General features: G+C 37.7%; 5 protein-coding genes across 12 annotated transcripts; 1 reads left to right on the top strand and 4 right to left on the bottom strand.

Moving 5' to 3' along the window:
- Nucleotides 1-610: 610 nt before the first annotated feature.
- On the bottom strand, nucleotides 611-5,058 carry paqr4b (progestin and adipoQ receptor family member IVb). Its single transcript, XM_055175229.2, has 3 exons — nucleotides 4,584-5,058; nucleotides 3,488-3,706; nucleotides 611-1,844 (listed from the first exon to the last, which is right to left on the bottom strand). The coding sequence occupies exons 1-3, from the start codon at nucleotides 4,747-4,749 to the stop codon at nucleotides 1,411-1,413; spliced, it is 819 nt and encodes a 272-aa protein (XP_055031204.2). The 5' UTR covers nucleotides 4,750-5,058; the 3' UTR covers nucleotides 611-1,410.
- Nucleotides 5,059-7,775: 2,717 nt separating this feature from the next.
- Nucleotides 7,776-29,605, bottom strand: cmn (calymmin). Its single transcript, XM_073866499.1, has 37 exons — nucleotides 29,582-29,605; nucleotides 29,036-29,108; nucleotides 28,926-28,979; nucleotides 27,609-27,647; nucleotides 23,634-23,684; nucleotides 23,503-23,556; nucleotides 23,366-23,404; nucleotides 23,233-23,283; nucleotides 23,072-23,125; nucleotides 22,944-22,994; nucleotides 22,444-22,491; nucleotides 18,989-19,039; nucleotides 18,838-18,894; nucleotides 18,729-18,761; nucleotides 18,519-18,575; nucleotides 18,403-18,435; nucleotides 18,233-18,277; nucleotides 18,085-18,135; nucleotides 17,547-17,588; nucleotides 16,919-17,464; nucleotides 16,725-16,790; nucleotides 16,499-16,552; nucleotides 16,336-16,380; nucleotides 16,049-16,105; nucleotides 15,848-15,886; nucleotides 15,322-15,384; nucleotides 15,164-15,229; nucleotides 14,984-15,037; nucleotides 14,824-14,892; nucleotides 13,253-13,321; nucleotides 12,962-13,021; nucleotides 12,605-12,673; nucleotides 12,371-12,454; nucleotides 12,219-12,257; nucleotides 8,940-9,239; nucleotides 8,782-8,835; nucleotides 7,776-8,649 (listed from the first exon to the last, which is right to left on the bottom strand). Exons 1-37 carry the CDS (start codon nucleotides 29,603-29,605, stop codon nucleotides 8,645-8,647), a joined length of 2,646 nt encoding a protein of 881 aa, XP_073722600.1. The 3' UTR covers nucleotides 7,776-8,644.
- A 6,639-nt stretch (nucleotides 29,606-36,244) lies between these two features.
- On the bottom strand, nucleotides 36,245-52,286 carry patl2 (PAT1 homolog 2). Of its 3 annotated transcripts, none has more exons than XM_055175728.2 (19): nucleotides 51,985-52,286; nucleotides 51,054-51,204; nucleotides 48,362-48,627; nucleotides 48,175-48,240; nucleotides 48,037-48,069; nucleotides 47,803-47,958; nucleotides 47,538-47,615; nucleotides 47,294-47,439; nucleotides 45,820-45,894; nucleotides 45,597-45,717; nucleotides 44,483-44,603; nucleotides 41,260-41,357; nucleotides 41,129-41,182; nucleotides 40,897-41,039; nucleotides 40,656-40,812; nucleotides 40,435-40,575; nucleotides 40,263-40,360; nucleotides 37,488-37,628; nucleotides 36,245-36,883 (listed from the first exon to the last, which is right to left on the bottom strand). In XM_055175728.2, exons 1-19 carry the CDS (start codon nucleotides 52,078-52,080, stop codon nucleotides 36,850-36,852), a joined length of 2,175 nt encoding a protein of 724 aa, XP_055031703.2. In that variant the 5' UTR covers nucleotides 52,081-52,286; the 3' UTR covers nucleotides 36,245-36,849. The 3 variants fall into 3 exon arrangements, with proteins under 3 accessions (XP_055031703.2, XP_055031702.2, XP_055031704.2); XM_055175727.2 differs by having other exon boundaries at nucleotides 48,037-48,090; nucleotides 51,985-52,281; XM_055175729.2 differs by lacking the exon at nucleotides 51,985-52,286 and adding an exon at nucleotides 51,531-51,690 and having other exon boundaries at nucleotides 48,037-48,090.
- Nucleotides 52,287-52,979: 693 nt separating this feature from the next.
- ccser2b (coiled-coil serine-rich protein 2b) lies at nucleotides 52,980-142,154 on the top strand. Of its 6 annotated transcripts, none has more exons than XM_055175735.2 (12): nucleotides 53,011-53,319; nucleotides 74,163-75,524; nucleotides 77,706-77,881; nucleotides 105,723-105,822; nucleotides 109,111-109,255; nucleotides 111,182-111,338; nucleotides 119,473-119,553; nucleotides 123,154-123,237; nucleotides 126,735-126,836; nucleotides 130,648-130,735; nucleotides 133,860-133,899; nucleotides 141,013-141,280. In XM_055175735.2, exons 2-12 carry the CDS (start codon nucleotides 74,198-74,200, stop codon nucleotides 141,137-141,139), a joined length of 2,427 nt encoding a protein of 808 aa, XP_055031710.2. In that variant the 5' UTR covers nucleotides 53,011-53,319; nucleotides 74,163-74,197; the 3' UTR covers nucleotides 141,140-141,280. The 6 variants fall into 6 exon arrangements, with proteins under 6 accessions (XP_055031706.2, XP_055031710.2, XP_055031709.2 ...); XM_055175734.2 differs by having other exon boundaries at nucleotides 53,013-53,319; nucleotides 123,154-123,240; XM_055175731.2 differs by lacking the exons at nucleotides 130,648-130,735; nucleotides 133,860-133,899 and having other exon boundaries at nucleotides 52,980-53,123; nucleotides 53,226-53,319; nucleotides 123,154-123,240; nucleotides 141,013-142,154.
- Nucleotides 142,155-219,627: 77,473 nt separating this feature from the next.
- LOC129429157 (LINE-1 retrotransposable element ORF1 protein) lies at nucleotides 219,628-223,439 on the bottom strand. Its single transcript, XM_055185673.2, has 2 exons — nucleotides 222,490-223,439; nucleotides 219,628-222,194 (listed from the first exon to the last, which is right to left on the bottom strand). The coding sequence occupies exons 1-2, from the start codon at nucleotides 223,296-223,298 to the stop codon at nucleotides 222,173-222,175; spliced, it is 831 nt and encodes a 276-aa protein (XP_055041648.2). The 5' UTR covers nucleotides 223,299-223,439; the 3' UTR covers nucleotides 219,628-222,172.
- Between the last annotated feature and the right edge of the window lie 61,468 nt (nucleotides 223,440-284,907).

Here is a 284,907-nt window from a genome sequence, read left to right on the forward strand (position 1 = left end):
AGTCATTCCACAGCTTAGGACAGGGGTGGGCATTCCTGGTCCTGGAGGGCCACTGTCCTGCAAAGTTCAGCTCCAATCCTAATCAAACACACCTGAATGTCATTTCCAAGTCATGCAAGGCCTTTGATTGGAAGCTAAACTTTGCAGGACAGTGGCCCACCAGGACCAGGAATGCCCACCCCTGTCTTAGGAGGTAGGTAGGTAGGTACTTTGATCTACTACCTTTAGATAATTTTAATATTATATGGGTTATTAAAAGGCCCCTAACCTAGGCACAAAATAAAACTACATTTTTTTTAAGCGGATAAAAAATGAGAACTATATTGTATGGCGGAAGAGCACTTAGTTTGCAGCACTTCGACCTTGGCACGCAGTAACATCACTCCATCTCACTGAGTTTGAGAGAGAGGGGGGAGTTCACGGGAATGATGATGTTAAACATTAAAGTGTTTGGCTGCTTCCAAATTCATCCCCGTTCGGATCCCAAGGAACCACTGGACCAGATGCTAAATGCCAACACATTCATGACACGCTGTACAAAGATAAAGTGCACGCATTGCAAAAATTAGGTATGTATTCGTTTAAGTTGAGTTAAGAACATAGTAAAATATTGTCGTTTTCCTTTAATACTTTTATTGTATAAAGAATATTTTGCCAACCGATTTCCTTAAATTTCCAAAAACATGGTTGGATGAGTTTTGCGTGGAAGAACTTGCTTGCTCACCTAAACTTGAATTGAGATTGTGAACCAGACCTTTTTGTTAAACATCAACTAGTGCCAAAAATTAGGAAGCACTCCAAAATCTTGTTCAAGGCTCTCCAGATGAGTGGAAGCTGTTATAGTTCCAAAGAGGAGACATATCTTCATGTTAATCTTCATATATTTAGAATGTGGTGTCATTAAAGTCCCTGCTGGTGTGAGAAATGCAGAAAAATTGGACCTCCTTGGAAGTCCTTTGGACTACCATGTAGCCCATATCCTGTAGTAATAAAGTAATCATGGAGCATCCACTGTATTTTTAATTGTTTCATGCTTTTCCAAAGCAACATGGCCATCTTCGATACAAAATTGAATTTTCAAGTCAACAGGTTTAAAGCAACACCAAAGAGTTTTTTTTACCTTAAAATAACGTTTCCAAAAAAGTTTCAGTCGTTCATCCACTCGAAACAGGGTGAACGGCACTTTCACATTTGCTTTGCAGCCCTCTATCGGCCAAAACCGCACTAAAGAAGTTTACAACCGTCGGGTCGTGGTCCTGTAGTTCGAGTGAAAACTACAAAAACTTGCTTTATGGCAGACCTACAATCCAATCAGAGCCAGCTATGCTGCAGTATTTACGACAGTGGTAATGGACAATTACCCTTCTATCCTGTAGGGGAAGCAAAGAGCAAAAAGTCTTTAGTGTTGCTTTAATATTGGGGACAGTGAAATCCTTTTAACCAGGTTAAATCCTCCAGCATGCCCCAGTGTAAGTACAGGATGGAGAGGATGACCATGACGTGCATTATTTGATGACTGTTACACCAGTAGTCAAACCGCCCCGGTCTAAAGCGCTCGGGCAGGCGGGAAATATTGACGAGTCCTCCTAGCAAAGCAAGCATATCCATGGTAAGGTAGAGGCGTACAGAGGCGGGGCTTCCTCTCCCTGTACCAATCACACGCAGCACAAAGAGAAAGAATCGAAAGACCGCCTGCCAGGCGAAGGAACGCAGGCGATGAACGTTGCTTCGCGCAGTGACAGCACAATACACCCCATATCCAGAAAGAAACAGATAGGCCACCATTGTCACATGACGAGAGAATGGATAGCACAGCAAAGTGATATATATAATTGGCAGAGCTCCTGAAAAGAAAAGGAAAAGTTGTAATTTGATGGAAAACAGAAACATTAAAAACAGCATGGAGTATTTTGCATTGAGACATGCCACACTGCATCTAAAAATGTATAGCTGAAATATATATGGGGGATTCTCACGAAATCCAGATTTAGAAGGTGTCCAGCATCAGAATTTTTAAAAAGCACTTGAAGCCAATTTTGTGCACATGTAAGATTAAGGTCTGAACTTACTATAACCATTATTTTTAGAGGATTAAAAAATATTATATAGAATTATTTACATTTTTTAAGATTATCATTATCAAAGATTATCATTACCGCAACATGATATTACATTAAATATATGCATTTACAAAACATGTTTCGGTAATGAGAAATAAAAAAGTTGTACTATGACAAACCAAATTTCAACTTTATCTGAAGAGAAAAAAGTAAGAACTGCTTACCTGGTAGCCATCTTGAGTGTCACGGTTATGTCCCTTAACAACATTTTTTTTTTGTAAATGTTAGTTCCTTGAGGGCTTAAACAATGATTGAAAATTTTTGAGGAGGATGAGAAAATTGGTCTTGGACACATTTATATTCCTTATTATTGTCTCTACATTTACCAATGATCACCAAATACCACATATTTCTTTACTGTAAATGTTTATAGTATAACATGCACTGAAGCTTTTTATTTTTTAGATTTTTTAATTATAAACATTTCCATGTCAAAAAACCCAAATCCAGTCATGGACACATTGCGGTAATGAAAATTTTCCCCTTAAATGTGGAAAAAACAACAAAATTGATTTGTATGAAGTCATTTGAAATCATGTGCAAAATAGTACATGAAGAGATGCTTGTAACTGTATGCTTCTTATTCTGATAGCATTTACTTTTTTTATCAAAATGTTTCATGAAACCTCAAATTTTGTGAGAATCACCCATGTATAATAGGTTGTAGCCTACAGAGAGCTGTAAAAAAAGATTATTGGTCAATTATCCAATTCAAGCAATTTTTGATTTTGGCTATGCTAATTCCATAGTATACTATAATTGATAGTATTATTTGCAATAAATTTCTTTAAAAAAAAAAAAAAATTAAGCAATCTCCTTATTTTAGACCCTTGGATCCCACTTAAAATTTTAACCTAAACCCGTGACCATTTCCTAAAATGAAATAAGAGCAGTGGCAAAGTTCGTCACAACATGTATGTAGCCCGTCGTGTGTGGTTCGTAATTTCAAAATATGTTTTCTGTGCATAGTGATCCTGTGTGCATCACGTGCCTTGTCAAAACAAATGCCTGCTGCAGACGCGTCTAAATGGTTTATGATAAAAGAGACGCTCGCATTTGCCAGATACTCGCATAATCTCATGTGTAATCAGAGTTTACTGTGTTAAGGGAGTGTCCCTTTTTATCATAAACGCGTGTGCAGCAGGCACTTATTTTGACAAAACATGTGATGCACATGGTTAACATGACGCAACAAACACATATTTTGAAAACACGAGCAACACACAAAAAGACATATTTTCTAAATGTCTAGCAAGCATTTCTATAGAAATACACCCTTGATTATATCAGAAGTTTCGCTATCATTAAGTCCTTTATGACAGAATTTGCAGTACAACAGTCATCAGCCTAAACTGGTAGTTGCTCACCAAAAGTGTTGACCAGACAGACGCCCAACATATCAAAGCACAGCAGCGTGTCATAAGTTGGTGCGCCGCCTTCATGGTTCATAAAGAGATGATAGAAGACTGAACAAACAGTAGGAGAAAGACAAGCCAAATAATGCACCACACCAATCCACCACTCATCTACTTCAGCCCATGGGATACTCGCAGGCAAAAACAGCAAAAAACAGATGAAGGGAATGCCTTGTGGACACCAGAAAAAGAAAAGAATTACGAGACATTACAATGTGGTTTGATAGTGGTGAAATCAACAAAATTATTATACACAGCATTCAAGCAACTATTTATAAACAACTATTCATAGCTTTGCACATTTGCATTACATGCACTTTGAAAATAAAGACGTCTGCACACTTAAATCCTTAGCAGCAGGTTTTAATAACCTTTCCGAGCTTTCGGTCAAAAGACCATCTTCAGGGTTTTGACCGAAAGCTTGGAAAGGTTATTAAAACCTGCTGCTAAGGATTTAGGTGTGCAGCAGAGGTCTTTATTTTCATTGACTACTTTATTGTCTGGCACCTTATTGATCGTGAGTGTGGTGTAACTATTTTTATCATTACATGCACTTTAAATTCAATGTTATTAAATTGCAGAAAAGGGAATTTTACTTTTTGTATGTATTTATAAATACAGCCTTGCAAGTTAAGTAAATTAAATCTAAATACTTAACCCGCACCTGCCCCCGCAAAAATTTAAAACCATGTATAAAGCTTCCAAAATACAGGCCTATATGCCTATTAAGTGTTGTAATGCAGATAACTGCAATTATTACAGCATCACTTCCAAGACAGTGATTCCCTAACAAGGATTAGATGTAATCTCATTTAATGCTATTATGTGCCCTTGTAATGTGTGTTACAGGGTGATCTGCAGAGAAAGTAGCAGTAAATTACAAGTTTGGAAAGTTTGATTTGATTTCCACACATCTTCCCAGTCGTTGTAATACTGAAATAATGCAGGCACTTAAATATATATTTACAACCACAAATTCTGTAAAAGAGTTTAGGATTAAATTGCAAGTTATGCATGTTGACAATTGCCAGACATTGAAAATTCATACCGTGTGTATAGATGTTTCCAAATTCATTGTGAAGATAAAACAAACTTCGCAGACAGTCTCTGTAAGTGGATATGGGCCGGTATCCTGTTAGGACATACTTGTTGAACTGAAGATGTGGTGGTGAATTCTTAAAATCCAGCAGTTTAGGCCCATTAAAAAAAGACATGGTGAAATGGTCAGGTGCCCTTGACCACCCACCTGCCCTTGGAAGGACTGCCTGAAGCCTCTTCAAATAATCTTAATCAGGTTATAAATATAAATCATATAAACAATGTGTTAGAATAAAAAAATGTTTTAAAGTACTAACTTTCTGACACCAGAGACTCGTCATCCTGAAAGTACCGGAAAGCAGAACGGCAGCTACTTGTTGCTTGCGGAGAGGCTGTATGGGCCAATTTTCTGGTACTTAGTGTTGTAGCCAATCAGCAGCCAGCAGCTGGGCTGAGCTGGAGTCAGCTCATGGGAGATTAGAGTTCTTTAAACACTGGCTGCTATGTGAAAGACTTTCAATGTTATTTATCTTTTTTTAATTCTCTTTTACTGTCACAATTATTTCTAAGCAACTGGTATCTATCAGATTTTTAGGGACAGCATAACCTTAGTATCGTACAAGGTGTCCCAGCAGAAAAAAAGTGTCGTTTGTCAAATAAACTGAGAAAAAATGTATACAATTTATAAATATAGACAATATTTTCGTTGCAAAACGAGATAACTCAGTTTTTTTAATTGTTCAGAAATCTCATTTTTTGGTTGTGCATTCCTATTAATTTCAATTCAGCTGCAGTTGGTTTGTTTTGATTTAAACCTTCATAACTTAAAAATACAGCTAAGTAGCACTATAAAACAAAATAATTAGGGCTGTCAAAATAAACGCGTTAATAACGCGTTAACGCAAATTCATTTTAACGGCACTAACCCACTAAACACAGGACGTCGAATAGACGTGCAGATCGTGTCTATATTGGGTCCGTCGGTCCATGACCAATTCTGGACATCTATTCGACGTCCAAACTAGGTCCACTATTTGGATGTCCAACCATGACCCTACTTGGACGTCATATTTACGGGCAACATTTGACGTTTAAACTGGGTAATTTTTTAGACGTCATTTGGACGTCATATTTACGGGCAACATTTGACGTTTGAACTGGGTAGTTTTTTGGACGTCATTTGGAGGTCATATTTACGGGCAACTTTTGACGTTTGAACTGGGTAATTCTTTGGGGGTCATTTGGACGTCTATGACAGGCCTATGTCTATATTACATGATTAGGGCATAACATTTTTTTTTATTTACAAATATCAGCGTTATTGTACCAACATGATTAATACTTACGAATAGTCTATATTATTTGTACATTACTGTTTTTTCTGCTTTCTTGAATTATATACAAATTCATCTAAATGTACAATTAAAAATCTGTAATTAAATGCGTAGTTCGTTATATTAAAATATATGACCATACTAAAATATTCTCACCTACTCTCATAATGTTGCATCCATGTTATATGGCTGTGCGGCCGAGTGGTTAGCGAGACTTGCTTGTAACCCAGAGATCGGTGGTTCAAATCCCACAGCCGGCAGGAAATGACTGAAACACATCCGTGTTGCAATGGATGGGGAAGTGCAGAGATAACATTTCTTTTCGCTTTTTCATGTCTTTTTTCCTTACACGGAGGTCCTACGGATGTAAACAGAAGACGTCGAAAAAAAGACGTCCCCTGCCGTTACAAAACAACCCCTTTTATGTACCGAATTCGGACGTCCAAAAATTACATGAAAAAGACGTCATTCCGACGTCACTTTGCTCAGTGGGAATTTTATTAACGCGCGATAAACCAACACGCAATTTCTGTTTGACCCACAGCTGGATGAATTGAGACAAGTGACCGGCGCTGTCTAGATGAGTCGGAGCTTTTCATAAAAATAAGAACATTAAGCTCTCGTCTAGCTAATCCAATGCTCTAAATGGTCATTAAACATCTAAAATGCATGTTTTCTGCACGTGCAGTTTTCTTTATCTGCACGTTTTCTGTGAGGTGTACCGTTCCAAATCCATATAAAGCAAAGATGCGTCTTCTTTCACTTTTTAGTTTCGTTTTAAAAAGCATTCAGAAATTATAGAAAATAGACCGCAGGACTTTCTTGATGTTAAAATAATTATTAAGAGAGATAAAGTTCGGGATCTGATTGATGTTAAAAGAGTTATTAAGAGTGACAAGGCTCAAAAGTGATGTCTCATGCAGACGTCTAAAGCGTATGCACACAAACGCGCGAGTGCGTGACCCTGATATATACTTTGTCAGATTCCAACAATTGTTCCAATTGTTTTGAAGTTTTTTAATAAAGAATGTTAAAATATAAATGACACATTTTTGAAAATTTGCTCATCCCAACTCAATTTGCCAGCACAGGTCACAAATGATGCAACAGCAAACAGAAATGGAGAAAGAACAAGGTCTTCTAAAGGCAAAAACATTTATAAAACTATGGCTGATGGTTCTGTTGAAAATGTTAACAGGCTGTTGTAGACATACATTTGCATATAGCATATATATTATCCAAATCCATGCTGATTAGAGCATTAAAAACTTAAAAAGTGCTACATTTAGGTAAATTTAGAACAGATAAAAATGTGCGATTAATTTGCGATTAATCGCGAGTTAACTCATGAAATCATGCGATTAATCGCGATTAAATATTTTAATCTATTGACAGCCCTAAAAATAATAACATAATAATAAACATGTTTTGACAAACATGTTAAAAAATGGATTTATCTCGTTTTGCAACGAAACTCTTCATTTATTGTTTTATCATCACTTAAACTCTAAAAAATGTTTGGGTTAATTTTGGGTAAATATTGGACAGAACACACCGCTGGGTTAAAATTGACCCAATGCATAATGACAACCCAACATTGGGTAATTTTAACCCAGCACAGGGTGACTTTTAACCCAGCATGCATTCTGTCCAATATTTATTCAGCATGGATTAAAAATAACCCAGCCATTTTAGTTTTTATTTTAATCTAAAAATGTTAAATTGGGTAATATTTTGCTTGAAATGTGTGTTTATTGTATTTAGACATTTAAAAAGTGACTTTTTTGGGTACTCGTTGATACCCTTGCAGTATACATTTCAAAAGTGTTGAAACATACTGAAAATGACGAAAAATGTATTCCAGAGGATTAGGTTTAGAGTTTGATTTACTTGTTTTACCGACATTACTGACAGAAAATAATATACAGTAATAAATAATACAGTTTCTAGTAAAACAGCATAGACAGCTACAGACATAAAATGCTAAACATTTTGTATTAAGAAATTCTGAACAAGAACTGACAAAGAAAGATGTAAAACACAGATAGATACTTATAAGTAATGTAAAATGTCCAAATTTGTCATTTGTGAAATATATTTTTAACAGGAACCTTTTAATGGACTAAAAAATACATAAAAAATACAAAACTACAGGTAAATACAGAAAAACATAAAAAATATAGAAAAATATACAACAATTCACAGACAAAATATCAAGTGAAGATCAGTGGCGGCCGGTGACTTCTTTTTTTTTTTTGAGGGCGCTCGATGCGAAGTACGTCACAACATGTATGTAGCCCGTCATGTGTGTGGTTCGTCATCCCAAAATGTGTTCGCGCGTCGAGTGAACCTATGTGCATCACGTGTTTTGTCAAAAAAAGTCTGCCTTAGTCTGCCTGCTGCAGACACGTCTAAAGGGTTTATGATAAAAGAGACGCTCATGTTTGCCAAATACTCGCATAATCTCTAGCGCAATCAGTGTTTACTGTTAAGGGAGTGTCTTGCATGTATTTTGCGATCTTTTATCATAAACGGTTTTGACGCGTGCAGCATGCACTTATTTTGACAAAACACATGAGGCACATGGTTCACATGATGCAACATACACATATTTTGAAAACACGAGCAACACACATGACACTCCGAGCACATATTTTGAATTTGAGCCCCTCCGAAGTGCAGTCACGAGCTGCCACTGGTGAAGATACAACTTTACACGGTGAGCTTCACTTCCAAATTATCCTAAGAAGAGAAATGAGAATAGGGATGTGAGTATATTATTTAGAATATATAAAAAATTATAGAATATAGTTAATTATAAAATAATTGAGACATATCATGAGATAATGTTCATTTAATATGTATTAGACATACCTTGGTATTTGCTGCCAAAGAATCCATTCAAATGATATTTGTCTTCCTTTCCTCCTAAAAAATATTTTAATGCATGGTAAAAAAAAAGAAATGTAGTTTTTACAATTTAAAGATGTGCTCACTAACTTAGTGCTCTCTAAATAACCTAGGTAGATTACCTGTCTGAGATTTGCCTTGTGGGTGGAAGTGGAACTTCATGTGCTGTTGGATGTGGATCTGTTGTGGTGGTGCAGGCTGCAGCATTAAAGTGGGCAGTTCAGGCTGAGGGGACAAAGGCGAGGTGGACACCTCAGAAACAACATCAGACACCGCAGACTCTACAGGCACTGGGAGGAGTGCAAGAGGGGAGCCCTCAAGTGAGAGGGAGGAGCCAGTTGATAAGTGGGCGGAGTCAAATGAGGTGATTGCTGGAACGTCAGGGACGGGGCCTTCAGTGGGAGCAGCAGGGAATGAAACAACTAAACAAAAGACAAAAAACGAAAGAGAAAGATGTGTTAAGATAAAATAAATATGAATAAAGAAAAAACATAAGGATAAATAACCAATGACGCTGAATTACCACTCCTGCTTTAACACTACTTGGACTTTAAGACATCAAACAGCAGTAAGATACGCTAAGAAAAATTTCCCTAGCTGTCTCTGGGCCTTTGCACCTAAAATTAGTGCCCAGTTACAGTACATATTGGTACCAAAGACTAGTGTTGTAGTCAAGACCACCTAAAACAAGACCAAGTCATGACCAAGACCAAGACAGGCAGAGACCGAGACAAGACTTTTGGGCTTGAAAGCAGGGTTAGCACCGCTAATAGCAGAAGCTGATAAAATAATCAAAGGCATTGCGGATATGTGGGAATTTATTATTGTCTATAAGCAAATAAAAGTGAACAAACACTAAAGAGCTGAAATCAACTTAACCATTTATTCTGAACTGTCTTTCCATGGCTTGCCATCCACTTAACACAATGCAGTTTTTTTAGAAATAAAATTAGAAAAATTGTCATTGGGAGAAACTTAAACAATGCTTAAACAATGCCAACATTATATGCCAAACCTAAATAAACTGCATAAAATTAATGATAAAAAATAAATTTGTGATGTGCCATCAGTTGTGGTCTTGAAATAAAATTCAGAGGGTGTAACTATGATTTGAGAATGTGGGGGACACAAATGGGGGAAAATGTTTTTGACTTGAATCCCATTTCCTGCAATTAATTAAGTTAATTATAATGATAAATTCTGCCAAGAAAAATATGCATAATATTTATTTGAGGTTTATTGTTTTCTACATGAAATTACCCTATGTGAATGACATTCTGTGAAAATATAAACATAATATTGACTGAGTAAGGTCATGTCAGCGATTGAAATTAATGCTTGAAATCAAACTGTGATGCTCTTTATCTCACAAAAAGATTTGAGACTTTAGTCTTAAAGAGCCCCTATTACATTGTTAAAACCCCATAATTTTGTGTATTTGTTGTAAAATTTTTGTTTTTGTGGTTTATGGTTAAAAAATATTTTTTTTCACCATACATTATTGTTGCTTCTCTACTCCCTTCCTCACTGAAACACGTTGATTTTGTGCAAGGCTTATTCCAAAAAGCGCAGTGTCCTCCGATTGGCCAGCTAACCAGAACCATTTGTATTTTTTAAACAAAGAATTTTTGTCTTATACCAAACTGTAACAATTTGGTATAATTTTAAGCAGTTGTGGGATGTTTTAACCCATTGTTGGGTCAAATATAAACACTTTGTACCTAATTTCAACCTAGCCTAGCTGCTGGGCTCGTCCCCTTTTGACCCAATGCTGGGTTGAAAATAACCCAGCATTTTTTAGTGTGTAGTAAATATTTGCCAAAACATGCTAACTGGCAAAAAACTGCAAAACTTCCATTATTTACATCCTGAAATCTAGTAATCGCCAGGTCGTGCTTCTGTTTATTAGATACATTTTACTGATCTAATATGTTCTTCATTAAAGCCAAACTTATCAATGCATTTAATAAGTGTCTAAAACAGAATTAATATAACTTACATTATTTTTTATGAAAACTAGCTTTGTTACTTTATTAAATTAAAATTTTATTAAAGAAGAAGCGCTTCCTGCATAGGTTATGCATAGACAAATAAGTTTAGTAAAAAAAATGAAACAATAGTTTTGATAAAGTCTTGTCAAGGTCATGTGTGGAACTATATGATACTGTGTTACAGTTTTGTTTATGTTTGTGTAAACTTTTCTTTCTGGAAAGGAACCGCACTAAATGTGATGCATACAGATTCACCTGTTAACCAACACAAGGCTTGCTAACATCAGTTACAATGGATCCAGGACAAAAAAAAGAAGTTTATACTTCCTGCTGCATTGGAAGAATTTGTGCAATGTATTGATTAAGATAACACAGACGATTTAGAGTACGAAAGTACAAGTAGCACAGGCTCTGAAGAAGATGACATGTTTTGTAACATCTATATCCCATTTTAGATCTGTAAGTTTCTAAACATTACTACCTTATTTTATAAGTTCTAAAGGTGCCATAAAGGGGGAATTGAAACACGTAGCACTACTATCCTAAGTACACCAACAGAAGGGTCCCAAAAAAGTGGTACAGTGTGGTATTTTGGTTACACTGACAATGGAAACAGACATTATTCTGTACCATACTGTAATGTACTGTAACGTACTGCCCGGTGGAAACAAAACAAAGGCATATTTTGGTACATATATATACATTTTGGTACTGCCCCAGTGACAGTTTAGGAAAAACAATTTAGCATTGTTTTGGACAGTGTATATGCAAAAACCCACTTTCTTGCTGAAATCACTAAGAGACAGAGAAGGAGAGAGAAAGAGCGCTTAAACTCAATGTTGATAAACTTTGCAGTTAATCCCAAGGTCACATGCTTTCTGTCAACTATGATCCGTTACCCCACTATATTTGTTCTAAACATAGCCCTACAGTACGTACCAGCTTAACTAGGCAAGAGAGGCAGAAATCATGAACATGGTATAATACAATGAACTGTGTAGCAATAACACATTGCAATAGTACCAGAAAGGAATGTAAAGGATTAAACAGTGTTGCAGAAATGATCAGTGTGACAGGATTATCCTGTCGAGTACGCCAATATTGAATGACATATCCAAATGCTATGCTAGATCCTAAGATCCTTCAAATGTGAAATTTATATGAAATGTTGAAGAAAATAAATAAAAGTCAAACTTGAATTATGTAACATGATGCATATATTTAAAGAAATAGTCCGACTGCTAAAAGATTGTTTAGACAAAATAACAAAACGTTTTGTGTAAGAAAAAAACTGTGAAGTCTAAACTGCACACTGCAAATTTCACATTGCTTAATAGACTTTCTTGTGAATGTATTGCTATACATTTTTATACTGCGCACACATGTGAAGCTTGAAGGGAAGATTTTTACCTTCTGGTTGTATTCTTTCATTGGCATAGTGTCCCGTTTCTGGAAAGAATAAAATATAAGGAATGTCTATGGCACATAAAACAAATAAGCATATATAGCATTTTTAGACACACAAACTTATTTTTGTACAGTATATTATCAAATGTGTATACCATATTTGTCAGTGGATTTTGCAGGTTGATCTACAGCTGCCAGTATCGCAGGTTGATCAGGCTGGGGTGGGACCTCTCCTTCACCTGATTTAACCATAGATACAGATCTACTTATAGATTTGATGTTTATGAAACAACCCAATGTACTTCAAGTTGCACTGGATAAATATAAAACAATAAATGTAATGTTTCTTGTATACGTGTCTAAAATAGCAATGGACACACATGACTTACCAAAATGGTCAATAGATTTCTGTCCATCAATCTGAGGGCCCTGGTGCAAAGCCTCCAGATTTCTGCTTTCTGTTTAAATAAAAGATGACAGGAATTTAACATATCAGATGCATGTAGCTTATCTTTTTTTGCCACCAGGTGCAAAATCTGATCACTTACAAAAGAAAGTGCTATGACCAAAAATAATAGTAATAATGTTCGTAATAATATAGTAATAATAAATATCAGTATTAATGTTAGTCTTTGCAACCACCTGTAATGGTACTTTCTGAAATGGATTTGTTAAGAACAGTACTTATTATTATTGTATAAAAACAATACTGTTAAAATTCATTATTGTTATAGATGGAAATGTACCTTCAACAGATTGTCCATCTGTCACTGGGCCAAGGAACTCATATGGCACAGCTGGATTACCTAGAATACACATCGATTGATAAATTATTTTATTAATGTGAAAATGAAGGCTTTTAGTGAATGAATGCAATAGCAATATGAAGTGGAACTTTTATTTTGAGATTAACAAATAAAAAAATAATTTTTTTTACTAAATACTGTTTAATAAAATTCTGGAGTGAAGAGGGAAAGAGGACATACAGTACTGCCATTGCAATGCAAGTCTACAATCTCTCCACAAATCTTTCTTACCATATTTCACAGATTTAGCATCAGTCCCAAGGCCAAATGACTGACCACCATTTGGAAGACCCCCAAATCCTGAGAGAGTTTATAATATAGCTTAAATCACCAACAGTACAGTAAAAACTTACAGTAAATCAATACATGGCATCAAGATTAAGCTTCTGATTCATTAAGCTTCTGCTTTATCCCTGTTCTTTTCGATTGTATAACATTTTTTACAAGAACTATGTATGAACTTTTATTCAAGGTGCCGTAGAATGTAAAACTGTATTTACGTAGGCATAGATGAATAATAAGAGCTCTCTACATGGTCATGGCATATTCTGAGCCTTAAACACGATTGTTTCCTCCTTCTTATGTAAACCTTGTGCATGCAAAAGACCACTGGAAAACAGGCCAGCACAGTTGGTGTTATCTCAACATAACACCAACTGTGACGTTATAGTCGAGATGTTTGCCCACAACAATAAATTACACATTAAATAAGATACAATTTTGTTACAATGCTAAAACAAAGTTGTTACTGCTAAGTTAGCGCTATATGCTAGTTAATGCTATATGCTAGCGTTTAGGCTGAACTTCTACTATTGATGTTACAGACAGTTACGTTTTGTTGGTCCATACTAAAAAAACCCCACAAACTTACCACTTAGAAACGTCCCTTAAAGAGCACCTATTACATTGCTAAAAACAACATTATTTTGTGTATTTGGTATAATACCATGTGTTCTAGTAGTTTATGGCTCAAAAAAACACATTATTTTCCACATACCGTACATTTTTTTTGCTCCATAAATTCCTCCCTTTCACAAACACACTGATACAAAACTCATTGTTCTGAAAAGCGCAGTGGCATCCAATTGGCAAGCTAATCTGTATGTTATGATTGCCCCGAATACCTCTGATGTCAGCTGAAAATGTGACGCTCCTTACCATGTTTAAAAGATTCAATCACAATGCAATGATAACAGGAGTTAACTTACAGGTTGAGTCTGAAGCGGGAGGAATTATGATAATGTCGGTCTTGTCTACATCAAGTAAACTGTTGCCTACAATCTATGTGTTTGTTGTAGTCCAAGAAAAGAGATTTACATTGGAGACGATAACTCGCGATACACAAAATGAAATGTAAAATCGTGAGTAGGATAATTGGTGCTCTTTAACAATCCCCAAACAATTGATTATTCCTCAAATACCATATCTTCGTCAGATACAGCCTCAAATAAAAGGTCTGTTTACACACACAAAAAGCTACAGAAATGAGCCACTCTGTGACACAGCCAGTCAGAGCAGAGCTCAACATTATTATTCATGACCCTTTCTAATAAATAAGGTAATAATAGACCATTTCATCTTGGGGGCAAATTCTAGGATTGTAAATGGACATGTAAAACTGTCTCTGGATAATTTTTGCACTTAATAAAGCCACAATAAAGTGCTTGATTGATTGATGTAGATATCAGTTTATATATGTTTTCTGTAGACAAAATATGAACATTTAAAAACCGTTTCAAAATAAAATAAATAAATTAAATGAAGAATTGTTGTTATAAATTTAAATTATAAATGATAATCACCATGTTTTCCAGAGAATTTGTCACCACCATGTCCAAAGGGCTGATTATTATAGGGTAAACCGCCAAAACCTGAAGATTCATGTATTCATAGAAAAACTATTGTGGAAAAAAGCGAGCAAAACAGATATAAAGAATTTTAAGAATAAAATTCAAAATGTACCATATGTTCCCCCTGCATTGTAAGGTTTGGTTCCATATTGCAGACCGCCATTACCTACGAGGAAAAACCTAATATATCACATACACTCAAGTCAGGGTTAACCCCAACTCTTATCTCTACACAACAACCACATATATGCTCAACATTTTAAAATAAAAATGTGAAGAAGATAGGCCATACCATATTTTCCAAAGGGGTTCATTTGATACCCATTCGGGGAACCACCAAAAGCCCGTCCACCTATGCCTGTTGCATCACAAAAAAGTTTATTAAATTGGGTTTAAATTGGTTTAAAACTGATATTTGTATTATTATTATTATGCAGCAAATACATTTACCATATTTTGTTTGGGATTTTCCTTTTGATCTTAAACCTTTTGGTAGCATGCCTTGAGGACCAGCTGTCAAAATCAAAGAAAAATCTAAATTTTGTAAGTTAACATTTCTATTAAGTTTTTCTTCTTTAAAAGGTCCAGCAAAGAAATAATTAAGTAAACACACAAATTTGCTCCAAAAACAATAAACGTACTCTTTAATCTTTAAAAGCACTGTGTTCAATTGACAATAATTTTGGTAGGGCACTGCGCCTAGACAAACAACTTCTTCAAGTGCAAGTTGCCTTTATTAAGGAGGCTTAACAATCCAATAGTCATTGTCATATGTAAATATCATATTAAAATGACAAAGAAATTTGGTTTTCACGATACAATTTCATACTATTATAATAAAATTATATATATATTAATATTAATATTAATATTTTTTAATACTACAATAAAATGTAAAGACATGAAAATTTCTTAGATTTAATGTTGTTCCTGTGTTTGAGGAAATGTGACGTTTAGTTAGTATGTTTAGTCATACCTGCTTTGCCTTTGACAGCTCCATCAAGGACAGCTTGACCTTAAATGTTTAGATACAAAATATCTATATGATTATATATTATCAAGAAAATAAAATGGTACTTATATCATGGAGTCTCAGCTGACTACAAAAGCAAATATTATCAAGTATCAGGACTGTTTTAGTCTAAGTATTGTGCCATTTTCATATATACATTTTTACCTTTGTAGCCATTGGTCATTCCAGGTACAGCAGAGCCACTCACTCCTGCTCCAAAAGCTAGTTACAGAAGTATTGACAGACAATTTAATACCAACTGCCATATCTGCCTTGTTGTAAAGCTCTACATGTTTTTCCCCAAAGGATCCCTTAATCCAGAGTGTTTAAACAGCCACAACAAACAATACCAAACTCTAAAATACATGGCATACAACTGAGATTATTTCTATAGTTTTATCAGTCATTTTTTATTAAACTAAAAGTTATGTGTAATGTTTATAGGACTTTACCTGGATGTGATGGCTTTGCCCCATTTTGTTTGGGGTACATTGACCCTGCAAACATATTACATTACTAGTTTTAGTCTGACTGCTTTTAACAGTACTGGACAAACATTTAGAAAAAGTCTTAAATTCATTTAGATGACAATAAATATATGATAACAAGATTTACCAGGACTTGGCAGCTTGATCCACTGTCCATTAGGTCTTCCTCCAGGACCACAATCTAAAATTTTATAAGACCCATTAAAACATTTTGTTATAATCCACAACATAAATGAATTAGCCAACATTCTAGAAGACGTAAACTTCATTGTGCTTACTAACTATCAGTTACTGCATTTAATGTCATGATTTCAATGTAATATTAAATTGTTGGGTTTAAAGTTATGTATTACCAGGTTTTGTAGGTTTAGCCTGCTGCTGCTGCTGCTGTCCATTAGTTTGTCCCAGACCAGCGAGTTCTGTTTATCCCACAAAAATTTAACAAATTATAAGTAAGCAAACTGAAATTAACACCTAAGATAAGGTGTTAAATAAATACAAATTAAAAATAAGAAATTTTTAAATTAGAAAGCTGTTGAAGAAATACCAGCTTGTGGAGTAATTGGTTGTGGTACCACAGGTCTCATGCTTTGTTCCTGTGTAATGACTTCTTGTGGTCCCATCGCAACAGTCTCTGGAACTTGAGGAAAGGGTTTTGGAGCTTTCCCTTTTGGAGCTGACCCTGCCGCAGAAAGTGCTTCTTGTTTTTGGGAAACTATTGGTGCATCTGGTTTCAAACCTTTGGTTTGTGAGGCAACAGGCGCATGGGCTGCTGGTTTGTAAGCTTTACCTGGTTTATAAGAGGATGGACCCTGCACTAATTGATTTGAAAGCATTCCTTGTGGTACACCAGGATAAGGTGACAATGGTTTGGGGGCTTTGCCCTGTGGAAGTAATGCTCTTGGTCCCTTTGTTTGTTGCAGAACGGATGCAATGTCTTTAGTTGGTTGTAGTGCTGAAGGTAATCTTGTGCTTGACTCATGATCAGCTAGTGGTAAAATGCCCTTTGTTTTAGATGATGCTGGGAGATGTTCCCCTTTAGGTCCCTTTCCGCCGAAAGCCCCCCCATTTCCATTTTTTATAGGGGCATATCCTAGAAACCAAATAAATTTGAAGGAACAAACTATACATGCGTTTTCTCTTTAAAATGTCAGTTTAATAAAATCATGCTTTACCTGATTTAACACCTTTGGTTATGCCAGCAGGAAGACCATATCCTAGAGATCACAGGGGTGATATTTATATTTTAGCGATGGTTTTATCAGTCATCATTTTTCTATTATTTTTCTAAATGTTGCACAGTTCTAAAGAACTAAACTTCCAATATATAACTTTTCTGTTTAATGGCTATGCTGCCAAACAACGCTCTTACCCAACTCATAAAACACTGAATCATCCATAGATCCAAAAACAGTATTATCGTTCTGAATCTGATCTCTAACAAAAGTTCTTTACAATACAATTATCTTAACTTTTGTTTAGTAATTTGGTATTTGGTAAGAAACCTGCCCCTATTTGAGAGATCATAAAAATGAAGATAGGATTTTTTTAAGCAGATGTTCTGTTCTTTCATTTGATATATTGTAAATTGTCTTCTTTAAAGGATAAAATGATAAACAACTTAAATAGTCAATATGTTGGATGATAGGTTGCTTTGAGCATGTGTGAACTATTCATCTTAAGATAGTAGCCTAATGATTATGCGAAATTTACCATTGGGCTTGACTCCTTGTCTATTGGTGGTTCCAGCCTTAGCACCATATCCTATAAGTCAGACCCCCCAAAAACATGAGATTTAGATGGTGTCCAAATATCTGATTGAGGGTATCAAATTGATCATGCAGAACCACAAAAAGTTTACCTGATTTAGGTCCCTTAATCCCAATATTTGGATAGCCCATATGTCCTAGAGAAAAGCCCAATTGGAGAAAAATGTTTTAATCTAATTATATTGAGTCTGTTATGTAAATATATTCAAAATAATTATACTATTGATAAAAGTTAATGACTTTGTAACATCAAATAGTTTACCAGCATTAGGTCCTTTAACTGCTCCTCCAAATCCTGTGAACATAACCAGCCATAAATCAGTTTACTTCAATTTAAAATACAGATGTTGATGAAAAACTAATGCAAGGCAGGTGTACCTGGCTTAGGTCCTTTGGCCGCCCCGCCATTGGGATATCCAGAAGGAACACCATATCCTGTAAGGCAATTAATTATAGACTTTAATCCGTTGTGTCTTATATTTCTTACATCAAGTAAATTTCAAGGTTACTATTCGGTTTAGTTCCTTGTCCAAAATTATATTATTTATCAAAGTAAATGAAAAGACTTTGTAACATCAAATAGTTTACCAGTATTAGGTCCCTTAACTGCTCCTCCAAATCCTGTTAACATAACCAGCCATAAATCAGTTTACTTCAATTTAAAATACAGCTGTTGATGAAAAACTAATGTAAGGACCTGGCTTAGGTCCTTTGGCCGCCCCGCCATTGGGATATCCAGAAGGAACACCATATCCTGTAAGGCAATTAATTATAGACTTTAAACTGTGGTGTCTTATAAAACACACATTTATATGATATTTCATACATCAAGTAAATTTCAAGGTTACCATTAGGTTTAGTTCCTTGTCCATTAGGAGCACCAGGCCCCATACCATATCCTGACAAACAAAAGTAAGAAGTAACAAAAGTAACAATTAAGCATCTAGTATTATTTCAACATCATTGAATGTGTCAAGATTTAATTTGCTACAAAGGAACGACTCAACAAGACGGCTGAACCAGTTTGAGGGTAGCCACTGGATCACTGACCCTCGGGGATTCAGGGCATTGCTCATCCAGCTAGCTGGACTGCTCCTGGCAGACTGAATAGAAAAAAGCACTAGTAAGCTTTAATGGTCAGAAAGGCAGAGCCGCAATGCAGCGTGGAATGCTAAGGGCATAATAGAGCATTAAAGAAAGCATGGTCATCCATTGCAGCTGATGAAGTCTCCAGGTGTAAAGATTTTTGTGTCAGTGGATTCTGATGCAGAGCGAGTGGGACTGTCTTTGTACACAGGCTCTTCCACTTAAATCTCCTTCATGCACAGGTTTCCAAAAAATTCCTACGGCGATGGGGGAGTGCCGATGCAACAAGTGGAGGTGTAGCCACAAACCTGCACGTAGGTGGCCCATGAGCAAGTGGTTGTTTGGCTCCAACTCGGGGCAGGAAAGAAGTTTGGGTAACTGAGCAGCCCTTTCCATGATAGCACTGCTCTCCCTTAAAAAGAGAGGGGTCTAGAAAAGGTGGCCCAAACATTGCCTGCCCCATATATATTTGGCCAAAAAAAACGCAGTTCGCAGATCATTCATGAAGCAGTCAAAATAGAAATAAAAACACAATTCAGATAAAAAAGCTCCTACTGGTAGAATGAAATGTCAGAAAGTCCTGGACAGAAAAGACACAGGCTTGTAAGACCTGAAAGGAGAACTGCATTTGTTGCATAAGAGCTTGCACGCATCCAACACATGCCTCCCTGATAAAGGATCTCTCACATTCTTTTGGAAATTAAAAGCCCAGAAAAAAAGATAGGATCAATGGCGTTGAAATGGCCATTAAACCAGCCTCCATGTGGGAATTAACGACAGGCTCATGAAGATCATCGTACCCCTCAGTATGCGACGATCACACAAACCGATGCAGAGGAGACAATTGAGCAATTTACGTTGACCTAAGCTCCATGTTGCGCTTGGTACCAGTCAGTGACAAGTTGATCCTTTTAGGGGACTTTAATGCTTGTGTAGGCCAAGATTATACTGGGTGGGAAAGAGTGCTCAGGAAGCATGGAGTGGGAAAGACAATAAGCAATGGCATACTGCTGCTCCATAAATGTGCAGAGTTTGAGCTTACCATCACAAACAATATATTCAAGATGGCGCACCAGTACAAGACAACTTGGATGCACCCTAGATCCAAGCAGTGGCACATGATACACTATATCTGTGTGCGCCAGAGAGACATCAAATATGTCTTTGTCACTAGGGCCATGAGAGGAGCAGAATGCTAAACAGATCACAGCCAATCAGGTTGAAACTTCGTTGGTACATCGTTCTTCACCCCTGAAGGCGTGCTAAGGTCATAAACTTGGCATACAACATAGCCAGTCACGGCATTCTACATAGTTCTGACCAGCATTTGGGAAGAGGAAGTTTTGTGATACCACAATAGTTGCCCTGTATAAGAACAAAGGTGCAAAAGCTAAATGTAGCAACTTAAGAGGTACGTCTTTGCTCTCCGCCGCAGGCAAGTTTATTAATGCTTGTGGCTTTAAACCTCTATATGGTCTTCATTGATCTCACTAAGGCATTCAACATTGTTAACAGAGATGCCCTGTGGCTAATACTCAGAAAACTCGGCAGCCTAGCCAAGTTTACCAAACTGAATTAGTTGTTCCATATCAACATGACCAGAGAATTCCTGTCAATCCGATCAATTTATTATCTCCAATGGTGTGAAGCAAGGCTAGTAGTATGTTCTACAACATAGCGGCATCTGGCCCTCTACCAAGCTTAAAATGCACAGAGCAGTTGTCCTCTCGTTGCTTCTGTATGGCTGTGAAACATAGACACTATACCAGAGACATCAAACAGCTGGAGCAGTTCCATCAGCGCTATTCCCGATCAATTATGAAGATCCGCTGGCAGGACAAAGTTACCAAGCAAGAAGCAATGAAGCCATGATTCTGAAAAAGCAGCTCCGATGATCTGGCCATGTTTTGATGTCAAAGCAGGTATTCTTTGGATAGCTGGCCACAGGGTACACACACCGGGGCCGCCCAAAGAAAGAATTTTCATATGAAGAAAGTTACATCTGAAATGGACTGCCTTGAATCAAAAGAAGTTGGAGTTTGCTGCCCTTGATAAGGCCGGCTGGTGCACCCAAATTAAAAATGCAGCCAATGCATTCAAAGAAGTCATCAACATCTTGAGATGCCTTTGCTGCTGCCTTTGCCCAAAATACTGGCAAACTTTGTCCCTTTTGCATTTGCCTTTGTGCTTCTGCCCTTGGGCTCCGAAGCCACATGAGAATAATTTGATCCAGCCAATGGTTTTTATATTCATTTAAACCAACTGTTGGGATTGTTCATATTGTACCCAACCATGGTTTGTAAACAATTTAGTATTTGTTTTTAGAGTGTACTCAGTGCCAAAGCCCAGGGAACACAATTATCAATTAATTCCTAATTCAACGGTGTTAAAATGTACATGCGAAAATAAAACAAAATGGTTGTTTATTATGTTTATACATTAAATACCAGTGTCATTTAATAAACTTTAATTTAAAGATTAATAATGTTGTCTTTTATACTAGGTAAAAATTTCGATCTCGTGGCCTTAAATTACGCGTGCTCGCTTAGTCTACGAGTCCATAGGGTGTCCCATCTGTCATTTTTATGCTTATCAGTGCCCCCTTTGCACCCTTGATGCGGTCTTCAGCGAAGCCCACACTGAAGCAAGACTTTACCAACCCAGAAGTTGTTGTATGTAGGTTGTCTACAAACCGGAAGGTTGGTGGTTTAATCCCCGGCTCCACCTGACCAAGTGTTGATGTGTCCTTGAGTAAGACACCTAACCCCAGCTGCCCCCGACAAGCTGGATGGCGCCTTGCATGGCTGACACTGCCATCGGTGTATGAATGAATGAGTGAATGGATGAATGTGAGGCAACTTTTAAAGCACTTTGGATGGCAATGGGTCTGTGAAAGTACTCTATAAATGTAATCCATTTATCATTTAGAAGTCCTTGCGAAAGAGCAATCAGATCAATCAATGACGAAAGGGAGGAGTTCAAATTGATGGGCAACTTCTCTTCCTATTTCCGGCGTGACGCTTGAGTCTGTCCCAAAATACGACTTTGGTGCGCCCTCTTGGACTTGCGTCAAGGGTCCCTAAGGTCTGCACTACATGATGTCATCAAAGTGCGGACTCTAAGGAGGTCCACGAGTGTGCCATTTGGGACAGGGCCTATATTGGCTTTGCATGTATGCAGATATCAAATTATCTTAACACAGTAAAATTATTCTCACCACCAAACGCTGGAGCTCTGTGGTTATATCCATAACCATTTCCATAACCTGGAAGCATAAAGTCACACAACACATATAGTTTATGTTATGTAGTTCAGCACATTTTTTTGTCCAAAAAACATCACACTGTGTTAAAGGAGTTTATTAAGTAAGGGCTAATGTATAGACACCAGGTTGTTATCGCAGAAAAAAGCCCAAACAGTGATTTCTCTCCATCAGAACTATTTAACCTATTTAACTGTTTTTCCTTTGGGTGTATTTGGTTTGCCTTTTTATATAAACCCACTAATCAAACTGTGTTTGAGTTTCCACCTCTCTCTTGTGCCTGAATGTTACATATCATTTGTAAGCATTTTTTATCTACACTATCATGCCTTCTATATATACATGAGGTAAATACTATATTTAAAAAAATCTGTTTTGATTATGCTTTATAAATAAATGTGTGATATGCAGAAGACAATTGGATAACTACTTCATCATTATATAATAATATGTACCTCCTCTTTGATTGGCTGGTTGCTGTTTCATCATTCCCATTCCAATTCCACCTAAAGCAATAATAAAATATAAAATGGTCATAAGGTAAAGAACAGGATTTTATGAGTGGGTAATATGTAGGTCGTACCATATGGAGGGTGACCTCCATATCCAGGTTGAGTTTGTTTGCTCTTGTAACCACCTGAATGTCAACAGACATCAGTATTGTGGTAGAATACTGCAACTTAACATATCTTTTTTAACTTTAAGTTTAACTAACTAACTTTAAATGTTTGATAAATGGCATACCATTGGGTTTGGCTTCTTGTCCATTTGCAATAGCAGACACAGCTCCATAGTCTGGTGATTAATGAAAAAATATGTTTAGTTAAGTGATAAAATATAAATATCACCATGGCAGATATAATATTTATGTACGTACTCATAGATTTTCCTCCATATCCATTCTGGACAACAGGTGCTGCAAATATGTGGAGAATACAAAAGTTTAAAATGAAATAAAAATCCAACTGTACACATTTACTGTACTTTACTGTACTTCAAATTATGTTTCCTCACCATTGGGTTTTGCTCCATATCCATTATGTTTGGCTGCTGCTAAAGCTCCAAAACCTATGTGACCAACATGCCAATGTCAGAAGTTAAAACTGCAAAAATACTCCATTACCATTAAAGGAAATCATCTTTACCTTTGAACTGAGCTCCATTTCTATTGGCTGCTGGAAGAAAGACATTTTGACCTGCAGAGGATTCAAAAAAGATAAAAACTCATAAAGGTTAGTGAACATTGACCTTAAACTCCAGATCTTGCAATCAGCTTACACATTGTGACTCAAAGATCGTTTAATTTTTTTAGGTATGCATGCTTCTTCATACACTTAAATAGCCTTGTTACTGTGTTGCAGTATGGCACAGCACATTATCAGAACTCTTACAATCACCCACCTACCTCCACCCCCAGCTCCACCTGTCTAGACCTGTTTAAAGGATATTGTGCTAAACATTGCAGCAGAATCCTCCTGCATGCTTACTGCAACATGTGTGTATGAACAGTAGCATTAGTGGTTCTAACTTATTCTTCAACAGTGCTGTATAAGCAGTTTCAGGTCCACTTCTGAACTTTATAGAGGAGCTGGATATGTTGCCCTCAACATTCCCTGAAGACGGCAGCGCTCTCATAGTACTCGGGGACTTTTAACATTCACCTGGAGAAGCCCTACGCTGCGGACTTCAACACACCTCCTCATTCAACCTAACTCTCCTCACCACTGCTGCCACTCACAGATCAGGAAACCAGCTTGATCTTATCTACACGCACAACTGCACTATGAACAACATTAAAGTCGTTCCTCTCCATCTATCTGACCACTTTTTCATCACTTTCAACATACACCTTCCTACTTCACACACACCCATGCCGCCTCCAGTTAATTTCAGGCATTACCTTCACTCACTTTCCCCTAGGACCCTCTCCACTGAGGTGGCATCTTCTCTTTCATGTCACTTCATGTCTTTAGATGCTGATGCTGCCACTGACACCTTATGCTCTACTCTAACATCATGTTTAGATACTCTATGTCCTCTGTCATCCAGACCAGCTTGTGCTACTCCCTCATGCCCATGGGTGTCTGATTTTTTCAGTGAGCAATGGACTACACTCAGGGCTGAAAGAAAATGGCACACATCTGGGCTGAGCTTTGTCACTACCAGTCACTTCTCTCCTCTTTCTTTGTTGCAGTCACTACAGCTAAAACATCCTTTTCACCACCAAGGTAACTAACGCCCCAACACAAGGCAGCTGTTTAAAACTTTTAACTCTCTCCTCTGTCCCCCTCCACCCACCTCCTCTTTGTCAGCTGATATGACTTTTCACTTTTTCACTAACAAAACTTCATCCATCAGTAACCAATTCTCTTCATCACGTACTTCAGAATACACTACACTTACATCTGACTTTCATTTCTCCTCTTTCTCTCCATTGACTGACACCAAAGTTCTTAAGCTTCTTTCCACACACCCCACCACATGCCTCCTTGACCCAATTCCCTCCCATTTATTACAGCCCATTTCAGACACGCTTACACCAGCACTAACACATATTATCAACATCTCCCTGCTTTCCAGCCACTTTCAAGCAGGCCCTGGTCACACTACTGCTTTAAAAAACCAAGCTGAACCCCTCTCTCACTGACAGTTACAGACCTGTCTCACTTCTTCCGTTCATCCCAACAACACTTGAGAGAGCTGTTTTTAACCAGGTATCTTCCTTTCTATCTCAGAAGACCTACTTGATGACAATCAGTCAGGCTTCAAATGCAACCACTCCACCGAAACAGCGCTATTAGCGGTAGGAAGTATTATGGCTAGCTGAGGCAGAATCCAAACTCTCAGTTTTGATTTTACTAGACTTATCGGCAGCCTTTGACACAGTCAAACATCAGATCCTACTTGCCACCCTATCACCACTAAGGATCACTCTCCTCCAATGGTTCACATCTTATCTTCCCAAGAGGTCCTTCAGGATGTTGTGGAAGGGTGCACGTTCCACAGCTCACCAGATGATCACTGGGCATCCCTCAGGGATCAGTGCTTGGTCCACTCCTTTTCCATCTACACAACATCCTTAGGACCTATCATACAGGCACATGGCTTCTCCTATTACTGCTATGCTGATGACACCCAGATCTTCTTCTAATTTCACTTTGAAGATCCCACCATAGCAGCACAACACAACCATTTCTTCTTCCAAATCTGCAAGAAACCTCTATGTAGTCTTTGATAACGAACTGTCCTTCTCTTACAACATTGCAAAGACAGCATCGTTTTGCGTTATACAATATCAGGAAGATACGGCCATATCTTACAGAGCATGTTGCACAACTTCTGATTCAGGTCCCTGTAATCTCTAGGCTGGACTACTGCTGGCATTACTGTAAGGTCCATTAAACCACTCAAATTGGTTCAGAATACAACAGCTCGGCTTATCTTCCAGGAGCCCAAAAGGTCTCATGTAACGCCGCTCTTCATCAGTCTCCACTGGCTACTGATTGAAGCTTGTATCAGGTCCATGTCGCTACTACTCACCTACAGAACTTTCACAGGGACCGCATCGGCATACTTTCATACCTTCATACCTTATCTTCTACACCCCATCCAGAACCTTATGCTTAGCAAATTAGCAGCACCTTGTGTTACCTTCACAAAGGGGCAATAAAACACATTCCCGCTCATTTTCCTCCACTTCTCCCTGCTGGTGGAATGACCTTCCTATTGCAATCCAGTCAGTCACATCTCTTGCAACATTCAAAAAACAATTAAATACCCATCTCTTCAAAAAACTCTCTTTTTCTCTCAACAGGTATTGTTTAGAAATAGTCATAACTTTAGTACTATTGCCTCTCTATGACATATCGCTTTTATTGTTTCCTAATCTTTGTAAGTTGTTTTGGATAAAAGCGTCTGCTAAATGCTTAAATGTAAATTTAAACGATCATTAAACCAATTTTGAGGTATACACTTGTTACGTCTTATGCCAGTGATTTTTGTAAACCATAAATATTTAATGGCAAAGAAAATAAATGTTTCAAACAACATTTGTGTTTACAAGTAGAAATACTCTGCTCACCGTTTTATAAATTACATACCATTGGGTTTGGCTCCATGTCCATTTGCTATAGCAGACACAGTACCATAGTCTGGTGATTCATGAAAAAAATTTAGTAAAATATAAATGTCACTAGGACAAATAGGGGTGGTTTCCTGGACAGGTCTTATCCTAGTCCCAAAAATGCATGCTTGAATTGCCTTAATTTGAAAACACCTTGTACTGACGTATCTTAACATATATCAGTGCCATTGTTTTGTCTCAAGATGCACACCAGTTTAGTTTTTTGTAAGGTTTGTTTGTAAAAACTACTTAAATGTCCTAATATAACCAAAGCCTAGTCCTGGATTAATCTTAACCCTGTCTGGGAAAACGCCCTATAAAGTCTTACTCGTGTACTTACTACCATATACATTTTGGGAAACAGGGACTGCAACAATACATTTCAATGTTAAATTAAATAAAAATAAAAACAACATGTTTAGCTCTACACACACACACACTGTCTATTTCAATTATGTTTGTTTACCATTGGGTCCATATCCATTTTGTTTGGCTGTAGCTGAAGCTCCAAAACATATGAGACGAACAAAATCAGACGTAAACATTGCAAAAATACTCTGTTTTACCATTTCGGGGAATAATCTTTACCTTTAAATTGAGCACCATTTCCATTGGCTGCTGAAAGAAAGGCACTTTGACCTCCAGAGGATTCAAGAAAGTTATACAGTCATACAGCACGTATTTAATGAGTATGCACAGCAGAGTAATGCAAATTACAGTTAGAAAAGAATTGAGCTCAGATGCAAAATCTGCAAACGCCACATCCGTCAAAAATTAGATAATGATATTAACTGAATGCTCTCGGCACGTATTATACATTCATCAAACACTTTTGTTTCAAAACGGCCTAATCCCAGCCTCAGGGCATTCAGAAATACAGATTTGTTGGCAGAATTAATGAAAAGTCTGAAAATGCTAATTTACAAGAAAGTATTGCAGACACATAGAGGGTTTTGCATGAGCTCATCTGCTGATTGATATTAGTCATTGAACTCACCATTATTTCCAGGAGCTACAGCAGGTGGGCCTCCATATCCTGAAACATTTACGAATACACATAGAATATTGTGTAAATTGTATTTTTACAACTATCTAATGTAATAAAGATTCAATAAATATTTACTAAATATTGTTCTATTAAAATTTAAAAAAGCAAATAATATTACTTATAAAACGGTTAGTTCCAATCCTTGATTCTGATTGGTCAATAGGTGTGCTTTATTCACAATAAAACACTGCTATGACCGCTTCACCCAACGGTGATATTTAATATCACTGCGCCCTTAGCAACACCCTTAGCAACACATAAACATACAGGGGCGGTTTCCCTGACCAGGATTAGCTTAATCCAGGACTAAGCCTTAGTTTAATTAGGAAATATAGCTAGTTTTAACAAACATGCCTTACTAAATACATTACCTGTGTGCATTTTGAGGTAAAACAAAGGGCACTGATGTATTTTAAGATATGTCAGTGCAAGTTGTTTTCAGTTTGGAGAGTTCTTAAAAGTGTTTAAGTCCAGGACTATATATAATCCCTGTCCGGGAAACCGCCCCATAATGAGACAAAGTCTGAGAACAGTTTGTTGTTTTTATTTGAGCTTTCATGTTGTTGTTTGCAGTCAGGGACTATTTTTTCTAGCGGAAGGAATGCTTTTATTGATTTAACTTCATGAAAGTTGCACTAATATTTTTTTTTACTTTAATATTGTGTGGTAACCATTTTATAAAAGCAATAAGGTACTCGAGGCAAGTGCTGTATCGTGAATAAGTAACGGCTGAAGGGGTTGCAGGCACTCCGCTTCGCGCTTAACAACGCCCTTCAGCCGTTACTTATTCACGATACAGCACAGCCTCTCGTACCATATTGCTTACTTACAATTTTGTGTGAATTTAATGTCACTAGTAATTTTTAGTATACATTTGTTACATCATACTTTTAAAACACAGGTAAATATTAAATTCAATGGGAATAAATAAATAGGCCAAATCAATGTTCAGTATTGGAAATACTCTGCTCACCATCCTTTCATTGGTTAATTTCATAAATGACATACCATTGGGTTTGGTTCCATGTCCGTTTGCTATTGCAGACACAGCACCGTAGTCTGGTGATTCATGAAAATATGTGGTTAGTAAAAATAAATGTCACTAGTAGCCTACACTTATAGTAATATAAAATGTACTTACACATAGGCTTTCCTCCATATACATTTTGGGAAACAGGAACTGCAACAGTTGTAAAATGGTAAATTAAATAAAAACTGTAATGCACACATACTGCACTCACTGTACTGAAAATTATGTTTGTTCACCATTGGGTTTCCCTCCATATCCATTTTGTTTGGCAGTGGCTAAAGCTCCAAAACCTATAAGACAAACATGCAATATCAGATATAAAAACTGCACAAAAGTACTCTCTTACCATTAGAGGGAATAATCTTTACCTTTGAATTGAGCTTCATTTCCATTGGCTGCTGGAAGAAAGGCACTTTGACCTGCAGAGGATTTTAAAAAAGATGGACATTTTAAATGAACGTACAAAGTGAAGTATTAAAGCCACTAAAGTGATTGCAGGTTGATGACTCCCCATTATTTCCTGGAGCTAGCAGCATAAAACAAAATGTTTGAATTTTATGTCACAAAATATTAGCTGGATTTTTAAAACCAAAAAGTAAATATTTAACTAAATGAAAAAAAAATTCATACATTTCACTTTCGGTTATTTGCTATTTGGGCAAAAGCCATATCCTGAAAATAATAGTTTCAGAAAATTTTACTCCTAATAGTTCTCTATTTATTATGAAATTTAGTTTGAAGTGTAGTTTGTCTATATTTCCATGAATTTTATTTGCTTTCACATGTGAAATGTGAATGACATTACGCTGCAATCTAAATATATTAAGCACATGGCAAAAAATAATGGCATCATAATGGAGGCAATGGAAAAACGTAATAGACACTGACTGACTGTGTACAAGTAATAAAATGCCATTCTCACAACGGGATGTTACATTTAGAAAGGTACTGTCAGGAAAACCTCATTGACTTTGATTTGGTGTTAAAGAAGCTTTTGGCAGTGGAAAGATGTTTCACAAAATGCTGTTAGGATTTTCAGGAAATGGTTGGTGTAGTGGACATGGAGATCAAATTATAGCTTATTTTTTGTATTACTAATTGGGTTGGATTATTACAGATTTGATTTTTAGCAATAAGTGCAATGACAAAAATGTTTCATAAAAAAATCAATTTTAGGTCACACATACAGATATAGATATACAATCACCTATTTTTAAGAAACTCCAATAGCAAATAAGATAATACTTTAATCTCCAGCTGGAGACATTTGGGTATGAGATAATGAGATATTATTACGAAACAGTAACATTTACTAAGTAAATTTACTTACTAATGGGTGTTTGTTATATTTGCAAAAGGAAAACTCAGATAACTATAATTTCACGTTATACAGTAAATGCCCCACTTTACATATCGCTCTACTTTACAATGGTAGTCTGATAATAAAAAGCAAAACAAAAACACAAAAATCTGAATACTGGTCATATCACATTGTATTTTTTTCCACATTAAAGCAGCAACATTTGATAAATTGCATCACAATACAAAAATAACAGTTAATGGTTGAACAAGCTTAACAAAAATAGGCTATAAATAATGTCTTTTTGCAAATTAAACACTGTAAAAAAATCAGTAGAAAATACAGTATTGCAGCTGGGTTGCTGGTAAATTACCGTAGATTAAAATTTATGTTATTTACTGGCAAGAGTTTGTTCAAAGTTGAATAAATGTTAAATATTAAAAAGTCTTTATCTTTACAGAATAAAACTATACAATAACAGCCTCATGCAAAGCATTCTGGGAATCAGAAATCATCATCAACCTTTTTCAGTTTTTTGATTCATATATTGTTTCGCAGAATGTTTTGCTTGATGCTGTTTTTCTAGTTTTATTCTGTAAGGACAAAGAGTTGTGGGTGTTTGGAGTTAATTTAACTTTGAACAAAATGTTGCCAGTAATAACATACATTTAAATCTACGGTAAGTTACCGGCAACCCAGCTGCAAATTTCTACAGAATTTTTTCACAGTGTAATGTCTACTTCTACCTTAAAGTCAAAATAAAGTTCTCCATGAGTATTGCTTTTTACGCATCACAAGCATTATTCATCCACACTGGCTGCTCTTCTGCAAAGTTTCTGCCTAGCAATGCTTAAAACAGTGAGATGCATTGATTATTTTAAGCTTATCTGTCTTTCTTTTCAAGGTCAAAGAGCATATATCTAAATTACAACATAGGTTCTACACAACAGGTGTAAAAATCTTTTGGGCATCCTTACCTGTGCCGCCCTGAAGTGTCACTCTTGTCATCCAGAGCAATAACATCATCTTTAAAAGTGTCCATTTTAACATTGTGTAGAAAGCTAAAGAAAAGAACCAAGGAAATGAGGAGACAGGAAAATGGCCAAATTTGAAAGAAGATGGCTTCATAGACACATGACGCAACCTTTATAAACCCTCTGTGCCCAGCGGCACCTCCTCTTAGGGGCCATCCGAAAAAGAGACCAGCTTTCGTATCCCCCCTCTGTGGGCTCATAAAAACTTGATGTATACCTAACGTTCATGTGCTAAATATAAATATATACTATAGGACAGATTTCAACTCATATCAACTTTACATTTTGACTACGTAATGGTCTATGTGTCAATAATGGTCAATCATAACTAACCAATGCCCTATAATCACTTATATCTCTCTTTTTTTCTCTTGTCAAATATTCACACTTTTTAATATCTTGGTTCTCATGCAACCTAATTGGTAAACTGATCAAATGTTTTAGATGATGGAAAAAAAAGCAGGTGCAAATTTTTACCAGAAAATGTTATGTCTGAGCAGTATAAAGAGGAGTTCATGGTTTGTTCACATTAATTGAATTGTGTGCTTAGCTAGTCACTTGCTATATGTCTGTCACAGATTTTAAAGCGACGATTTAAATCTAGACATTGCGAGTATAAAATCGACTCACAGTCAGACACTATGTAAACTTTGAGGATTGTCACTCAAACGCTAATACATTTGAAACAATGTACAAACACACAGTGACGTTCCCAAACTTCTTAAGTCAAGAGGGTAGAATGGGTCCTGGTATATTTTCAGGCTGGTAGGCCAACAGTTTTTGAGGTCGTATACATGCATATTCAAAATACATTGTTAGAAAAAAATTTCAAAATATGTCTCTGCATCACTGTGACAGGACTCTTTAAAAAGGTGTACCGTACCGCTACTGTATGCATACCTTTGTCAACAATGTGTACCGGTCTCATAACATAGAGTATATTTTAGCCCTTAATATTTACTACACTGTAAAAGTAAACGTTGGATTAAATTAAAAAATACTTTAAATCAGGAACATCTAAAAAAAATATTCATTTCGACTTAAATTCTCACTTTAAGTGAAAAATGTAAGTTAAAAAATTAAATGTTTTTGGTTTTACCAATTGAAGATTTTTTTTACGTTTGTTTTTTTCACATTAAAAGTCCTTATTTTGGCAATGTGTTAGTCAAGCACACAAGTTTGCATATTTGTGTACATGTGAGAAAGTTTCCAGGATAGGAGACAGAATTGTCTGTGAGGCTAAAAATCACATTTAGTTTGGCACCATTGTTAGTATCTCCATGTTAGTTGAACAAGCAATTGTTAAAATAAACTAATTAGAAAATTAATAGCATAACAATTATGCTGAAATAATTTTTGCTATATTTCTTAATTGTTTAAACATATTTTAAACTGTAGTCTTGCATCACATGGAAAACCCAAATTCTAAAGTATTTAGTAATGCATTCAGCACAATATGGAAATTTTTCCTCTCAGTTTCTTTGTAAAAGTGATTTATAAACCCATTTTAGAAAATGTTAAGTCCTGCTCTGCATGCTTATGCTTAGTAGATACAAGCATTCGATTCAGTGTTTTTCTTTTTAAATAATTTCTTACCTCAATACAAAATGGGCATTATTCACTTTGGGAATGTCTTTTAAATACACTTCGACTCACGAGAAAGTGAAACAATGTGAGTAAAGTAAAACAGCAGAAGAATCCCAAAGTGTCTCACTTCATACCAACATTCCACACACTGCACCTAAATCCTCATATCAAGGGGTCAAGGGGAGTTGAAAAGCTGACCTTTAACCCCTCATTCTCATTTTTCTGCCCTTTCATACACTTAACTGTTAGACAGAATTACATCACCCTGACCCACCCCAACCCACAGACAAAGAAGGTCTTTCTGTTAGTTAAAATGAGGATGTGATCAGATGGAAACCGTAAGATATCCCCTTCATGGGTTCAGTCTGTCTCAGTAGCAACATGGACAAACAACCTGTTTTAATAATGCCTTGTTTGTGTGTAGTAATGATGTGTAAGTCGCATTGGCTTTTTTGAGTCAAAAATGTACCTTTTAGAACAAATGGTGCAGCCAAATTCTAGATAAACTAAACTTAGTTAAACTTATTAGTTACAAAGCCTTTTTTTGAACCTGATATAGACCCTTTGAACAGCTGGCGCATCTCCGTCCTGCTCCTTACACTCAAGCACCACATTGGCTTACACTTTATACCTTTTGTAATCTCACTACATGTGAGATCCATCCAACCACCAGAGGGAGGCATTACCAAAATTCTAATCATGTAATTTCTTCTCTTCACTTCCAAGTATGTAAAGCATAGGTGCGCCCCAAATCACACACGTATGCACTTTTTTATACCATTTTGTGCTCACATTGGAAATTCCCAAAAAGAAAGTGCGCTTTAAGTACCTAAATGATGCCCCAAATGACACACTATACATACTTGCACTCAACTGCCAATACTACTCTTAAAATGATTTGCTCTTCTATGTTATCTGCTCATGTGCAAACTCCACCATGTGCTCTACTGTTGCTAATAGGGTGGCCATTCGTGCCAGTTCCGCCAGACACGTCCCGAACATGTTTTCGGGTTCGTTCTCCGGAAGTCGCGTTGGTCGACCGCATACGTCATCAAGGTTTAATATTTCGGGCTTAATTTCAGAAAAGCAACCGTTACATTTCAAGGTAAGAATGAAACTACAATGATTGTATGTCTTAATAGAAATAAATCTTAATTTTCTAATGTATTTTAACTGAAATGTGAGAACCTCGATCATGTATGCGGTCGAGCAACGCGACTTCCGGAGAACGAACCCGAAAACATGTTCGGGACGTGTCCGGCGCAACTGGCACGAATGGCCACCCTTGTTGCTAAGGCATTGCTATCTCTTGCTCCAATAAATATTGACATACTTAATCTACAGTATGTCCACATTAGAGTACAATGACATCACTGCTTTATCTCAGAAATAAAAAAATCTATTGTTAACCCATATGTTGTTCTAAACCTATGTGAGTTTCTTTATTCTGTTAAACACAAAAGATGATATTTTTTGATAAACGATGCTAAAAGCACACAGTTGTAGAGTGCAAGGCGACAGTATTTGTTTTTCCTATGGAAGTCATAAGTACTAAGGAATTCGAAGGGGTACAGTCAACTGTGTGCTTGCAATCATTTATCAAAACATCTTCTGTGTTCAACACAATAAACTCGTACAACTTTTGAGTAAATAATGACAGAATTTTTATTTTTGGGTTATATCTACATTTGGCAGACTTACAGTGCTTTTCAAGGTATGCATTTTTAGCAGCATATACACTCAACTAAAGGATTATTAGGAACACCATACTAATACTGTGTTTGACCCTCTTTCGCCTTCAGAACTGCCTTATTTCAACGTGGCATTGAATCAACGAGGTGCTGAAAGCAAAATGTTGGCCCATATTGATAGGATAGCATCTTGCAGTTGATGGAGATTTGTGGGATGCACATCCAGGGCACGAAGCTCCCGTTCCACCACATCCCAAAGATACTCTATTGGGTTGATTTTAGTACAGTGAACTCATTGTCATTGCTGTTCAAGAAACCAATTTGAAATGATTTGAGTTTTGTGACATGGTGCATTATCCTGCTAGAAGTAGCCATCAGAGGATGAGTACATGGTGGTCATAAAGGAATGGACATGGTCAGAAACAATGCTTAGGTAGGCCGTCGTATCTAAACGATGCCCAATTGGCACTAAGGGGCCTAAAGTGTGTCAAGAAAACATCCCCCACACCATTACACCACCACCACCAGCCTGCAGAGTGGTAACAAGGCATGACGGATGCATGTTCTTATTCTGTTTACGCCAAATTCTAACTCTACCATCTGAATGTCTCAACAGAAATCGAGACTCATCAGACCAGGCAACATTTTTCTAGTCTTCAACTGTCCAATTTTGGTGAGCTTGTGCAAATTGTAGCCTCTTTTCCCTATTTGTAGTGGAGATGAGTGGTACCCGGTGGGGTCTTCTGCTGTTGTAGCCCATCCGCCTCAAGGTTGTGCGTGTCGTGGCTTCACAAATGCTTTGCTGCATACCTCGGTTGTAATGAGTGGTTATTTCAGTCAAAGTTGCTCTTCTATCAGCTTGAATGTCGGCCCATTCTCCTCTGACCTTTACAAGGCATTTTTGCCCACAGAACTGCCCCATACTGGATGTTTTTCCCTTTTCACACCATTCTTTGTAAACCCTAGAAATGGTTGTGCGTGAAAATCCCAGTAACTGAGCAGATTGTGAAATACTCAGACTGGCCCGTCTGGCACCAACAACCATGCCACGCTCAAAATTGCTGAAATCACCTTTCTTTCCCATTCTGACATTCAGTTTGGAGTTCAGGAGATTGTCTTGACCAGGACCACATCCTTAAATGCACTGAAGCAACTGCCATGTGATTGGTTGATTAGATAATTGCATTGAGAAATTGAACAGGTGTTCCTAATAATCCAATTTAATGATCGTAGATGGCAGAAGGGAATATTAACCTTTAGGAACGAGTTAAGATGGGGAAGGGTGCCGTTTCAGCACCACAGACTTGAATTTGAAATAGTGACCCAGGCTCTTAAAGAACCGATCCAACCTTTGATTACAAGCCCCGACTAACCATGCTCTTATAAGTTTTAACGTGTGTGTCAGGAACTCCTGCAAGAGATTTTTAAACTCAAGTAACTCTGAGGTCAGCCAAAATGTGACAGGACCAACTCATAACTGTATTTCTACATTAAACTTACTGTAAATCGGTCTTATGGGCTTGATTTTGTTAAACGGATGTTCTGGGAAAGTGACAATCTTAGGTCTAGTTAAGGCCCTTAACCTACACCACATTAATAGTCAAGAAAAAAACAAATATTTAAAAAAATCTGTAATTTTCATAGTTTCCAGTAATTTGACTCAAAATGCACTTTCATAATGAGAAGGAATTGCATTTGCCACTTTCAGCTCCCACTTTATGGAAGTCCACGATTATAACACCACTTAGAGATCAAGTGTAGGAGAGTTTAGGTTTTTAGCAAACTGGCATTTATGTACTTAACTGCATGTCATGCTTGACATCTTGTAACTTATGACTGCATTTCCAAATTCAATTAAAACTTTGTGAGCTGGCTATAAAACACAAATCCAAAAATAAAATGAGTCAGTGGACGAAAGATCAAGTTAAAAAACATCCAATCAATCCCTTTTACAGATTTTTATTTATTTTTCTTATTTGCAAGTGCTGTGATACAGTGAAAATACAGGTTTAACATGGGTTACTTTAAATGGGGAAAAAATGACAAAAAAGGAAACTATACTGCAAATATCCATCACAAATTTACACTTGAAATTAGCACCCAAAACATTAAATACATAGTTAGACTTTTATAACAAAGATGTTTTCATACTGTAATAATAAATTAAACCCAACACCTTTAGTGCAACTGTATCATTTACGTCAACCCCAGCAGCCCGCGCTGTAAGACCTGCAGACCACAAATCCAACGTGATCAGCTTTATCCATGACACGCGTCATATAATGCTTTATATGGTTATGATTTACAACTAAATAACATTTGCCACTTTTTTGCTAATTTAATGAATGAAAAAAAGTCAAAAGGGCTCATTAGTGTGCAAAGTTAACCTTGACTGATGTTTAAATACACTGCGTAAATACAATGAGTAAACATAATAAGGTTATGAGGATAATGAATACAGATAAAGCTTGGTTGGGCGTCTTCTGTGCAGAGATCCAGCCCTGCGTTTCAGGTCAATGTAGAGAGGTCATGGGGTCAGTGGTCACCATTATGATGCTACAGCCAGATAACCTGTAGCAGATCTGCAGAGGAAAATATTAACTTTGTAGTGTTTTTATGGCCATTATCACAGCAAGAGACAGGATTATGAAGAATTAAACTAAAATTGTTTACGGTCTCAATTTCAAAAGGAGAAATCTTTGAAAACATATTGTAATCAACTAAAAACATGGATATTCACGTTGTATACGTTAAACATTAATGATTAATAAATGCAATCGAAAGCAAAATTGTCTAAGTGCATCTGACATGTTTTCTCGTAAATTAAATTTTTTTCAGCCTCAATGGTATCTGCCAACAAACCAATATTTCTAAATGGCCTAATTCTGGGATTAAGCAGACTTGTAATTTGATGTAGTATTTGATGAATGTACAGTATAATGCAGTTTGGTTAAGATCAAATTTTTGACAGAGGTGGCATTTAGAGGCTTTGGCATCCAAGCATCTCAATTTATTGCACCATGCTAAAGACAAATTATACCTTAACTCATGTGACTTAAGGTAAATGTGTCGTCATTAAACAAAAACTGTGTACAATAAAAAGTGCCCACATTTTGATTTTTACATGTTCTAAAATTAGAACAACCTAATCAATAAACAAAAGCTTTTAAAGACTTGTGGACTTACTCCATATTGCTCTTGAGTTGGTGAACAGTCCGCTTGTCCAAATACCTACAGAAGAGCGTTAGCAGGTTGGAGGGTAGAAGAAGGGGTTCGACAAGTGTTGTCTGGGATAGCTGCCGGGCTACATGGAATACTGTGTCTGTCCTTAAGAGGAAAAGATAATAAAAAGTAAATAAAGGCCCCGTTTACACGTCCATGGTTATTTTGAAAAACAGAGACATTTCCCTTCATTTGTGCCCTTCGTTTACACGCAAACTGAGAATGCCCCTCTCAAACCGATTCTTTCTAAAAACTCCGGCCAGAGTGGAGATTTTGAAAATCTTCATTTGCATGTTTGCATGTAAACTGAGACAAATGGGTGCAGCCAACGTCACAGTATGCACCAGAGCTCACACCTACGTCAAAAGTGCAACCTTGTTCAAAAGAGAAAGTTATTAGTTGCTGTTGGTTGCCATTTTCGAGATTCTGATTGGCTTACGTAAGCTTGAGCTTTTCGTTACACAGCCACCTACAAGTTTGTCATGCTCGACAGCATATATACACGGGTACGTGTAAATAAACAATTTTCTAAAAAATCCCGTCAGGTAAAAATACTGCGTCAGGTATTTCCATTTGCGACTGTGAAAACAAAGATGGGCCAAGTTCAGGAGTGATTTAACTCAAACTGCAACATAAGTCGCCATTTTTTACTTCCATCACTGTTGGTATTCTCAAATCATACACAAGTTGCTGTTTCTTCTTCATTGACGGTCACGCTGCTGTGGTTACACGGGCTGATGTCTTTCTTGTTCTATGAAGTTCCTCCTTCAGAAATACATAACGAGTTCTGATTGTGTGGTTTGTTTAGTGTGTTGTGATTCGACAGCAGCTTAGCAAAGCTGGCGACTGACGTATTCCTGTGGGCGGAGTTTAGTCAAAAACTCTTGATGTCATTCAACCGGGAAGTAGACGGCTGTAGTTCAAACCGACCGTTCGCTGTAGGCTTTGAAATGGGAATTCTGTTAAAGAAAATATATCGACTGGCAGTGACCTTTGAGCTTTATCATTTTGCAGGTATTATTTATGCTCTAACAGCAATATTACACACTAACTTAAGTTTGAAAAAATGGGATCAGAAAAAATGTGACCTTCAAGACGCCCCACATTAAGAGCAGCAGATGATGCGCTTATTTTAACAGTAAAAATAACATTATCAGCATGTTAAAGCAACACTATGTAGTTTCCATGTAAAAATGACTTGCAGCTCCCCCATGTGGTTGAAAAGCGCAACAGTGCCTGGTATCAGACACTCTTCTACAGGCTGGCGGAGGGGTGGGACTGTGTTTCCTACCCTCCACCGCCACTTTCAGTGTGCTTGTAGCAGCTAGGAGGCTGCTCAGGTTGCAGCAACAATACAATTTGTGCAGTTACAAGTTGTTCTATCACTAAAATAATTTTAGAGACATTATTTAAAGATAAAAAACTACATAGTGTTGCTTTAAGTTTAATAATGAACAATATATTATATTATATATTATATTATATTGAAAATGTAGACTTATAATACCACTCAGTTAAAAAGGAAAAGGTTCAAAAAGGTACTTTTCAAAAGGTCCTAATACAATTTATGTATACATTTGGTACCATCCTGTAGCTTTGAGGTACTTACATGCAGTCTTTTGAGTACAAAGTCGTACCTTTCAGCCAAAAAAGGTTCATCTATGGGATTGTGAAGTACCTTTATTTTAAGAGTGTAAAAATAGTTCAATTGGTGGAAAGTGAGTGCTAATAATAATAATAATAATAATAATAATAATAATAATAATAATAATAATAATAATAATATTATTATGCAGTTTTCTTCCCCTGTAAGGGGTCCCTGGCCCAAAAAGTTTGAGAAACCACTCATTTAAACTATTCAGCCTTGCCTAACTCTGGTGATTTAAGTTGCGTAATAAGGGATAATGTATAGGCAGCAGGTTAATTGCAGAAATAAGCACCCGACGCAAAGCATAGGGTCTCGTATCACACTGAAGGGGCTTATTACATGGCTATTTACCTCATAAGTTAAGAATCATTAAATATTTATTAGAAATATGTACTCATTTTTAACAAATACAGACCATCCGTGAGGAACACACATTTACTTTCGGTTTTAAGAGAAGACAAAATGTTCAGATGTCATGAACACACAATTTTTTTTTGAATTATTTGTAAATATAATGCTGAATATATTATTAAAATACATACTTATTTAATGTTGTCTAATATTAAACTCTACCCGTCAAAATGATGTGCTGCATCCATGTGTTATTAGTTTTAAGCGGTAGCTATCTGAAAAGAACAAACCTTCTCTCTAAAAATGTCTGGGTTATTTTTGACCCATAATGGTTAAATATTAAAATGACCCCATGCTTGGTTAAAATGCCCCAATGTTGGGTTGTTGTTATGAATACCCCCCCCCCCCCAGCATTGGGTTACATTTTGACCCAGTGGTGTGTTCTGTCCAATATTTACCCATTATGGGTCAAAAATTATTTTTAGAGTGTTGGAATGCCACGACTGGCCAATCAGAACCTAGCATTTAAGAGAGCTGTGTAATAAGATAAATCACACAACAATCTCCTCCTTTGTTAAAATAATGCTTGCATGCAAAATCTTTCGGCTAGTGTTAACTGCACTGTACCATTTAAAACATCTATATAATACATAGTTGGGCCAAATACCCAACAGCTGGATAATTTTTACCCCAAATTTTAAGTTAACTGAATATCCATTTTTAAATGCACTTTCATATACCAGGATTCAAAATCTCCAATACTGGGCTCCATGGGAAGGTCAGAAGACAAAAGCCTTTCTCCTTGTGATAGCAAAGCATACAGCAAGGACAGACCAAACTGCAAACAAAAAGATTAAGAAATTAAAACCATTGCAAACTGCTCATAGTTATAAATTGCAAGTTAAAGCACACCTTGTTTTGGCAGGCCAGTGTTAACCATGTATCTTTCGAGTCAGGCAGTGATGTAGTAAAATCTTTCAAAATTCTGATTAGCTGACTGAAAGTCAGTCTACTAATCACAGTCCGGAAAGGCGGATACAAAACAGGCAGGGCCTGCGTAGAGCCAGAATGAGACTTAAATTGTAGATTTTATAAGCCGTTAATGCTAAAATACAAAAATATTCATTTCAGACCTCATCTGTATCTCTGCTCATTAACACCGGCAGGTGTTTGGTCACAACGCCGAGAATATTTAAAGCATCATCATGTGACAGGAAGGGAAGGAGTCTCGCTAACATTTTCTTTCCTTTTGAAATAAGTAGGCAAGAAAGAAACTCTTCTCCCGACTCCCTGAAGAGAAAAAGTCATAACGGATTACAATCCAATGTTGGATCAGTACCTGGAAAACTGGTTGTAACGTGTGGTTCATCCTACGAGAAAGTAGGGCAGCGTAGCCGACCGTAGATCTGCTCCACCTTCCTCTGTGTGTTCTGCATTAATCTCCTCTCTTCTTCTTTGTTGGGTACAGTTGCCTTCATCTTCTCTGCTTCTTCCACCTCTAACAAAACTATATACAACTGCACAGAGAGTGGTGTTAAAGCATAATTAATAGGAAACATATGCCCCCAAAAGTCTGATTGCAGACCAGGCACTTATCTGTACATACCTTTTCAAGGGTGCTCAACACTTCCAACCTTTGCTGCCTAGTGTCTTTGTGCTCCTGTCCCAAAGGTAAAACATGTTATCAAATACATAAAAAATATTTTGGCTCTGCCAAAGACAGCAAGCAGACCTTACCTCATCGGGTGTGTGCGCATGAACGGCATCGATTGCTCGTCTGGGAGAGAAACACGTAGACACTGCGACCTGTCCTAATGAACCCTCAATGTGCACAACTGTAGGGACACAAGAACTACAGAAGTAACTTTGATGGTCCTTTATAGGCAACAGAAAGTCTAAAAGAATGTTGCACCTACGTGTCAACTAATTCATATTAGAGAGTTACAAAAGTTAGTAGACTGGTTGCTTAACATCCGCTAACATTTTGTGATCGTCCCCCAACAGACATTCTATGCACTTGAACTTTGCAATTAGGTCAACTTGGGCTATGTTTAACTTTGCGTTTTATTTTAGATGCGTTTTTAAATCAAAATTGATCCTATACTGGCACTTCACAAAAGGTCTTGGTTTACGACTATAGACACCTGAAACATGACCATTAATGCACATTGGGCATGCACAAACAAGTGTAAAAAAAGCTTACTGCTCTAATAATAGCTTGCCTCTTGTTCATGTAGAACAGCAGCATTATAAAATTCAGTGTAACCACACAACGGTTGTTAACCTTTCATCCATTTGTATTGAATATCGTAATGGAGTCCTTGGTGTATTTTTAACAAATAAAAATGACACTCTCGATCACTGTCGACATTTCACTTTTTACCATCCTGCCATGATCTGCTTTAAAAAATAATTATAACTGTGAATAAAATCATGTTTAATAAAATTTGCGAAACATGGTCATTCAGAACTAAGTGACACTCCAGGCTTATTTTCCAGCTCCCCTAGAGTAAAACAATTGAGTTTTACGGTTTTGGAATCCATTCAGCTGATCTTCGGGTCTGGCAGTACCACTTTTAGCATAGCTTAGCATAATCCATTGAATCTGATTAGACCGTTAGCATTGCGCTCAAAAACCAAAGAGTTTCGATATTTTTCTTATGTAAACTGAACTCTTCTGTAGTTACATCGTGTACTAAGAATGACGGAAAATTAAAAGTTGCAATTTTCTAGGCCGATATGGCTAGGAACTATACTTTAATTTTGCCGTAATGATCAAGGACTTTACTGCCATACCATGGCTGCAGCAGGCGCAATATTACGCAGTGTCCGAAAATGTTCCCCAGCTATTGAAAGTTAACAAGGTACAGAGCGATCACACTAGTCCAAAGATTTTTTGAGGTTCCGTTAATTGCATACTCTGTATTGATAGGCCATACGACTTGTCAATCATTGCTTTCTATTTGGTGGATGAACCCTATGCCATGATTGGACATTTTTTCTGTTGCTTGTTTTGAGTACTACATTTAGGTTCAGCATTAATGATCAACAGAATGTCAAGGAGAACAATAAAAACACTACCAAATATTATATAAGTATTATAATAAGTATTTGAACACCCTGCTATTTTGCAAGTTCTCCCACTTAGAAATCATGTAGGGGTCTGAAATTGTTATCATAGGTGCATGTCCACTGTGAAAGACATAATCTAAAAAAAAATCCAGAAATCACAATATATGATTATTAACCATTTATTTGTATGATACAGCTGCAAATAAGTATTTGAACACCTGAGAAAATCAATGTTAATATTTGGTACAGAAGTCTTTCTTTGCAATTACAAAGGTCAGACGTTTCCTGTTGTATTTCACCAGGTTTGCACACACTGCAGGAGGGATTTTGGCCCACTCATCCACACAGATCTTCTCTAGATCAGTCAGGTTTCTGGCCTGTCGCTGTGAAACACGAAGTTTGAGCTCCCTTCAAAGATTCTCTATTGGTTTAGGTCTGAAGACTGGCTAGGCCATACCAGAACCTTGATAAGCTTCTTACAGAACCACTCCTTGGTTTTCCAGGCTGTGTGCTTCGGGTCATTGTCATGTTGGAAGACCCAGCCTCGACCCATCTTCAGTGCTCTAACTGAGGGAAGGAGGTTGTTCCCAAAAATCTTGCAATACATGGCCCCGGTCATCCTCTCCTTAATACCATGCAGTCGCCCTGTCCCATGTGCAGAAAAACACCCCCACAGCATGATGCTACCACCCCCATGCTTCACAGTAGCGATGGTGTTCTTGGGATGGTACTCATCATTCTTCTTCCTCCAAACACGTTTACTGGAAGTATGACCAAAAAGTTATATGACTCCTCTGGATTATCCAAATGGTCATTGGCAAACTTAAGACGGGCCTGGACATGTGCTGGTTTAAGCAGGGGAACCTTGCATGCCATGCATGATTTTAAACCATGACGTCTTAGTGTATTACCAACAGTAATCTTGGAAATGGTGGTCCCAGCTCTTTTCAGGTCATTGACCAGCTTCTCCCGTGCAGTTCTGGGCTGATTACTCACCTTTCTTAACTCTTTCCCCGCCATTGACGAGATATCTCGTCAATCAAGAGAAAACGCTTCCCCACCAATGACGAGTATTTCCGTCTTTCCGCAATACTATTATCCACTAGGTGGCGCCCTTCCGCAACTTTTTAAAACCGGAAGTATTGCCCTATGACAAGCTGCTGCATGTCCGTGTCTGTTTTAAAGATCGCTCTGAATGGGATCTCTATGAAAAGTCCATCACAAAAATGGAATTATCTCTGCTTTTTGCTCAAAATGTGGTGTTTTTTGCAGAAACCTACCCATATTCAAAAGCTGATTACAAAAGAACTACTGAAGGTAGGATGAAAAGTTTTTTTTTTGTTTGAAAGCAGAGGGTCTGTTCTTTCATTTGGTATATTGTCTGTTTATATACTTGAAGAAGAACATTTCCTGGAATGCATTAAACTTTTGTGAAAATCACGAAAAACGCTGGTGCTGGCTGGCAACTTTTTTAAAAAACGCTGGCGGTGAAAGAGTCAAGATCATTACTTATTACTGATTGTATGGGGTGGACAGGTGTCTTTATGCAGATAACAACATCAAACAGGTGCATCTAATTTAGGATAATAAATGGAGTGGAGGTGGACATTTTAAAGGCAGACTAACAGGTCTTTGAGGGTCAGAACTCTAGCTGATAGACAGGTGTTCAAATACTTATTTGCAGCTGTATCATACAAATAAATCATACATTGTGATTTCTGGATCCCTCTAGACCATGTCGCTCACAGCGGACACGCACCCACGACGACAATCCCAGAGCCCCCCATGACCTCCAAGTGGGAGAACCCGCAAAACAGCAAGGTGTTCAAATATCTATTTTCCTCACTGTAGTTAACTTAAGTCATTCTAGTTGCTTTGTGTTTCAGACCTGGGATGTACAAATCAGTTTTGGTAACATATGGGGTTGTGAGTTTAGGTGGTTCCTTCTTTAACCGGTCACCCAGCATCGCCTCCTCAGCTAGTTTTGCCTCCATCCTCTGATAGTATTCCTGCAGTCACAATAATGGTTGACAAGTCAAATTTCAACAATATCAGAATGAACATTTACAACATTTAAAAAAAAAGAATATATAAAAAAGACATTTGCTTTTAACATCATAGCAGCTTAATACATACAAATATAATGAAAGAACAGACCCTCTGCTTTAAAAAAAAAACAAAAAAAACACTTTACATCATATCTTCATTTGTTCTCTTTGTATCACTTCTCAAATATGGGTAGGTTTCTTCACAAAAATGCAATCGTCTCAGCTAAGGGGTTGCTTCTGGGTTTTATTAGTTGGGTAAGAGCACCACCGGGTTGATAGTGGAAAACACATTGCCGGAAAAACTCGTCATTGGGAGGGAAGCGTTCTCTTAATCCAGGGGTGTCCAATCCTGCTCCTGGAGGTCAGGTGTCTCTGCAGAGTTTTATACCAACTCTAATCAAACACACCTGATCCAGCTAATCAGGTTCTTACTAGGCAGACTAGAAACTTTGAGGCAGGTGTGTTGAGGGAAGTTTTAGCTAAACTCTGCAGGACACTGGCCCTCCAGGACCGACTTCGGACACCCCTGACCTAATCGATGAGTCAACTTGTTAATGGTGGGGAAAGAGTTAAAAAAGCGACGTTGGCAAAAGACGTCAACTCAGGTGGACACCATCCGCGATCACATGACTCTTCTTAGCCGTGCAATGGAAGACGACAGCTCCACTTTTTAACAAGTGTTTAATGTAAATGTTGATATAAAAATAATGTGTGCTCGCGGCCATGCAAAGCCATTGTCCATAGTGTAAACGACCATTTAGTCAAATAATTTAAGGCATATAACTAACAGCAGATCTATCCATACAATCTGTATACATAAAACACTGCTGAAAATGTTTTGGAAAAATACATAAACTATCCAGTACACAACAATCTTATAAAACTAAATCAGGCTAAAAACAAGTTACATTCGAATGATTGAAAGCCTATGGATCCTGGTTTGCACATACAGACCTGATAATAGTAATCATCATGTGGATTTTCACTTTGTAGTTGGATCATCTGCAATCTGATTATCCATTCCTTCTCTTTATCAGTCATGAAATGGGAATAAGGGTCCCAGGTCACTGGCTTCCTGCAATTCACATGGACTCAAACACTTCCTCATGTATAGGACGTGAAAAAGATAAGCATCAATGCAATTGTTCCCTTTCATAGACAATGCCCCACACATTACCTGTGTGGTCTCTGCATTCGTTGACTCAAAAGCCGTTTGTGCTGGGGGTGGAACTGAGCAACAGGACCTGGAGGTCTAAAAGTGTAACAAAAAAGTAAAAAAAAGAGAAAAGTAGAAACACACACACGCTAACATTCATGCATTTGGCAGACGCTTCAATACAAAATGACTTAAACTGCATTTAATCTACACATTTTATCACTATGTGTGTGCTCCCTGGGAATCAAAACACAAAATAAAAGACAGCCTTCATTATCAACTCATAGTACTCATCACAAATCTAATATCCACAATAGATATTTCTGTGGATTCAGAGAATGTGAAATAAAGTTACAATCTCATTACAGGTTGCGTCTCAATCACTTTACTTGTTCAGTAGTCAGGGCAATGATCAGAGAGTTCGCTATTTTAAGGGATCTTCAATTGTAAAATCATTGTAGTGCACTGAAATTGTCATTCCATCTAAAAAAAAAAAATCCTTGTTTGTTTTAACCCATAGTTGGGTCAAATATGGACAAACCCAACTGTTGGGTTATATAATCCTATGCTGGTTGATGGAGGCTGTTTACACTTGGCATTAACATGCGTTTTCGTCGATCGGATCACAAGTGGACGACGTTAATGCCAGGAGTAAACGGTGTTCAAAACGTTTTGAATGCGTCCACTTTCAACCACATTCAGATGTAGTCGAAACCCCTTTCGATCAGATTGATTTTGTGGTGTAAACGCACATGTGGTTGAATGTGTTCGAACAGCCACACGCGACCGCCTTCCCTCCGCTCATTTCTCTTATCTGAGATACTGAACACAAAGTCTTACGACTTCTCTGACTTCTGGCACGAACACACGGTGAAAAGCGCTATTTTTAGCCTTTCATTGATAAAACTAAAGCGGCTGATCTGCGCAGTTTCATTTTGCAAGCGTGTGAAAGTTGCGCGATCCCATTTCATCAATTGCGCTGAAAATTCAGAGAAAGCTCTAACATATACATGTACAAAACACTGTGCAGCATGTTTACTTGCTAAACAAGCAGTGGACTCTGACATAATATTAGTTCGTGTCAATATAAACTCATAATTACTCCCGCTCACGTTTGAATGACAGCGGAGAGACTCGCCCACCGTCTTAACAGACCACCCCCTCACAGTATTCAGGACAGAAGCGGTCGAAAGTGAACAAAAGAGACGGATTTAAATACCAGGTGTAAACGTGATGTGTCTCTCTCGTCCACTTGTGATTCGATCGACGAAAACACATCTTAATACCAAGTGTAAACAGCCCCTTAACGAACTATGGGTTAAAACAACCCAACATTTTTAGTGTAAAAATCGCTGCTCCCTACGTTCCCTTAACAGAAATCATGTGGCCTTTTCTGATCCCCTGAAAAGTTCAAACATTTACACAAGTCACCCAAGAGAGTAGATCCAAGACAGAAGATCACAAGCAGATCAAGAAAAAAAAGTAGATAACAAACCTGAAGCCCTGCATAATATTAGAGGATGGGCTATAGAATGGAGCAGGCCTGGGAGAGTCCGTTCCGAATCGCAGATGCATGAGTTTGGGAGTGAGGGGCATGGGGGTAGAGATACGAGGACGGGAAGGTGAAAGGAAACCTCCTGGCTACAAAAAAGTCAAATAAAATCCATATGAAAAAGCGACATAAGAAATCTTTAGAAATTGTAAAGTTAACCAAATTGAATAAATAAAGCGGAAGTCACCTGGTTGTAATGTTGTTGGGGTGTAAAAAGCCTTTGGGGACGGAAAGGAGAGCTAGGCATCATGGGACTTAATGGTGCCTTGACAAAGAAAAGAACAAGCTTATAACTACATATTCAGTGCTTTATCTGAGAAATTAAAAGGTTACACATTCACAGCCAGGGTGTAAATTGGGCCGGGGCCGTCCGGGGCTGAGCCCCAGCACATAGGTGTGTGTGCACTGATGTGTGAGTGCAGGACACCTGCGAAAAAAAGTGGATGCACTACCTCATAACGACATCTCTGGTTGAAGGACCCAACATAAGGTTGGCCTCTCCTGCCCCGACAAGTGGAAAAAGGCCGAAGAGGAGACATGAAGTTTGGAGAAACAGGTGGGACCCTGCCATGGGCCGATCGGTCAATTACTCCAACAATTGCCTGGTCCTGAATAAAAAGGAAATGATATGGTAAACATAAAGATACATTTTACAGTAGCAAAAGACACATGCCTAAATTTTGCACCTGAAGTATCGATGACGCAGATGGTCTGTTGGGCTGCAAAGGTGAAATCATCCACTACAATGAAGACAGTGGCAAAAATTACACATGCCAAATAAAAAATATATTAATAATAATTGCATAATACGCTTGACTACACACTGTATTTGAATTAAGGTCCTCCCAGTAGGCGCTGAGGCTACAATCCACAATGGCGCTATCAATACTCTGGGATAACATCCAGGCAATGGAAAAAAAGATCCCAACATGAAAAATGAAAAAACTAACCAGATACAAGACAACAAGGAAAAAATTGCATGTGATCAAGCATTATAACAATCAAGTGAACCTTCAGGCTGGGGCGACCCTCCACAGTCTTCACCACAGCTGGGTCATCAAATAACTGCCCACGACCGACTCTTCCTCTCTGAGACCGGCTTGTTGAAAAATGGGACTGAACGGTAGGTCCAGATCTGGAGGGTGAAGGGGAACTGCGAGGGGTAGGGGAGCTGGGAGGTGGTGGAGGTGATGACTGCAGTGTTGGAGAGTTGCTGTCGTCACCACACAGCAGAAGAAGATCTGTAGGGTCGGCCTCTGGATTTTCAACGTTGGCATCTGGGACAAATTTTGCATGTTTAATGCCCCATTTACACGAAGGAAAGACGCAGACATTTCACTACAATTTGGCCCCTCATTTACACAAAAACCCCGTTTTTATCACAGAAAATTATTATCTCTTTTTTTTTTAATATTTTTTGCCTTTAATTTGAAAATGATTAAGGAGAGGACAGGAAAGTACAGGGAGGAGAGAGGGGTATGGGATCGGCAAATGACCACGAGCCGGGAATCGAACTTGGGTCGCCGAAAATGCGGAAGCACCACATGTCAGATCGCTTCCCACTACACCATCGGCTCCGACGAGAAAATTATTATTTCTAAAACCTCCGGTCAAAGTGGAGATTTCTGGTAACCCTGGTTAAGTGTTGCTGTGTCAACTGGGAGAAACGGGGTTTTAGGTTCTGAAACGTCACATTACGCGCCAGAAAATTATTCGCACACAGATGATAGAGGGATGTATCAACAATTCTTAGTTAAGGTAATAACATATTTTAATATTGAAAATGAGTAGACTATTCCTTTAACATGTGCGCGCCCCATGTTTGCTGTTTTGAAAGGAACAGGAAGTCACTCGTGTTATTCGTTGGTGTCGTTTCTGAGGATTTTGATTGGGTTGCATGGCTTTATTCCTCTCCCTACACTGCCGCCCACAGGTTTGGCATAGTAATTATGGCTCTCGACAGCGTATTTATGCGGGTTGATGTAAATGACAAGTTTCTCAATGTCAAGGATACTTCCTTGGCAGGACTAGTCCTTACAAGTCACTTCCTTTAGAGGCTAGGCGAGGCTCCTTTTAAGCATTCGGAGAACACGTTAAATGGAACAGGCTAGCAAGTGCACGTCATTACGTCATTGCGTGATTGAAAGGTGTGCTTTCGGTGCTGCGCGCATAGGATTGTGGGTGATTTCAGCGCGTGAAGAGCGCGAAGGATACAAATTTGCATCCTTTCCTGTATATGGGATATTTCTCGAACGAAGGACTCAGTCCTTGGCTGAAATTTCGAGGATCCTTGACATTGGAACAGTCCTTCGACGGACGTCGATGACGTGGCATCCTCGAAATTCTAGCTTCCGAGGATCCTTCCTTGACATTGGGAAACGGCTAGTGTTATTATTGAAAACGGAGGCAGGAAAATATTAGTTTCTCTAAATACCCGGCTGTGTGTAAGGGCCCGTCCCAATACCTCCCCTTCCCCTACATTTTTGCCCTAACCCTCGCTTTTGCGCACGTGTAGGGATAGGGCATCCCATTACTTTAGGGAGCGAGACGGAGTGCTATTTTCCCCTTAGAATCAACCCTCAAAATGTAGTCAGGACCGATGCAGGCTTAAAACGAAGTGGGAGATGAAATTACCCAGGATATCTTGCGACCTCAGCGATCTAGTCAAACTTTTCGACCTAGATGGCGGACCCCGCTGGAAAAGAACAACTATATTTTCGCAAATAAGCATGTTAAAATTCTGGAAATTGTTGGAATATGTTAGTTTGAACACGAGTTGTGTGTTTGTGAAGTTTTTAAAACTAATGTTAGAAAATATTTCACAGAGCTATCTGATGATGTCACCCGACTACTCCGAGAGAGTCTGTCCATCATAAAAAACATCTGATCTGGGAAGTTTTGTCAATATCCAGGATGTGTGTTCCGGGGTTCACATGAACACGTATAACCCAGGCTCAATCATATTAATAATAATCAAGCTGCACGTGACGTAGGCGAGCACGTTCGCTACGCTACTTTCCATATAGTGGTGTCCCATTTCATAAGGAAAGATTTGAACCCCCACTTCCCTCGTTGAGGGGACTTTTCTGTTGAGGGCACTCAACACCAAGTGGAAGTTTTAAGAGGTAGAAATGGGACGGGGCCTAAATGTGGCCTTAGCGTATCGCAATAGTTTGCACACCCTGTATGTGTGAGGAGATTAAAAACATATAGCGACATTATATTAGTAATCTTTAGACACTCAAGCTTTTAATAATGCATGCTTGAGTTTCTAAAGAACAGTGGGTCATACTTAAAGCAACATCTTAATATGACTGCATTAAACAAAACATTAAAGTTTGACAAGCATCTCTCCTCCACCCCATCGCCTCTCTCTCAGCTAGAATATGTATCCCAGTTAAGGTGGGTGGGGGTACTTTGGGTCCAGCCTAAAATTCCAAGCTCGGAGCCCTCATTCCCTATTGATTACATGTAATGCAAACTAATGAAATACTATTCTGAATACACATCAAACCTATCATATTAACTTTTTCTGAAAATTTTTGTGAAAAAAAACCTCACTATCAAACACAATGATATTGACAAAGTTCACTTATTTTAAAATAATTCAAATTCAATCTCCTATGAGTCATCAGTCTGTCAATAAAAACTAGACTCCAATAAAATGAGTCATATTAGCATGTAAAATGTACAAGTGCTAAACCTAAGCCAAACGTTTCCTCGTTGTAGAAATCAATCTCTTCATCCTCTTCTGCCATCTCCTGTAACAGCCCAGATTCCTCATCTCCTCGGTCACTCCACTGATCTCCATTCTCTGGCCAAACAGCATCAGGGGCAGATTCCCCCGTTTTCTCCTGAGATCAAGAGAGAAACCAACTGATTCACAACCAATTATGCAAACAATTATTCAACTAATCTACTGTAAATGTAACTTAGGGGCAGTTGCCATGACAATCAAGTTAATAAATGCAGTGGGATATGATATACCTTATGTCTAAAACTACATGCAATATTTGCACTTTTAAAAAAGTCATGTGTCAGCTAAACAAACTCTATAAATCTGATTCCATAAGTAAACCTCACATCAGCAAAATATTGTATATGAATAAACATTAAGTGTGCACGTGTAAACAGACTCTGTAACACACCAATTGCAAACTACATTTCCTAATTTACTTACGGGCTGTTCGGAATCACCCATTTAAATATAGTCTATTTCACTATTTCATGAAATATTTCGTCACGCTTCCACAAACGTTAGCGTCTACAGCGCCACGTGCTGCATGACAGGTGCTTATTAGCGTTTGTAAATGGACACACCTGCGCGCGTGAAGGCGTTTTTTTGCGCGCGTGAAGGCGTGCTCTAACCACACAAACAGGAAGGGGTCGAGGGCGATATTTTCTTAAATCATTTATTTTATATTATTAAAAGTGGAGATTCTGATTCAAATCATTCAAATGACTCTTTGTGGTTATTGAAGTGTTCAAATTTTTGCATGTCTAAAAACGTTAAGAATTCTATCAAGTTTGGTAAACAATGCTATTTGCTTCACGTTTTGAAACAAACAATTTTATAAATACACATACATATGATTTATAACGATAAACGTTATTTAATAAGCAAGATCACTTACTGTATTATTATTGTTCTTGTTGTTGCAACTGCTCCTCCTCCTCCATTTTTTCACTAGATTTGTTTGCATTTTCTTAATCGTGATCTTTTCAATCATAGCCAAACTTATTACTAGAAATGCCTTGCAATAATGTATAAAAGCAATAATGTTGAGAGGACTTAATTTGTCAACGTTTAATCCTAGAGCTCCATCTTGTGGTTATTAAACTGTAGCGTTTCTGAAATTTGATCCAAGTGAAATTAGCGATATGGATGTCCTCTACTAAGCTCTTGCAAATACACACTATGGTGGAAGATTAGCTCGTAAATATTTAATAAGTTACTTGACTAAGACCATGGTCACCGATTGGCTAAAAGGCAGACATATTATGAAATATTAATTTAAGATGATTAATTAGGTTGACCATTTTTTGTTGTTGTTATGGATGACCATATACTCTGAAAAGGTTGCCAAGCAACAGGGGCGTTATTTACAAGTGAAGGGATATTCACCATAGAAGAATTCCAGGCGATTTAAGTTTTTTTTCTATATTGTTTTAATTATTTGATTAGTTTATTTTTTAAATTTGTTGTTTTTTGTACATTGTATAATAAAAAGAAGTGGTCAAGTAAATAAATGTACGTTTTATCAAAAGTCAGATCTCCCTGCTTATTTTACGATCATAACAAGGGAATATTCAAGAGATACAACGCTTATGCTTCAAATGAGATATTAATTAATTCAGCAGGGGGCGCCTGATGGCTCAAAAACCGAAACTTCCATTCGTTCTGATATATTTTTTTATTTTATTTATATATTACGTTAAAAATGCATAAACCACATCGTATAATTTAATTCAAATATCTTTTTTTAAATATTTAAAACGTCTGTGGTTGGTCCATTCGTACAAGAGCTTAAAAAGTAACAAATGCGCGTGACAGTGTCTTTTGCTTTAGTAGCATTATGGACAACCTAAACAATAATAAAAACTTGAATAAAAATAGTCAAGAGCTGAAATATGAGAATTATTATTTAGTTAGCTTGTACCTGACCAATCTGTGGCATAGATCTAATCCCCGCCTATTTCACATCCCGTGGGGCGCTGGAATGCTGACGTCACTGTCAGCTGTCCTTACACAGCAATCAATGTTCTCGTGCCGGTAGGACATGCAGTTAGTCAGGGGCCCGTCCCAATAATACAGTATATTAAGTGAACTTACAGTCGTACAATGTATTGACTACAAATATCGACTGAGTTTCAGGGTGGATACTTTGCAAACAGCACTTCTGGATTCCCACGCCCAGTGGTGTTCTCCTTTAATCGGATGAAATTGTCCACGCAGCCCTTCAAATAAGGTAAGGATCTTTCCTATAACTGTGTATGTCTCTGTTGCTGATGTTATTTATGTTGCTTTAGTATAGGTTATATCGCTTATTCACAGTAACCTGATCATGTGTAGTCGGTCTAGGCTTTGTTTACAGTGCTGAGTCGGTATAGCTGCTGTTGCAGATGCTAAAAAGATGGGAAAAGTCAAACTGCAATGTACACTATTCCTATAGAAAAAACACATGCGTACTCGAACTATAAGCAGTGTTATTAACGATCTTATTACTAAAAGTAATTGTAATGTTTATTGTGTTTTGTATGCATAACACTTCTATATAATGCAGATGAGAAAATAATTGTATATTTCATACTATAAAGTAAAGCAGCAATAAAAATTTTTATAAAATAAATTTTTGACAAACATCATACTTTGACAACTATATATTATTCATATTATTAAATATAATATGAATTATTTTCAGTTTGCAGTGGTGTCACTTGTTAGGCGGTTAATCACTTTTTAAAAGTAATTTTTCAATAAGTAATATTACAACTTTTTTGTAATGTCTATTGAAAAGAAATGTTTTTATGGAATCTGACAGTGTTGTTATTGTGCAAATAACTGTATTCCAAAGGTATAAAATCACTGGCATATCAGGCAATGTTAGCATTTTGGTATTATTGTGTGTGAAGTTATCAGATTGTCCCTCATCAGACAGAATTATGAAATTTAACAATCTAACTTAATCCTTTAATACATTTTTCAGCTATATATGTTAATACTTACTGACTGTCCAAAGCAAGGTAATCATTATGTAATTGTAGCATTCCCCCAAATGCAATCAAGTACCCCTGTTTGTTTTTGTGTTAATAATAGAGCCTGATATGTTTTTTTTTCCGGCCGATATTCATTATGTGTATAATATAGCAAAATACACATACAGTATATTATACTTCAGTACTGTATTTTATATACAGTAAAAGTCAAAAGTTTGGACACAAATGGAAAGTGTGTCCATACCTTTGACTGGTACTGCATACAGAATACAGTATATACATAAACAGAATATACTGTATACATAAACATAAGTAAGTTATGTTTTTTAAAAATTAGGTAGCAACTTATCGTTAAGACAAGACTTGACTGAAGTTTTTATATCAGTCTTGACTTCTTACATGAACCCACAGTGTTCTGCATGGACTTTAGACTTTCATTGATAAAATAAAGTGTCTACTCTCCGTCTCTTTAATTTTTGTTTCATTTTCTGAGGGTGTGAAAGTTGCGCGAGCTTATTTCATCAATTGCTCTTGTACAAAGGTAGTTGAGCATGTTTAGTAACAACACAAGCACACTTATATTAGTGGACATCTGTTTAAACCATAGACTGTAAAAATATGGGTAGTGTCCGTGACATCACCCATAGGTTTGTGAAGAACTTTTTTGAAGCCAATAGTGGGTGGTGCCTGCTGTCGCCATCTTGGCTGCGTGTCACAGCGCATCACTCGCAGATAACCAAAAATGGGTAAAAGCCAGTAATCCGTCACTCAAGTGGCCACGCCCTTAATTATGCAGAACTTTAAGGCTTAATTTAATTTAATCGGATGAGTTACAAAAAATCACCCACCCTTACAGTTGTCATGAAGGGCAAAATTAGCTATATAGACCAAAAACACTTTTTGTACCAGGCTGTAAACATTATTGTTTACTAAAGTTGGCCAGTTTAACATGGGGGTCTATGGGAATTGCCTGCTTCAAACAGCCAGTCGATAATTTGCAGTTTACGTCACTTTTGTATTGGCTTCATAAGAGAGATCGGAAGGTTTCCCCTCAGGTTAAATGTGTCTTTTCTCCCGCTCGTGTTTTAGCAACTTGCCCATGACCATCCCCTCAAAGTATTCAGGGCAGAAGTGGTCAAAAAATGTGGACAAAAGAGACGAAAATGTGTCTCTCTCATCCACTTATGTTACGATCAGCCAAATGCATCCATATAACAGGTGTAAAAATGTCAGGGCACTGCTTGACTGCTTCGGCCTGAACAAGAGACTCAATGACTGAAGTGAAAGGGTTGACTGGCTGGTGTCACTGCAGTGAGTGACCTGGGTCACCAGTAGCAAACAATGGAGTTCGCTCTGTTGAACAAACAAGTACTTACACCATTTAAAAGCATTTTATCTTTTATAAAATAACGATAATATCGGGGGCATATCTGTGGCATACACCGATACATACATCTGTGATAAATCGGTCTGACTCTATAATGAATTAATCAAAACATATGTGGTATTTTTAATGTCAGACATGGGTTGTGATGCTTAAGGTTTGTGACAGACCTCCAGCTGCAAAAAGACAGAGCAGATGTGAGCAAACTATGAGACAATAAGTGATCTTTTATGATCCATGTAATGATCCATGACCCCATTCATCTCTTGCATTATGCAGACTGCTTTTAAATGTCTGTTAGTCTGGACTTTACAAATAATGTGCATTCTGAGCTTTGCACAATCTCTGGTTTTCTTTCTTAGTATAGGAAGTAGTCGCCTTTTAGCAATTACTTGTCAGTTAAGCTTTAATGATGCTAGTTAGTCTGGGATGTCTCATCTCATTCAGAATTTGCTGGATAAAGTATTTATGTACTTAATGTCGTTGGCAAATGTTCATAATGTCATTTGCTGTAGGTTCCTCATACACTGAACATAAAAACAAACCCTGTCATTGCCTGATTTGAATGTTACTCTCCTTTCTGCCATTCTTGGGTGTCTCTGATATTTGATATCTCATCTCCATAGATAATTCATGTGACCTCTCTGACTGGGCTTGTGTGGGTATAGTGGGTGTGGTTTGTGCACAATGTGCAGTAGTCTGGGCAGGCTAGAGGATGTTTAGGCATGGTAAGAAACTTGGGTAGGCTGGTACTTTTTAAAGTATATACCATTTAGGTACATATACATTTTGTATAAAATGTACCTTTTATGTACCAATATGCACTCTTTAGGTACAAACACATAAAGGGTACCAACTACCGCCCCAGTGACAGCTTTTGTACCTTTTCTGTGAGTGTACATTAGGCCAAAACGCTTGTTTTTGTAAGCCCTGTTGGTTTGTGTAATGTATGAGCTTCAGTATGAGGCGTCACTAGTCATCAAAACCAGTCGTCCAAAACTATTCCAACATAAGCACAGAACATTTGTATGATATCCTGTTTGACCAACTTTTAAAGCTGCAACCTGAAAAAGTTCATATAAAATATTATATAAAAAAATCTAACGATTAGATTGTTTTACCTAGTGATGCACCGATGTATCGGCCGCCGATATTTATCGGCCGCCGATATTTATCGGCCGATTTTTGATGAATTTGAAACCATCGGCAATAGCACGAGAGAGGCCGATACCGATTGTTTATTAATTCACTGCATCAAGAAATCCATTATATGTAAAAAATGAGTTTATGTTGTTAATAAAATAAATACTGAATAGCACAACCACCTTTGAAGGCTGTCTTATTATATTTGTTTTAGCTTAATTTGTGCCTTATTATGTTGGTCAGTTGAATGTTAATTAGATCCAATCCATGTTCAGTAAAAATAATTTGATGCAGAAATAAACTTGCTAATAGACCAACTGTATAGTATTGTATACAAGTGTTTAATATCGGTATCGGCCAGAAGTTGTCTGTTTAAATCGGTATCGGTCCAAAAAAATCCTATCGGTGCATCCATAGTTTTATTTGTTGTGCTTTAAAAATCTAAGCATCAAACTATTGAAAATTAGTGTAGTTGGTCTCTCATTTTGAGAGAGACTTAACATGACGATTTTTTTTAATGCAGATGCCTAGAGCATTAAAAATAAATCGGTCACCAAAGTCCCCATTTAGTAGTATTTTTTTCTGAATTTAAGGCCTTTTCCATGTAAGATGGAAAGGCATGTTTGGTTCAATATGACATCTGATGTTTATTATATTAACTGACTTAATGTCCAAGTCGAAAAAAACTAATACTGCTTTATTAGATTATAATATCTGCTTTGAAACAATGCAACATTGTAAAAAAGCACTAGGCTAAATAAATAAATTTGACTTGACTCTGTCTGTCATCCTTGACATGCCTTTTCCTGCCTGCTCTGTTTTCATCCGTTACACCTGCTGGTAAACGAATTTGTCCTTATTATTTGCATGAAGGTTTGCTTATTGTTACCTGTTTGTTTTGTGAACAGGCAGATGTAATGTGGATTCATTGGACAAACCATGATGTTTTGTTTTGTTCACAACAGGTGCTTTGAGTCCATGTACAACAGTAGCAGTGTTAAATACAGACAAAACAGGGTGTGTCTGGCACCTGCAAACCTGGATTTAAAGTACTGTTGACATAGTGCATGTACTTCCAACAGCAAATGCTCCTTATAGACGTCCTACAGACCAAACCGTCTGCAGGTCATCTGTTGGCATGAACATAAATGACACCAGGGACTGGACTCTAAACTTTTAAAGTACAATATCTGCAGTTCATATCACTTATTGAATTTCAGGTTATTTAAAGCCATGTAGCATTGTTTGAGGAACAGTTTTAAATTTAGCATATTTACTTTAGCACGGCATGACGACAGAATCGCAAGATGTGTAGATTAATTCGCCATGGCCTTATTTGTCCAAGTTAAGGTCTTTTAAGGAAACCAATTGTAAAGATTACATGTTTGTATGTAGTCTGTGCAAACCAAAGATTAAAATGTGTCAAAAACTAAAATTTAAAGTACCTATAAAAGTACCTATAAAAGATGTAATACTACTCTATATCTCCGAAGAGTCTTTAGTTTAATCAGATTTATAAAAGAAAGATTAGCTTTACCGATTCTTTTCGATAACGTACGAAAAAATGAAGAAGGAGGAGTTACTACCACGGGCGGAGCGAGTACGAGTCATGCAACACTATACAACACTTATAACTTATGATTCACTACATGTTCGTGTCATTTATATAATATGCATGCACCTGTTTCGGATAAGACAGAAGTCTCACTTACCACATGCAACTCATGACCCAGTTGAGACTTTTCAATAAAATACAGCGCATCAAACACACACGCAAAACTCCGCTGCTACCGCGGATAATAAACTATATCCATTGTTTCCATAAGGCTGGCTTTCTTCTCCTTACATCCAAAAACACACTTCTTCATTCATGCCATTGTTGATGCCATGTGATGCTTGTAAGTTCTAGCGTCTCCCGCTGATTGACGGGTGGGCGGGGTTTTCCGGGGGAAGTGCCCATAAAAAGAATTGATACATATAGAAACCTCTGAAACGTCAGCTGGACACGTATTCGAAAAAAACTTTCCGAAACTTGTACGAACCCTGGTGAAGTGCATTCGGCACAGAAATACTCTGTAACAAGCCCAACTGCTTTTTTGACATTTTGCCTACATTTAGCATGAGAAAACAACTCTATAAAAGTGTTAATAAGTCATAATGCATAAAATACCGTTAAACCACCCCTTTAAAGCCCTCATTAAATTTTTATTTAACCTCGGTATGGTCCAAAACACTGACAAAATTCTCAAACAGAAGATATAAGCATTCAAAACCTACAGTCATACCAGTCTATAATTTTTATTACATCACCCTACACTTCAACTTCTCATAAAATTTTCTGTCCAATCAAATGCGCTTTAGCTCTTTAACGACATTCTATATCAAATTTCTGTTTTAATTGCAATGATAAAACCATGTTTCCCACTGATCACATTATGAAGTTTTGTAAATAACCTAAAAGACATCTATCGCTGTGTTTTTGCCACTGCTTTAGCAAATCATCAATCAAACAGATTAAAAGAAATCCATGTATAACTTAACTAAGTGTGTTTATCAAACCACAAAAGCCATGATTTAAAAAATAAGTATATGTCTTAATTTGTTAATAATTATTATTAATAATAATTCGTAATTGTTTTAAATCGCTGACATAAAAGTGTTATTTAAAATGTTGCGCTCAAATTTTTTTTCTGTGTTTAATGTCTACCAGTGATGTGCGGTCAATGTATAAACAACCTGCACCTGACCGATGTTTTCAACTAACCCACCCGCAAAAAAAAAAAAAAATTGTACCCGACCCGCTTCCTGGCCCGGATTTTTTTAAAGTAGTAAATACTCATCGTAGAGTCATTGGGCCATAGACGTAGGATCTAGTTGCTATAGGGTGTTCTTTATATTATGTTATAGGCTACCATGGGCCTGTTGAATGCTTTATTCTGATTGGCTGAGAAATGTTCCATGGGTATGCATTAATTTCTGTAACCACACACCTAACTTGTCAAATGTCTTAAAAATAGGCACCAGAGCAATGTTTGTGGTAACCGTGGTATAAGAGGAATAATTGACTCCGCTCCTTTGAATTATTTGAAAATAATGCACACCCGCGGTGTGCTTCGCGTCATGCCACATTGCACCTTGGGCGTGCATTATTTTCTTATAATTCAATGGCCGTCGTCAATTATTCCTTACGTAAACTATATAAATTACAAAGGTTTAATTGCCATCTTTATTTCAAATGACCCGACCGACCGCGACCCGAATATCATTAAAAATATTATTACATGACTCGTAACCGTGCATGACCGCAGGCCCCCGCTCATTTTGGATCAACCTGCGCATCACAGATGTCTCCTCACTGGCAATTTTGCAGGCTCTCAATGTGAGAGAAAAATTTGAGTGTTGTGTACTTTACAAAATAAAACAACGCTGAAATCATAATTGCATTGCATTACGTTGTTATACACCCCTAGTATTTTTCTTAAATCATTCTTCATTAACAATAGTTGTACTTATTTGTGCAATACAATCAGTAGTTTCAATGTAGCTAGCTAACATTGGAAACTTACTATGAGTTCATATAATGCACATTCTGTGTTGTGTATATTACTCTTATTCTTCTTTTACCTTTGCATACTATGCAGTGTTTGACTATTTTGCAGAAGTTTTTTTTTGTAGAACCAGTCTGACCAAGTAAGGGATAATGTAGAGGCAGCCGGTAGTTATGTAAGGAATAATTGACGACGGGCCATTGAATTATAAGAAAATAATGCACACCAAGGTGGTAATGCGGCACGACGCGAAGCGGAGTGCCGTTACACCGCAGGTGTGCATTATTTTCAAATAATTCAAAGGACCGGAGTCAATTATTCCGCTTATACCACGGTTACCACAAACATTGCTCTTGTGCCTATTTTTAAGACATTTGAAAAATTAGGTGTGCGGTTTACAGAAAAATAATCAACACCCATAGAACATTTCTCAGCCAATCAGAATGCAGCATTCAACAGACCCGTGGTATAACGGGAAATAAGCCCCGACAGTGTGATCTTGTATCACACTGAAGGGGCTTATTTTGCGATAACTACAGGCTGCCTCTACATTATCCCGCTTATTACACGGCTACTTGCCACATAAGAAAAAAAAACTGGACATGAATATGAATTTGAAACATTTTATTGGCATTCACAGTAGGGATGCATATCAATTAATCGCGATTAATCTATAGCAGAATAAAAGTTTTTGTTTACATCATATATGTGTGTGTACTGTATATAATAACTTTGTATAGTTAAATGCACACACATGCATGTATATATTTAAGCAATGTTTACATGTGTATATACATTTGTATATTTATGTATAATTTATATTATATATAAATATAAATACTTAATATATAAATATATTTTTTTCTTAAAATTATACATGCATGTGTGCATATTTATATATACATAATTATTATACACAGTTCACACACATATATGATGTAAACAAAAACTTTTATTCTGCTATAGATTAATCGCGATTAATTGATATGCATCCCTAATTCACAGCGTAAAACATGGCATTTCCTGCTACCTCTAGGTGGCGCTATGACTGAAGCTGAATACTTTGCACAGATGCATAAAATGATCGTAATACCTTATTAAGATCCTCTGCTTCATACTTGTCTGTCTCCATTTTTTTTCTCTTTTAGCCAGTCTTTGAGAAGTTTTAATACCCATTCTGTATTTTTTTTGTGTGTTGGCTTCGTAGCTGTGCTCTATTTTGTCAAGTTCAGTCTCAGTAAGCTCTCTGTGTCTTGTCGTTTTCGTTCTTCTATCCACTGTTTAAATGTTTTGTTTTTTTACGTACATGTTAAAATTAATGTCAAAATTTTCCATTTTTAATTGTGGTTGTCCAGTGTTTGTCACAAGATGGCGCCAAACAGTAATCTTTGTTGGCGTGGAGGGATTTTAAACATACAAGTAGTACCGGCTATGCGTTATTACTTTGGAGCGGTTATTATTTGAAAAGAACGAACCTGCAAATGTCTCAACTGACCAATCAGAATCAAGCATTCCAGAGAGCCGTGTAATAATAGTTGCTAAAATGCTAAAGCCATTAAATTAACTTTAAATGTGCATTGTGTAAAGCCTGGGATACACTGCACGATTATTGGCTGTCCCAGACGAATTATTGCCATTGTGAAACAATTGTGATCGTGGGTCTTCATTGTTGGTCCTTTGTCGTACAGTGAGAGAGATTCAAAGATATCAGTTTTCCTGGTCTTGCATGCAAAGATAGCCTATGATAGTTTTCTGATAGTGTTAGAAATGGAATCTATGAATGCTTAACTTCCGCGTTTGATTCAAGGCTGCTCTTCAGTTTCCGGTACAGGAGATTTAAAGCGGCGTGACGGCAGAATCGCTAAAATGTACTCGTTGTTTGCTGGCTTTACCCAAATTTACAACCTTTGATGTGTGAAGAATTGTCCAGATGTGCAAACTCAAGAAAGGTTGCAAGTTTTATGTGCCATCTTATCTCTGTAATCTTTGTTCAGATACCCTGTACTAGCAGAGCTGACATTGTGCTGTTTTTACGATTTGTGCAGCAGGCTAATCATGTTAGTAATATATTAAAGCAGACATATCATGCTTTTAAGTCTGTCCTTTTTATATATAAATCATCTATTTGAGGTCTATATAAAGCGGAACTGCAATGCTTGGGTCTGAATTCCTCATTATTATAGCTCCACAGGCCCCCTTTTCTGATGTGCATCTGAGAGCAACTCATTTTTGTGCTGTTTTTTTAAATGCACTTCATACCCTGCCCCCTCTCCAGGTTGCAGAAGCGACACTCGGTTAAACTCCTCCCCATTCGGCCATTTTTGTAGTTTTATAGCAGAGATACAATTATCTAGCGGCACAGAAACTTTTTATTCACTCGTTATTCACAAAATGTCAACAACGGAAGACTTGTCCATCCAGCCTTACATGTTCGAACCAGAGTCGGAAACGGAGCGAGAAGAAAATGAAGACGACGAACCTGCAGAACAACGTCTTCATATGGAGGTATCGCAATGGTGTGTTACTGCCGTTTGTCAATCCGAAGGCTGCAGCCTCCGGAGGTCGCATATCTAGGCTGCATACATCATCAAGACGGTCTTATTTCAGAATATTAACAATTATAAAGTTAACTATTATTCTTAGTTAATTGTAAGTTGTTGTAATATGCTCATGACTTGCAAATGTAATACTCAGTTAACTTAACTGTTAAGTTATTTACAGCTTACCGAAGTGCTCTGCTCGTCGTCTCCAAAGAAAGAAGTAATTGACCCCTCAATCAGACGAAGTCTATCGGCAAATCCTTCTTCATACTGGCGGAGATTGGTGAAGTAGTTATCCTTAAAGTGCCTCGGGCACACAAAAATGACTTTACCAACAGATGTGGGTACATTTCTTACTCTCTCGTAACTTCTGCATCCTTGAGCTTGGACTACAATATCGCAGCGAGAAATAAAAAATTGCGGATTGCTGGAAGTGTTGGGCTGGGAGTCAATGTCCTTATTTGGCAGTTCCGCTGCAAATATAGTGACGTAATTGTTCAAAAAACGTAATAGATAATAGAAAAATCAGAACAGGTTGGAAAATATGACCAAAACAGAATATAAAGATATCAATAAAGCACCTGGAGAGACTAATTTCAACTTTTATGTACTTCTAAACACTACAAATATACAACAAAATGCATTTAAGAGCTAAGAAAGTGGATTTAGCATGATATGTCTCCTTTAATGTCTTTGTAATGTTTCGGTCAGGTAAAATAAGAGAGGCAAATGAGATCTCAGTGCAGCTCACTGTCACTGCTGTATGAGGAAAAAGCAACAGGAACTGCAGCAGGACTGATAGATTAAATGTGACGTTCAGAGTTCTGTTCTGAGTTTTTACTGTTTTAGTTTTTGGTATATTCACGTCGATTGTAAAACATTTTTACTTGGATATTTTTGAGTTAGTATCTTGAAACTTTAGAGGATGTAAAGAACAAAGCAAAAAGGACTATTGACTATGGTATGGTTTTAGAAATCTATTTATACATTATTTGATCTCTTGTGCTGTTTGTTTATTTTAAAACTTTAATTTGGTGTGTGTGTTTTATTTTTCTCTGAAGTTATTCTTGTTGTTAATGATATTAATTTTCTATATGTCTTTTGCATTTTTTTTATTAATAAGGCATACATAAATACACAAAATACGAGTTTTTACTGTTCTAACATTTAGCTTGTATAACCACAGATGTTATCTTCGCTAGTATGATAACAATTATACAAAATTCATAAGTATATCAACAACAGATTTGTTATCAGTGCAATTTTATCTAAAACTTGGTAATGCAGATACAGGGTAACAGTTGTCATGTTTTCCAGTGAGTCTAATGCTGTAAACACTATGACACACAGCAGTGGTTGCTAGAAGTCCTCCCGTCTTTAAAAATAGCCACTACCACAAGCGCATGCTGGTGACGTTGCGCATATGTGTGACGCAACCATCAAAACCTCTGATTCAATAGATGTCATCATTATACGGGTGATTCTCACGAAACCATTGAAACACCACGGCACTAATGATTTTAGCTTTAAAATGTGTAATATAGTAACATTAAAAAGCATCAGAATTAACACAATACTGTGTTCTACCTTGCACAATGTGTGATTTCAACATAAGAATTTATAATTGTAAATGTTATCTCATTTTCTTCTGAAATTCTCATTACCGCAATGTGTCCGACTGTGTTTGAACATGCGTTATGTTGTAATTTAATCAAATTAACCTAAAAATATTAAAAAAATAAATGGATGTTTTGCTAGACTACTTTAGATGACAGAAAAAAATATTTACTGAATATTCATGTATAATAATAATGAAGAAAAATTAGGAAAATGATGTGTCCATGCCTGATGTTCTCATCCTCCGCAACACTTTTTGAGAACAGTTTAAGCACACATAGAGAATTTTAATAAAGTTTGATTTTGAGTGACCAAGCACATGGACCAGTTACTTCGAGATGGCTACCAGGTAAGATAATTTTTTTTACTGTTAATTTGAAATATTGTCTTGTCAGAATGCTTACACGACATTTTGATTATCATTACCGCAAAAGATGCTTATTAAATGTTAATTTAATTAATAGAAGCATAATACTTTGATTTTAAATGCATGTGCCGAATCCCCAAATTATGTTCTTTCAGGTTTGTCATGTCATTTTGAAAATATGTCAGTGTTGATGTTTTCTGACTGTTGCGGTAATGAGATTTTTTAGGACTAATTTTTTTAATTATGTTACAAAAAGTGTTAAATGATTCAAAGTTTTTAAATTAATGTTCCCATTTACTCCAGACTTTGTTTTTCAATGTCTGGTGGGAAAAAAGTAAATGTAAGCAATTTTTACATTTTCATGCTTGACATTTTTAAAACCAAGTTTTCGTGAGAATCACCCATACACTCTACATGCTTGTCGTATCCAAGTTTAAACGATCCGTTTCTCGCAGTGTGAGGTAAAGATCTTGTAGGAGTTAGGAATGCACCGAATTTTTGGTACCCGAAATTATTCCGCCGAAAATAGCAAAAAAATGTTCAGCCAAACATCTGAAAAGGCAGAATAAATTGTATCCAATAATGAGGTCTTTGATGACAGGATCAAATAGCAACCAGGCCCTATAATGACTGCACGAATGTTAAAAAAATTTTTTTGTTTTGTGGGGGCTACCATATGCGTTTTGAAATTGAGGGGTAAGCTGTTTCACAATTTCACCACTAGATGCCGCTAAAATTTACACACACCACCTTTAATTGTTAAATCTTTTAGGAGATAATACAAAATGTCTAGTAAGGAATGTGCTTATGGGAAATAAATATGTGTAATACAATGATTCATAATCCTATGACTGTGAGATGAATGCTTTTTTTTGGAAGTTAGAGGATGCATCATGATCTGATTTGATCTTGAAATCTAGAAAACTTTAACAAGAGCTGTAAATGGAGTAATGACTAATTCAACATCTCTCTGATTGATTTTCATATAGTTGTACAGATGGCTATTTAGAGAGCTGTGTGGTAAGTTGAGCGTTGTTGGTTACGTTTTTAGATGAAGGTGACTTTTATCTTGACAGGAGATCTGAACATTTTTGGATATTTCATAACTCTTCATCTTCTCTGACCTTTAGCTTTTCTGACTGCGCAGGAATGCACACTTGAATTTGTTTTGTGGATTGGTACTGCAGATCATACTGCAGGCATGTTTGGTGGGGTGTTCCTGTTTGCCATGCCCATGTTAAGGTTTTGGAGATTTGACTCTTGTTTGGTCCCCCCGCACTGCACAAGGAGGAACTGCATATTTAGTTTGTGCACTCTGAAAAATAAGGGTGCTATAAGCAGTGCCACAGAAGAACCATTTTTGGTTTTCCAACCTTCCAGTCAACATTTCTCAAAATAATGTAATATTTTATTGTCTGGAAGTAAAATATAAAGTAAAATAATATAGGGCCCTATTTTAACGATCTGAAACGCAAGTGCGAAGCTCAAAACGCAAGTGACTTTGTGGGTGGATCTTGGGCGCTGTTGCTATTTTCCCGGTGGGAGAAATAAGTCTTGCGCCGGGTGCAAATCAATAAGGGGTTGGTCTGAAGTAGGTTCATTATTCATAGGTGTGGTTTGGGCGTAACGTCAAATAAACCAATCAGAACGCTATCCAACATTCCCTTTAAATGCAAGGGCGCAAGTTCCATGGCGGGTTGCTATTATTATGACGGATTTACGAGGCACACGCCAGGAGCACGCCTCCTTTTTTGCGCTGAACCGCCCAGGGAGCGCAAGTTCATTCCCTAGTTTGCCGATGTGCGTCTGTGGAGGGAAAAACCCGCTGTGCGCCGGTGCAAATTACGAAATGATACATGCGTCACTGACAAAGTCAATTGCGCTGGGTGCAAGATAGGGCCCATAGTGTGGAAGTAAAATAACTTTAAAAATATAGTTACAAATTCTTTATGGAACCATGCAGTCTGATCAAAGTCATTTAGGAACCTAAAATTTTTTGTTAAATTTGTTGTTTTTTAAAAGTGTAATGTTGAGTTGGACATGTGGCATTCTTCCATTCTAGACTGCTTGACTCAGCAGTTTAATGACTGGAGAATATTCATTCGTCATTCCAAATTTTCCATATAGACCAAAAATTGAGTACCATCAAAATTAGAAAGATGTCCGGATATGGAATTTTATCGCCCAGCCCTAGTTCATGATGTTAATCTGAAAATGTATATATTTCAACCAGCTGTTTAGCAGAGAAACTGTTTGTAACCTTATACGCTTCTTTGCACTTATTTAATGCCTATTTTTTGTGCATTAAAGAGATAAAAACTTGAGAGATGTTCTTATAAAACATTTTTCTCACAGCTGATCTTGTCCGCATACACCCGACGTGTGCACACACAGCAGCCTGTCATCAGTGCACGTGAACAAAGCGATCTCTCTTACGTCTTAAAGCTACAGTAACCTAATTGTCTCTGCTCTTCACTGAAGAACTGATACTTCATATGAATGCATGTATATTTAATTAAAGACTTTTTTCATTATCTTTAACAGACGTATGCATTTTAAAGGCATATTAAATTTCCATTTTGCAGAAGAAATATTTGTTGTGCTTATTTATTTGATTCTCTATTAAAACAGTAATATACTTAATTACTGCAAGTAATATAACAAAGGCAACATCTGTGCTATTACTTATCTAGAAAAATTGTTAACAGTTACAGTCATCAAAGAGCAGCTTGAAGAACCGGTATTGAGCATTGGTATTTGCCGATCACGAAGACAACAAATCGATACTTGGTATCGGCTGCAAAAATCCTGATCGGATCATCCCTAATTTGATCTAACAAACAAATAATAATTCACCATCAGTTCCATTTAAATGACTGAACTGTTTTGTTTCTGTCATTGTGGTTTAGTGATTGTGTTTCTCCTCAGAGCAGACAGATGTTCTTCCTGTTTCCATCAGAGCTGCGCCGGGTGGAGTTCGGTTAAAGATGCTTAAATATAAAACCACGTGCTCCCCGAAAGCTTCATATTACAATCTTGCCTGTTCAGGCATGTGGTCTAGTACACAAAGTAATGACAATCTTTTTGTTTACTTTTCATGAATATCTGACCATATTGGATTTCACATCTTGTCAGACACAAGACCAAAATGTATGTACATTTAAGCAACTTTTTTTTCATTCTTTAATAAAACTAAAACAGAAAATAAATGATAACGCTTGATGCTTTTTTGTGTGTTTGTCTGTGAGCAAACTAAAGGATAAAGAACAACAAAAGAAAACATAACACCCTCATAGATATTTCAAGAACTTCTGTTTTATAGATCAAAAAAGTGCCAAAGATTGCCCTGTTATATGAATACTGTAGGATATTCATTTATAATACTATACAGTATATCATGCAGTGTAACTTAGAAATTACTATTTACCACATAGTACGTACTTGTAAACCATCAGAAAAGTTTAAAGCAAACTAGTCATAGCACACTTCAGTTGAGGATATTTTACTGCTGTCCAATGGCTACTGGTATGTAATAAAATAATCCGATTTTTAAATAAATTTGCTTTATTATCAGATGACATGTAATTATATCTGTATCTGTATGCAATTGGTTGACTACAGTCTAGACTGTTCATTATCATTCAGTGATTAATTTCTGACTATTTCAAATCTAATAATTCTCATATTTTGAATCAATCAGTCTAGTGTTTATAAAGGTATTTGACAAAATGTTCAATGTCTCGTGTGTGTGTGAGTGTGTATTTGTACCACCAAATATACACCGTTCAGCCATAACATTATGACCCCTGCCTAATATTGTGTAGGGGCACCTTTTGCCCCTAAAACAGCCCTGACCCGTCAAGGCATGGACACCATAAGACCTTTCTATCAGAACCAGCATTCACCTTTACAGCAATTTGAGCTACAGTAGCTCGTCTGTTAGATCGGACCACACAGGCCAGCCTTCACTGCCCACATGCATCAATGAGCCTTGGCCGCCAATGACCCTGTTGCCAGTTTACTGCTTTTCCTTTTTTGGACCACTTTTAATAGGTACTTAACACTGCAGACCAGGAATACCCCACAAGAGCTGCAGTTTTGGAGATGCTCTGACAAAGTCATCTAGCCATCACAATATTGCCCTTGTTAGACTGCTTCAAACTCATCAACTTTAAGTGTAATCTGCCTCAACATCTCTTGTTGTGGCTGAATGATTCTTTCAGCCAACAAGAGATGCTGTGGCATGACATTAAAAAGGCGGTTCATGCTCAAACCCTTGAATTTGGCTGAATCACAACAATTCTGCAAAGATGAGTGGGCCAAAAATTCCTCCACAGCGTTGTAACAGACTCACTGCAAGTTATCGCAAATGCTTGAATGCAGTTGTTGCTGCTAAGAGTGGCCCAACCAGTTATTAGGTTAAGGGGGCAAATGCTTTTTCACACAGGGTCATGTGGGTTTGAATTTTGTTTTCCCTTCATAAAAAAATCTTCATTTAAAAACTGCATGTTGTGGTCACTTGTGTTATCTTTGATTAATATTTAAATTTGTTTGATGATCCGAAACATTAAAGTGTGATAAACATGAAAAAAAAAAAAAATCAGGAAGAGGGCCAACACTTTTTTTGTACCACTGTAAATAAATAAACAAATTTATAAATAAGATCTTTTTCTGCCATTTAATTAATTGGTTCATTGATTCATTCCATGTCAGTGTACACAAATCAAAATAATTGATAAATGTTAAAGAACCAAGAACACAGGTTGTCAGAAAGATGCCTAAAGCTACCTCGGACAGATTGTCAGATTAAATTGAACAATTTATTACAAATCCGCTTAGTTCCTGCCTTGGGCCATTCAGAAATAATGGTTTGTTGTTTCTTAATTTTTACCTTTTGAATTTTAACTTTCAAGTGGACGTTTTTTTTTGCCATAAGAAAGCTTGCATGCACTTGCAGCGAAATAATTTAATTTGTTAAATACCTTAAAGAGCACCTATTTCAATGCTTAAAAAACACAAGATTTAAATTTTTGTAGCTCCAGATTTCACTCTCTTCCTGAAACGCACGGATTTGAAAAGCTCTGTTTCCCTGATTGGCCAGCTAATCTGTACGTTGTGATTGGCCTGAATACCTCTGAGGTCAGCCGGAAATGTGACGCTCCTTACCATGTTTGAAAGATTCGGTTGCTAACAGGAGTTAACTTACAGGGTGTGTGTCCAAAGTGGGAGGAATTATGATAATGTCGGTCTTGTCTACATTACCAATCCCAGGAAGTAAACTGTTGCCTCCAATCCGTGTGTTTGTTCTAGTCCAAGAAAAGAGATTTACGTTGGAGATGATAACTCGCCCCATCGTTTACTTTGGGGTTTGTACATTTTGCATATTGTTAACATGTACTAATACACACCTACACACTAAAGGCAATTTAAAAACGTGAATCGGACAATAGGTGCTCTTTAAAAATGACAAAAGAAAATTTGTGAAAATAAGGTATTTCCGTTTTATTTTCAACTTTTAATGCCATAAAAATACCTTGACAAACTGCAGAGGGCATTGCTGTGGACTGTAGGTCAGTGACATGCTTATGATAAATGATACAGAAATAAAATACACAATACTGCTAATACAATAGCAACTTTTTGTAATGTCTATTTAATGCTTTTGTCTGCAACATTATTGGAATAAAATGATCTTCATTTGCAGCTTTTTAGCAAATGTTTGTATATGCTATTAAATCCGATTAATGGTAGTTAAAGGGCCAATCAATAGGCAACCCAATGTTTCTACAGTTTTTGGTGAATTAAATATTTTAAATTCTGTTTAAATTATATGCATACATACACACACACACACACACACACAAAAGTAGTATCTACAAAATCACCTTTTTTATATTTATATGTAATTTATATTATATAAATATTGAATCTATAATATTTAATCAAATATTTTCTTAAGATTATACATGCATGTGTGTGTATTTATATTTACATAATTATTATACACAGTAGTACATTCACATGATGTAAACAAAAACTTTTATTCTGCAAACGATTAGTCGCGATTCTTTATGCAGCCCTAATACGTTTAATGGTGGTGATAGTTATTACATTTTAAAAGTCTCAGCTTTATTTGGGATATTAATTATAACTTTAATTTACAAATGATCTTTGGAAACTTATTTTTTACGTATAAAACTGTATTTTTTGTTTCTTACAGTGTTCAACTTTAACATAAAACTATAGTTAATAATTTGGCAGTATGTGACTTTAGTTTTTAAGAGTGTAAATATTGGACCACACCCGCAGTTGGTGAGCTTTTGTGATTAAATGGTCTGATGTGTGACATCGTTCAGACTAAATGAGTCACCCCTGTATTTAGGGGTTGTGTCTGGAATTCAATGCTATTTGTGAATTGTGTCTTGCACAATCTGACGACTTCCATGTTTAAGTGGCATGGTGCATTAACTAATGTTAACAGATAACAACTTTTATATAAAAAAATTATTAGTAAATACCAAAACGAGCATAAATTAAGATTAACAAATGCTGTAGAAGTATTGATCATTGTTAGTTCATGTTAGCTAATAAATAAACTACACTCTAAAAAATATTGCTTGGACTCAACAGTTTGCATCAATTATTTTGAGTTAAGACAACTGCTTCTGAAATCAATTTCCGCCAACAAACTATAATAAGTTGGATGTACTTAAAATATTGCATTGGATACTCATAAAAATGATTACTCATTTTACATTTTATTCAATCGTGGAGACTGATTTACACAAAACTACTAAAATGATTCGAACATTTTTATTTAACAACACTTGTCAGGTTGCAGAAGACAACCAGTTTTAGCATTTTTATCAAAATGCCATCTGATTAAAACAGCAAGATAATGCTCGGTGAATCTGTTCTCAACTTGAGCAAATGCTCTATTCTTCAGCACAATGGTAACCTTTTAAAAATCAACAACATAACAGAAAATCTTTTAAATACCAAAAGTTCAGAACAATAATCATTAAAAGTCTTCTCATGTTTTCATCTTGATTAGAAATGCATAAAATAACACCATTTCTACATTTACTCTCACTATCAAGTCCCATGCAAAGCATGCTGGGAACATTGTTATCAAGCTAAATGAATTGAGTTACTACAACTCAAATAATGTTTTAAACAAACTAACACAGATAATTAATTTGAAGTTACACACAATATTAACTTGATGTAACTATCAACATTTATTATGTTTGGACTACTCAATAAAAAACGTTTGCCACTTTAAATCTTTCAATAAATCAATTATTTCGAATTTTTAACTTGCACCAATGCATTAAATTAAATAGTGGCAACAGATCCCCTGAATTATTTTTTAGAGTGTAATTTTAACAAATACAACCTTATTGTAAAGTGTTACCAAAATTTTAAATGCTTTACTTCTGTGCAGACCTTACAGAAATGTTTTGCATTTTTGTTATCTTATCAATATTTTGATTAGATTACACTGGTGTGTGTGCGTGATTCAGATCAGGCTTCAGATGATACTTGTCTATGAAGTTATGGTCAGACTGCACATCCAGGGCTCAAAACTGTCCGGTGACTTCTTTTTTCGAGGGCGCACGATGCGAAGTTAGTAACAACATGTATGTAGCCCAGTGCTTCTCAAATAGTGCGGCGGGACCCCCAGGGGGGGCTCGAAGCGACACCAGGGGGGGTGCGCGAGACCCCGGGGAAAATACTTTTTCAGGAAGTGATTTTTTTTGCACCGTCACTTAAAGACATTACACCCCAAACACGCTGATAAGCCGCTTGAGTTTTTTATTATTATTTATTGATTATATTTAATTAAATTTTTCAGTATCAAATGGTCAAAAAATATACTGTAAATAAGGATTGATTTTTTTTATTTCAGGCAAATTGATGCATTTTAAGTCTTTTCTGTTACAGACTAAAAAAACAATGTTAATAAAGTTATTCTTTGTTGTAGATGATTGATATTTCTTTTTTTGTGTTTTCTTTAATGTTAATAAGGATACAATGTTTTGCAGATGTGTAATTTTATAGACAAATTATACTATTTATAGTCGCGGCGGAGAGTTGGGGGGGGGCGAAATGTTTACTTCTTCCTAGGGGGGGTGTGACAGAAAATAATTGAGAAGCACTGATGTAGCCCGTCATGTGTGTGGTTCGTAATTTCAAAATATGTGTTCGTGCATCGAGTGAACCTATGTGCATCACGGGTCTTGTAAAAATAAGTGCCTGCTGCAGACGCGTCTAAAGGGTTTATGATAAAAGAGACACTCGCGTTTGTGCTTTCTTCCTTATGCATTCTGGTCCAAATCAGATCTGCTTTGTACAGTACACTACCTGTGTATATAAAGTCTCTTTACAGGTACATATGCTTGCTTGTTGATGTGTGTGTTAGTGCAGTTTAAACCTGCTTTGCGTTTGATTTCACAGAACACAGTAAATGTGGAGTTAATGTATGGTTTGATACTGGTAGTTATACTTTCCTCCTCCCCATATAAATAGAGCTGGGTGGCGTACTCATCCAGACAGATAGAATTACATAACAGCAAATGGCAAATCTGTTTTCTAAGATCTGTCATGCCTCACCCCAATAATATTATGTTTACAGATGTTTCCTTGTTTAGTTATTTTGTGACAGCTCTTCCATTTTTCAAAAGAACTTTCATCTAAAAACACTTTAGAAGCCTAACAGGTGATTAACATCAAGACATGTCTTCAGTACAGGCAATATTCTTAGCTGTTGTCACGGGAGCGTTACTACATCTGAATCCTGAATAGATACTTTGTGTTCACCAACTCTAGGAGACAGTGCATTAATTGTTACAGACTTTTAAGCATTCATCATCTCTTGAATAATAATGTCTTGTGTTCTTGAATCAGGTTAATCTACAGAACCCACATGGCCTTCCCCTCTGTAGTAGCCTAGTCTTATTTAGAGCACTGTTTGATAAGATAAGCAACTCATAATTAAATATTTATCTTATGACCAGTGGCCTGCATTATTGTTTGACATCATCATGTTGGGCACATCAAGAAAGTGTAAGGTACGAGTGCACTACACAGAAATGTTCAGTCATAAGGGTGCAGTTACAGTTAGTCTTAAACTGGTCAGATTTGAAGTAATTAGTTCAAGTTTGATGTCTTCTTTCTGACCTTGCAATTACAACCTGAAACTCCCATGTTATGTTAGAAATTGAGACAAGGTGGGGATTGTCAACTCATGTAAAGTGTAGCTTACAAATAGGAGGAGAACATCACATGAGCTGTCTGGACATCCTATTACCTTTGGGAAAGTGCGCAACTGCTGCTGTGATCTCTGGGAATTGACTCCCTTTTGGAACCAGCATCTAGCGGACAGTTGATGAATTGCATTTTTTAGTCACTTCCGTATTGGCTTCATCAGAGGGATCGGAAGGTTGCCCCTCAGCTGACTCATATTTTGTCTCTATCTTTCTCTTTTTCGCAGATCTGTCCCCACATCCATGGTGGAGCAGTTAGCTGATGGAAAGAAGCTCATTCAAACAGCTCAACATGGTCTCCAGGCTACCCAAGTTTGCTCCTCGCCCCTCGAGCACCACCGTATCCTCCCTTCCTCAAAGATCTGCCCTTCCCCTCTTCACTATGGCCTGCAAAGGTGCCCAGATAAGAGGGCACAACAGTTTGACACATGTGCCACAAAAATGTGAAGAGGGAAACAAACTTCCGCACACTGACAGCTTGGAAGAGAAGACTAGTGTACCCATATGCTCACAGCCCGCTGTTATGCCGATTAAAACATCAGCCCCTGTTAAACTTAAGAGTGTTGTCCAGAATGCACAGAGTGGTAGTACCAGAACTTTGACCCAGCCCAACAAAACCTATCCCCACATGACTTCTGCCAAACGCCTCTCCCCAGAGCAACCTCTCTATCAGAACGGAGTCAGTGGTGGTAACGAGCGTTATGAGTCTGGCTCATCAGGGCCTGGTCTGCATAGTTTATCCCAACAAAGAACTTTGGAGAACCCACTGTCCTTATCCAATGACAGCCTCAAGTCAGCCTTCAAAGAGAACATAGTGCGCTCTCAGAGTTTCTCCAATGCCAATAGGGCAGCATCCCCCACCGATCCACCCATGACTCGTTCCTTCTCGTTTAACAAAGCTACAGAGCTTGCTAAAGAGCTACCCAGACCTTTAGCACAATCCCCAGTGGCTAGGTCACCGCTCATTCAACCTAATCCAGTTTTAGAAAAATCAGGCAAATTTGGGATTTCAAGGCCTTCTGTAACTACTAGTGGTGGCACTATGCCAAAGGCCACAATAAAGAAGACATTATTACCCAGCTTTTCAAGTAACAAGCCCTCAGCACTTAGTTATAGACTAACACGTCCCTCACTCACCAAACATCTCCGCCCTACTGGTGCAAGGACTGTCCAGAATGAAGCAGAGGTAAGTAATGAGGACAAAGACTGTACAGAGACAGTGGAAAACGGTTCCGAAATAAACATCAAAGCTATAAGCGTTGGATGTACCCCAGGCGATACCCACTGTGAAACAAATGAGGAACAGAGCAGTTTGGGTCGGCCTTTAGGGGTCTTAGAGGACATGTCCTTATCTTCCTCCTCCTCTCTGGAGCACAATGACACTAGTGAGGAGTACATGGATGATTTTGACAATCTTGGTAACGGAGGGGAGATCTTGCTGCTACCTGTCCACAAAGAGGGATTAGATGTCTCAGGACTGTGTGATGAGGACAACGATCTAATCACTAATTACACTGAGGATTCATCGCCGGCTAGCCTACACAGCTTCTTGTCTGAAACTGTTGAATGGGCAGGGATGGGCCTTACAGGTGTGACCTGAGAACTTTTCTGTTCCTGTTAACCTCAAAACGCTTTTAGCTTCATAGTCTATTGCCTGCAGCAGCTACCGTTTAAAGCCCCTATGAAACATGACAATTCTTATTCTTTAGGAATACTGCAGTGTGTATTATAATTGATTTATAGCTGCATATTATTATGTTTTGTTAAATTTATCTGCCCTTAAAATATTTAATAAAATTATCCTCCCTTTCCCCTCAAATGACATCTCTTTCGTTAATGATGTATGTCTCGAATTATAGCATGTTAAAATTGCCACTTTGTAGGCCTGAGCAAAAGTGTGCAGTTTTGGGTGTGTTCTTTAAAATGCAAATGAGCTGATGAAATGCAAACACTGATCTCAATGATGGTGGTTTGTTGCAATTGAAACTCAGTTGTTTTGGGTATGCAACAACATCACTTTTCCATGTGACCACGCCGGAGCTCGCCCTGTTGAGTGGCAAAACATTCAACAAAATGGCTGGTTTTCATAGCGGCTGCTATTTAGTTGGCCTTAATGCAGCTTTTACATAGGACGCGGTGTGTGCTGCTCTATGAAACCCATTCAGTTCAATGACTTGCGCCGTGCGAGGGTGGTTTGTTGTTGCGTCGAGCAAAGCGGAGCCCAGCTTACGCTCACGCCACAGTCAAAATAGGTCAACTCTTCTGCTGCGCTCTGTGACGATTACCTGCGTGGCCAATAAAAACGGGATATCCAAACAAGCGCCAAAATCAAATGGATGAAAAGCTTATAATGTGTGTTTTGGAATTCCCAGAGCTTTATAATACAAGTTTACGCTCCTACAGAGACATCGTAAGGAAAGCCATGTTATGGAAACACGTAGCAATTCAAGTTGGCATGTCAGGTGTGTTTTAAGTCAGGAAGCTTTAGTTTCACTTCATCACGCGCTTTTCTTGTTAGAGGTTTCTGTTAAAGGGGACAGAGAATGAAAAACCATTTTTACCTTGTCTTTGTTGAATAATGGTAGTCTACCCGCATTCACGAACATACAAAAAGTGCTAGACTTGCTAAACATCTCAGTCTCATAGAAATTCCTCTTTTAGAAATGTCAGCCAGAAAACGGCCCAATCTGAAAAACTGATGCTTATGACATCACAGGCATCTTACTGCCCCTCTACTTTAAAATAATTGGCTACATTTTTTGAGTGGAAGCAAAGTCAGCCAATCTGTAATGAGATAGCAAGTTAAGCCAGTAGGGGGAGCCAAATAGGTACAAAACCACTTGTTCAAAATCCTCCACCCTAATAGAGCTATCTGAGAGAGGTTTTTAGGAAGCTTCTAAGGCATTACAGATCCAAACAAAAAGAATTTTGTCTACATGTCACATCACAGAACAAGGATAAATACTCTGTTCAATCATTCTATGTCACCTTTAAAAACATTTAATTTATAAATAATCTAGTATGTGTTGATTTTGCTGTCATAGTTTCTTCAAAATTAAGTTTTATTTGAGTGTTTTTAATAAAAATATTTAAATTTTCACTGTGACGTATTCGTCCCGCCCCTTTGATTGCCCCGCCCCCAGTTAATCGAGTACTCGTTTTTCAGACCTATGGATTAATCGAAATGAAAAACTGACATAAATGCACATCCCTAATTTTAAACCACACTTTTCAGTTTGAGTTTGGAAAAAAATGGTGTTGAATGATGAGTTTGCACATGGTTTGTCTTAAAACATATTAAAGGGGACATATCATGAAAATCTTAGTTTTCCATGTGTAAGTGCTAATATTAGGTCCCCAGTGCTTGTGAAAACGTAAAAACTAACAACCCAGTAACTTTGTTTTGGTAAACCATTCTCTGCAAGCATGTAACAAATAGGTCATTGAAATTTGGCTCCCCTTGTGATGTCAGAAGAAACTAATTGACAGCACAATTCAGTTTCAATTTCAACAAACCCCCATTATTGTGATCAGTGTTTGCATTTCATCAGCTCATTTGCATTTATAAGGACACGCCCAAAAACGGCAAATTTTTTTGCTTACACAAACCAAAGATTAATTTTACATCTTAAAAAAAGTCTTGCGAAATATCCCCACATAGACATATAAACGTTATAAAATAAAAATAATATATTTTTCTGGTTAGGTTTACTTACCAAATCAACATGTAAACAAGCCTTTCTGTTTGTCTTTTCTTTTAACTTGTACAGATGGCTTTGAGCACAAGGCTTTGTCTCCTGTTGGTGATTTTCCTCATGGCTTTTCTCTGGACCTGTCACCCTCAGACAGCTCTGGTGGAACCTACATGTGGGATGAAGAGGGGCTGGAGGTGCTGGGAGGCTCTGGACAGCTGTGTGGGAGCTATGACTCGGATCCTAATAGCACTGTGAGTAAGAACTTTGCTAATGTTGGCTTTGCTTTATTTAGCAGAAAAAAAAGCGTTGTTATGTGATACATACTATTTTGCTTTCTTACAAAGTTTCATTAAACTTCTTGGGCTTGGGTAGCAGATCCACTTGTACCCCTTTTCAATCTGAAACTGTGGTGGAAGCTCCTTCTACTGACGTCACAGGTTTCCGGGTTCGAAACCAGCAAGATTTTAGGGCCAATTCTGAAATGGATCAGGGTATGAAACCATGGGTTTATTTTGTGTATGAAAGCACAGCATAGTACCAGATTAGGTTTAAAGACAGGTGCCAGTCCGGTTGGAAAAAGAGGTATAAGTGGTGTTTGGCACAGCAGGGAAGGATGACTTTATAATAGTTTTTCTGGATTATTGTGCATTATGGTTGATATTGTAAATCTGAGTATTGTTTTTCTACCATGAGCTCAGTTGATTGTTGGGTAAATCAACGTGAGATTTGTCTTGTGTCAGTTACTGGATAAAGAGTCAGAGCTTGAATTATTAAAGGTGTGGTTTTGATTACTCATCGTAACACTCACAGAGCTCTTATTGGCTCTTGTTGATCATAGTCATTTGCCTTTCTGAAAGTAGCCAATCAGATTATCAGCCTCTTTGCAGTCAGTAGATAGTGAGGTGATATCAAAGTCAGATGACATGATGACTTTGCATTTGTGCTTACGGCACTAGCCTCCTCTTGCTATTATGGGTTGCTTTACTGTCTATAATACAATCTAATCTGTAACTGAAACATGCATTATTATCTTAACATTTTAAAGCTAGTTTATGGACGGCACACCAACATTTCTGGGCCATAAGTATCTGTGGCAGTTAGCTTCAACATTCTTTAATGTTGTTTGTGCTTGTGGTTCTTCAGCTGTATCTCTGTGCACCACAAATATTAATTTGTGGGTCATACCAGTTTTAATTCGTAAAACCTGATCGCCTGGCATGTTCAGGCAAAACGGTTGCAAACACTTACAGTATGTAAATAAGCTGCAGGGTTAAATTTTTCATCAATTCCCCCACATTAACACCAAGTTACTGAAACTAAACATGTACTGTACGCATTCGGCAAATGCTTCTGTCCAAAGCAACTCACACTGCATTCAACATACATTTTACCTGTTTGGATGTTCCCTGGATATTAACCCTTGAGCCCTTTACAGCACCATGCTCTGCAACAGGCACCTAATGAAACAACAGCGAGTATGACTATGTTTCTTTATTACAATGTTTAGCCTAATGTGGTGTTATGGTTTCTTATATCTTTTGATTAGAAACTTCCAAGCTAATAATTTCTTCTTTACGTTTTAGAAATGTTACTTTAAGAAACATGGCACAGTGGAAAAGCAGTTATTGCATATTCATAGCATTATATTTAATGACTTCATGATATTAAGTATTATCATTATGTTAATACTTGTTTCTGTTAGCAGAATGCCACTTACATATTGTGGCTGGTATAAGGGGGCCATCTTGAGGATATTTGATGTCATCGCTATATGCACTCAATTCTGATTCATTTTCTAAAGTCTAATGTTTATGACAGATTGTCTGCACTTTATTTTTCAAGTAGGGCTAATAATAATCTGGTCATTTTGTTTAGACAGTGTAGTCAATGTTTATATATTTTACCATAGTACCAAGCACAATGCTGAATAACCTTGTCACACAGCAACACGAGTAGCTGTCATTGTTAAAGACAAGGTGAAAGACTGGATAGCGCACAGCGTGAAAATTGGTTTGTGCGCCGAGCGCATGGTCAAAAAAGGGTTGGTCCTAGTTTTTTAATGAGTAATGGGAGTATTTTGGGCGTAACGTGCAATAAACCAATGAGAGTCTCAGCTCTCATCCCCTTTAAAAGCCAGTTGCGCTGGGGCTGTGCTTATTCCTATTTAGATGACGGACTTTGTAAACTGAAAAACTAAGCGGAGGAAGAAGATCCCCAGTTTAAGATTAATGTTAAATAATTGTGTTGTTTTTCACTTGTATTGAAATTGTTATTTTTTTTATTAAAACCTTTAAAACCTGTTTCTTTTAGTCATGGAAGTAAAAAAGCAGGCTTTAATTGCTGTAAATGTATTGATATCCAATATCATCAAAAATAATTTAAATGTAAGAAAAGGTTTGTACTGTAAAAATACTTTATTTGTAACAAACAGGAGATAAAGAATTTATAAATGGCTCTCCGCACGTTTCAGCACTTGGACAGCGTCACATGTTTTTTTTAAGCATAACTTAAAAATGTTTCTCATCTCACCATATCCACAGGTACAGAGTCATCATATACAATAAATCCGTGAGGTAGCATTAAAAAAAACCATTTAAAAACAGATGCAATTGTTTAAAGCATTTACTTACCAGGCGACCGATGAAGCAGCTCTTTACGCCTTCTAACGTCTCATAATTAGTCCTCATTTATGTCCAAGAGACTCAATAATAATCTTTTACATTCAATTCTTTTATCTTTCATATGTAACAACATTTTTGTGCTGCTGCGCATTCATGTGTGTGATAAGTAAACCTGCATTGTCGTCTCGTTTATAGGCGCATATTACTAATGCGCTCTTTAAATAACAAAAACAATATTACATCATTGACTTTAGACCATAGACAAGGTTTTAGTTGCTCAATGGCGTAGTCTATTTTAGTTGCCTCAAAATAGCAACGCGCCAACAATGCGCCTGAACACACCTCGTTTTCAGACCAGAATGCCCATGGGCGCAAAATTGAGTGCAAAGCATTTGCTATTTAAACAACGTGACGCTAAACGTGAAAATGATAATTGCGCAGGGTGAAAACTAGCAAAAGACACTTGCGTCGCGCATTGTGCCGCATTGAGCCCATGGTGTGTTTGCAGTTTACACACACTAAGTTAAAGTCTTAAAGTGCACCTATATCATTGCTAAAAAACATCGTTATTTTGTGTATTTGGTATAATACAATGTGTTTGCGTGGTTTATAGTTAAAAATCAAATTATTTTCCACATATCGTACATTTTTGTAGCTCCAGATTTCACTCTCTTCCTGAAACGCACGGATTTGAAAAGCTCTGTGTCCCTGATTGGTCAGCTAATCTGTACGTTGTGATTGGCCTGAATAAATCTGACGTCAGCAAAAATGTGATGCTCCTTACCATGTTTGAAAGATTCGGTTGCTAACAGGAGTCAACTTACAGGCTGTGAGTATGAAGTGGGAGGAATTATGATAATGTCGATCTTGTCTACATCATCAATCCCAGGAAGTAAACTGTTGCCTACAATCTGTGTGTTTGTTGTAGTCCAAAAAAAGAGATTCACGCTGGAGACGATAACGCGTGTCATCGTTTACTTTGGGGTTTGTACCTTTTGCATATCGTTAATATGTACTAATACAAACTTACACACCAAAGGATATGTAAAAATGTGAATCGGACAATAGGTGCTCTTTAAACAGAACTAATTCCAGCTTTACCACACCCATTTCTGTATACAGTATGTTTCTGTACATGTACTATATGTATAAAATGTTATGTATTATGAAATCTAGGATTTTTTTCTCTCTGGTGCTGTCATTGGTGAACACAGACAGCACTTAAACAAGTAAAAAAATCACATGACCTGAAAATACTTATGGCCAGCAGGGCTATAAACAAAAAAGTCTCATAAAGGGGCAGAAATCTAATTTTTAAGATGATGAATAGCGCAAGAAATGCAGGACTTGACTATAGCTCGCCTGTGACTTTTAAGAGAGGGAGAAGAGACAACAAACCCGCACAGAACAGCAAACACAAGGGGATTAAATGGGGAAGAAAATGAGGAGGATAATGAGGGAAGACACGTGCAAGTCAACTAATAATAAAAACAAACTTAAAGTCTCTGTAAAGTCAATCTTGAACATTGTTTCTTAACACATTATAAATGTTAGAAATGTATTGCTGAAACACGCCAAAAAGACTTTGTAGTACAAAAAAACAATGTAGTACTGAATTGCAGAGTTATGCTGGGTACACACCATAAGATTTTTTTTACATCTTATAAGATTTTCAAAATGTGATAGACCACAAACATGAGGATAAAAATTCCTAGATTTAACCATTTTGCTCCTATACAGATTTTCAACCAGTCTCGACTGTGAACAAAGGAAATCTCACGGAGATCTTGTGATGTCTCTCGCGGCCAAACGTGACTTCACAGTAAACAAACATGGCGAACAACGGTTATAAAGAAATAACATAAAATGTGCTTTTGAACATCTCTGATGTCTATCTCACTTTGCACTGTGCCGAGCTGCTTTGCCATGACTTTAGTTGTTATGGTTTCATCTTCTTTTGGATATTGTTTCGTTTCATGTAATAATCTCAAGAGCGTGCGTTAGAGCCCTGCACGGGCCAAAAACTCCAGCCCTAACCCAACCCTGGCCCGAAGTGTTCAAGCCCTACCCGACCCCAGCCCGCCAATGCCTGCAATTTTTTCAGCCCGAACCCGACCTGACCCGAGACCAATATCAATCAGCTCTCTCTGACGCGCGCGCTCTTTGATGCGCACTCTCTCTCTCTCTCGGACGCGCGTTCTCAAACATAATAAGAGTTGAAGTATAGCTTTAGCCTACAGAAATGCTTATTGCTTTAATGTAGGGAGTTATAATAGTTCATTGTTCAGTTTATATTTATGATCTTATAGTCCATTTGAACATTTTTGTACGAACTGACTGTATTCTTCAGAAAAACACTGAATAACTTATCTTCCCTACCTGTCGCTGTTTAGTGTGCAATTAATAAATAAAAATTAGTATGACATTAATTTTTAAAAGTTTGTGAGGTCCGTGCACGTCCTCCGCTAGCAACACAGAAATAGCAAAAAGCGCAATAGGCTAAACAAGCATTAAATAATAATATGACGTTGATTTTTTGTTTTTATTAATTTATATTCACAAAACTTCAATCAACAAAACATCGATTAAAATTAAGAGACAAATTATATGAAACGAAATTCATTTTAAAGTAGCAAGAAAAACTTAAATTAAATTCGAAAATAATGTCTGACCCATTACAATTCTCCCCTCAAATTGACCTTTACAACGCCCTATATGACGTTTAAAATTACGGTCTATCTTTCGTAATAAGCTAACTAAATTTAAACAAAACATAAACAACATTACAACAATATTCAAACCCAACCATACTCAAACATTAATATAAAACAGACATTGGGCCCTATTTTAACGATCTGAAACGCAAAGCGCAAGTGACTTTGTGGGTGGATCTTGGGCACTGTTGCTATTTTCCCGGCGGGAGAAATAACTCTTGCGCCAGGTGCAAATCAATAAGGGGTTGGTCTGAAGTAGGTTCATTATTCATAGGTGTGGTTTGGGCGTAACGTCAAATAAACCAATCAGAACGCTATCCAACATTCCCTTTAAACGCAAGGGCGCAAGTTCCATGGTGGGTTGCTATTATTATGACGGATTTACTAGGCGCACGCCAGGAGCAGTTCACAGCCGAGGAGACCCACGTTTGTGTAAGAGCAGTCAAAGACAGAGAAGTTGTTTTGTATGGGGATGGTTAAACAGGCGTGAGAGGCCACAATTGTCTCATCAGCTGGCATCCCCATCGTTGCGCCAACCGCTAAAATGATGTCAGGAGACGGGGGAATCCCAAGCTTGCCAGCATAAATCGGGCACGCCGTGTAACGGGAGGTGGATCTGCCTCTACACATGACCTGACGCCAGCAGAGGACATCGCTGCGTCCACCCTCACCACTGAAAGGGTTTGGGGGCTTTGAAATCGGCCCAAATGGGCTTAGCCTGTCGGGCCCCAACGGGCTTGCAGGGCTTTAGCGTGCGTGAGTTTGTTTTCGGAGGTTGCCCCCACATATTTACGATTCGCGGTCAGGGAGGCCCCGACGTTCTTCCGTTCGTTTACGATCGATTAGATCGTAAAACAGTTTTTCAGCATTTCTGTGTTTAAGATTATTTGGGCAGAGTTAAAACGGTGGCTCAATCACGCACTTGAGACCCCATGCATGGCCCCGCCCCTAACACAGTAGAAACTCACAATTTTACTTGTTCGTTCTTTTGTAACTTTACAACTTTACAATCTACCACTGACAGCGGATGTGTGATATATATATATATATATATATATATATATATATATATATATATCTATATATATATATCTATATATATATATATAAATAACTTTTATTGCACTGTATGTACACAAAGTAAGTTATGCATGTCTAATATAATTTCTTTGAGAACAGAAAGACACTTTTGATTAAAGATCCTTCATAGCCCATGTGAGTTGTCTAATTGAAGGGAATGTATGCCAATAAAATCCAGTGCCTGCTGTGCTTAGTCAGGGTGTGAATTAGAGGGTTATGAGAAGCTGACGGTGTATTCGTCTGTCAGGTGTGGCTAACACAGGTGGACTCTTTCACACCTTTTGCAAGCCACCTGTTCCTCCCCGCACTTTATTGACCTTGAAAAAGCTAAAAATGGTGTATGCCAAAAATGTTTAGACTTATAAAACCGATGTTATAAGCAATGTTCACTATATAAATCACAGATCACTTGCATTTGTGCGTACGTGAATCAGCCTCATATCCCTCGGTACCACAGTACCCTCTGTGTACCGCAGTCTAAAGTCTAAATTCAAAATATTGGAGGTGGTTTTATTCCTGCCCCCCTCGGGTTGCCAGATACATATAGTACAGAAGCGCATTTGAAGATGGAAAGCATACATTTATCTGTTCATTTTTTCAAATTACTAACTCGCTCATATGGATTTTTTTACAGTAACTCAATCTGCAGCTCATTTTGGAGGTTGCGTCCAACAGAGGTCGCAATTATGGACTGTTTAAGCAGCCGTGAACTGCAAACCGAACTGCCGAAATACACTATTGGGTAAATTTAAAAACAGATACGTGAACTTAGTTTCCTAAATATCTATGAATATACTATAGTTTTTATTTTATTTAGTACAGACAAAAACATGCAGCTCCCTTAAACATTCAGAAGCACTGCAGCAAAAAAGTTTGAGTTAAAGGGGACAGAGAATGAAAAACCATTTTTACCTTGTCTTTGTTGAATAATGGTAGTCTACCCACATTCACAAACATACAAAAAGTGCTAAACATGCTAAACATCTCAGTCTCATAGAAATTCCTCTTTTAGAAATGTCAGCCAAAAAACAGCCCAATCTGAAAAACTGATGCTTATGACATCACAGGCATCTAACTGCCCCTCCACTTTCAAATAACTGGCCACATTTTTTGAGTGGCAGCAAACTCAGCCAATCGGTAATGAGATTGCAAGTTAAGCCAGTAGGGGGAGCCAAATAGGTGCAAAACCACTTGTTTAAAATCCCCCACCCTAATAGAGCTATCTGAGAGAGGTTTTTAGGAAGCTTTTAAGGCATTACAGACCCAAACAAAATTTTTTTTGTCTACATGTCACATCACAGAACAAGGATAAATACTCTGTTCAACCATTCTATGTCACCTTTAAAATGTTGTCTTAAGTGTGGACATTTGGGATACAAAACATTTATTTCATTTAAACTAAGATGATGTGATTCATATAACATAAAGCTCCTATTATATGCCATAGAGTAGAGAATACAAATTAAAAGTCTCCCATTTGAAATTAACTTAAATAAATTCTCAGCCACTGTATATTAAATCAAACTTTAAAATTATCTAGAAATTAAAGCTTGATCAACCCTTCTTTGTTAAGCCTAAAGTCATTTAAATATAATGTAAAATACAGTACAAAACATAAACCATTGATTAAACTGTCATGGGCAGGTCTCTGGGAAAGCCGTGATACCTCTTCAACACAATGGCCCGCATATCAAAATTAATGAGGTTGTCATTTTTCCGAAGGCACAATCAGTTTTGGAGAATCCTTGATCAAACAGAAGTTAATTAGCAAATTCAGCAAACAACCAAACACACACACTCGCGCACAAAAAATGTGTCACACCAAGGCACAGAAGCTACCCTGTATCCAGCCAAGCGAGCAGACTCAGACCGACGCTGTTTCCTTCTCTCTCTTCTCCATTTTGTCTTGATGGAACGTCTGTCACGCTGAGATATCAGTGCTCCTCCTCTGATTGGCTAAGTCAAAAAGGATGATTTCCTACCCACTGCCTATGTGTATTCGCTCAGACAGTACAGCTGACCCAGTGTCCCTGTATGTCTGTACCTGCTGTGTGATTCACATTATGCTGAGCAGAGTCATAAAACTTTGTTCAAAAGTGATTGGTTGACACTATTATTTGGTTATCTGTATTGGTGTAGACTTGGAGGCTTCTAATTATATCATGTAGTACATTTCGTACTTGCTTGTAAGTTGTCCCGTTGTCCTGTCTTTCCAGTCGATGTATTAAATTGGCCAGACCTAAAAGGTGTCTTCCCAGCACGTCTCCAGGAAAATTAAGAGGCTGCTTTTATTTATTCTCCTGCATGTTGTTCGAAATGCATATGACTGACTTATACAATAAAAGAAAAATGTTACTCTTCTTCTTTGCATGCAATGAGTGTGAATGGCTACCATGTCTATCAAGCTCCAAAAATGACTATAAAAGCAGTCTGTATGATTTCTTTCAATATTTCAAATCTTCTTAAGTTATACTACAGCTTTGTGTGAGTGAACCAAAATCTTAATTGTAGATAAACCTTTCACCTTGTCTGTAGTCCACATTCTCTTTAATTTTATGCAAGATGAGATCTAACGGCATATTCAAAAAGTTACATAAAAGAAAGTATTTTTTCCAATATGGGTTTGAAACAATGATCAATTATTATTGGATGAACTTCTCTTTTAGAGTGTGAAATGATCGTGCTCCACTAGGGGGCAGTGTTGGTCTAGAATGTATGAGTTGGTATGAATTACTGTAAGCTGGGGAAATGTTATGAGATAAAACAACATTCTTATATCTCACTTTTTGGTCCCTCATTTGTCCTGTATCTCTTGCTTTCAGTCTGGACGTGTAAGCTTTTAAGCCAACATTCTCAGTATTGTCTAGTCATTTGGGCCTGATGCAGCTTTCCAATTCTCCAGAAACGTCTGATGTTGTTGTTTGCCAAATGTCACTTAAGTGTCCTATGGCACTGAATACATTAAGAGTGCATGTATTTCTCCTTTTATTTTTTTTGTAAAATCTGAACTGGTTTTGCTTACAGAAATCTTTAAAACTATAACGGCAAGAAAATCTTGAACAGCAGTGCAAACTTAATATTGCATTAGGTGAACTTTTACACTTTACTTGAATGGAAACACTGCTTTAGAGCTGATGGGGGCAGCAAAGATACCTGTCGGAATGTTTAGGAAAACAAAAATAAACCAATTTTATTAAAACCAGCAAAACAATTACATAGAGACGGTTCCTACTAGGCACCACTATGAGCAAGAGAATTGGATAGATGGAAGAATATCCTTTTTTTTTTTTGTGAGAATTAAGATTTGTGATCTTTTTTGTGTGATTTGTGAACAGTCATCCACTGTCAGATTTATAATTTTTTTAAAGTTCCCTAGCTATCACCTTTGCACTTAAAAGAATAGAGGAGAGTGGGGCACAACCTACCGCTTTTTGACTTTGGATCTATCATTCAAAAAATATTTAAGTTAGATTAATCATTTTTTTACACAATCAACACAGACCTCTCTGCTAAAAAAATAGACACTTTAAGTTTGTTTGTGGGACCTAACGTTACAACAATTAAGACAAAACATATAATTGTTAGTTATTTCCCCTGATATTGTATGATATTGTAACAGTTATCATCTTGATTAATAGCATTTACATGGTTTTCATTTCCTAATCATTGTATACTGGAGGCTTAGTTGTAATGCTGTGTTACAACTAACCCCACTTTGTAAAAATGTTTTCAATCCCAGCTATAAGTTGCTGACATGTTTCAAAATGGTGTTATGTTTTAGGTAACAAGACATTGATTAAAATAATATAAGGTTGTATTAGAAATAAAAAAACATAAGATGAAGAAATTTACTTTTATGCCTCCAAAACACTCTTTGTTCAATATTTTAACCAAGACACATCAAAACTTTTCACAAATTCACAGGAGATCATCTTCTGACAGTAAGAGAAAAAGACCAAAAGCACAAATTGCTCGGCCCTGTATAAATATTTAAGGTAGTTGCGTTAAAATTAACCCTGCGTTAGTTTGTGCCCCACTCACCCCTACATATTAGTACCTCATAGGCACATATTAATAAGGGTTATTTGCATCCAGTTTTTTAAACTGTCAACTTTTAACACAGTGTGTTCTCATCAAGTGCATTTTTTTTCAGAAAACAACTGGCTTTCAATAAATTAGAATCATTAGTCATTACTATGTGTTGTGATTTTGTAAATAGACTTTAAAAAAAATGTAATGAAAAAATAGTTATCAAAAGAATTTAACACTTTATGTAGTACATACATACAAGTCATTTTAGTATTATTTGTGTACAGTTCTTATTTAGGAAGCTTTTTACCCCAGTGCTCCAGGCGTTTTCTCTCCATTCAATCTGATCAAAAGAATCAAACACTTTAGAGTTTAAAAATATACCCTAGTATATAAACACACGTCAAATTTAGTGTTTCTGATATGCAAGGTTTTCATTTATAAGTAGGCCTGTCACTGTTATGAAATTTGGCTGACGATTAATTGCCTAATAAATTGTGACGGTTATGATTATTAATTGGTTGTTTTAGGGCTTTGATATTTATTTCTCATACATGTTTTGTTTGTTCATGAAATAAATTGTTGTGATTTATTTAAATTAAATCTTTTGGCAGTAAATATTAATAGACATAACAAATTTTTTAAAGGCGGAGTGCATCTGAAAACCGCTTTGGAAAAGAGAATCGTGCCGACTACCAAAACACACTTGTAGCCAATCAGCAGTAAGAGGCGTGTCTACTAACCAACATCGTTGCCTATGTGTGGGGCGGGTCTATCAACAGAAGGTCCAGATTCTATTGGGGTAGGGGCGTGTTTGTTTAGGTGATTTCAAATATCAACATTGGCTTTCAGAGATCATGGACCCCGCCTTTAAAAGTAATTATTTATTGAATATATCTCTCAAAAACTGAAAATTCTTCGATCAACACAATAAAGTGTCTTAAAATACCTGAAAATAATGTCTTGTTTATACAGGTGCTGCAGCTCCCTCTTGTGATTTTTAGAGAGATGTGCAATCATTGCGGTGATCTGTAATCATCGTGATGAGGTCAAACAATTGCGATTAGACGATTATTTAATTATTGTGCCAGCCCTATTTAAGGCTTTTTTACTCCAGTTCTCCAGGCGTTTTCACTCCATTTAGGGTGTTTTCACACATACACTCTTTAGGTCGGTCCGAGTACGGTCCGTTTGGGTCAGTGTGAACACAACAACCGCACTCTGGTGCGCACTAAACGGCCGCGGTCTCAGAGCGGCTGCCGCCGAACTCTGGTGCGACCCATCTGTGGTGTGAACGCTGCTCGACCTCGGGCCGAACCAAATACAGGAAGTTCTCCACATGTTTGATCCACTGGGCTTCCATCGTGACGTGAGCCGGGTTTTATATTGTGGGTTAACAACAAACAAGGCAATCTTGGTCCGTTGCAGAGATTCACTGTCTCCTGGACGTTTGAGCTGATGATTTTATAAATGCACAGCTGTCCTCCACACACAAAAATACTGGCTCTGTGATAAGGGCTTTTAATAGAACAGTTGCGCAATTTCGCGTTAAAGCAAAGAAATTTCTCAAAGACGTGCATTGTTTATCTCCATATCTTGCTAGCGTCGCTCTTCTTGTCAGGCTGGTTGTCGTGGAAACATGGGGGGTGGTCATGAGATGGTAAGAGCTGTCAGAGACCAATGACAACGCTGACCGTTGCCACATGGTGTACAGTGTGGCGTTTCGAGTACAGTAAAAAAAACATATGTGAACACGGACCGCACTAACTGAAAAATGATACAATGTATTTTGGTGCGGTCCGAGGCCGCACCACGGTGCGCACCAACATATGTGAAAACACCCTTACTCAAATCTGCTGCACTTTAATGTATTTCACAGAGAAGCTAGGCAAAATCGCATTCATAGTTGTGGAAAATCGCCTCCGATAATGTAGAGGGGCCTTCAAATATTGTAAAAAAGTAAAGAGAACCAATGCTGTATACACCATGCTCATCTTTAAAATAAGCTATTGGCCAGAAATTGCGTTTTCAATTTAAAGGAATTTAAACTTTTTTACAGCTTTTTCTGTGACGTGTACCTCAGAGCTGGGATATTTGTTCTCTGTCCCATTGTGAAGTCTCTCTTGGTTGTTCATTAGCTAGCAAGATGAGCTTGGCATTGTTTTGAGCCATTAGGATACACTTAAAACGACTCCAGCATTGTGCTAAATGAACAATATTTACTGGGCATAAGGGACAAGACCGAGCTGAGCAAATGATGCTGCATATAGCAGTTTAGAGAACAGTAAGGAGAGAATGTGTCTTTCTTTGTAATTCACACATATGTGAATATGTCTGTCTGTCTGTGTGATAGCATAGCATTTATATTTGAGGACTTCAGTGCAAAGAGTAAAAATCTTCTTTACAAGACGTGTTATGTAATATGTATATGGACCATTTTCTTCTCCTTTTGTGTTACACTCAAAAACAAAGCTAGGTTAAGACTGACATGAGGCTGAATACGTTATGGCAGAATTTACATTTTTTGGGGGTTTTAAAACACTCTTTGTGCTATTTTTGGTGAATGGTGCTCTTGCGGGTTGGGTGACGTTGTAGTGGCTGTCTACCATGAGAAGTTATTTGAGCTCTGATCTGATCACACGCCATAATGGTCCTGACCTACCTCTTCACTTTACTGATGCTACTTGACAATTCCATTATCCTTCAGCTTCCTCTACATCTTCAACAGCCATCATGTGGAGTGAGGACGACATCTGGCCTCCTTCTGGGTAACCTTGTCTTGTTTCGTCTGATCTGATTATCTAGTTTTCGGTTGCTGTAATTGTTCCTCCTTTACTTGTTCTACTTCTCACTTTTTACTGTCCTCTCGTTTATTGGACTGACATCTTGTCCTTCATTTGGCTACCATCTTCAATCAAGTCCATGTTTTTAGCACTTCTAGAATCAGTTGAATGTGACGAATCAGCTATCAAGCTAAAAGTGAAACCAATTGGCTAACTATTACTGTTCAACAAGAGCAAAATGCTAATTCATTCTGATTCAATAGGGTGCAAAGCACACCTTTCAATTGGGTGATTCTCACAAAATCCAGATTTAGAAGGTGTCCAGCATCAGAATTTTTAAAAAGCCCTTGAAGCCATTTTTTTGCTAATATAAGATTAAGGTCTGAACTACGCCCATTATTTTTAGAGGATTTAAAAAATATTTCCTATAGAATTATTTACATTTTTAGATAAATTATCATTAGCGCAACATGATATTACATTAAATATATGCATTTACAAACTCATGTTTTGGTAATGAGAACTAAAAAGTTGTCTAGGTACTATGACAAACAAAAACTTTTATCTGGAGAGAAAAAAAAGAACAACTTACCTGCTAGCCATCCTGAGTGTCACAGTCAATTATGTCCCTTCCAACATTTTTTTTTTTGAAAATGTTAGTTCCTTGAGGGCTTAAACAATGATTGAAAATTGTTGCGGAGGCTGAGAACATTTTTATATTCCTTATTATTGTCTCTACATTTACCAATGAGCACCAAATACCACATGTTTCTTTACTGTAAATGTTTATAGTATAACATGCACTAAAGCTTTTTATTTTTTAGATTTTTTAATTATAAATGTATCCATGTCAAAGAACCTAAATCCAATCATGGACATGTTGCGATAATGATAATTTTCCATGTAAATGTGAAAAACAAAAAATTGGTTTGTATGATGTCATTTGAAATCATGTGCAAAATAGTACATGAAGAGATGTCGGTGCTGTATGCTTCTTATTTTGATAGCATTCACTTTTTTATCAAAATGTTTCATGACACCTCATAAGTCTGATTTCACGAGAATCACCCGACTAGGTTCTGGCTCAGTCAAGGGCAAAAAAGTTGGGTTACTTGTTTGTTGACCAAAGAGCTTAGGGGTGGAGCAAAAGGTAAAAAATGTGGACTCTGCTGACTGGCTGATCTGATTTTTTTACTGTTTTTCGGGCATTTGAGTCTGCTGTGATTCTTTACCATTAGGCCTGCATAATAAATAAAGCTGATTATGTCCTTCATTAAATCATTGACTGTTTGAAATGGCTATGTTAACAAAGAATTGATGAGCTTAAAACAACAGGCATTATACTTGATTAGTCTTGTTTTCATTCTCTCTGCCCGTTTTCTTTTGTTTGGTCTCTCTCTCTCTGAGACCATCGCCTGAAGCGCAACAGAATTTTAATACAGTGCGTTAAGGCTGTCACACGCCAGTGGCACATGGACCCCTCTGAAATATTGATGAGCGACATCCTTATCTCCCTCTGCTTCTAAAAACTTGATTGATTTATTTTTTCTTCTCTGTAATAGTCCATCAGCTTAATCGTATTTTTCGGTTTGCTTCGCTTAGCTGCCAAGACTTATAATAGCATAACTACACAGCAAAAACTCAAGAGCATGTTTGTGCTAAAAATCCAACAGGCTGGGTTAGTAAATGAGTTTTTCATCTACCCTTATGAAATTATCCATACAGCACACGACATTCGTCCCTGAGTTGTTTTACCTTATGCAAAACCATGATTTTACTACAGTTACCATGGTTTAATCATCGCTTTTGTAGCAATACTATATAAAACTATATGATTGTTTTGGTTTAAACTAGGGATGAACCGAAATGAAAATTCTTGGCCAAAAACGAAAAAGAGGAAACCAAGACCGAAAACTGAAACACAGAAAGAAATGATTATGCCAATTATTAGTACAATTGCATTTACGGCTATCACTGTGAAGCCTACTAACTTTACTAGGGGTGTGACGGATCACAAAACTCAGGGTTCGGATCACATTACAGTTTTGGATCAGATTATTTTTCGGATCAGCAAAAAGGGGGTGGGAAAAATCTAATAACAAATAAAGAAATTGCAAACATTTATAAAAAAGAACAAAGTTGTACAGTAATAAGGTCTGAAATTAGCATTAGGTACAGAAATTGAATTAAATGAATCATAACACTCTCTTTATTGTACAAATTAAATATATTATTATTTTTAGAGCTACAGAAGTGATTTTCTCTTTGACTTTGGTTGTTTGATTAACATTAATTATTGATACAGACTTAAGTAGGTTAATTGAGGTTACTGTCTCTTTAAGATACCAAATAAGCACATACTGGTTTCTGACTGTAATCTATACATACACGTAAGGCTTAAACAAATGTTTTTATTAGAAAAAAATAATACTGTGAGATAATTTTGGTTTTGTATGTGCCCTGTCAATAACAGAAAGATTTTATTGTCGCTTGTTTTTTTAAACTCGTGTGCACTATTGAGGGCACTTAAACGCACGCACACACAGAGACGGAGGGCAGCGTAGCATAAACAGTCGCTCCACATAAAAACGTTACGTTGTTTTTCATTGCTTTATTCGCCAAATGTATGTTAATGGACTACAGTATGAGACACAGTAGCACGACTCTCTCTAAAGTTTACACATCAAGAGTTCTGATCTTTGAAGGGTATACTGTGATGATCACATCTGGACTGGACACATTCAACCGCATGTGCCTCTGTGCGTACAGAAAGCTGCTCACTTTAGCGCCTTTTTGTGGTTAAATACATCCACACCGCAGAAATGTTGCTTCAGACAAGCACATGCAGGTCGCGGTTTTTGTTTGCGTCATCACAACATTTTGGCCGTATTGTTTCGGTGATAAAAGTCTTTCGGTTTAAAACCGAAAATGCTCTTTTGGGCCATTTTCGGCCAAAAATTTTCGGTGGCCGAATATTCGGGGCATCCCTAGTTTAAACTAGCCTGACGTTGTCATACTCAATTCTAGTCAGAATTTGAGTCTGATACCGCTCCATTGAGTTAAAATTATGAGGCGTGTCTCAACCGAAAAATGCCTCTGCACTCAATTGGATAGACATACGACCAATCAGAGCAACAGAGTGTGTGATGTTGAAATGGCGTCTTTAGCAGCCTGACCGAACGGCTAGTAATTTCGCTACAATGATACTAACATCATTGTAATTATACTAAGTCTGAGTTAGCGAAGGTACATCAACACCTACTATGTTTACAACATTTCATTTATATCACAACATTAAGTATTTACTAAGTCATACAGTAAGACTTTCTCTTACCATTTGTACGTTAGGTGAACTTCATCCACGACGATAGCTATACGTTGGCTTGAAAAATATCGGAGCCTAGCATGTCCCTCCACTTATTCAGCAGTCACGATTCCAGGCTTCCGAAAAGAAGCTGGCAACGACCGCTAATTATATCCATCTCGTCGTGCACGCCGAGTTGCAGCGCCGTGATAACGTTAGCCTTTTCAGTTGCTTCTTTAACTTTGTCCTCCATAGGAAGGACGGCGAAAACATAAACAAATGCCTTGATCGCGTTTCTCTGTTCCTCTTTTTAAATCAATGCTCTGTCAATATCTTTTAGAACAGACTCAATGTCAGAATCCACACATCTGAATTCACCAGCGGCAGCCATTTCATTGTAAACAGATTGAACACACGCGCTCTTTGCTGACGTGGTTGATACGTTACTGTTGATCATCTGTCCATCATCGTATAAAGCCCGCCCTCACAATTTGATTCGTCGGGCGGTTTTGGTATTCGCATAGTAGCTCCTCAACGGTGAGTCCCCAGACCGATCTTCCCCCGTTTTTCAAATTGTGGTGGGCGGGGCTAAGATCGGCTGGCACCCAGTTTAAACTATATTACAGGGCACATATTATTCAAATCCACTTTTACAAGGTGTTTGGACATAAATGTGTGTTGACCGGAAGTAAAGAGGAATCGGGGAGGAGATTTGTGTTTTTGATTAAAGATTATGAGGGCACATGAATTTTTAAAAAATAATAAAGCTCACAGATAATTCATTTGTAAAATACCACAATATTTCAAAACAAATGACAGTTTTTCATTTTACTTTCATGGCGACTTTAAGCTGAAACTTTACAGACACATTCTAGACACATTCTACCATGGTTAATTTTTGGGTGGAGATGCTTGCTGGCTTTGATAATCAGTTCCTTTAGTTTGGTTGGTAGAGCATTGCATCAGCAGTGCAAAGGTTGTGGGTTCGGTGCGAAGGGGGCATGCATATTAATAAAATGTATATCTTGAACACATTATGATAAATGATGGTATAGCACACAGGTGATGGTACCCAGACAAAGACACTTTGTGAGAAAAATCCCTTGAAATAGACCAGTCGGTGGCATTTATTTAAAAAAAAAAATACTTTTTGGATGCTCTTTATAGTATACAACCTACATAGTTGACTGAGATTGGTTATTACAAACTGAACACTGAAAGCCATCCATCCTTGGTGTAACCAATGAGCAAGGTAATTGGCTGAGTGAGGTAGTGTGTTTCAATAGAGATCGTCACATCTGGGTCGCATTTAAAAGGCTGCGTTCCTTTCAGACATGGCTTCAAAAAGACTATTGTGTGAAGACCTCGATCTGAAGGCTGTATGAGAAATGGCCCTTTTGTTGCTTTAATGAAAAATACACCATAAAATGGCAAATGACTGTCTATAAGACTAAAAAGGCCAAAAATGGTGCACCGACAGTAAAGTTCATCGATGTAACACTTCCTGTGTCTCGGGCAGAGAAAAACAAGACTGCTCTGAGAGCTTGAGAGAGGAAATCTCCCAAAGAAAGACAGCAGATAATGATGTATTGTCTGTGAAATGCTGAAAGGTTTGTTATTTGGTTTCTGCTGGCAAGGTCATCATTTCTGTTCTTTGGTTTGGTCCCACAGGTGAGACTTCTGTATAGGGAGGATTTGAAAGACTGCTGTCCTATATTATATGCATTTTACAGCAAATTTTAAAAATCTAATTTTAAAAACATGCATATTGACGTATGCAATCCAAGAAATGCTGGGTTTGCTCTAGGTTGTTCATACAGAAGGTTTGTTCATTACCCAACAATGTGTTCTGTACAGTATGAAACCAGCCATTTTTATGAGTGTGGTCTGTGTTTTGTTAATAGGGTGAGTGTTAAAGCCCAGATTAAACAAATATATTAGTAAAAGGTTAATTTTTAAAAAGTTCAAAAAGTTGTGTGGCTTTTAGTCTGTTTGTTACGGTTAATGTTTTAACAATCTAAGCGCATGGTCTAAAGTGGACAGCACAAGTGTACTTAGGGCTTGTCTGAATTCACTTTAGCTAGTTTAAAGGTACAATTTGTAAGATATTTGCAGTAAAATATCCAAAAATCACTAGGCCAGTGTTATATATTTTGTCCAGCTAACAATATCTCTAATGTTTTTAACTACTTGTAAATTATGAGAAAATTGCCATTCTAAGCAGTGACATGGGGCAGTGCAGTTGCCTGTCAATGACGTTAATATCCACATTACCCTTTGTTACCGCCTTTACTAACGTAAAAACCACATGCCAACAGTGTTGACAAATGCGGAAGTATGCATAAGTGTATAGTGTCTGTCGGGCTACTCGCTTGTTTTTGGTAAGTTTGTTGATCTTAACACTTAACTCTGTGCTGTGTTAACACACCATCAAATTGGACTAATACTGTAACATTTATTACTAACAATTTCGTTTTGAACATTACATGAAACCTTACATAATGAAATAAAACGATGTCTTCAAATGCAACATTTATACAACTTGATTACCTCATCTGTTAAAGGATTAGTCCATTTTCTTAAAAAAATCCAGATAATTTACTCACCACCATGTCATCCAAAATGTTGATGTCTTTCTTTGTTCAGTCAAAAAGAAATTATGTTTTTTGAGGAAAACATTGGAGGATTTTTCTCATTTTAATGGACTTTAATAGAGCCCAACACTTAATACTTAATTCAACAGTTTTTTTCAACAGAGTTTCAAAGGACTATAAACAATCCCAAACGAGGCATAGGGGTCTTATCTAGCAAAACGATTGTCATTTTTGCCAATAAAAATATGCACTTTTAAACCACAACTTCTCGTCTAGGTCCGGTCCTGTGACGCGCCAGCGTGACCTCACGCGGATCGTCATGACGTCAAGAAGTAACAGAGGACGAACGCGAAACTACGCCCCAGTGTTTACAAGTGTGGAGAAAGAGGACCGTTAATGTCTTTGTTTCAGTTTATGGTTTAAAATGGTCCGCAAATGTGCGTTTCATATATGTAACACGTGACCTCTCTATGTCACTACGCATTTACGTGAGGTCACACTGGCGCATCACAGGACCGGACCCAGACGAGAAGTTGTCAAAAATGACAGTCGTTTCGCCAGACAAGACCCCCACGCCTCGTTTGGGATCGTTTATAGTCCTTTGAAACTCTGTTGAAAAAAACTGTTAAGTGTTGAGTTAAGTATTAAGCGTTGGGCTCTATTTAAAGTCCATTAAAATGAGAAAAACCCTGCAATGTTTTCCCCAAAAAACACAACTTCTTCTCGACTGAACAAAGAAAGACATCGGCATTTTGGATGGCATGGTGGTGAGTAAATTGTCTGGATTTTTTTTTAAGAAAATGGACTAATCCTTTAACATGATTTCTCGTTCCCGTCATTGATGTACATCAGCAGTTGAGTTAAAGACAACAAATCCCATCATTTCACAGTGCTTCACAGTGCCATTAATCTATTGAAATTGTTATTTTCTATAGTAAAAGCTTTGGTTTTCTTTAAAAGTTATTTCAGTCATGGAGTAATAAGTAAAATAAACAGGGTTTTAATTGCTAAAAAAGTATGGACACATGATCACTGTAATCTCAAATATATATATATATACATACATATATATATATATATATATATATATATATATATATATATATATATATATATATATATATATATATATATATATATATATATATATATATATATATATATATATATATATATATATATATACAGTATATATATACAATATATATATATATATATATATATATATATATATATATATACAGTATATATATATATATATATATATATATATATATATATATATATATATATATATATATATATATTGTATATATACTGTATATATATATATACAGTATATATATACAATATATATATATATATATATATATATATATATATACAGTATATATATATATATATATATATATATATATATATATATAAGAATTTAAGAAGTATTACTAATACATTTACTATGTCTTGAACCTACATAAATATAAAATACATCTGCAGTGTTTTTTTCTCACATTTACACATCAATCACTGCATCGTACAGTCTGATAAACAAAACAAAATGATTTTAGCATCTAAAATGATCAGCCACGTTTAAACGCTCTGGTGGACACAGGAGCCGTTTCTCAATATGCGTTCTTGTCTATACTTGCGTTCTTGTGGACTTGTGAAACGTCATCAGTCGCGGCCCAAGTACTGTTCCAATTCAAAGTTCGCATCAAGCCCAAGTTCACATAAAATCCCCGGATGTGTTCTTGATCCGCCCATTTTATCGAGGATGCATCAGAGGAGACTTGTGTGGACTTATGACAGCGAAGTTTCCCATAATGCATTTCGCGACAGGAGTTCGTTCTTCCGAGTCTGAACTTGCAAGTTCGAACTACGAAGGACACAAGTCCGAGTTTGGCGTACTCTGTATTGAGAAACGGCTCGGGTCTTACTAATGTAACCTATTGTAAACTCTATATGGCCCAAAGACATCAGTGTATATTGGTTTTTATCTGTAAATCAATAAACTACACAAATGGTTAGATAGTTCTGTGTCCTTAATAGCAGTGAAATGTAAAGAGAGATGTATAAATACAGCAACTATTCTTCCACCTCTAATAGACCTGCAGAAATGGCTAATCTGCACTGAAGCTGCCATCTAAGTTTCATTCAAAATCATAACATTTATGTTCTTTGTCACTAAAAAGCTGACAGCAATCCAGTGAGGATGTCAGAGAAAGGGAAAGTGTGTGTGCTGAGAGGAGCTGTGGTGTTTCTGGAGGTTAAAATATGTTTTGACGTTCCTGGCTGTTTTCCAGAAGGATGTCCTTTGGTGAGGGCTTTTTGGGTTTTATTATTGTCCTTGTGGGATGTGTCATTTGAATTCCATCCAGGTGCTTATGTGATGTCCTGCGGTCCTTTAAGCACTGTCTTTGTGAATGTGTGCCATTCAGAAGTGGATTGGCTCATCCTGATGATAGATAATGGAGGGAGAAAAGGACAGTTCAAAAGAGAAGAGAAAAGATTGTCAACAAAGTTCAGTCCTCTCCTCTCATGTTGTAGGTTTACAGCCATGCAGTTTTACATCAAGTAACATATTTGTTTCTCAGGCTAAGAGTGATAACTGACAAAATTGTGTTAATTCAGTACTGTTTAAAAAGCATCTTCGAGTGAGTCCTCAAAGCTGGTTAATAAAATGGCAAGAAGATATTTTTTAGAAGTTCAAGGCAAAACATGATAAGTGCATTAAAGATGCAAAAGCCGCTCAATCCCAGACATTCAGAAATACCTGTAACATAACTGTTTGTTGCAAAATTCATTAAATGCCACATCAGTTTTTCAGCAAAGTCCTCTACTTGCACAAAAGATGAACAGGGTTCCCACGGGTCCTCAAAAGTTTGCGAATCTGGGGGGAAAAATTCAAGGCCCTGGGAAGTTTTTGAAAATATACATACATAGATACAGGTCATTGAAAGTGCTTGAATCTATTTTATTCAAGACGTTTTCTGAAAAAAAAAAAACATATTATTTCCTGTGTAGTGTAGGATAATATCATAATAATTCTAGACTTTTTAAGCACATGTGCTAAACTGTTCGCTTTAAATGCTTATATCTTCTGTATGCGAGTGTTGATTCTAACCAAAATGCTTTTTTGCAAAGTTGTGTTTGACACATGAAAACGTCTCGGGTTACGTATGTAACTGTTGTTCCCTTAGAAGGGAACCAGAGGCTGCGTGTCCCTTGCCATACTTGCTGCATCCCTGTAACGCCATCTTTGGCATTATTTCAAATAGCGATATACTTCCTGGTTCCCTCGTCATCCTGTCTTTGTCGTTAAGCCTCACCATTGGTTGAATTTAATACTCACATTCAGACGCATTAACCCCTGGAGGCGTCCCCAAAGTGTTACCGCAGTGACAATACTGTATATTACTGAATATATTAGGATATTGACCATTTTTTTTAGCCTTTTTCATATATTCAGAAAGGAGAGTGAAGAGTAACTGGAGAGAGATGGGGTGGGATTGGGGATCAAGAATTATGCTAACATCAATAATTATGTCCCCATTTTTTTATTAAAATAGCGGATAAGCAAATAAGGATTAATTATCAGAAAGTGACGTCCTGCTGTAAATGTTGCTGCTGTTCTCCCTGTTGAACAATTACAGACTCCATATCCGATTCTGGATCATATATGTATGACTGTATCTGACTGTAAGCCATAGTTATTTAAAAAAAGTTTTAAGTTTTATTTACATCGATGTCACAGCTGTTGGATTACTGGATTACTAGCCAATGGCTGCGCATACTCGTAACTTTTTAGCTCCGACCAGCATACACCTTCGTCTTTTTCCGGGGGAAAAAACGGAAAGGCTGTTCTGTCTTTTATAAATCTGACAACACAAAAAACTCTTTGGGCAGGGATGAAATTCTGCTCTATAGGTAACCAAGATTAACATGAGATTGGCAGAAACAGTGTGTGTTATGTTATCTTTAATATAGCCTGTCATTAAGAACTAGATTACCAAGACTAACTGGTATTTTAGCTGAAAAGGTCCATGGCAAAGATCTGCTGCACTCTTGTGTTAATTTTTTAATCTTTTGTGTTAAACTTTTAACACATGTGTAATTTTAACACATCATGGGCTCTATCATACACCTTGCGCAATGCAGCGCAATGCGCAACGTAAGTGTCTTTTACTAGTTTCAACCCGACGCAATGATAATTTTCACGTTTAGCGTCACATTGTATAAATAGCAAGTGCAAGTGTGTTCTAAGAGTGTGTTTGTTCCCGCAGGATGACAATCCACAAGTCACTTTGAACTTCAAGTCTGTTACAGTTTGAGCAGCTTGTGGAGTCAAAAGGAGACATTTCTCGGTCTTAGTAGCCAACTGTGTTCCATTTTAGGATTGTAAACTGATTATGATATTAGGAAGCTGGTAGACCGCTTTGACAAAAATATTAGGGTAGACACTTGTTAAAAAATATTCCAGTTTGAATGTTTTTGGTTTGAGTGTGGAGGCCAAATTGTTTTGTCTGAGCACTGTGCTGAACTGCCGATATTAAAATGAGAAGAAAAACTCAAAAGTGCAAAGCACAGTGTGTAAGTTAAAGCATAAACCAAAATATTCCAGTCTGCAGGCAGTCAGAGGACGACATGTTCCTTGCCAAAGGAAATAAATCCTTGGACTTTGGTGGACGTTGCCTTATTAACCAAAAGACGGTCCGGGGGGGAAATAAGTAAATAAATATGCACTCTTTGATAGCCTGTGTATGCACCTGTCTGCATTGTGTGCTTTAGCGGCTGGTTAACAAAAAGAGTTATTCAAAGGTATCGGCCCTGGTATCTCTGCAAACACACACACAACAGATTAGCAACATTAATTACAGCATGCAAATAGCGCTGATTTTTGTGAATAAATCACAATTCTAATTTTTTGCACTAAAAGGAACATTGACTACTGTAAGAGCACAGGTTGTGGATATTGGATCGCAGCTGCAGGTTTTTGCACCTGCGCTGAAATGTTGAGCATAAACCTGGCATGTGTGTTTGGTGAATTCGCTCTTCAGTGTTTTCTAGGAAAACTGTAGTTTTATCTCGCACAGTTTTTCAAATCGACTGTTCAATATAGAGTATTGCTTTATTGTCATGCCATGGGTAGATGGGGGTCGGTCATGGGGAAAAGTCATTTAACAGAGGTTCTCAGCTGGGACTAAGCCCTCTCAGAAAGATGAGTGCAGAGGAGAGGGTGGTTTCTTTCAGGTACGATAAGTGTTCTTTGCTTGGATACGCATCAGTTATCTTTCTTCCTCTTTTAGTGTAGTGCTTTCTCATCTTGAATAAACCCATGCTTATTTTAAATTTGTTTTCTCTTCTACCTTCGGTTAACATGCTGTGTACTTGATTATTCATAGTGTTATTATTTATTCAGTTGAATTCAATGAATATTCCAACATTAGATGTATGCCTAAAATGACATGTTATACTGAAAACAAAATATCAAAAGAGATAGTAGTATCAAAAATGTTAAACCACCATCAAATGTGAAGTCAAACATCAACTGAAATGTGTGTGTAAGATCATACTTTTACTCAGAACATCTGCTAAAGAATTTTGGTAGCTTTTTTACAGTGATTTACTAAAGGTAATTACTTTGTAACTTTGTATACTTAGGATGTACCAGCCCTGAACCCCTAACCCTAAACCATATTTAGTACATGTAGTTGCCTTAGTTGCTTTAGTTTTTTTTGTACACTAGTTTTGTAAAATAGTGCAAATGGATTTTATGAGATTCTGGCTAACTTGTAAAAGTATTAAAGGGGACATATCATGAAAATCGGACTTTTTCCACATTTAAGTGCTATATTTTGGTCCCCAGTGCTTCTATCAACCTAGAAAATGTGAAAAAGAACAACCCAGTAACTTAGTGTTGGTAAAACATTCTCTGCAAGCATGTGAAAAAATAGGTCATTGAAATGTGTCTCCCTTGTGATGTCAGAAGGGGATAATACCGCCCCTTAATCTGCACTATCCAACCACTACACTGCGATTTAGTGCAGAGATGAGCTCATTTGCGTTTTAAGGGACACACCCAAAACAGTATATTTTTGCTCACACATACAAAGTGGCAATTTTAATATCCTATAATAAATTATCTATATTGTATTTTGAGGTAAAACTTCACATACTTACTCTGAGGACACCAAAGATTTATTTGACATCTTAAAAAAAATGAAATTTTTGAGTGAAATCTCTCCTTTAAAGCTTTTCTTGCCAGAGCTCAACCCTGTTGCAGATGTGTCTGTTATTGTCTCCTGTCCCTCAGAGCCAATTTTGTAAAATTGTAAAATTGTCTTTTGTCTATCTGGGATGAGAATTTAGGACTTAAGGATGTAGTGTTACAGTCTCTGCAGGGGGAACTCTGTAAATCTGTAGTTCCTCTTAGCCAGAACAGGTGTATTCTCATCTATGTTGTGTCTCATTATTGGAGGCACTAAATGGGTGTCTGCTAATAGGGCGTACTTGTGTCATTTTCACGGTGCTTTCACATCTCTAGTTTGGTTCATTTGGTCTTTACCAAGGACTAGGGCTGCACGATTTGGGTAATTTTTCCCATTGCGGTTATTGCTGCTAATATTGCGATGTGCGATTGCGATTATACTAAATGGTATCATGAGTCAACTTGATGGGTTTTAAGGAAAATCCACACACAGTTTAGCTAAAATGTGTATTTGTAAAACTAGATATGTTTTCGTATTGCCACGTGATGTAGCAACTGCTCAGTGTCAGTAATCCTAAATCCAAAATACCGCCATACAACAGACATAGTTTTTTTTTTTGCTACCAGATCACTGTCAACCTCCTCTGCATCCATCTTCGCTCTGGTATAAGTGACGACGCACACCACACATGTGCATGCCACACGGTGCACTGCCTTTTTTGTTCGTTTTAATTTCTTTTTTTAAACAGCAAGGAAAATCATCAAACTGTTATCAGAAAGTTTGTGTTAACAAGTCCTCACATTTATTTATTTAATATAATTGCAACATTTTGCTGTCATATAATTGCACAGGCTGACATTGCAATTGCGATTGCGATGCGATTAATTGTGCAGCACTACCAAGGACTAAAAATTATACATTGTAGCATTCTTAGCCATTTTGGTTCCTTTTCACACCACACTTTTGGTTTTTCTTCTCTATGTGGAACTCAATAGGCTTTATGCTGCACTACTTCCTGAACTTCAGCCAGCTCCTTGTTTCCTGTCTGCCATTATTGGACAAACGGATTAATCCAGGTGTGCCTGACCTCCGTAGTCACAAACAAACGGATTAATCCAGGTGTGCCTGATCTCAGTAGTCACAAACAAACTGATTAATCCAGGTGTGCCTGACCTCAGTAGTCACAACAACAATAATCAGACATACCTGGATTAATCGCTTTGTCCAATAATGCCAGACAGGAAACAAGTGCTGCGTCCGAAACTGCCTACTTCATACTATATAGTACGCGAAAGCAGTAGGCAAGGAGTATGTCCGAATACATAGTATTCGAAAAACGGTATGCGAAAAGTACCCGGATGACCTACTACTTCCGGTTAGATTTTGCAGTGTGCATACGATGGACACTTCACTATCCCATGATGCCCCTGGAGAGGAGTTATCCAACGAAGAAGACGATGCGTAGGCTGTTTTCGCGCTGGAATGACATGACGTGATGTCACGTGATGTAGCAACATGGCGGATGTAGTACGTCCGAATTTCATTCATACTACCAAGATTCATACTATACAGTACCTACTGTTTTTACGGCAAGTAGGTACTTCATCTTATTCAGTACCTACTGTACAGTATGCGGTTTCGGATGCAGCCAAGGAGCTGGCTGAAGTTCAGGAAGTAGTGCAGCTGGGCATAAAGCTTATTGCATATAGTAAAGAGCTAAATAGTTTTTTTTGTTGTTTTGGCTATGCATTATTTACTTTCCAAACCACTTTTCCCTATGTTCTTAATAGACTTTAAGGAAATTATATCTCTGATAACGCTCAAGTCATATTGGTTGTTTGTATAGCTTTTCACACAGTGCTGCTCATTTAAAAGCAGCCTTGAACATTACAGTGTACATACAGTATGCATTACAACATAGCATGTGACTAAAAATCTAATGTGAAAAAGGCAAATGTCATCCACACTGTACTAACAGATGTTGCAAATGAAATTTTTGTTAAGGAAATTACTCATTTCGATATATTTTTTGGCATCTCACATGTATGCACAACCAGTATCAATCAGATAAACATTTGAATTTAATTGTTTGTATAAATGTTGTTGCCATAAGTCCCATATGTCATACATTTATCATTTTGGTGGTCTCTGGTAATTGTATCAAATTTGAAGGTTTTTTAAAGAAAGACAGCCAAGGTCTCTAATTAGTTTACGTATTTGCAGGTATTTGTAAAAAATATGTTTTGCCAGTTACAAATGCATCCTCTATTTTAGAGTCCTCTCTCTAAAAGGCTGTTTCAAAGAATTTTTGCACAAACCTTCAGGGAAAAAAAGAAATATTTTCTTTTAATGATGTTATATTATTGTTTATATAAAAATGTTTGTTGGACCAGTTGTTTTTCTTTTTCAAACATTGGTTTGATTTTGTTAAAGTAAATTAAAAACCTATAGTTGTCAGATAGCTAAAGCAAGTAGTCTTTGCAATGTGGTAAGTGTATGTCCTGTAGGGTTAGTTGTTTTTACAAATGTCTTGTCTGACAGTGAAATGAAGCAGCTCTGTGTCTTTTTTCTTCATCAAGGGCATTGGCCATGAAGAATCAAACCTGAAGTTACTGCTGGCAATATCTCTATTTGCCGCTGTATAAAAGCTTGAGTTCAAATTTGAGGACTGGAGTCTGCTGTTGTGTGACAAAATTGTGCCTCTAGTTTTGACTTAGTCTCTCTCTCTTTCTGTCTCCCTCTTTCTTTAAATTTTAAGGACATTCTCAATAACCTTGAGAATGTGGAGTCATGTGATCTGGAGGAAGATGACCTCATGCTGGATTTGGACCTGTCCGAAGATGCATCCTTACGTAGCGGTAGGTGGGGGCCAAAAGTAATCACTTGGCCTATAAGAATATAACATGCATTACTTGAAATCTTTATTATCTATATAGCATATCGTCGCTGCCCGAACTCACGCATGTCCAAAACGGTTACTTTTCAGGAAGTGAAAAAAACACCGTATATCAAAAGCAGTTGAATGTAGCGTTGTCATACTTGGTACGGCATATTTACATGTAACCATATTCTTGCCAATGTAATGATATAATCCACATTTGACCAAAATTGAGTTTAAATGGACATGCGTGCATATTTTACAGTAACTTTGATCTATACGCGTTCTTCCGATCATTAATTAGAATGCCCAAGTCGCGTTTCGTATTGACAGATGAATACGCTCAGTTCATTAGTTAAATACGCTTACTTTATTTAATATTAATTATACATTTATTAAATGTCTCTTGCAAACTATGAAGGGACAATGAATCAATACACTGACATGGTAATGCTACACAGCAGGGGCGTCAGTTTGTGTTGAAAAGTGGTGGGGACAAAAGATCAGATAAAAACATTACTGCAGGACAGGAAAAATATTGAATAACGGCGCATCAAAAATGGGCATAGCGTAGGCTAGTCAACAACAAGAAAATACTCAGCATAAAACCCTCAACAATGTCGACTGCACACATGCAACAGTCCCTGCAACACCAGCTCAACCGAACAGTGCCAAAGCACCATAGCGTAGAAAACAGCAGCGCTTTTAGTCAATGATTACAATGAATTTCATTACACATGTACAAGAAAACACACCATAAAAATACAACGCAACATATGTGACACTAGACCACAAAACCAGTCTTAAGCATCGCTTGATTTTTCAGAACAGTTTAACCAAATGCTTTCAAAAAGTGGTGGGGACATCCCCAGGGTAAATAACACCAATGCTAGACAGATACTTTGTTTGCACAGTCCTACCGTAATTAAGTCACTCCTAGATGTTAGTCTGGCATCCGGGGGAAACGTTTACCTCGAAGGAAAGTCATTGTCATGTTTATTCGGCTATATCCAGTGCTGAGGTTCGATGAAACTTTACGAGACCGGCGAGATGCTTCACAGGCGGAAGATATGCGGCGTGATTGACAGCTTTGACACCAAACGGGTATACGTGAAAATCAGATGACATGATTTCACACGTTTTCATTGGCCATTTAGGTATGTGAGGCATACTGTATATGGAAATGAACCTGGACATTCAATCTGTCGAAAAATCTCAAAATCGGCAAAATGAACATACGTGATTTTCATCGGACAGCGACGATATACTAGTTATATAAACCTAGTACTCATGTCACTACTTTTTTATTGTTTACAATGAAAAACGCACACAACAAAACTGGATAATTATACAACAGCATCACTTTAATAAAATAGATAAAACCAACTGCATGCCGAACACAGGGCTTGTGTAATAAAAAGAGAAAATTAATGCGTACCCACCAAGCTGTTAAGTGGGATGCACAACAATGTTTGTTTACTGTGTGCATGGAAGTTAAGTACCGGAATTCCTCAAATAAAAGCCGTTATTCAAAAAACGCCGGGCCTCTGATAGTGGCCGTGGGCGTGGTCATCGCGGACAAATAAAGGCCGGTTGGGACATTTGGGGCAGATGAGCCATTTGGGGCATAATTGGGCAGTTGGGGCAGAATGGGGCAGATGAGGCATTTGGGGCAGAATTGGGCAGTTGGGGCATTTGGGGCAGAATTGGGTGAGTTGGGGCATTTAGGGTAGTTGGGGTATTTGGGGCAGAATTGGGCAGATGGGGCAGTTTGGGTATTTAGGGCAGTTGGGGCAGAATTGGGCATTTGTGGCAGAATGGGGCATTTGGGGCAGTCAGGGCATTTGGGGCAGAATTGGGTAGTAGGGGCAGATGGGGCATTTAGGGTAGTTGGGGTATTTAGGGCAATATCAAAATGAAGTCAAAATAAAATATGACTGAATCAAGTTTTATTATAAGTTTTGTTTGGTTATCATACAGTTTGTTAATGTAGAGATTACAAAACTAAAATGGAAAAATGTAGGGCCCATCAGGACTGCCTATGCATAGGGCCTGGGACCTTGTGCCACGCCCCTGAATGTACATAACAGTTTATAAAACAAAACAAAACACACTGACACTTTCTATTAAGCCTGTGATTATAAAGCATTGCACTCTTTAAAATAAAGGGCTTTAAATGTTTTAAATGAGACTTTCAACCAGCATAACTAAAAATGTTTTTTGGATCAAATCAGCTACCCTGCCTTTAAGTCAGTATTAAAGCAAAAATTTGTACAGGATGTTCTTAACATTATGTGGGATGATTGTGTGTAAAAAAAGAGCAAATCACTAAAAATTGATTTTGATAGACCTGGTCACATTTGAGTGTTTTTGTGAGACTAATGTTAATGTTAACTAATGCTAAAACTTATTGATTGGACAAGGCCATTATGCAAGCATTATAATGTTAATTCTGCTATAATGCATTATAAATGCAGGCTTCATAGAAAGTGCTACCATACATCATTGCATTGAATCGTATTTTTTTCTTTTCTGTTAATCTGCTTTAAATATGTGTGTGCCGGGAAAGTGAGTAATTTAGATTTGTCCTCAGAGCTGTGCTTCCAGATGTCATTTAGTGAGCGTGGTTCACAGTTGTTTCTCGTCTCTTTACTGCATGGAGCTGCTGTTTGTGTGTAGTATGGTAATGCTTAGCACGTCTGAGGGTTTTCATTTTATTTTGCTATTAGACTCGCGGTGCATCTGAGTAGCTGTTCAATTTTACTGAAGATAAGAGTGCTGCATATCAGTACCATCGTACCGATCTCCTGATGTCTCGCTATGAGAGAGAATGAGCTATTTAATGTCATTCTGTGGTTTGAGATGAGTTTTACACTTCACGCAGAGTTATAAGCTTTTATTCGTTCCAATGTCTTATTCGTTCTACACTTAATGTAGAAATATAAATGCTGAATAGAGACCCAAGAATTGTTCTGTCTCCAGAGGGGTGAAAATGTTCATGTTTTGCAATTATTTTCTCATACAGATATTTATGTATCAAACTGCAAGGCTAATCCCACATATTGTACTTTAGCATGTAACTCATCCCACCTTGTTTGTTGAAAAAACGTGTGCAAGTGTCATAAGTGATTCGATGTATGATTTTTATAGGGCAGATTATAATATGAGAGAAAAAGTCACATAAATAACCACAACCCACACCCACAACCCCCTAGTAGCAATGAATTTTGCAAAGGCAAACACAAATGATATTTTCTTCGGTTAAAAGGTGAAAAACAAGTTCTTGACATTCTTGTGGCAGACACTGATGGGTTGTCACCATATGAAGGCTCTGAGAAAGTAGGCCATCCAAACCAGAGGAGGAGACAACATCAGCGCTGGACCAGACTTAATCAGCTCAGCTGTGAAAGCAGGTAACGTTTTTATCTATGCATTATGTCATTTGGTCAGATTGTTGCAAATATAATGTCAGTGTTTGTCATGCTACAAAGTATATTCTTAGATTGTGTGGCATTACGTTTCATGCACCGTTGATTATGCAAGCTTTTTGGACCATACATCATTTGATCAGGCATGAAATGAACAACTTTAATGTGATGCATGCAAGTATTTTCATGTGATACCATGGTTTACCTGCAGATAACAGCACTGCACGTAGGCTTACGACCTGTGTGATGACTATCAGCAAGTCAGCTAAAGTGCATATCAGTGTCCGGTTAAAATGTACATTGACAACTTTGTAAAAGCAGCGATCCATCTTTGGTGTTGCCTATAGCAACAGCAGCGCGTCAGGCACGCTTCTGGTATGTACAGACACAGAAAACGCGACGCAGCCGCCACGCAACTGCCACGCAACAGATACGCCACGCAGCCGGTGTGAATCGGCCCTAAGGAATTGTTGCATTGTGTTAAAGGGACACTCCACTTTTTTTGAAAATATGCTCATTTTGCGCTCAAAAATAACCAAAGAGTTTCCATATTATTCCTATGTAAACTGGACTCTTCTGTAGTTACATTGTGTACTAAGACCAACAGAAAAATCTAGGTACACAGCGCCTGAAAGTAGTCCCCTTGGTAACTTTCAATAGCAGGGGACTATTTTCAGGCACTGCATAATATCATTGCGCCTCCTGCAGCCATGTTACAGCAGCAAAGTCCTTGATTATTACGCCAGAACGAGAGTATAGTTCTAGCCATATCTGCCTAGAAAATCGCAACTTTTAATTTTCTGTCGGTCTTAGTACACGATGTAACTACAAAAGAGTTTACATAGGAAAAATATGGAAACTCTTTGGTTATTTTTGAGCGCAATGCTAACGGTCTAATCAGATTCAATGGATTATGCTAAGCTATGCTAAAAGTGGTACTGCCAGACCCGAAGATCAGCTGAATGGATTCCAAAACGGTAAAAAAATCAAATGTTTAACTCTAGGGGAGCTGGAAAATGAGTTTATTTTCAAAAAAGTGGAGTGCCCCTTTAAGGGAAAAGTAAAACATTTGATGCTTCGCAACAAACAACCAATCACAAACCTTGCAAGTCTCATGACAAGCTGTGTGTACAATAACGTTTTCCGGGGACAATCCCATGTTTTTGGTGTTCGGTTCTCCGTAAACCCACAACAACAAAAAGAGAAAAACATTCAAAAGGGTTTTGTTCCCGATTGTAAATTCATAGACAATAACAAATAAGATGTCAATGATATTTTAACCATTGAATTAGGACATTTTCCTACTTGAAAGGAAAAATCTGGTCACCTTAGTGTTCAGTCACAGAAACTATGTACGCTACGTACGCAGTCATTGCTTTATTTAAGGGAAAAGTGAAAATTCTGTTCAAGGTGATGGAATGTACCTGAAAGTGACGTATTTGCCAATGTATGATAACCCAAACTTGGAATGTGAACTCTGCATTTAACCCATTCAGTGAGTGATGAACACACACACACGGGACAGTGGGCAGCTATCACTGCAATGCCTAGGGAGCAATGGGGGACAGGTTCCTTGCTTCTTCTTCAAGGGCACCTCAGTCGCTGCCTGCCAGCCTTGAGACTTGAACCGGCAACATTCGTCTTCGGTGAACGCTAGCCTTCATATGCCATCCTGTTCTCTCACTTCAATAAACTCAACCTCTCTCCTGACACTTCTACTGTGTCTGTGTTCTTCAGAAAGGCACCTCCTCAACAGACCCTCATGCCAGACTCTGGGAGACTCTGTGAAACATGGCTTTGTTTAGACAGCTCGTCATTTTTTGACCTTTCTAAAGCTTTATTTCACAGGTTGAGGCCTCTGGCTGACCTGGTAGATGTTTTCTGATCTCTTTCTCTCTGCCTGGCCTGCAGAAGTGACATTTTGCAGTCGTTTGACGGGTGTCAGGGAGAGGGCTTGGAGAGGTCGGGGTCGGACCATGCGACGCTGGATGAGTTGACGCTGACCCACATGGCTCAGGACTGCTCCTCTGTCAAAGTACAGCTGCTTCAGTTAAAGACACTGCTTCAGGTTAGACCCATACACATGCTGTGCAAGTATAACCTTTTTTGGCTGTTGTCTGTGTTGCCTTAATATTAATACACTGTCAGAAAGATGGTCAACAAATGGAACTGTACCATTTAGGTACATATATGAATACATTTGGTACCAAGATGACCTTTAAGATACTAATAAGGTTTGTACCTCTGAGGTACTAATAAGAACTTTGTGAGGTGGTTTCCCAGACAGATTAGCTTAAACCAGGGCTAGATCTTAAGAAACATGCCTTACTAAAAACTTTACATGTGTTCATTTTGAGGCGAAACAAAGGGCACTGATGTATTTTAAGATATGTCAGTGCAAGTTGTTTTCAGTTTGGACAGCTCTTACATGTATTTTAGTCTAGGACTAGTCTAATCCCTGTAGGTGGTGTAGCTCTGTTAAGCGACTTTTGCCGACTTCATCTGGACCAGACAGCTTGGCAGTCATTTGGTACGAGGAATGAGGCCAGTTGTGCTTGAGATCAGTGGCACAAATGAAAAAACAATGTCTTCGATTAAAAACTTAACCATTAGTTATTGTTTAGCTCACATTTTCGCACAAACTTTGTTGAACATTTAAAGTGGAGGCAAGTAAACTTTACCAGTTTAGTTTGTATAAAAACTTTTCTTGGTGTGTTGCAGTGTTTTCCTAATTTATTTGATTGTCTACTTTTCATTTTCTTCACATTTATCTGTCAACGGCAGTTGACTTTGCTCGAGACCTCAACAGGTTTTCAATTTTGCTACAAAATCACTCTCTTCTAGTGTAATGCGGCCCTTTTGATTTATGAAGCTCGGGCGAGTTGTGTCTTTCCTTCACTGCTCGCACGTTTTCCATCACTTTTCTGAATAGCACAAATAATATCGACTTGCTTCTCCAGAATGACTGCTGCTTTGTGCGTCACATTGAGAGATGCAATTTTCACGCAAGACTAACAAATAAACAACGGCAAAAAAAATGAAAACATTTATTCTTCTTTGCTGTCGAAATATCAATATCAGTGATTACAGTAAGTGTATACGGCGAGAATGAAAAACACCTTTTAGGACTATTGTCTTTTTTGACGGCACTTGTGGATGGATGTGAGACATGGTAATGGTGTTATTAAGTAAGCATTTGTTGGTTTTCTGTCGTGTTCTTGAAGAATTAAACAAGATGGCAAGAACCTGTTAAAATCAATAACGTTTTTGTAAAAGACACATTTATTTATGTGTTCCAACAAAAACATTAAGTTCCAAACTGTTCACAAATAAACTTGTTAAGGTTGTTACAAAGTACATTTGATAAAAATTGAAATTAAATAAAATGATAAAATACTGTCTCTTATCCCATCATTGGTGTCGTTAGGCCATTTTTAGAGGGGGCTTTATCCCCCCAAAATTCTTCTTTATCCCCCGAAAAATGTTGCTATGTTAGCTCCATAAAATGTGCACAGATTTGTGATCGCTTCAGTCCTCTAAAATTTCATAAGAAAACAGTAGCAGGACAAACTTCGGCTCTTCCCTTTTAGTCCGCGACTTGTTCAGCCCATTTATGCAATACAGTGTATTACTCCCATAAGGTGACGGAGCTAGAGGGGGGTCCATATTTCCAAATTTAATGCGCTACGTATACACCCTTCATTTCCCATTAATTGATATGTTTATTTCAATGTGTGGCAGCACAGCACAATATTAAAAACAAATATTTAGAAAATATTAAGATACGTTGCAAATTGTACACAATGATTTTATCATAGGTTGGAAGAGGGTGCATTTTGTTTCTATGGACTGTATAAAATCTATACTTATAGATTTGGCTTTCTTTTTCTCTTTATACTGTTTTACAACAAGACTCAATGCCAGGTTTTTATTCTTGAAGTGATCTTTTTACTGTATGATGATGATGAGTTCTGTGTTGGACTGGACTGCCGACGTAAACTTGAAAACACGATGCACATCGTGTGCGCGGCTTGCACAGAGCTAAATGAGGTCATGTTCACGTTTTCTTTTTTGGTTTATGGACAAATACACATAATAGCTGTCAAAATAGCTGTCTTAGTGAGAATCATAGTAAACAATTGATTATCTTAGCCGAAGGTAAATATTGCATTCGGTCTTATAGTATTTACTTCTTGAAGTCTCTGCCATTAAAGTTACAGAAGCTAAATAAGAAAAGAAGAAGTGAAAATCACTCACTGCTATTACTGGCTTACTGTAATTTTGTAACCAAGATGAATCCATATTTATTTTAAATAAGCTAAATTAGTTTTTCCCAAAAATCCTTAGTGTTAAGTTTAAGGTTTAGCGTGGAGTTTAGATTTCATAAAAAAACTTTTACGAAAGTTACTACAGTTAACATGATGTCTTTTGTTTCATTAACAAACAGTAAATCAGATGTGAGAAATAGAAAAGTTTTAAACATTGCATTGTTTACATCTGTGCCAGTAATGCATGCAGTCATTTCAGTATAGGATTATTTATCTAATGTGTGGTAATATGAAGTAAACAGCAATAATGAGATTCATTCATGCTTTTTATGAACTAATGACCCTGTAAAGTAGCCTTGGCCACCCCATCTAATTCTAGCTCTGCCACTGTTCGTATATAGGCCTAACCTAACACTGTATTCAAAATATTTTTTATTTTATGTATTATTATTTTTATTATACACTCATTGGAGGGCTGAGCTCCCTTAAAATCCCAGTGACCCCCTAACATTTGCTCTGTTTTAAAAAGTCCACTAAAATGCAAAAGAGCCAAAATAAATATTGGTGCTGCTGAAGAACATAAGGTATAATTGATGACATGTCATTGAATTCTTTTAAAATAATTATTTTTGAATAATTCAACACACGAGTTTTAATTATTCCGATTATTTCAGGGTTACCACTCCATGGGCACAGTCTTAAAGGGCGTGTCCGAATCCACTTTTGCTAATTTAACGACGGGAAAAATGGTTTGTGCGCACAGTCTAAAAGGGTTGTTACTATTCTCCTAATGACTAATAGGTGTGTTTTGGGCATAACTTGCAATAAACCAATAAGCAGGGTTCTCACGGGTTCTTGAAATCCTTGAAAGTTTGTGAATCTGGGGGAAAAATTCAAGGCCCCAGGAAGTTTTTGAAAATATTCATACATAAATACAGGTCATTGAAAGTGATTGAATCTATTTTATGCAAGAGGTTTTCTGGAAAAAAATCCATATTATTCCCTGTGTAGTGTAGGATAATATCATTAAAAAAAAATGTAAGCACACGTGCTAAACAATTTGCTTTATATGCTTATATCTTCTGTATGCGAAATGTTGATTCATACCAAAATGCTTTTTTGCATAGTTGTGTTTGACACATGAAAATGTCTCGGGTTATGTATGTAACTGTTGTTCCCTGAGAAGGGAACAAGACACTGCGTCTCCCTTGCCATACTTCCGGCGTCCCTGTAACGCCGTCTTTGGCAATATTTCAGATAGTGATATACCTCCTGGCTCCTGCGTCACCCTGTCTTTGTCGTTAAATCTCACCATTGGTTGAATTTGATATGCACATTCAGACAAACTTACCCCTGGAGGCGTCCCCAAAGTGTCACCGCAGTGACGCTGCGCGAGTTCCCTCAAAAGGGAACTGTAACAATGTATCTTAAAAGGAAATACGATGTAACCTTGCTCTCACCTCAAATTTGTCCCCACATTTAGTCCTTGAATTTGAGGGTATTGGACCTGGAAAGTCCTTGAAAGGACCTTGAATTTGAAGTTAACTAAAGTGTGGGAACCCTGAATAAGAGTCTTGTCTCCCATCCCATTTAACCCTCAATCGGTCCTTGGGGTCAATATGACCCCAAACGACATTTCATTGGTTAACAAAAAAGGTTCCCTTCATCTCAGAGATGTAAAACTTTGTGACTTTTCCTAAATAATCTATCTTTACATGCACAAAAAAACTGGGCTTGATTCAGTTGTTCTAAAGGTATGTAAAACATTTTTTTATCAATCTGTCCCTTGGGGTCAATATGACCCCAATTGAAAGTGAATGGGAAATGCAAAAAAATGTACTTTTTTTCCATTTGTCAAAAAATAAATATCAATAAATCCAGCATAAATCTGAAAATTTTGACACAGAAATGAAGGCCTGGTACTTGTGCACAAATGTAATGCAAAAAACACATGCTCACACAAACACACACAAATACACACACACACAAACACACACAGGTGTGACTGCCACAGAGAGCATTTGTGTGGAATTTGGCAAATAAAATCAGTCACAAATGCAGAAAATAACACACAAAGGGGTGTGACAATGCACACACATGTACACTCACAAACACGCTCACACACGCATGCACGCACGCACGCACACACACACACACACACACACACACACACACACACACACACACACACACATGCTCTTTCTCTCTCCTTCTCATGCACACTCTCTCACACATTCTCTCTCTCTCTCTCACACACACACACACACACACACACACATGCGCGTACACACACACACACACACACACACACACAAACCCACACACACACATAGAAACCCACACACGCACACACAAACACATACAAACACACGCAGACAAACGCACACACGCATGACTACCACAGAGAGCATTTTTATAAAATTTGGCAAATAAAATCAGTCACAAATGTAGAAAAAGGATACAAAGGGGTGTAACCTAATGCACGAACATGTACACTCTCTCTCTCACACACACACAAACACACACACACAGACACACTCACATGCTCTCTCCCTCTGCCTCTCACACACATTCTCTCAAGCACACATGCTTGGCTCTCTCTCTCTCTCTCTCTCCCTCATTCTCTCTCTCTCTCTCTCTCACACACACACACACACACACACACACACGTGCGCGCACACACATGCGTGCACACGCACACACACACACAGACACACACACTTACACTCAGTCAAATTTCTATGGCATTTTGTAAAAACAGACATTTCAAAATGCATAAAAAACTATAAAAAAAATACTATTTGACATAATATTTATTTTTAATATCCTTTCTAATGTTTATATAAACATAAATTTACAAAATGTATCACAAAAGTAATGATTTGAGCAGTTGTCCATATCCAGGAAAATGAATGGGTCTCTATGGGAATCTGCCGGTCTAAATGATTTAATTCCTACACTGTAATTCTCTTATGTTTTTTTCTTAAAACCGATGCCTGAATTCAACACCCCACACCTATATTAATATCTAAAAACAATTTAAATCAAATTTAGATAATAATTTATGTGAATTTTCATAAAAATTTGATATTTTTCAGGAAAGCAAATTGTGTAGTTGAGGATTTCAGTGGTAAACAGGTACAAAACTACTTCAAATCTCTCAAAACACAGCTTTATTGTATAGATGAGAAGTAAACAAAAAAATGATATATTATTTGTATTATTGAAAATGTATATTTTTCTTACAATTATGCTTTCAATTTTGGGGTCATATAGACCCCAAGGGCCAGAAGTGTAAACAGAAAACGAGGAGCGTTTGAGGGTTAAAAGCCAGTTGCGCTCACGCCATGTCGATTCCCTATTTAGATGATACAATTTGTAAACTAAAAAACTAAGAGGAGGAAGAAATGCTTTTGTGACTAGGAATAATTTGTGCATCTCATCTAAAGCATCTATTGCTAATTCCAAAATGACACATGCAGAGAGATGCACTTGTGTTTTTATAATAAATGTTGTGTTTAATTCTGAAATATAGGTAATTTTCTATTCATCTTAGCTCAGTGTAGATTTTTGATGGGAGGGAGATATTCAAGAGCTCAGAGGAGCGTTAAGACTCCCACAGTCACACTTCAGGCTTTACAGGCTTTTGATGGGATAAAAGGATGAGTGAAATGGTGAGATGATAGAGAGATCAGAGTAGATGATGGGAAAATTCTCCTATTGGTCCATTTCTTTTTATCATTGCGCCCATGCACACTAAACTTTATAGTTTTTAGTGTGTGATGTTATAAAGAGATAGAAATCTCAAAAAGAAAACGTTTCAAAATATTTTACAGATACCATTATTGTCTGTCTGAGAGTCTGTGATTATTGAACAAACATTTTAAAAATGTAGCTTATTTGAAGCAAGATATAGATTGCCATGATGTTAAAATAATAATAATAATAATAATTCCTTACATTTATATAGCGCTTTTCTCAGTACTCAAAGTGCTTTACATACAGTATGAACGGGGGAATCTCCTCAACCACCACCAATGTGCAGCATTCACCTGGATGATGTGACGGCAGCCATATTGCGCCGGAACGCCCAACTCACACCAGCTTATTAGTGGAGAGGAGACCGAGTGAGATAGCCAATTAGTATGAGAGATGATTAGTAGGCCAATGGGCATGTTTGGCCAGGATGCCGGGGCACACCCCTACTCTTTTTCGAAGGACATCCTGGGATTTTTAATGACCACAGAGAGTTAAACCTTGGTTTAACGTCTCATCCAAAGGATGGTGCTTTATTTGACAGTATAGTGTCCCCATCACTATACTGGGGTGTTAGGACCCACACAGACCACCAGATGAGCACCCCCTGCTGGTCTCACTACTGTAACACCACCAGCAGCAACCTGGTTTTCCCAGGAGGTCTCCCATCCAAGTACTGACCAGGCTCAGCCCTGCTTAGCTTCAGTGAGCAAGCTGTCTTGGGCTACAGGGTGATATGGCTGCTAAAAATGCATGGATTCTTTGCTCTTTGTAAATGAGTTGGTAAATTTAATTTCAAATGACAATTTTAATTCAGTTTTATTTACATAGTGCATTTTTACAATTCTTCATTGTTCCAAAGCAGCTTTACATGAAATAGATACAAAGAACACGCAGAAAAGCAAAGAATAACAAAAGCATGGCAGTTGTTTCTGCTTATCTCATGTTAATCTTGAGTACCTATTGAGTAATATTACATCCTTCATATCTCCGAAGAGTCTTTAGTTTTATCAGATTTATAAAAGACAGATCAGCTCTAGCAAATGTTTACGTAAGAACCCGACCCCCTTTGGGGCGTGCCGCAGGAGGAGCGAGTCACGAGCAAGCAACACTGGATAACTTATGATTCACTACATGTTCGTGTCATTTACATTATATGCACTTACACTCCGATGTCCAACATAACACAGAAGTCTTACTTACCGCATGCAGCTCATGACCCGGTTTGGACTTTTCAATGAAATCCAGCGTTAAACAAACACACACGCAAAACTCAGCTGCTACCCCGGATAAACAAACTTTATCCATTTTTCCATAATACTGGCTTACTTCTTATATCAACACTTCTTCTTTTGTGCCATTGTTGAGACTTAATATAAAAAGATAAAAGTTGTTACATGAAGTGACTTCTAGCGTCCTTGGTTCTAGCTTTCTCAATTATTGACGTGTGGTTGTGCTTTCTGGGGAAGGTGCCCATAAAATAAATGATACATAAGGTCTGTCCATGCTAAGTAAGCTGTACCCATGTTCGGAAAAAACTTAACGAAACTTGTAAGAACCCTGGCCCACAAAAATATTCTCTGTCACATGTCCAACAGCTTTTTTTTACACATTACCTATGTGTAGCATGAGGAACCCAACTGTTAAACTGTGTTACTAAGTCAGAATGCATGAAATACTTTTACCCCCCCCCCCCACACACAAGTAGTTTTGGAGGGAATATTGGAAGTTACATGGAGTTATTGAAATCTTTTTCTTATTTAAATATTTTAATAAGTAGTAATCCATTCCAAACTATATTGTAAGCATAGTCTAGGGTGAAGTACATAAAGTTACACAATTTTGTAAATCATATAATAATGCATTAAGTAATACTCCAATGTCAAACTTAATCTTTTAATCTTGTCCAGATATTGAGTAGAAGAAGGTATTCAAAATGACTTCCTAATTGAATGATGCATTAAGTAATAATATAATAATACTAAAGTGAAGTGCCTTGATGCCTTCCTGCCTAAAGATTTCGGATGCAGCCAATGTTTTGGTCTGCATATGTTTTCCAATAACCAGAATTTTTTACAAAGTCAAATCCAAATCAACACAGAATCACAAGTTAATTCAAAAATTCCCCTCACACGATGGGTGTTGATCATTTTGTATGTTTTTTGTCTCTTGATTTAGATGGAGGCAGACGGTTCAATTGAAGAGATTTTAGAGGTTCATACTCCAGAATCAACTGATCAATCTTTATCTGAAGAGAAGGTAAGTCTTTGTCTGTTAATGTTTGCATTTTTCTAGTGGAATTTGCAATTGGAAGCAAGAGTGTGTGATTTTTTTTCTATGTACAAAAAAGTTTTTACTTATTTGGAGCCACTGTTGAATTGACTTTTGCAGCACACTTCCTCATATCATCATCGTCATGTTGTCATCCAATATAACTTCTTATCATTTTGTTATTAGAACAAACAAAAGTCTTGCGTTTCAGTCTTGTTTTAAGTCATCAAAAAAAAAGGTTAAAGTTTATTTGTAATATATTGATACATTACTTACAGAAAAGCCACAGGTTACATAATGTGACCCCATAAGTTTATACAGTACATAGAAATTTACATGGGATTTACACAAAAATGTTTCTAAAAGCATACGATGTGATCACGTTTCCCGTGTGTGGATTAACTTGTATGTAGATTAACTTGTTCTCATCAGGAATATAGCCATAGATGCTGGAATGGCATTAAGCAATTAAATAAACATTTATATGTACATGTGTTTTTGTACATATAAATGTAATGTTGTCCACATGTGACTGAGCACACTGGGTATTGAAATAATTGGCATTGGCCTCCAAGGGACCGCAGATACAAATTAGCTCCATATCTATATCTGGCATGGCACATGTGATGTGCATGGTCTCTGTTAAGTAAAGTAAAGTAAAAGTACATTACATCATTTATTACATTAGGCATTTTACATGTTCACACATTTACAGGTTCACAAAACCAACTGTTTGCTTTTGCGTTTGATGGTTATGTCATGCGTAACATCAGACTTAGTAAGCAGATAGACTTACAGAGCTTTGCCTGTGAGCAAATACATAAGCCCATATGTTCAATCCTCCTGTGACCATTCCCATTTCCCAGCCATATGTTTCGAGTGGCAGAGGCAGTTTTCAATGAGCTTTTGGAAGTCATTTTGGATTTCTACCAAAATACCTTCACTACTAGGGAAGCTATAGACAGCAGGTTGTTTGGGAGTGGCAGCCATTCTTTGGCATCCTGAAGATATCATGCCTCATGTTGTCACCGGTTTAGCTGACCTTGGTACTTTGTGAAATTATTTTCCAGAGTTAGCTTTATTTCGCTGTCCCAAGAGGAATTTTCAAATCGGCACCTTTATGTCAGTCTTTGGGGTTGCTTGTGGCAGTTGGCTGGGTATGAATTCACCTCCTGTCTAATCAAATTTTAGTTTTGAATTCATTGCATCCCAGACCACCACTCATTTGCATTCTATGCATCGAAACAAAAAGCTTCCTGATATTTTGTTACAAAACCATTACTCTTCGTTTAGCCATTACACTCTGCTGTCGCTGTTTTAAGTATGGGGATTAACTAAAAACGCTGTTGCTATTTACCACACTTATAACATATTACTTTACATTTCTAGCACACAGGCATATGGGGCATACTGTACAGTACAAACATGTGTTCTTGATTTCCATAGCTGATAAAAAAAGATCTAGATAAGATAAATTTTTTTTAATGTGATATTTCGGCCAAAAGTGATTTTAAACCCATGATTTTCTCACCCCAAAGCCGTCCGAGATGCATATGTCCATCATTTTTCAGACAAACACATTTTCAGTTATTTTAGAAAATGTTTTAGATCTTTCAGCTGCTAAACAGTAAAGTTACGGGGTCCACGTCCTTCAAGTCCAAAAAAATTGCATATATCCTTCCCCAAAGAAATCCAAACAGCTTCAGGATGATAAACAAAGGTCTTCTGAGGGTAATCTGCGCGTTGGTGTTGTAGAAAATCAATATTTAAAGCTTTATAAACGAAAATAACTAGCTTCTTAGACTCCTCTGTATTCAGGAGAGAGTATTAGCGTAGTGTACGCACTTGTCTTAGTGACGTATGACAAATTCGGAGGCCAGGGGCACAGAGCAGCAGCAGAGAAACCTCCATAAACTGCGTACGCTCTCATCTTGAAAGCGGACGCGACTAAGATGGCGGCATTACCGGAAGCGAGTTATTTTCGTTTATACGTTTTAAATGTGGATATTTCTACAACAACACTACACGGATTACCCTCAAAAGACCTTTGTTTGTCATCGCGGAGCCTTTTGGATTTATCTTGTGAAGAATAGATGCACATTTTTTTGGACTTGAAGGACTTGGACCCCATAACTTCACATTTGATTAACTGAAAGATCTAAAACATTTTCTAAAATAACTGAAAATGTGTTGAAAAAAGTTACTGAAAAAACTGAAAAAATTTAGAATAGGAAAGAAAGAGAGATACATTTTGATTTGACAGGTGAGCACACTTCATGTCCTTCAAGTCCAATTTCCAGTCACATTGCCAATTTTCAGTTCTGTTGAAATGTAGTTACATTATCAGTTGTTAATAGGTTCCTGATAATACTATGGGTTAGGGTTATATATATATATATATATATATATATATATATATATATATATAAAGGGAAATTGCCATGCTGGCCACTACAATTATTATAGTGCCAACATTTATACAGCAGTTCAACTGACCACAAAACGTAATAAAACTCTTGTGTAAGAAAATACTTTTACGCCACAGATTCAGGATGTCCCATTTTATATCTCCCATGCCAAAGACCCACCAGCTTTACCAGGCTGGAAGACCTTCCATCTTAAACCAGGTAAGACCTGCCAACCAGCAAGCTTCCAGCCTGGTCAAGTTGGTTTAAGCTGGTGGGTCAGCTGGTCTTCCAGCCTGACCAGTTAAGACTAGCTAAAATGTGTCAAAACACCTCCAAAACCAGCCTGCTAACTTTAATTTCTGATGTCTGGACTCTTATCAACAGGAGTATTGGAAAAATATAAACAATGATGGTTCAATATATTGTTCATACATTCTCTGAGAAATGATATTGTAATTTTTGACTGAAGATGTCACATTCATAACCCTGGAATTGCTTTATTATTATACACTTAATGATTAAGCATAATTGATGTCTAACCATATTCAGATTTTTGTAAATGTATGTATACTTGTTTACAGCCCTATTCTCAGGGTTTTATATTTCTCACATATTTTACAGATTTTTACTTTTGGCTTGTGTATATAATTAACCCTGCAGCCTTCTTTGTCGGCTTTCTTTTATTTTTTGCTCTCAGAACATCAGAAAAATGTTTGTGCCATAGTCTTTAAAGTGAACCATTATTCTGCCTCACAGTCACAGCTGCCTTCTAAGGCAGCACATTAACTTAAATACCTGGACTATTTTAGAACAGTCTACAGTACTATAGATAAGTTTGTGCGTCATGAATATACTGTAGCACTTCTCATCTGAAGGAGACTCGCATTACATTTTAGAAGCTTTGGAACAACACTTAGCTCATAAAGTGACACTTAAAAAGCATAAAAATGCAACTCGCACAACATAATTAGGTGCAACTGTCCATTTCATCTTACTTTGTCTACCATCTCTGAATATTTAATTGAGAATTGCTTTTGTCGAGAAAAATAAACAAAGGAAACATTAATAGTTTCAACTTGTACACTTGATATCTAATCAGATCTAAAGTCTACATTGTGCAAACAAAAGCCATAATAAATTAATAAAAAAATATTTTCTTATGTCTTGTGTTATTCTTTAGGTAGCGCTGCTCCTGATAGAGCTGCAGGAACTGAAAACTGAGCTCAGAAACAAGGAGAAGATTATCACTGAACTTTCACAGCAGGTGGTTTGTGTTTTTGCCTTTTATGTTTGCTTAATATCGATAAGTCTTTGTACATGCCTGGTCCTTAACTTTCATTAAGGGATGTTCATATATGCTTTAAATCAAATCAACCACATCAACAAGGTTTTTGGCCCTTAACCTAATTTCATTTTTTATGTGAGTCTATTCATTATGCAGATGTTATGTCAAGATTAAAAAAGTTCTTGAGGTGATTTTTAGAGTTATGAGTATATTGCTATGTATTCGTGGATTCAAAGTAATCATTATTTAAAAAGGATCCTGGTCTAAAAACTGCTGTAGCATGTGGTCTTTATTAAACTTATAGTTCTGTCTAATATATGTAGTAATGCCAACTGTAGGTGTATATTAGTGGGATATGTACTGTATAGAAAAACTTCTATGAGATGCCCTGAAAAATGCTCCGAAGTTACCTGTAATTCATCAAATTAGTTGATTATAGTTAGGCGTACATTAATTGCGACATCTCATAGCATTAAATAAAATCTAACATTAGATGGGCCTTTAGCACTATAGAACGTGAATCAGAAAGGCCCATCTTTAGGGCTGAAACGATTCATCGAGTTACTCGAGTAACTCGATAATAAATTCCTCGAGGCAAAAAATTCTGCCTCGAAGCCTCGTTTAATTCCTATGACGCGCACTATATGTGCAGGGATCTGATTCACACGGACCGTTGTTCAATGTTCAGGAAGCACACTATAGCGCATGATAAATTTTTACTTTATTTGGCGTGATGGCGAGAGTAAAGATGTCCATAAGCGGCAGAAAATGTCTAAAGTAGTTTGGGATCATTACATTCTTATTACATTACATTCAGCATCTGAACCAAAAACATCCACTGCTGTTTCACCAAGCGTCGCTAAAACAAGGTAACGTAGCCTAAGCCTATATATTCGCTGATTTTAAACTCATACTGTATTTCTAGCGATGTCATGATTTGGTTTGACTAGATATGATGTTTAGCTTTGATTTTAGAGAGTATAGCCTAAAAAATGACTCCTTCACAAACACACGCATGCACCCTCGTCTCTCTCACGCGCCAGTAAGACCAATCACGGCAATGCATCACATATGCTTAAACTTTTATGTAGCCACGCAACAATAATTTCAGCATGCATTCACTGTATACAACGGGACATGATGTTGTGACGTGTTTTTCACGGATGCTTCACCTTAAATGCACCACAATGCAAGTGATGCAAGCCAAATGCAGCTTTCTATTGAAAATAAATGTATGTATTTCTGCCTTATACCCAACTGCAATGAAGCAACTGGTCTGACTGGGGCGTCACTCTTCCTTATGCACAGCATGCGTGTACACACAAACACACACACATGCACACACAGGTTGCTAGGCTACCATAGCAAATAGGCTCACCCCAAAAATAATATATATTATTTGTTAGTAGCCTAGCGGTAAATGCTGCAGGTGTAGAAATCTAAATAAAACAGATATTTACTTTGATGTCAGGTCATGAAACCTGTTGTGCATATACATAAATTAAATTGCTTAATTGTTGGCACTGGCACTTACAGTATAACACTAAATGGGTAAAACTGCAATAAATAGGCTTAGTTTTGGAGAAAAATGTTGGAGTTTGAATCAATACCTCTTGGTTATTTTTAGAAATAAAAGCCAAGTGCTTGATCATTTTACAGTCACATAATTTTCATTATGCAACATTTGTTTTTTGGTGTTTAAAAACCACAAAAAATGTATCAGATTAATCGATTAATCGATCGATTAAGTGCTAGATTAATCGATTACAAAAAGAATCGATAGCTGCAGCCCTAACCAGTTTTCTGTAAAACCATAGGGTATACATACACTGCATTTATTCTTCATTGACACGTCCTTTAATCTAACCCAGTCTTTCATTCCTCATGTGTGTGTTTATAATAGTTATGCTATAGTCATCCAGTGCATACTGTAAGAAAAGCAGATTGTTTTTTCACAGTTGTTTTCTGTTCTTGGTTTTCATATATAAATTTGTACTTTCACAAATTTGTTTTACATAAGGAAAATTGAGGGTGTTTTTATGATGGAGACAATTGAGTTCATTCAAGTCTTATTACTGCAATGCAGGGCTGCTATAAGAAAGGGAATTCGCTTGTAAAGTCTGACATCACAAGCCACAACTTCCAGTTGCTTCATGAGATGCATAATTAATACATTTAAGCACTTAAACATTTGATGCATAAAATATTGTGTTAAAAACATTGCTCATTACTCATTAGATTATCACGCCAAAAGACTTGACATAACGTTGAAAAGTGCGGTCATCACAGCTGCAACTTGCATTTCACCTTAAATGTTTTCAGAGGCGATCCCACAGCAATTTTTTAAAAGAAAAAAGATATTCTATTATTGAAATAATGTCAAAATACAGTCAAGATGTTTAAAATCTGCAAACTGTCCTCCATATAAATCATACGAGGTGAAATAAATCAAAAATGCTAAAAGTTCACCCCCAGATGAAGCTGGAGCACCTGCATAGGTAGATTCATGACACCATGCAGGACCGCTGTTTGAGTACAGTGACAAATCAAAGTAGATAAGCTCTGTAAATTTAAGATGACATTTTTTTCAGATGACGCAAAAAATTAAAGAGTGAACTTTTTAACCTTTTTTTAGTTACTACAACCCATTTTTTCTCTAGGTTTTACAGTGTGTATACACCCACGGTGTGCTGTAAAATTCAGAAAAATCACAATTCTAACTTTTATCTTCATACAGAAATCCCAGATGGCCAGAAAGTAATTCATCTTTTATAAATCGTTAAAGTATTGTTGTCTGGGACACAGTGACCTCGAGAATGTAGTGTACACTGCAAGTTTATATAGCTTAAATGTATTATATGAATAAATAGTGCTCGTAAACGGCGGTTGAGATTGTTGTCTGTATGAAATGAGCGAAGGAAATTGTATTCCTTACGACACAATAAGCAGATAGCCAGGGACATGTTAAGTCAATGCAAAGATGCAAATAGGCATCATCCGCGGGAAGCGTGCAAGTTGAAAATTCGGAACTTTGGCGGGAAAAAAAACGCGCCGTGTTAACCAATCATGAGCTTGATCTAGTAGTGACGCGATTACCGGAAGCGAGCGGAGTCGCAGAAGCCCCTCTCATGACGCGAATTTCCACATGACTGTCTCGAATGAATAGAATTTCATGTGCGGCGAGTAAACTCGAAATGTTTAAGCGTCCTTACTACATGTGAATATCGCATTTTTGCCGCCTCTACCGCGTCTGGTGTGAACGCACAGTAAGCGTTAGTTTTTTTTTTAAACATAAAGTACCTTACAAAATGCATTACTGGTGTGAATCTTGAGACAAAATAATGACACTGATATATTTTAAGATATGTGAGTGCAAGTTTTTTTCAGTTAAGACAGCATTTTAGTCTGAGTGTAGACTTTAGCCTTGTTCAAGAATGAAATACTTAATTTGTCTGTGTTCTTTTTCTTCTTTATAGTCTTTTCCAGTGAAATGTCACTGCCGTCAGGAATCAGAGAGTCACAGCAGGTCTGTCGAGCTCCAGGACAAGAGCACTCAAACCCCATGGAAATCACATAATGTAAGTATACGGTGTTTGGTGTTTAAAGCCCCCAACGGCGCCTTCCAGGCAGTGAGGGGATGGGTAGGTTTAAGGTTGAGGGTAGAGTTAGCTGCCTCTAAGGAGCCATTGGGGGCTTAAAACACCATCGAGCTAAGTATACATGCATAGGGAAGCTTTAGGGCACGTGTTGGTCACCGTTTTCACCAATTGCATTATTCATCCCTCTAGATCAGTGGTTCCCAAACTTTATCAGCGTGCGGCCCCCCTTGTGTACGGTGCATTCCTTCGCGGCCCCCAAAAGAAAATTTGTGACAAAAAACTGTTCTAAAACTCAACATTTTAATAAAAAAACATTAAATTTTACAAAAAAGTAGTGCTTTTGGTTAGTAACCTTATTTTTTAGGTTTAATTACACAGAATTCATGATAAATTAATGTATTTCATAAAATGTCATAAAACTGGGGCCCCCCTGGCACCATCTCGCGGCCCCCCTGGGGGCCCCGGCCCCCAGTTTGAAAACCACTGCTCTAGACATTTTAAAAGTGAGGCGATTTATTTCACCACTAGCATCATCAAATAAAAATGCAAACAATTATTATAATTATTGTCAAACGGATAGATAGATATGGTTTCAAAGCAGCTTTAAAAGAAATTTCTCAATGTTTTGTCAGTGTTTTGGATGCGCCACAATTTCCTTTTTGGGTGAACTATCCATTTAAAACAGATGTATAAACATGTTAACAGATTCATTCAATTAATTTGTTGTCTTATGACACTAGTTGACCTACACTGTAACACCAAGCTGATGAAGGCATTTATTCCTGCTATCGCACCTCTTGTAAAACATTATTTTTCAAAGCATTTATCTCTAAAATGGGAATAGTTTAGTTTTGACTTTAGGGTGGTGGCTGATGTGGTGTTTCGAGTGGTTCTGAAGAAAGTTAGTTTGGAGTCTAGGTAATACAGCGTCATTATGAGGGGAAAATAGAAAAAAAATAAAATAAAATTGGCATCTTCACTTTCACACTTTTCAGTAATAAACCGATTTTTGGGGGCCAAATATAATTGAGACTATTCTTCAAAAGACACTCAATTATGTCCTCTAATTTTTTACAAACTTGTGGGGCGGACTCAATTTGTAAGTATAAGTTTTTGCTGAAGCCCCCAAAGGAATGGGAGAAATGAGCATGGAGGTTGCCGCCAGAGAGAGTGCAGGCCGACCTCACGGTTAATCACAAACGCATAGGTTGTTGGCTACTTTTGTGATTGAATTTATTCACAGTCTTTTCACATTTGAAAGCAGGTACGCGATGAGACTGGTGAGGAGATGTACAGTATAACAGGAAAAAGAAAATTGCTGTTTCTGAGATTTACAGCCCCACGTCCAACCTTACCTGAAGAACGAAATAAAAGTGGCAAAAGAGGGAGATGAAGTGAGGGTAGAGGTTATTGTTCACACAGACCCAGCAGCGGAAAGAGTTCAGATCAAAAACAAGGCAAAAATGTTTCTGTGGCTGCGACTAAACCGCCCAGAGCCGAGCAGTGCTGCCCGCGTGACATTCATTTAATTTGTGTGTTCGTAGTCAGGTAATCGGGGTCAGGCTGTAAGCACTAATACGTCCAGTTCATGAGGATAAAAGTTTTCCATTTGCTCTTTTACACCTGAGGATTTTTCCCCAACATTTGCAGCACTTGCCTCGAGTACCTTATTGCTTTTATATAATAGCCGTGTCAGAATCAAGGATTGGAACTACTTGTTTTATACATTTATTTATTACATATTTTTTATTTCAGCTTTTCTTCTTTTATGGATATTGACATTTAAACATCGATAAAACACATCAACAAGTAAAATAAAATAAAATCAACAGGTAAAATTTTAGTTTTGAATACACTATATCAAAGAAGTAGCCCTCCAGATTTGCTTTATCCATTGTGGTAGCCCTTGCTCACAAAAATTTGGAGAACCCTGGTCTAGATTAAACCAGGACTAGACCTAAGTTATATTATTACCTCAGTTGTACATATTGGTGCATACCTCAAAGACACATTACAGGGTTCCCACTGGTCCTTGAAATCCTTGAAAGTTTGTGAATTTGGGTTAAAAAATTCAAGGCCTGGGAAGTTTTTGAAAATATTCATACATAGATACAGGTCATTGAAAGTGCTTGAATCTATTTTATGCAAGAGGTTTCTGGAAAATCATATTTCCTGTGTAGTGTATAATATTATCATAACATTTCTAGACTTTTTAAGCACACGTGCTAAACTGTTCGCTTTGAATGCTTATATCTTCTGTATGCGAATGTTGATTTATACCAAAATGCTTTTTTGCATAGTTGTGTTTGACACATGAAAATGTCTCGGGTTACGTATGTGACTGTTGTTCCCTGAGAAGGGAACGAGACGCTGCGTCTCCGTTGCTATACTTCCTGCGTCCCTGTAACGGCGTCTTTGGCAATATTTTAAATAGCGATATAGTCCCTGGCTCCTGCGTCACCCTGTCTTTGTTGTTAAGCCTCACCATTGGTCGAATTTGAAATACACATTCATACGCACTTACCATTGGAGGCGTCCCCAAAGTGTCACCGCAGTGATGCAGCACGAGCTCCCTCGAAAGGAGTTTTTAACAATGTATCTTAAAAAGTAACATAATGTAACCTTGCTCTCACTTGAAATGTGTCCCCACATTTAGTCCTTGAATTTGAGGGTAATAGACCTGGAAAGTCCGTGAAAGGTCCTTGAATTTACAGTTAACTAAGGCGTGGAAACCCTGATATTAGTATTTCGAAGGTACCTATTGGTACCAAATATATGCATATCTGTACCTAATGGTACATATTAGGTCTTTTTTAAGATTACTGCCCAAGTACCAGCTGGGGTTCATATTTTGACCATTTTTCTAACAGAAGCCAAGTTGTGCCATGTACAATTGTGTATGTAACCATTAAAAACTTGAACTCAATAAGCATCTCTCTTAGCAAGCAAAAGATGAGTATAATAAATAAAGAAGCAAACAAAGCAGTTTGCTGTTAGTTTTGAATCAATAGGACAGTTCAATACACTGTAAATGATAAACAAAATCATAAAGAAATGTGTAAAGGCCAAATAGAATAAAGTAGATTTATGAGGTAGATTGTAACTTCATTTCTTATGAGTTTCAGGAATTCTATAATAATCTCATTACAGTTAATGTTCTTAAAACATACAATTGATTAATATCTAGATTTAATATCCATGCATACTTCAGTCAAAATAATTGTGCTGTCTTCTCCATTGCGCTCTTATGCACATCTGTGTATGGACTTCAGCTGAACAGCACCTGGGAAATGAAAAACGCGTGTGACTTCAATATCTTATCAAAAAATCTTATCAGTTAACTTTGATGCACTTTTAGTAAAAGTATAAAATCAGTGTAGTAAAAATAAGTAATGTACTGGGGGAAAGCAAAGCACCTGCAACCAGAAGATCTGTAGGCAAAATGACCACATGAAGCTCCTGTATATTCTTCTATATGTAGCCTACCTGTATACACATTTAAAGTGCTCTCATTTTTCACTGCAACCGGCTCTGGAGAATTTTTAGATGTGTTTTTCACTTTGACGTAAGACCAATGTTTCTGTACAGTGCACATATACAAGAAATTGAAAAACAATTTTGCTTGCTTTTTTCCTAGAATTGTTATTGCAATCCTTATTTCTTTTTGAGCAGTAAGCAACTCTTAGACACAAGTGATGTTCTGGCCAACCTCATCTGATGAGAGTGTTTTTCGTATCTGTGTGTGTGTATATATGGTAGATCAGACTGTCTCTCTCTTTCCTCTATGCAGGGCATGTTGTTTGCCCCTCTCCTTTCTTCTTGCCAACACCCACAGCAGGGAAGTGTGCCGCAATGTGCACCACGCCACCAACGACAAAGTGAGTCCTTAACTATGACCAACCTCCAGATCAGCCTGCACACCAGCCCCAATGCTTGCTGCATGTCCACCTTCCTCTCCCTCTTGCCCACCAGAATCATGCACGCGTGTCCACTCGTCTTTTACTGCTAAATCAGTACATTTCCAGTTCATTGAGTCTAAAAGTCCAAACACATTGTCTCCCATATCATCAGCCTCCTGTCTTCCCCCAGCTTTAGAAATGAGAAACTTGTGTGCATCAGCCTAGAAAGACAGCTTATTTTTGTTAAATGATTATTTGTGTTCAGCTTGAAGAAAGTAAGTTGTGTACATATGGAATGGAATGAGGCTGACTAAACTAAAACTTGGTGTTTCTATAGGTGAAGTATTCATTTAAAGCAGAGGTTCTCAACTCTGGTCCTCAAGATCCATTTTCCATTTTTTTTGGTATTTCTGAAGACCTTTATTACCTTGCTCTGTTGTGTTTGATGAGAACTCTGCAGGAATGTGGATCTCGAGGGCCAAAGTTGAGTACCTCTGATTATAAGGAATACTGCACCCAAAAGGAAAGAAATTCTTCTGTCATTTACTCACTATCATGTTAGATGTTCAGCAGTTAATATTTTTTTGATAAGGGGCAGTTGTAGCCTAGTGGTTAGAGAGTCGGGCTTGTAATCCGCATGCTTGTCAATTTCACTTTTTTCACTTTCATAATGAAAGTTAACTGTTACAGTGGGTTCACACCAGACGCGGTAGAGGCGACAAAAACACGCTATTCGCGCATAGTTGGACGCTTGAACATTTTGGGCCGGTTTCCTGGACAGGCGTTAGGCTAGTCCTAGACTAAAATAAATGTAAGAGTTGATGTTGAAAAGTTGAAAGTTGAAAACAACTTGGACTGACATATCTTAAAATACATCAGTGCCCTCTGTTTTGCCTAAAAATGCACACAAGGAATGTTTTTAGTAAGGCATGTTTGTTAAAACTAGTTATATTTCATAATTAAACGAAGGCCTAGTCCTGGCTTAAGCTAGTCCCTGTCCGGGAAACCGTCCCTTTGAGTTTACACGCTTCATTCACGCATGAAATTCTAGTCATTCGAGACATTCACGCGGAATTTCACGTCATGGGAGGGGCTTCTGCGACTTAGCTCGCTTTCTGTATTCATGTCACTACTAGAGCAAGCTCCTGATTGGTTAACACGGCGAGTTTTTCCGCCAAAGTTCAGATTTTTTTTGCGGCAACTCACAATTTGCATAATTTGCGCGAATGAGGCAAATTCGCATCTACCAGGCCACACTAAACATCTCATTCCCCCCGTGAGACCTCCAGACCCACGTGAACGCGTCTTTACATTGACTTAACATTGAAATCACTAGCGCTTGATGCCTCTACCGCGGCTGGTGTGTACGCAGCATTACCATGGGTTCACACCAGCCGCGTTTGAGGCGTCAAATTCGCGTTTACCGCGTCTAATTTGCCGCTTGAACATTTTGAGTTTACTCGCTTCATTTGCGCATGAAATTCTAGTCATCAAGACATTCACGCGTAAATTTGCGTCACGGGAGATGCTTCGGCGACTCCACTCACTTCCTGTAATCACGTCACTACTAGAGCAAGCTCCTGATTGGTTAACGCGCACGGTTCTTCCGCCAAAGTTAAAATTGTTCAACTCTCGCGTTTGCCGCGGCAACACTCAATTCGCGCCATTCGCGCAAAATAGATGCGTCTTTACATTTACTTAACATTGAAATCACTCGCGCTTGATGACACTACCGCGGCTTGTTTGAACACAGCATTAGGCTTCACAAAGCCATGGTGTCATAAAAGTAGTACATATGACTTCTGCAGTATATTCTAAAGGTACTAAGTTCATTTGTCTTAAGTTGCACGGGTATATTTGTAGCCATAGCTAAATACAATACATTGTATGGTCAAAATTTTTAATTGTTTTATGCCAAAAATCATTAGGCTATTAAGTAAAGATCATGTTACATAAAGATATTTGATACATTTTCTAGCGTGAATATATCTAAAATTAATTTATCATTAGTAATATGCATTGCTAAGGACTGGTAATGTATAAATCTCAATGTCAAAAAATGTTCCTCTTAAGTTTTGTGGTATTTAATAGCTTTGTCTTGGGAATCAAAAGCTCGGGTTGTTTCTCAATCATGACTTTGTTTAGTTAAAAACAACTAATTGTCCCACGATTGATTATGAGACAGCACAAAAACAAATTAATAATTGATGTCAGTGATAGGTGATATCTGATGTGATGCAATTTGAGGCAGCAAGTACAATTGGCAAACATAAACAAGTCATGTGTAAAAAAAATGCTTTTTAATACGCTTAACATTTTGGTCTTCCGTGCTAGTCGTAAAAGGTAAAAGTGTAAGAAGCTACTGAAGCAGTGACTGAATTTTCATTTCTTTGGGTGAACTAATTTTTTAATGTCGAATTACAGAATAAGCCTTCAAGTGCTTATTAAATCATATTTTTATTTAAGTCCATTTTCTAAACTTGCTTAAATAAATAAATAAAACTCTACGAATATAAATCTAGCAGTACAGTACATCACACCGCCAAACTTCCTGTGCGTTTATGTAAACTTATCTTGTAATAAAAACGCTTTGACTGAAAGGCTTGTCAGTAAAAGAGTCTGTGAGCTGCGGTTAAGCCGTGATGACTGCTAATGCCGTAAGATGGCAGCTGTAGGAGACTGATAGGAACAGGCGCTGGGAAAGAAAGCAGCTAGTTCATTACAGTACAGCTTTTGATCTGACGCTGTGGGAGAATGACGACAACCCTTTTTCTCCAGGAATCGTGTGCTCATCCCTCTTTATTTTGTGTTAATTCGGATGGCTTGATCGTTCCATACCTTAATTCTTGAGGGGGAGTGTTGAACTGAATACACTTCCATGTATTTTCCTTTTTGTTTTTATTTGTCTCATGTAAAGCTTTCAATAATTTTATGGCAGAACTGGCTGTTTAAACTTCCTAATTGCATGAGAGAAAAATGATTTGCTTGCATGTTGTGTGTATTAAGGTAACTTCCTGTTTTACCTCACAATCTGTGTGTGAGTATCATTCACTGACTCTTCTTCTCTTATTCTTTCTCTCCCTCTCCAAAACTCTGGCAAAAGGAGTGGAGCATCTAGTACATTACTTCAGAGACACAGCGTGGTATAGTACTGCTTGTCTTTTCTTTAAAACACCTTCTCAGCTTCCTCTACCCCTTTCTCTTTGTTTGCATGGTCTTTCTTACTGTGTTTGAACAGGCCTTCTGTATTTTTTACAGTCGTTTGTTTTCATCTCCAGGGCTTTCCTCATAACCTCTCTTTTTTTTCTGTCCTTTCTCTTTGATCGGATTATATCATTTTCTGATGTTACTGGTATTTTAGAAGTTTACATTGAATGGACTCAAATCAAGACAATCCTAGACCCAGATCAATACCAATGGCCTTAGGACCTATATCAGACCCCCAGTTTTAGAAACCTAGCAATACTATACCACTTGAGACCTAGAACCTAGAGTCTAGAACAAAGCCAGGTCTTAATACCAAGTATGCCAAGTTCGGATTTGTGTCCTTGAAAGTTTAGACTCAATAATATGAAATTCCAAAGACGCATTTCGGTCATTTTGCAAAAAGAACAGCTTTTCAAGAGAACTTGATGCTGTCACTCCAAGATTGGTCTTAAGGGGTTGTGCACACCAAAACTTTTAAATGTGGCTGAAAACATCTGGAGGACGCCGAATCCTGAGCTGAGCGCCAGCTTTCTTCAGCTAAGCGCTTTGGTAGCTGTGATACTTGAGCTGTGAGTCGGTTGGCTGTTGTGATATTTGTCCCGCCCTTCCTCCACTGTGATTGGGCGGCCGTGTGAGAACTGACATTGATGAGTGGAGCTTTTCACCCAAATTTGAATCTCTTTCAACTCTTGATGCTAAGCGTGGAAAAAACGCAGAGCGCCAGCTTTCAGCTGGGAAAAAATCCGCCAGCTGCTGGCTGTTTTGAAAAACGCAGCGCTGTCATTGAAAACATTTGAAAACATGCGCCGGCCGCGGGCATAAAAGCTTTGGTGTGCATACCCCCTGACTGTCAGGCGACCCTGATTATTCTTATTTTAAAAGGTAGGCTGGACAATTTTGGGAAAGCGAGACATATTAAACTGCCTTTGAAAGTGTGAAATCTCACCATAGACTGTAAAAAAGATGGATGCCGCCCATTCGCTCTCTTCCATTGGTGAAAAGTGAAGCCGCCGATATGGCGCTGACATCTTGGGTCTTAAGTCTGCGAAGTAGCGATTTCGGGACCAGTCCTGTGCAGTAGTGAGCAGGAAGTAAAGCCGCGAAATCAAGACCCCGCCCTCACTCTCGCAGAATACGCATATCACAGCTGTCAATCATGACGTGACACCACTGTTTTAATATCATTAAATAACTAAATAAACACAAACATTTTTTAAAAACAAACATTTGAATTTACATCAGCGTGATAAAAACTACAGTAAATGACAGAAACCAGCTTCGGAAAAAAGATAATTGAAGTGTAATTTATTTTTTAAGTTGGTCTCAAGTCCCATTGAATAACATGGGGAGGCACGCTTGCATCTCACCCTCCTTTTAGAGTGCTCTCCAATGCCACACCTCCTCAAAAACTATGAACTCTGCTTTTGGTGATTTCTTGATCCAGACTTTTTTTAGACTGTCTTTGTGCCGTGTTTTGTCGATCCAGGGGAAACATAAGGTAGTTGCTGTTTGCCTTTCGTTCTCGGTTGGTCTGCATGGTGTAATAGCACTTGCATGGTTGGCATATCTGCATAATGTGCATTTCACATGGTATGTGGCCACATGGCCACAGCTTTTCTCGTGTAGAGGAAGCGTTTTGTGCAGCATTTAGTGCAATTTTTAAACTAGACACTTACAACTGCTGTGTACCATTTGAAAGGGCCATGACAAATCCAAACTAGCCCAACGGTATTAGCCCACATACCAGATCATTGCATTTGGACCAAAATGTTTATATAAATATATTTAAAACACATAGTGAGTGCTATTAGGATGTGAAGAGATATTCTATCAAAATATATATCAAAAATTGTCTAACCGTGCCGTTTATGTATGTTTGCAATAAAATAAAATGTAATATATAAACAACCCTTTATTGTAATAGTTCAAGAAGTCTGTACAATATAAAATAAAGACAAGCAAACAACCAGTACTCTAGTACAAATAAAACAAACAAACTAGTGCTTATATATTTTATACTGTAAGTTACAAATAAGCACAATCCTCAGGAACATTACAAACTTTTGTGTAATGGAAACATCATTACTTATAAAAATGAAATAATTGCTAGAAATGCTCAACGCTTATGTGAATTGAAAAGGGGTAGTTTGTCATATTTAAAATGCATGTTTGGATTGAGTTTAGGAAATTAAATAGCATCCCTGGCATATGCTGCAGGTTCGGGGGAAAAGGTTTTTAGACTGAGAGAAAGTAATGTGAAGAGGCCTCTTCATATTGCCACAAGTCTTTTGCCAGTTCTCTTAATTTCACTCTGAAAGCCAATGTTTTCCATTCTTGCCTTTAGGTAGTCTATCTCTCCTTTAGCTTTTCTTTCCTTGTTTTCTATTTCCATGTCTACCCCCCATCTTCTTTCTGCTCCAGAATGCTGTGTCACAAGTTCTCAACCGCCTGGTTTTAATTCTTTGTGAACTGTCATAAATTATGTATGAAGAGAACTGCACACCTCCACTAAGACCTTTTTTTAAATTTTTGCTGGATGTTATTGGGGGTTGCTCTCGAAAGAGACTTCACCTCCTTGGACCTAAACCTTCTCTTACCCATTTTAAACCACAGACTGTGAAAAACTGTTAAAGATTATATTGGAGGAGAGTTCTTGGGCCAGGAATTGACACAAAATGAGAACGATAAGCTCAATCAATAAAACCAACACACATCATCTTCAGTAAACTGCATCATGTGGAAAATGGTGGCCATTAGGTGGTGCCGTGTACCAGGAAATGCATTCGAATGCTGCTGGCAGCTCACACTGTTCCACTTCATGCTGGAGAGACAGCGGTCGCTGCTGGCCATACACTTATTTGTGAACTATAAGAGTTTTGGAGTGAGATTGTTCCATTTTTAATAATGTCAGTGCCAGCTTGGTGATTAAGAATCCAACAAACATTAAAACATTTTTCTTAACCCTCTACACAGGGACAAGCAAACAGTACCAGAAATAGAAAGTGTAACCATACTTGTTGATTTATGAAAGCTGTAATCCATTCCTTTGTTAGGAACTCATAATGTATATAAACTTGAATGAACCTGTAAAACTCTATTTAAAGGAAACAATCTTTCCCTCAGAAATTTCAGTCATGACAACTCTCTGTATACATTTTAGAACAAGATCAGCAGCTTACACTGCTGCTGTTGTTGCAGAGCAAGTATGAATACTTGCTAGTGCTAATACACATACTGCAGTAAGCATGCAAATGATGCATTATGTGTTAAAATTTACATTTATGCATTTGGCCGATGCTTTTTTCAAAGTGACTTACAATGCATCACACGATATACATTTTTTATCAGTATGTGTGTTCCCTGGGTCTAAACCTATCAACTTTTGTGCTAACGCAATAAAATCAGATCTAGAACAGATCTAGACCTGTGGAGCTGGGGGAGATGTTTTACAAGAGGTTGTACAAAAATATAATTATTTGAAGAGTTTGGTTCCAAAACGCGTTAAACCGCATTTAAAAAAAAGAGTTACCGCCAAAATCAGTATTGTATTAGGTCAGTATTAAAAACTAAATTCTTAATTTTACATGAAATCCAATATTCGGCGTGCTATTCTGTAATCTTTTCACCATTTTTTTCCAAAACGCGATAAACGCCAGTCATCCTTTTCTGCAGAACGCAATAAATCCGCTCAACAAATCACAGCGCACCATTCTACACACTGTAAACAATAATGGTGGCACGTTGAATACACAAGAATCCTAGTTTTCCGCATCTTGTACTTCGTGATCAACAAACAAACAAAAACAAAACAATACTTTGATGGCATTGATAAACCTGTGGTGGTTTTCAGTGAAGGGAAAGAAACGTAAGCTATCAAAATCAAATAATTTATGCGAGAGGCTCTCGAGAGACGGAAAAATGCCGGTTGCTTTGTTCTCTCGACAGCATTTCTGTCATGCTAACACATTAACTCCAGGGGATCTTGTGAAAAACGTTCCATTATTTTACTCAAAGTCAACGAAAATCGAGCAGGACAAAAACATTTTACAGCTGATCGCTGTGAAAAAAGTTCAGCGACGACATCCCAAGTAACTGCAGCAATGACAGTGTGCTTAATATGACAAAGTAAGTTTTTTGATTAATGCCATCAATGTTTTTTTTTTTAATCAGTGTACACCACTAGTCAACTAAATGAATATAACATGGCAAATATTAATGCACATTTATATATTGACTCAATAGATTTATAGCGTTTTGATAAAAAAACGTATTGGATTTATTGCATTTTGTGGTAAAAAAAAATCCGTTTTTATAATAAATCTTTGAAATTCAAATTATGGATTTGAATTTTTAATGTTATTATAACCTAAAGATAATATGTAAAAAATTTGTAACAGAAAATAGTGGTTTTCATCTTGTCGCTTTCTTTGTATAGAAAACACATTTTTACCGAAATTAGTCAAAATGGATTTATTGCATTTTGGAACCAAACTCTTCATTTGTTCTTAAACTCTCATAGGCTTTTATTTTATGTTTATGTACTAAAAACATTTGTTCCTCATTTCTGTTGTAAACAAAACCCAACATGATCTCAGGGAAAGTCGTGTTAAAAAATTGATTAATTATTTGTGTCCAAAATTCAGCTTTTTGCGCCTTGGGCACGACTTTCTTTTTCGTGTCATTTTATGTATTGTTTTCTCTATTTTTCCTATTTTCAAATCATTGTCGCTTGGGGTTGGGGTTTGATTTGGGGTTTGGGTTAGAATGTACTTTTATTTATTGGTTTCTTACATGTTTTCTTACATATTCCTGCCTGGAGTTGGGGTAAGAGTTGGGGTTTGGGATGTCGAAAAATTTAACAGAAAGTGATTCTAACGCCAACCCTGAGCAACAATGGTAAGAAAATAGGAAAAAACAGTGAGAAAACAAACTATTTATAGAAATTTGTGCGAGTGACATGAAAAAGACAGTCGTGCTCAAGGCACCAAAAAAGCAGAATTTTGTGCCATGCCATGGACATGAATAAATTAATCGAATTTTTCATGGCTATAACACGACTTTCCATGAGATCAGTCTGACAAAACCACACCACAGATGTTTCCATAGAGCTGTATTTAACTTTAGAATATTCCATTATTAAGTCTTTGAAAAGATAGGTCTATTCCAATCAAACAGCAGTGTTCACATCAAACGCTCTACTTACAATAGCACCATGCTTTGGCACACCAATGTCCTGCCATACCACAGAGCCCAAATAATTCATTTTCAGATGCCTACTAAGTTCAGACTGAAATCACCTGTGATCCTGATATGGAATATTGAATTACAGGCAAGAATGTGTTTAAGGCTTCATTCACTTGAACAAAAATGCATTTTTTATCACTGGATGTTGAGCTTTGTGCTAATATTTGGTTCACCACCCATGACTCTGTTGGATTCCAGTCGTAAGTTGTTATTTTGAATTGCCTTCTAGTTTGTCAGTCTGGTAGATATGGTTGAGTGCATGCACTGCTTTGATAGTGACCTCACCATCTCATGTGTAGGTTCACATCATTGCTAATAAGTGCAGAGACACTGAGCTTTTCCTCAATCCGCCAAGAGGAATCATACTCAAAGAGCGGTGAGAATCAAAGCCCTCTCAGACAGCTTGTCATGTGTGGATGCTTCACTATGGCTCATGCAAGTCTGAGTTAACACCCAGACTGTTTATGCTCATGTGAAGTTGTGTGGGTGCTTGAGATAGTGTCTCGCGTATTTGAACACATGTGGCCGTAAAAACAGAATAATAAAGAATAGCTCTCGTTTCAACTCTCTTGAGTTGGAAACACATAATGTGCATTTTGGTCAGAATAAAAGGAAGTAGTTTTATAGTGCCGGTGCAACAGAATATGTATTACTTTATTCCTGTGCTGCCACGGTGAATGATGAGAAATGCAATTTGGTCAGACAAGCCTGTGACCTTACAAAACTGTACTTTGAGGCCATATTAATAGCTTTTCTTTAGAAAAACACAAAAGTGTACAAACTAAACTTTGCAATAATTTTTGTATTAAAACACAACCATTATAACTGATATTGCGGTGGTAATGTGTGCTTATTCAGGGTTTCCCGCAGAAAATTTGTTAGTTAAGGTGGTAGGGTCGGGCGGGTTGGGGGGCCGAGGGCGTGGCAATCAAAGGGGCGGGGCGTATGCACCATGATGAAAATTAAAATATTTTAATAAAATAAATTAAATATTTATTTTTAAAACACTCAAATAAAATTTAATTTTGAAGAAACTATGACAAAAAATGAACACATACTATATTATTAATGAATTACATGTTTTTACCTCTAACGGGAATAGCTGCGTGATGAAGTGAAACCAAAGGGTTAATAAACACAAACTAAAGCAGATGTTGTAGAACGTCTGGCGAACGATGATAGATAGCGCAAAAATGGTAAAAACTGATTATTTCCCATTAATTACATTATCTTAAATGAATGTAACTACTGTAGCATGTAAATAATGCACATAAATAAAGTGAGCAAGAGCGCTCAACAATTATATCTCATAACCCCAAAACATAAGTCCACTTACAGTTCTCACGGACACGCGTTTTATCAACTGGCTATCCTCCAGACATGACGGACCACGTCTTATCTCATTTCGGTCATGTGGTGCGCGTGCATGCTCGCGGTGTGTTGCGCATCTGCGCTATTCTCCGAGATGTTTTATCAACTGGCTAGTTATCCTCCAGACAGTGATGGTCTGGACCACGTCTTTCTCATTTCAGCCGTGTGTGTGGCGCACATCCCCGCTCGCGGTGTGATGCGCATACGCGCTATTCTCCGAGATGCACTTGACAGCCTTTTGTGCAGCATTTTTTTTTTTTTTTTTGACGACCTAGTTAAGGCTGTAGGGTTTCCAAGCTTAGGCGGGTTGCCTTAACTGAAATATGCTGCGGGAAACCCTGTTATTTTTCTTTTTGCAATTATGCTCGTTTATATTGTTTGAAATGAAAGCAAAATATGTTTTTACAATTTTTTTTCTTTTCTCTTTCAAATAGCCTCAGATACTACAAGCTCCCCGATTCATACCCAGCAAGCTCCACACCAATGAAAGACAATCAAGTTCAGCCCCTACAGATGCCTGTTGTTACAATATGGATGGCAAGCCTGGTCACCGCCCACTGATCCCGCAGTCCGGTTCTAAAGATCTACAGAGTCACGTTGCCGTCGAGTCTGTCCCAAATTGTACCTTACCAGTAGATGTTGTTCCTTCTACTAGCACTTCCGCTTTCTCCTCCAAAACATTGCAGAACTCCAAAACACTAAGCGACCTTCAACCTCAACTTAGTAAGCCAGAAAGCCCATTAGCTTCTGGTAACCTTAAGAGTGATACCCAAAAATGTCCCTTGGCAAAAAGCAGTCTTTCAACACCACCACCACCCAACAGTATCAAGAGAGCTCCAACACTCATCAAGGCCCAAAAACAAGTGCAACAAGCCTGCATGCTCCCTGGGGCCTTGGATAGGCTGGGAAACGCAGGTCTTTCTAGGACGAAACATCTACTTTTACCAGCTCGCGGACTGAAATATATCAACCCAGCAGTGCAGGCTACCATCCAAATCCCCATTACACCACCGATATATAACCCACAAAACCAAGGGTTCAGACAGTCTCAATCACACAGAGAGCCCAGAGCCCGTGCATCCCTCCAGCCCAACCATTCCCGTCTTCCTAAACCAAAGACCCAATGACTGTCTCCCAGACATTAACGCCCAACAAGGTCAAACAGTAACCTCTTTTTTTCCATCTGCACTGCTTGTGTGATTCTAGATAAGCTAAGCACAGCTTAGGGCATCTTACCAAAATGAAATCCAGAAAGGCTGCATGCTTGTAAGGTATCAGGCGGCTCTTCTGTCAGATATTATGGTATTTCTTCAAACATGACTGAGCGTGGTCCTCTGCTCGATCTGTTGGGCTCTCCAAATAAATAATGTACACAAGGTCACACTCCAAGCAACCCACGTTAATCTGAAATTCTTCAAATCATTCACCCAGCTAAAAACTGTGTCTGTTGGCCGTGGCTGCAAGGTTTGCATCAATTTATTATACGTTGAATGTGTGAGTTTTGCAGATGAAACGTTAAAGAAAATAATAAATTGATCTTTGTGTTGTACTTTCATATATCAGTACACAATACAGATTTGGACTAAAGAAAATGATTATATGGACCCTAGGCAAATGCTGAATCTTACTGCACTAAAGCAAAACTAAAAACAATCAAGTCCATTCTAGACTAATTTAGCTACAGTAGTGTTGGCATAGACACTTCCTGTCGAATTTATGATATTTTAAAAGCACTGAGGCAAATCGTTTTTTCTCTTGCTGTGCCCCCTTTAAGGAACTACAGTATGTAAATCTTACACTATTACCTTGCATCATATATTGCTCCTCTGATAGATCACTCATGCATATCTGCAGGATTACAGTTCAAATCAAGCAGAGCACGATTACTTTCTCTGCTTCAATTTTTGTGTGCCTCTCATGGGTATCCTTGAGGTTGCTTTTCCCTTATAACTACCGCCACATGTGGTACGTATGCAGCGTGGGCTACGAAGGGTGTCCACAGAGATTTTCAAAGGAGCTTCTCATTCTCTCGCTTCTCGTCCTATCGTTTCTCTTGCCTTTGTTCCTTGCTGCTAGTTTAAGGATTGTGTCCTGGAGGTATTGGTCTCCCACCGCGCTACGCAATAAAAAAAGTTCTAAAAGCTGAGTCTAACTTGGTAACAGATTATATTGCAAGGCCAGTAGGATGGAAACAGTGAAATAACATACAGGTGTCTAGAACTTGGTCCTATACAGTTCAACTTTACTAAGTAGGATGTGTTCCTAACAACTTTTCTATAAACAAACCAGAGGGTTAGGCTTAGAGTTAATCTTCAAGCTTAGGGGAACAATATTCCTATTAGTCACACACCTCTGGTTGTTTTGGGTTAGGACTATGTTTATTTTATTATAATGCTATCTCAGTACCAACAAAACTGACAAATCTGTACTTTGCAAGGTCATCTAATGATGTTTTGCACACAAGCTTGCTGTCAAGATATTACAAGAAACAAATTCAAACGCAGTGCATGATTGCAAATCATAAAATAATGAAAGTGATATCTTTATATGTAAAGCCATAATAAACTATCCTAAGGCCTTCAATTCTATCAATATTATGCCCAGGACATATCTAACTATAATGTAAAGTGCAATATAATACAGCATATTTTGTTGAGACACCGACTTTGGGCTGCGTTTCTAAGCTGTTTTAAATGTGTAATACGCTTGTGCATGTATTCAACAACAACAAAAACAATAATAGTCATCTGCTTGTATAGCATCTTGGCATACATTTTCTATGCAATGCAAGATTTGTCATTCCATCTAGAAATAGTCGAATTTAAGAGCTTAGACCTTAGATTCTGCAACCTTCACCTGAGGTGGATTTTTGCGGCTTTTGCATCTAAAGTGCTTAATTTAAATTTGAAACATAATTTAACTTCATACATGGTCATTGTTCTGTTCAAATAGCTACACTCACCTAAAGGATTATTAGGAACACCATACTAATACAGTGTTTGACCCCTTTTCGCCTTCAGAACTACCATAATTCTATGTGGCATTAATTCAACAAGGTGCTGAAAGCATTCTTTAGAAATGTTGGTCCATATTGATAGGATAGCATCTTGCAGTTGATAGAGATTTGTGGGATGCACATCCAGGCCACGAAGCTCCCATTCCACCACAACCAAAAGATGCTCTATTGGGTTGAGATCTGGTGACTGTGGTGGCCATTTTAGTACAGTGAACTCATTGTCATGTTCAAGAAACCAATTTGAAAAGATTCGAGCTTTGTGACATAATGCATTATCCTGCTGGAAGTAGCCATTAGAGGATGTGTACATGGTGGTCATAAAGGGATGGGCATGGTCAGAAACAATGCTGAGGTAGGCCGTGGCATTTAAACGATGCCCAATTGGTACTAAGGGGCCTAAAGTGTGCCAAGAAAACATCCAGTGGTAACAAGGCATGATGGATCCATGTTCTCATTCTGTTTAGGCCAAATTCTGACTCCACCATCTGAATGTCTCAACAGAAATTGAGACTCATCAGACCAGGCAACATTTTTCTAGTCTTCAACTGTCCAATTTTGGTGAGCTTGGCAAATTGTAGCCTCTTTTTCCTATTTGTAGTGGAGATGAGTGGTACCCGGTGGGGTCTTCTGCTGTTTGTTGCCCATTCGCCTCAAGGCTGTGCGTGTTGTGGCTTCACAAATGCTTTGCTGCATACTTCGGTTGTCGGCCCATTCTCCTCTGACCTCTAGCATCAACAAGGCACTTTTTGCCCACAGGACTGCCAGTGCCGCATACTGGATGTTTTTCCCTTTTCACACCATTTTTGTAAACCCTAAGAATGGTTGTGCGTGAAAATCCCAGTAACTGAACAGATTGTGAAATATTCAGACCGGCCTGGCACCAACAACTATGCCAAGCTCAAAATTGCTCAAATCACCTTTCTTTCCCATTCTGACATTCAGTTTGGAGTTCAGGAGATTGTCTTGACCAGGACCACACCCCTAAATGCATTGAAGCAACTGCCATGTGATTGGATGATTAGATAATTGCATTGAGAAACTAAACAGGTGTTCCTTTATTTAATATTTATTTTTTAGCTCATACCTTAGCAGTGTTTCCTTTTTAAATCTACCCCCTGCTTTTAGTAAAGAAAAAGTTGAAACAGATTTTTTTTACTTTTTCGTAGTTCAATCCCAGGTTTTGATGCACCAGCTTTCATTCCACCATTCACATCAAGATTCGTCTCCTCAGGCTGGCTGATTGCCTCCGCTCGCCTAACCAAACACGTCAGGACGCAGTTAGCACAGGCTTTGACTTATCTACTGCAAATCCATCAGACCCATCAGTCAACACTATCTCACCTCGGCTGGCAGCTTGCATGTACCACAGTGTCAAAGCCTGCGAGTCAAACGGTTTATCTCTTCGGCGCCGTCAGTCCATCTTATCTGATTCACATCTCAGAAATTCTTTACCACTCCAAAATGCACATAGATCTCCTCTAATGAGGCTTCGATATGAAATCCACCTCGAATCAGATCCTAATGACGTTAAAAATCGGTTCGATGATACAGAGCCTTAATTCAGTGGAGAGGAACCCAGAAGAACTGGTGAAGCCACTGATAGATTAGTCCCAAACCCTCAACCTAATCCCTAAATCCTCTCAAAAAACAAAACACCTCCATTACTACCTCTGCTTTCCACTCCTGGCCCCTGCTATTGCTGAAGAAAGTATATATTTAGACCTCTTTGATGGACCAGAGGTGAGATGGTGCTTTTTTGCTAAAGTGCTCTGAAGTGAAGATTATAGTCCCTGTTGATGGAGGATAGTACTGTAGCACTCTTTCTGAAGGCCAAAGCACAGTCTTATCCTTTACAAAAAGCAACATGGAAGATAATAAATACTGTTTAAAATACATTGATTAAAAGCTAATGTCATTTGTATCATTCTGTTTATATTTTACATCAAAATTTCTCCTAGGCCTTTGCATTTGGCAGATGGTACAGTGCCTTGTACATATTTATCTGTATCTGTTTCCTGGACATAATCCCATGACCTATTAATTTAGCTACAGGAACACTGAGATACAGAAAACAGCATATAAATAGTCAACAAATTGTCAACTCGTGTTATTAGGTGAACCAGTGTTGCTACACTGTCATTGTTGTTATTCCATTTGCCAGCAAAATGTACACGTCTTGACCTATCACAATTGTTATTTAGTGTTGAAACATACAACTAAGAAATTTGGATTCATAAATTACGTTAACATTAAACTATGACAATAAAACGTTTACTTTTCAAAACAAAAGGATTTGACCATTTCACATTGCGCAGTTTAGTGCCACGCTTGAATTATATTTGAACTGCACAGGTGCCTTCTGATCGAGTTTTAAGTTTTCTGCAAACTCGATTCGCTTCCTTATCTCAGATGAGATTTGTTTTGCTTGTATTCTGCTAGCTCGGTGGTGCCCCTACAGTTGGGCATCTCTTTAATGCTGTCTTTGTATTGCAAAAATGTCCTTCTGATTGCAGAAGTTATGAATTGAGGCAAAGTCATGTGTTCCAGTGTTAAACTATACACTCCATATTCAGTTAACTACTTTGTTGTTGGTATACTTAAGTGTGTTCTGCTCTCTGATGTTGCTTGTCCACCTAAATGTTGGCAGTGCCCAATCTGACTGTGTTTCCACCAAATAAAATTTGGCTAGAAATCATCTACTCATAATAGATTATGTTTGTTTGTACTGTAGATCATTTGTGTAGTAACATGTGTGACCTTGGACCACAAAACCACAGTCGTAAGAAGCACGCTATATTTGTAAAATACTTTGCATGGCTCAAATTTTTTTCTTCTAAGCGAACATTTTTACACTGTAAAAATGATTTGCCGCCTTACATTTTCTTGTTGAATCAACTCAGATTTGTCATCTCAACTTATTACTATTATTTAGTTGCTACAACTTTTGTTATAAATACAGATGAGTTGTTATAACTTATAACTCATCTCTAGTCAAGAACAAAAAAATTAAGGCAGCAAATATTTTTTACAGTGTAGGATATTATATAAAGATTATATTATGATATTTTTAAATTGTTTACCGTAAATACATAAAAAATATAGTTGTGAGTGGATACAGCAAAATCATCATCAAAATTAGCCAGAAACTTGCCTACAAACTTTGCTTTGCTACCCTTTCCTAGGGGATTTCGTATTTAAGTTTGGTTTATGTAAAAGCTTACAATTTCCCTCATTCAGTCAACAAGGTCATTACAGCAGTAAGCAAATAGAGAGTGCTAAAGTAAACCTTTTCATAATTAAAGGGACATTCCACTTTTTTGAAGGTATGCTAGATTGCAGCTACTCTGGAGTTGGATATTTGGTTTTTGCCGTTTTGGAGTCCATTCGGCTGGTCTCCGGGTCTGGCGCTGGCACTTTTGGCATGGCTTGGCACGGTCCATTGAATCTGATTAGAACATTAGCATCACGTTAAAAAATAACCAAATAGTTTAAATATTTTTCCTATTTAAAACTTGAATCTTCTGTAGTTACATCATGTACTAGGACCGACAGAGAATTAAAAGTTGAAATTTTTTTGGGCGATATGGCTGGGAACTGTACTCTCATTCTGGCGTGGTGATTAGGGGCTTTGCTGCCGTGGCATGGCTGCGGCAGGCGTAGTGATATTATGCACTGCCCGAAAATAGTCCCCAGCTATTGAAAGTTACCAAGTGGGCTATTTTCGGCTGCTGCGTAATATCACTGCGCCTCCTGCAGCCGTGTTGCGGCAGCGGGGTCCTTGATTGTTGCGCCAGAGTGAGAGTGTAGTTCCTGGCCATATCGCCTAAAAGAAGTCACGGCTTTTCATTTTCTGTCGGTCTTGGAAAACGATGTAACTGCAGAAGAGTCGAGTTTTAAATGGGAGAAATGTCGAGACTCTTTGGTTATTTTTTAGCGCAATGCTAATGGTCTAATCAGATACAACGGATTGTGCCAAGCCATGCCAAAAGTGCCAGCGCCAGACCCGGAGATCGCCCGAATGGATTCCAAAACGGCAAGAATCAAATATTCAACTCTAGGGAGCTGGAAAATGAGCATATTTTCAAAAAAAAAGTGGAATGTCCCTTTAATATGCGTGGTTAAGACTACACATCAAAGCTGATTCATTTTAGCTTTCTGATGATGTATAAATCTCAAAAAAGACCTTTACGACTGGTTTTGTGGTCCAGGGTCACATTTATAAGTTAAGGTTTAGCTATGAAAGTGAAAACACGGGCCAGTTCTAAGCACCATAACCATTTCTTTAGTGCTTAACGGGTACTTAAACGGTCCAAAGCTTCTTAAATGTAATGTGTGTACATGACGGAATCAAAAAATGAGAAAACGCATATGTGGTTTACTACTGTCTTTGAGGGGTTATGTATGTCACTTTTATTTTACAGTATGTCTGTAAAAAATGCACACACACTAAAATTGCTTTTGTGGTCTTACCATTGCATTTAAGTGATGAATAATATATGAATTACTTGAAACTTTGTCTCTGTAGCTATACAATACTCCATTCATGTCTTAAGGTGGTAATATTATAATAAACACTAGTTTATAGGGGAGTTGGGGGGTTAGTGCTTCAGCTTTTGATGTCTCGTCTGAATTGCAAACGTTTATGGAACAATATCACTGTCTGTGTCATTATGTCTCCCTGTAGTATTAAATATTCATGTTACAATGTTCCTTTGATGCAGAAACACTGTTCTATTGTTCTGTTGTACTTTTGAATTCTTTCTGTTTACTTAATTTGTGCTAACAGAGAACTCATTAATATGATAATGCACCGCTCTGTGGTGCAGAATTACAATTAATTTATTTGTGCATTATTTACAAGTGTGTACAGTTCATAGCGCTGATGGAAAATCCCTTAATCAGATATGCACTTTAAATGTATAGATGATGTTTTCATGCTCTACTCCATCTCTTTCTACTTTAAGGCTGATTGTCCAAGAGCGCTAAATAAAAATACCACTAAAATGCTAATTGTGGTTTTGTTGTTTTGTGTGTGTATCTTTGTATGAGCTGTCTTGCATTGATGTAACACTCTACTGCGCCTTGAATATACTGTAATGTAGAGTTTGCATCTTTATGGTTGTTGTTATACTGTATGCCTCGGCGTATAAATGGGTTTAGAAGGCTGCTAAATAGTCCTGTGGTTAAGATATTTTACCAATAGTACATGAGTGAGTGTCGGTGGTTGGCATCAATATCAAGGCCTGTTGTTCCCACCAACAATGTAAACTAAAACTATTTACAAAGTGCATTTTATGTAGACAAGAACATATGACAGTAAATATTCTTGTACACTAAAATGTTTTGTCGTTGTTACAGAAATGTGATATTTTGGTCACAATCAAATTTGAGTGCAAATGAATTTGCAGATTTTTCCAATTACCTTTAACCACTGAAATGCATGATTAAAAATAATTCCAGATTCTCAAAGACACTCAACAAAAGCCCAAAGAAAGAGTTAAATCAACAAATAAAGTAAAAAATGTGTGTATCTAATTCTGTATTACACTCTAAAAATGCATTGTTATTTTTCACCATTGGATAAAAAGGTGCAAACCTTGCCATTGCTAAGTTGTTTTAACCCATGCATGGTTAGCTCGAATATATGCAACATAATCTCATGGAAAGTCGTGTTATAGTCACGAAAATTTGATTTTTTTATTCATGTCCATAGCACGAAATTCAGCTTTTGTTCGTGCCTTTAGCACAAATGTCTTTGTCGTGTCAATCTACACATTTCTATGCATATTTTTGCACTTTCTTTTATGTGTCATTTTATGTTTTGTTTTCTCTTTTTTTCTTATTTTTAAATCATTGTCGCTTGGGGTTTGTTTTAGGATGTACTTTTATGTATTGGTTTCTACATGTTTTTCTTCCGCTTTTAAAACTATTCTCGCCTGGAGTTGGGGTTAGAGTTGGGGTTTGGGTTAGGATGTCTAAAAATGTAACGAAAAGTGATTCTAACCCCAAGCTTTTGCAAGAAAATTGTGCTCAAGGCACGAATAAAACAGAATTTTGTGCCATGGACAAAAATAATCCAATTTTTCGTGCCTATAACACAACTTGCCTTTAAAGGGTCACTTCACAGATTTGCATTAAGCTTTGTATCGTTAGAACCCCATTCATGTTTTTTAATGGTTGTGCATCATTCCCTCAGTTTACCCTGAGACGGGAGATTTAAGTGTTGCACTTCCCTCTTTCAATGATGTAAAAATCGTCATTTTGCATCATTGAATGTGCTGTATCTTTGTCGAGGGTGAAAGACTACAGACACTCATTCCTCATTTTTCCAAGGTGGGGGCTATGGGTGGGACCCACTCACGCTAAAGACCTATTACAGATCAGTGGGTGGGACTTACAAAAATATACGAACACAGACGGAAAAACGATCAGCCGCTATCTTCATGCTAAGCTTAAGCTAACAGACATTGTGGAGCGAGGCAGACTTCATGTTACAATAATAGCGAAAGGTAATCGATATTATATGGAAGAGGGTGACTTTGCAAGCGTGATGCTCTAATCCGCTGTTCGTTGCACCTTTATGAGCCACAATACAGCAAAGAGCTGAGGCAGATGGAGGAACAGAAGCCCGTAGAGTAGGCCGGACGCTGCAAACCTCTGCCTCTGCTGCGTAGAGAAGCCCGGACTGGCTCGAGCTTGGAAGTACTCGTAGTGGCTGTACTCTCGCTGTGTGCTTTCTGTATAACATTTCCGCATCAGGTCAGGATATGGACGTTTGTTTGATCAATGGTCCCGGCCAAGAGAGGTACTTTGCGCGTGTTTGGGTGTGTTTATTAATACTTCTGCACAGACGTGTTTCGGCTTACGAGCACAAGCGCTGAGCCAGTGCGTCTGTGGAGTAAGCATATTGTGCGGTGGACACGTTTGTGTGCAGGATGCGGCATTTTCTTCTATAGGAATATACATGCTTGGCCAAGCACTCTCAAAAATAAATCAGAAACTGAATGAAGCTTGCTCCTACCCAAGCTTTGTACCGTATATGGACAGTGGCGTCCTGGATACATATTTTAGAATCCTAAACTGGAAGTGACAGCCAAAGCCTGTAGGGCTAAATGGACGTCTGACTATAAAGTGAGTGTTTCTATTTCTTTGTTTTACTACCGTGGCATTTATGTACACAACAGCATATCCGAGTGTTCCGATTAATGGGAGTGGCTTGCAGAACTGTGCATTGTGGGAGTTGTAGTTTTGCATACAAATGTGCTCTAAAGTCACATTCTGTCTTTTCTTGGTCAAATAGGCACAAAATTCTAAATTTATGTTACATTTCGACTACAAATATGACCCACTTTCAATAAAGATTAATGTTTCTATTCTACAGATGAAATGTCTCTTTAAAGGGATAGTTCGGCCAAAAACGATATTAAACCCATTATTTACTCACCCCCAAGCTGTCCAAGTTGCATATGTCCATAGTTTTTCAGACAAACACATTTTCGGATATTTTAGAAAATATTTTAGATCTTTCTGTTGATTAAATGTAATGTTACGGGGTCCAGCAATAGTCCACGACCTTCAAGTCCAAAAAAGTGCGTCCATCCTTCACAAATTAAATCCAAACGGCTCCAGGATGATAAACAAAGGTCTTCTGTGGGTAATCTGTGCGGTGTTGTTGTAGAAATATCCATATTTAAAATGTTATTAACCTTATTAACTACCTTCCGGTAGCGCCGCCATCTTAGACTCAGGAGAGAGTATTAGCGTAGTGTACGCACTTTTCTTAGTGACGTATGACAAATTCGGAGGGCGGGGGACAGAGCAGCAACAGAGAAACCGCTGTATGCTGCGTAAGCGCTCATCCTGAATGCGGATGACTCTAAGATGGCGGCGCTACCGGAAGGTAGTTTATAACGTTAATAACATTTTAAATATGGATATTTCTACAACAACACCGCACGGATTACCCTCAGAAGACCTTTGTTTATCATCCTGGAGCTGTTTGGATTTAATTTGTGAAGGATGGACGCACTTTTTTTGGACTTGAAGGTCATGGACTATTGCTGGACCCCGTAACATTACATTTAATCAACAGAAAGATCTAAAATATTTTCTAAAATATCCGAAAATGTGTTTGTCTGAAAAACGATGGACATATGCAACTCGGACAGCTTGGGGGTGAGTAAATCATGGGTTTAATATCGTTTTTGGCCGAACTATCCCTTTAACCCCACAGTTGGGTTTGTCCCTTTTGTTACTCAATCACAGGTTGAAAATAACCCAGCATTTAAAAAACAAATCTTGTCCCTACAGGCCTGATTAAAAAATTCACACAAATCACATCCACAATGTCCACATTAAAACGCAATAGCACCCTATGAAGCGGTGTCAGGAGCATGCCAAACTAGCAGGTGGTGATGTAACTCTAACCGTAAAGCCATGTTAGCCAATCAGATGCTGGAAAGAAGGTTATTACTCGATCCGATAGGCTAACAACATAGGTGTGAAGATTAATTGTGTTCATACTTTTGACCAATATCATATATGTACAATTATAATAAACTTCCTTTAATTATCTAATGATCTATAATTATCTTTATTGTTTTAAATGTATGCTTTCTATTAGAATACTATACAGTAGAGTTGTCTGAAGTTCTGTGTGATATAGATGCTGTGCAGGATGTTTGTGCGATTTTGAGAGTTTGTGCTCAAACACGCTGCCTCTTTGATTATCCGGCAAGGTGCAGGCTTTCAGCGGGTGAGTCTCCCTGGGCATCACAGCACTAATCCTGTTAACATTGCAGCCCGTGCGATAGCCAGCATCTTAATGAAAGCAGACCCAGTACCTGCACAAACCCCTTGCAGGACCACATATAGAACATCAAGAGCTTTTCACTATGACTGGCACTACTGCAGTCCCGTGGCGTCTGGACCTCTGATCCTTAAAGAAATGTCCTGCTGTTTGCCCCGGGTTATGCTTCCAGCATCCCCATTACAAACACAGTCCACAGGCTGGACCCTGGTGATGCTACCAAACAGCTGGGTGATACTGGATTAAAGTTCAATAGTTGTATTTCGGCATAATATCCAATATGAGTAGTTGCTCAGGGGAACATTTCTACACTCTTGCATCTCTTTAATCTCTGCTGGAAGAACATTCATGAAAGGTTTGTCACAATATTTCTTTTCATCTACCTTTAGTTTTTTTTTGACACATGTCTGCTTCCTGGCTCGAACACAGGAAAGAATAACCATGATGTTAGTACGTATATTTTTGCATCAAAAATCTATCAGAGATATTTTTCTGACCTTTTCTGACTTTAACACTTGATAACACTTGTTTACAGCTGGTAAAACCTATTCTTCTGCTACAAAATTCTTAACGTTGTTATGGTTTGTCTAGTAAAAATAAACTTAAAAAAAAAAACTTGTTAAGACTTTAGGCCCCAACCTAAAATGTGTCCAATTATATGAGAGTTTGTCTTGACGTGTGTGGTGCATGTGTGTGTGTGTGTGTGTGTGTGTTTGTGTATGAACTTGGGGAAAACTTTAGGGCAGGGGTCTCCAACCTTTTTGTGCGCAAGGGCTAACACAATGGATAAAACAAATCTTGAGGGCCTATATAAGCCAAGCTAATATAAAAATACGTGATAAATAAATGTTAAAGAAACAGTATGTAGGATTGTGGCCAAAAGTAGTATTGCAATCACAAAACTTGTGGCTAAAACTGGTACTGCAATCACACAACTGGTGGCCAATACACAACATGACAACATAAACATCAGTTGAGGGCTGCAACTCCACTTTTTAAATGGCAATATCCTGGCCATACCACTGTTGTCAGTGTTATAAGTATTTGAAATGAAAATGATTTCTTAATGTCTAGTGACATATCAGTGCCATTTTATGATTAATTGATATAAATTTCTTACATACTGTTCCTTTAAAAGTTTGGCTCATTGAGCCTCATGAGGCAATGACTTCAGAGGCATCGTTGTGCATGAAGGCTCCGGAAAACACATTCGCACAGCCTTCATAGACAGCATAACAAAATTCTGTTATAAAAACAGCGAGCGTCTTTGTGATAACTAAACCACAATACTAAGGGGGTGTGCTCACCAAACTCATCTGAAAACGGCGGACGCCGACTGCCAGCTTTTATCAGCTGAGCACTTTGGTTGCTATAATACTTCTGCTTTGTTTATCAGTCGATGCGCAGGTTGGTTATTGTGATGTTTAACCCTCCTCCACTGTGATTGGACGGCCGACATTGACAAGCTAACTTTTCACCAGAGGTGTATATTACTTAAGTATTTTAGTTACATTTTCCAAGCATCTGTGCTTTATCAGAGTGTTTGTCTTCGGAAAAAATGTACTTTTCTTTACTAAAAAATTTTCACTACATTCTAAAGCATAGAATCATACTGTGTATTCATTATATATTGCATATTTAAATTGATTTAATGCCTAATTACATAAAAATTGTGTACTTTTACTTTCTTGAGTAAAAGTACGAAAAAATACTAGATGTTTAATGTACTTAAATATTAAATATAAACCAAAACTTTGAAATTATGAAATGTAGTGAAGTAAAAATTATGATATGTTTTGGAATGTTTGTTTTCCAAAGAAAAACACTAATAAAATACGAATAATTGAAAATGTACTTTTATGTAGAAAGTAAAAATACTTAAGTACTATACTGCCCTCCAAAGGCTAAGTGCAGTATCTACGCAAACACTGAAACTGAGAAAAATGGCTTTAAAGTTTTTTACACCAGCCAGTCAAACATGTTACTGCAATTTTGGCACACACATTTCTCTGAAATGGGACAAAATTTAACCAGGAGACTTTGTCACAAGACACAACAGATCTCACAAAGCCCATTTTAACCCTTAACTATATTTTTAACCAAATGCGTAGTTACTGCGCTTTCGCTTTGTAGGGCAGTATACAACTCTGCTTTTCACCAGCAAGTAGCCTACTTTTTTTTGTACGCACAGACACACATGCGGTTGAATGTGTCCTGTCCAAGTCCAATCAAACGTGATTGTTCCTATGCCCTTCAAAGATCAGACCTCTTAACTCTTTCCCCGCCATTGACGAGATATCTCGTTAATTAAGAGAAAACGCTTCCCCGCCAATGACGAGATTTTCCGTCTTTCCGCAATACCGCTTTTATCCACCAGGTGGCGCACTTCCGCAACTTATACAACCCGGAAGTATTGCCCTCTGACAAGCTGCTGCATGTCCGTGTCTGTTTTAAAGATCGCTCTGAATGGGAACTCTATGAAAAGTCCGTCACAAAAATTGAATTATCTCTGCTTTTTGCTCAAAATGTGGTGTTTTTGCAGAAACCTACCCATATTCAAAAGCTGATTACAAAAGAACTACTCAAGGTAGGATGAAACGGTTTTTTTTGTTTGAAAGCAGAGGGTCTGTTCTTTCATTTGGTATATTGTATGTTTATATATCTGAAGAAGAACATTTTCTGGAAGGCATTAAACTTTGGTGAAAATCATGAAAAACGCTGGCGCTGGCTGGCAACTTTTTAAAAAAATGCTGGCGGTGAAAGAGTTAATGTATAAACTTAAGAGAGAGTTGCGCTACTGTGTCTCATACTGTAGTCCATTAAAATACATTTGGTGAATAAAGCACTGAAAAGCAACTTAATTTTCACTTTATGTGGAGCGACTGTTTATGTTGCATCTTCTTCCTGAAGCGCCGTTTGGCATTCGTCCTCTGTCTGTGTGTGTGCGTGTATTTAAGTGCACTCAACAAATGTAGGCATGTCAGAATTACAGTTATGGTGCTTACATAATGTAGCCTTTTTTAATGTTTGATGACAAGATAGAGACTTAAGGAGAATTATGAAGACTACTAATTTAAGTTTAATGTCCTAATGATCAGCCTACTTATTTGTATGTCCCACAGCTGACATGGAACGTTATTACCGGTTCGGAAACTTTATTTTTTTGTTCTAACTGGTTCAGAAACGTCAATATTCTGTTCGGAACGAACCAATTGGGAAAAAAATCTGGTTCAAAGCCCTGCCATTGGCATAAATGACTTGGTGTGCACCCCACTAATTTCTAGCTAAAAATCCAATCAAAAGTTGTAAAAGTGAAAATAAAACTTACACAACTGTGCACCAGCAGTTTTCTTGACTGTCATTTCATTTTTTCGAACTCGACCAGGCTCGACCAATCGCATTCCCTGCCTATCTATAATGGCTATAAAAAATGGCTTGATGAAGGTATCTCAGGAGACAGGAAGTAAAGCAAACATTCGATTCGAACGTGCCTTGATGCCTTCCTACCTTGGAATACTACCTCAGAAGGCAGCAATTTTAGCTTTCAGATGCAGTCTATGTAGACAAACTAGGAATGCCATTGCTTCCAATGGGAAACCACAGGTGTTTTTCTAAAGTGAAAAACGATTTAAAGATTTACCTTATCTTTACAGTAAAATATATAAAAAAATATTTCTAGCTGTACATGTAGCCTACACATGTAAGGAATTTAAGGTGTCTTTATTTGACACATTAGCATGACAACTGAAAACATTTTAAAAAATTATGCTGGAGGGCGAAACCCTAACGAAACCCCTTTGACGCTAAAGGAGGGGGATACATTACGTGTTAAAAAGTGATGCCTAACGGCCCTTGTGCAGGACCGTCTACCCACATCGATTTCTTTGCATCTGAATGAATAAACATTCTATCTGATGTTGTTGGTGCTCTAAAAATGTCTGGGTTATTTAGAATATTGGAAAATATTGGACAGAACATATGCTGGGTTAAAAATTACCCAATGTTGGGTTGTTGTTATGCAACCATGGATTATAATAACCCAACAGTTGGGTTAAAACAACCCAGCATTGGGTCAATTTTAACCCAGCGGTGTGTTCTGTCCAATATTTACCCATTATGGGTCAAAAATAACCCAGACATTTTTATAGTGTGGGCCTTTTGCATCTTGACTGACCGTTTGTATTCATATAAATTCATAACAATTAAATGTGAAAATAACAAAATTTGTTAGATGAAAAATAAATATATATTCTTTTGGCAGTAGTCTACCACTGCCTACAGTTGAGAATCACTGGGTAAAAGGAAATATTTTGGCTAAATGGTTCCATATAGACCCTTTAACATCCAAACATTTTTTGTTTCACAAATTGCAGTGAATAAAGGTTCTTTAAGGAATCAAAAATGCTTCTTCTATGGCATCACTAAAGAACCATTAAATGTGCAATGTGTAACTTTTACCTTTCTGACAGAAATGCAATATAATAACTATATTATCAGTGGTGTATAAAGACCTAACATAATGAACTGTACTGTTTTTATTACTTTAGAATGAGCCTTTTAATATACATACACCATGGGTCTCCTTGGAAGTCGCTGTCAGGTTTCTACAGTAGCCCTAAATGGACAAACTGTTCTACAGAGCGTGTTTTGTCCATACGTTCTCTTGGTGAGTGTCATGCAGTATCTTCTCTAACATTTTTTTAATATTATTAACCTAAAATAAAGACGTGAAAATGTCATGCATGTAGTATCCTTCAAAGACAGTAACATGCTAACTATATAATTTATTGTCTCTGATGTGGCTTTATAATCTCATCATAACCCAACCTATAAAGAATAAAAAGCTAATTTTAACTATTTAAATTCTTTCACTGCACAAATTAAGTTGTTTATCAACTTCTTAATTTAGATTACCTGTGACGAATGCCGGACAGTTCCTCACATTAACTCATTGTACAGTATGGCTTCAAAAGGAATATAGCACAAAACGCAAAGACTATTATTATAATACTTTTAAGGTAATTTTAGCATTTTCTAGTATGCATTTTTAAAATGACATGAGGGTGAGGATAAAATGGCATATTTTTAAGATTTGAACTATTCCCAAATTACACTGTTCATTGTGTTCTGTAGTTGTTCTTGTGAAGTGCTTCTATTAAACTTTCGCAGTCTATCTTTTCTCTCCCTCCTGCCCAACTTTCCACTTTCTTCCCCCATTAGGCTATTGATCTTCCATTGCTCACGTCTCCAGTAACCCCACAGCCTGCTGTGAGCTCCAGCTCGCAAGATTGAGATATCAGTGTGCCTCTGGCAACTCCACTGACAGATTGACTTGTGTGCGTGTTAGTATGTTCTGCTTCTTCATCATGTGGGAAAACCTGAGACAAAGCTGCAGAGCTTCACCCCCTGCTTCTCTCTTATTGACTGCCACTTTTCTGCCATGAAGCATTCTCATCATCCATGATCAAGCTGCTATCCTGCAATGCAAACAGTCTTCAAATGCAGTAAATATCACTGTGTAAATTACAGGGTATCTAGTTGCTGCCTGTTTTTTTAGCAGGTGAAAGCAGGGAAGCTTCTAGCTAACAAGGTGTCAACCAGGGGCGATTCTAGGATTTTCCTTTTAGGGGGGCTCAGCCCCCAGTAAGGGTATGATTTAAAAAAATATTATTTTACTATTACGGTTGTATACTACCAACCTTATTGCAATCCACTATTCCATTGTATTCCCTGTGTTTCATAAATGGGACAAGAAAATTTTCAGTTGGGAATGGAGATTTTTTTACAATGACTTCCTGATTCATTATTCACTGTGCAAATACACAACACACGTTTCCAGTACAAACACATAATTTTACTGTTTTTACTGTTTTATTGTAATTTATCTTAAAGGTTAATATTAATTGTTGATATAGACACTGTGTTAATCTGGGAACAAATTTATAAAGATCTAAAATATAGAAAAGGGGACTGACCAACAAGTGATCTACCTTAATACTGAGTTGTCAAGATGCAGTATGATGTGGTTTTCAGGACAGGGTTTAGATTAAGCCAGGACTAGGCCTTAGTTATATTATGATGTTTATGTAGTTTTTACAAGCATATCTTACAAAAATATTACAGGTGTGCATCTTGAGACAAAACAATGTGACTGATGTATTTTAAGATATGTTAGTGCAAGCTACTTTTAGTTAAGAACTAAAACTTAAACAGGCATTTTAGTCTTGAACTAGACTTAAGCCCTGTCTGGGAAACAGCCCCTATGTCTAGTAGGTGAACCCTCAAAAACTAGTAATACACAATGTAGTCTACCATACCACAGACAAATACACATGTGGCATACACTTTTTAAAAGGAAGGAGTTCAAATGTTGAAATATTAATATTTTAAATGAAACAAACATATTTAATAACCTATACTTTACTTATATTATTAGATTTTAAAAAGTTATTTTAAAGAACTGCAAATATAAGGTGAAATTGCCATAAAAAGCTTGATTTGCACTTTTGATCCAGTTTTTCCACAAAAAAACAAGTTTTATAAAATTATAAACTTCACAATCACCTGGTGTTTGTTTTGCTGCATGAAATTATCTGCTTGATGCGTTAAGAGCAACTGTACATAAAGCAATGCATCACGCCAGCACCTGACTTTAAAACATGTAACGTTAATCAGCAATAATAATATATAGATGTGTGCGTTTACTGGTAACTTGACTGACCTGCTCCCTTTTTGGCGAATATTTCTGTGATTTTGCAGCATCTCGCTGCGTCTGTCTCTCTCTGCTTCTCCTTTGCGCTGCAAATTTGTTAGATAAAGCCAAAAAGGCAGTGGGTTGCCGCCGTTAGTTCATGTGCTGGCATTTTCGCACCGCGATTGCCTGATTCGTAGATTTTAAGAGGTCCGTTATTCATTCATGTCATATTATTTTCACATGTCAACCTGCGCTGACTGCACGGCGGGCCAGAACAGCCGCCAGTCCGCCTTGCACACACCTTGTACTACTGATGTGTTCGCTCTGCTCGGCCCCCCTGCGGATTGAAAAACGCGCTAAATCCATGCTGACTCAGATCAGGGGAGGAGCCGAAACTTGACGCAGCAAGCTGCCTTTTCTAAAGAGTTTTTATAGGTGACTGACGCGATCACAAATTAATGAATCAAATAATTTTTAGGGGGGCTGGGCTGAAATTTAGGGGGGCTGAAGCCCCCCTAAAAAGGGCCTAGTGACGCCCCTGGAGGCAACTACGTTTCTCAGAGCAGGTGTCACAAGAGATGCAAGGTCAATTGAGGCAATGTCCCATAATCCCCTCCGCCCCAAAAAACATACAGTATTGTAAATATATGAAGAGTTTGGTTCCAAAACGCAATAAATCCATTTCGACTAATTTGGGTAAAAATTTGTTTTCTATAAAAACCACTATTTTCTGTTACAACCTTTCACACAACATATTTAGGTTATAATAACATAAAAAATTCAAATCCATAATTCGATTTTCAAAGATTTATTATAAAAACGGATTATTTTTTCGGCAAAATGCAATACATCCAAGCTTTTTTCAAAATGCTATAAATCTATAATGTGCATTAATCTTTGCCATGTTATATTCATTTAGTTGACTAGTGATATACATTAATGGCATTAATCAAAATACTTACTTTGTCATATTAAAAACACTGTCATTGCTGCTATCATCCTTGAGACGTCGTCGCTGAACTTTTTTGACAGGGATCAGCTGTAAAATGTTTTGGTCCTGCTCGATTTTCGTTGACTGAGTAAAATAATGGAAAGTTTTTCATAAGATCCCCTGGAGTCAATGTGTTAGCATGTCAGAAGCTTCATGCTGTCCTGTGAGAAGGCATTTTTTCTTCGCCCAAGTGGCTCTCACGTAAATGATTCAATTTTGATGGCTTACGTTTCTTCAACGCCACAGAAAACCACCACAGGTTTATCAATGCTATCAAAAATATTATTTTGTTTTTGTTTGTTTGTTGATCAAGAAGTACAAAGTAGATGAGGAAAACTAGGATTCAGTGTGTATTCAATGCGCCGCCCTTATTGTTTACAATGCGTGGAATGGTGCGCTGTGATTTGTTGAGCGGATTTATTGCATTCTGCAGGGAGGGAGGAGTGGCGTTTATTGCGGTTTGGAAAAAAAAGGGAGGAAAGATGACAGAATAACACGGCGGATATTGGATTTTGCGTAAAATTAAGAATTTACTAAGAAAAAAGGCATTTGTCGCGTTTTGGAACCAAACTCTTTGGGCTCTATCATACACCCGACGCAATGCAGCGCAATGCGCGACGCAAGTGTCTTTTTCTAGTTTCCACCCTGCTCAAAGATAATTTTTACGTTTAGCGCCACATTGTTTAAATAGCAAATGCATTTGCGCCCATGGGCGTTCTGCTCTGAAAACGAGGTGTGTTCAGGCGCATTGTTGGCGCGTTGCTATTTTGAGGCAAACTAAAATAGACTACGCCATTGACCAACAAAAACTTGGTCTAAAGTCTAAAGTCAATGGCGCAATATGTTTTTTGTTATTTAAAGAGCGCATTTGTAATATGCGCCTATAAACGGGATGACAACACGGGTTTGCTTATGACACGTGGATGCGCAGCAGCACAAAAACGCTTTTAAATATGGAAAATTAAAGATTATTATTGAGTCTCTTGGACATAAATGAGGACTGATTATGAGACGTTAGAAGGCGCAAAGAGCTGCTTCACCTGTAGCCTGGTAAGTAAATAAATGCTTTGCTTTAAACAAATGCATCTATTTTTAAAGTAAGGGATAATCCACGGCTAGCCATGCATTAAAGGGTTTTAATGCACAACGTAGAGGCGTAGAACCACCCGACGCGTAGCGGAGCTTAAGCGGGGCGTCGCCAGGCGATTTTCCAGGGGCTTCAGCCCCAAATGTTTTGAGTTTAGCCCCGAATGTAGTGATATAGCCCCCAATATAGTGTGTGATATCATATCTGGTTCCTGTTTACAAGTCTAGTGTGATCACAGCATTACTCTGATAATGCATAAATAAAGTAGCTTTGCTATGCGATATTGAGTTATGTAGTTAAACTAATAGCTTTGCTCTTTTTACTCATTTAGGAAATATATGTGTTTAGCTAGCATTTTGCTCTGTAAGGGGCTGATTTTTATTTTAAAAATACTTGTTTACTATAGTTGCACTTCAACAAGAGTTTTCATTTCCTTAGCCACGAAGGCAAACGCTTTTATTTGGTGACTATTTTGAACAGGTCAAGCAGCAAGTACAAGACAGTCAACAAAAGAGTTTTTCCCTTATGGCTGTGCTCTTAATATTTACGCACTTGCAGGCTCGTGGTGAAGAGATGCAGCGATGGGGAAAAGCTTATAATCAGCTCTCTGGGTGTTCATCAATGCTGCCTTCCCTTTCTATTTTGTATTCTTACATATGTAATGTACATCCTGTGGACGCATGAGGAGATGAGTTGGGGGTCTTGGCAGGATGCTGCATGCTGAATCTGGCTAAAAACAGATAAGAGGAAAGCTCTGTATAATTACACTAGTGGACAATCATTCAGAAAAATGCCTTGAGATCAATTTCCCTTAACGTCGTTGGATGCCATTGTTTGAGAGACACAGTTGGGTGTGCTGTCTCTGTGAAGGGTTATCAAAATGAATTAAAGACAATCACTGCCCAGCAGTCGGCCCTGCTTTGTTTTAGTAAACTGTAACACAAATGTGGCTTAATGCAGTTTATTTTCAATATACATTATTATGTTTTCAGCAAGTTATTATACCATCATTTATTTAACACGTTTTACTATTCCAATGCCATAGCTTTGTGTATTGTTTAAAAGGAATATGATGAAATCTACAGTATGTTGTTATTTTCTATAAATCTGTTTTTATCCAAACAATATCTACCTGACTAAATATCATGATGTAAAGAAAGTCTACATCTGCAAAATTAGAGGTAATAAAACATTATACTTTTAACTCTAGTGGTTTCCACCTACCACATTCACATGCATTGAAAAGAAGGGAATTGTGAATTGTGACTGGGCTATTAAATTCATTTCATAAGCACAAACATTCAGCAGTAAGTAAAATAGTAATAAACTTGGTGTTGCATTATTTATAAAGAATTATTGCATCTTCTTTTGGACTCTAATGAGGAATGTATAATTGTTCCCTGTGGTGTTGGGACTAATGCTTAAAGTCATTGTAGGGTGGTTGTGTTCACACACTGCCAACACACATTTATGTCCAAACACCTTGTAAAAGGGGATTTTCTACATGTGTTAATATGGATATGGATATATGGTTGGAAAACATAATTATTTGGAACATTTTTCACATTAAGTTGTCATAGGTCATTAAAGCGATCATTAAAATGAACCAGTGTAAGCAAAAAGGTCATTTTAAATTGGTCATTCATTCTGTTTTCTCTGTCACAGGACCTGTACTTGTCATGATATATGTTTATATACCAGTTAATTCAAGTGATAAAAGACATTAAAACCTGTGTGAGGTTCATTTGGACCTCAGACACTGTAAGCTATGGTCTAATGATTCCAAGTCCTCTCAGTAAAACATGTTGCTACATTGACTGTGATATGATGGTTCAGCATTGTTCAGGTATAATGAAAAAAATTACAGGCATAATTATGCTGCCTGCAGTTCTGTAGATTAAAAAAACAGCTGTGTGCTAATGAGACCTGGATCTACTGTGAAAAATCAAAAGAACCTCATAAATGAACATACAACTTGTTTTACAGTCATACCATTCTTATATACACTTTAATCTGTACTGTACCTAACAGTTCATATTAGGACCTTTTTAAAGGTTACTGCCCAGTGACAGCTGGGATACATATTTTTGACAATTTTATTTAACATCGTATCTATACCCCATATATTTTGGTTTGTCAAGGTTTTCTTTTCTTATAAGGCACAACAGCTGAATCGAAACTGTAATATTTATTCTTCTGGTCTTGAAATATATGATGGTTAAAACACTATGGGTAGGTTGCACCATATAAATCTAGCTTATTTAATAATTTAATAATTCTGTTGCATTAAACGTTAAAATAATCTTGTTTAAATTTAAACTGTCATTTTGATCCAGGTTTACGTGTTACAGTAAACCTAGATTATCTTTAATCCTGTTACTCCATTACTTTAAACTCTGTTTTAAAGCTTAGGTATTATGGATGTATACTCTAAACACTTTTCAAGTAACTAGTACACAAAGTGTGACACAAACAATACCTGCAGAACTTCACCTAGATATCTTTATACCGTGAACAGTTCCCTATATACACAGTTTAAGGCTATCATATGTAATTCACCATTGCACCAGACTAATCTTGTGATTTTAGGTTTTGCTTGATGTTCGTCGGTGAAGCTAACAAAAGTGATTCTTCTTTCCACCAGCTCTATGCACTTTAATCAACCCTTTAAAAGCCTAGAAAAGTGTCAAATCAAAACTTTCTTCATTGCACATACATAGGGGGTTTGACAGGCATTATGGGTAGTCTGAAACTCTCTGGATTTCAGGTCTTAAATGGACAAATCACACTATACCCTGCACACAGTGATGCTCTTTTGAAAGATTGTCCTTTCTAAGATCTTTCTTTGAGGCCCCAGTAGGGAAAACTAAAACCAAGATATTTTTACAGTATATGTTCCTGATCACATAAAGGGCAACCTATTATTATGAAACACATTTGAGAATGAAATTTTATACAGCATAAGTAAAAAATCCGCTTTATTACGGTTCTAAGAGAAGACATTGCTCAAGCAGGATAAAAAATTCTAACTCAACCATTTTTTTAATTTTCCATCACAAAGCACTGATATGTTACAAATGTCAAGCAGTTTAAACCAGGTATTTAAGGGGCCATGGCATGAAACTGTGACTTTTTCAATGCTTTAGTGCTATAATTGGGTTTCCAGTGCTTCTATCAACCTAGAAAATGTGAAAACGATCAGCCCAGTAACTTAGTTTCACTGCAAGCACGTGAAAAATTAGGTTATTGAAATTTGGCTCCTCTTATGATGTCATAAGGAGCTCTTATTATAATAATACCGCCCCCTAATTTGCATTATCCAATCACAGCACTGTCATTTAGTGCAAAGAAAAGGAGAGAGAAAATAATTCACAACACAATTGAGTTTCAATTGCAACAAACCACCATCATTGTGATCAGTGTTTGAATTTCATCAGCTCATTTGCATTTAAAAGGACACACCCAAAGCGGCACATTTTTGCACACACCTACAAAGGGTAAATTTTTTCATTTTATAATAAATTATCTATATGGTATTTTAAGCTAAAACTTCACATGTGTGCTCTGGGGACACCAAAGATTTATTTTACATCTTAAAAAAGTCTTGTGAAATGCCCCTTTAATCAAAGAAATTCACCTTTATCTTTGCAGGGATTGGTTTACTCTTCAACAAAATAATGTGATAGAATACTGGCTAGCACTAGCAGGTTCAATGAAACAATACTGAACAAGGATGCATTTGAAAAATAGACACAAAAGATTATTCACAGCGATCCCATTGAAAAGCAATTTGTGGTTCCTCAAAGAACCATTCAGCCAAAGGTTCTTAAAAAAAGCATTTCAGAACCAGAAAGGTTCTTTGAATATTTAAGGTTCTATATGGAACCATTCAGCCAAAAATTGTTCTTCTGTGGCATTGTGAAGCACCTATATTTTTAAAGGCTGTGTTACATCCCAAAAGTTGGAGAGGTTTAGAGCTAGAGGTAATTGGATGTAACATTAAAAAAAAGGTGGAGGGGTGTTTTGTTATACATAACATAATTTTGGGCAATATAAAAAGGGAAAAGCCAAGTTCAATCAATGAAGGTGTTTATTTATACAAGTAAAGCAGGTGTTCAAAGTGTAAGATGAGAGTATTTAAAGAAGGTCATTTTACATAGAGAAAACTCTATTTACTTGTCACTTGAAAAAAAAATTACACACACCTCGTTTAAAACATTGCATGGTTTAATATGCATGAATATTGGCAAGATCAGGATCATAATCACTTATCTAAAGCATTTGCCAAAGGCACGCATTTGGAAATTGATTCTTGGAAAAATAGTGGGCAAGGGACCATAAAAAAGTTTGTTACGCATAAACAAACCAACATTTTAATTGGTAGCAACAGTCAAAGATTGTTTCACGTTTCTTGCCACTACAGGATGTTAAAATTTAAATATAGATCATACTAAACTGCTTGCATAAATGACCTATGGACAGGCTCATGTATTTAGACAAAACAGAAATTATCCACATTTAAATGAACTCAGTTTTGTAGAGCTTGTTTTAAACTGAGTATACACTCTAAAAAAAAAAAGGTTCTATATAGCACCAAAACTGTTGCTTTGGATCGTAACGATAGAAGAACCATTTTTAGTGCCATATAGCACCAGTGAAGAACCAGTGAAGCACCAGTGAAGCACCTGTGTAGAACCATATAGTGCTATGTAGAACCATATGTGGTGCTATATGGCCCCTATATGGTTCTACACTGGTGCTTCACTGGTGCTTCACTGGTTCTTCACTGGTGCTTCACTGGTTCTTCACCGGTGCTATATGGCACTAAATGGTTCTTCTATCGTTACGATTGAAAGCAACAGTTTTGGTGCTATATAGAACCGTTTGTTTTTTTAGAGTGTATACAGTATATATTCACCATGGTATATATATATATATATATATATATATATATATATATATATATATATATATATATATATATATATCCAGGGGTTCTCCAAGCTGAAGTTATTTTGTGACTGCTAAAGCCAATATCGTAGTTCAGTGTAAGTGTACGGCAAAAAAGGACCCAGGTGTCAGGATTGACAGAGATTTGACATTTAAAACCCATATTGGCGATGTTTAACAACCATCCTTCACCTCCATCACAGTCTGAGCCCAGACTTTAGGCAAGGGTAAAGATTCGCAGCACAAAATACAGCATTTATTAGTTTCCTTCTCACTTTATTTGTATTCAGCAGCATTCAGTGAAATAGGAAATGTGGAAAGATATTTAGTAATCAGGCATGTAGTTGTAATGAGGTAGGCTATTATAAATATATTTTATTGAGTATTTTTGCAGGTATATTAAGATTTACAATAAACTAGATTTAACTATACTGTCATTGTATACAGTATAGAGACAGAGCGCAGCTCGTTTTTTTAAAGTCGACAGCTTATAAAAACGTATTTGTTTTTTTTTTGCTTGTTAGATGTGCACCTTGTCACAGAGCAGCTTTTAGGTATTATTCTGTTTTTAAGTTTAATCTGTAAATAAGTTTTTATAAGCTGTCGACCCCAAAAAACAAGCGTTTAAAGACACAAAAATGGATACAGGCAACTTTTCATAGTACTTCTATTAGTAAAACTGCGTCCACTAGGGGGAAACGTAGTCGGCGATCCACTTTATTCTCCTTAAAGACTGGGTTTTACGGCTCGACAGCTTATAAAAACTTATTTCTGGGTTCTTTGGCTTGTTAGCTGTACATAATGTCACACAGCAGCTTTTAGGCATTATTCAGTTTTTTGTTATAAGCCAGAAATGACAAGGAGGCGGCTTCTTGCAATACAAAGTCAATGGAGACGGTTGGATCGCTTTCCCCCCCGGTGGGCGTGGTTTTCAAATTTGCATAACTGCGCTCTGTCTCTATAGGTAGAGCTAATGAAACATTGCTTGCATCAGGAGCAAATAATAATAATATATTTTTAAATATTATATTTATTGTGCATGATCTTAGGTAAACAGCTGAGTGTAAACAGTAAGGTGCAGCAATAATAAGGTAGACATCGTGCATATTGTTTACAGTTAAAATAATTTTTGTCAAATTTTTTTGATAAACCCTTACTTCATTCAGAAGACAGAAGTATACATAGTTTTAATAAATTCACATTATTAATTTATCTAAAACAACTCATGAGAGAACAGTTAACATTTTTTCAACCATGTGACAAAGTAATGATCTGTACGATTCCAACGAGCAAGGACACCGCCAAGGCACTTGAGTATTGTTTACTTTATTTCTTTCAAACTCTATTTACATTTTCCACTTTCAACTAACAATGTATTTTCAGTACATTCCTGTCATTTATAACAGACAACGCACGCATCCCAGATGCAAGCCACTACGCACTATGAAACTGCCAGTCAGCTGTCAACAAGTCTGACTTTATCCATGCATTTTCTACGCAGTCAGCCCTCAACATCCTAACTCTTACAGAGACATGGGTTCGGCCAGAGGACACAACCACGCCCACCGCCCTCTTCTCAAACTACTCCTCCTCTCACTACCCTCTCCTGACAGGCCGAGGTGGAGGCACAGGATTGCTTGTTAACAATAGCTGGAAGTACACTCCACTTACTTCACTATGCACAAATAACACTTTTGAATATCATACTCAACTTCATGCTGTTGCGGTTTACCGCCCTCCAGGTCCACTTCTGAACTTAATAGAGGAACTTGATATGCTGCTGTCCTCTTTCTCTGAGGATGGAGACCTGGAGAACCCATACCCTGTGGACTTTCACGCACTCACCTCTTAATTCGACCTTACTCGCCTCTCCACCGCTGCCACTCACAGGTCAAGAAACCAGCTTGATCTAATCTTCACCTGCAGCTGTACTGCAGACAATATTAAGGTTGTACCTCTCCATCTTTCTGACCATTTTTTAATAACTTTTGACATGAACCTTCCTACTTCCTACACACCCATACAGTCTTTAGTACATTTCAGGCGTAACTTTCGCTCTCTATCTCCGTGTACCCTTTGTGCTGATGTAGCATCGTCTCTTCCATCTCACTTTCTATCTTAAAGGAATAGTCTACTCATTTTCAATATTAAAATATGTTATTACCTTAACTAAGAACTGTTGATACATCCCTCTATCATCTGTGTGCGTGCACGTAAGCGCTGGAGCGCGCTGCGACGCTTTGATAGCATTTAGCTTAGCCCTATTCATTCAATTGTACCATTTAGATATAAAGTTAGAAGTGACCAAACACATCAACGTTTTTCCTATTTAAGACGAGTAGTTCTACGAGCAAGTTTGGTGGTACAAAATAAAACGTAGCGCTTTTCTAAGCGGATTTAAAAGAGGAACTATATTTTATGGCGTAATAGCACTTTTGGGAGTACTTCGACTCGCCTGAAAAGTCCGCTCCCCTTCTCACTCTCATAATGGGAGAGGGAGGGTGTTACTGCGCTGAGTCGAAGTACTCCCAAAAGTGCTATTACGCCATAAAATATAGTTCCTATTTTAAATCCGCTAAGAAAAGCGCTACGTTTTATTTTGTACCCCCAAACTTGCTTGTATAACTACTTGTCTTAAATAGGAAAAACGTTGATGTGTTTGGTCACTTCTAACTTTATCTCTAAATGGTACAATTGAATGAATGTGGCTACGCTAAATGCTATCGAAGCGTCGCAGCGCGCTCCAGCGCTTACGTGCACGCACACAGATGATAGAGGGATGTATCAACAGTTCTTAGTTAAGCTAATAACATATTTTAATATTGAAAATGAGTAGACTATTCCTTTAAGATGCCGATGCTGCAACTAACACTTTTTGCTCTACACTAACATCATGTTTAGATTCTCTTTGTCCATTGTCCTCCAGACCAGCTCGTGCTTCTTCCTCTTGCAGGGAAATGGCACAAAAGTAACAACCCCGGTGACCTCTGGTACTACCAGTCACTTCTGTCATCTTTTTCGGCTAATGTCACCACCGGTAAGACATAATACTTCTTCTCAAAGGTTAGTAATGCTCCCAACACTAAGCAGCTATTCAGAACTTTCAATACTCTGCTTTGCCCTCCTCCCGCTCCACCCACTTCCTCATTGTCAGCTGATGACTTTGCTAACTTTTTCACTAACAAAACATCTTCCATCAGCAACTAATTTTCCACACCACTAACATCAGAACACACCATACTTACATCTCACATCCGTTTCTCCTCTTTCTCTCCGTTGACCGACACTGAAGTTTCTAAACTTTTCTCCACCTGCCACCTCAACCCAATTCCCTCCCATCTCTTACAAGGCATTTCGGATACACTCGCACCGACACTCACACACGTCATCAACACCCCCGTGCTCACTGGTACATTTCCATCAACATTTAAACAGGCCCTGGTCACGCCACTGCTTAAAAAAGCCACACTCAACCCCTCTCTCACAAACAACTATAGACCTGTCTCACTCCTTCCATTCATTGCAAAACACCTGAAAGAGCAATTTTCAATCAGATATCTTCCTTTCTATCATTGAATAACCTACTTGATGACAAGCAGTCAGGTTTAAATGCAACCACTCCACCGAAACTGTACTGCTGTCAGTCACGAAAGCATTAAGAAAAGCGAAGGTGGAATGCAAATCCTCTGTTCTTATTCTGCTAGATCTGTCCTTATGTGTTATTTCTTATGTGTGATTTAAACCTCTGTGTGGTGTCTTTATACAGTAGCCTATCATGTTTCTACCTGTATTTCACAACAAGTGTGGAACAAAACATTATGCGTGTCACTGATCAAACCAAACCACCAATCACAGATGAAAAGCCCAAAGTCTCAAAAGTCAACTTGATGATGGAGTGAATGTTGTGCAGTTGCAAGAGCATACAGCTGAGAGAAAGCGCATCCCAGTACTAACTGCGTTTGTGCACCCTGAGCATAGATGTGCTTTTGTGTTGGGTCTTTTTCACTCTATATATGCGTCCTTGCAAGGGTGCTTCTCCATGCACAAATATTATTCTGCTCGCATACTTGCACATCTTTTGCTCACATGTGCTTTATATGCTTGGCTTAGATTTGGGTCTGAATAAACGCAAAACACAGTTTCAAAGCTATGCTTACCCGCCACCCTTTTAGTAACTCCATGGCCCCCGTTGGAGAACCAACTACTGCCTGAGTGTAAGAGTCTTCTTTTAGTCTGTTGTCTGGTTGATTTTTTCTATGTATCTAGGCTGCAATCAATAAATCATTAAATAAGTTAACTGCTTGTAGCCAGTAGGGTGCCCCACACAATTGTGTGCTTAGTGTGGTTGGTAAACACGCCACTGTTAACACCGTAATAATTACCACCAAAATGACAACATATCTTGGGGCTTACTATTTAAATCTGCACTGTGTTTGATTCCCTACGTAGTTGCGATGTGTTCTGATAACACAAACTGACCAATTTTGTTGTCAAACAAAGAGATCTCCATTATTTTAATATTCTTGAAAAGATATATAAGATCGCCTGGCTAAAGTACAGTACATAAACAAATCATGAACACATGAATGGCGCTTTCCATTGCAAAGTACCCCAGGTCGTGTCAGCTCACCTTACTTTGGCTTGGTTAGCTTTTCCATTGAGTTTAGTACCACTTTAGAGTGGGAGGGATTATAGGCGTGTCTTTATATTTGCCCTTTATACTGCTGTGACATCATACAACAAGGGAGCATCGTTGGAATGCAGTGTTTCCCATACATTTATTTATTTGTCAATCCGTTACAAAATAAAAATTTACCTCCATTTGTCACCATACCCCTATGTCTCACAAGACACTCGTGGCATCAGTCAACGCGCTCCGCTCTGCAGAGCCTTACAAACTGCAAGCAAAACACTGGTATGATTTTAGGAACTTACAACAAAGCACAGCCGACAACAGGTTTGCTTGAGACAGCGCAAGCACGAAGGTAAAGCTAATTTTTAGCATGCAGGTAGTGATGATTCTCTCAGAACAATCAGTGATCTACAGTTTTAGGATCAGCTAAACTCGTTCGGAACCACAACCGAGGTCCTAAAAAAGTAGTGGGTACTACGTACTGTTGCCAGTGGAAAAGCACCGGAATGTAAGCTGACCCGACCCAACCTATGGGGTACTATGCAATTGAAAAGTGCCAGAAGACAGCAACAGTTTCAGACTGTAAATCAGTATTTCAGACATTTTAAGCAGCATGAAACAACAGAATGTGCCTGTGTTAACCTGTGACCTTTGTGTTTACTATCTGATATCTTATTTGATGAAAATACCAATTACGAAAACGAACCATCATTTTACTACCACCCGTAGTATTTCTTTACTAAAACATTTACATTACATTTAGCCATTTAGCAGATGCTTTTATCCAAAGCGACTTACAAAGATTTGAAAACTTTATAACGTTGTCCTTCCCTACTCATTTTACCTTATCATAGTTCCCATATCCAGTTGTTAAATGCAAACTCCAGCCATTGTCATTCCATACCTGGATTTCACCTGCATATGTCTGTTCAGATGTATATGAATAAATAAATAAATACATATGTGAATAAAGACGTTACAAATGTATTATGCATTTAGGGACTATGCCACATCTCGAAATGCTATAGTAGCCTACACAGATTTTTCCTCTACCGTCTCCAGCAGAATGAATGAATCCAACAGTGAGATATTTCTTCACATAAGACAGCCGCAGGTACAGGGACAAACGAAAGTCCAAGGGCGATTTTAATCAGTTTTTTGAAAAGTTACTGAGCCTCACAACAGGCCTGTCCTGCGTCACCAGCCACTTAATGATGTGAAGCGACTTGAGGGATAAATTGTGTTCTCGCTGTTTCCCTCGCCGTGTGTGTAAGCTCTGGGGAATGTGATAAGTGATGTCGGCTCTCAGTTGGTATCTGTCAGAATGAGAGTCACATAATCCTCTAAAGACTTCAACGGCTGCAAGCTTCAACTATTATACAGTTCGAGAGGCACTTGTGTATCTTTACTGTAGGTTCTGTGAGATTTCTTTATTATGCTTTATGTTTGTCAGTCATGGTTCGATAGACTTTCAACCAAGCAAAGGGATTGAAATACTAGTTATTTTAGTTGGTAAATAACATTAACAAGGCTACAGCAAAAAATACTTCATGACTGTTGATTTACCTTACACTGTAAAAAAATCCGTAGAAATTACAATGTTATTGCAGCTGGGTTACCGGTAATTTACCGTAGATTTAAATTCATGTTATTTACTGGCAAGAGTTTGTTCAAAGTTAAATAAATGTCTTTATCTTTACAGAATAAAACTATACAATAACAGCCTCATGCAAAGCATGGGAACCAGAAATCATCATTAACCCTTTTCTGTTTTTGCTTCAGATTTTGTTTCCCAGAATGTTTTGCTTGATGCTGTTTTTGTAGTTTTACTCTGTAAAGACAAAGGGCTCTATCTTACACCCGGCGCAATGCAGCGCAATGCGCGACGCAAGTGTCTTTCGCTAGTTTCCACCCTAATTTTCACGTTTAGCGCCGCGTTGTTTAAATAGCAAATGCATTTGCGCCCCCTTTGCGCCCATCGGCGCAAAAACGATTTTTCCCGTCGTTAAATTAGCAAAAGTGGATTCGGACACGCCCATTTAGACATTGCGCTGTGCGATTTAGACAATGCGCTTAGATCGTTAAAATAGGGCCCAAAGACTTGTAAATGTTTAATGTTCATTTAACTTTGAACAAAATGTTGCCAGTAAAAAACTACGGTAAGTTACCGGCAACCCAGCTGCAATTTCTACGGAATTTTTTTACACTGTATAGTGAATATTTGGGACAATACAGTAATTTAAAATACATTTTTGATGACTGCGAACACCACAGCTTTATAATAACATTTTTAACATAGGACCTTTGTACTTTTGTATAATGCTGCATCCACAGCGCATCATGTCAGTCCAAAGCAACTGTTATATCAACCAGCACAGCATAAGATTAATCTAAAAAATGACTGATCGCAGCTTTAAAATCTGTATCGAAGATTAAAACAAAAAATCCAACAGATGACCTCTAGTACTGTTAACAAGGATCATAACATGTTACAATGAAGGAGTTTAAACTGTTTTAATGCCGTTTGGCTTATCATTAAGCATTGTCATGTGCCAAAGAGAAAGGCCAAGAAATGCAGAAGGACATTTTATAACACTAGACTACATATGGCAGGATTACATGCAGGTATGTTTTTTATTCAGTTTCAAGGCTAAACAAGAAGAACCCTGAGCCAAAATTCAATTATTTCTGACCTTGTTCGGTAAGTCCTTGAATAAAATGATAAGCAGGAAATGAATATATAAACAAATCTTTTGTGTGTGTGTATTGAATAGATAATGCTTATGAAATTGCTTGTGCCTAAAGTAACTATTTGGGGTGCTTGTGGTGAAGGGTGCTCAGACAGAAAACGCAGCAGATGGTGTGCTATAAAGTCGATCAGTTAGTGTGGCACGTTCACCAATCACACTGTCAATCTACCCTCCTGGGTGGTAATGCAGCCCCTGGGTTTAGTGCCCATATTTACTGATCACTGATGTGTCCTAAATAAATAGTTCACCCAAAAAAAAAAAAAAACAAACTAAAACATCACTCTGTCATTATTTACTTACCATCATTTTGGTTTGAACCCTTCTCTCTTCTTTGACTTACGAACTGAGATTATTAAACTAAAATCCATTTAGGTGCAATATAGGCTACTGTAGAGACAGTACAGTGTTTTTTATCACTAATACATTACTCCAGAAGTACTATGATTATGTCTTGTGAAAAACAACCTGATACACTCTTAAAACGCATGTGTTAATAAAAACAACAACCAGCAGGGGCGGACTTACCCATTAGGCAAAGGTCGACAACAGCCTTGGGCCCCGAGTTACCAAAGGGCCACAAAACGCAGGGGTGTACTTGGTGAGCTGCCACTTTTTGCCCCTGGTAAAAAATCTAAATTTTGTTTAATTCTATAGACCTTTTGCGTGTTTGCAAACTGAGATGATGTTTTTTGAGGGTGGAGCCCAACTGGTGGCAGAAAGTGACAGCTCTGCAATAGGGGTGTGAAGTTTTTTAGCGTTAAACTGTGATTTTTATGGATCCGGTGTTCTGTAGCAGCCTGTTTCCCCTATATTCCCCTAAGTGTAATGTTTCTTATAACGTTTTCACCAAGTTACGTTTATTTTTTAAATAAATGAAAAGTTTAAATGGCTTGGCTACTGATAAGTGTGCATGTATGTAATGTGTATTGTTCTTTATTGGTAAATCAATTATTTTTACAGTATGAATCGCTGACGTACTTATAAGCAGTGTTGGGTGTAACTAGTTACTAAGTAATTAGTTACTGTAATTAAATTACTTTTCCTTTGAAATAGTAAAGTAAGGGATTACTCTTATTTTTCTTGTAATCTAATTACAGTTACTTCTGATGTAACTAAATACTGTGTATGGACTCTAAACAATACTATAATACAAAAGTGGATTTAACATGGTTTAAGTTTACAATTCTCACTATTAACTGGTTGATTATTAGCATTAATATTAATGAGATGCTGGCTGTTTAATAGCACATATTAATGCCTGATTCTGCAAAACCTTATTCTACATCCTTAACCCTCCCCATTTCTACCAATATTTAAAATGTATAACTTCCTTAGTATTAGTTGTTGGAGTATATTGAGGCAAAATTAGTTAATAGTTAGTTAATAGAGAGAATTGGACCCTAAAGTGGGACCAGAATAATTGATGTACTTTTATATATTATTTATTCGAGCCATTTCAAGCCCATCCTTGTATCATGTACTAAATAGGATTTAGAAAGTAATTAGTAATAAGTAATTAAATACTTTTTGGAGAGAGTAATTTGTAAAGTAATCTAATTACATGATTGAAGATGTAATTAGTAACTAGTAATTAATTACTTTTTTTGAGTAACTTACCCAACACTGCTTATAAGAGCAATACTATCATGTATTTTGTATAATATAATTTCTTAAATATTTCATAATTTCCTGTTTTCAATTTCTTCCTTATATTTATAGCTTACGTGTTTGTTCTAAAAGTATTATGTTTACATACAAATTAATTTGTATAGGCCAGTTTATATATTATTAACACTTTACATTGTGTGTGTGTGTATGTGTGCTATGTTTATATATTTATTATTAAACATCATAATTTAAAACAAACAGGAAGAAGACATAGGCTAAGATAGAAGGTAAAAAGAAATAATAGAAACCGAAAAAATAATAATAACTTTAATAAATGGTAATATGATTGATATTATGAACTCATTCAAATCTTTAATCTTTCTAAATAAATTATAAACGCTACGTGAAAAAAAAACGCTATAAGAGACACATAGAGGGATCAGACTTCGACAGAACACCGGATATCTTTTCTGATTATTTTCTATTCAAATTATTAAAAGATTTTCAGATGATTTCATCACTCCAGTCTGTCCGGTTGAGGGCTTATTGCAACCATAAACACCTACGTCTATCTTCAAATGGTGTCTTCGACGACGGTATCCTATAAAAATGAAGGTAATCTATTTTGGAATTCCTATTCTGACACTCAACAGCACAACAAGACATTTTCTAGTGAGTTATATTGTTCGTTTCACTCGTGTCTCATTCATTTCCACTGTTTTTATTCCACCACATTACGCACGTGACGTAACTGTGACGTCGACTCGCAAAAGGTCTATTAATCATCTTTTGTGTTTTTTAGTATATTCCCATAAAAGGTTTTAATGTTTCTATACGAGCCAGTGATGCGTGGGTCAATATATGATTCAGAAACATAAATGTGCCCCATCACGGAAACCAATGACACAAGTCAGAAGCACAACTTTCGAGCAAGAAAAAGAAGCGGGTTCTTTTTCCAAATTTGGTGATTTTCGTTTTTTTTACAGAATCTTTTAGTTAAGATCACGAAGAAGCCTCTCCATAATTGGGGATAGAAGTATTTGTATATGTAAAAGCGTACATTTTCAGGTTGAAATCGGCTTGTTTTTCCACAGATTTTAGCATGCAGTAAGGAGTTGTCTTTGTCTGTATGTATTTACATACTGGATAAGCCGGCTTTTGTTCCTTTTGTTATTGCCCCCGCCTTCCAAGGGAACAGCGTGGCTACTTAACCTCTTGAAAAGCATCCCCACTCTAGCCCAAATCACAAAAAGACCTACTTCCACTAAAAGGGTTGTTTTTTACTAAAAAAAAAACATGTTGCAGAATAGTCCGCTAATCTCCGATATAATGTCATTGTTACATGATGAAAAAGTTCCTGCAACACGTCCTTCAAAAAAAAAAAAAAACGTTTTCATCCAACAAACATCCATTCTGTAGCAGACAAAATTGCTGAAAGCCACTAAAGGTAGCGCTGGATCAAAACAGACACACCTCCATGTGAACTCGGCATGAATGACAGATGAATTCGTTATTTAATTGGCTACATGTTTTGTCTATCAATATTTTCCATGAAGTCATTGGGTAGAGGAGGAACGAGCGAGAGATTGGTTACATCCCTGAAGGACGTCACGTTTTTCGATGGCGCTGTTTGGATATTAGGCTTGTTCGACTTCATGCGTCGAGAAATCATATGCAGAAGTCTGCTTTCAAATCGCTCTCGAGGTACTTTGACGTCATCCGTCTGTCAGTTCTTGAGGCGCCGCATGTATTCGAACAAGCCTTTTATCTATTTTACTACCGCCCTACTTTTAAAAACAAACTTTGAAGGCGGGTTCATGTGTTTACCGGAACCTAAAGTGTAATCTTGACATAGCTCTTCATGATTGATTACCTTACTAATGACAATGATAAGGTGGGTTTCATGTTTAATCCAACCATCAGTTCCACTTATAAACATTATAAATTCATGCTTTTATAACAGGTAAAACTCATTAATATACCTGAATATATAAATGTCACAACCCCATTCTAGTTACCCTCATGTTTTTTCCCTTTATCACTATCTGGACTTCATTTCCCATGATCCCTCACTCTCCCTCACCTGATCTTCATTATCATCAGCACACCTGCCAGCAATTAGTCACCTTATATATATATACTCTGTTTGTCTTCCTCACTTTGTTAGTCATTGTTAATGTTATTATTAAAAGTATCATTCCATTTATCTCCTCCATCTTCACCTTGCCTTCCTCCAACACCACACCCTGACACTAAACGCATAAAAATAAAAAGACGCGCAAGATGAATACTCTATTGGCAGCAACTAAAATATTTGATATAAAGGGTTTCTGGTTGCAACTGTTATTAAAAGTAAAAGTAAAAAAGCAATAATAAAAGGAAACACGGTACTCACGTCACTACGGCAAGCAGCAGGTGTCTGACTTGACGGCTCAATTTCCAACTCCTCCCTCGACTGCAAGCAGCAAACCTTGCTGATCGGTCTGAGCACCACCGGCATCAAACTTTAAAACTTGGCTGTGTTTTGGGATTAGGGTTGGATATTTGTTTCTGTAAGATGGAACAGTCCTGAAACCAGACCCGAAGCACCACTCAGCTGGGATTGTGAGGCTCTCAGGCCTCGGAGCACACAACAAATCACCCTTGCGTGATGTCGTAAAACTCGAAACACCAAGGATTTAGTATCTCAAGGCTGTTTACTGTAGATGATGATTGTGTACTTTATGCCAAGCCCTCAAACTTTCAAACTCCCCTATGGTTCGGGTTAGGGTATAATTTTTCGTTGTAAGATCAAACAGAAATTGTACAACCAACATACAAAAAAAAAAGTATTTAGAGCCCCAAGGATCACAACAAATCTTCCGCAAAGCACGTAACATTACATAACCAATCAAAATCAACTGTGGAGCACGAACCAATATGACAATGCACATGACATTAAATGAAACAATGAAAATTGCAAGAGCCATTCAAACTCTGTCCACTGTGCGAGTTGCTGTTGTGACATCACAACCAAGGTGCATTGTGGTCAATGGAGCACTCTGAAGTGTACAGTCTTAAAAAGTAGACATCTTCACATCTCAGAATCAAGGGAACGAGGGTCTGTCAATATACAGTAAATGTCTCTTATCCACTTCATGAAGTAGAAAGCACTTCAAAATGGCAGCGGAGATCCCTCAGAGTGGAATTGCTTAGGGAAGTTTGTAAGTGCGTGTCTAAAAGTTGAGTAAACCGCAGTCCTGTATTAGTGACACATATTTTCACGTCCTGTTACTTGCTTTGGAGATGACAGCTGCATTTACATGGACAATTATAATCAGTTTAAATGTTCAATCTGAATAAAAAAGTTCCATGTAAACACCTTATTCTGAATAAAAAGAGTCAAACCGATTAAAAATCTAATCCGTTTAAAAGGGGTGGTTTATACCTTTTGTAATCTGCTCAGAAGGACATGTAACCACTTGATCGAATGGATAACTGAAACTGGGACGCTTTGCGCATGTGCAATCTTCTTATTTTTTTCTTTTTTAATAATGATTGGCAAACCCACTTAAAGAAGCATTTCTGCCACCTACTGGACTGGCGTGTGGAGCATATGCGCATGTGCAATGACGTATGACGCAAAGAACGTGAGCTTGTGTTGTTGAAGGAAGTCACATGAAGATCTCTAGATGCTGATTTACACCCCCCTGTGATCAGGAAGGTGTGGCCTGATTCTAGGCTTGTATGGCCCTTTACTTTATTGCTCCTGTTCACATCAGGGCCTTCCCAATCCCAAATCGTAATGTTTGATATTTATGACTCTTATTGGGATGCCTCTGATGGGATACCTGCAAATCTCAATATGATTCCTAGTGTACTGCAATTTTTAGGTTATATGCTGTAAATCACTTCAGTGCTTATGGAAAGGTATACATATGAAAAGGTTTCCTTTCAAACCAAATCATGAGACTTTAATGTTTAGTACCAGATGTTCACTACTGCTTGTGATGGGTTGTCATCAAAAGCAATAACTGTGTGGTAAACAGCAGATGCATCAGTAATAAAGCTGCAAATGTGCTTAAAAATGATGTACCACTGATCACCTGTGCATTTATGTTTATATTATATGACATGTAAAGTATAAAGCAACATCATAGAGCTTTTTTCTTTCACCAGCACCCTGACTTCCCAGGATATCCCACAAAGTGCTCATCTGATTCATGAAAGAATTGCTGCAGAATTGTCACAGCTGTGTTGAGAAATATGCAGTAAATATGTGATAATTTGTCAGAAAAATACATTTGAATAAAGTTTTATTTCGTATGGTATTCATGTTTTCATTTATTGTGATGATTTATTCATTTTTTCTCTTGTTTTAAGTAAATAAAAGAGCATCATTGCTTCACTAAAAATGTATATTCACATGGCCTGCATTTGTGTTGTTTGTATTCAAGCACAGCTGTCATCTGACAATACATATTAAATTACAGTCTGTTTCACTCATTTTTGTCCACTAAAAAAATTGTGTAATATAACATTGTGCATAACTTTCGGGGTGGGCTAGCAATGTATTTCTGGGGTATGATATCTTAGAGAGATCTTAATTAATAATTATTTTTCTGAGTATAAAGCTTCTCCAAAGGTGAGATCTTTGAGCAGCTGCCCGACCTCTCCTTTGTCTCGAGATTTCAGCCATTGCAAACGCTGACAGAGACCGTGCAAAGTGGATTTGTCAAGTTACTGATGCAATCAGGTGTTAGTGCACCTGTCCCTCATACAAATGCATACCATTTCATGCCTGTTAATAGGCTTGTTCGACTTCTCGAACTCACAAGTGTGGTCTATCAATACCAGGTGGATTTAAAAAAAAATGTAAAACGACTACAGTATAATTTCACTTTAAACATAACTAGTGAATTGTTACTTTCGACCCCACCTGCAGGAACGAAAGTAACACACAGGTGGGTCAAAAGTAACACAACTGAGCAAGATAGACTTAGTGTTACACTTGTTTTTATTAAATATACATGACTATGAACTCGTTAATATGTAACTGCAACACATTTTGTAATTAATCTTTGTAAAAAATAATGAAATTAGATTTTCATTTTAAATTTAAAGTTTTAAGTTTTATCAAATGTTTCAAAAGCAACCAACAGTACAAACTTAAATTGTTGAGAATAAAATATTTTTTCAACAGTTTAAACACTATGAAAATAAAATTAAATAAAATTAGAATAATATCAATTTTTAACATATACAACAACATTAGCAGCGGACCGACAGAATGTACTTTTATTTTGAAAAACTCAGAGAAGTGAAACTTCAGGATGTGTTAGATCACTAAATAACCTGTAGATTGATCAGTACTTTAACAGATGAAACGAGAAACACAACACGTTATACGAAAAAAATGACCGCTTTAAGAATTTACTTATCATGGTTGAAAACACCTTTCTGAATCGACACGCGGAAAACGGTGAGTAAATAACGCAATATTTGTCATGTCTGTCAAGGATTTGTGTGCTAAAGATGCTGTTTGGGATGCAAATGTTATCAGGGCTCGGTGAAAATTGCTTTGTTACTTTCGTCCCGTTTGCCCCAGTTCTCCCCTACCGTAAGAGTGATTCCAGAAATAATACGGAGAAGTCTGATTTCGAGTCGCTTATGCGGGATTGTGATGTCATCCTCCTGTCGGTTCTTGTGGTTCTGCATGAACTCAAAGAAGTCTACTATGTCATAGGTCACATGATAACGTCAACATGGCGGATGTCTTCCATACTCATATATATGTACACAATGGCTGAATCCGAAATCGCATACTTACTGTGTAGGTACTGAATTTCACTGGGTACCTACTTAACGTGCGCTAAGACAGTTCCTACGTTCGCGTTAAGTATGGACAGCATCCGCCATGTTGACGTTATCATGTGACATATGACGTAGTAGACTTGTTCGAGTTCATGCGGAACCACAAGAATCGACAGGAGACTGACATCACAATACCGCGAGAGCAACCCGAAATCAGACTTCTCCGTATGATTTCTGGAATCGCTCTCACGGTACCTTGATGTCATCCAGCCGCTGGCTCCTACAGCGGTGCATAAACTCGAACAAACCTAATAAAAGACATGAAAACGTATGGTGTGTATGAGGGACAGGTGCACTAACACCTGATTGCATCAGTAACTTCACAACTCTACTACGGTCTCTGTCAGTGTTACAGATATATTACATAATTTTGTAGTGGACAAAAAGAAGTAAAACAAGCACATTGTAATTTAATATCTATTGTCAGATGACGGCTGTGCTTGAATACAAACTAGACAATGCAGTCAATGTGATTATATACATGTTAGTGAAACAATCTCTATTTACTTAAAACAACAGGAAACATGAATAAAAAAATGAATGAATAAAACCATCACAATAAATGAAAACATATTGAAGTGAATCCCATATGAAACAAAACTTTACTCAAATGTATTTTTCTAACAAACCATCACATATTTACTGTCATCTCAACACAGCTGTGATAATTCTACAGCTTTATTTTCATGAATCAGCTGAGCACTTTGTGGTATATCCTGGCCGGTCTGTGCGTGAAGTCAGGGAGGAACAGCCCTGTGTAACGTATCGAAATCACCCGATTGGCTGGTCTCCGGTCGATTTCTTTGCTTTCCCGTGGCATCATGGGAAAGCTGGGATAGAAGTGTCCATCCGATGCATGCTTCAGGAATCTGGGCGGACTCAGTAGGGCATCAGGGGATTTCTCGCCTACAGATTTTATGGATACTGAGGATTCGGACGTACTACTCTGTTCACGTGCTGTTTCCCCTACTACATTTTCAGTAAGTAGGCGGTTTCGGACGATACTTAACTCATTCACCGCCATTGACGAGTTATCTCGTCATTTATGAGTTCATATTTAACTAATAAAAATGCCTTTCTGGACGAATTTCAAATTGAAAGTGTAATACCGCTTTTATCCACCAGATAAAACCGAATTTATCAAAAACGGAAGTTAAAAAGATTTAATGATTTATTTTAAATGCCTTTATGTTTGATAGTCATTCTGAGTCTGATCTCTAACATAAATTCCTTTAAAAAAACGCAATTTTTTAAGCTTTTTGCTCAAAATGTTGTATTTTTGAAGAGAAATATCCATATTTCAGTGGTTAAATTAAGTGGAAAAGTAAATATATAATGAAACGTTTTTTTCCCATTTTGTTTGTTTGTTTGTTTGTTTGTTTGTTTGTTGTTTGTTTGAAAGCAGAGGGTGTGTTCTTTAATTTGATATAATTTGTATGTTTATATATTTATAGAAAATAATTTTTCCTGCAAGGAATTTTGTGAAAATTTTGTTAAAATCACAAAAATGCAGGTGGGCAACTTTTCTCAAAAAGGCTGGCGGTGAATGAGTTAAGTACACGTGCCTCTGAATCTCGCGAGAAATAGTCCAAAATCCCGCTAATTCTCGCCTACCCTTTTACGTATACTGAGGTTTCGGTAATACTATGCGTTTGCCTACTGCTTTTTGCCTACTATATAGTATGGCAGTATGCGGTTTCGGATTCAGCCTAGATGTCGCCTTGGCTTCGGCAGTTCATTGGACCGAATGCGTCAAATAGAGCCGCCATCTTGAAACAGGGGATCCCCACATCAGCGTCATTGTAGGCAATGGTGTAACGGAAATAAAATCATCATAAATCGTCATGACTGCGATTATCTTTGTTTTCTTTTGGTTCGTTTCAACTGTCAGACATGTATTTAGCATTACGTCCAGAAAAAAAATAAAGTTTTGATATTATGAAAATCTACTTTTTCTAACTATAATGCATAGTGCAAGTAGCCCAAACATCCATAAGCATCACAAAAGTCCGGCATCGTCCATGAAATTGAAGTACAGGCGGAGATAGCAGCTTTACCTAGATACTTCCAATGACAAGACCCCTGTTCTAAGATGGCGGCGGTTTTGACGGATGCTTAGAACCCCAAGGCGACATCTAGTGTACATATCTATGGCCTAACGAGAATGTACATCTTAGAGCTCGTTAAGTAGGTAGGCTACTCAGTGAAATTCAGTACCTACTCAGTACGTATGCGGATTCGGCCACACTCATTAATATCCCCCTCGAAAATAGAAACACCTGAGATACCTGATGACACAACAGATTCTCAAACTCTTCTCATGATTGGTGTCTGTTCGTGAAACCTGCTTTTCCAAACAGCTCATCTGCCTGTTATATTTTTAGGTAAGAATTTTAAGCATCTCCTGTTTATTCAACAGGGACATCACTGACATGTCAAGCTTTTGGTGATTGTTTGCTTGAGTTTTGTATGTCATTTAGGGATAAAATGATGGGCCAGAATATAAAAATTCTTTCTCAGCATTGTATAAAACATGTTTTTCCTGCTGTCTTTAAAAAGGCAGGTTCAGTTCGAGACCTGCCAGTTGAGGACCTCTGTTTTTTAAGGATTATGTGGCTTGTATGTATTTACTACATTAAACAGAGAACTCCCACAAACTACTTTAACATGCAAGGAATGTCAGAAATATTTTAAATTAAACCTTTTGGCTCCATTACTGTAATTGGGTATTAGCAGTGGTGTAGTGCTGGGTATACGCAGGTATACGGAGTATACCCACCTCTTTATTTGATGGCAGAGGGTATACCCACTTCTACTGGGGGCATACATTAAGAGTATACCCACTTCTACTGGGGGGATACATTAAGAGTATACCCACTTCTCCAGACACCACTACACCACTGGGTATTAGCATACACTAGATGTCGCCTTGGGGTTCTAAGCATGCGTCAAAACCGCCGCCATCTTAGAACAGGGGTCTTGTCATAGGAAGTAGCTAGGTAAAGCTGCTATCTCCGCCTGTACTTCAAATTCATGAACGATGCTGGACTTTTGTGCTGCGTATGGATGTTAGGCCTACCAGCACTATGCATTACAGTTAGAAAACGTTTTCATAATATCAAAACTTTTTTTTTCTGGACTCAATGCTAAATACATGTCTGACTGTTGAAACTAACCAAAAGAAAACCAAGAAAATCGCATTCATGGTGATTTATGGTGATTTTATTTCCATTACACCATTGCCTACATTGCCTGATGCAGGGCTCCCCTGTTTCAAGATGGTGGCTCTATTTGACGCATACGGTCCATTGAACTGCCGTAGCCAAGGCGACATCTAGTGTACATATCTATGGGGTATTGATGTTTTCGAGGTTTATATTAACTATTATTACCGACTAATTTAATTTATTTTTATAAATATCTTAGGGATAGTTCACCCAAAAATTTAAATTCTGTCATAATTTACTGACATAATCATGTTGTTACAAACCTGTATGAATTTCTCTATTTTAATGAACATGTAGGAAGATATTTTGAGAAATGTTTGTAACCAAACCATTCATGAGCCCCATTCACTTCCATAGTAAGAAAAAATAATACTATGGAAGTGAATGGGGCTCATGATTGGTTTGGTTACAAACATTCCACAAAATATATTCCTTTGTGTTTATCAGAAAAATGAAATTTATACCGGTTAAATTTCCTGGTAAGAATACGATAATCTTTTTACAAGATATTCCACACAAGTGAATCTCTACACACTTTAGGGGAAGGGCAATTTTACATTACCAGTTTTCCTAACCTGTATGTCTGGACTGTGGGAGGAAACCAGAGTCTTCCAGTTAAACCCACGCTGACACAGGGAGAACATGCAAGCATGCAAAAAGACCTTCTGATCCAAGGGACCTTTTTGCTTTTTACTGTAGTTTTAACAATGTAAAATAAAAAGTTAGCAATGAGGCAAAATATCTTTGTACATCTGGTACTTAATATCTTGGATTAAATTTACCATTCTGATTATGTATCATTACCTTTATGAGGCGGTTTCCCAGATAGGGTTTAGATTAATCCAGGACTATGCCTTAGTTATATTAGGACATTTAAGCACACCCGTCGCTATGGGCGGGCCTTAGGGGGCCGGGCCCGCCCTCAAGAACGCTTGTGCCCCCCCAGTATTTAAAAAAATACTGTCATTTTAAATTATTAATGTTGCTAATTTTGTGTTGCATTAATGTTGTATTCTTTATAATTAAAACATTAAAAATATAAAAAACAATGGTGTGATTTTGTTTGATTGATGGGAATCTAGCTACACTGCAACAGCCAATCAGGAGGCTACGTACGACACGTACGTGACGTAGCCTACGTCAGTGCAGCCGCTCAACAGTTACCGCACTTTTTTTTAAACTGGATGAGTTTTCGCTTAGTTATACTGCTTTAAGATGGATATTATCCGCAAATGGTTAAAAGCCCAACAACAGTCTCCAAAAGACACGCAGCAGTCAGACAGAAAGAACTCCGGTGGCCTTGCAACCAATTTGGCGAGCTGCTCCATTGGTTTTACTTTGTTATCTGACGACGACACCAACGTAACCGCTAAAATGTACATTTATAATTGACTGACATGTTTGTCTCAACGAAAATGAACCTTCCGACAACCACACAATGTCGCAAGCGCTCTTGGCAAACAGATGAGAGGTTTGAAAAGGACATTGACGCACACAGGCGAGAGAGTTCGGGTCTTCTCGGGTCCGTTCAGAAAAAAACACATTCATTTTTAAATTACCCGAGACCCGATGCCGCTATTGTTGTACCCGACCCGTGTCCGAGGCACATGTGAAACTTTTAGACCCGAACCCGCTCGGGTCTCGGGTCGGACCTCGGGTTTTCGGATCTAAGTGGACCCGTGAAGACCTCTACCGTGGAGCCCGACCCCGGGCCTAACATACTACTACATTCAGAAGATATGGACTTGTTCACTGCGGTGATTCAGCTTGCTTCTGAAAAGGACCTCACTCACAAGTTTAATTCCGAGTGGACAGTTTATTAATGAGGAGCTTCTGCACGGAGAAACGCCGCCTGCCGCTGTACTGACAGGAGGGAAGGGAGAGACGACGGCGCTGCCTCCACAGTACCGTAGGTTCAAAGTCTGCGTGTGTGTGTGTGTGCGCAGTGCGCACGTGTCTCATGGCAATGCATATCCCTCTGTTGACTGCTTTAATGCAATGTTTGAGAGATGTCTCTGGTGTTACATGTAATATTTTGTATAGATTTATGGATATTCATAAAATTGTTTCTATATGTAATGTGGTGTGTAGGCTATAAGCTATCTGGTCATATTGCTGATGGTTGTTTAACGTGATGATTACGTGCTGCGCGAATAGAGTATATATTATTATAAGTATACGTACTGTAGGCTAATAATAAGTGTGCCCTCCCATGCATTTCATATGCCCCCCTTAAGACTGAGGTCTGGCGACGGGTCTGCATTTAAGTAGTTTAACAAACAAACCTTACAAAAAGCAATACTAGTGTGCATCTTGAGACAAAACAATGGCACTGATATATGTTAAGATATGTCAGTGAAAGGTGTTTTAAATTAAAGCGGCTCAAACATGCAATTTAGTCTGGGAATAGGATAAGCCCTGTCCGGGAAACTGCCCCTATATAACTTAATATCTATTCTGGGAATGCTGTATGTTATGGGCTTCACTGGAACTTTCTCACACATTCACACCAGCACAGAAGTCCAATTCCTCTAATTGCAGTGTGCTGTTGCTAAGCAACCCAAGTAGCTCACATCAAAAAGCCAATATGTGCCGATATGTTTTGTAGGGTCTCAGTCAGGTGGTGGGTGGAATAGGAATGTGTATGCAGTAAACCTAGTGCTATTGTACACATGGTTAAAGCTATCAGAGACCCCTACTTTTTTTTAATGATGACAAAAATGTAAAATGAACGTAATTATTTTTCCATTGTATTGTATTGATCTTTTCCTTCAGTTGTATTTAAAAGTGTAGACCAATATCTTGGAAAATTTATTATTTTATACCATCTTGATGAGACAGGCATAAAAGTTTTATAAAAAAAGTCTGAATCCGTGCATTACAAGAAGTCTTAAAGAGACAGCAGATCAGACAAATCTTAAACGAATGTTTGTTAATATTAATTTAACGTCAACGGCCAAAGAAAAAAATTACATCCCACATAGCAAACGAACTCGGGCTGAATGTGGCCTCATGATGGCACTGCTGGCATGCTGCCGGCACTGGCATGCAACATGTCAGCCAAGTAAGGGCCAGTGCCCGGTTGCATGAAAGTCCTTAAGCTAAGAAATCCCTTAAATATAAGGTTAAGGGTGCCCTTAAAAAAATTAGTTGCAAGAAATACCATTAAGTGAACCTTAACCCTGTAAAACCCTCGGTTGCAATATTACAACATCAGTTTAAAATCTAATAAAGTATACCTGTACATTGTTTTTCTCTTTAAAACCACATTTACACAACTTAAAAAGTCCTAATGTTTGACCCTGCAATGATTTTGAATGGTAAACTTTGTAAATAGGTTTGCTTTGCTGGCCGTGAACTTACAAAACTGCAAAACTGCCGTGAAGAATACTAAATAAATCACTCATGTAAGTAAAATGCCTAAAATATTTTTTCTGTGATTAGTTATATGTCTAGATCATGCAGATTTAAGATATAGCTGAATGTTTTGATTATATAAGATTTTAAGCTTATGTCATGTCAATGTTGTAGTTTTACAACGTTGGGTTGAAGGGTAACAAAATGTACCTGTGGACCTTGCACATTACATGCATTTGCTGTTCTTCTAAACTGTTAAAAATTTACTTTAAATCCATTTTTTGTAGCAACAAAATATAATATTGATGTTAAATGTCTATTTTTGTTATGTGGATGTGTAGGATGAACCCAAATGCAGACAGCAGTGGATTAACAAAAGACTTTTAATATCAAATAAACAGAAAATAATACCCACGAGGGGGCAAAACAACAGAAACAATACTAAGACCACGTGAACCCACACAAAACATGGGTCTGTCATGATTCTGCCACAAGACTAGATTAAACAAAGGACAAGATGGCAGAACCATGACAATTTTGAGTTTTAATCAAAGTTTTAAGATTATTAAATAAGTTTATAGGAAATCAATAATTTATTTGAGAATTGAAAAGTATTTATGCGCCATATTTATAGTATTTGTATCTTATTGTTTATAAAGTATTCTTAGCTGGTCCTGTTATCTTGCCTGGGCTTTGTTTGCTCAAATATCTGTTTTCTGGATGACGGTCAGGTGATAATGTTTTGGAATGTGGGGAGGAGGGTATAGGTGATATTAGCATTAAAACAGAGGACAAAAAGCTTCATAGACAGTATTGGTGAATTCTGTGGAATGGGTGAATCCTTTGAAATGTAGAAATGTGATTGGAAATGATTTGCATCAAGATTAATAAGCATGAAAATAATCAGTGTGTTTTTTTATTTCAGAATTCTACCAGCCATGACTGTCTTATCTACAATGTGGTATGATGTCATTTATATCATCTAAATTTGAAAAAAGGGACTTTGAGATGGGACTCTGATATAACTGATGAGGAGGAATGTGGTGATGCCTCTCAACTATAAAAAAGAAATTAAAAACTTTGTCCATATGATGATAATGTGGACATGACCCCAAACAAAACCAAGCCATTCATGAACACAGACCTTGCCCCATTACAGGCATTACTGTCTGAAAAAGGATTTTATTAGTCTCAATACTGATATTTCTGTTATTAGCGTCACTAATGATGCCATCTCCTTTCATAAACCACTGGAGTACCTCCGAAGGTTTGCGGCAGCAAGATCACGGCTTTGACAGATAACACCAATGAGTACAGTTTCCAAAAGAGAGAAGTTTTCATAAACAACAAAATGGGATTACTATCATTGAAAATGTCTTTAAACACAGCTAAACACGGTAAATACCAGTTTCTTTCTGTTTTTTCTGGTTTTGTAAATACAAACTGAGCATGTTTTTGTAATAAATGATTTTTCATAAAAATATGGTTTTGTCTGGTTATTATGTATTGTGTGATTATGTATATGGATACTATTATTGGGGTACATAAGCAGTACACCCTGCAGAGTAACTCTTAGATATTATTAACACTTGTTCAGACAGTGAGTGAAATCACAGCAATTCTGCTACACCAAAGGCCCAATGCTGCAATATTACAACATTTCCATAAAAACTTACCAAAATGTCAAAAATGTAAAAACCAAATGATTTTTGCATTAGATGACTCCTACAACAAAATATAAAAGGTTAAAAAAATTCAAAGTTTTTTTCTATATTTGGGTCTTATAGGGTTAAGGCTGTCAATAAGTATTTACCCTTAAATGCTAAAGTATTACCTTAGGTTCTGCTATGCGTTGCTACAAAGTCCTTAAGTCCCATTTTCCCTTAAAAACTTAAGGGACTATAACAGGTCCCTTAATGTCACATGCGATGGCTGATTTTATGGTTATTTAAGAAAATGATCGAAATAATCCCTAGAGAAAAGTGATGCGCATTTATTAGAAGAATAGCGGTTTGATCATCCGTCAATCTAAAGTGTTTCCAGTCTGAATTACTTTGAGGTTTTATACATGCTGCACTTTACAGTCTGTTACTTGCGATGTTTCATTGTACACAAATCCGCCATTGATTTGTTTACACTTTCAGATTTCGTAACTATAGCAACCGCTTCTCCGCTGCCGTGTTTTGGCAGCGACTACCGTAAAATACTTAGTATAAACACTTAGGTAAAGGTGACAGTTAAGACCTTTGTTGCAACGCTCTTAAATAAATCCCTTACCTCAGAGATTTTTCTCCCTCAGGGAAACCCTCACTTAAGGAGTTTCATGCAACCAGGCACAGGTGTGGCAATGATGGCACTGGATCCATGATGGCAGACAACATTTGGGCCAGTTGGGGGTGGGAGGTATGTGGCCCAGATAAGTAGTGATTGTGGCCCAGATCTGTCTAGTCTCCAGATCCCTCTTCACAGAAAAGAGAGAGGCCATAAATTATGTTGTGACTAAAACACTCCAAAATGACTCAAAACTAAAATTTTTGAATATTCAGTGTTGTTACCCTTTGTGATTGTAATGAACTCATTCTGTGTTTCCCTAATCTTGTCTTTTTTGAAGTTCTGTTCTGTCTGCCATGTCTGTAGTCCTTTGTAGTTCTTTTGTTCCTTGTCTGATTGTTCCCCAGGTGTTTTGTGTTACCTTTGGCGCTTTTCCATTGCATAGTAACTCACAATTTGGTTTGGGTCAGGTCGGGTCAGCTCACCTCACTTTGGCGTGGTCAGCTTTCCATCGAGTTTAGTATCACTTCGCAGTGGGAGGGATTATAGGCATGTTGTAATATTTGTGGTGCCTACTTGACATCATAGATGTGAGAGCGTCGTTGTACATCCCCATACATTCATTTATTTATCAGTCCGCCACAAAATTAACATTGGCCACCACAAATAGATGTTTGCACATCGTGTTTATAACTACCTCTGTCTCACATGACAAGTTGCATTTAAGCATATAATGCTGACGTGCTCGTCGCGAATGTTCTGCCACAAACTGCAAGTCTGGAAAAAACTGTAATGGTGTCCCTAATTCTCAACCTGTGGATGTTTTTCATCGCTAAAAGGGAGTTTGGGAACTTATAGCAGAGCACAGATGACAACAGGTTTCTTCAAGACAGCGCATGCTAGCACTAAGGTAAAGCTAATCTTTACATTATAGCAATGACGCTGGTAGTGACGATTCTCTCAGACCAAATATAATTCCCTTTCCACTGTAAAATTTTTGCTCTGTTCACCACAGTTTAAAAAAACACACCAAGTGATTTATGTTTTTATGTTTTTTGTTATGATTTTGATGCGAAGTACGCCCTTATAAGTTGTATAATTAACATAGCCCATATAAGCTAATTAACATAAGCTATCTGTTCTATCAGTTACACACCCCAATGTTTTGTAACACAATATGCCAACGAAGTATTTATGCAGTCGATAATTGGATTGATTGTGATAAAACAGAAATGCAATGAAGGATAAACTAGTCGAGTAATGTATATTAAAGCTTCTCCTCTTCCAAGAGCTTTAAGAAATCAATGGAAATGTATGCTGTAATCTGCTATACAGTAGTTGTCCTTTTCATTTTACTTTAGAATCCCATTAATACAAAACAATCATTTAAGAGTTTAGCTGTTTTCCCCAGTTCACTGTCATGATTTTGACCCAGTATTATTTAAGGCAGAAGGTAAATTTATAGAAAAGATGCATTGTTGTTGTTTGCCATTTTTAAATGTTACAATTTTATTGGTGTGTGTAACAGCTGAAGTATACCGTAGACTGCCTGTGAAAATCAGACGAAAGTCTCAAATCGTATTGTGACATAAAGAGCATCACAGTTTCATTTTAAGCATTAATTTCACTATGATTTCAATTGCTGTTATGATATTACTCAGTCAATATTAAAGATATATAAGTTTATATTTTCACAAAATATTATTTACATTATGTAGGATTATTTTATGTAGAAAACAGTAAACCACAAATAAATACTTCAGCTGGGTTTTTACAGGCAGGGTCACAATTTTCTTTAATCTTTGTTTAAGAATGTTGCATTTTCTCTGAATATTTGCTAACTGTACTGTATTTTTCAATTAAATTTACATTTGCACAATAAATTATCTTAGCTGCAGACATAGGTCTCTATAAATACTGATAATTGTGGTCAAAACTAAAGAAATAGGTCTGTATTATAAAATTGCAGACAAAGATTTTAAATAACTAGGTTGGATTGTATGTTTGGTGCAAAATGGGTATGGTAGGGGGCCCAACCTCATGTTCTTTCATAGGGCCCAAAATTGCTAGTGGCACCCCTGGCTGTGTTTGCTTCAGGTAATGAAGTGGGGACAATAGGATGCTGACAGGGCAGGAGGAGGTGACATTTAAGTTAGTGAAAGTAAATCAAGGCCACAATTTAATTTAGTTTAGTTTAATGTTAATTTGTTTGCTTGCTTTTACTTCATGTGTTTGTGTTTTATTTAATTTTGACAAACTCCAGAATCAAACTTTAAAGTGCCCATATTATGACTGCTTTTCCACAAGTTAAATAGGTGTATGAGTTCCATAAAGCATGTTTCAAAAGTTGTTTGCTCGAAATAGCTTGTAGGAAAAGATTGTTACCCATCTCTAGTAGCCTCTGTTTCAGTGCATTTCAGATTGTGCCGTTTTGAGCTAGTCATTACATATTTATGAGCTGCTGCTCCTTTGATCACGCCCCACTACTAACGTCATGTGCCCGTGCTCAGTGGTATTGTGAGCAGTACAGACCATACTGTGTTATTATTTTATATATTATTATTAACGATTTATGTTACCAGCAGACAAATCAAGCAGAAAAGTATCACTAATAATTACACTCCAGGAGAAGAAACTCATCATGACACACAAAGATTCCAGAGTCAATTGTGATGTAGCAGTCTCAACAATACACTCGTTTTCCCTGGACAATGCTAACATATTCTCGTTATAAAACATTTTCAAACGCATTATTTTCGCAAATGACAGAAATTTAGAACCGGCGGGGGATGTATACTGCTTGTGGACCGCGTGCTAATTGCTAGAAGCTAGTGGGAGGTCCGGACCGTAAAGTTATAAGAGACTCAGGGGTACGTTAGCCTCGTCAGAAAAGCCGGGGCGGTAAGGCCCGATCTCGGTTAGTTTGGCAAAACACTTTTAGTTTGGCAAAGCACTATTACTTAGTTCTTATAGTAATTGTAAAATAAAGCCGTTAAATTTTCTTTTAACTTTCGAAACCACGCTGCAAACTATCTAGCCTGCAAAAAATATCTATATAGCTGTCTACAAACAATATTAACATCACTTTACATTTAAAAGGTATAATTTACGGGATTAGCATCAATGTATGATCTCTGTTTTGAGATACATGTAGTATTTTGTGACAGAAGATGACAACATGCAAAATATAACGTGACTTCTTACCTTTTGTGTTGATATAACGATCGCGAATCGAATCCAGTCTGTTTCAGATGTGTGAATAACCTATAAAAACTCTCCAATAAAATACATTCAATGACCATTTTTGTCCACAAATGCGTATAATCCGTGAAATATAGCTACATTGTCTGTTGTTTACATCAGATTTCGCATGAACGTCTTATCGCCTACAATCTGATGGCTATTTGTGTCGTAACATACTGTATATGAGATCACATTTTAGGTTTAAATAAACACGCGTTTAAACTTTGTTTTTAAAAGTAGGCGGTAGTATAATCATTAATATCCAAATAGCGCTATTATTTCCGTGAGACATGATAACAGCATAGAGGGTATCAGCGAAGTGACGGCTCTGTGCTTTCTAGCTACCTGGTGTGTGGAGACCTGCGAGTGGGGTTGTGGATGGGAAAATTCAAACGGAATGTGACTAAACGGCTATATGTCACAACGGCGCTGAGTTTAAACTTGTGCAATCTGAGGCTCAAGGCAGAGGACATTCAGAAACCTGTATCTCACTCAAAACAACATGGATGGATTTTTTTCCAAGTGTGAATGCGTGTGGGAGCATCAGAGACACAAAATAACACCCCAAAACCCAGAAAAAGTGAGTTTTTCATAATATGGGCACTTTAACGGTTTTTACAATTATTTCTGCAAAGCTGAATTTATCAAAGGTGGATAAAGTATGACAGCATTTAAAGGGGCAGTGTGTAAATTTTAGCAGCATCTAGTGGTGAGGTTGTGAATTACAACCAATGGCTCAGTCCACTGCTCACCCTGCCACCGGAAAAACATGTCATCGTCGGACACAACTTAGTAAAAAAGTTTGTCCGTTAAAGGCTTCTGTAGAAACACGGCGGCACAAAATATCGACTTCCATGTAAGGGGACCCGCTGCATGTAGATAAAAACGTCTCATTTTAAGGGAGTAAAAACATAAAAGTTCATTATAAAAAGGTCTTTATACACCTCTGATAATATAGTTTTGTATATTATTTTGCATTTCTGTCAAGAGATACTTCTAAAAAGTACACACTTAGACATAGAGTATATATGGTTCTCTTCACAAATTTATGTTTACTTACTCTCCTCTATCCTTTGTATTGATTTGACTTATTTTTCTTGGTAAATAATAATGGGGACATTCCTACACTCTAAAAAACAAACAGTGCTATATAGCACCAAAACTGTTGATTTGAATCATAACCATAGAAGAACCGTTTTTAGTGCCATATAGCACCGGTGAAGCACCGGTGAGGCGCCTGTGTGGAGCCATATAGGTGCCGTGTAGCAACACTATAGCACCACATTTGGTTCTACATAGCACTATATGGTTCTACACAGGTGCTTCACCGGTGCTTCACCGGTGCTATATGGCACTAAAAACGGTTCTTCTATGATTGCGAGCAAAGAACCACTTTTGGTGCTATGTAGCACCGTTTGTTTTTAGAGTGTAATATAATATATTTTAATACTGCTCAGAACATATCTCATTTGCTTTTATAGGCAGAGTGCACAATGTTTGAAAGCCAATGTTGACATTTGAAATCACCTAAATATACACGCCCCTACCCCAATAGAATCTGGACCTTGTGTTGATAGACCCGCCCCACACATACGCAACGCCGGCAAAGATGTCGGTCGGTCTGCCTAAATGAAAAGTACGTCTTTAAGGTCTTTGAGCTATTTTTCATTATATTTAAGCATTTAGCAGACACTTTCATCCAAAGCAACATAAGGAAGAAAACAAGAAGTAGTTCACCCTAAAAGGTAATTGTCTATCTAGCTGTCTGTTTTGTAAAATGTCATTAGGCTTTTAATTGCTTTATTATATGGCCTCTGCTTCACGACAAATATTCATTTGCATCGGTTTTCTTTTCTTTTATATAACAATGGGCTGCTGTAATGTTTACGTCTATGGAAAGAGGACCTACGAAGAAAAGTGAGCAAACTTTCAACAGATTTTAAACAGATTCTACTTTAAATGGGGTTGCCAAGGCTACTTTAGGGCTACATAAAAACAAAGACCAATATCCTGAAGAGTATCACATCATGTAAAGTACAATTCTTACAGATTGCACTTGGTTTTTTTCAATCACTTGTAGAGTTAATAGCATTTTTATTTAAGGACCCCTATATCGCCTGCCTGATTTCATAGGCTTAAACTGACAGAAGAGAGGGTGAGAAACATCTGCTAGAATGCTTCTTGCCGCCTTTGTTTTTTTCTGCGTATACTGTTGGGATTCTGTGGCCTGCCAACAATTTTGCTTGCTATTGACACAACTCCAGAGAGCTTATTTTTCAGTTTACAGTTTAAATGCTCGCAGGGAAGATGAAAGGTTAAAACACTCTCAATAATAGATGTGTACACAAGTTCTAAAATCTTCTCACTGACACCAAGACCCCTGAGCCATCGAAGAAGAAAAAGTCGCTGTGAACATCTTTTAAAAATATACTCTGAATTATCAGAAAAGCTGACCTTGTGATGGTAGTTTATGTTGCTGTCAAAATACAATTATAAATGATAACAATAGCATTTTAATAAAGTTTTTTTTCTCACACATACTAGTTTTGTGTGATGTTGTTGTCTTTTTGACTAAAGCCACAGTAAAAGTCAGTAAAAATCTTGTCAGTATTATCCAATTCATAATTTTACATTTTCTTTGGTGTGTATTAGTACATGTTAACGATAAGCAAAAGGTACAAATCCCAAAGTAAATAAAAGCTGCAAGCAGCGCTAAAAGGGCCCTCGCAGTCATGGCCACCACCAGCCGATGGCCTTATGAAAGCAGTGAACAGTGGGCGATATGGATTTAAGTGGGTAAATATAGGAGGAAAATGGTATTTTGATGTGCCACACCTACTGTTGGCAGCAGGTGGTGCAATAACTAAAACTGAATATCGTACATAAATGCCTTCAGTCCTACAGTCTTATTAAACATTAAATAGACCACAGATTGAACACTGTATGTTTAAGCTAATGTAAAACATGCCTGATCATGATGCCAGCAGGTGGCACTATGACTGTAACTGAATATTGCAATTTAGATGTGTTCAGTCCAGGACTTCCTGTTTGGTTTAGAGTGTCGCTCTAAGATACTTTTTTGTAGGACTTGCAATAATACATGAGCATACCAAAATTCATACATGTACTTCAAACACAGTCTGAAGGCTGCTTCGTTGAACATTTGAAAGTGGTGCTAAAACATGTCCCCTTAGGTTGCCAGTTGGTGGCACTATAACTATAACTGACTGTTGGCATGTAGATGTGACAGCTGCTTCGTAATTTGTAGGTGGCGCTATAGAGCCATTTTCCCACACCTAATTTCAAAGCCTATATCACATTTACCTTTTTTTTATTGGGGCACCACTGTAAAAGTCCCCTTAGGGCACCCATTTGGCCATCTGCGGGCCTGCTATGTGGGTCTGAACGAACCATTTATATACTGAGAAATTAGTGCCACCTAATTTGTAGGTATTTTATGAGATGAAATGTATTAATTCGTATGAAGTTAACTGTTATCAAGTAATACATGTAGTATGAGCCATACTGCTGTCAAATATTTAGCAGTGATGTATAGATCTATTATTATGGAAAAATCTATTATTAATCTAAAATGGGGGTTTGTTTAATTGAGCAATGGATGAGAGGGAAATATTTGAGTTTCAGTATTAAGTGGAGTAGCTCTCTGTAAAGTCCACCCATTTGATTCGTCCGCCTATCTCAGTCCTAAGCGGAAACATAAGAAATTAATGAAGCATGCAGTCGTTTCATAAAGGATGGATGTAATAATAAATGTACTGTTAGACCATCCGGTGGGAATGTCGTTTTTAGTCAGCGGCCTCCGTGAAAATGTTACTGTATTATGGGGGTGTGAAACAGCCTTGTTCTCCCTACCTTGAAGCCAGAGGACCCATGCAGATTTAATGAAGACATGATATTAAGGAATGCACACAGACATTACTGTTGGGTTGAGAGTACTGGCATTGACAAAAGCATTTTGGGAATATTTGGTCTAGGAACTGAAAACAAAAACAAACACATCAACAAGAAAAATATATTTGAGGTTTTAGGCACTTTCAATATAGCTCTGTTGCAGAGGCAGCGGGTCAATAGAGGGTGCAGGGGTGGAGACCCTTCAAATTATCTAGAGAAGAAAACTGTTTAAACAAGTTAAATATAAAAAATATATACAATTTATTGCACTATTCACATGGTAGTTATGTTAGCATTTATTAAAAGTACTAACAATTGTATTTAGTTAATTTCTGTGAAAATAAATATATGTTATATGTGCGGGTGATGGACAAATGAGTGTCTATGTAACTTTTGGCAGACGGGTGACCTAAGGCTGCTATCTAATTTGCTTGCATCATGTAGCCTATATTGCGGGGTGCAGTTGTGCTCCTGTATATGTCTGGAAACCTGAGAGGGGACCTGGAAAAAATGTCTGGAATATTTTGAATTTAGACTGCGGTACCAAGTTCAGTTTAATCTGCACAGTAGGTGAAGGAAATGAGAATCAGTTAGACACAAATTTGGGTTTTGTACACTATAAAGCATAATAAATAATTTTTGATGTATGAAAGGGATTTGACTAAAAAGTGCAGAAATGACAAAACCACAATTACTACAAGAAGCTCAACAACAACAGCAGTGTACCATACATAAAACTGACAAGTGAAGCCTCACACACCTCCTTATTATTAATTCATGCCAGACTGCATACTGGAAGTACCCACATCATGAGATACCAGAAAGCACAAACCAGCCAGCCAGTCTCACAGCTAATTTCCCTTACAGTCCTGTTCAATGCTCGTGTGCACTTTGGACAGCATCATTGATTATAATAGGTCACATTGTGTTACACTGATTGCTTGCAGTGTAGACATCCAGCATTAGTTAAACACTTTAAATTCTATATTATATCATAAAGTGTTCCTGTATATGGTACATATTAGGATCTTTCTAAAGGGTACCATTCAAATTACAGCTTTTGTACATTTTTTTCTGAGAATGCAGCAAGGGAGTTTATTAGGCTTCAAACCTAATTATTCGATTTAACAAACAGAAGAAACAAGAGAAACATAAAAAGGTAAAGGTTTAATATAAAACCCCAAAAAGCATGTTTGTTTGAAGTATACAATTTGAGGACAGAACACAAATTAAACACAGCATTCAAACACTAAACGCATTTAACAGTGGGGATAAAAGTATCCTCTAACGATTCTTAAATCTAGGTACACTATATAAGTTTTGGGATACCTGCCATTTTATCCACATGAACCTGAATGATATCCCATTCTAATCCATAGGGTTTAATATGAAGTTGGCCCACCCTTTGCAGCTTTAACAGCTTTAACTCTTCTTGGAAGACTTTTTACAAAGTTTAGGATTGTGTTTATGAGAATTTTTGACCATTTTTCTAAAAGCACATTTGTAAGGTCAGACACTGATGTTGGAGGCCATAGCTCCTTCTGGTCTCTTATCCTACCCAGGAGGGCCTTTCAAACAAGCCAACTCGAGAGCCTCCAACCCTTTTCCTGGCCACGCTCGTAATCTCCGCTCTAATTCATCCTAAAGATGTTCTATTGGGTTGGGGTCAGGACTCAAGTTCCTCCACAACAAACTCGTTCTTTTTGGACCTTGCTTTGTGCACTAATGCATAGTCAAGTTGGAACAGGAAGGGGCCATCCCCAAACTGTTGACACAAGGTCGGGAGCATGAAATTGTCCAAACTTTCTTGGTATGATGAAGCATCAATAGTTCCTTTCACTGGAAATAAATACCAGAAGAAAGCAATGTTAAAACATAAGTTTGTTAATTTATTTTTTTCATGCTTTAATGAAGTATTGTACTTTTGTTTTATTCCTTACATATAAATTCCATAGTTATTTTTACTGTATATCCACATTATTATCGTTACAATGCTTGTCTAATGAATTAAATGTTCCTGGTCAGATCTAAGTTAACATAAACACTAAATTTGCTGTTGTTGGCACACTTTGTAGACAAAAAATACAAAAAACACCAATGGCTTCACAAAATAAAGACAGAGAACGGAAAGGGAGGCTGGTAAAGGCAGTTCAACATTGTAAACATGGATTCAAAGCTCCATCAAGCCAGCAGGTAAATCATATTGAATATTTATTGTCACACTTTAATTCTTGTTATTATATTTTTCCATTATAATCACTTGTAATCACTTGTCTAAGTGGATGCTAGTAATATAGTAACACATCATTTATTTATAATACTTTAAACCATACTAATAGTACCACCCCCCGTAGTGCCCTTTTTGGTTTGGGCCACTGCCCCATCTAGCATTTTCATTTTCTAAATGACAGTTCTCATTACAAAGAAAAGTGAATGGTTTATAAATAATTTTGGCATTAAGGTATAATGCAAAAGAAGTTAAAATAAGGCTTTTCAAACTAAGGCCAGTGGGTTTTGTACAGATGCAAAATTGTGTGTATAGTATGTACAGTTTGAGTGTGACTTATGAAATGTAGTTTTCACAGAGCTGTGTGTTTCACTAGTTTTCTTGCTAATGAATTAGTTTGTTTAGTTAATTTTAACACAATTATCAGCACTGGTTTAAAAAAATATTATCCGTCCCTCACCAGTCTTAAAATGTAAGGAATACTGGAGCTTGTTTGGGTTGGTGGTGGGACTGTTCGCGATGGGCGCCGGAAAATTTCCCTTATTTTCAAATCCAAAACTTGACAGGTATGGTCTGTTCTTTTATCTGATATATTGTTTGTTTATATATTTAAAGAATAACATTTTCTGGAAGGCATTAAACTTTTGTGAAAATCATGAAAAATGCTGGCACTGGCTGGCAACTTTGTAAAAAACGCTGGCGGGGAAAGAGTTAAGTCTTCACTGAAGAAGCAGCTTGGCCAGTTTAACCCACAAATGAAGAAGAAACAGCAGCGTGTTGTGTATGTTTTGAGAAGATCAGCAGTAATGGAAGTAAATAAACAGCGACTTTTGTTGCAGTTTGAGCTCATTCACTCCTCAACTTGGCCCATTTTTTTTCTTACTTTCGCAAACGGAAATACCTATGACGCAGTTTTTTTACCTGACGGGAGGGGTTCTAGTGGATCAATCACAGCGCTTGCGGTAGACTACGCAGAGCTACACAGAGGCTACGAATGACCTACGGCGTAGACCTTACACGCGACTATAAATTGGACTTTAGATTAATCCAGGACTAGGCCTTAGATGTATTAGGACATTTACAAAACAAACTTTACAAAAAACAGTACTGATGTGCATCTAGAGACAAAACAATGGCACTTATATATGTTAAGATATGTCAGTGGACAGTGTTTTTAAATTTAGGCGGCTCAAACATGCATTTTAGTCTGAGACTAGGATAAGCCCTGTCCAGGAAACCACCCCATAATATGCATTTTATGTAACATCCTTTACACCCAGCCTTAGACTCTGATCCATGTTGACATGCTTCAATGCAGTGAATCATTCTAAACGTGTATTTGATTCAGATCTTGAACTCATGTTAATGAAAACAATTTAAAGTGATTTTTGCTTTGTGACGTGATGCATTATAGAAGCAGCCATTAGAAGATGTGTAAATCGTAGCCACAAAGGGATGCACATGGTCAGCAACAATTCCAAAATATGCCCTTAAAGCAATTATTGATTCGTATTAACAGGACCAAAGTGTGCCTAATAAACATTCCTCACATTATACCACTAGCCTGCACTGTTAACACAAGGCAGATTGAATCCATGGATTCATGCTGTTGGCACCAAATTCTGAATTTAAACTGTTTTCAGGTGTCCAGTCGTGGAGAGCCTGTGCCAGACGTGAAAACCTGACATGATGTTCTGCTGGTTCAACCAGGGTACCAAACCTGAGACTGCCTGTACTTGGTAAGTTTGTTTGCTTTTGGGACCGGGCCTCGACTAGCGTGAATCTGAAAGTGGCTCGCACTCGGGTGCCCACTCCTCCATGAAGTAAAGTAACATGTCCATGCAATGTAGCCGATGATCACATCATTAGTTTACATAATGCACAATTTCCACAAGTGGGGATACAAATAATTTTTTTTTTGCATCAGCTAAAATAAAAACATTTGCAAGCAGCAGAAAGCCATCTACCCCTGGTTAACCAATGAACTGCGAATTGTGATACACAAAGTAACTCCAAATGGCGTGATATTTGTAAGTAAAGCTCCTTTCCTGCTGTATAGCAAGAGTTTTAATTAGATCTTTATGAATATATAAACCTAATTTTCGATATTTTGAAACTACACTAATGGCTATTCAGCTATGGCACGGATGTGACTCATTTAATCACAAATTTAAAATTAACCTTTGCTTTTCGGTGGCTAGGAATAGCACAGAAAGCCTGAATGTAATTTAGATGCAATTATAATGTAAATGCGTATGGCTGACCTAATAGAGAGTGTGACTGCGATTGCATGAGGAGATTGTGATTAGAGTTAGAGTGCTCATAAGATGCATGCTGACATTTGTGCTGCAGGTCGTACCCTCTCCAATGATTCCTGAATCCGTTTAAAGGGACGACACACACTGTGTTCTCAAGAGGCTGCAGTTTTGACATCTTCATGTAGTCATGTAATTTGTTTCAGTGCCTTGTACAATATTGCTGTGTTGGGAATAGTTGATTTGACAATTTTAAAAATTCAGCATGTTTTTCGAGCCTGCCAATTTTGCCTTGTTGTCACTTGTGGGGAAAGAGCAATTTGGTGTAACCAGAAGTCTTCTTATTACAGTGTTTTAAAAAAACATAAGCGTACAGTATCAACATTTTTAAAAGCCATATATGTTGCCTCTTGTCTATATTGTGGCTGTTCCAATTTATTCAGTGGCATTAAAAGCTAATTTTATTACTAATTTTGTTTTAAATAAGAAAAATATATCCCAGAGCTGCACTAAAACGATAGTGTCTGAGAAATCTAATTTGAGTTAAAACAACATAGCAACCATGCCATTCCAGCTTCTATCTACAATACTTTTTAATACCTTTGTCACATCTGTCATGTTACCTAAGATGCTCATATTGCAAGTGCATAAGCATGCCAGTTAGTAAGTATTCTAATTGTACTTTACAAACCCTATATGGATGGTTTCATTCAACGCATTTTCAATGACGCATGACAAGTCATGATAATATCCAATGTATCTGCTTACATTGCGGACACAAATGCATCTATCCCCATACAATTTATTTCCACATATGAATGAGGCCTGAAACCAAATGAAGAATATCGGAATCTGTAAGTTTTTTCCTGCTTACATATTCGGGGGTAATATCCAATATGTGCCTCTTGAGTGGAAAGAATTGAGTCACTTCAAACAAGCCGTGTAAAACCAGCCTAAAAAGTGCCCACTTCACTGTGAATGTGGGAATGGTTTGCTCACTGGCTATTTCCCATACATTGGAGTATTCCTAATCTCAGGCACGTTTAAACACAACCACCCAAAACATGAATGAATAAAAAAAGTCATTATCATAAAACCCATTAACGCTTGGAATTTACAACGTAGTTCTGCCTTCAAATTGTTTTTCCATTAAAGCAAAGCAAACCCCAAAAGAAAACGTGCATGTATGTGTGGGTTGTCATGACTGTTCGCTAAACTTTGCTAAGCTGTGGTTAGCTTATGTATCACACTCCATTTTTCACACAGTTTAGTGAATAGTATAGAGACAAACATCCTTTTTTGGAAAAATGTTATCAGGCACGCCCCATCTGGTAAGCACTTCTTATTTCAGCAATAGCTGGAGCAGTAGCATGTCGCATTGGAAACAGCTCAACCCAACGGGGGAAATGATCAACAAAGACAAGAAATAGTGCATGCTGTTTGGAACTTTTTGATTGTTTGACAGTTTACATAACTCTTGACATCAGTCCACATACCATGCCAATAGGCAACACTTTGTACTATCTTATAGGTTTTAAAGATTATGGTGTCTACTTAGGGGGCTGGAGTGATAGTCAGAGAAAGGTTGAAGAAGGGTGGGCATAAGGCTGCCAGGGATGACGACATAGGAGTGAATTTGACTATCAGTCAGGTGAGTGATATGATATAACTTATCTTCAACTATTACATAATGTTCTTTCTCAACATGTTCATGTTTGGCCAATTGAAATATTATTGTGATTTCAGGATCACAATATTGTTCATACCAGATGCTTTTTGACATGGCGTGAAATTTCAGATCTTACTTGTGTACACTTTACACTAAGGTCAGTCACTATCTGTGACAGAGCATCACTTCCAATATTCCAACACAAAATCAAATGTTTGTAGATGGGGAGCCCATTGAATGTGTTGACTAGTTGTTTTAGTGGAGTTCATTGCCCACTGCAAAGAGGAATGATTCGTTACCACTATGAACAATCAATGTTCCAGGTAGTGTTGCCATTTATCAAGTGCCCAAACCACTGCTAGACACTCTTTCTCTGTGGTGGAGAAGTTAACCTCTGCTTTATTTAAGGTTTGACAGGCACAAGTGATTACTTGTTCACTGCCTTGCTCCTTTCGGGTTGGCACAGCACCTCTGTAATGTTAGGCAAACATCAATCTTGGTAAGAGCATTGACCATTTCGGTAGTCCACACAGAATCTGTGTAATAACCTGCTCTCAGGTTTAAGAGAGTTCTAAATGCACTTTATTTTAGGGACATTCTATAAACATAAATCCAGAAACAGGCATGGTCATACACAGGTGAGCAGTCCAACAATGCTGTATAAACAGTCAAGGGAACAGCAGGAACAAGGTAAAAAAAGATACAGGGAGTGATCATGTAAACAGGACAACAGAGAAAACATGAATTACGCTCAGAATTGCAGACTAAAAGAATAACAAGATTTCGCAGTGAGTGACTGAATTAACATGGTATAAATGGCTAGATAATGAATAAAATGGAAACAGGTGTAACAATGATTAGTCCAGAGTGATGAATCATGCAACTTGAAGTCCTAAGGGCAAAGGGACACTGAAGACCAACAGAGGGAGACACAGCAGATATAATAAGAGAGCCTCCACTCTACAAGCCACTTCCAGATGCTCCACAATAGAACACAGTTCAAGAAGGGGGTCAGGCAGAGGTTGTACCAGGGATGGAGCCAGTGGAACCAGAAGCCAGGGAGGAGTTGGCAAAACCAGAGGCCAGGGAGACATTGTCGGAAACAGAGGCCAGGGAGTAGCTGGGGGAACCCAAGGAGGTGCTGGAAGTGACAGGAACCCAGGTGGAACTGGAGACCAGGGCATGACTGGTGGCAGCAGGAACCATCTTGGGCAAGGCCATTTTGGTTGGGGCAAGTGTTCAGAGAGCCTATGGAACTTGGGTATGACAATCTTTGAGAGGACAAATGGTCTAGGGCAGTGTTTCCCAACCCTGGTCCTCGGGCACCCCCTCCCAGAAAGTTTTAGATGTCTCCTTATTAAGCACACCTGATTTAACTCATCATCTTGTTAGGGACACGTCTTTACCATTTTGTAAGGAGGTTGATGAGTCGAACCAGGTGTTTTAAATAAGGAGACATCTAAAACTTTCTAGGAGGGGGTGCCCGAGGACCAGGGTTGGGAAACACTGGTCTAGGGAACTTAGACACAGCCAGCCATCTTGAACAGGGAAGAGAGACTAGGGAACTTAGGAACAGCCATGTTGGCTAAAGCAGAGAGTCTATGGAACTTGGGAGCAGCCATGTTGGCAGACCTACAGGACACAGGAAACTCAGGGGCAACAATCTCTGCTTTGACAGGACTCTCAGGAAACATGGATACATGCCTAATGATCAGGACAGTAACTTTAGGGAACTCAGTCTCAGTCTCTGGTTTGAACAGGAAGCGCAAGGAGACTCAGGTTTGGACCTCTTAGCTGTGACATTTTTTGAAATTTAAGTTCTGAGGGCTTAGGCAGCAGGGACACTGAAGACCAACAGAGACACAACAGATATCATAATCTGAGACTTTCATCTTTTTTTAGTAACTAAAACAACAGGTGATGGCCATGTAGAATGAGAAGGTTCTATAATGCCAGTATTCAACATGTCTGAAATGTTCTTTAACCATGGCTGGCTTCACAGGGGTAAGCCGCGGCTAAGGTCATTGTTTGATAGGTACTTGTTGATTGATGTATAAACAGTGTTCTAGATCATTTGTTCGTCCTGGCCAACGAGTACATATTGTTGGATGTGATTCCAAAATCTGGCGTAACTGAACTTCATCAACTTGTGAGACAAGGTTGCTTCTCTGATTGCTTAGTCAATTAAGACTTGATCCTCTGTGGGTGTAAAACCAGTGTCTTGTAATGCCAGCAGGAGTTGAGGTGGTGAAACAGCACTTAGTAGAGAAAGATTTTATGGTGAAGGTTCACACTGCTTAATTTTGGAAACAAAACTCTATTGTTAGGTATGCTTGCTTTTCCTGGTTGGAAAAGGTATTCCACTTCAGGTGCACATTTACAAAAGTACTTCCCATCAGCAATATTGAGTTGAAGACCGCTTAGGAAGGTGAAGTCCAGAGAGTAAGGATTAAAGCCCTTAAAGGAAAACACTGATTATGTAGTTTAATCAGCATACTCATCCATCCCAGTGGAACTTTGGGACTGTGGCTGGACTAGCGTGAATCTAAATGTTTTTGAATCTTCGGCCTTGCCATTCGCTAGATAGAGAGGTCCTGAGTTCCATGGTTGAAGATTCTCTTTGGGGGTAAGTTCTTTCCATAAACTCTCATGTATGAGGGTATAACTGGCTCCAATGTCTGGAATGCCTTTACCTTTTCTGACATCAATACTAATTGGAACAAAGAGTTGTTGTGGTACTGCAGATTGTGAGTTGTCAGTAACAGGATTCGTTACTGACAACCCACAGGACTGGGATGGGATTATTGAAGAAGATGAAGAGTAACCAGAACAGTTCCCTGGAGGATGGTGACCCTTACAGCACCAGCACTGAACTGAACTCCTATCTATCCGTGGAATTCCAGGTGCTCAATATTTTTGAATATTTTCAGAATCATTTTTTACAAGTTCACTCTCTGTTAATGTTGACTTCCATCTCTTGAATCAGGCTCTGTATGAAAAAGCTAAATCCATAATGGGTTCTTTCTCACCTTGAGTTCTTGTTTTGACTCGTTCTGCTAACTCGTTCTTGTTACTTCTTGTACTTCTTGTCCTTGTACTTGCCACCTCCCACCAGTCGCAAGCAGTTCCATACAAAACTGTATGGATAGTAGCTAATAGATCCATATCAGACAAAGGATGCAATTCCAGCAAATCTTGACATCAAGTCAAGTAATTCAAAGTAATTCACTTTAGAAACAACAGTAGTCATTTCTTAACATTCTTAACTCTTTCCCCACCAGTGTTTTTAAAAGAGTTGCCATCCAGCACCAGCATTTTTCATGATTTTCACAAAAGTTCAATGCCCTTCAGAATCGCTTTACAATGCTATTATATGTGAAGCACATGATCAGTTTTATGTTTTAATCTAGTTAAAGAAACATTCACACGCAGTCCACAAAGCAAGGTTCTTATGTGATTTTTATATTATGTATATATAAAATACGGGAAAAGCGCGTCATGGTGTCATGCTGAAAAATGAACTGTCAAATTATGACTCATCCATTCACCAAACCACATTATACGTGGTGCATGCGCGATGTGAATGCTCCGCTCGGTGTTGCAGTGAAGTAAAACTGATTGATGAATTTAGCTATTGAATGCAGAATTTGAAAATTTTACTTAAAAGCAATACATACTGTACATAAAAGCAATAAAGCGGCTGACAAGGGCAAATTAGTCGACCGGCTGCCGGGAATTGTCCCGCTGATCTCGATGGTCTGGGCCTGGACCAACTTATTTTTTCTCTTACTTGCGGGGTCTGCAGGGAAGTGTCAAAGATCGACTGGTCGATCACGATCAACGTGTTGTCGACCACTGCTATTAGACCATTGATATCATTTTCCATTTTTGTCTGTTATCAGTGATACACTTTAGTAATTGTTTTTGGTTGTCCTCCATCTTGACTAACAGTTGAAATATGAGTTGAATGCTGTGACTTAGCTTTTATCTCTTGGGCATGTGGCGTAACATCATTCTCTTGTCGCTGAACAAATGTCTTTAGGGTGTCCAAGTGTCCTTGTACTCGTTCAGTAAGTTGCTGGACTGCTCTGCCTGATGTTTGAAGTTTACTGTGCTGTCCCACAGATGAAGAAGATTCAGGGGTTGTGCAAATCTGCATGTGATCTCCATTTAGATTCAATTTTATTTTTATAGCACTTTTCACAATTGTTTAATTGTAATTCTAAATCTATACTGTAGTAAATTTCAGCATGTTTCAAATATTGTGTTTAAGTTTGAGTCTTGAACAATGGTTATAACAAGTAAATATATTTAGTCTTGGTGGACTAGATCTGCCTACACTGCTGCTGTAAGTAAGAGATGAGACATCTGCATGCAATGAATAACAAAATCCCTATTTAAATGTGAGGTGGGTCATTTTAAAATTACAATTCAGTTTACTGTAAGACGGTTAAATTTTGCATTTAAATTTGGTGTAATTAAAGTGTACACCTGATTGTCCGTGACATTGAGTTTTGTTTTTAACAATATTTACATTTGTTTCTTTCTTTGGCAACCGCATAATGCCTATAGGCTAATCAACTATTTAAGTATTTGGTAATTTATTATATATAAGTCATATTCTTATATACTAACAATACTCTTGTCATTTTTAAATAACAATAATACATTTGTCTATTTGTTGAACACTGTCGTATTTTAAAGTATGGCTGTTGTAAACACCATGCATTTAATTTTACAATTGCTATGGGGATTTTAGGGCTTATGTGCTTACAGTATGTGCTTATTGTTGCATTCACATACAGATTGTAGAAATAGAGATTAATTCACTTTTAAATGCTCTTGAAAATGCAAAAAAGTATACCAGTTATTGTATGCTATAATAAAATGCCATAGTGGACATTCAGAGATTTAGGCCAACTTCGTATTCAATATATAAATAAATAAACTGTTACTATACAAAACTATACAAATTATGTACTTACAATTACAGTTATGCTGACATGACCTAAACAAAGCAACATAATGCTTGGTAATCATAATTTTGAACAATTTTGAACAATGCTAAAAATTACAGTATTATGGTACTTAAAAATTACAGTATTACTACAGATATCTACAGTAGGATTGACTCTTACACAAACATGGTGAAAAAACTGTAAATATTGGAAATATTTGAGTCCAGAAGAGGATGAACGGTTGCAACCAGCCGGCCTGACACTCAGCAAACAGAGGTTATCGGGTATGATGGTGGATAGGGGACGTCTCAGTCGATCTCTGCTCTATGCAACCAGAATGGAAAATGGTGTCTAAAAGAATGGCATAGAGTATGGAAGTAAAACAGTGCCGTTGGATTTTGAATTCTAATTCTTAGCACTGAATTTTTTTACATCAAATTTTTAACACTGAATTTTATTTTGCATCTAAATCAGACTTTGAATTTATAAAAGCCATTGAATTTCTAGCACTGTTTTTTTTGCCTATGACATTTTTTTCAATGTTTTAAAAAAATTCAGTGAGAAAAAAATTTCAATGTCTAAAAAAATTCAGTGTAAAAAAATTCAATGTCTCAAAAGATTCAGTGTAGAAACATTCAATGTTTCAAAAGATTCGGTGTAAAAAATTCAATGTCTCAGAAAATTCAGTGCAAAATAATTCAACGTCTCAAAAATTTCAGTGTAAAAATATTCAGAGTCAACATCCGGGGAAGCAAGGAGAAGCAATCGATCCCTGTATCAATTTATTTATTTATTTATTTTTTTTTTATTGAAGAAACATAGCAGCAAATACAAATTCAACAATAAAAACAATTATAAACAATACAGTGAAGAACAATTGAAATAGACAAAAAAATAAAAAAAATATAAAAAAAAAAAATAAAAAAATAAGTAATAATAAAAATAAATAAATAAAAAATAACAAAAATAATAATATAACATAAAATTAAGCCAGGGGAAAATAAAATTTAATATAAGATCAAAATATAAAAGTGCCTTAAGATACTTGGGTTTTCATAGAAAAGAATAAATATTGTACTTTGAGCACAACGTAACTGACTTTAAAGCTTTGGCATTGTTGGAAGAAGAGATAGTATCCAAATAAGATTTCAGGTCATTGCAGAAAATAATAAAAAGAGGTCTGACAGATAAAAATTTACACTTGTGTACAAAAAACTTGGCTAGAAACATAAATAAGTTTACAAGAAAATACTTGTCTTTTACATTTTTATCAGAGTTATAACAGCCAAATAAGACATCTTTAATTTCCAAAGAGAAATTGACTAACAAAGAAGTACGCACAAATTGTCGTGGATTTTTTCAGGAGAATCAGAGACGGTTGAGATGCAAAATTCTCTTCAAAGTATTTTATTAAAGAATTGTGTCAGACAGCTTGAAACACAATACTGGTCATAGGGTGTACACCTGGTTAAATGATAATGACAATGACCCCGTTCTGAGTTTTTCAGTATATTATATAGTGGTCCAATATTGGTCCAGTAGCCCTGCCTTTCTTTCACTCTGTACTGTCCCAATGCCCAGCACTCAAAACCTTCAGGCCCCTTAGCTCCTTCTCATAACTCATGACAACTTGGTGATGCTGTGGCTTTATCTTATAACATTCCAAGCTGGTACATAAATCCTTCCATGGGTGGTAAAACTCAGTGTCTTTGTTCTCTAACACATCATACAACTATTTGCTATCCTTACCATGGACCCCCTTATCTCCTCCAGGCCCAGCTGTGGACCTACACATTCATGTTCAAGCAACAGAGAGACTTAAAACTTAATTCATGTAGACCTTAACCATGAAACACATTAAAAGCATACCATATAAAACATAATACTAATCTGTAAGATAAAACACTCAAAATTTCTCCACCATATATCCCCCCTTCGGAAACTAAACGTTTTCGATAACCACCCTGCAAATACAACTGCTGATACTAGAGAAGCCGGGCTAGGTACTTTAAAGAAAGAAAACATATAAAAGAATAAAATACCCCTGACAGTTCGGGCCAGACCCTCAGTCACTTTTCCAATTTCAACATTCATTTCACATGGGTCATCCTTTAAGTGATAATTAACAACCTGTAAAAAAGAGTAATGATAAACAACATGTAAAAAATAACATAACATTTAATTTTAGATCAAAAGCAAGCATTTTATCTTTTCAAAAAATTCTTTTCACTTTCTGGTAAGCCGTGCTAGGTGGATGTTTTACCTCCACCCCCAGGAGATTCCTGGACCATCAGTCACTTACCAGGCTTGTTACACTGTCATCACACCGTGGACAGTGATGCTTAAAACCATCCCTTTCCCTATTTTACACAAACTTCAGGTTTGCAACTTGCATTACTAATAAAAGATTATAACTTGTAATAAAAATAATAAATGCAAACAATAATACCTTGTTAATAAATGTTAACACATGCAAAAAATTATAAATGTTGTAAAAAATAATAAATGCATTAGTATAAGTGACACCCTATGTCCAGTTTAACATGACCAGTAACATAATGATTCTCACATGAGAGTGTTTTGCTCTGGTGGGCAGTCCACACAGAGTCTTTCTAAGAAACATGAATTCTATATGTATATGTGTAGGGTGCATCTTCCAGCTTTCGACGTTCTTCAACCCATGCGCTTTGCACGCGTAGAGGGCCGTGTGAGGGAGGAGGGTACTAGAGCCTCGTTGGTTCCCCATCACACATGGATATTGTCCTCAAATTTATCTCCCTCGTCGTCCTCATTCATTTGTACCCGTTGGTACATTATCGATAGTTTTCTCAATCAAACCCCTGATACATGGTATGCAACAACAATCAAACAATTCAAGGATAGCAACAGCTACAGCAGTTGACATCAGTAAAGAAGTTATCAGTGTACTGCACTTCCCATACCATTTTTCCATCATTTTTGTAAATGGGTCATCGATTCCAGCATTTTCAGCCAATTCATTTGACGGTCAGTCAAACTTTCTAATGCCCTTATAATGCTCCCATCAGGGGCAGTATTATCAAAAATAAATTTTCTGCATCCATCATCTATAATTTTTTAAAACACCCCCCTTTTCAGCCAACCACATATCTAATGCCAGCCTGTTTTGTTGTGCCATCAGTTACGTTAGTCCCAATTGTGCAGTTATCCCCTTAACGTAATACAATTAATTTATCCAATCCACATTTTTATTGAGGGTTGACCACCAGAAAATTATTCACTCAAAACTTGCAACAATTTGATTTCTCGCTTTCTATTCATCTGGCACCCCCCTTGGAACCCATATGGCATCTATACACTCTATTATCATAAGATCCACCAGGCAGATTTCTTTTCTGTCTGTTAATACTCTTAACACTTATTTTATCATATACGCTCCCAAAATCAGGTAATGAAAACATTTGAAATGGCATTACTAATTGTACAAGGGTACAGGTTCCCTTTCCAATTTACTCTCAAATTTGGCCTAAATTTCATGTCAACACACATCCACCATACGTCTGCCCTTTCTGTGGTCTGGCCTATAAAACAGTTTGCCTTATATTCCTCCTTGTCATTTGTAACATCAATTTCTCTTTGGCACCACCCATCTGTAAAATGTTTAACATCTTCATTTCCAAAGGTTCTCTTAAAACATGTATAATTACTCTTATAAGCCTGTACTTGGTGGGAAAAACATTTTCATTATTAGAAACAAATAAACAACATTCATGCAATCTTCATCCTCCATATCCTTAAATACTTTAATCATACATTACCAATTCATTGTGATCTCCAAATCCAGTTTCTATGGTTCATCACATCACTATCTTAACAGCTGTTGGGCTAGCTTCTGTGACCTCATATGGGGCTTCTCATCTGGGTTCATCCCACTTACGCTTGTAAACTTTAATGTACACCCCGGTTTCTACAGGAAAAGGTGTTGTAGTCTCGTCACCAGGTGTCTCTCTGGGCCTGCTTTCAATCTGTAAAATAGCTTTATGTTTTCTCATTAGTTCAGCAATATATTCATTAATATTCATTAATATATTCATATATTATATTCATTAATATTCAATTTTTTTTTTAGATCCTCCTCATGCTCCAAATTAATTTCTTTTTGGTTAGCTTTGAACATTGGTCTCCCGGTTACCATTTCATGAGGGGATAAACGCGTTTCCCTGTTAGTACTAGATCTTATGGCCATGAACGCTATTGGTAAGGCCTAAACCCAATTTAGTTTACTCTGTGCACAGATTTTGCCTATTTTTGATTTAAGTAAATTGTTACACCTCTCAACCGACCCTTGAGACTGTGGATGATACACTGATCCAAATTTTTGGGTTATTCCTACCCTAGCAAGTGCTTTTCTCAACAGGTTGGCCTGAAATCCTGGTCCATTATCTGACTGTAATACCTTGGGAAGGGCAAATCTTACGACCACTTCCCTCTTAAGTGCTCCAGCCACTGCTTGCGCACTCTGCGTTCACTTTGGATAAGCTTCTGTCCATCTCAAAAACACATTTTCTCCTTAATTGGGTGGATCATATCTACAAAATACATAACTAGATGCACAAATGGTCCTTCCACACTTGGAAACAGACGCATTGGGTGTACTGCTGGTTTCACATTTCTATAAATGTCACATTCTGACAAAAATTCGCTAATTTAGTTTTGCATATTGATAAACCAGAAACCCTGTTGTCTCAAAATCTTATCTATCATCTCCCCCCTCGCGCAATGTTCACTACCATGCGCATTAATCATTACCATTTTCTCCATTCTAGATGGTATTACTAATTGTTGTTGCTCTGATCTCCACAAACCTTTTACATTCACAACACCTCTGCTTTGCCACTTCATCTTTTAAATTTGTTACACTTTATTTTGCATGTCTCTGATTTCATCTACAGTTACGTCTGCGGAAATGCTCACCTGTTCACTGTCATTCTTTTTACCTGATCCTGTCACAACCATAGCCATAATTTTCAGCTAACTCTGGTTTTGCCACACCTAATTTTGCTTCCTCATCTGCTTTTTCATTACCTTTGTCAATAAATCACTCTCCTTTTGTGTGTGCTGCACACTTAATTACATTTACTTTAGCTGGTTTTTGTATTGCCTCAAATAGTTGTGTGATCTCTTCTTAAACCAAGTCTGCTCTCAGTTTCATCTCTTTAATGCCTTCTGTTATACAAATGTGTGATATTCCTTCACTACAATATAGCAACATCTGTCTGATTTTTTTTCCATGTCCTCACATTTAAATTCCCTAAATTACTTTACCCTACTGGCCTATTCTGGTATTAACTCAGGTATGAACTACAAAACTCTGTGGCTCCCAAAAATGCCATCATCCGCTTCACTGTGTTTTGCTATAGATAGACAAGCATGGTTCTGTGGTGTTTTTCACAAATTTGTTTTTGCTCTTCAGAGACTACTCTTTTTAGGTATTTTACACTGGCTTTAGTCAATATCAACTTTTATTTTGATACTTTTATCTGTATATCTGCTCAAAATTTGTTCTGTTAATTTCTTAAAACCCTCTCTGTTGTTGTGTGCTATCAAAATATCATCTACATATTGCAAGCATACTCCCTTGTGTTGTTATCCTGTAAAATGATTTGCTTCTAATGTATACCTGTCTCAGTCATTTATAATGGAATTAGATACCTGCCTAGGTACCTATCCAACATACTTCTGGTCTAATTAAAGGGGTTAGTTCCTGTTTAGTTATTTTGGTTAGACACTGCAATGTTAATCCCTGTGGTGTGGTTTTGATAGTAGCATCTCATTTACACAAAATGTCCCTTCCAATTAATGTGATTGGAACCTGAGGTGCCATCAGAAATGGATTTACAACAGTTTTTCCTTCTATCTGAACCATAATTGGTTCTGACAGACACATTTCCATAGGTTTTCCAGAAAATCCCATTGTGTCAAATAAACATTCAATTTTCTCTCAATTAATTATGCATGTTAATTTAGATTCTCCCCAATCATTTTCGGATAATGCTACTTGTTGGTTAATGGGACCCTCCGAACACCCCTATTGCTTCCATGGGTTTGTTGGACAGTCACGCCTAGCATGAGTATTCTCCCCACATCCCCAGCAAACATTGTTTTGCCCGAAATATGGACCCATATCAGCGGATGTCCTGTTCTGAAAATATCCCCTTCTTCTGCCCCTTTGCCGTCTTCAAAAACTAATTTCTCTACTCTCTCCACTAGGTTCCATTACATTCACAACTACTGGTTGAAACGGAGCTGCGCCCTGGGGGTGCTGCCATGGGTTCAGATTTTGGGTTTGATCTGCAGCTTGTTTTTGCAGATCAGCTACCTGTTCATACTTGTTAGGAGGGTGTGTTGCGACCATTTCGTCCTGAGAGTGGCTCGCTGACTCATATGACCCTGCCCATCCCACTACATAGGTTCCCCTGGGGGCCTTACTAATGTCTTTGTGTCTTTTCTTTTCCTCCAGACTAACTTGAGCCAGCTTTCGTTCAGTCTCTTTAGCTTGTTGCTCTAAGTCTCTTTCGTATTTCTGGTGTTTGGAAGCATGGTGTTTCAGGGTCTCCACCCACTGGCCGTGTGGCATTGCATCTAGCCCTGGGGTGTCACTCAGTTTGTTTTGCACAGACACTGGCAGTGCGTCCAGCAGTTCCTTTCTGAAAAGTCTGGCTTCAAAGTCTCTTGGGTCAGTAGGATCTTTTCTCAGCCCCTGCCCTCTCCAAATTTGCATGTTTTTAGCAATCCACAGTGCACAGTCCTCCAGACCCAGTGCAGCGGGGGTCAGTTTGGTGCTGTCAAACTTGTCAGGAAACTCAGTTCTCAAGGCACCCCAAAGTCTGCCTCTGTAACAGTCAATAGCCTGGCCGTCAAAATCAGATGAAACCACACTCTGTCCCATACCTGCTAACCACAATACATCCTCCATTTCTCTTAAACTAGTAATTTTTGCCAGTAATGCTTTTATGTCACCCACCGCCAATCTTGTACCTTGTGTTTCTCTCTCCAACGCACCAATCCAGGTACCAGCACCATCTCTTAAACTTGGCAACAAATGTATTATAGTCTCTAAATCCCTATGAGCCCATGGAACATACACAGCTGTTTTTCCTTCAATACGCAATGGAAATACACTCACACCTGGCTCATTCATTCCACCTCTAGGGGTACTTTTCAATAATGGGGATCTGTCCTCTATTGGGTCAAAGTCTAAAGCTAATGTGTCCATATACTCCATATCTCTGTTTCTCTCCTCTACCAACATCTTAGCTCTGTAAGTTCTTAATCCATCAGGTCCTGACATTTTTGTCATATCTATACCATCTTTAGAGGCTGGGTACTCTTGTGTCATTTTCATATTTAGCCATTCGTCAGTTTCTCGCTTTCTCTGTTCCATAGCATGCACTGCCCTAACCTTTTGTTGTTTAAGCACCCTTTCTTTTGCTCTCTCTCTATCCTGCCTTTCTTGCTCCAAAATCATCCTTTCTTCCTCTTGTAATCTTTTAGCCAGCTCTCTGTCCTGCGATAGCCCTGCTAAACCCAAATACTTCACATCTTTAGTTAATTCTGTTATTTCCTTTGCTCTCTGTTTAATTAGTCGATCCAGATGTTCTAGCTGAGTCCTGGTATACTGACTAGCTCCTCCTGCTGCCTGACTTTGTTCACTGATTGATTCTTCCTTTCCTCTATTTATCTCATCATACAGTTCCAAATTTCCCTCAACTTCTAATTCCCCTTTAAGCTGCATAGTTCCTTTAATAACTGGATACAGTGTACTAGCATTTGGTGAAGCAACAGGGGTGGTTGGGGCTGGAGTGAAAGCAGTGAAGGGAGGGTGACTTTCAGAGAGAGTGGTGAAGGGAGGGGTGATTGTGTGCGTGGTAGAGGGAGGGCATGGATTGAGGGAGGCCGGGGCAGTGGGCGGTGCATAGGGCGGTGGCTTAACTGTTGTAGTTACCACAGGTAATTGGTTTGCAGTGTCTAATGGCTGTTCTAGCAATCTTGTCTTTTCTATTCTTTCGTTTTGCTTTGCCAGCTCTTGAGCTCTGACCTCTTCTCTATCAGCCATCACTCTTTCAGCTTCCTTACTCCAGCAACCTCTAGCTTTTTCCCACAATTCCATTCCATCTAACAAAGCTTTCCTCTTTTCTTTCTTTCCATCCTTCTCTGCTTTCAACTCCTGATTAGCTATGTAATTAGTCATCCAAATTTTCATACTCTTTGTTTTTTTTTTTATTCCATGTTCCCTGTTCTGGCCAGTGAAAGGGAGGCTGCTCTCCTTTCTTATATTTGTTACTTCTGGTATACCATTTTAGATCATTACACCACTTAGCCAATGCTTTACCATCAAAGCCTTTGTCTTGTAAGTTACACCATTCCACCGGGGCCACAGTGATAGCACGCTCTAATTCTTTTGTTGCTGCTTCCATGTTACACTGAATGGTTGTTTACTTTATTTATTTAACAATAAATCAATGCACTTTTCTGCACTATAAAATGTTCCAGTCAGGCAACTAGAATAAATCACAAAGGGTCCCACAAGTATGTAAATGATCTCCTCTTCACCAATCACTTTATCTGTCACACAACCACTTTTAAGATTTGATTCAAATTTAAACTTAGCACTTACAATGCTCAGTTCTCTATATCCCACAATTGTCTTTGACACATAAATCTTACAACTGGAAAAACTTCTTATCTCAGGCCAACTAAAACTAACAAAAAAGATCCCTCTGATTAATTGGGCTATTTTAAATGCAGACGTAACTGTATTGATCTCAGACACTACTGTTTTAAACTTCCTTCTGTTAACTTTTCTTTTGTTAAATCAAATACACTCAATAATGACTTTTCAATATTAGACAAAGATTTCAGGTTCCACCAAAATTCAATGTTTTCAGTCACATCTGACATTCAATCATGGACAATATTTTTCACACAGGATAACTCTTACCCCTAACTTTCAAAATCAAAATTTTCATATGAGTTGAATAAGATGCAGAAATGCTCTTTTTTTTGGGGACGTTTTAAAACTATTCACTTATGGTAAGTCCTTACCATGCAACAATTAATAAACACTTTCTTAACTTTAAGTTGGACCGAAGCTTTTCCCTTGTCTCTCCCGAGTTTATTTGATAGAGCAATTTATAGTATCATAGTTCATCGATAAATTACCCTTAAACACTGTGTTCAACTCAAAGAATACTTTATAGTATCACAGTTCATCGATAAAGCACCCTTAAACACTCACTCAAGCAACCCACTGGTTTTTCCCGCACTCCAGACTCTCTCGCTCACCCTCGTCTGCACATTCTAAGCACCTTGGTACCCAAACTATGCAAACTCTTCATATTTGTTTCATAGAGCAATTTATAGTATCATAGTTCATCGATAAATTACTCTCAAATACTCATTTAAGCAACCCACTGGTTCTCCCTCAACAAAAATCTCTCTCTTATCTCACTTTTGTTTCGTAACTTAACCAGTTACATCAAAAAACAACTAACAATCAAACCCACTGGTTTCCTTTCCTTTAAAAAGATATATCCGTACTCATCTCAGATAATCTATTTAAATCAGCCCACTGGCTTTACAAAATTTAGTTTCAAAATTAATGTTTTAGTTTGAGTCCATAAAATCAGCAAAATTTAGTATAATTAAATGCCCTCTTGGCTATTAACAGTCAACGCCCTCTTGGCTATGTTAATATAAATTTCCATCAACTGTTTCACAGCTGGGTCCTCTTGACCCTCAGATAAGAGTACACTTTACTCGGAAGACCAGGTTTCCCTATTAGAGATAATTTATCTTGTAATATCATCCACAAGTCCCTTCTCATTAATCGCAATACTAGTTAGTTTATGAGTTACAGAGAGAATTCAGGAATTCAAATGAAAACACAGTGCTGTCTGTGTTTTCCAAACAGAGTCAAAAATCTCATCAATGTAGGTGAAAAAATGCTATAACGCTTTGCTTACCTTAATTTAAGAAGCAAGCGGCTGGCCAGCCTTAGCAGTTCAACACCCACAAAGAAGAAACAATCGACTCAGGATGGAGAACATCTCCCCCCGACCGTGAACGGCCTCTGAACGATCCCACTCGGTTGTCCAATGTTCTCTCTTGTAACCCTGCTCCGCAGCGCCAATAATGTCGTGGATTTTTTCAGGAGAATCAGAGACGGTTGAGATGCAAAATTCTCTTCAAAGTATTTTATTAAAGAATTGTGTCAGACAGCTTGAAACACAATACTGGTCATAGGGTGTACACCTGGTTAAATGATAATGACAATGACCCCGTTCTGAGTTTTTCAGTATATTATATAGTGGTCCAATATTGGTCCAGTAGCCCTGCCTTTCTTTCACTCTGTACTGTCCCAATGCCCAGCACTCAAAACCTTCAGGCCCCTTAGCTCCTTCTCATAACTCATGACAACTTGGTGATGCTGTGGCTTTATCTTATAACATTCCAAGCTGGTACATAAATCCTTCCATGGGTGGTAAAACTCAGTGTCTTTGTTCTCTAACACATCATACAACTATTTGCTATCCTTACCATGGACCCCCTTATCTCCTCCAGGCCCAGCTGTGGACCTACACATTCATGTTCAAGCAACAGAGAGACTTAAAACTTAATTCATGTAGACCTTAACCATGAAACACATTAAAAGCATACCATATAAAACATAATACTAATCTGTAAGATAAAACACTCAAAATTTCTCCACCATAAAATAAACAAAATTTCTTCCAAAAAGTAGCTACATGAACACAGTCCCAAAAAAGGTGAGGTACAGACTCGTCTTCCACTCCACAGAAGGAGCATAGAGGATCCAAACAGGAAACATTTTTTTAATAAAAAGATTGACTGGGTAAAATCGATGTAATAACTTGAATGATACCTCTTTAACCTTATTAGTGATTAAATATTTGTTGGATAGAGACCACACTTTCTTCCAAGGAATATTATTAAAACAATTGTTCCAATATGATATTATAGCAGGGACAGTAATAATATCATTCTGAAAAAGTTGTCTAATCTTTCTATTCCTAAGAATGGGACTGGATAAAAAACAGATCTTCCCTATTGCCGTTTCACAAGGATGTATCCAAGAGGTAGAAGAAAGTAAAGAGTCACTTGAGTTTTTCAATAGTGCAATAGCTCCACTGGGGATGGCATCCATCACTATGGCAAACTCTCGTGGGGTAACAGGAATACAAAATTTAGTTAAGAATTCAGAATAAGAAAACAAATGACCATTTGAATTTACAAGTTGAGAAACTAAAATAATATTATTATTAAACTAGCCTGAAAAGAAGAGCGTTTTATTTTTGTATCGGATATCTTGGTTATTCCAAATAAAATACCGGTGGGGGCTAAAATTATGTTTGTAAATCAAATGCCAGGCCAAAAGCACCTGCTTATGGAAATTAGACAATTTGATGGGCAATTTAGATAGATTATAATTACAGACTAACAGAAAAGGGAGACCACCAACTTTAGAAAAAATAAAATTGGGAATAGCATTCAATAGAGAGTCAGAATCATTCAAGAACTGTTTCAACCAATTGATCTTAAACGTATTGTTTAAAGAAGCAAAATCAAGAAAGTTAAGACCGCCATGTTCGAAGCTATTTATGACCACAGATTTTTTAATGTAATGTCTTTTGTGTTTCCATAAAAAATCAAAAAGCATTCTATCAATCTTTACCGAAAATGTCTTATCCACATGCAAAGAAAGAGCAGGGTAGGTCAATCTAGAAATACCCTCCGCTTTGGCGAGGAGAGCCCTTCCACGTAAAGACAAATCTCTTTGGAGCCAGGAATTTAATTTTTTCTTAGCTTTAGTAATTACTGGATCAAAATTTAATTTCCCTCTCATATTGGCATCTTTACAAATTGTAACACCTAAGTAATTTACTTGAGACTTAACAGGAATATTATGTAGGGATGTGGCAGAACAAGACTTTAAGGGAAGAAGTTCGCATTTATTCAAGTTCAAAGAAAGGCCAGAGGCTTTTGAGAACACCTTAATAAGATCAAGAGCGATAGGGATCTGCAATTCATTTTTTAAAAAGAGTGTAGTATCATCAGCTAATTGAGTAATAATAATGTGTTTATTTGCTATATTAATCCCTTGTAATTGGCTATTCAACAGGGAAGTAGTAAGGAGTTGAGCAGCCATTAAGAATAAATAAGGCGATACCGGGCAACCCTGGCGCACCCCTCTAAACACATTAAATCTTGGGGAAGTGCCCGATTTCAGATTAATTGAGCAGTTTCCATTTTTGTATAACGTACGGACAGTTTTACAAAAGAAAACACCAAAACCAAATTTATACAGGGATTGCAAAATAAATTCATGTTCAAGGGAATCAAAGGCTTTGTAAAAATCTAAAAAAAGAATAAAACTTTCGTCTCTTATCAGTTCATCATAGTCCAACAGATCTAAAACAAGGCGTATATTGTTAGCAATATGCCTCTTTGGGATGAAACCTGATTGAGTCTCATCTATTATTGTACTCAGAACTGGTTTAATTCTTTTGGCCAGTAACAAAGCTAATATTTTATAGTCACAATTTAATAAGCAAATTGGACGCCAGTTATCAATCAAAAGAATGTCTTTCTTAGGTTTGGGTATTAAAGTAAGTAATCCCTGTGATAAAGTAGGCGGAAGTGTCTCAGACGCAATACTCTCCAAATAAGTCTCACGCAAGAAAGGTGCCAACTTTTGAGCAAAACTTTTGTACAATTCGGCTGTCAGCCCATCTGTGCCCGGAGACTTATTGTTCTTAAGAGATTCAATAGATTCAATTATTTCATCAATGGATATATCTCTATCGCAGGTGATCTTATCTGCATTAGATAATGTCCTAACATCTTTCAGAGACTGGAAAAATGACAAAGCGGAGTCTTTGCAATACTTAGTGTTATAAAGATTTGAGTAGAAGTTTGCACAAAATGTGCCGATTTCCTTAGGATCAGAACTAATCTTACCATTTAAATTTAGAGAGTTAATAGTTAAATTTCTACAGTTATTCTTTTCCATTCTGAAGAAGTAGGCTGTGCTATGTTCTCCTTGTTCTAGCCACCTTCTTCTAGAGCGAATGAAAGCGCCCTCTGCCTTATTCTTATATATTGAGTCTAACTGAGTTTGCAGATCAATAAATTCTGCCAATTCAGTTTCTGATAAACCAAACTGCATTTTATCAGAGAGTGTCATTATTTTGGAAATGACAGTCTCCTCTTTAAGTCTTTTACGTTTAGCTAGAAGGCTGCCAAAATTCCTAGCACATTTGCTAATTTCGTGTTTTAGTAGTTCCCAATTGAGGCCGTATTTATTTTCTTTTTGTGCTTTGATCCAGTAATTATCAATCAAATATAAAATGTTTTCCCTTAATTGATCATGTTTAAGCAAAGAAGAATTAAGCTTCCAATAAGAGGCTCTAGATTTTGAAGAAGAGATATCTGAAGATAGAGGACATTGAATGAGAATTGCTTTATGGTCAGTCATGGGAGAAGGGAGAATACTAACAGAAACATTAAAGTCCCTAACAGATTGTGAAACAAGCCAGAAATCTATTCGGGATTGTCTAGAGCAGTTTTTGTTACTCCAGGTATAGGATTTAGTATTCGGAAATGTCTCCCTCCAAATATCAATAATATCAAATTTATCCATTAAAAGCTTTAATTTAGAATTAGCAGAAGTAGTCTGTTTAGGTGGCAGTCTATCGAGATTATTATCAGGTACAATATTAAAGTCCCCACCAATGAAAACTAAGGCACTTGGGTATGCATTAAGCCACAGCAGAATCTTCCCTTCTATTGCATCAATCAGTAGATCGTTCTCATGAGAACTATTATACCCGTAGATATTAATTAGTATTACCACAGTGTTCTTTAAACAAATGACCATAAGCAGAAAATGTCCATTCGGGTCACTAAATACGTGCAAAACTTCCCCAGCAAAAAGGTTTTTTAAAGTCAGAACTCCAGCTGAACGCTCCGAACCGTGAGCCATCCAAACATCATTGTTCCACTGATTTTTCCAAAATGCAGTATCACTGGCAACAGAGTGGGATTCTTGAAAAAAAACAAAAATCAGTTTTGAACGATTTGGCATATAGAAACAAAGCCTTCCGTTTCGTAATGTCTCTTAGACCCCTGACATTAAGAGAAAAAACTGAAATAGACATACAAAAATAACTCTTTTAACAAAGAACTGCAAACAAAACGAGCTAACTAAGGTTGACTACGCATAAGCAGCTGACTACAGGATCGGGTCAAGCGCGGTTACAGCCATCAATAGTCAAGTTCCATAACGAAAAGGAGCTCCAAAAAAGCTCACTTGGAATGAGAACAGTATGAGTAGGCTTACATAGGGTTAATTTCAGAGCCCTCGATGAATGCACGATGTCCGACAAAGTGCGCCCTTTTCCCCTCCTTGCGGGCTTTTTCGACGGCCGGCCACAGCAATCGCCTCCTTTCTCGGTCATAGGTAGTGAGATCCTCAGTAAAACGAAAACCGTTCGCCCGCAGGAACTCTGACGATTTTGCCGCCCTCCACACACCATCTCTCATCACACGTGAGGAAAACTGAATAATGATCGCGCGCGGTTTTGACATATTCGGAAGTCTTTTCCCAATGCGGTGGACAGTGTCAATTTTATCTGGAAGAGATTTGCTCTCCTCTGGAAAGGTGGCCAGACAAATGCGAATAGACTCGGATCTGGTGTTTTCATTTTCCTTTTCAGGTACTCCATGTAAACGCAGATTCCATCGGCGAGAGTATCTCTCCAAGTCAGCAATTCTTGTTTCGCAGATCTCCATCTTCTTTTCTTCAGCATTTAGTCTGGTTTCGACGTGGCCGACTTTCCCCTTAATATCATTCAACTCAGCACAAACAAAATCCACCGTCTTTTTTAGCCCTTCAATTTTAAGCGCATTATCCCCCACCATTTTCTCCAGGGCATCCGAGCGATAATTTATTAGCTGTGAGAGAGTGGAAATCACGGCGTCGTCTTCTGCTTTCCCTTTCTTAGAAGGGGGCTTACCTGGGCTCTCAGGAAACGGAGTAGATAAGAGGATATCCCCGGGAGACGAATAACTGTGGAGGTTCACATTTTCGGACACACGTGAAGCTCGCGACATTTCTTTTTCTTTCCTTTTGTCTGCGGCAGATTTCATCTGTACGCTATCGAGGGATGTATTAAGTACTTATGTAAGCAAAGACAGGGAACGAGATTATTAATATAGCAGTTTAGCTGTTAAAAGTGAATTAGTCAGCGGAGCTCGATGAAGGCAAACTTAGCAGGACGCCATCTTGGATCCCTCCCCCTGTATCAAATCATTCAACATTCAGCCAATCATTAAGCTCCATTGGTCATGTGACGCTGAAACGGGAAGTCGGTGAAGTTCAGGCAAAGGGTTTATTTTCATTAACATAGCACGAAATCTCACATTTTTCACATCTGGCAGATCGTATCATCAGTATATCAGGACACTGCCCGTTTACATTTATCAGCATCAAAGTGGCTTCTGTATCTGGATGTGTGATCGATCCCGTGCGGGGAGACGCGCTGGATGAATAGCTGTCAATCACAAATGGCTACAACTGGCTTTAACCATATGATTTAGGGTTGTCGCGGTAACCGCACTCCCGTATTGTACAGTTCTACTGAGAAGCAAACAGCAGAAAATAACTAGCAACCCCAACAACCTAAGCTTTATATTTTAAGCTTTAAAGGTTTTATCTTTGTTTATCTGCAGCGTCCGCACCGCGGACTTTAGCTGAACTTGACTTTCACCCACATGCTTTTTATTAACAACAAAATCCATTGTTTTAGTCTGCCTTAATAACGGGCTTTAGGCTCTGTCTGAACTTATACGTTTTTGTTCTGTAGCCTACTTTGTTCACTTACATATTTCTATATCACCCATAAACTGTTGTTACCTATGTTTCCTGATAAGTCTAATATGATTTAAATAAAAGAGCTAACAATTTCCTAAATTTCCTGTTCATGTCTCCCTCTAGTGCGTAAGAAGTGAAGTAATGTAATTTACAAACACATTTAGGTATAAGTAACTTTTTGCATAACCAACACTGAACAAATGTATTTGGTCAATGTTATTATGGTTTGTACGTGTTTAACCCAGTCTCCTGAGGTTGCGTATAAATAACACGAAGTGTAAAACTCGTGCAAATTCCACTTTGGCGTGCATATGATACGGAAGTCATTCCCATTCACCCAAACGGGGCATCCTCCTTTGTCGCCCCATTTATTGGTTTCTAAATTTTTTTCCGCTTTTTAATCCATTTTCGCTTGGGTTTAGGTTTAGATTTTAGATTTGCTTAATGAGGTTATTTAATATACAGGTTTCTCCATGTTTTTGTCCATATTTAAGCCATGGTCGCTTGGAGTTGGTGTTCGAGTTGGGGTTTGGGTTAGGATGTCATTTTTATATAACAAAAAAATTGTTCTAACCCTAAACCCAAGCGAAAATGGTAAAAAACAGCAAAAAAATTCAGAAACCAATAAATAAAACGACAAAAAAGATGCCCAGTTTAAGTAAATGGGAAGGACTTGCGAATCATATGCACGCCAAAGTTAGTGCTATTTATACGCAGTTTCAGGAGACTGGGTGACTAGCGCAACATTCACGTAATGACCCTTGATATGTCGCCATGGAAACTCAAACATTAAAACATTCATTAAATTCTGCTACTAATTATTAATCTCTACAGGAATAGTTGGAACATAATAAACATGTCCCTGAATAACTTAAAAATACAAGCAGTGTTAAAATGCTTTTGCATATCGATTTATTTCAAGACTTTCAAGCTTAGCTAGCATTGCTCCACAAATATGAATTTATAGAATACATAGGATTTAAATTGCATTTCTTTATCTAACTTTTGCGAGTTTGTCCATGGTTTATATTGTTGTAGTTTTATATTGATTAAATTAAACAAATGATTGGTTTGCTTTTTTTAAATAAATCTAAGGATCTTTAGATGTATTTATGTAATAAGGCAGGTAAAATGTTTTCCATTTATTCGTTTTTGTTAAACCTTCTCCTAATATAAGCGAGTCATTTTAGTAATTTGTTGTTGTTCTGTTTTAATAAAAAATAATAATAAACAAATACTAAGCATTCGTAGTAATGGAAAAATATGTCTTTCATTTATTTGTGTTAGAACGCAGATACCATCCGTCGAATTAGTTTTATTAATAAACAAGCTGTTTAGCGAGTTTGTCATTGTACTATTTTATTGGTTTTAAGTTTTTCGTTCATAATAATAATAAAGAAACATTTAAAAAACTATTAAATTCAAGAAATGGAAATATTTAATAATCTGACTTTAAAAGCAAAAGTAATCTAGTACAGATGAACGTCTTTGCCAAATATAGGCTATTTCCTATAAAATATGCGGTTTGTTTAATTCAGAAGGTGAAAAAATCCTTACCTGCATTTCCATAATAATACAAATACAACACATCTATGTAAGAACCTAAATCTCCGTGTTATTTTTACATTATGACTTAAAAGAACAATTTTCGATCTCGGCGGCGAGATCAAAGCGTTTCGTAACTCTATTATTATACGACTCTGCATATGGTTAAAGCCAGTTGTAGCCATTTGTGATTGACAGCTATTCATCCAGCGCGTCTCCCCGCACGGGATCGATCACACATCCAGATACAGAAGCCACTTTGATGCTGATAAATGTAAACGGGCAGTGTCCTGATATACTGATGATACGATCTGCCAGATGTGAAAAATGTGAGATTTCGTACTATGTTAATGCAAATAAACCCTTTGCCTGAACTTCACCGACTTCCCGTTTCAGCGTCACATGACCAATGGAGCGTAAATGATTGGCTGAATGTTGAATGATTTGATACAGGGATCGATTGCTTCTCCTGGCTTCCCCGGATGTTGACTCTGAAAATTTTTACACTGAATTTTTTGAGAGGTTGAATTATTTTGCACTGAATTTTCTGAGACATTGAATTTTTTACACCGAATCTTTTGAAACATTGAATGTTTCTACACTGAATCTTTTGAGACATTGAGTTTTTTTGCACTGAATTTTTTTAGACATTGAATTTTTTTTCTCACTGAATTTTTTTTAAAACATTGAAAAAAATGTCATAGGCAAAAAAACAGTGCTAGAAATTCGATGGCTTTTAAAATTCAAAGTCTGATTTAGATGCAAAATAAAATTCAGTGTTAAAAATTCGATGTAAAAAAATTCAGTGCTAAGAATTAGAATTCAAAATCCAACGGCACTGTTTTACTTCCATACTGATTAGAGAATGTGAGCCAACATGGGACCCAAAGCATATAATGCCAGTTTTGTTGTATAAATTTGAGGAAATTTTGACTCAGGCAGATAGATTGGTTTAAAGGGTTATTTTTGCCATGGTAATTTACACTGCACTAAACATATTTAATTTTGGGTAAGATATTAGAAAATCAAAAAACAAAATTATGCCATTGACTTTAGACCAGGTTTTAGTTAGTCAATGGTATATTTTAGTTGCCTTAACATAGCAATGTGCCAAAAATGTGCCTGAAAACACATAGTTTGCGAGGTGCTTTATTGACCTTGTTTGCACCTTATTTATGTTAAGCACTATTGACTGTTCGCTAATTGCCTTTTGCATACATGTAAATGAAGAGTAATCATCAATTTGGAATTTAAATCAGGTTGATGTTTGACAACTACCATTATGTAACATATTAACATGGGTTGGATTTAAGGTTTTATCAACACACAACTTTCTCTGCAAGTTTGTTCAACTCGTGCAACAGCCTCTTATGAGTTTTGTGCTGTCAAAGTGGAATAGATAGAGGGACGTGATTAAAACAGTGGCTTTTAGGAGACACCTTGAAAGGCACGACCTTAATCTTAAGAACATTGCAGGTCTAGCATCATTTCATAGCTAAGGGGCAACTATTTCCAAGGCCTGTCAGTAGGAGGTAGAGAAACAAGTGTGTTTGTGATGAAATATTGCACAATCCAAACATCCCTACAGGTCAGTGGTCTATATAAAGGCAACAGGTTTATCCACAGAGGTAGGAAAGACAACATGAAGTATATGAAATACTATGATTATATCTATGAAATCATTGGAGTATTCGGAGGACAGGAAGAGGGAAATGACAGAGGAAGAATCCTAATATAGCACACCGTTAGTGCTGCTGTAAACTCAGCGGTCCAATAAAATGGCTGACACTTTGAGGGGGCCTCCAGCGCAAGCTTTATATCCTTCAGAGTGTGTCCTCATCAACAGTCCACTGAGTCTACTGCAACTCCCAATCTTCATTATATAGATCTATGATGAGAACAAGCAGTTTTCATAAGAAATTAGACACGGCACAAAAACTTTAGTTACGAGAGCATTTAAGACATGGCATTTTAATTTCCTATTAGCAGTTTTTAATTTTGCCAATATCTACAATTACTCTCATTTACAGTTGTTACCACTTTCAATCTCTGAATTTGCTGCTGAACAAAGAAATGAAAAATCTTGGCAACAATTACTCACATCTTGAATCTGCATGTGAGGAGTTCAGAGGCAAAATCCTCAGTTTAGGAATTTCACTTTAATGGCAAGAGAAAGGTTATTAGTCAGTAAATAAAATGCTTTATTTTTACAAATGTCACTTTAGTAATTTTGCAAATTACTATTGTAACTAGTAACATTGCATGACAGTCAAAATGTGAAGAAACTGATCCACATAGTAGGGGTCGCAGTGATCCATGTGAATGCCACATTCAGGTTGTATTCGGGTCCAAATACTCACAAGAGACTCACATTTGAATGTGATCCACAGTCATTTCGCGCACCATTGTTCATCTAATCATCTTCTGTGCACTTAAGAGACATGTACACAGCTCCTGAGATCACTACTGCGGTAGTGAGAGCGGGGAATAAAATTACTGCTGCTGCAGTGGTATTTAAAAAATATATCCCAGGTTGATCGTCATGTGGAGACGTGATTCCGGGAAGGGGCGGGGCCAAAATCCGAAAAAATTGCAGTTTGACCCAGAGGCCTAAAGGCTGCCTTATATACACCTGTAAAGATGATTGACAGGCCAGAATGTTAAGACTCCTCCCGAACCTACGTTAAGAACTACAAGTAATGCATTTGCCAATGACATCTTACTAACCATAAAAGAAAGCAAAATAAAGTTCTAGGCTTTGACTCAGGTGTTTATGAGCAGTGATGGTAATAACGGCGTTAGAAATAAACGGCGTTACTAACGGCGTTATTTTTTTCAGTAACGAGTAATCAAATAAATTACTGTTCCCCCCGTTACAATGCCGTTACCGTTACTGACACTAAATGCTGCGCGTTACTATAATTAATTCAATTCAATTCAATTTAATTTATATAGCGCTTTTCACAATACTTAATTGTTTCAAAGCAGCTTTACATTAATAGAAGCAGTAAAAGCACAGAAAAACGACAGATAGCACAACATAATACACAATAGCATAAGCAGTCAAATTTGCTGCGGCTATGACTCGACATTATGAGCGAGCGTATTACTAATGTAACGTCTAGAAGAAGAAGCTAAGTTAAGCCTAAGCAGGCTACCTCCCCGGGGTAAAAAACCCCTAGGAGAAAAAAAACAAAAACCCTGGGTTGTTTAGCCGAGGAAATAATAAAAAAGTCCTAGGAGGGAAAAACCCATGGGAGATATATATGTATATACACACATATAAACGGGTAAGGAGATTAAGCGGAGATTAAGTGGAGATTAAGCGGGTCCTGGCGGTGATCGTTGGTCAGGCATCAGCTGGGCATCACACGTTGAGGGACGACCATTAGATCAGAGGTGTGCCGACTTTCACATCTTCCGGAACTGGGTCTGTTTGTTTCATTGTTCTCGGGGTCGAGGACGAGCCAGGGAGAGAAAAACAAAATCACATTAGCGTAGGGGCCGTTCACATGTAATGCAAGTGTCACACAGTGATGTGGTTTAATCAGCTTAGTTTCAGACAGACTAACTATTGCGGCATACTTATATTATCCACAGTTGATAATTAATCTCACTAAAGCGATTTTCACCAGAGTAGGTTCTCTCATCCAGACAGGCAATGTTTTTCTCTTGTGTGTGTGTGTGTTGGGGGCTGAGAGACACAAAACTTATGATGATTGGTGTCTGTTTGTTAGAGGGGGTGGGACAACCACATAACCGATGATGATTGGCTTAATTTCAATCGTTAGCCAACCAGAGGCAGGCAGAGTTCATACACAAACATATGTAAAGTCCGAGCAGTGCGCAGTGCTGCCAACTTGGTGACTTTGTCGCTAGATTTCACAACTTTCTAAACCCGTATATAAATAAACAGGTCTACCTGAGTCACTCTGAACTGTCTCCAAATCAACTAGACCAGGAGTGGAGCTGCCATTCTTGTTTGTCGGCCACATGGTTGAGCGTGCTGGGGATGTGAACAGCGTGAAGTGACCTCAGATGCTTCTGTGATGCGCTTTCTGGCTGCACGAGGGAGGGCAAGGGTGTGTGATCTGGCACTTACCTGGCTCCGGAGTTGGACCGATAAATCGCGGAAGATACCTTGTTGGGTTCTCTGGACATCCAGTTGTGTCCGTTGGCAACAGAGGAGAGGGAGGATGGGTCGACTCTACACCACCTATAGCACAGAGGTCCTCTGAAGACCTGGAAAAGAATGTAGAAACTGCTATTTTGGGTACTATTGCATAAAAACCAGCAGTGGAACAGAAATAAAACGAAAGATTCTCTCCCTGACCCTCCCCCAGAGGAAGGTATGGTGCGATCACCAACTCCTGAAGAGCAGCCTCCGCCATCTTTAGGCTGCCCATCTCAGGATCGTTTGCTCTTGTGTCCGCCTGGTTTTACGAAGGCCTGGAGGGGCTGGATGTCCTTACATCGTTAGGCAGGGGTGGATGGAGGGGACACCCTCAGCGACTGGCAGACTAAGAAAAGGGCTTCAGTATGCTCTTGGGCAGAGATGGTTTTTCTAGACCACCTTGGACACAGCCAAAAATGGCTTTGTTGGAACACCATAATGGACACAACCAATTTTGAACATGTTCCTTTAGTGTTTACTTATAGTTATTAGTGCTTTGCAAGACTGTTAGCATGTAATTAGGTTTGAGTGGAATAGTTTAAGAATTGGACATTTGAAAACACAACACTTTTTCTTTGCCCATTGCTCTGCCGTATTTATTTTCCAATCCTTGAATGCAGCAAAGTACCCAAGAAGCCTGTAACCAAAACAGTCTCTTTCCAATTTCCTACCCACACAATGTACCGCCAGGAGACCAGGGGGATCTCATTCCAGTCAGGCAGCAAATTATTCCATTGTAGTGCAGCAGGGAAGTGATGAATGGCTAAACTTAACACATTCTAAACACTGGGGATGTATACTGGATAAATATGATAAAATGAGACAAAAGGGCAAATAAAGCACTGCCTATAAGAGGTAAGATGTTATGCATGAGCAAAATTTCCTCAAAAAAGCAAATTCTGGGCCGGGCCCATTATCCATCACCTGACTGAGCTGTTTTGGTTGAGTGCAAGACCATAAGGCAAAGAAAATAACAGGTTTGATCAATGTTTGAAATATTCACAAGCTAGGATGAATGTACATCTGCAAATGCATTACAAATTAGATTTAAAACCAGGCAAAATAAAGTGCCACTGCATAGTAAAACCATGGATCTATCTCATAACCCAGTAAACGCAGTATGCTTCAACAATATAGTCCAGCAACAATATAGTCCAGTCCCGATATATTGTAACAACTGTGTTAAGTTGCCTATTCAAGAGACTGAGAAACAATTATATATGATCACTATAACATTGCAAAAACAACAAATCTAATTCTGGCATGTTGGTCTAAGACTTTTGCACAGTACTGTAAATATAAATATGAACAGAGATGTGATTATAACTAATCGAATATTATTGAACTATGAATTTGTAGTCTTTTTACATTTGAAATATGAAGACTCAATAAGGTGTTTTTGCTTATAAAAGTAGAATTCCAGTAAAAGACAGACACTGCAGTCTCTGTTAGTTATTTTCTGCTTTTTAGACTAAATCTCTTTAAAAGAAAAACCTTGAGCTGGAAATGTTGGTGCATTTGATTGTAATGTAGCCTTGGGTTTTAAGGAACTGCTAGCCCAAACACACACACACACACAATGCACATTAAATCATTACTACAGTTTGTACTGAGAAACTTGGTACTCTAAACCAGTACCAATTCTGTAATCATACTTCTATTCTTGTTACATCCATTAAATGGTTTAGGTCGTTCAACTCTACTGAAAGATGTCCTCTATTATAGCCTAGTATAAAAAGCTGTTGTGGGACCAATACAGACAGACAAAAATCTATGGCATGGCAAGATATTCACTTCCTGACAAACCATTTAAACACTCATGAGACATGAAATGTAGATTTACATAGCAGTCTGTGTAGTACCGTGGAGATGTTACAGTAATAAACATTAGTATAATATATGGGTCATACGCAGCAATTGTGATTATGCTTATTTTAATTTCTTAATAATTCATTTTGGGAAAGGCGGCTTTCAAGAATTAATATTGTCTTTTTTATTTTATTGCCCAAGTACTGAGGCAGTAGAAAGTAACACTTATTGAACTCAATCAAAATTGTCTGTTGTTCTTTATCTTTCATGACTAAATAGTTAACAAGTAAAAAAATCCTCTAAATAAGACACCAGTATTCAAGCAAAAAAAACTTTTTGTATAATTTTTTATTATTATTACGATTATTATTTGATTGCCTCACTCTTAAATACCCATTGAAGTGTAAAGAAAAACACAATGGGAAAGAAGCTTGTCCTGGAACAGACTGTAGTGTTCCATGAATAATCCTCTTGTTTTTATTCAATCATATGAATATTTCAGGTTAGGTAATACCAAAGCTCCCTCTTGGGGAAGTCTGGGTCTACATTACCACAACAATCAAATCCTCCAATGAAAGAAAAGACAATTTTAATGCTGTTTCCAAACTACCAGGGTTGTTAAGTTATGCACAAAGGACAAAAGCACCTAGGAAATAAAATAAAAGTTAGTAAGGAAAAGTTACTTTAAGAAATGTTTTTTCAGCAAAAAGAAAGTTGACTGCTGCAGTGTAAGAACATATTGAAAATGTAAGAAAGAAACACAGACTTTAACATGCAAGTATACACTCACCAAAATGATTATTACAGTAGGAACACCTGTTCAATTTCTATTTAATGCAATTACCTAATCAACCAATCAATGCTTCAATGCATTTAGGGGTGTGGTCCTGGTCAAGACAATCTCCTGAACTCCAAACTGAATGTCAGAATGGGAAAGAAAGGTGATTTAAGCAATTTTGAGCGTGGCATGGTGGTGGGTGCCAGACGGGCCGGTCTGAGTTTTTTACAATCTGCTCAGTTACTGGGATTTTCACGCTCAACCATTTCTAGGGTTTACAAAGAATAGTGTGAAAAGGGAAAAACATCCAGTATGCGGCAGTCCTGTGAGTTAAAATGCCTTGTTGATGCTAGATGTGAGAGGAGAATGGGCTGACTGATTCAAGCTGAATCAACTGCAAGATGCTATCCTATCAATATGGGCCAACATTTCTAAAGAATGCTTTCAGCACCTTGTTGAATCAATGCCACGTAGAATTAAGGCAGTTCTGAAGGTGAAAGGGGGTCAAACACAGTATTAGTATGGTGTTCCTAATAATTCTTTACGTGATTGTAGAGTAGTGTCACAGAGTGACTTTTTGAAGGGCAGAACAGAAAGTGGTGGAGATTAGTTCCGCCCGGACGATGATCCCCAAACACCAGTCACTTCCGGGAACTCCGGGCAACCGAAATTTGGGTGTTATTAGCAACAGGTGCACCGACGAGCATGGCGATTGTTGATTGGGTGATTCAACAAAGAGGAGGTGTATAAAGAGGGCATCAGAAACACAGGAAGGGAGAAGTTTATTCCAGCAGATACTGCGGGTGAGACGGAGCGGTTGGGACGATTAGAGAGACGGATGTGTTGTGGATGTTGAGGATTTGCGAAGCAAACTTGAGGATTGGGCATGAATATACACACAAGTTTGAAAGCAGAGATTACCCTTCTTGAAGAGTCATATTGATGTGTGTTACCTCTTGTGCAGAGAACGCATGTACTGAAGAGCTGCGGGAAATACAGTGTAAGGAGGCAGGAACGAGGAAATTGCTCTTCCGGCTGTGTTAACGTGAGTATATGGAAAGAAGGAGAGAAGAATTAGGATCAACGGAACTGTGAGTACGCTGAGCTGCCATCATGTCTGTGTTTCCTTATTAAGTATGGAATATCAGTGTTTCTCTTGTGAGTTGTGAATCGGTGTGAAGCGTTACCTTGTCGTGGCTGCGACTTTTACTCTTGGCCATCTGCTGTATCGGCGACTTTGATTACCCAGGACGAATCCCCGATCCAGACGTAGAGTGCTGGCCTTATTTCACTGGAGTGTGTGGAGTGCAGTGGGTGAGTCTTTCTTTGACGTGTGTACACCTGAAGATTCCAGTGTTGTGCCGTGTTCCTGTTGTCAGCATTCACCCTCTAGTCCGGGAAGTAGCTCCTGTGTAAAGAGAATGTGCGCTGGTGCTGGCGACGACCACCCTTCTATGCATGCCCGCTTGTGACTCCTGATCCCCTTTTCTCCCACCTGGTGGTGGTGAGGCAACGATAACAAGTAAGGAACAGTGTGGATATTGTGGGAAGACAACAACGGAGGGAAGTATAGGCTGCTGCATGAAAAACTAGCTGTGTGGCTCTTGTGTATGATTACCTGTTTGTGGAGTGGTTTCAGAGGTTCGCCCCTGTCTAGATCTCTTGTCCTGCTGTCCGTAAGAGAGGAGAAGGAAGCGTTCGATCCATCCCGGTGGTACATACTTGGTGTACACAACCTACCTGAACCCACCCGTTGTGGTGACATTGGCCGAGGCCGTGTTAGGCCCAGCAAGCAGCAGCTTCGACTCGTGCATCCATCTGCCCTTGTACAAAGCCAAGAGGTGGTGTATCTTTCCCCAAATATTCACTGAAGTCAAGTAAACTGGTGAAGGAATGCTGTGTGTCTGTCTGCTACTAGCTCTGCAGGTCCGAGCCTAAGGCTCTGTGTCATCGTGGGAGTCCTGTCTACGGTTGGAAGTGACCGGGTTGAACGCTGGGCTGGGAAGCCTGCCCCGGTGAAGAGTTCCAAGTGTCGTGGCAAACACATCCTCTCCAGTCTCCAAAGCTCCAAAAAGGCTAAAGCCTGTCATCCACCTCTCTGATGGTCTGTGAGTTGTATCCATCCAGTTGCTTTTGTATACTCACCTGTCTGTCCCCAAAGTAAAGTTACAGCTGCCCTGTTGTATACTTGCCTGTCTGCCCCAAGCAAAGCTCCAGTTGCCCTTCTATACACGCACCTGTACGCCCAAAGCTAAAAGCCAACTACCTTTGTATACTTACCTGTATGCCCAAAGTAAAGCCCCAGTTGCCCTTCTGTATACGCACCTGTACGCCCAAAGCTAAAAGCCAACTACCTTTGTATACCTACCTGTACGCCCAAAGTGAAGATCCAGTTACCCTTCTGTATACGCACCTGTATGCCTAAAGCTAAAAACCAACTACCTTTGTGTCTAAAGTAAAGCCCCAGTTGCCCTTCTTTGTACTCACCTGTATGCCGAAAGTTAAGAGCCAGTGTCCTGCCCTTGTACATTCCCCTTTGTGCTCGAAGTAAAGACCCATCTTACACCTAAGCTATGAGTTAGAGCAACACCCCTGGATACTCCACCTGTAAGACTTACCTGGACGAACTCAAACCAAGACCCTGTGCATACACTTGCGTACACTTACCTACACGTCGAAGTCAGGAAACTGCCACGTGGATCCACATCCTTACGGGCACCCTTCTCCTACACTACCCAGTTGCCCTTGGAATACTTACCTGTCTATCGTCTAGGCGTGTCCCGAGTTGGGCCCCGGAAGCTGCCGCCATCAGCACAAGGTACTCACTTCATTCCAAATTGTCAGTGTTACTCACAGCCCATCTCTGTTTACATCCAGGAAGAAGGACTCTCCACTGAAAGTCCCCCTGCAACACAGAAACCAGATACATTTGGAGTTAGCTGGTTGAAGTCACGTGAGGGAAATGTGCGAAATACTCAGAAGACCTACCTGAGAAATCCCCGTGGCGGTGTCAGAGTGACTCAGGCTCGACACTCTCTGACCCGAGAGTTTGTTTTTTAGATTCCTTTTCCTCTCCCCTACTTACCTTTTTAATTAAATTAAATAAAGTTATAAAGTTTTAAATTTTACTTACGCTCCTTGTGTGTCTGGTCATTGGGGTATTCTTGGGACCTCCTCGAGGTGGAAACTAGGGAGGGGCGAGACTCACGACACCTGTGGTCCGCTCCGACCTGTGACAGAAGTAAGAAAGAAACTAGCTAGAATGCAGTTTACAAATTCTGCACACTTTGGTAACATAGATGGCTCAGACAATTTGATAGGATCCATGTTGGAACATGCAATGGCAGAGTGGTTACACAGGCAAGGGTAAAACCAGGAAGTTAATTTAAGTCAAAATTAGTTATCAAATTCAGAGAACAAGACATAGTTAACAGTATGTAATCTAAACTACAGTTGGGGTACTCCGACATGACGAACCACACACATGACGGACTACATGCATATTGTGATGAGCTTCGCATTGTGCGCCCTCAAAAAGAAGTCACTGGCCGCCACTGGTTCACATGTAAGTTCAGAGACTTTCATCTTTTCTCAAAGCAGCTGGAGAGGTGTATATTTCTTTTGTTCTTTATTTTTAAAGCACAATTAAAGTCTCATGACTGACCAACGTACTTACAGCAAACACATAGGCAAGTGCGTAATGCACAGTAAAATACATAAAAAATTAGCATATTGTCACGGATTTGCCAGGTCCTTCCACATACACTCCTCATCAACACCGATCACAATCACCTGAATACTAATCAGCTGCACCTGTCACCTCTCATCAAGCACTCCCTTTAAATTCCACTCACAATCACACAGTCATCGTCCGGTCTCGTCACAAGTACAACAGTTCATGTGATTACCAGACTTACTAATCTCTGTGTCTTTTCAGAACTTCTCCTCATCATCATCATCATCATCGTGTGGATTACTTCTTCCCCAGTGTGTCTGTGTGTCTGTTATTACCTTCTGAGGATCTACATCATCCATTTCAACTTTGCATGTTCCATACATCATTCAATAAACTCTGTTATATTTTATATCTCTGCCTCCGTAGTCTTCTGAAAGTGACAGAAGACCGGACCAAACAAAACTAACACCATGTCTCAACAGGACGCTTTCCAGAGCCTTGTGGACACCATACGCAACGAATTGCAACAGACACACCAGACCACTGCTACTCCTCAGGCTACCGTTAACACAGTTCCCATGGCCCATCCAAATCCATATTCTGGTGAAGCGAGTGAGTGCAAAGGATTTATTTTGCAATGTGAGCTTATCTTTGAGATGCAACCTAACCGTTTCCCCACAGACAGCAGTAAGATCGCTTTCATAATGTCTCTACTTACCGGAAAAGCGTTGCATTGGGCAGTCTCTATCAGAGAGCAAAACGGATCCGTTCTCCAATCCTACCGAGCCTTTAGTGCACATTTTCGGGAAGTTTTCGGATTTCCAGTAGGTGACAATTCCATCTGTGATGAACTGTATAATATGAAACAAGGTAATGAATCGGCAGCAGAGTTTTCTTTGCGTTTTCGCACACTAGCGGCTGCTAGTGGTTGGGATGAACGAGCACTCATCACTACCTATCGTAATGGTTTAAAAGCCAATCTTCGACTACAGTTAGCCACTTTTGATGATAACATTGGGCTCGAAAGTTTCATTCAAAGAGCAATCCGAACTGAAAACCGCATGCTGGCATGTAATCCCTCTCAATTTGCACTCTACCGCTCACCAGAACCGTCCCCTCCAGGACCAGAACCTATGCAGTTGGATTCCACTCGCATCCCACTGTCAGAGAGACAACGACGTATCAAAGAAGGTTTGTGCTTATACTGTGCTAGTAAAGGACATCTCATCTCCGAATGTCCCATCCGTCCACCACGAGCATTGGTGAGTACTGTCCAACCAGAAAAGCACATTTACACTCCTCTTACTACACAAGTGAAATTATCCTACCGTAATGTCTCGATTATAGTATCTGCACTCCTTGATTCAGGGTCGGCCGGGAACTTCATCTCTTCTCAGTTATGAAAACAGTACCACATCAAGAAAGAATCCATCGAGCAAAAATTAAAGGTACAGTCAATCACCGGAAAACCTCTTAACCGCTCTGATATCCGTCAACGATCTGGGGAAATCACTCTGACAGTGGGAATCTTACATCAGGAGAGAATTAAATTTCTGGTCCTGGAGAATTCCACCGCGGATGTGATTCTTGGAAGACCATGGTTGATGGAACACCATCCGGAGCTCTCTTGGGACACAGGAGAAATTAAACGTTGGAGTGATCATTGCTTTCCAAGATGTTTTCCAAACCTTCCGAAACCTCCTCTTCATCGTGAAAAACTTCAGGTATGCAGCACATCCATTGAAAGCCCTAACAAGAATGTTTCTGTATCTATTCCTCCAGAGTACAAAGAATTTGAGGATGTCTTTTGTCCCAAGAGAGCTTCTAAATTACCACCTCACCGGCCATGGGACTGTGCGATTGACCTCCTCCCGGGTGAACCAGTACCAAAAGGTAAAATTTATTCATTATCCATACCGGAACAAGAAGCCATGGAAAAATACATCACGGAGGCGTTAGAACAAGGGTACATACAACCGTCCAACTCCCCTGCTGCTTCTCCCTTTTTCTTCGTAACCAAGAAGGACGGCGGTCTCCGACCCTGTATTGATTACCGTGGTCTTAATAACATCACTCGGAAGTTTTGCTACCCTCTTCCTCTTGTTCCTACTGCATTAGAACAGCTCCGTGGGGCAACCATCTTCACCAAACTCGATCTCAGAAGTGCATATAATCTGGTCAGAATTCGAGCTGGTGATGAATGGAAGACCGCTTTTGTGACCCCTACTGGTCACTGGGAATATTTAGTGATGCCATATGGTCTAGTAAACGCTCCTTCGGTATTCCAAGACTTCATGCATACCATTTTCAGAGATCTTCTTCATCGGTTTGTGATTGTCTATATTGATGACATTCTGATTTATTCCAGTGATCCCAAGATTCATGTACAACATGTCAAGGAGGTACTACAAAGACTTCGTCAACACTCACTCTTCGTCAAAGCGGAGAAATGTGAATTCCATCAGTCACAGATACAATTCCTGGGATATGATGTCTCATCTAACGGAGTGAGTATGGACGAAGGAAAAGTAGCAGCAATCAAAACATGGCCCCAACCCAAGACGGTAAAAGAATTACAAAGATTTCTAGGCTTTGCAAACTTTTACCGGCGATTTATTAAGAAATTCAGCCAAATTGTTACTCCCTTGACATCTGCCTTAAAAGGTAAACCCAAAGTTTTGCCTTGGAATGATGATACTGCCACAGCTTTCCAACTGCTGAAGAAAACCTTTTGTGAAGCACCCATTCTTGTTCATCCAAACCCTAATAAACCTTTCATTGTAGAAGTGGATGCATCATCAACAGGGGTCGGAGCCGTTTTATCTCAGCAGCAGGGGAAAACATCTGACGTTCGTCCTTGTGCGTACTACTCCCACAAGTTCAGCCCGGCGGAGAAGAATTACGACATCGGAGATCGGGAACTGTTGGCCATCAAGCTGGCTCTTGAAGAGTGGCGCCACTGGCTAGAAGGTGCACGTCATCCTTTCACCGTGTTAACAGACCACAAGAATCTTCAGTATCTACGTGAGGCAAAAAGATTGAATCCAAGACAAGCAAGGTGGGCTCTTTTCTTCACTCGTTTCCATTTTGTCATCTCCTATCGTCCAGGTACTAAGAATTGTAAAGCAGATGCATTGTCAAGGATGTTCGTTGCAGATGAAGATCTCCCACCTCCAGAGACTATTCTACCTGAGAAAATCTTCGTGTGTCCAATTGACTGGAGTCAGGAAGACGAGATCCCCGAAACCACAAATGTTCCGCCGGGCTGTCCCCCAGGAATGAAGTATGTACCCTTGCAACATCGAACATCTCTCATCACAAAAGCTCACACCTCCGCTGGTACTGGTCATCCGGGCGCTCAACAAACCCTCTCGCTGCTTAAACATCGCTTCTGGTGGTCTAATATGGCAGAAGATATCAGAAGGTTCGTGAGGGGATGTAAGGAGTGCGCCATGGCTAAGACCCCAAGGCATTTACCCCATGGTAAATTACGTCCTCTTCCTGTCCCTCATCGTCCATGGTCACATCTAGGAGTGGATTTCGCCACCAATCTTCCGCCATCCAAAGGTAACACCTGTATCTTTGTTGTGGTAGATCGCTTTTCAAAGATGCTGCGATTAATCCCTCTCAAAGGTCTACCTACAGCAATGGAGTCTGCAGAAATCCTTTTCCAGCACGTCTTCAGATATTTTGGCCTCCCAGAAGACATCGTCTCGGACAGAGGTCCCCAGTTTATATCTAGAGTCTGGAACGAATTCTTTAAACTATTAGATGTGACTGTAAGTCTCTCCTCAGGGTATCACCCTCAAACAAATGGTCAAACGGAACGCAAGATCCAGGAAGTTAGTCGTTTCCTCCGAACCTTCTGCCATAACCACCAGGACTCTTGGAGCCAGTTTCTACCCTGGGCCGAGTACGCACAGAATTCTCTACATCAGCAGGCTACAGGTCTCACGCCTTTCCAGTGCGTACTCGGTTACCAGCCACCCATGTTTCCTTGGACTGAAGAACCCTGTGACGTACCATCAGTGCAGCACTGGTTCCAAGAGAGCGAGAGGGTCTGGGACTCAGCTCACCATCACCTTCAATCCGCTATCCGTCGTCATCAACAGCAGGCAGATACCAGAAGGGCTCCAACTCCGAACTTTCAAGTTGGTGATAAGGTTTGGTTGTCTACTCAAAATATTCGTCTCAAACTACCCTGCAAAAAGCTGAGTCCCAGGTACATTGGTCCATTTACCATCATCAAGGAGGTCAATCCGGTAGCCTTTCAACTCCGTCTCCCTGCACACTACCGGATTCACCCTGTTTTCCATGTTTCTCAATTGAAACCATTTCACTCACCTGTCACTTCTGTTACTCCCACAGGACCTGGCAAAGAAGCCCCCCCCTCTTGATGAAGATGAGACCATCTACACCGTCAGGCAGCTCCTGGACTCCAGACGGCGAGGTGGGCGGCTTGAATACCTGGTGGACTGGGAGGGATATGGACCAGAAGAGAGATCCTGGGTTCCTCGTGATGACATTCTTGACCCAGAACTCCTTAGCGATTACCATCAAGCTCATCCAGACAAACCAGCTCCCAGACCCAGAGGCCGTCCTCCTCGGCGTCCTAGAGCTCAAGGGTCCTCAGGAGCGGACCCTCAGGGGGGGGGGTACTGTCACGGATTTGCCAGGTCCTTCCACATACACTCCTCATCAACACCGATCACAATCACCTAAATACTAATCAGCTGCACCTGTCACCTCTAATCAAGCACTCCCTTTAAATTCCACTCACAATCACACAGTCATCGTCCGGTCTCGTCACAAGTACAACAGTTCATGTGATTACCAGACTTACTAATCTCTGTGTCTTTTCAGAACTTCTCCTCATCATCATCATCATCATCGTGTGGATTACTTCTTCCCCAGTGTGTCTGTGTGTCTGTTATTACCTTCTGAGGATCTACATCATCCATTTCAACTTTGCATGTTCCATACATCATTCAATAAACTCTGTTATATTTTATATCTCTGCCTCCGTAGTCTTCTGAAAGTGACACATATATTAAAATCATTAGAAAATATATAACTGGAGAAGCTTTCATATGAGAAGGCACGCTGGTAGGGTCTTGACCGTACCACGAAGAATGCACTATCCCCTCTGTGTTTGATGGAACAGAAAGAAGGTTTTGGTCACTTGATCTTTGGGAGCAATAAAGGTAGAGAAGATAAATTGTGCAATGATTTATACGCAAATAGTGAGATTTTGAACTAAATTCTTGAAAGAATAGACAACCAGTAAAACCATTGAAACCATTTTGGACCAGCTGAAGACATGCAGCCTGGGATTTTGAAATGCCATACTGTAATATAATGCATGGAGTACTGTTTCAAGCGTATTTCCAGTAAGTTTTTTAACCTTAGAAAGTAGACATAACTAGAAGAAGCTGGAAGCAAAACATAGAGTGCCGATGTCCTTCAGAGTTTAGCTCCAGCTCTAATCAAGCACACCTGAACATCTAATCAGAGTCTAAAAAGTCACCTGAAAACTACACATAGGTGAGGTTTTATCAGGGTTGGAGCTAAAATCTGCAGGACATCGCACTCCAGGACCGATGTTTCCTACCACTGGTCTAAAAGAACACCTACATTTCATACTCATGTAGGAATGAAGGGTGAACAGTTTCTAAACTTAGTTTCTAAGCTTTGTTTTATTAGATGGTCAAAACGCTATTACCTCCATTTTGGAATCACCACGACATAGAAAATTACTGGCTAACCAGAGCTTTACCTCTAAACATGCTAGTTTGGTTGTTTTCCAGAAGAATTGTTCCTCTTTATCTGTAAATAAATCTGCATATCATCAGGATATAAGAAAAGTGATACTCAAATTGTAAAGGTTAGTGAGACTAGATGTGCATGTAAGTGGCAAAACACTCAATGTAGCAAATACAAGCACCTTGAAAGAACAAAAAGATGAGAAAAAGAGTAGAAAAATGGGCCATCTAGCGCACCGGTCTTTATTATAACACGGCCAGGAGTGAATTTATTGATTGGCTTGTTTTTGTAGACCTTCTGCATATTGTCAGTCCACCAATTGTACCCTAGCTAATGCTTTTATCCACAATTACGAGCAACCTCAGGGAGTATAACAATGCACAGAAAAATGTGTGGCGTGAAAGAATTCTACCAAACAAGTCATGTGACAGCTTGAGGATCCACAGCAATTAAAGGTTCTTGATATACTTCCATACAAACAAAAGTGGGTTACTAAAGCCCCTTAGACCTTGGACAGTTATGTAGTCATGTGTCATTCATAATTCAAAACTCATACTAAACTCAATAACTGTCATAAGCAGTTCATAAATAGTATTTAAATAAAATATGTAAAGTTTGCATATTTTTCTTGCATTCTTGTTTAGTCCTAAAAAATTGGCAGGGCCCAATCTTTAGGCAAAGCCAATATTGTATAGCAACTTGATCTCCAAAATTCAATGGTGAAATGCACTGAATGTATGCAAATAAATTTGCCCATGTGACATTACAAATCCACCAACATGACAGACTGCATTTTAAACTTGATTACATAAATGCCTTTGTAATGATGAGGAGGACATTTTAAGTTATGAAGCTTGGAGTATGTATTATTGATACAGTACAAAACCCTCTATGTCAAAAGCTCAAGGAAAATTCTTTCCATCACTTCTATAAAGAAACGTTGAGGATGTGATGTCGAGGAGGACTATTTTCACTGTGATGGCAAAATGACATTGTATGGACGTTCAGATTTTTTACTTTTTTATTTACATTTATCTTTTTGGCAGATGCTTTTATCTGAAGTGACATACAGTGCATTAGCTACTGATTATGTGTGTTTAATGGGATTATATCTGAAGGACAAGCTGTACAAACATTACAAGCTGTAACCCCGGCTAACTGATTGGCTAATGTTCATCTAGTAAAATGTTTTAGATCTCCATTCAAAGCACCGCAAAACTTGCAGAGTTCAGATGCAAACCTCTCTAAGTGCATCTGTCATGTTTTCTTGTAAATCAGGCTCTTAGCTTTTATGGTTAGTTTCAGTATTTTCACTTTAAATTCAATGAAAAGCTTATTAGTCAGTACTTGAAATGCCTTATTCTCACAAATGTCACTTTTGTCATTTTTATTGTAATTTAACAATTTTGCCCGTCTTTAGTTGCAAAACCCACTAAGTGCATGCAAGCTTTTCGGTAGTTATTATATAAGTGATTCAAAATCCACTTCTTTAGGCATAGTAAACAATTGTAAAATAACCAAGATGTAATTTAAGAAACATTGCAAATGATGAAAGTCAAAGTGTAATAGTAAAGAAACACACTAAACCACACATAGGGGTCACTGTAAACCATGTGACTGCCACAAACAGGATATATTTAGGTCCAAGTACTCACAAGGGACACAAGTTTGAATGTGATACATGATTGTTTTGTACATCTTGTTCATTTAATCCATCGTTCGTGCACTTAAAGGACATGTGCCGTCGATGTGGCATTTAGCGGAATCTGCCAACAAATCGAGGTGACTTTTACTGGACTCTGACATGCAGTATTTCTGAACATATGATATATGGTGAGAACATCCGATCAATATTATTATCTAATTTTTTGTAGGTCGTGTTAAGCGGCTTCTGCATCAGAGCTTCATATATTAAATATTTTTGGAAGGCTCCAAAGCTTAGGTGAGGACTGTAAGCGTTGCTGTTGTCAAAGCCGATCCTGAGCAGAGCAGGATACGCATGCTGTGTACGGCCCCGAACCACCAGGGGGCCCCTTTGCTCTTAACTTTATGTGACATCATTGTGCTGTGGGAGCCATTGGAAAACATAGCAAGAAGTCTGATCTCACGATAATTCCAGTTGTCAGTTGTTTTGTGCAGCTCTGCATGCAGCTGACGTGTCTATCAACGTGCGTCTTGATATATGTATATGGTTTAAAGCTATCCTTCTGGGGCAGAAAAAACAAAAAGCGGCATGAAGGTAGAGTAAAAACATTAAGATTATATAAATGTTTTAAATTCCTATTTAAGGTGCGTCTCATTTCTCTGTCTTACCCCTTCCCCTTACCCCTTACCCTCGGTTTTGCGCGTTCATGTGAGGCGAAGTGGCTTCTCAATTCTCAGTTTGATCAAAGGCGTAGGGATACATAACCCTTGAAACGAAGTGTAATAAGGACCACACTTAAAAGAGAGGGGTAAACTTTGACGTAGGAATTTCTCAGGAGAACCGGCATCAAGATGTTTTATGGCTGAACGTCGAACTGTCAAGGAGTCGCATAAATGAAAGTAACGTTATTTTCTGCAGTTTAATTGAGATTATATTATGACACTCATGTTTTATAATACTTCTAATAAAATGTTCAAGCGGTCTTAATGGTAATGTTTTTATTTTGAATCACTAGTTAAGGCGCTAGTTATAGCAGCCAAGTTATGCGCTATTTGTTGAGCTCAGCTCACAACTTGAGACGACGGCATCTTCTTTGTTTATGTCAACGCTTGTCTGTTTACGTAGCAGCCAGTTAGCGGCAAGGGAAGGTGACACAAACGGTAATCGAGTGGTGTCTCATTTTTTAGACGAACGATCTGTCTTAACGTAGACTAACTGTGTTCCGTACACAACGATGTTTCGTACAGACGACCTTTAACTGCCAATAACTCAATAAATAATTTGAGATCACACAAAAAATTTATATCTGTGTCATCCTTATTTCCCCACCTTTCATCCATGATCAGGAAAGAGAACCTCATGCAAACTGTTTCAGTGATTATTTAATAAGTCTGCAGGGTGCGCCTCTTGTGTTTGAAAACGGCCGGTGGGCAGGCTTACGCTAACAAACTGCAGCTTCGGGGGGAGACAAGTGGGGCAGCAAAAATGTGGATTTTGGTTTAATTTATGCTTCACACTGTATTTACGTCTTTATAAAATGAATGATATTTATCACAAACTGTTAAATATATTACCTTTTGTTGAAAAAATATTTGAAATTGGAACATTTAATGTTTAAAGTCGGTAGCGTCCGATGACTGTATGAAGCCAGTCGGATAGCACGTCTGTCAGCACCATCTTGTATGCAGTGATTATGTTTAACTTAACTTTCATTATGCTTTAACAAATTAAAGAACATCACAATCAAGTAAAATAAAACATTATTTTATATTTAATGTCCATTTTTGCAGTTGAAATCAAGTTTTGCGCTTTGTACGGAACATCATTGTTAGCATGTACGGAACATCGTTTTCCCTCATCATCTTTCGTACACAGGCGGAGGAGGTACTTTTCCTCACTTTTCTCAAAAACGATTGGTCCAAAAGACATCAATCAAAGTTTGACTCGTACAATAGGCCTTCCCCCAGAGAATGCGCACACAAACATGCATATTTTGAGCAAGGTGCTTCGAGGAATAGCCAAAAGCTTTCGAAAAAGCACGAAAGTGTACGGAATACAGTTAATCTACGTTACCCCTTCCCCTTCACTTGGTTTCGAGGGGCAAGGGGAAGACGAAGACAAAGGGAAAGGGGTAAGACAGAGAAATGAGATTGGCCCTTAGTCTTGAGTAACCACGCAATGGATTTATTTCATTCAGTCAAAATCCCCAGATTCAGTATTAGTCGAGTGTATTTTGTTAGACATGCTTGTATGCATTAATAATCAAAATCTTTCATATGTGTTAAAGAAATAAACACATTTATTCAAGCAAGACGTTGTATGACTCCAGCATTTTAAAACAATGCACATTACGTCTAAAGTTTGCATATTTAGAGAATTATTAATGTATTTTGGTATGTTTACATGTAGGGGAGACGCTTTTTGGTTTTGGCTCAATCATTAAAAAATATTTGAGTTTGATGAATTATATTTTGAAACACACATCTCTGCTACAAGTGACCATTGGAAGTTTATTTCTATTACTTACCATTCATGGACAATTATACCAAACATGACAGAAGTGCAAACGTTACAACTTACCCCATAGGTGGGGTTAATCAGGGGGTTAGTTGTAACATTTGCTAAAAATGTTTGCAGGCAAATATTTCAATACTATTTTGTCTATATACTTGAAGTGGCTATTGTTTATATATCTGTCTATAATAGACAGGTATCTACACTATTCATCCCTCATCTAACCATAGTTCAGTTGGATACAAATGTCTAAATATGTGAAGAAAGCACCACAAACATAAATAAATATGTGACCCAGTCTGTAAAAACCAAGTCTCAAAATCAAATTCTGAGATAATGAAAATCAAAGTCTCACTTACACCATTCATTTCATTATGATTTCAATCTTTGACGTGACCTTATTCAATTAATTTTAAAGATATGAACAAAAATACATTTTGCACACAATTTTTGATAAAACAGGCACATTTATTTTGTTGGCAGCCAGCATTCATCATTCAGCATAACATCATTAGTGTGTAGTGTATTTAAAACAAAGGCAAGAATTACGCTAACTTTAGCAACTTGTTTTCTTAATACCTATGTAACAGATTAAGGGCTTTTTAGAAAATATGTGTCAATGTTATAATAAGGTAATAATAATTATTCTGTTAAGTGTCACATGTCCATATGTCAAAAAATGTTCAGGTACATGTATAAGTTCATGTTTACTCCTGAATTCATCTTATCTGTTAAAAAACAAAACAAACAAACAATAGAAATGACCACAGAGATTCTAATAGATTTTAATTATTTCATTATTCTTTTATTAAAAGTATTTTATTACAATACAATAAAAAACCCACCAAATTCATTTGTGTTTTGGACCACAATTCAGTATGGTTTACTAGTGTTTATAGTTCCCATCCACCAAATAACATCTCGCCAATAAATCCCAATACATTATCAGATACCATCAGAGACAATTATACTTTCCATTAAAACCAATAAATCCATTAGAATTTCTGTGATTAGTTATATTGTATTGTATTGAGTTAAAAAATAAGCTTTTTGGGATACAATTATAATAATTTGATGTTATTGGCATTTATAGTGTTTTGAACCAGCACAAGATTTTGGAATAAAACCTATTCATTCTATGACAAAACCAATTGCACTTTTAAGTAAAGTTTATAAAAACAAACATGTTTTTCTTAACACTGTAAAAAGCCATTCTGTGAGTTTGTACATCTCAGGAAATGTAATGTGTAAACCTGATTTAAAGGTACATTGTGTAACTTTTAGAAGGATCTCTTGATCGAAGTGCAATATAATATACATAACTATATTATTATTGGTGTATAAAGACTTTACATAATGAACTGTATTGTTTTTATTACCTTAGAATGAACCGTTATTATCTACATACACCGCGGTTCCAATTACATCGAAGTCACCGTTATGTTTCTACCGTAGCACTAAACAGACAAACTGTTCTACAGAGTGCATTTCGTCCCGGTTGTCTCCATTGTTTCAGATGATTTAGTTTCAGACAATTTAACATAATATTTCAATGCATTCATTGGCCCTTTTTTATTGGAAGCTCACTGAATCTGTTGTTGGCAATTATAATTCAAAACTTCTGAAATCATCTTTGTCTTTGTGCCTGTTTTTTATCTGACATCAGATTTAATTATTTTAATTAACCCACTTATCAATTCTTACTTGTCGAAATCAATTAACAACCTTGTTTGTAATCTGTTTTTACAGTGTACTCATGCACCATTAAAAATGACCAGGAATCTGTATTAAAAAAGCCCATCATTTTGATTTCATATTGACTTTACAGTGACTCTCTTTCTCTCTCTTTCTGTAATAAAAATTCAATCCAGAATCAAGCTGCTGCAGTGCCATTTTATTGGACACATGGGTTCAAGAATGAAATTGAGTGTTTGTTTTTGATGTTAGCTACTTTTGCAATTAGTGGCAGTCAGCACTAAAACGCATCATGTGGTGTGATTGAACATTTTGTTTAGATGCATTCGTCAAACCTCTTGGACACAGCCATTTGTGTTTGCTTTTATAAAAAAAACCTACTGAAGCAGAACACACTGTTCCCAAAGCAGGAACTAATGTGACCAAATGTGAAAAACTGCAAATAAGCACAGTATGTGGCTTTCACTTTACAAATAAAAATAAATCAAATTTTTTGTAAGCAAGTGAAATATTTCTGCGACAGCTCTGAGAATGTAGAGCTCTGTGGCTTTATGGCTTATACTAAATAATTATATTTTGAGATATTATTCTATTAATTACAACTACAAACTTAGAATGATAAAGAGGGGTGTCGGATGAATGTTAACTCTGAATGTAAGTGGGTGTTTGGATGAGATCTCGAAGGGAATGGAGGATTGGAAAATAGCTTTGATGAGCCTTTGGTATGAGTTGTAAGAGTGATAATACCATTGATAAAGGCTGAAAAACCCTGATAAATATTTGTAAGGAGCAATCTTCCAAAACATTCATAGAAATGCAAGGAGGAGTGGAGGGTGGGTGAGACTGTCTATCACAAGTAGTTCTTTGCAATCAAAATGTCACGTCTTCACCCATATTACTCATCTGTGGTTAATCCTTGTACAATTTGATAAACATATGAACATACTTTGATTTGCACTGTAATGCTTTAGAGTGAAAAGAAATGATGCAGAATATACGAGTGCTGTGTGAAAACTGATTTTTGTTAAATGCATTTACAGTAGAAATATGGAAAAAATGGAAAATGCTACTATCCTGTGTTTTTTGCATACTGTATTCATCATGCAATAACATGCACAGGAGTTGTACAGTGTATGTGCACAAATATTGCATACCATGCGTCTCCAACCATGTTCCTGGAGGGCACCCGTCCTGCAGATTTAAGTTCCAACCCCAATCAAACACACCTGAACCTGATTATCAAGTTGTTCAGTGTGACCTAAAAATTAAAGACAGGTGTGTTGCAGTAGGGTTGGAAATAAAATATGCAGTGCAGGTGCCCTCTATGAAAAATGACACCCATGGCATATACAGTACACTGTAAATTAATATTCAGTATATCTTTTCAGTATAAACAGAAAAGCAAGAGGGAAAGATATTTAATTCTCTAAACATTATATTTTTATTATTTACTTATATTCGTGATGAACAATATCAACAAATCTGCTTTTTACCGTAATGAAAAAATTGTATGCATCCTGTCCTTCTCTTTGTCCTCATGCTCATCCCCCTTTTAAGGGTTGTTTACGATTTAACGATAACTATAACCATAACGTTAACTATAACGATAACTAGATAAGTGTCCACACCACAGTATGATAACGATAACTTTATGTTAATTTGCATGTGTGCCGCAGTACTCGTGCAAATCATTTAGCTTTAATGGTAAAAACTAATATTATAGATTTAATTTTATTAAAAACTAGGCAATTGTTTACAGGTTACATGCTGTGTTTTTTTTTTTTTTGCACTTACAGTGGCCAAAAAAACGATTCATTCAATTTACTAATTTTTTTAAGGTAAGTGGTTGCAATCAATTTATTAAAGCTATATTTAAACAAAAAGTTTTTATGTTTTGTTTTGTATTTCTAATTTTTTTGTTTAAATGTAACTTAAATAAATTGATTGCGACCACTTAACTTTAAAAAATGGAGTAAATTAAATGTATATCTTTTTTTCAGTTTATAACCAGCAGATGTCCTCAGCACACTGCGTTTCATGTATCTAGTGCATTTGTGTAATCTATTATCTTATCTATTGGCGTAGTCAAAGTAGTAGAATAATAAACATTACGTAGTCAATTTCTCTGCAACTGAAACAGCACTGGATACCTTATATAATTTTGTGTTATGGACCTCAGCAAGAGCTTTTTCACAGTGTCATTTCAAAAACACAAGCACTTGACTTTCTAATATATTTGATTGGCTGTCAATAGTTTATCGTTAAAAAAAAAAAAAAAACGCTCTGAAAGTGATCCCAACAATATCGTTCCATGTATCTTTATCTTTATAGTTGTGGTGTGAACTTCGTTATTCTCTTTCATTTAGAGCAATAAAAACTATATAATTATAGTAATCGTCCATCAATGAGCCATCTAACTATCACTTCTCTTCATCTTCCTCTCACTCATCACTCTCTGTTTTACTCTTACTCTCATTTATTTTCCTCATGAAACACAAGAGCTGTTAGAATGATGTGTCAGAGAACTATGTTTAAAGTTTTGCAAAAAGTTTAATAATTTTGAACTGAGTGTAAAGCAGATTATGTGCCTTTAGTTTTGTAGACTTGGTCTAAAGATTAGTTATGCGGGTGAATGGTTTCACTTAGTGAGCCTTGTGTACAATTTTAGTGTGTACATTTTAAAAGACTCTGAAAACAAAGCAAGCAATTCAGTTATGCTTGAGGACTTTCTTGGCAAGTGTTCTAGGCTTGGATGTGCCAGGACAATGATGGTTTAGATAAATCCAGGAGTAGACCTGGTTATATTAGGACATTTAAGTAGTTTTTTTTTTACAAACATTACAAGTTACATTACTGATGTTCATCTTGAGACAAAACAATAGCATTGATATTTTTAAAATCTGTCACTGCATACTGATTTTAGTTAGGAAAACTCAAACAAGCATTTTAGTCTTGCACTAGATTTAGGCCCTGCCAGGGAAAACTGCCACTTAAAGATTCTGCAAAATATTTTATTAATATATGTTGGCATTAACGCTTACAGACTTTGAAATAAAACAAAAATAAAATTTTATTTTCTCAGAAGTGGCCATTGGAAGAGCCTGCTGAATTCTAGCACTTAATGTTAACATTTCAGGAGTTTTAGCTTGCTGCCTACTACTGTATATGAAGTGAAAGGCCTATTTGTGTTATTATTTAAAGGAGCGGTGAATCAAATACTCAATTTTAATTTGTTAATCTGTTATATGAGAGGTCATCGTACTTAAATGAACATCCTGTAAGTTTCAGAACTGAAAATGTCCGTGCTACTGAAATATAACAGTTTTTGGCACCAAGCCAGTATAACACCAAGTGTGGAATTCAGAAAAATATGACGTCAAAGTAGAATTGAAGCACCTCCCCATAGCCAAATACAAGGACCACTTTTGTAACCCCTCCCACAGCTTCGCGTGACACACGTGTGTCTAAACAATAAGTAAACGTCTTTTAAGATTGCCAAATGTAACCAAAATGACTTTTAAATAAAAAAAATTCTGAGAGACTTTTATTTTGACGCAGTGATCTGAAGTAACCATGGAAACGCATTTTCCCCGTCAGCGATTTTTTTTTGCCACCCAGTTTTAGTTTAATGCCTTACAGAATAATTATCTTTTTTAAATAAACATGAAATATATTAAATGAAAGAACAGACCCTCTGCTTTCAAACAAACAAACTACCTAATTTTCTCTCAAATTTTTTGTTAAAAACTGAGATAATTCCATTCAACTTTTGTAACAGATCAGAATCAGAGCCTGATCAAAACTTAATTGTTAAAGAACAATAAAGAGAAGCATTTTCTCTTTATTGATGAGATGACTCAACAATATTTATTGACATTTATCTGGATATTGCCATTAATTGTGCAATCGTATAAAAAATAAAAATTACCGGAGTATTTTCTCACAACTTAGAATGCTTTTCAACCAATCAGAATGAAAGACGAATGAACGGGCCGTTTTATAATATTAATTTTATAAGGGTGGCACAATGGCTCAGTGGTTAGCACCCATTGTTGGCTTACAGCAAGATAGTCCCTGGTTCAAGCCGAGCTGGTTACACTGGTTTCCTCCCACAGTCCAATTGACATGTAGGTTGGGTAAATTGGAGACTTCTTCTGCTGAGAGAAGAAAATCTAACTACCCATATACCATATAAATTAATCCAGTGGTTCTCAAACTGGGGGCCGTTTCATGCCTTTTATAAAATGCATTTATTTAACAATTCATTTAACCTCAGAAAAATAAGGCTACTAACCAACACCACTATACTGTATACAGTTGTACAGTGCAAAAAGAAACAGTCAGGTAAACAGTGCAGATGACATTAACGGCATGCAAACATAATAGGCAGGCTATGGTGTATCTTTATGTAAATACACATTTTCCCTGCTTTCCCTAGTTTGGGTAGCAGTGAAGATTTTAAAGTATCTAGTACACGGAGAATTCCACACGCAGTAGTGCATATAGGAATGTTAATTCCTAATTCTATTCTAAACGTTGGAATAAACAATTGTGATAAATGTGCTGTGATTTCAATTTCTTTTTGCATATTTTATCATGAAAATGATAGAAAATACATCATCCCACACTACACTGTGGGTATACAGTTTATTAGTCACGATGTCACGTAATTGACGCTGCAGTCATTTGCAATGGTCAATGTTAAGGATGCTTAGAGAATAATGTATCTGGATCCAAGCAAAAAACAAATAAACTTATAAAAGATGACATCTAGGGGAATCCTGACAGAAACAGTTTTCAAATAGGTTAAGCGATCGCATAAGAAGCCAACCATAATCTGTATTCCTCGAGGTACCGAGATCCAATAAATCATAGCCATTTATGTAACATGACATATGCTGTGTTTATCTTGCGCAGCAGGGTTGGGACTGTCATAGCATCTGTAAAGATGTAGTGCCTTTTGTTACTGCAATAATACTGCAGGATGGAAAAGAAGCCAAAAGAACATTTTTCATAATTTGACACAAACCATGTAAGTGTTAGCTGAACAAAACATATGTGAATCCATGTTTGTGTTTGAGCACAAAGTTGTTGTCAACAGCCCTTATCGTGATAAATGACCGCCGTGTTGCTTCGACTTTATTTTATTTTCCTTCTGTAGAACATATAAAATAAGATGCAACTGACATGATTACGAGCAATAGCTTAGATAGTCATCCTTATGTGAGTTTATAGCTCCACTTGAATCTATTGCCAAACACCAGTGGATCATGTAGTCCTCCATTAGAGCCCTATTGATCGCGAAGGTCCCAGATTTGATTTGCAACATAGTCTCTTCATCAGTAATTCTCCGAGCGCTTTGACCCTGCCATCTCTAGCACTAACCTCTATAAGAGAAATTGGGTGGGTCTATTGATTGTTTATACATTTTTTAAAGCTAGCATAATAATTTTGATTGCTTTTACATCATTTATATAAATGAGTTAGGTTCATTATCAATACATTATAGAATTATAACCCAGATACACTGTAAAATGTGACATTTGAATTAGTAGTTATCTTAAGACAGTGCCACTTAACAAGCACTAAGCAGAATACTATAGTCTGAAGACACATTCATTGCTGTGCCTCAGAGTTCCTTTGACAGTAAAAGCTGGTGTAAACAGTATTTTTGAGACCTCATGAAAAAGGTGGCCTAGGTACAGTTCATACAAACTCCAGTGTGGTTCACTAAAGCTGTAAAGGCAATTTAAACTATGTTGTGTAAGTGAATGACTCTAGAAGATAGGCTACATTGTGTCTGTGTGTGGGGCAACCTCACAGAAAAGTGGGCCTGATGGTCCTGCAAGGATAAAAATAAATGCATGGATCATTTCTGCTTGCTTTTGCACAAATAGCTTTCAGAAAGAAGCCCACAATCTTTTCCTCATTTGTAGTAGAGTCACAGCAAATAGACACATGGACTGTGTTTATGTTTTGAACCTTTAGTTGAGTCCCAGACCAAACTGGTGCCTGCTTCGATACGTAGCAGTAGGTGTAACTGAAACTGAAACACATAAACTATCAAATACACTAAAACTCAACATTAATTATTAGCTGTGCATAAAATAATTAAGGAATAACGTACAGCCAGCCGAAACAAGGTGATCAGAACCACAATGCAGAGGATTTTTTTGCTGTAGCAACCTGCTTGCTGTTGTACTGGATTTGTTGCATATCGTTGCTGTCCGATGAAAACCACGTATGTCCATTTTGCAGATTTTGAGATTTTTCAACGGATTGAATGTCCAGGTTCATTTCCGTATACAGTATGCTTCACATATCTAAATGGCCAATGAAAAGTTGTGAAATCATGTCATCTGATTTTCACGTATATCCATTTGGTGTCAAAGTTGTCAATCACGCTGCGTATCTCCCGCCCTGTGGAAGCATCTCGCTGGTCTCATGAAGTTTCATGGAAGCTCAGCACTGGATAGCCGAATAAACATAGCCTGGTGAGACAATGACTTTCCTTCATCAAGGTTAACGTTTCCCCCCGACGGCAGACGTACGTCTAGGAGTGACAAAATTACGGTAGGACTGTGCAAACAAAGTATCTGTCTAGCATTACCATGTCAGTGTATTGATTCATTGTCCCTTCGTAGTTTGCAAGAGACATTGAATAAATTTATAATTAATATTAAATAAACTAAGCGTATTTGATAAACTAAGACGTAGGCTATTTAATAAACTGAGCATATTCATCTGTCAATATGAAACGCGACTTGGCCATTAATTAATGATCGGAAGAACGCGTATCAACCACCGTTAGTGTAAAATATGCACGTATGTCCAAAATTTAAACTCAATTTTGGTCAAATGTGGATTATATCATTACACTGGCAAGAATATAGTTACATGTAAAGATGCCGTACCAAGTATGACAACGCTACATTCAACTGCTTTTTAAATACGGTGTTTTTTTTTCACTTCCTGAAAAGTAACCATTTTGGACATACGTGATATTAAGGTCTTTGTACCGATGTAGCCTCATAAGAAAGTCACCTCAGAAACCGCAGAGATAACTCTTCTGAGAGAAAACGTGAGCTTAGTTTGTACTCCAAGGACATTAAACATATGGGATCCCCTAGCGGGTCGCTTATATGGATGCCAAGCCTTACATAGGTTTTCAAGAATTAAGCTAATGAAAGGCTGGCATCAGATGCTCTGCCAGGTCTGACTGTCAAGGGCAATGAATGAAGTTCCAAATTCTACAATTAAGGATTTTTGGCACTAATCTAGCACCATAGTGGCGCTACAAGCTATAGAATCTAGTGAATTAGATGTCGCCCAGCCTGCAGCTCTACTGAGGTCTGCCAGCAAGGTGCACCGTGCAATACTCCTAGTAGAGTGTGCCCGCAACTTGAGCGGGTACAGGATGCCCTGTTTTTGATACGCCAGAGCATTGGTGTCCACTATCCAGTGTGGCAGCCTTTGCTTGGAGAAATTTTTTTCACTTCTGCTGTCCTCTGTAACAGACAAAGAACTGGTCTGAGGTCCTAAAGCTTTGCATTTGGTCCACGTACAGTCGCAGAGCGTGGACTGGACACAGCAAAGCTAAGGCTAGGTCTGCCTCCTTTGGGGGCAGCGCTTGCAGGCTCACCACCTGATCCTTAAAAGGAGTGGTATGAACCTTGGGCATGTAGTCGGGCGGGGTCTTAGTGTTACACTGGAGTCAGCAAACCCAAACTGTAGGCACGAATCATCAAACGAGAATGTATGCCCTCTTTATCAAGGCCAATGCAGTCAGGATCAAAGTTTTTATTGAGAGAAACTTGATACGCACTGCCTGCAAAGGCTCGAAGGGGGTACCCTGGAGACATTTAAGCACCATGGACAGATCCCAAAAGGGTATAAAGGGAGGACGAGGTGGATTTAATCTCCTCACACCCTCTAAAACGGGTCTTGCAAAAAGGGACAATGAGGCAAGATATGAAGAGTTTGGTTCCAAAACACAATAAATCCATTTTGACAAATTTCGGTAAAAACGTGTTTTCTATACCAAGAAAGTGACAAGATGAAAACCACTATTTTCTGTTACAAACTTTCACATAGCATCTTTAGGTTATAAAAACATATAAAATTCAAATCCATAACTTGATTTTCAAAGATTTATTATAAAAACAAATTCTTTTTTCCACAAAATGCAATAAATCCATGACAGTTTTTTTTCTTCAAAATGCTATAAATCTATTCAATCAAATGTGCATTCATCTTTGCCATTTTATTTTCATTTAGTTGAACAGTTGTGCACACTGATTAAAAAATAAACATTAATGGCATTAATAAATATATTAATAATGATATAATACTGATTTTGGCAGTAACTATTTTTTTCAACAATGGCGTTTATTGCGTTTTGGAACCAAACTCTTCATATTCTCTCTTGGACACTCAAGGTTTTGCGCAGCTGGAAACTTTATAATCCTAAAAGGATTTCTCACTTGAACCAAGTGTTGTTTTATGAATGGAAGTGCTGCAGCATGCACATAGCTCGAGCACCCACCGAAATGGCCAAGCACATATGCTCATTTGTGTAAGGGTGGATTCACTACAGTGCTTCAGTCTGTAGGAACGCCGAAATGACTGAGAAATGTTAACAGCAAGATATTATAAAACTGTGTATTTCTGGTCAATTATCACCCTTCTGCAACCTATACCAACGACGGAAATAAGTGCAGTTATAATAGCAAAATATGTGGGAGAGCATTGCTAGAATATAAATATATTGAATTGCAATATGTAGCGTTTAAATATTAACACAAAATCAAAACTGAACAACAGATTGGTAAATGAAAAGGTTTAATAACAGTACTGACTTAAAGTTACAATTGAAATGGTTACACGATAAATGCATGAAATGGTACTTAATACAAACAATTAACTGTTTCCAATGTATGTGAGATATTACCTGATAAGATAGAGAAAGAAATAAAGTTTAGAAGAAAGAGAATCACCATTAAGAACTGGAATGTAGGCCTAAAGGCCTAAACCCAAGAACTCAGGTAAAGAAGAAAAGCAGAGGGCAGAAAGCAAATGGCAAATGCCAAAAGGCAAAAGCCCAGATCTCATGAAAACCAAGACCTATATTCTCTTTCCCTTGACCATGTGACTAAACCTAACATCATACATTCAAACTGACCAATCAGAAGACCACACCTTTAACCCCCACTGTATTGAATAAACAGCTGTGACAATAGTCTGTTATCACTATCAGTAGGCACAGGAATCCAGATGGTACAGTATGGAAAAGGGGGTTGTGACGAAGTAATAAATTCCTACAAATCCGCCCTTTGGCAGCGTGGGCCACACGTAAGAAGACCCATGATGACACAGTTCATAAGATTATGCTTTCAGTTGTGTGCAGTGGTCATCTTCAGACTTATTGTCCAAACTGCTTGCTGGTTGATGAGACTTGAAGACGTCATTCTCCTTACAGCCCTGCATGAAAGGCTTCATCGAATGGAATTGCACCTTTCATAATCATGCAGATTTCCATCGATACTTCACACTTTCACAAGAACAGGCCCTGAAGGGGGTTTCACTTTTGTCCTTCTCTTTGAGGCAACACCCAAGATGTAAAACAGCAGGAATCCTGTGGTTCAAGCAAATGGCACAACAAACAGCAAAGCATATGGCATTTGTCACTGAAGTTTTAAATGGTCAGATTGGTCTTCAGCCTTAAATCCCTGTCAAATACATTAAAACATGGTCCAGGTGAGAATAAAATAAAAACTAATAAAAGCTCTTACATTGTTTTGGAAACATGTAAATTAAATGCTTCTTTTTAAACTTAGCAAATGTTAGTTTTAACAACTCACTTTGTCAGTAGGAGTAACAACAACAATATATTCAGTGTAACCAAATACATGATATTTAAAGATCTTAATGTCCCAGTATAACCATTATAAATGAAATGAACAAAATGATAACAAAGAACATGATGGTTTTTAAATGTCTTGCATAAAAACCAAATTAAATGTAAAACATAATAGCAAAATTAATGAAATTATTACACATAGAAAATTAATATTTATCAAGATTTCAATATTTGGGACAAAACTAATCAAACTTTTTGAAAAGAAACCAAAACAGATGCTTAAAACCACATTTTGAAAATGACTTAAGTGAGGCAAATTGTGTTTGATCTGGCTCTAATCTTCTCAAAGCCATGTTTTTAGTTAAGCATGGTAAAAGTGCTACTGGATTCCTGTTGTGAGGTAAAACATTTTCATTAATGCAATTGTATAACACAATGTAGCCACATGGCATTTTTGTGCTCCTCTTTAGGGTCTTACTGCAGCTATACAAGTAATAGCAGAGTTTACCACTTAGGAGACAAATCTTTCAACATAGAAACACATACAACTTGAAACTGGTAGACAATTTCAAGAGCAAAAGTTATTCCATTAACACAAAACGACTGGTCTAGAATACATGTAGCTTCAACAACCTCTCACCTAAATGTTTTGTCCAACACTTACAATGGAAACAGTCAAGTGTTTTAAGAAATTAACTTCATTAGCCTATGTGTACATATAGTATAACAAACAACTAGAATTTGTGTTCTATAGAAACAACAATGCATTACGAACAATTACAAATCAGGAAATGCAAACAGGATCATCTATGAGAATGTTAAACACATGCTAACTGGCTGCTAAACCACTAGCAAGTGAGGTTAACAGCTGGAGTCCTTGCATGAACAATGCAGTTAACTCAGTAATGGTTTTACCTGCAAAACCAGATTGTTTATATCTGCCCTTATAAAGTGATTTCCTACATTTCAAATAATAAAGTGGAGGTCTGCCCCTGCCCAGTGACCAGCATTTCTCCTCTGTATGGCCTATTTTATGACAGGAATTACAAAGCCTGTTCATTTTGCCACTGGGTCTGTAGCTTGGTTCTACTGGAGCTTTAGGAGGTCTGTGACTCTCTAATGCTTCTTTCACAACATGCGATTCTGTTCCAGCATGTTGATGCATCACCCCAATCGCTGAAATAGGAACACTTTTCTGGGTTCTGGAAAAAACATTCTCTTTAGTACAAGTAGCATCATTTTTAGTCCCATCGCTGTTAAGCGTTTGGGAAGACTTAGTGTCTCGCACAATTAGTTTTGCCTTTACATCTGCAATAATGTCTTTATACTTCTCACACTGTTTAGCCAGGGCTAACTGCTCAGATGATAGTTGATCTATCTGAGTTTGAAGATTTTGGATCTTTGCCTCTGACTTTTTTAATTCAGCATTTCTGGTTCTCAATTCATCACTTTTAGCATTTAGGACTGAGTCAAAAATTGCATTATTTTTACGTAGCTGCTTGCACATCATGAAATTAAAAGCCTCAATGATTTCAGCATGTTTGGATTTTCTTTGTTCACTACCAACTGTGTGCCACCAAGTGAGAATATCATCAGTGGTAGCGTTGTAATTCAAACCCTTTTTATATAATTTAGAAAGTGTAGGTTCAACTTTCTCGCTCCATAAAGCAAACAATATATCATTACTTAAATTAATCCCTTCCATCCCTGAGGAGATAATCTGAAATAATCTCTACTGTACAATGATAATAGGACTATTTAGGGTCCTTCTAATTTCTGTTTCATACAATTCATGCAAATGGAGATTTTACTAACCATGCCATGAAACAATGAAAACAGACTTACCCACTATGTGGTCAGAAGGTCTTTAACACATTCACAGGATAAACTGTGATAAAGTCCTCATTCAGTTGATCAAACAAAGTACAACTCAGAAAACTCACTGCAAGGGATCCCGGGTTTCGGCACCAAAAACTGTAAGGGTGGATTCACTACAGTGGTTCAGTCTGTAGGAATGCCGAAATGACTGAGAAATGTTAACAGCAAGATATTATAAAACTGTGTATTTCTGGTCAATTATCACCCTTCTGCAACCTATACCAACGACGGAAATAAGTGCAGTTATAATAGCAAAATATGTGGGAGAGCATTGCTAGAATATAAATATATTGAATTGCAATATATAGCGTTTAAGTATTAACACTAAATCAAAACTGAACAACAGATTGGTAAATGAAAAGGTTTAATAACAGTACTGACTTAAAGTTACAATTGAAATGGTTACACGATAAATGCATGAAATGGTACTTAATACAAACAATTAACTGTTTCCAATGTATGTGAGATATTACCTGATAAGATAGAGAAAGAAATAAAGTTTAGAAGAAAGAGAATCACCATTAAGAACTGGAATCTAGGCCTAAAGGCCTGAACCCAAGAACTCAGGTAAAGAAGAAAAGCAGAGGGCAGAAAGCAAATGGCAAATGCCAAAAGGCAAAAGCCCAGATCTCATGAAAACCAAGACCTATATTCTCTTTCCCTTGACCATGTGACTAAACCTAACATCATACATTCAAACTGACCAATCAGAAGACCACACCTTTAACCCCCACTGTATTGAATAAACAGCTGTGACAATAGTCTGTTATCACTATCAGTAGGCACAGGAATCCAGATGGTACAGTATGGAAAAGGGGGTTGTGACGAAGTAATAAATTCCTACATTTGCTTCACAATTCATGTATAAAACCACACAGAAAACGTGATGTGCAGCTTTCCTCCCTTTCAAAGTGTATGGGCACTCCAGAGCATCTGTCGTTGCTAAGTAACCTAAGCATTGCTTGACGTTGTGATGAGCACCCACCGGCCGAAAAAAAAACAGCACCTATGAACATGCATATTACGCATATAACACATGCCGTCGTAGTGACAGACTGAAATGGAACCACTACCAAGTGATAAACTGAACAGGACTCATGAACTCAATCTCTCTTTCAACCATTTAGACGGTGCCTGGCTCAAGTTTCCCACTCACTTCAGTGTGCTCTTATACTGTAGTTCTGCTAAAGTTTGTCTAACAAGCAAACATACAGTAGCTATAAATGAAACACTCATTCACATGCTTTACAGACCATACTCCCACATTCAAGGCTGGTGTCTTTGTCAGAATAACATTCTTTGACCTTTCAAGTGATTTTAGTGCCATTCAGCCTCTTCAACTTGACTGAAAGTCAGAACTGTCCAACCAAATGCCCTTAAAGTGATTCACAGACTGTAAGATTGACAGTTTCAGTGCCGTGACTAGTTTTTCAGCATGTGCGAGAGAGAGATAAATATTTATTTTTTTTCAGTACTTTTTTAACTTCTGAAAAATGCATTCGGCAGCTTTACATCTATAATCCAATTCTTTCTATGGATGCTAATCATTGCCAGATGTTGCCACATAAAATTGCTAAATAATGCATAAGTAGATAAAAACATTATCTAATGTTCCTGTTTTTGTTTAAAGGAAGTGGCAAACTTCAATAAAGAAAATGACATTTTTTATGACATTTATCACAAAATAAACACTGACAGGGGATCAGAACCCCTGACTGTAAATTGTAATGCTTGGCTAATACTGAATGAATGAATAAATAAAATAAATAAACAAACTCAAAATATTGATTTAAATGTAAAATAATTCATTATAGAAGACAAGAAACATACCTAGAAAATTGATTACAATGGTCAATTACAGTTCAGAAGCCATTATACTAAAAAATAACTAAACACAGTATTCCTCTATTGACCTATTAGATTCAAGTGTTCCAGACAGCCATATAATAACACATTAAAATTACAAGCAATGTGCCAAACTCAAAGAACCATTAATGTAGATCATTGTGCTTTGTTGGTAACAACAGCAACTTTAGTGATTCAAAACTAAAGTAAATTATAAGCATAGAAGTAAAGTTGCTTTACTGTTATTTCAGGCATATACAGCTTGTGCACAGTGAAACGAAACCATGTTCCTCCAGGACCATTATGCCACAAATTATAACAATATACATTCTAAGAAATGCGTAGTAATTTCAACCCAGCTTTGGGTCAAAAATGTTTATATTTGACCCAACCAGGACCGGAGTGGGGCCACTTTTGGCCCGGGATTTCAGCCTCAAGACCGGCCCATGTGTATTTCCAAAGTAGCACTTTTTCCAAATTGGATAAATGAAGCAACAGTTCAGCTCTTACTATTGTGTATAGTTTTTATTAATACCATGGTTCAACCAATAATGTAAAGGTTAAATAAAAAATAAATAATAATTCACTTATTGTCAGGATTTGGACTGGAGGATGAACCCAAATGCAGACACGGATAGGGAAAATGATAATTTATTGATAACAGATAACAGAAAACAAAAACCCACGAGGGGGCAAACAGAACAGGGCAAACAATAAAACTCAAAACTACACTAACATAACATGTAAACAAAACACTAAACTTTCACCAAACTTAACTTGAACAGGAACAGGAAACTGGAACAGGAAACTGAAGACACAGACTGGCATGAAATAACAAAGAACAACAGACGAACCCGTACTGAACAACACACATAAGGACTCTTAAATAGGGAGAAAGTAAATGACATACACCTGGAAAAATTACAACTAAGGGATCGGGGAAAAAGTGACGAGACCCGGGAAATGCGTGGTCAGAATAAATCAATACAAAAACCACGCATCTCCCACATGAAACATTGTACTGTCAGAACCCTGCCATGCTGACTAGATCTAAATACAAACAAGGATCTGGCAGGATTCTGACACTTATTCACTACAAAAATAATTAGTAATAAAAATAAAAATAATACAAAGTAATTTTATTGCATACAGATCAAGCTTGAGTTTTGTTATTAATATTAAATTACATAATATTTGCAAAGTCTATGAATCGCCATGTATTACACAAAAGGCTTTTAATTAAATTTGATATTTTGCTTGTGAATAGGTTGACAGCGGTATTGGCCGAATAATAACGTTGCTAATGCTAATCATAGGCTATCTCTCTTTAGCTGTTGCCACTTGTGTTTGTCCTCTTGAAAATAAATCATTAAGCTTAGCACATTTGGCAGCATCCTCCTCCAATGCCTTTTTCCAGCCCCTCCTGGCCTCTTCATAACGCGTACCATTGCGGTAGGGCAGGCCCAGCGCCAGCAGAAGCTCACCTGAGAAAAGTTTTGGAAAAGATGCGCTATGGACCGAAGCAACTCTATGGGAGGGGAGAACTCAGTCACATGGTACAACCCCTTAGAGCAGTGGTCTCAAACTCCCGGCCCGCGGGCCATTTGCGGCCCGCCCTCCCCCTCTCTGCGGCCCGCGTCACCTTTCAAAAATATAACATAATCTGGCCCGCAAAAAGAGTTTTATTCACTTTGTTTTATATTCATTTGATTTTTGATTTAAACGTTAAAGTGTTCGTTCACATGTCGTGTCTAACAACGCGTCAAAACGAGTCAAAGCACTTTCCAAAGTGCTCGAGAGCGGAAGTTGCGCTCCGGGGGCATGGGTCGCGTCACCTGTTGCTACGCAGCCATGAATCTCGCGCGCTCCGTGATGTCGAGGATAACGGAATGTGTGATCGGATTTTTATTCCTCAACTGAACCTCGCGTCAATCATATCATCACCATGCGATCAGTTAATCTGGTCGAGACTTTGTAGTGTTTGTCCAGAGAAGATTTGTTACTTCCGGGTGGATACTCAGCTGTTACCCCGAGAAGATCAAGTTGCGGTGGGGTTAGTTTACCTCAAGTCACAACATCTAATGAAGACACGGCAAAGGGAGGCAGAGCGGTAGATGTAATGCAACACATTTTAAACTACAGATAAGAAAAGAGAAAAGACGAGGAGAAATGTACAGAAGATAAAAGTAAGTATACTGATATATATAATGAAGTATAATATATTATTATATAGCTTCCTATTTAATTTCACATAGACAGTGTTGGGAGTAACTCATTACAAAATATAATATATTACAGTAATATATTAGTTTTTGCTGTAACGCAGTAATATAACGCATTACTCGTAAAATTTTGGTAATATTTTACTCGTTACAGTCTTAGTAACGAGCGCGTTACAACAATGCATTTCAAAATTAGACCGTGTTATTTTAAATTTTTATTTTTGACCAATGCGCGCGACCAGCATCCACACATGAAAAAGCTGTGTAAATGGCTGCGTCCCAAACCGCATACTTCCATACTATATAGTGGGCGAAAAGCACTGCTTCTCGTACTCTTTGCCTACTATATAGTATGGAAGTAGGCGGTTTGAGACGCAGCGTATGTCTATTTCCATGTGCTGTATGCAACAAGTTCTTTAACTTTGTATTTGAAATGCGATTTGGACGCGGTGCGCGTCAAATATAGAGATGTTTCTTAAAGAGCCGAATCTGGGAAGTCCGCGGCTGTATTATAAGCATTGACTAAAGTGGTCGCAATCAGGTCCGGTAGCACCGCACACGCATAATTTTGCGAATAAGAGCACTAAGTAAGAGCAACAGAAAGTTTCTATCGGTCTCCTGTGCTGCTTGAACCTCAGAAGTAAAGAGACTTTTACATGTTGCCAGTAAAATCACATATCACACCAGCAATGACAAGGTAAGCTTTGCTATGATTACAGTGCTAGGCTATTCCTATGCTATCTACAGTTTTATTACAAACAGCAACCTAAACTACAACATAACATTAGTGAAGACTTAAACATGGTTATCTAAATAGTACATTTAAACATCACTGTTTAAAGTTTTACCAGCCTTTGTATGGGAACCTATATTCATTGTTTGGCAAAAAGCAGTGTTCCTCTGTTTGTCTGTGTTTTATTAAGCAATTATATGTTAGCCTACATGTAATCCTATTGGACTGAAATGAGCTGTATTCCTTGAGGCCTAATCCTCCAATAGGACTTTTTGATAAGTTGTGTCAACCCAGTGCATGCCAGGTTTGTGCTGTGAATCTGAATTAAAAGTGATCAAAAGAATAGAAATGAAAAGAGGTTGCGTGTCTTACCATGTTATTAGGCTATAGGTTGCATTATAGTGGGCTCTATTGTGTTTGGTATGTGTACCATAATTTACCAGACTTTTACCAGATCATTTGTCTATGTTTATGATTATGACAGTAATTGTTACTGTATTTTGCCATAAGTCTTCACTTTGCCTATTCAAAGCTCGAGGGCCAACACATAACTTCTAGATTTATAAGCAGCAATAAACTACATTTTAACATTTTATAATGCCTAGTCATACTTCTGTTCTTTTGATGAAAGTAACTTAAAAGTAATGCAAAAGTAGTGTAACTCATTACAGTTCAGAGACAGTAATATTGTAATGTAAGTAATTACTTTCAAATGACAGTAATTTGTAATATATATTACACTTTGGAAGTAACTTGCCCAACACTGCACATAAAGCAGTATTACAATTTTTGTGTCCAACTATCTTATATAACGTGGACTAACTTATCCATTCAAAAGTTATGGGATCACTTTCACTTATTAACATTTTCCCACATATAATAGAAAATTCATTAAAACTGGAATTACAAAGAACATAATGAAGTCAATACTATGACTGAAAACAATCCAAAATAAATCAAAACAGAAACACTTACTGGTGGTAATTTTTTATAAACGTTTATGTGAGGAATTAGGAATTGGATGAACCCAGATGCAGACCAAGGATGAATATACTGAAGATTTATTAAACAGAAAACAGAAAAACAAAACCCACGAGGGGGCAAAACAGAACAAGATGAATATAACACTAAACTACACATATAACTAGACAAGATCACACTAGGCACAAAACACTCTTAGATATAACTTACAGGAACACAGGACTAGAACAGGGCAACAGCAAAACGCACGTGTAATGAACATCAAACACAAGGACTTTAAATAGGGACAAAATAAATTACATACACCTGGAAATCATTACAAGTAAGGGATCGGGGAAAAAGAGACGAGACCTGGGAAATGCGTGGTCAGAGTAATACACTACTAAAAACCACACATTTCCCACATAGAACATGGTACTGCCAGGACCCCGAACACAAAGACTGGATATAATAAAAGACATGATTCTGACGGATCCTGACAGTACCCTCCCCTTAAAGAGCGGCTACTAGACGCTCCTCAGAGGGAACACTAAACACGGGACATAATAGACTGAATACAAGACAAAAACCATGAAAACATTACAAACACTAACAAGGGCAACAAGGCAATAACAAGAACAGGATTGGGGTGAGACAATAAAAATAACAAACAAGGGAGGGGGGGTGGGGGAACAAAAGAGTTCACACTAGGAAGTCCAGGTGGGGTGGAACTAGAGGGTTTGGGACGAGGAGTCCGAGCAGGCTTGGGGGTCCTGGTAGGTGGGGTCGGTCCAGAGGGGGCAGACTGAGGAAAGATTGAGGTGGGAAGGACAGGAGACACAATGGGAAACACGGCAGGGTCTCTGGACAATAAAGGGGTAGCCACAGGAGCCAAGACAGGGGGCGCTGCGGCCGGCAGCGGAGACGAGACAGGGATCACGACAGAGGAGGCTACGGACGGCAACGACGATGAGACAGGGGCAATGACAGGGGGCTGCGCAGACGGCAGGGGCTGCAGCGGTGGCTGCGCAGACGGCAGGGGCTGCAGCGGTGGCTGCGCAGACGGCAGGGGCTGCAGCGGTGGCTGCGCAGACGGCAGGGGCTGCAGCGGTGGCTGCGCAGACGGCAGGGGCTGCAGCGGTGGCTGCGCAGACGGCAGGGGCTGCAGCGGTGGCTGCGCAGACGGCAGGGGCTGCAGCGGTGGCTGCGCAGACGGCAGGGGCTGCAGCGGTGGCTGCGCAGACGGCAGGGGCTGCAGCGGTGGCTGCGCAGACGGCAGGGGCTGCAGCGGTGGCTGCGCAGACGGCAGGGGCTGCAGCGGTGGCTGCGCAGACGGCAGGGGCTGCAGCGGTGGCTGCGCAGACGGCAGGGGCTGCAGCGGTGGCTGCGCAGACGGCAGGGGCTGCAGCGGTGGCTGCGCAGACGGCAGGGGCTGCAGCGGTGGCTGCGCAGACGGCAGGGGCTGCAGCGGTGGCTGCGCAGATGGCTGCGGCGCTGGCTCTGTCGGCTGCGGCGACTGCGCTGGCACCAAGAGCTGTGGCTTTGGTGCAGAGACAGAGATCTCAGTCAACTGAGAAGTCGGTGTGGGCCCAGGAGAAGACGGAGAACAGGAAGCTCCCTTCTTCCTCTTCTTTCTCCTAGGTCGCGGAGCAGAGAGTGCCGAAAGCGCTGTGGCGGGCAGGACAGACTCTGAGGAGGACCCCCCAGACGCTGACTCCCAGGAGATCCTCCTCTCACGCTTCCCACGAAGCGACACTGGTGGAGGAGAGCTCTCTGGGGTCGAAGGGGGAACACACGGGTCGCCAAAAGCTAGTACTCCAACGGCTCGGTCCTCCGGGATGGATGACAGCGGAACGGGTTGAGTGACTCTGGTGGAACCCCTGGACTCCTCCCGGTTCATCGTGTACCGGAGCTGATCCACAAAGCCCAGGGGTGTGAGCATCCTCATCTCCGAGGGAGTAAGAGGTTCGTTGAGACAACGGTTAAAGATAGTCTTTAATTCAGATTCATTGAAACCAGAGTCTCTAGCCGCCGCGTGAAACACAAGAGCGAAGGATCGTACATCCGCCTCCTCCTGTCGGAGGCTGAAAAGCTGGTGAGCTTGCCGACTCCTCTGGCTGCCTGGTGAAATAATCATCCTGGTCCGCTGGGTTCTGTAGTGACACGTGCGTAATGTGAGGAATTAGGAATTGGATGAACCCAGATGCAGACCAAGGATGAATATACTGAAGATTTATTAAACAGAAAACAGAAAAACAAAACCCACGAGGGGGCAAAACAGAACAAGATGAATATAACACTAAACTACACATATAACTAGACAAGATCACACTAGGCACAAAACACTCTTAGATATAACTTACAGGAACACAGGACTAGAACAGGGCAACAGCAAAACGCACGTGTAATGAACATCAAACACAAGGACTTTAAATAGGGACAAAATAAATTACATACACCTGGAAATCATTACAAGTAAGGGATCGGGGAAAAAGAGACGAGACCTGGGAAATGCGTGGTCAGAGTAATACACTACTAAAAACCACACATTTCCCACATAGAACATGGTACTGCCAGGACCCCGAACACAAAGACTGGATATAATAAAAGACATGATTCTGACGGATCCTGACAGTTTATAAATGTATTTAAATTTGTTAGTTTAGTGCAAGTTTATAATATAATAGGTCTTACTTAAGACCAGGTTAAGAAAAGATTTACTTAGGCTACTTTTATAAAAGAATGTATATTAAAAAGATAAAACCACTGCTTATATATTTTCAAGTATTATTATACATTAAATAATAGATATTAAACATGACATTTACAGAAATTGGTACCTTTTTAACGTTAAAATAGCTCTGCGGCCCCCCGATGAAATGTCTGTCTTAGAAATGGCCCCAAGCCAGTTTGAGTTTGAGACCCCTGCATTAGAGGCTTTGCGCTTCAATTTTAATAAATACACTAAATAAAAAATGAATACGAATGGAAATGAAAACTAAACATTATACACAGACTACACAAAACTACATAAAGTGCATTGAGTGCAAACAGAATTTACAAACACTATCCATTAAAGGACAGCAACAACAATAAGAGCAGAGTCCAGTAATAGGTGAAATGCCACAGCTAAATGCCCATCCTGCACCAGGCCTGCCTACTGTTATCATACACAAGAGAAAAATAATCAGTATTGCACTTGTTTTTCTAACTCTTACACCAAGATGCCCCGTGTAGCACTTACATTCTACCAACATTTTCACCAAAAGAGCAGATTCTTATTCCTTCTCCAAATCATCAGAGAACGATGGGCACTGGGGGTGGTGCAGAACCAATAGGTAATAAAAACAATACAGTTTATTATGTAAGGTCTTTATACACCACTGATAATGTAGCTTTGTATATTATATTGCATTTCTGTGAAAAGATCATTCTAAAAGTAACACAATGCACATTTAAAATAGAAAGTTACTTTTTTTTCAGATCATACTAAACAAAAAAGTCTCCAGTATCAAGTAACACACTACAAGAATTAAAATGACTTCATATGTCTAATAAGTATGATACTTAACAGTTTATTAAGTGCACAGCTGATGACTAGTTCTTCTTGATTTAATTACCAGTATCTTTACTAAGGGAGTATGTTTAGATTAGAGTCTATGTGCGAATCATTTTGTCAAGCTTCATTTCCCATCAGCTAGTGTTCAGAGACGTAGAGAAGTCAAATTAATGTGACAATTTGGTGGGACTGTGAACAACAATACAAACTAAACCAGACAGGCCTTCAAGCACTTATAAAAAAACACACATGTATTATAAATGCATGTGATGTTGTATAGTATCTAACTACTGCTGAATCCTAATGTTATGCCTGGACTTCTGCAGTCTTTCAGCATAGACATTAAGCTCGGCTATGTCTAAATAACATTGTGCCACTGCCACACAAGATACATGTTTTACCCGCTCAATATACGTATAAATGTTTGGTTTTGGATCACAACTCTCTTTCGTATTTCCACAGATTCCCCCGGCAAGCTAGTGCTGACATGGGAGGGCCTAGCATGGACAATTTTTATTACAAAGACATTTTAAAGCACACGTACAGTACAAGAGGAGACCCACAAGATGGGAAAAAAGTACCTTGAAATGACTAGTTCCTTCCCCGAGGTGATAAGCTGGGGGGGTCTATGTGACACTGCCACACAAGATACATGTTTTAACAACTCAATATATATGTTGTGATTTTATGTACATTTATATTTTAATAGGTTTTACATGTAGTCTTATGTAGCCTATTTATTCAATTTTAGTGGGGGGGGGGCAAAGGGGGGCGTTGCCCCTCAGAAAGAAGTTGTGCCTCTACAGTCCTATACTTTGATATAACAATTTCGTATAAACGGGTATAAATTAATTCATCCAATGAATGCAACTACCTAATCTCAAATGGCGTCATCGCGCAAACAAAAATTAGCTAGCCTACATAAAGGCGCACTGCAATGTAACGAACTAAGTGGCTTTTCGATAATGTTTCAGCCTATTTTAAACATTCGTTGTTCTAAATGCAACTCACATGAGCTAGTAATATAGCTGTCACGATCATCCTCAAAGCGTATAGCAAAGATAAATCAGACTTATTAATAAAGATGAACATCAGGGTTGCTGCCCAGGCTAAAAACTCCAGAAGGGCAGAGAAACGAGGATAGAGCCAGTCAGTGGCGGATCTTGAGATTTTTTCCAGGGTTGGAAAAGGGGTGGCATGAGGTTTCAGGAGGGGGGCAATGGACATTATTCATAATTTAAAATGCTACGGTTTTCATTGAATGTGTTTTGTTCTCTACACTACATTACATAGAGTGGGAGTCAAATCAGAGAAGTAGCTGGGTTTTTGGATGGTGTGGGTATTAATTTGTGATTTGTGGACCCTTTCTCTGTGTAATAATTATTAATACTCTGTGTAGTCATTGTGTGAAAAAGCAATTCCTGGGGGGTTTGGGGGTATGCTCCCCAGAAGATTTAAAAAAGACCCCTCAAATGATATCTTCTAGTGAGTTTTGAGGAAATATGGACAGATTTAGTAATACAACAAAAGTCATCAATAGATTTAGGTTATCTGGATTGAAACAACATTATATTGCAGGATTGTTGCAATGATAACCATGACTGTCAAAACATTTCCCTCTGATTCAATAAAGAATCAGTGAAGTACCTTTTAAGTCAAACATTATTTTTGGATTTATTACAATATAACATACAACAATTTAAAATGTACAAAAGAATCTCATTCATAATCTTTCACACACACTCTTGCAAAAAGAGACATCTTATGCAGAAATAAACTATATTTATCAGAGTGTTTGTCTTGGGAAAAAATTTACTTAACTAAAAAATGTTCACTACATTCTAAGGGGCCAGTCACACCAAAAGCGCAGTTTTAAAAAAGGGCAGTGCGACGCGGCTTTTCATATTGTCAAGCAACCACCGAGTCAGCTGTCTTGTCAATCAAATATTGAAGCGTGAACGCTCTTTTGCTGTTAACTGTCATATTAGCAGAAACTTTAAAAAGAGGGCGCTTGCTCTGACCTTGTTTGAGGATGGGAGGTGCACAAACACGAAGGAGAGAGTGAGCGAGTGGAGTCCGGTTCTTCAAAGCAACTGTAAACTTCCCTCACCACAACGTAAGGCCCGCCTCTCCCCTGATTCGATTGGACAATGGAAGACGCGAATGACGTCAGGCGCTTCTCCCCTCTCAGCGCTCCTTAAAAAACGCGTGCGCGGCAGGCGGCAAAAAACCGCAAGGCGCTCGGCGCGCATAAACAGCGCGCAAACGCGCCCTGCCCATAGAATATCATTCAAAAAAGGCGCCTGCAACTGCCATAAACGCTTTTGGTGTGACTGCAGCCTAAAGCATCGAATCATAATGTGTATTCCTTTTATATTGCATATTAAAATTGATTTAATACCTAATTACATACAAATTGTGTACTTTTACTTTTCTTGAGTAAAAGTACGAAAGTACTTTTTACTTAAGTAAAAGTAAAAAAATGACTAAATGTTTAATGTACTTAAATATTAAATATAAACCAAAACCTTGAAATTATGAAATGTAATGGAGTAAAAATTATGATAATATGCTTTGGAATGAATGTTTTCCAAAGAAAAACACAGATAATTACGAATACTTGAAAATAAACTTTTACGTAGAAAGTACAAATACTTAAGTAGTGTCTGCTTATGGACTTTTTCGACTTTTGTCTCAAACTTACCTCTAAACTCACTGCTAACTGCTTATCAGCCCCTCCTTTCCGAGACACTGCGTACTGCAGACAGATGCACTGTCCCTCCTCCCCAGGCTGCCCTGCTGCAACACTAGTGAAATTTTTGCTGGGGTCCCTGCCGTGCTGGTGATGGGTAAAACCATTTTGAGGGGGAGGGAGGACTCTAAATCGGTTAGGACAGTGAACAATCCAAAGATAAAAGCAGGTGAGGAGTCAGACTGGCAGCAGGGAGATCAAAAAGTCATCCAAAAAAGTAATCCAGGACCATAGACAGCACCAATAGTGACAAACTACACCATCAATAAAGGAGATCCGTATGGGAGCGGAGACACATAAAATGTACGTAAAAAATATCAAAGATATCACTTTCCCAATTGTATCATTGTTCTTAAACTTATTGCAAATTACTGTTCACGAAGCAACAACAGTTTTCTTTTTTCTGTTTTTTTTCACTTTTTATGTGAGACTGCTGCGTAGCATTATAATAATCCTAATTATATTTATAGGCTACACTGAAATTTTTTTATGTAGAACTTACTTCATTTTATTATTGTAAGAACATGCACACAATTAATTTATCTACTCCAGATATATTTTTTAAGTTGAGTGTACTTATAATTTATCAATTGAGTGTACATATATTTTATAAGTAATTTCAGATTAATTATATTTATAATTATTTTTAATAAGAATTTACTCGAATTTTAATTTTTTTATGTTCCAACCCTATATCACGGAATTACATGACTATATCACGTATGGACCAACGTGAAAATGTCACGTTTTGCCGCGTTTGAGCGTGAGCATGTCACGCTTTTCTGTTTGTGTCACTGTCACGTATTGGGTACTCAACTTTTTTGTCCTATTTTCAAACCATTGTCGCTTCGGTTTAGGGTTAGATTTGGTGCTTGCGTTATATGTCACTTTAAATATTTGTCACTTTAAGTGTTGGTTTATAAAAAAAAGATACAAGACTTATTCTTTTATATTTTCTAAACTTTAACCAATTGTCGCCTGACGTTGGGGTTAGAGTTGGGTTTGAGTAGGGATGTCATTTTATGTAAATCTAACCCTAAACCGAAGCGACAATGGTAAGAAATTAGGACAAAAAAGTTGAGTAACCAATACGTGGAAAAGCGTGACATGCTTACGCTCAAACACGGCAAAACGTGACATTTTCACGTTGGTCCATACGTGATATAGTCAAGTAATTTCGTGATATTGGGTTGTATGTTCAGTACACTAAAATTAATTGTGCAACCAGATCAATTTAATGGTTTAACTTCTACATACTTAAATGAAGTTTAATCCAATCGTTTTTTAATCTCTTATTTAATCTAAACTTTCCACATTTAACTGCCACATCATGTTAAGCAAGTAAGAAGAGACTCAGTAGGTCTCAGTACTGGCATAAGCACAGTTACTGCTTACATCATGATTTTCATCGTGTCACCTATTGTCTATACACAAGCACCACTCTTCTGAATGATCTAAAACACTAACAAGTCTTTCTTTTTTGTTAAAAACAGACAAAATAGTGTTTCATTTCAAATTTTCCTCTCCAAATGCAGTCCCATGCAAAGCATGCTGGAAAGTACAATCCCACTACCTAGTTAGTTTTTTTACTTAAATAATTCAAGTAGTTTCAACACAAATTTCCTTCTTACAAATTTGGGTGGATTTTACATGATAAAATTAAGTGAAATTTATTCAATAATTTGTTAATTTAGAATTACTTAATTTTTTTGTGTTATTTTTACTTTTTACATTTTTTTTATAGAATTTAATCATTTCTTTTAAGTTAAATTTACTAAGGCACAGAATATTTTTTTTTCAGTGTATAGCTGTAATTTATAAACTAATAAATAATTAAAAAGGAGTAGGAAATCATTCAAAATAAGGTATAGTGTGGAGCCCCCCAAGGGATTAAAATCCCCTCTAGTTATGACATCCTGGTGCCGGGCCTGTAAATAACATATGTCGACATAATATATGAATGTAACAAATAACATAAGTCTGTCATCTATTCACTCTTAAAACTTTTCAAACCCTGTAAAGGAACAGATGTTACCGGATGCAGATGTTACACAGACCTGGCACATTCACAACAGAACCACTAAAGTTTGTGTCTGGATGCAAAGAAAGTTGTTCTTTGGGTTAAATAATGTGAGAATAATGGCCTAAAAGTTAAAGCGTAACTAAACCCCTGGTCAGAGCCTGACTCCACCCACTGGCAATATTTGAAAAATGCAAGAAAAGTGGGCAGATCCCAACGGAGATAGAGGGGATGAACTAAGCTCGTACCAAGTGTGTGGTGAGATCGTAACAAGGGCGTGGTGAGCTTGAACCTGCTTACGTCACGAGTCATTTTTTGGACCCAACATCCAATAGGAAAATTTAACTGCAGTAGCCACCGTTCAACCTGAAGAGGGCAGCACTCAGATTTTTTACACCATATATTGCAGTATTGAAACACTTTATATCCAAATGTCAAAAAACTTACTAAAATCAATGAACAGCACTAATAAAGCATCATTTTTACAGATCATTAACTTAAAAAAGTTGGTTTAGGGTTTAGTTACTCTTTAATTACGTTTTATAATATGTTAGACTAGAGTGAACATTCTGAATAGCTTTACTTTTATATAAAGATAGCTAAACAATCACGGTTACGTTGAAACACAGCACACAAAGGTCTTCATGTTTGTCACCTGTCAGAAGAGGCAACAGTATTTGTCAAAATAAATACACTGCAGAAAGTACGTTTCTCTAGACATTTACACAATTTTCATCATGGCAATAGCCTGATTGCACAGGCGAGATATATAGTGCATCTGAGAAAGACAAGAAGAAATTGCTGCTATAATGGGATCCCAAGAGAAGTATAGAGAACCAACCCCCAAAAGAGTCATAATAACGGTTGAGGTGAGAAAAGCAAGAAATAAAATAATCATCCGAAAAAGAAACAACAGAGCAATACAAATCTGAAAATAAGACTAGTACATAGAGCTAAAGACAGAAATGTACAGAACATAGCAATAGTAGTCACAAAAATATACCATTCAGTGTTTTACAAGCTTAAATATATAAATGTAAAATGAACAAAAACTTAGTCTATTAACATAATGCATTGCATATTAAATAATGGAGTATATGCATTTTTACATGTCTGTATAGTCAGTTATAGAAATTATAATAAAATATTTGTTACAACAAGGCAATAACACCATTTTGCAATTCCTATTCATCCTTTATCAATTATCACTCATAAAGAAATACAATAAATAATAAATTATGTTCAATATGAAAGCATAACTTGGAGAGCAGCATTTGGTTTGAAATTGGTTTGACCTTTTTGGAAATATTTTTTTTCCAATAGGCACTTGACAAGGCACAGATTTCAAAGAATAACGAAAGTAAAAACGTAATCTCTTCATTATTTCCCTGTTTCTCTTTCTCTGCTAAGGGGAGAGAGTGTAAACAACTGTAATAAAAATGTTATTACAAACACTGGGAGTCAGCGCAGGTCAGGCTATCACGTTTTATTTAATAGCTCTGTTGTGCACTGGATCTATTGACAGTCTGAGACAACAAAAACAATTTACATTTGAGTGGAGATGGAATAATTGCACTCGGTGATGAGCTGTCACGTTCGATGAGGTTCAATAATGGTCGCAGGTAAAAGTTATAACTTTTGTTACATTTGAATAAAAAGCACATCAATAGCGAGTTATTGTTTTGGAACTTTTAGGAGACACTTATTTCCTACAAATTGCAGCTCAGACACACATCTTTCCAAGCCAATAGCAATTTCTATACTTTGTAATTACAGGGACCATTATGTGTAAAATCAACACAACGGTGCGGCAAACAGGTATCAAAGAAAATTGGGTCACCACTTATATCATAAGAATTGCCATAATAGCACTTATTTTGCACACAGTCCGCAGTGTTTCATTTTGTGTGAATAGACTTGTGTGTGTGCTAAAACAGTTTTCTTTAAGAACATAGTCAGTATCTTCTTGGATGCTTGAGACAGCCTTTAGAAAGACATGAAGGGGCCAAATCTCGCTATAATGCTAGGAATAATTTAGCACAGTTTTGTCATCAAATGTAATCAGGACAGGATGTTGAAAGCCTGGGAAAAGATGCATGAAACTGTAAATATTCATGACACTATGTTGCCAATATAATGGTGTAAAACAGTGTAGGCTATTTACAACAATTTTCACCCATGGTTTTGCATAAGAAAGTGCTTTTAGCATATACGTGCTTTCCTTTATTTTCGCAAAACTGAGAAAGTGTGATATCATATTAAATGTCAAAACAATTACCCAGTTTTGCAGGAAACTTGGTCTACTGTACTTATTAAGCAAGAATAGGTAAACTACAACTGCCTAAAAATTACTCTGCACATTTATTTCTTTTTTAAAGCCATTCCAGCATCTATGGCTATACTCTAGTTAATCTATACACAAGTTAATGTATAAACATGTTGGGCGAAGGGACATTTGATATCTCCAATTCAGGAAAGGAAACTGGAGTACCCAAAGTAAACCCACGCTGACACAGGTAGAACATGCAAACTGCAAACAGAAAGAACATCTGATCCATCTGAAACCAGGGACATTCTTGCTACCCACTGAGGATCCATGCGGCCCAACTCTGCACATTATGCTTTAATAGTTGCATAAAAATTAACCAAAAGGACCCCAAATAACAATACAAACTTGAAGAACTCCACAGAGGAATAAAAGAAGTCAATAAAAACTATTGGCAATTAACCATTGTTCCAGAATCCTGATTGAGCAACACTGTTAGCAAATAATTTTTTATTCTCTTCTCTATAATGGTGTGTACAGTAATAGTATCAGCTTTGTTCAAGCCTATTTTATTCTTCCCCATTCTTGCACTATGAATTCTGTTTCACTCCAGTACAAAAAAATATATGCAAATATATTCAAATTTTACCATTGATTAAATACTGTGACATTAATCTCTGACTTTTATTGTAATGCTTCTACTGTGCTTGCCCTGTGACAAGTCATTGAAAAGTGCCTCTATTTCTCCTCCTGTTGGGCAAATTTGCAAGTTGAATTTCAGTGATGCATGTGTTGTCCTTGTGGCTGAACCATAAAAATGTTAAATAGCCACTTGAGTGTTTTAAGAAATTACACAAATGGGGATAAAAACTGTAGGCCTAATGCATTAAGTAGTTATTTATCTGTGGTAGGAATTAAAAATAACATTATATATGCAAAACCATGGGTGTAAAATGAAAATAGCGTCTTACCAAAATCATTCACATGAACATATTGCCTATGCACTTTAAAAACTTTTCTTAAAATGATCTACTTCTATTTTTATTGGTAAAACTTTTTACACCTTTTTACATTTTTTTAATGTAAAAAAATAGTACATTTTAAAGCTTCTTTGAAGTCTTTGAATGTACATTAAGATTTGAGTAAATGTAATTTCAAAAAGAAACCTAGGTACTAAAAAAGTTGAGTAAATTTAATTTAAATGCTACCTACTGTAGATTTACATTGCAAAAAAAGACTTGGTATTTTTGTCTTTTTTTCAGTAGAAATATCTAAAAATTCTTAAATCAATATGTATTTTCTTGATGAGCAGTAAGAAAGTAATTTTTTGCAGTGTAACTGAAAATATATTATTTAGATAAACACATTTGCTGTAATAAATATTATTTTATTAATATTATTAAACACACAGTTGGTAACGTTTAAAGTTGGTAATTTTTTGTTCTTCAAGTGTACCTACTAAGCATGAACCAAGTGGAGTTCCGGTTCCGGTTTAACATTCCTGCATGATCCAAGCTTGGAGCTCTGTCCAGTTCAAAATCTAAATCCTCTTTTTTTACTATTCTATTCCTATCTATTAAATATAACTTTATAGTTAAGAAAACTTTCCCTTGACATTATTGAATAGTTGTCATGATTCACAGAGAACAGGACCCAAGTGCAAGGTAAAGGTGAACTCAAACGGGGTTTATCAAAACACAAATCAGGAAACAAAGACAAGATAATTATAGGGATGGCTCCCGCGAAACTGACGTTTAGACACTGTGTCGAGATCCCGAAGCGTAAATGTTTCGAAACACTGCTCCGAAATGTGATTCGAAACATTTTACAAGTGTTTCGAAACGTGGCGTACCTGTCGAATCTGCGTCGAATCTTAAACTGACAGGGTAGGAAACAATCTGACAATACCTCATAGATGCGTTTTTGGCAAGATCAAATACTATAAATTACTGAAAAGAAGTAATTTTTCCTTATAGGTATGTAACACTTAGGCTACTTACAAAAAATGCATGTCAGCAGCAAGTGTCCCTTGTGTGAGAATGTTTTCAAAGGCTGGAGAAATTATATATTCAAATATATAACTTGTTCTGTGTTGATAAACTCAACCAGCTTCTTTTTTTACAAAGATCTTTATATGTTAACAATGTGGCATATTATGGCTTGATATATTTTATGAATCTCTTATTATTTATTTGGTATATCTCTATTCTATTTTTTTATTAAATAGACCCGAATAGCCTATAGTTATCGACAACTGTGAGCCTTGAAGCTCATGTAGTTGTCAAACAGATGTTAAAACAACAACAACAACAACAAGCACTTTATTATGATGACGTAGCGCATGCATTTCCCAGGTTCGATCCTAAGATCTATGCATGAGAGTCGAGAGCACTATCCACTCCCCCATTCTATCACTTGTGTGTCAATCAAACAACATGTGGGATACAATTTGTCAGCGCTCGTCTAAAATCTTGTCAAGGCTGCTTCATGTAAAGACATGCAAACGACCGCTAGGTGTCACTGTGGAGGCGGTTTCGGATTGATGTTTCGAAGCCTCGAAACATACGGCACAATTGATTCAACTGTTTCAGTGTTTCACGAAGCCTCGCTCTGCCCACCACTAGATAATTAACAAGACAATACACTTGACTAGACTAACAAGACTTGACTTGGCTATGAACACTCTCAAATACACTAAGACATAACAGACAAACCAAAACGATCCAGCACAGGACAGAACACACTGGGGCCTTAAATAGGAAAAGCTAAACAAGATAATAAGGGAAGATTAGGTGAGGGGAGTTAACCTATAATGAATAATTAACGAGGAAACAAGGGGGCGGGGCAGAGACAAGAGACAGCAGCACAAAGCAAAGGCCCATGCTACTACACAAAACATGGGTACCGCCATGATCCTGCCACATGACCATGAACAACTATGAATAACTATGACAGACTGGCAGGACCATGACAATATTATTACTAAACGTAACCACCTATTACTAGAAACACCCGCTCTTAGCATATAGCCTGCTAGCGTCACCAAACAGTGGCGGCTAACATTAACATTTGTTTAACACCGTCCGTTTATTGTGAATCTGCCTTCCTTGACAAACTTATGGTGGATTTATCTGATGTATGTTTTTCAGACACCTCAGAGTGCAGAACAGGTAGCTGTGGAGGAGGTGCATGCCTGGTTTCGTAGACCAAACATGTGGCGTAGCTTGCCTAACATTTCCCTCATCCCACAACACCAGCAAACGGAGCAAGCCAGGACCGGCGCAAGGATTTTATGCCACATGTATAGTTTAGCTTTGTCTGTCAGCAAAGAGGTGTAATGAATAGCGTATAACAAAGCATTTCAGACTCCTACCCAACTACATTGGGACTGGATGTTGGTGGGATAACACAAACATATGTCCTGTTCCATCAGATAAAGCTGCTCGAACAACTAACAGAAATCTTTTATGGCTGACCTCAGTTCCAAAGCTGAGCAGAAAATGACATTTAGGCTACGTTTACATGGAAACAATCTGAAAAGAAACCGCAAAAGTGGCGTTGCGTTATCACTTTTTATTCCGCGTTTATACGAGCATTTTGAGGAGGAAATCTGCGTGAAATCTTTATACTTTTTTTTCATTCAGGACAATGCCAATGGTATTTTGAAAGTGGTTTGGTAAGTGGAAAATGCATAGATGAAATTCTAAAGACAAAAGTTAAACTCTGTACTTTATGCTATGCAAATGGCTTCCTCTCGGCGAAGAAAGGTAGGCCACATTCTGTGGGCTCCTTCTGACATCAACAGCCAATCGCAGTTCTGCATCAGGAAAGCACCAATATGCAAACTCTTCCTGATCTAAAAGTTATAAAATTAACTTTTTTTCAAACATTCTTCACTTCTGAGTCTTATCCTAAAAAGAGAGACGTTAACAGAGAACCAAAATTCCAAGCCTCCCCCTGAGAGAGACAATAACAGATCACCACAAGGTGAAGCTCAGAAGAACAAACCTTCACAAGGGATCTTCATCTGCTTGTTCCAGATTGCCAGGATGCTCTCTGTGCTCCAGGAGATCAGCATTTCACAGCACCTTGTCCCATTTGCATTGTGTTAAAGCCTGACCTGTGGCAGACATGCCACCACCGGACTGCTAATTCGATTGTAAAGAACGTAAATATCTCCTAACCAAACCTCTTTCCTAAAACCTCGGCATTGGTGTATTCTGTCAGTAACCATTAACTATAGATGCTTCTCAGTATTGCATAACTGATTTTTTACGTTTAAAGGTGCAGTTTTAGGTGGTGAGGTTGTGAATTGCAACCAATGGCTCAGTCCACTGCTCACCCCTTGCTTTTGAAACACATAGAGAAGCTACTGTTGCACAACCAGACAAACATGTCATTGTCGGAGACAACGTAGTAAAAAAAGTTTGTCCGTTAAGGGCTTCTGTAGAAACATTGCGGCACAAAATGGCAACTTCCATGTAAGGGGACCCTCTGTGTATGTAGATAAAAACGTCTCATTCTAAGGTAATACGCACATAACGGTTTATAATGAAAGGTCTTTATATACCCCTGATAATATAGTTTTGTAAGTTATTTTGCATTTCTGTCAAGATATCCTTCTCAAAATTACACACTGCACCTTTAACAGATAATTTTTTATAAGGTTGTCACCTTACTAGAAACAGAAAACATTCTGCTATAAATTTAACTCAGTCATTTCTGTCCTCTATTCTTTGCACTTTAGTTGTCATCCTTTCTATTATTTAGTATTTTAGTATCATTTAGTAGTGTTTTTAGTTATTCTTGTTTATCTTTTTTTAATAAATTCCATTTTATTACCACTCTGTCTTCCTTGTGTTGATAATACAGTTAAAGGTTCTACAAGTTAGCCAGAATCGCACAAAATCCCTCAGATAAATTAGATGATGAACTCCCTACAATTTACATATTTTCTTATTTGTTGAATTATCTACAGTATTTAGATCATTCTTATTGTTTATCATATCTTATTGAAATTCTTTAGCGTGTGCAGATGTAAAGGAGGGAGGGGTCATCTGACACACACGCACACTAGAGTTGCCAACTGTCCCGTATTAGCCGGGACGTCACGTATTTTGGGCATATTTTTTTTTTTCTTGTTCGTGACGTGTCATGTCCCGTTTTTTGACTGCTACGTTGATCTAACAAGAACTGAACGGCAGATAACATCAAAATCGCGGTACTTTGATGTCATCCACCTGTCAGTTCTTGTGGTGCCACAGCAGCAGCAACATCAGCAGTGCAGATCAGGACCCTTGATAATGATCTCCGACACCTTTCATCCAATCACAATCAGTAAACGTTTAAGAGGGTCAAATAATTTTTTTTTTTGTAGTGCATTATTTAGCTGTTTGTGCATGTATAAGAACTGCATAGTTACAAAGTTCGGTCTCAATTCTGAAGAGGTTGCTGATCCAGAGACCTACCTAAAATGCTTCAATCTGAAATGCCCCAAGGCATTTAACTTTGCTAGGAAATTCTTGCGCTTGTGATTTACAGACTGTAAGTGTGTTTTAATTAAAGTATTTAATGTTGACTCAAAAGAAGAAAAAACCTACAACTCACAGACTCTATGTTAGTTTAAGTTTGTCACACGTAAGATGGACATCAAGAGGATAATGTTTTTTTACCCGTAGTGCAGGAGTCACAAGTGTTTTGTTTTAGACAGATATTAAAGCAACACTATGCAGTTTCCATGTAAAAATGACTTACAGCTCCCCCATGTGGTTGAAAAGCGCAACAGTTCTTGGTATCAGACACTCTTCTACAGGCTGGCGGAGGGGCGGGGCTGTGTTTCCTACCCTCCACCGCCACTTTCAGAGTGTGCTTGTAGCAGCTAGGAGGCTGCTCAGGTTGCAACAACGGTACAATTTGTCCAGTTAAAAGTTGTTCTATCACTGAAATAATTTTAGAGACATTATTTAAAGGTAAAAAACTACATAGTGTTGCTTTAAAGGTAATGGTTCAATTAAAGGGCTGTGTTAAAAGTACCCGCTGTAAATTAACAAACTATTAATAAACCTGCTGCCAAGACATAAGAGTTATACATTTATATTTAATTAGGAGATAAGCTATCATTTTAACAAATGGCATAAATACTATAAAACCATATCCGCACTGCTGCGACAGCCCTTCCAGGGTGTCCACGCGGTAGTAAAAGGTAGTAAAAAATATACCAAATTTAAGCCCCTTGAAAGGTAGTAAAAGGTAACAAACGTAATTTGACTTGGTAGTAAAATTTTTTGCTTAATATTTGTGTCTCCGAGTTTTAATTTCATCTAGCATAGTTTGAAAATATATACTGTGCTAACAGGACCTGAGTGAGTCGGAGTTGATAGCAAATGTAGCACCGCAGTTTATTTTAAGTGATTTTAAGCTGTTGAAACACAAACAACAGTGCTATATGCGCCCACTGTTTCTGTTTGAAAGGAGTGTGCAAACCACGCATCCGCTTCTCATTGAGCTTGTGAGTATTTTTGCCGCTGTATTAGCCTTAAATACGCACATGTGTCAAAATTCCCGGCTTTTGCAAGTATCCTCATAAATGCCACCATTTAGATCTTAAGAGAAAGTAAACAGCTAAAAGAGAAAACGCATGTGTGACAGTACAGGTATATTAGATCTGGACTTTGTTCTTAAAGGGGAAGTTACCTAATATTTCAGTTAAAACCGTTCTATTTCATCATAAACAATCTGAAAACAGGGCTTTAAGTGTAAAAAACCGAACTTGTCCTTTAAATAAATTGATCACGCATCAACATCTAGACCCAAAACTAAAGATGGGTAGAAGTGGAAATGAAAGCAGTAGCCTTAGGGTTGGGGACAGGATAAATCAAGTCGTGGATGGATTACCTGATTAATAAGATCAGGCTGGTGCACCACCTAAGCTGTGGAAGACACATCCCATCGCTCACCCAAACACCAGGTCATCCATCTATGTCCATTTTACTTAGAGCAAAAAGTCACTTTCAAGGTAATGAAACGGTCAGAGTTTATTACAATCAACAAAAGCAAGAATTAGTAACGTGCTCAGATATAAATAGACTGGCACACACACGCACGCACGCACACACACACACACACACACACACACACACACACACACACACACACACACACACACACACACACACACACACACACACACACACACACACACACACACACACACACACACACACACAAAACTAAATGTATATTGTGCAAATAACATTTCTCGGTTTTCTACTTTGTTTTTCAATCTGATAAGTGGTCTGTAAAGGCAGAGCCATACAATAGTGATATTACTAACTGCCCAAAAATAGTCCCCTTCAATAGCAGGGGACTGTTTTCAGGCACTGCATAATATCACTGTGCCTGCTGCAGCCATGTTATTGCAGCAAAGTTAAGAGAAGCTGGAAAATTAGCATATTTTAAAAAAAGGAGTGTTCCTTTAAATACATCTTACATTAGTACACGTATTAACAGTAAATACAATTTATCAATAAAATTGGAAATTGATTAAAAATATTTTTCCCTGTCTGCCGTTCTTGGGTGTCATTACCTTATATGCCCATGAACAAAAATGGCAGCAAGCAAGTCACAAACTTCTACAGTTTCCTATGCCACAGAGACGAATTGGGATGATGTCCAAATTAAATGCTTGCTTAATCCTACTACAAATAAATATTTTCTTTGTTAGAACCCTTGTTGTGCATTTGTGTTGAAAAAAAGCTAAATCGATTTACCAAGACAATGACAACACAAAGGCTTCTACACAATCTAAAACTCTATGGTGCTATTAAAGTACTGTTGTATGAACAACTACTTTGGCATGTTTTTCAATGTGCTGGGAAAGAGCGGGTTATAAAAGAAACAGTTATCTGTATTTGACCAAAAAAAAGATTTTTATGTTTGTCACAATGGAATGTGTTCTTAATTTCTGGGCTACATTTAAAAAAAACTGTCACTTGGCTATGTGTGCCCCGATCCCACGTTTCATTTTGGATTTAATCTTAAAAATATTAAGTAAGTGTAGCATGGTAATTTGCATGTGAAAAGTTCTGCTTGTTTCTAAGTATTTCTTACCACTGACCTCACTCAACCCTCCACTACTTCGAGTAGGCAAAAAAGCTCACTTTAAATATTTCATTAGCATTAAACTGAGCCATATGCTCATTTAGCACCTTTCCTAAACACACTGAAGCTCAAAGGAGACTCTAGCTGGTATTATATTAAAGCTCTTTAATTTCACAGAAATAAAGCAATGTTGTTTGTTGAGCCGAGGTTTTGCTGCTGACTTTTAATTAAAGGCACAACAGAATCCTAAATGTTTTCTATGACATTTAAATTTTGCCAGAAATATCCCAGGGATCAATACTCTGGGTCTAATATTTTTTTAAACCCAAACAAAACCCTTATTCTTTTAGCAAAAGGCCAATTTTCAGTCTCACCAAGCCTTAAACAAAATAATTGAATGAATGTGACTCGTTTGAAATTTACAAACTCACAATTACCCATGTTTCCCATAATGAATGCTAAACAAGAATTCTGATAACCACATTGTAGTAATGTAAAAATGGTGTGTGGAGGTTTCTTTTCTCTCTTAGGAAGAGACTGACAGGCATTGAGTTTAATCTTCTGAAAAGCCTGGAAGCCACATGAGATGCTGGTTTAATTATGATTCACGTTTTTTCTCTTCCACACACAACACAGGTGTCTGGCTAGAAAAGTCATTCTTTTAACTCTCCTGTTACCTTAAAATCTGATAAAAAATGCTTGGTTTAAAAGAAATTTCCGCCTACATGAACAGGCAAAAACACGTGATCACACGCTGTCAAGAGCATGCCACACCAGCAGGTGGTAATATAACCTTAATCGTAAGGCCACATTGGCCAACCAAAAGCCTTAATCAGAAGCAAAAACCCTACATGACAACACTGCAACTGGCGTTTCTGAAAATGTTCGGTTTCAGTGACGTGATACTGCATTTCCGTGTGGACGAACGGCCGAACCACCTAAAAAAGTCACGGTTATATAAATACCGGTGTCCGTGTGGACAAGGCCTAAGTACGAACAATGTGAAACGTAGAACAGATAACCCAGGATTCCGTTAACACAGGGTTTAGAATAACCTGGGGTTAACTATACTGTAAAAAGCATGTAACGACT

This window comes from Misgurnus anguillicaudatus, chromosome 4, assembly GCF_027580225.2.
Source record: "Misgurnus anguillicaudatus chromosome 4, ASM2758022v2, whole genome shotgun sequence".
NCBI lineage: Eukaryota > Metazoa > Chordata > Actinopteri > Cypriniformes > Cobitidae > Misgurnus > Misgurnus anguillicaudatus.

Excerpts from the sequence above, each read along its gene's own strand:
- cmn (XM_073866499.1), bottom strand. The coding sequence starts at position 29,605 with ATGGCATTTTATTACTTGTACACA. Across the intron at positions 15,385-15,847 it reads AGCTGTCAAAGGCAAAGCAG|CTGGTCCTCAAGGCATGCTA; the intron begins GTATGACTAAAC and ends TGATTTTGACAG. Across the intron at positions 15,038-15,163 it reads GAACCCCTTTGGAAAATATG|GTAATGGCGGTCTGCAATAT; the intron begins GTATGGCCTATC and ends TTTTCCTCGTAG.
- LOC129429157 (XM_055185673.2), bottom strand. The coding sequence starts at position 223,298 with ATGAAATCTGCCGCAGACAAAAGGAAAGAAAAAGAAATGTCGCGAGCT. Across the intron at positions 222,195-222,489 it reads GGCTCTGAAATTAACCCTAT|AATCCCACTCTGTTGCCAGT; the intron begins GTAAGCCTACTC and ends TTTTTTTTCAAG.
- paqr4b (XM_055175229.2), bottom strand. The coding sequence starts at position 4,749 with ATGTCTTTTTTTAATGGGCCTAAACTGCTGGATTTTAAGAATTCACCA. Across the intron at positions 3,707-4,583 it reads TGGAAACATCTATACACACG|GCATTCCCTTCATCTGTTTT; the intron begins GTATGAATTTTC and ends GGTGTCCACAAG. Across the intron at positions 1,845-3,487 it reads CTGTCTGGTCAACACTTTTG|GAGCTCTGCCAATTATATAT; the intron begins GTGAGCAACTAC and ends TTTTCTTTTCAG.
- patl2 (XM_055175727.2), bottom strand. The coding sequence starts at position 52,080 with ATGATTGAAAAGATCACGATTAAGAAAATGCAAACAAATCTAGTGAAA. Across the intron at positions 45,895-47,293 it reads AATATTATGCAGGGCTTCAG|ACCTCCAGGTCCTGTTGCTC; the intron begins GTTTGTTATCTA and ends TTACACTTTTAG. Across the intron at positions 45,718-45,819 it reads CGAATGCAGAGACCACACAG|GAAGCCAGTGACCTGGGACC; the intron begins GTAATGTGTGGG and ends TGTGAATTGCAG.
- ccser2b (XM_055175731.2), top strand. The coding sequence starts at position 74,198 with ATGGAAAGAAGCTCATTCAAACAGCTCAACATGGTCTCCAGGCTACCC. Across the intron at positions 109,256-111,181 it reads CAGCTCAGCTGTGAAAGCAG|AAGTGACATTTTGCAGTCGT; the intron begins GTAACGTTTTTA and ends CCTGGCCTGCAG. Across the intron at positions 126,837-141,012 it reads CCCCATGGAAATCACATAAT|CCTCAGATACTACAAGCTCC; the intron begins GTAAGTATACGG and ends TCTTTCAAATAG.